The sequence below is a fragment of the Euleptes europaea genome, chromosome 7 (assembly GCF_029931775.1).
Source record: "Euleptes europaea isolate rEulEur1 chromosome 7, rEulEur1.hap1, whole genome shotgun sequence".
Taxonomy (NCBI): Eukaryota; Metazoa; Chordata; class Lepidosauria; order Squamata; family Sphaerodactylidae; genus Euleptes; species Euleptes europaea.
Window position 1 is genome coordinate 74,958,017 of NC_079318.1, and position 288,358 is coordinate 75,246,374.

The 288,358-nt window shown below is 44.2% G+C and overlaps 1 protein-coding gene across 4 annotated transcripts; it reads right to left on the reverse strand.

The window, feature by feature from the left end:
- Positions 1-367: 367 nt before the first annotated feature.
- On the reverse strand, positions 368-226,075 carry NCOA1 (nuclear receptor coactivator 1). 4 transcript variants are annotated; one of them, XM_056853624.1, is made up of 22 exons: positions 225,943-226,075; positions 112,781-112,886; positions 106,257-106,423; positions 71,747-71,841; positions 64,582-64,759; positions 59,688-59,867; positions 56,288-56,383; positions 55,548-55,688; positions 52,403-52,550; positions 49,203-50,523; positions 35,044-35,215; positions 28,691-28,876; positions 23,036-23,162; positions 17,273-17,441; positions 15,039-15,359; positions 13,906-14,007; positions 9,754-10,153; positions 7,689-7,863; positions 6,770-6,953; positions 4,599-4,688; positions 808-864; positions 576-714 (listed from the first exon to the last, which is right to left on the reverse strand). In XM_056853624.1, the coding sequence occupies exons 2-21, from the start codon at positions 112,867-112,869 to the stop codon at positions 820-822; spliced, it is 4,386 nt and encodes a 1,461-aa protein (XP_056709602.1). In that variant the 5' UTR covers positions 112,870-112,886; positions 225,943-226,075; the 3' UTR covers positions 576-714; positions 808-819. The 4 variants fall into 4 exon arrangements, with proteins under 4 accessions (XP_056709601.1, XP_056709600.1, XP_056709602.1 ...); XM_056853625.1 differs by having other exon boundaries at positions 597-711; XM_056853623.1 differs by lacking the exon at positions 808-864 and having other exon boundaries at positions 368-711.
- Positions 226,076-288,358: the final 62,283 nt, after the last annotated feature.

Here is a 288,358-nt window from a genome sequence, read left to right on the forward strand (position 1 = left end):
TAAAACCGACATACTCACAATTGCTAGAAAAAGCTGATTGCACAAACATATTTGGGGGGGTGCAGCGGGTGAGGGTGTACTTTTTTTTTAAGAACAGCTAAAAACATTCCTTCTCAGAGAAGAGACAAGTGCCATTATTCACCCAATTCCTGCTTCGTTGAAGACACTAATCAGTGACAGATCCAGCTGAAACTGAGAACTTGGATCCCCCCCAACACCTTCCCTCACTCCTGTAACCCCCTTTCACAAGTTACCGCCAACAGGGATAAGAAGCCAGCAACTGATTACAAAAATAAGGATCATCTATCATTTTGGCTCAACAGTTCCGTCTTGTCACTTTGCTGACATCCAACACTTACAAAAAAGAAAGAAAGAAAAGGGGGAGGGAGAGAAAATTTTTTTTTTTTGCTCCAAACACTACGAGAGCTGAAGAATGGCTGCAAGTTTGAGATATCAAAAATCTCAGAAAAATATATAATATATATATATATTTATATATCTCTGTATGTCTTATTTAAATTTCACATTCCTTTGAAAAGCGGGTTATTCAGTCAGTAGCTGCTGAAGGAGGCTTTTCTGCTGGGCTTGTGGGGTCTGGGGGCCCGCCGAGCTCTTCTGCGAGCCCACGGGGCCTGGCTGGTTCAGATAAGGGTCTCCCCCCACCAGGTTGACTGTACACTGCACGTCAGCAAACACCTGGACCTGCTGCACCTGCTGGGACATAAGAAAGGAGAGAGGCTTTTAGCCGGCAATGGGAAAGGGCCCCCTGGCTGGCTGAGCAGGAACTACGGTTAAGTGGAAACTCACTAGAGAATTCCTCTAGTCTGTAGTCACCACAGAGTAGAACTCTTCTGTCTTCTTGCCCTACAAAAAGAAAACCGCTGCACTCATTTGGATCGGAGCTCTGAAAAGGTCACATGTTTTGCATTAAGAAAAGCAGCAGCAATCCTGAGTCTCCAGAAACTGGTGTGGAAAGCAACCCAAATTGATAACGGGAGCCCCTCAACCCCTCTGGTTGCCCGACAGTGATACGTGTCAGGCAGACAAGATGGAGGCAAGAATGCAATCTCAGGGGATTCTGTGATATCAAGTTCAAGCAGCCCAACTCTTGGGTTCTCTCTCTTCCACTTTTTCTGCACCTCCCACCCCCTTATAAATGCTTGCCCTTTGGCCTCTTTGGGACCAGGAATGAGGAGGGTTTTTTTGCCTGACACTAAAGCCTATTTTTTAACCGGTAAAAATAGCAGACCAGGGATTTGTTTCCTCACATTTGGCAGGCAACAGGAAGGTCTCAGCGATACTGGAGAGGCTTAATGCTGGGGCCACAAAGTAACACCAAGCCTTCCTTTTCATTTTCTCAGTTCTTGCTTTCCCATGATCCCCAGCATCTTTCTTCAGCTCCAAATATGGCCAATATTCTATAATTTAAACGACTCTCTCATTTCAAAGCATTCCACATTGTCCTAGAATGTCACAGACTACAGACAGACACCTGAAATACTCGATGTTCTTTACCCGCCATTCAATATATTCCTCTGGTCTGCTTTCAGTTTTGTAACAGATTACTTAGAATTTCCCCTACTCCTTCTCATCTTGGAGATTTCCCAGCTCCCATAGCATCAAGTCCTTGCCTCTTCCGCACACAGCAACAAATGCTCAGTGTCCCCAGACTATTCTTTAGATGAGGGCTGTTAAACATATATACACTCCCTTCCCATACACGGCCCCCCTCAGTTCCAGATTCTGCGTGTTCCTCATTTGAGTGTCCAAGGAGTCAGGAACTCTGATCTCACTGCAAGGAAATGTTAAACACTAAGGCTGGAATCTTGGTTCAAAAGCCAAGAACGCACGTGCACCCGGTGTTAGCTGTTGGACTTCAATTCTGCTGAAAGAGTGCTGCAAAGTGAACCCAGTTTGGATGGCTATCCCATGGAGGAATCATTCTTCAGCTGAATGATGGGAGCTTGCAGAAGTCAGGTTGCTTAAAACTGCACAAAATAGTTATGAGGACTGCCTACATTACCCCCCCCCCCATTCCCCCAATATCTAGGAGCAGGGCTGGGATTACAATAAAATCTGGGAGTGAGTTCATGCAACCCTGTCATATTATTGGTTGAAATTTTGGAATACTGAAAATCTGAAACAAGCAAAGCTTTGGGAGACTCCATTTTCCAGGTCTGAAAAAGAGTGGAAGTCACATAAACTAATCTATGGGTTGGACTCAGTGCCCCAAAATGTGATGATGGCTGCCAACTTGGAAGGCTTTAAGAGGGGAGTGGACATGTTCATGGAGGAAAGAGGTATTCATGGCTACTAGTCAAAATGGATACTAGTCATGATGCATACCTATTCTCTCCAGGATCAGAGGAGCATGCCTATTATCTTAGGTGCTATGGAACACAGGCAGGACAATGCTGCTGCAGTTGTCTTATTTGTGGGCTTCCTAGAGGCACCTGGTTGGCCGCTGTGTGAACAGACTGCTGGACTTGATGGGCCTTGGTCTGATCCAGCAGTGCTTTTCTTATGTTCGTATGGACCCAGACTAAATTTTCCAACAGCAGAATGGAACTTCCCTGCCTCCCCCCTCCCACTGCAGCCCTCTGATCTCCACGCTGCTCCTGGGGGGATAGGGGACCCTGACACATTCCACAAGTGGGGTCTGTCACAATAAGGGAGAATCTGTAGAAATTGCCAATTTAGTTTGGATCCGACCGAATGATTGCAAGGATGTGGTCACATCACACAACATCGTGGCTTGCTGCCCTAGTTGCTGAAAGCTGTGGATTTAGTAATGGCAACTAAACTCAGACAGCGTAGTACATGCCAAGATATGGCAAAAGTTTCAAGCTTTGGCACCTTGTCCCAAGACCAGTATATAGAAGGGTTAGAAAGTTATCTTGGTAAATTCACTTTTCCAGGCTTCCTTGAGGCTATGTTTACCCTTCAATTTGAGACAATGCCCTCCCTTTATCTGGGAGAGTGCTGATTGTACATAGGTTGTGTGTCTGTGGACAGAAGGCAATGAGGATGTTTTCCATGGTTGTTTTGACTGTCCCATCTATGAATATGCAAGGAAATTTTATCTCTTCCTATTTATTCCTATTAACCCAAAGGGTTAATAAATGGGATCCAAATTTGGGTGTCACAAAACTGGTTCCTTTATACATGTTTCAAAGGACTCTGATTAAAAGCTCGACAGATGTTGCCATCTCCTATGGTAGTTAGGCTGTTTTCCTGATAAGACTCTTGCCATGAATTCATACTGTTTTTAAACCACAGGGCACTGAAAAATCTCCCCTGTGGCTATTTGTGTGTGTGTAAAGTGCCTTCAAATCACAGCCGGCTTATGGTGACCCCTTTTTGGGGTTTTCATGGCAAGAGACTAACAGAGGTGGTTTTTATGCAGGGTCAATTTTGATGCTTGCTCAAAGCTCTTTTTAAAAATGCGACCTTTAAAATGCCTATTCACGGTCCTCAATGCAAAAGGAGTAATTCCACCCCCACTCGCCTGCTCCTTTGTTCCTTCCATTAGTCAACCGCCATTTGCATTGCTAACCCGTGGCTGTCACTTTGAGGCGGGGGCAGAGCAAATACAAAAAGTCACGTTAAAAAGGCTCTTAAGAAATGCGAAGCAGGTATGCGCCGGCTTCGCAGCCACTTCCTAATAAAGATTCAGCGTGAAAAACTCAAAAAAATATGCAGGGCACTTCATCCTGGAACACGCTGCTAATTACCAAGCATAAATGACCTATGTGAAAACACAGCCTTCCTAACAAATTTTAATCGACCACCCCAAATAATCAAGACATAAGCATTGTTAGGATTTGGGGGTGGTTTGCCCTAGGTACACCTGCATCTGTAGGTCACCGGGGACCTCTTCCAAATGCATCACCAGACGGAGATGTGGCTGATCCTATCAACACATGAAGATGCCCAGCTCGACTCAAAGAAGAACTGGCAATGCTAGTTCTGTGCAGCATCTACTTTTCCAACCTCACTTCTTTTGCTGAGAATGATCCTAGTCGTCATGTTGGTTACATGGGTCAGATGTTCTACAAAGTTATACGCTGGTTGGCAGAGGGTCATTTCAGGTTGGAGGGGAGGGACATGTCCAGTTTTGAACTGCAGTATCCCAAATTTACTTGCCGTTATTTAAAAAAAAAAAAAAAAAAACACCCAGGTTTTTTACTAGCCTGCTCCTCCTCCCTAAATGTCTCAGGGCAGCCTGAGTTACTCTGAAACTAATCAGAAAGAATTCTACTCGCCATAGGGGAGGGGCAGAAGCAGTACTGCTGTTCTGGCAGCTGTCTTGCACCGTGAAGAACATTGGAATTGCTGCCAAAAAGAGTGCATTGACCATAAGGCCAGATAACATAGGAGATCTGGCCATCTCCGGTCACATTCAGTCCCAGCTAGGACAGCCCTTGGGATGGGCTTTCTGGACCCAGGCATCCCAAAGGGTCCCAACCTACAAAAGCCCTTATTACACACTCATCGTTTGCAGGGGAAATGCAGTGCAATGATTCCCAAAGCAACCGAGGCAGCCGTTCCAGCTTTCCCTGAATATCTTGTTCAGGGCTTAGGAGACTTTTACTGACCTGTGCGCCATCTGCTTCTGTTTTCAAAAGATCAGAAGAAGAAAGCTGGTTGCAGTAGAGGCCCGCAGGTCTGAGAGCTGGATCATTTACCTGGAAAGAGCCAACATGGAGAATTCAGAGATCATCTTGCAGCCTTTCATATCCTTCCTTGTTCATCACTGGTGCAAGCAGAGGAGTGAGAACGAAGAACTGTTAAGGAGTCTCAAGACTAGCTTTGCTACATGAGAGAAGTTTTCAGAGAGAAGCATTATAAGTCCTGCTGTTGACTGTGTGACCATCAGAATATACCCCTGTCACATTGAAGGGATTGTGATCATACACTGCTAAACAGCAGGCGCTGACATTTCTGAATGGCTCCAGAACTGTAATTCAGAAACATTTGATGTATTTCTAAACTGCGTACAAATAAACTGCAAGCTGCCCTGAGAACTATTGGTTGTGAGGGTGGGGGCAAGGATCCTAGGGACTGCTGAATGTTTCTTAACACCCTCACCAAACTATGATTTCAATTATCCTTTTGGGAAAGTCATGACAGCTCAATTGGCATAAAACCAGTGCATGTGTAGCATGGATACGCCCCGAACAATATTAGGGAAAGTAGTCCAGTTCCGCAGCCAGAGGCCCAGCACCTACAGATCAGTGGAAGCAAATCTTTCCCTATGGGCTTGCTTCCACCTACAACTATCCTATAATAAGCACCCTGAACGCCATTACTGGCTTTGTTAATGCTTCCAAGGATTGAATCAACAGGTGCAATTTACAGTTTCTCAGAAAGACTTCAAGCCATGTGACTTAATCAAGTCAGCTGGAGAGCCAGTGTGGTGTAGTGGTTAAGAGTGGTGGTTTGGAGCGGTGGACTCTGATCTGGAGAACCGGGTTTGATTCCCCACTCCTCCACAAGAGCAGCGGAGGCTAATCTGGTGAACTGGATTTGTTTCCCCACTCCTACACACAAAGCCAGCTGGGTGACCTTGGGCAAGTCACAGCTCTGTTAGAGCTCTCTCAGCCCCACCTACCTCACAGGGTGTCTGTTGTGGGGAGAGGAAGGGAAGGTGATTGAAAGCCGGTTTGATTCTTCTTTAAGTGGTAGAGAAAGTCGGCATATAAAAACCAACTCTTCTTCTTCTTCTTAACCGAAGCTGCCTTATACCAAAGTAAAACATTTCTCTATCAAATCCAGGACTGTCTGCCCTGGACTGGCAGCAGCTCTACCAAACTTCAGGCACAGAGGAAGGCCTTTCCAAACACCTGATTTATTTCACATTTTTACATCCAATGAAGTACACAAAAACGTAAAGAGCATCTTAAAACAGCAATTACTAAACCGGAGATCCTAACACAATATTTACATTTTTTTTTACATCCTGACACAGGAAATGGTAATATATTATGATTGGGAAGCTGAATTAAACTCATAAAAGCTTGGGTAAATAAAAATGTCTTATCCTGGAGCCTGATGGAAGTTAATTCCAAGGCACTTATGCCAGAACAGAAAACACCTCATCTCTGGTGTTCTTCCACCTGGCTACTGCTGCTGATAACCTGCAGGCAGATTTGCATGGGATGGGCTGATTCATCAGCCCTCCTTATCCCAGACCACATGGATATCTGGGATCCCTTAATGTGGAGATGTCAGGAATTGAACCTGGACCTTCAGTATGTCTACACATAGTTACGATTCTTCTCAACAACAGTTTGTAAAACAAGATGAGCAAAAAAGGACTGCACTGACTTAACGCATTTAAGGCCACTATGGCTGAGAGCCACGTGGTGTAGTGGTTAAGAGTGGCGGACTCTAACCTGGTGAACTGGGTTTGTTTCCTTGCTCCTCCACATGAAGCCTGCTGGGTGACCTTGGGCCAGTCAGTTTTCTCAGAACTCTCTCAGCCCCACCTACCTCAGAAGGTGCCTGTTGTGGGGAGGGGAAGGGAAGGCAATTGTAAGCTGCTTTGCGACTCCTTAAAGGTAGAGAAAAAGCGGGGTATAAAAACCAGCTCTTCTTCAGCAGCAGCATCTAGTTGAGTCTTTGGTGCCAACCAATTACCAGGGTGAGCACCATGGTACGACCATGAGAGTCATGCTCTTTGTGAGCGGGGAAAGCATCCACTTCTGCTGGAACTGTTGAGACGAGTCTGTGGGAGCACCAGGACGACATTGTTGGTTGCACTAACCTGCTCTGAACACAGCGGGTTCATGCCAGGCATCTGAAGTGAGCTTATAGGCATCTGTCCGGCCATTGGGTTCATATTTTGGACGTTGGCATTCCCTCCAGCCATGGAGACCGTGATGCTCATGTTGTTGTACATTCCCTGCTGGTTTGGTGGGGGCTGGGGTTGCCCAGCTTGGCCAAACACACTACATTTAAAAAAATTAGAAAGGGGAGTTACAGATAGGAAAGGAGTGAATGTCTACATGGTTTCAGTCTCAGAACTTCACTGTGTAGAATATACACATACAGACTCCTGTATGTCCCATGACTGATTGATTAGGCACTCCCAGTGAGACTGGTGGCAAGAGTGGCCACCCACATGTCCTAGCTAGAAGAAAGTGGGAAGGAAGCCCCTTGACAACCGTCTCGACAGCAGCCTTGATGAACAATGACTAAATAGTTTCTGCTTGAGTTAAGAAGAAAGAATGCTTGTGCAAATCACGATTCTACCTTGAGGTTTTTGAACAGCGGGGCTCTGGCAAACCCAGGAAAGAAAATCTTAAGAGGTGTGGAATAGGAATAGCTCAGTGTATGACATCTAAGGAGAAGCTGAACAAACTGGGTGTGTTGAACTTTGGACATTTCTATAAGATGGGTCCCAGGACTGGCAGCCTCAGGGCCATAACTAGACCTCCAAGGGGTGCCATTTGGGCTGCCAGTTGTCACCTGAAAGGTAAGAGGGCCTGGAGTGCCAGCTGCGGCCAAAGAACCTGCCAATGTGGGAGGGGGGAGAGACCCCAGCCCACCACCCTCCACTGCCTCTGGAAACTGACCCTCCTGTAAAACTACATTGTTGATCACTAAAACGGCATTGCTGAAAAACTTTGCTAAAGTCTGGATCTTGAAAAACTGGAGTGTCTATACCTTAGAATTGTGCTTACTTGTTATTCCCCATAGTTCCTTGCTGCCACGTCTTCATGTCTGGTGACTGGTATCCGGGCGTGGGTGGGGCTGGCTGGAGCATGGGGCTCTGAGAAGGAGGGAGCTGTGGCGACATCAGGGGGCTGCTGGGACTGAGAGATGGGGTGAAAGCAGCCTCACCTTGCTGACCCATTCCTGGGGGAGGAAAAAAGAGAACAAGCCTTAGTTTGGGCCTCTGGTACGGCAGTCTACCAGGCAATCGCTTATCTTCAGGGGACAATGGTCAAGCTGGAAATCCTGCCATGCCCTGGTGGGTTCAGTGACCCTGAACTTCTTGCTTGACTGGGGAAGATGGTTATGCAATAAGCTGTCTGGGAGCTGACTAGCGTCCGCTGAATTCTATAGCTGAATCTGTGCCATGGAGCTCATCAGGGCTTATCCTGGCGCTGCTTTTTAAGGCCAGAGTTCTAGCCTAGAACAGGACAACTTAATTCCTAAAAACTAACCAGAGAATAGAGTTGAAGGGGTTACAATAGAGGCTTCAAGATGGATCCTAAGGCAATTCCTGCCTCTCTGTCTGCTGTTGCTCCATAGCATTTGAAAATTGGCTTCTGGGGGCCAAACTAAATGTGAGGGCATCCACAGGTACTCAAAGAAGGCTGACAAACGCCTTAATAACAGTATGAATACCAATGGATGACATAAGATAAATAAGCAGAACTTTAGTACAATACAAATAGTTTTAAGAAGTTCAATAAATTTTGAAATAACATTGATATTTTTAAAAGCTATTTGTATTGTATTAAAGTTCTGCTAGTTTATCTTATGTAACCCATTGGTATTCGTACTTACTAGGGAGTTTGTCAACCTTCTTTGGGTACCTGGTTTTTTTGGGTTGAGGCCTTTCTTCCCCTTTCTGTTTTGGTTTTGCTGATGGCATTCACAGGTCCAACACTCGGGCATGGCAAGGGATGTTCACAAAAATCATGGACCTCCCCTTGAGTGAGTGGAACTGCTCTCTGTTTGCCGAAGGGCATCTCAGGATCTGAATGCATCCCAGTGGTGTATAAAGTCACACATGAAGCGGCCTTATACTGAATCAGATCACTGGTCCATCAAGGTCAGTACTGTCTACTCAGACTGGCAGCAGCTCTCCAGGGCCTCAGGTAGAGAGGTCTTTCACATCACTTACTTCCTGGTCCTTGTAACTGGACATGCTGGGGATTGAATCTGGCGACCTTCTGTATGCAAAGCAGAGAGGCTCTTCCTCTGAGCCACAGCCCCTTCCCAACCCTCACTTCTTTTCTTCCACTAATATATCTGGTTAAACAAAGTCTGTGGGTTTCTGAACTACTACAAAAAAAATCCCCACAAGCCCTTCTTGATCAGGGATGGAAGAGGGAATGAGTGTGCACACCGCAGGCAATGATGCCCCTGTTGAATGACTGGCAACCCCTGGACAAGCCCTTGTCCGCTTCCAGTCAGAGACTACCTTTGTATAGAGCGCTGGTGAAGCACAGGGGCTAAGAGACTAGAATGAGGAAGCCCTCGGTCCAAAGCTCCGCTCTGCCAAAAGCTCACTAGGCAGCCATAGAGAAGCTACTGCCTCTCAGCCTCGGCTCCTGGTGTCAGCAGTTTTGAGATCCGCTGATGTACAGTGGTCAGTATGCGGGACTACCGTTGGGGAGGCCTGAGTTCAAATCTGCCAACGTGTTCAAATGCCAGCCTTGTACCAGCCATTCTGTCTCAAATAAACCCACCTCGGAGGGTTATATGTGTGTGTGTGTGTGTGTTAAGTGCCGTCAAGTTGCTTCTGACTCATGGTGACCCTATGAATCAATGTCCTCCAAAATGTCAGAGGGTTATAGTGAGAATAAAATGTTTACGGTCTCAAGCTCCTTGGAGAAAGGGTGGGATAAAGTTGTGAGTAGTAAAACACACATATCTCCTAAGGAGAACTATGAGCCTTATTTTCTGTCCCAGAGTTGGGGGGGGGGGTCTTGAACAACCAAGCTGATAGACCACCATCCTTTCCTCCCAGCAAGATGTAAGAATACCCCTTACCAGGCCTGGCCCAAGACTCACCTGAGCCTGAGTACTGGAAGATGTTCTGCTGCATTTGAGGGTTCATCCCAGAGCCGAACTGTCCTCCAACGTTTCCCATCATCCCCCTGTTCACCATGTTGCGGCTGGTCAATGCCGCTTCAGGGTTCGACGCCAGCTGCGAGAACGGGCTGGTGGAGGTAGGGGGGTTTCCTGGATTCGTACCATAGCTGGGGGGGAAGGGGAACTGTTGTGGAGGAGCCTGCGGGAGGCGCCCGGCCCCCAGATGCACAGGGACCCCAGCTGATGGCTGGAGGTTGTTCCCGAAGCTCTGCTGTTGCCTCATTAGCATGGCTCGTTGCTGCATTAGCTGCCTCTGCCGGTGCTGCTGGCTGTAGAGTTCACGCTGGCGCTGGGCCAGCATCTGTGCATTTAGAGGGGGCTGAGGTGAAGGAGGAGGAAGACAACGACAGAGAAAACGGTGAGGCTCGGGTAAAAGAGGGGCTTGTGGCCGCTGCTAGAGAACAGAGGTACAACCATTTTGCTGGAAAACGTGCAAGAAGTCATCCGAAGAGTGACGGAGCGGAAGGGTCAACGAAGCTCATCTATAGCCAAGGTAGAGTCCTCTATACACATTTTCACCATCAATATTTATTTATTAAAGTCTCTATACCCTGACTTTTTCCTCTGAATAAAATGACTCTAGCTCAAACCCTATGAAAAAAGCCATAGCAGATAAAAGAGCCTTAGAGCACAGCCTAAACTTTTAAGGGTGGTGCCATCCTCCATTTATCAGGGAGCCCATTCCACAAGGGGGGAGCCACTACTGAAAAGGAACGGGCTCTGGTGGATGCCAGGTGGGATATTCCCCCCCCCTTTAAGCAGGGGGATACCCTAACTGGTGCCCAGGCCCATATGGGGAGAGGGGCTCCTTTGGCTGTGAAGGCCTTTAAAGGTCATAACCAGCACCTTGAGTTAAACTTGGAAAAAAACTGGCAGCCAAAGCAGGTGTTTTAAAATAGGCCAGGTGTGTTTCCATTAGCTGGAGGAGGAGGAAGAGGAGTTGGTTTTTATATGCCGATGTTCTCTACCACTTAAGGAAGAATCAAAACAGCTTACAATCACTTTCCCTTCCTCTCCCCACAACAGACACCCTGTGAGGTAGGTGGGGCTGAGAGAGCTCTAACAGAGCTGTGATTAGCCCAAGGTCACCCAGCAGGCTTCATATGGAGGAGTGGGGAAACCAACCCGGTTCACCAGATTAGCTTCCGCCGCTCATGTGGAGTGGGGAATCAAACCCAGTTCTCCAGATCAGAATCCACCGCTCCAAACCACCATTCTTACCCACTGAACCACACTGGCTGTTGCGCCATAAACCAGTTTCTGGGATGTCTTCAAGGGCAGTCCCACCCAGAATATGTTGCTGTACTCTAATCACAAGAGTACAAAAGCATGGATTACCCTAGGCGGATCAACTGAGCTGGAGAAAAGGGAGAGCTGGTAAGTCAGATACAGCTGGTCAGAAGCACTCATGGCCACCATCCTCAGCACAACCACATCAGGAATCTGCCTCAGTAATACTGAACTCTGTGCTTTTGGGTGTGCAGCTGAAGTCTGCACCTTTTCCCTATAATTATTTGGTCCATTCCCAAAACCTTAATCCGGTCTCCTGATTGAGAGATGGACCTTCAGCACCTTCCTGCACCTAGGAGCCTCTCAGCCCTGAATACTTTACTGGCCCGGTGACCCTGTTGTTCTGTCCCCAGCTGATCCACTGCATTCGGCTCACATGCTCTCTGGCTGACTCTCCGACACCAAGCTTGGGACGTGCAACCTCAAGAGTTCTCAGGGCCACGGCTGAGACTCTGGTCAGGACCAGCTGCAGACCGACTGCCTCCCACCCAGCTGCTGAGAGCGCCAAATAATCCTGCAGAATTCGCTCCTCCCCCTTCATCTAAAGTACAACGCACAGAGGTGCAAGTAAGTGGGCTCGATTAAGTGAGTGTTAACATTGCACATCACGTTGAGTATGAGAATACAATGGCAGCTGACACACATTAATATTTGTTTCAGTCGCACACCCTGGGAAATGATGCTTATAATAAAATAATCCATGCATTTCAAGCGGGTGAGCCATAATACTGATCTACAAGGGAACGCAGAGATATTCCTTCCTGGCCCGAACTACTGGGCCTCTTTGGTAGAGTGAATTTCTAGAAGGGAGGGGATGGTTGCTGTTGGAGAGACGGATCTTGGGTCTGATCCGGTAAAGCAGCAATTGCCATTTGTTTGGCCCAGAGAGTAATGAAAAGCCATCCCACCCCCACACTGCAAGAGCCCTAGAGTTTTTGGCAAAGTAGATTTATTGTAGGCTGATCTAGTGAGTCCAGCTAGTCAGCTGACGAGCTCACCCTCCTAAAAATATAAAGACCTTTTTTTGCCGTCATGCCACATCTGACTTATGGCCTACACACACACATGAAACAAAAACCTGGCCCTTTCAGAGCTACCTAAATGCAACCTGGAGGGGTCTCACTTGCCTAGCTCTGTGCTGGGGACAGCTACCAACAAACATTCCACCTTCCTGGCTTGAGTACAGCTGTTAACTGATAAAAAAACGTGTGGAGAAACGCCAGCTGCCTCCCCGCCTCCCCCAGCTCTTGTGCCGAAGAACAGCTGCTGTTGGACTACAGCACTATGAACACTCATTCCTTTATGCTCCGGTCCCTCATGCCCACAAACGTGTCCCTCCCCAAAACAACCTGTTTGGAAACTCTCCCAAAATCCGTTCCTTCTCCCTCTCGTCCAGCTTACAGGTTTCGTTAAACTTTGTGAACGTAAACATGTCACGCTTTGTCAGGCTGATGGCCCATCAAGTTCAAGCAATCTGCCATCCAGAAAGAGCCCGACAGATGCTTCAGTGACGTTTGAGCAACATGTAATGGTGGCATGCAACCATTAGTGTTAATCTTCACCATCTTGGTTGCCAGATGTACATTCTCACTGAATGTGGACGCTGTCCTGCTGGCTATCACATCCACATTTACCAACAGCCGCCACATCTTCATTTAAAACTTTTTTTAAAAAGCCATCGATGACATAGTTATCACCATCGCCGGTGTCATTTTTACATTCTGAAAGAGTCATTTTTCCTTCACTCTTCTCCTCCGCACTATTCACAAACCTCAGCCTTGTCCCTCTGTTGTCGTTTTGCTAAGCTATAGCACTGCAACTTTTGGAGGTAAGGCTGTCTTGTTTTGTGATCCCTTGCCTAGTAATGGATTTGCCTTTTCATTACTACTGCTACACTGTGTCGATACATTCAGTTGATCACGCTGAGCAGACTGGTAATCAAGGTGTTCCCTTGAGAAATGAAGGGAAGGCAGATCTCACGGAGCACGGGTCCCCAAACCTTTAAGCCTGTCAACCCTGGAATAACTTGTTCTCCAGGTCCCAATTCAGTCTTACAACAGGAAAAAATAACATACCACAGCATCTGTAGGCTTGGGGGCACCCTGAACGTGTGGCATGTTCACTTCAGCAGGCTGCTGAGCAAAGCATTTGCCTGACTGCTTCTCTGCATGGCAAGATTGATCTGAAAAGCACTCCCCACCAGCTTCATCTTCCTGTGCACTGGAAATCAATCCAACCCCTGAAGGCAGAGCATCCCAAGGACAGGTTTACATTCCCAGGCCCACTGCATTGAGTAGCACTACGTTCCTCAAGCATCCAGGATCAGTCCTGGGTTGGTGTGAATCAGCATTCAGTTTCCCCTTTCAGCCTGAGGTGTAACCTCCCCATCTCTCTTATCAAGCACCCCCCTTCCCCAATGTGTTGCAGCAGAGGGGAGACATCCTGACAAACAGCATCAATCCCAGGAATCATATAGTTTATGAACCGACCCCCTTTAGTCGCTTCGATCCCTTCTTCAGTCAAGCTCAAGCAAACAGCACTCACTGTTCTGTAAAAAGTAGCAAAACTGCAAAGGGGTTCACCATTCATAAAAGCCGTACCAGAAAAGCAAACCAAAGCACCAACTGGCTGCACAAAGAATGAGGTAGGCACCAAGGGTGAGAGAGGCCCAACCACATGAATAAAGCATTACAGACCAGAAGCGTTGGCTCTACTGACCGGGCATCCATTTCCCCTATAATGAGAAACTCAGGGACTCAAGGGTTTTTCTTTAACATTTACCTGCGGTGTGATCTGCTGCTGCATGCCTGCCCTCATGCCGACGGCACCTGGGGAATTTGCTGCAAACTGGTTCAGGATAGCCTGCCGATTCTGGTGTATCAACTAGAGAGGAGGCAATGAGGGAGACCTTACAGTTCGGAAGGTTGTATCATTCTGCGGCAGTTGCACATGGAAACCCTTTCCCACCATCTAACAGGGAGGGCTGGTTGTTTACATAAGTGCATAAAAGAGGGCCGCGCCAATAACCAGAACAAGAAAGAGCAAAAGAGCAGTTGGTGCAGTGGGAAAAATATTCAATTTGACAATCCCTGCATGTTTCACCTGTGCTTCGTCAGGGGGATCTAGTGTTGCCAGGAAGTTCACACTACAGTTGGGCTGGTTGTTTACAGAGCCCTAAAGAACATCTAGAGCAGGAGTTCCCAACCTGGGGGGTGCAGAGATATTGCAGGGGCTCCACGAATCCATATGTGCACTGACATTTTGATCTTTTTGTCATTACATATTTTTAAAATTAATGAATACTAATAGTACAACTACTATCATATGATGGGCGTGCAAATTTTTTGATGTTTTTAAACAATTATTTACATTATTTATAGTCCTCATACTTGAAAAATATGATATTGCAAGGGGTCCTCACACTTGAAAAGGTTGGGAAACTCTGATCTAGAGGATGGAGAGAAGGCAAGACTGGGGGAGAGAAGGACCGCCATCCTTTCCCCCATTCTTGGAACAGCAAAACAAATAAAAAGACAACCCCCAGCTCTTTTCCTTCATCTCCACGGCTCTGATATCAGAAGATACCTGGAACAGGAACAAGCATCAGTTCCACGTAGGAGAACATCTGGTAACAAAAGCAGGTTTGCATCTTACCTTACACACCTAATTCAAGGAGTGGGGGGGGGGGCTGGTGTGCACAGACTACACCTTATGGAGTTTGTCATCATCCAGGCAGAGCAGTTAAAATGGCCTTGGGAGCATTTTCTCCGGTGGCCCCCAGTTAATTAAAATGGGGGGGGGGCTGTCTTTCAACATACGAAAGTGAAATTGGAAGGCTGCCAGCACAGAAAGGGCAATGTGGCCCTAGAAGCAAAGCCTGGGCTATGGACCAGCCAACCAGTATATACGCTCACCTGCTGCTGTCCCTGGAGCCGCTGCTGCAGCTGCAACCGCAGGTTGGGTGCTGTTGGAGGTCTGTTGAGAGCTTGTCGGGGCTGCATCCCCATGTTGGTGGGGAAGGCCCCACGGGGTGGTGGGACCTGGACCGGCATGGGGCCGAAAGGCTGCTTCTGCCTGACCATACCCGGGAAAGGGCCAGGGAGGTTGGTGGTGGGAGAGGCCGAGGCATACGGTTGCGAATACATGCCAGGTTTCTGATCCATCAAGAGAGCTGATGGCGGTGGTGTTGCTTGCTGCGGCTGGAATCTCTCACTTAGTGTTTCCAGACCACCTCCCTGTTCAAAAAGGGAAAGAAGTGTGAGGTCCCCCGAGATTCACCACAGTAACTTTAATGAACCCAAAACCACGCACAATCACATTTTGGGCACTGCACTTGAAGGCTCCCAAACACAGCTGCAAATCTTCAGGATATATTTTTCAGGGCGTTTCACTGTTGATTAATGACAAAATCACGCATAGTACAATGTGGGCGCTGGAGAGAAAACCACAGCCAACCTTGGCTCCATGATGAATGCACCAGAAATGCATGTAACAATGTATTTTTCACATTCACACATTCATTTTAGATGTACGTCTCAGACATCTGCAATGAAGAGCCTGAGATTCTATGCTCTGCTAAGTTTAAATTTACTTTTGGGAAAATTAAAAATAAGAGATGCCGTGTATCCCTCTTGAAGTCTACTTTGAGCTGGAATATTTCAGCTGCCTTCAGTTCAAATCTTGCCTTGGCCATGGATTCACTAGGTGGCCTTAACCAACCCACTATTTCTTCTCAGCTCCTTCCCCCTTCAAACAATATGGGGGAGTAATAGTGTCCGCCCACCTTTACCATGCTGCTGTAGGAGATATTGACCTACGTAGAATGCTTCCAACCCTTAAATGTGCTATCTAACTGCAAAACATTATTACCATGAAAGCCCCTAAGAAAACGAGGATGAAAGATATCAATAAGTATCCACAGGCGTAATTTTTAACAAGCTTTTAAAGGTGAAGGCAGCAAGCACAAGCCAGCTGTTCAAGTACCACTGAAATTAGCAATTTTGCGTTAGCTCTTAAGTGCTCCGCTGAATGTGCTGGGAGGTGAACTGAAGCATCTTTCTCTGCATTGTGCCCTGTGTCTATAGAAACCTCTCAAACTGGGGTGGGGGTGGGGTCTGCTTCACCCCCTATTCCTTGGCATCCATTGAACCACTCCACACACCCTCCCCCCTTTGATCACTCAGTTGTCTATTAAGGTTAGAGTTGTTAACCCTAACCCTTTCCATTTGATGTAATGTTCAATATGTAATGAATCAATCCAAAGCTGATGTAGTAAATTAATTAATTAAAGAATATCTGCAGACTATCAGCTTTTTGGACTGCTGAAATTTCATTTTTTATTCGGCATAAATTGAAGAGTACAAGCTACAAGGAAGAGGGAACGAGAAACTGGAAGTGTAAACACTTAAGATATTTATGCATGGCTGTTTCCTTGTGGTCACCCTGCCAACTACTTTGGAGCTTTGTTTTGATTATGCATGCATTTTCTGACTGTCAGAGGTCACCTTGCTCTCCCTGTGTGCTTTCACTCATTTCCACTGCATTTTCTGGATGCTGGCTAAACACAAATCCAGAAAACAAGGTCAAAACGTGCAGAAACACGGGGGGTGGGGGGGAGAGAAAGAGGCGACCTCTGATGGTCGGAAAATGCAAGCATAACCAAAGCAAAGCTCTGAAGTAGTCGGTGGGGAGAACGCAAGGAAACACCCATGCATAAATGGCTTTACAGAAACTAATGGGTTCAATTCCAAGCACTGTGAGTGCAGCAGCACTTGAAGAGTGGGAATTTCCTCCCATGGAAGCTTATTGTGCTGCCCCAAATGCAGACCCCAAGGACTGAAGGATCCTGGGGACCGCACAGGATGCTGCACGGGAGGGGAAAATTCCCTAGCAAAAATGCTCCCTCCGTGAACAGAAGAGGAATTAGGATCCAGCCGAACGTTTCCAGGAGAAAAGTGTAGTCGTGTCCAGAGATCTTTCTCTCCAAGTTTCTGGGAGGACGTGACTCAAGGTCGCTGCTGTGTTTTGGGAAGTTTCCAGTGTGCTTTTAGTCCTCCTCACATTTGGCCAAGTCTTGTAGATACTGAAAAATGGTTCCCAAAGACCATCACCAGCAGGTCTCAGTGACATAGATGAGTCAGCTCCCTACCTGGACCAGTTTGTCAATGCCAAGAGCTCTGTCCAGTTCTGCCAGCTCATTTTCATCTTTGCCACTCAGGAAGGACACGAGCTGCTCGAGAAGGGCTTTCTCATCATTTCGTCCCTCTGGCGTGGTGGGCGGGCACAAGAGCTCATCCAGCTGAGAAGTAATACACTGGCTGTAGGGACAATAATGCACACAGGAAAGGCGACTCATTGGAATGCCTGTTTTCTGCCTTGAAATCATTGTGATACACAGTGCCTCTCTCTGAAGGAAAAGCCATCAGTGTTCTTGTATACAAATTGAGAGCAGGATTTCCCAAAGTGCAGGGCCAATGTTTGTTTCAGAGTGACCAAGGAGAATTATCAACTAACATCTGCACTACATACCATAAACAAACAACAAACGGATGTAGGTAGGGCTAGTGGATAACAGCGATGGGCCAGGGATATGGTTGGCAGGAATCACTGGCTCTCTCCAGCATCTGGTACCCGGAGGTAAACTGCCTCTGAACATGGAGGCTTTATGGCTAATAGTCATGAACATGTCCATTCTTTTTCAAAAGCCACCTAAGCTACTTACCACATCTTATGGTGGTGAATAAAATTAATGGTATAGTTTGTAAGGTAGTAATTCCTTTCGTCACTCCTAAATCTACCACCAATCTGATGTACTGGATCATCCTTTTTAGCGTTAATATGCGAGAGGGAGAAAACTTAAGTTTATAAAACTCTGTCTCCCTCCCCGCCCCCACTCCCAACCATTCCTTTTCTAAAATAAAAAGCCTCAAAAAAATGTAACGTCTTCTCAGAGAAGGTGCTTTCCAATCCTTTAAACATTTGGTGATGCCCTTTTTTTTGCATCTTTTCCAGCTCTTCAATATCCCTTTTTTACATTAGAGATTGTAATATTCACTCGGCAAAATGTTATATCGAATGTACAAAAATCCAAATTGAACACACACACACTCACACCATCTTTGATCACTTCTGGAGTGCAGGAAACACTCACCAGGGACGACATCAGTCCCAAGTTAAGTGTCTGCATGGTTTTTACAGCCATGTTAGATGACTCGTCGGCACAAATCCCAAATCTTTACTGCTGCTACTGCTGCTTGTTCTGCACTGATGGGTGTGCTAGATCCTGTGTGGAACACTCCATACCCAGAGAGTTTATATAAATTGAGAAAGTGGAAGAATTCAAGGTGAGACAACACTTCTTGACTAGAGGGCTATATAGGAAGAGAGCAGGGTGACCACTGCACAAGGTGTAGAACAGGTGAGGCTCAGGTGGTCGAGGGGAGGTCTTGTGGAAGGGCAGATTTGGTTTTAAGGAAGATCTCAAAGGAGGAACGAGAAGCGGTTTGCTGGAGAGGAAGAGAAAGACAGCCATCAAGCACAGGGAAGGCAAGATAGAAGCAGGATCAGGAGAAGGGAACAAAGAAAGCTAGTGGTGAAATGGTGAAATATGAAGGAAGGACACAAGAGAGATGGTGTGTATGTCTGCAGGGAAACTGGTCTCTTCCACTGTACTTTTCCTGGCTGATCACTAGGCAATAGCCCTGTGATATGAACACATTGTGCTTGCAGGATGTCCTAAATTCAGTTCCTGGCATCTCCAGTTAAAAATGGTCTCTGGAAATAGGACTAGGAAAGAAACCTCTCTTGGCCTGAGACCCTGGAGAATCATGGCCAGTCCACTGCAAACAATAGTGTGGCTCTGTACAAAGCATTTTCACATGTTCATATTACTCTTTCTCATCTCAAGATCCACTCAGCCAGCCCTAGAGGTTAACATGGCCAGGCAGTTCCTAGAGCCCGCTGAACGTGAGCCAGTGCCACCATTCTGCTGTGGATGATTTGTTTAGGCTCCATGCCAAGAGATGGCACACCCCTCATGTCCTCTGGCATGATGCTGTGAAGTCCTCAGCATTCTCTCAGTTGCAGCACCCTGTTCTCATCTTTCCTGCACTAGCCAAACATTGGCTGGTCCCTACCCTTCAAATTAAGGGGGCGTGGCCTCTCTTGCTTCTTTTATCTTTTGTAGTGGTATAGAGATTAAGAGTGGTGGACTCAAATCTGGAAAACTGGGTTCAAGTCCCCACTCCTCCACATGAAGCCTGCTGGGTGACCTTCGGCCAGTCACAGTTCCCTCAGGACTCACTCAGGCAATGGCAAATCACCTCTGAATTTCTCTTGCCTTGAAAACAATACAGGGTTGCCATAAGTTAGCTGTGACTTGACGGCGCACATATACTCACGTATACACACATAGCTTGTTACTGGGCATTATTATTATTGTTGTTGTTACTTGGATCAGTAGTTAGATTTTATACAATATGAAATCCCTGGAAGCTGAAACTGTAACTGGCTTGGGAAAAGTAAGAACAGCAGGCAGAAAACAAGAAAACTCCTGTCGTCCGCCTTCCCCTCCTTTCCTCTCTCCAATCTGAATAGCTGTTTCCAATCTCCTTTGCTTGAACGTGTAATGAGACACATCCTGATGACAAGTCTAATATAAGTCAATGGGATTTTGGGATCTGGCACTGCCATGGGCGGGCGCATCACACTCACTGGGAAGCACGAAGGAGCCAGAGGAGAGGGGCTCTCCAGCGCCAAAAATTCCCGAGGAGTCAGCAAGTCTACTCACTCGGTTCCAGATGAGCACCATATGTAAGTAACTGGAACTGATCTAGCTGTGCACAGTCTTGCCAGCGCACATGTCTTAATGGGGGTGGGGAGACAAGGTTCTCAAGGAGGCTGAAGAAGGGTGAACGAGAACGCAAGGAGGACTTAAAACTAGTCCCTAACGAGGCACAGCTTCCCAACAAACACACTGTTTGTGAGGCACAGCTAAGTCACAGGACAAGTTTTGTTGGCTTCTGCTCAAACTAACGGGTAGAAAAGACAAAAGCGTGCAGTAGTACAGCAGTCTCAAGTACAGATTCAGTAACTGCAAAATGGAAGGCACGCACACAGGAAGGAACCTGGTGGCCTCTTAAGGACTAATAGATCTATGGTTACACTGGAAGGAACAAAGCTCCCTCTGAGATTCAAGGGCTTTTCATGCATTACAACGCACCTGGGTTTGTCACTGAACATACACTCTGGCAGGAGCTGCAGCCAATTGTGGCTTCTTTCATGTTGGATACATGCATTTTCTTTCATTCAGATACATGCTTTTTTTCCACATTCACACACTACAGTTTCAGGTTTGCACTTAAAAAAAGTTAGGTGTAAAAAAAAAAAGTATTGTGTAAAGATGCCAAAAAAAGGGAACAAAGGCCGGGATTCTCTGTATCTTCACTGTCTCCAATATGTGCAAGTCAGGTTCTTTTTCATATGACCACAGGTTGGTGCAAGTTTTCCTATTTAAAACGATGGAGCCAGACGCTCCAGAGGGACTCCTGTCTAGCTACACAAGGAAATCTGTCACCACTCATACTCCTGAGACCCCAGTGCAGCTAGGCTATTCAAATCCACTGTTCACTGACATCGAGCCCCACTCCATCCCTGTGGGTTCAAACCCGAACACAGTGATTTTTAACCTCCCTCCCCTCCCTCCCAAAATATATTTTCCCACACATGCTCACAATCTAAATAATGAATGGAAAGAATTAAAAGATTTAATTAAAGGAAGCAGAAGAGGCTGAACAAAAGAGTAAGGAATTTTTTTTTTAAATGAACATTTTATAGAGAAAGGGAAATTAAATATGACCAAGAAGTTTCATTTTTCCTCACCTACTCCTGTTTCTTTCTCTGAGTTATATTATCCCGCCCTGCCCCTTCATGCAGAACAATCAGCTCCCCTTCCCCTCAAAAGCACACACACACACACACACACACAGAGACAAGCAGAGTGGAAAGAGAAATAAAAATGCCCCCTCCTGACTTCCAGAGGACGGTCATAAGAGCTGCAGCAGCTGGTCCCTGCAGTGGGCCCTCCTTGCATGAATTCTTCACAGAAGGAATGGAGCGGCTCCCTGCAACCCTGTTCAGCATAGATCCTGCACCAAAAAGCAGTCACAGTTCTCTCTAGGGAAAGCTCATGTAGTAACCAATGGAACCATAAGAAGCTTTACATATCGCTCTCCATTTTAGCGTTAAGGTGGCTGGCCAAATGGAAAATTGGGGCACGAGGCCAAGAACCTGTAACTGGATCCTCTCCCACTCAAAAGCTCACTAACTGGGGCTCCTTCTGCCTGTCCTGAGTTCCTCAACCATTCCAAAATAGCTGACATGGCTAGTATCTGGGTGAGCAGGAGGGGATGGGCGAGGGAGATTTCAGGCCATTAAGTCCTGCTAACTCAAGACGCTGCGCGTCCCTCCCTATGCCAGTGCCCTTAATTTCCCACTACAGTCACAAAAAGGGCTGGACGCTCGGGATTGTTTTTGCAGAATTTATATGAGGGAAGTAGCGAAAGTAACTGTGTAAAGAGAATCAGTGAAAAAGAGGCAGGGTGGATGGGAGAGCACAGGGAAGAACTGGGAGCTGAGGAGGTAACATTCTGTGCAGGGTCTAGTTTAATACAACAGTTCAGGGCAAAGTCAAATATCTACAACAAATTTTTTTGGTAACATCTTAGACCCTAGATGGCAGTACAGGTACACCTCGTTTTATTGCACTTCGCAGATATTGCATTTTTGAGCAATATTTTCAGCGCCATTTTCCCAACAGCATGTGCTCACTTCATGTCTCTGTGTCACATTTTGGTAATTCTTGCAATATTTCAAACTTTCCCGTTATTATTACAGTACATTTTTAGACATAATGCTATTGCAGTGTAATAGACTATAGCATAGCATAAGCATAACTTTTATATGCCCTGGGAAACACAAAAAAAGGTCACATGACTCGCTTTATTGCGGTGGCCTGGAACCGAACCCGCAATATCTCAGAGGTATGCTTGTATTCCAAATGGATAGCTATGTAGGCAAGGGTTCTTAGTGGCCCCCATTAAGTTCTATGGGGCAAAACGAACAGGCTTGCAATCTGGATCACAGCTGAGAGGGACAAAATCGGTCCACATCCTTGGCAACATCAGGTGGCCTGGTTTCTATTAACTGGGACCTCACAAGGAGGGAGGAAGGAGAGTTGCTCCATAACCCGCCTCCCTCAGGTACTTCCTCCAGAGATACCACCTACAATAATGGTTGACATTTCTCTCTATAAAGCCCCAAAGCGATATCCAGAATTTCTCATATCTTTTGAAAAACAATGATATTTTCCTTATAAATAAACATTGGATCATGTGTGGGAACCCTTCTACGATTCCCACCTATTACAAAACACATTTAAGTCAGACTGTTATGTTTTTGTTGCTGCTCCTTTCTTCTCTTAAAGATGGCTGCGCAAACCTGGCAGCTGCACACAGTGTACTTAAATGAGCACTACTTCCCCAAAGCTGCTCCCCCTTCAAGCTGCATATCACATTTGGTAAGTAGGTAAGAGTCACGCCACCCTGGCCCGGACACACCATGTGAGACAGATCTTGGAAGCCTAGCGGGGTCAGCTCCGATTCATACTTGGATGGGAGACCACCAAGGAAGTCCAGGGTTGCTATGCAGAGGCAGGCAATGGCAAACCACCTCTTAACGTCTCTTGCCTTGAAAGCTCAATGGGGTCGCCACAAGTCAGCTGCGACTTGATGACACTTTCCACCACTAAGAGTCACACCTTGCTCCCTTCCAGTGCTACTCTGTGCCCACAATCCTGCCCAGGAGCACTCACCAATGACAACAAAAACAACCCCACCCACAGCTCTGTACTTACTCATCTGGTTTGCTCATAGGTCCTCGGTTGATGGAGGTCATGGAGTTGTCTGGCCATGGGATCTGCTCCCCCATTTCTGGTGGCCGAAACTGGTGCCCTGTGACTCCCAGTTCCAGTTCAGATAATCCTGGTGAAAAGGGGGGGAATAATGTAACATGTCAAGTCTGTGAGCAAGCAGATCCAAGGAAGAGAAGCCTAGTCTGTCTTGGGGCAAAGTGGGAGAATACAAAAACACTAAAGGATGGCCGAGTCTGACTAGCAAAGCTGGCTCAAACATCAGGATAGCCTGCTAGTGAGAACCAGTTCCAAAGCCAAGCGGTCACCAGGCCATTAACCACCCTGGGCAACTTGCAGACGCATAAAAATAGCAGCACTTTGCTGAAAGTTCCTTTTAAACAAAGAAATAATTCATGGGAGGAGGTGGAACATTATCAACTGGCATGAGCAACCATCAAGGCCCCCCCTTACATCGGTGGATGTATTTCTGCTCCAAGAAATGTGCTCTGGGTGGGATTCTTTCCTTACAATGCTGCAGGTGGTACAACTCTCAGATCATGACAGGAAGAAAAAAGAGTGTGCCTGCTGCTCCACTAAAGATATTGGCCACCCCCTCCTGTGATGGCTTTTATTGTTTTACGGTTCAGGCTGATCTCGAGCTCCTGTCACCTCCAGGTAACCCTCAAAGCACAGCGTAATCATGCCCTCAAGGGCCTCCCCTGCAGCGCCACATTCACTCAGTTTGCTGAAGTGGAGCAGGAAAGGCAAATTAAGCTGGGAGCCTGAAGGCTTCTCTCTATATATTTCCAGCGATGGGTGGATCTGGGTCACAGGTCCAGCTTGTTGTTTTCACAAAGGAGTATTCTGACTAATGATATGCCTGCGTAGAGGATGCTGTGGGTCAGAGGCATGCTGCACTCATTTGTCGCACTGGATCCATGAAAGCCTCCCCCCATCGGAATGGCGAGGAGCACTCTCCTCTCACAAAATTGTAAGAGATCTATTCATAGACCCCCCCATCATCATACATTCAGTTTGGCTTTTTGATACCCATGAGGACTGGGTTACATAAGGAGTATTGGACAACAGTTACTTGTGAAGAACCCAAAAACTGTGCCCCACCCCGTGTGCCCCTTAGTAAGCAATTTTAAATTTACATGTCTAAAGGATGCATGGAGGGAAGGCAGTCTGGTATAGCCGATCTTGTCAGATCTCAGAAGCTAAGCAGGATCAGCCCTGGTTAGTATTTGAATGGGAGACCACCAAGGAATACCAGGGTTGCTATGCAGAGGAAGGCACTGGCAAACCACCTCTGTTAGTCTCTTGCCTTGAAAATCCCCTTATGGGATTTTCAAGGCAAGAGACTAACAGAGGTGGTTAAGCTGCCTGCGACTTGACGGCACTTTGCATACACACACACACACACACACACACACACACACACACACACACACAAAGGACTCATATTTCCAAGTTTATATAGGGTTAAACAAGGCAATTAACAAAGAAGTCTGATTCTTCTTGATGTTTTTCCTGGCATGTCCATCATAACCAGTTGAAAAGGCACAAGTAGAATCTATGGGATTCAAAAAGCTAATTTCCCTTCTCCCTGTTCTTAATCAATCAACATTCTGGGCTCCTGAAGCTTATTTAGTCCTGATCAGGCTGGGGGGAGGGAGCTCTCTTTCTTTTGCTTCATTTGAAAAGTCATTTTTTCCCAGTACAGCTAAAATCCCTGAGTAAGCAGAGACCCTAATCTTGGTTTATAGGTGGCCTGATTTCTCAGCTTCTGTGCATGGGACAGGGTGCACCCACTTCACTCTCAGATATAGTTAACAGTCCACTGGGAGGTTTTCCTGCTCAAGCCTGGCTGAAATGAAGAGGAGCTACGCAGGGCACTGTCTTTTTTTTTTTTTTGTGGCTCCTGCCATTCATTTTGATGGGGCTCGGCTCACAAGGGATGATTTCCTGGTGGGTTGTGCCCATAGTTGAGGCCTGTCCATCCCCGTCAATGGTATCTAACATGCACCGCCGCTGTTTGCTTCGGGGTTGGGCCACTGCTGGGTTTGGAAGTGGTACCAGAAGCCCTTTCTCGTCATTTTCGATGTGTGAGGAGTGGCAGTGGTTTCTTAGTGGTAAGGGAGTCTCAAAAAATTAACTGCCTGACAGGTTTGAGATCCACAGCCTAGCTTTGAGAATACTGGCCCTGAGGTGGGTCCTGGCCACAGACCATCTCCCCGTTGCCCCGTTTGCTAGATTTTAAAAAGCCTAAACGCAGATATAGACTGGAGGGCAAAGTCAACCGGCGACTCCTCGTTTTCTTCTTGGACTGTGCAACAGCAATGAAGTGTTCTTAAGGTTGCCTGGCAACAGGAAAATAAAGGAAGAGCAAGCAGCCACACTGTCGATTCCAGCTGAGCAAGGGAATGTGCCACATGGAAAAGACGAAATCACATCCCTCAGTGTCTGCTGAAGGTGGTTGTTCTTCCATGCTCCTGCTGACTTATGTGAAGTGGAACTGGTAACCACAACCACCCCAGATGCTGCGATCGCAGCTGTACATCCTGATATTTTTTCTATTTTAATGCGTGCTCCAAGATCTTCATTCTATCAAGCATCATCAAACAGTGCCCCCCTTGTGTTCCAAGGACAGTCCAATAATGAGACCATACCTATTTGTGGCAACAAGGCACACACCCGTGTGAACAAAGCCCCTACAAAGCAGGGCAGCTCGTTTCCTCACCGCAAGAGGCCAAAAACTGCTCGGGAGCATCCCTAGGGCATGTGGCTGACCACAGCCCGAGACAGAGGGCTGTGCTAGGGGGCCCTTTCATCCCAGTCTGCATAGATAGCGCTTGTGTCTTATGCTCTCTCTCCCAAGGAAAAGTGGAACTATAAAGCTTACAGGTTGCAAAAGTCGAGCAAAATCCTCAGAGAGGGAAATTAGCTTATTTCCACAAGCAATCATCTTGCGAGCTGCTAAGGACCTTATTAGGTCTAGCGGGAAAAGATTTTGCAGGCCAAAGCTCATTGGCTAATTTGGCCAACCAGCTCCCTAACGGCTGGCTCTATGTCCCAGAATACTTTCCTTCAAGGCCAGTTGCCAACCAGAGGTGAGAACAAGTCTCAATTTCTGTCAGCCTTCTGCAGACAATTCCATCTATCATTATGGACACGAGGTTTTGGCCCAGCATTGTGTGGCAGGGGGTGGGTGGGGGGAAGGGAGAGAAGAAGACTGATTCTTAAAACCCAATTCCTAATTCTCCACACCCAGATATAGATGTCCTGTGGAATTTATCAGAAGCGGAGTATATTGCTCACTATTATATAACACTTGCCCGTAGACCCAAGTGGTGATTAAAAAATGTGGCAAAACTGAATTGCGACTTGACATATGGTTCTGTTGCTTGTGCTACCACAGCATGGGATTTGTAGGGTTTCAATTGGTCAAACTGTGTGTTCAGACTGCACGCTGATATTTATGGATTTCAGTAGTGGTGCCGGAAGGGTGCAAAAGGGTCCTTCTGCTATATAATCTGAAAAACAGGAAGGTCGCTGTCTCAGACCTGGTGTCATTGGCAAAACCAGGGGTTTTAAAGGACTGCAGTTCCCCATGTGAGCCCAAGAGGAGCTTACATCTTCCCATCTGGGTCCACTTTCTGTTCTCTCTTTAAGAGAGGTTAGCCCAGCCTCAGCCAGGAAAGAAAGTTTCCTGCGGCAGCTCCATTCCGATGGACAAGGCTGACAAGTGAAGTGAGGGCTTTATCATCTCTTCTGCAATTCAGAAAGAAATGCAAGGCACAGAATTTTAGAAGGGCCTTTGGCTGAATGTGGGTTTTACATTGGCTCTTTTAATGGTGGTTAGAATGCTCGTTCTAATTATTTATTTACAGTACTTTTTATGTCTGCCCTGACCTATGTAGCCCAGGCTAGCCCGATCTCATTAGATCTCAGAAGCTAAACAGGGCTGGCCCTGGTCAGTACTTAAATAGGAGGCCACCAAGGAAGTCCAGGGTCACTACGCAGAGGCAGGCAATGAATAGCAAACCTTTGAACATCTCTTGCCTTGAAAACCCTACAGGGGCTGCCATACGTCAGCTGTGACTTGATGGCCAAAAAACCCCAAAAAACATCTTTAATATCTGGAAACTGCTATGAGCATACATTAGGAAAAGCAGTCTATAGGTATATTAAAATAAGCAAATAAACAAATATTCATTGATTTAATACACATATAAATTGTCAGCACTGAGATAAAGCTTCTAACTTTTAGCATATTCATGTGCAACACTGAAGAGAAAATCTCTTACTGTGCCACTGGAAAGTTAATAATGTTTTTAGTTTCTACACTGAAGATGCTTTCCTCGCTGCCTCTCAACACAGCTATCGTCTTCTCTCGTGTCTCTCATTAGGGTTAAAGGTTGAGCTGGCAGGCTTGGCTTGCATTTGCTTATATCCGGATTACTACTCCGGACTTTATGAATACTTTCTGACTATGAGATATTGTTAATTGTATTTATGGCTGCAATATTACATCCCCCTCATTTAAGAGGGATATATATACAAGAATTAGTTTTCCTTGGGATTGAAGTCAAACACAGAGGAAGAAGGATTGCAGTTTTATATTTTAAATGTTACTTTACAATAACAATGCACATGTAGTCATAATGATTTTTTAATATATTTTTAAATATCTTTGAGTCTGGAACGTTGATTGCTTAGACCACTGAAGAAGGCTGTATGGCCGAAATGCGTATGGTCAGAGTATAATTGTGTTATTTTATGTCTTGCTGTGTTATATGAGTATGTCAATTTGGTAGGTTATTGCAATGCCCTGTATGTGTTATATGTGGTATTAGGTTTTATCCTGAAATAAATGCATACATATTTGGTACTTACATAATTTTTGGAGTGTATAACCTTGGGCCTTGGATTTTTACTTTTATTTATATTTTCTTAAAATGCTTGCTCAGCCATGAAGCCTAAGTTACTTTCTCAGGCCAGCCTACCTCAATGGACTGATGAGTGAATAATAAATAATTTTGTATATTGACAGTGGGTAGCCGTGTTAGTCTGTCTGCAGTAGTAGAAAAGGGCAAGAGTCCAGTAGCACCTTAAAGACTAACAAAAGACTCACGAAAGCTCATACCGTACCAGAAAATATTTTTGTTAGTCTTTAAGGTGCTACTGGACTCATGCCCTTTTCTACTTTTGTATATTGAGATTACTATGGAAATTTTTTGGTATACTCTCACCATGCCAGTTACATTCCTCAGTCAGCTGTCTCCTTGTGGGGCCCGCTCTTAGGACTGACTGTACGGCAACAACTGGGTCACAGGTTTTCCTCCTGGTAGGTCCAGTCCTCTGGAATTGCCTACCACAGTGGATGCATAGGGCGCCTTCACTGGCTGCATTTTGGGAGGCGTGCAAGAGGGTTCTACTTCAGAGGGCATATTTGGTGGTGGGTAAACTGCTCTGGCAGATTTGGTTGTGTTTTTAATCTGTAAGATGTTCTTTGTTAATGGACTTTTATGTTTTCGTGTCCTTGCAGCTTGTCTTGCATTGTTAGTTCCAGAGTCTAAAGAAATAAGCGAGTTATATAAATATTTTAAATAAATAAGCATGCACCAGGAAGAGGTGTCTGTTGGCCCTACGTACCTGTCTCAGGCTGGAAAGGGTTTGGTCCAGGTACTGCCCCCCTGGTCTGTTCGGATGGTAACCCGGGATGGGGACTGCTGCCATTTGTTGCAGGGAAAGGCGCTGTCCTGAGCGGAACTGGCTCCATGGAGTCACAGAAGTCAAATGAGGACCGGACTGCTTGCATTCCCTGCCCACCGTTAACAGCTAGAAATATGGCGAATATAACAGAGGAGCACAGTTCAGAGATCAGCAAAAGGATCATAGTAACTTCCTTGACATTTGGCATGGCATTTAGCAATGATGTTGAGGAGGGTCAAAGAAGGATTTGGCTAAAATGCACAAGTTTACCATTAAAGTGTAAAACGTCCATGCAAGACAGCACAGTTTTTCTCCTGGTCCCCAGCCACCCCCCCAAACTTTCCTTCAAGAAAGGAGGGGAAAGGCAGGAACTGAATAGCCACAAATTGCCTCAAATTAACAATTGCACAATTTCAATGGGTCTAATCAAAATTTCAGGTTGTTTAGTAGATTCCTCCATGGCCTGAACTTCCCACAGAATCCACCAGAGGATGCTCCTCTCCAAAATCTGTCAGCAAAAATTAAATCAATGAAGCTTTCTTAACACAATGAAAGGCCTCTTGATCCACTGCCACTTTTGGTTACAGGAGAGATTGAGAGCCCAAAATACAGAAACTGATTTTACAGTGCAATCCGAAATCAATTTGAGATAGAAATGTTAACTCAATTTAACTTAATTTTGTGTATATTGCCGCTGATGGATGCTCTTTGTTTAAGGGTTTCAAGAAAAACTAGTACAGGCTGAGTATCCCTTATCCAGACATCCGATATCCGGACTGATCCAAAAACTGGACATTTTGAGATGGCATGCAGAGATTAATTACAGGTGATCAGCAGCGCCACTGCTGGTTCAATGTACACAAAATTATTAAAAATATTGTTTAAAATTACATTCAGGCTATGTGTATAAAGTATATACAGAACATATATGAAACATAAATGCATTTCTTGTTTAGACTTGGATCCCATCTCCAAGATTTCTCATTGGGCATATGTAAAAGTTCTAAAATATTCCAAAATACGGACAGATCCAAAATACGAATCACTTCAGGTCCCAAGCAGACCGGATAAGGGATAGTCAACCTGTATATAATATGCCTGTGGAACACAGGCAGGATGGTGCTGCTGCAGTTGTCTTGTTTATGGGCTTCCTAGAGGCACCTGGTTGGCCACTGTGTGAACAGACTGCTGGACTTGATGGGCCTTGGTCTGATCCGGCAGGGCCTTTCTTATGTTCTTTCTTATGTTCTTACCTAACCAAGCATGTTGCCCTGACCTGAATGGCCCAGGCAACTCCGACCTCAGAAGCTAAGCAGGGTTGGCCCTGGTTAGAACTTGGATGGGAGACCACCAGATAAGCCCAGGGTTGCTACACAGAGGCACGCAACGGAACCTCTGAATAGGGTCATGGTAAGTTGGCTGCGACTAGACAGCTCTTTCCATCAACAGCAACCGGTAACGTTAATGCTTGCCATTATTGCTTTAAAACTTATTATGACCCAAGATTTAGATTTTTTAAAAATTAACATCTCATAATTGAGAAACAATCTTGAAAAATGTCAGAAACTGGAATTTCAGATTTTCACCATGTTTGCGGGTGTAATAGCCTTAAGGTCTAGTGCTGTGTGAATTTAACTAACCATGCTGAGCTCCGACAAGAGTTCAGTTGTAGTCCAATGTGGTTAAGCGCCTATCTTTTTAATTAGACTATGTCTAAGGCAGGGGTCGCCAACCTTTTCTTTAATGAGAGCTACTTCTGAGTAATGAAGACATGCAGTTGCCCTTGGTCCACCAAGGTCAGTATTGTCTACACAGACTGGCAGCTGCTCTCCTGGTCTCAGGCTTTCATTTCACCTGCTGCCTGATCCTTTTTTCACTGGAGATGCCAGGGACTGAACCTGGGACCTCCTTCTGCATCGAAAACAGGTGTTCTCCTACTGAGCCACAACCCCTCATCCAAAAATATCCTGAGATACTACCCCACCGCATGTTACCAAGTTTTGTTCTGTCCTAGAAAAAGAACATGGACTAGGAAGACCACGAAAAATGAAGCTATCAGCTAAGCAGCACAGAAAAAATTCCTATGAAGCAAAAGCTTTTTAAAAAAATAAAAAGCCCAGAGCAAAAAAAGAAAAGAAAAAAAGAAGGCAATCTTTTCCTGAGTCTTTTAAGGAATGTATGAGCTACTCTGCAGTAGTCGGCAACCTGCTGACAGCTCACGAACTACTCAGTGAAGACCTCTGGTCTAAGGCATGTGTAAGCTTTTGTGTTCCACAGGGCGCTTTGCCAGGCAGAACATTTTCATGTTATTTAGCCTTATTAAATAGGAGACACTCCAATTGGAGGAAGGGGGAGAAAGTGATCACCTTACCCATCTTGTAATTCTTGTTTTCTGCAATCAATACAGCACTGACTGTCCATTGTTAGCAACTTTCTGTATTGTTATTAATGCACCCTTGTCTCCCCCAAGGCAATTAAGTCCTGTCATAACATGTCACTGACTCCTGAATGGCCTTAATGCCAGGTTCCCTGAAGGCAAGGGGATTTCTGACTTAGGAATAAAAGTCTTCACAACGCAAATAATAGGCTTGAGTGAAAAGCAGCTGTCTCATGTTTTCTCAGGGGAGTCGGTAGAGAGGTGATGGGACAAGTGGTCAATCGGTCCAATTAGGGATTTGACAGCTCCCTTTTCACACCATCTGATGGCTCCCGCTACTGTCAGAAGGCAGTCTGCCTCTTTAATGCTTCTCGTGTCTGTATAGCTGTCATTCACAAACCTCAACTGGGATTCAGAAATCTCCTCTCCTGACTTAAGGTCTGCTTTTCCTTTCCCGGATACCAGCGTGGATGTAAAAAAGCTCTCGATCTTCTGTCTTAGGTGCTTTCTAACAATTACAGAATCCAGCAAATACTTCCTCCCTGTTACTGAGTTCTTTTATTGGTCTACAGCTGCGGGGGGGGGGGGAGTCAAAAATAAGTTGATGGGAGAATGGGGGGAATAACTCTATACCAAACCCAATCCAAATAAAAAAACCCGTACTATGAACAAATCATACAAAGCCCATGCTTGGAAAGAGTCACTTGCCAGTCATCTATGGTAAGCAAGGATTGACTCCAGGTAACTAGGTAAGGAAATTGTGCAAAACATGGGTCTTCTTTCTTTTTCAAAGGCCACAATTAACTAACCCAGGGGTGGGGAACCTTTTTTCTGCTAAGGGTCATTTGGCTCTTTATACCATCATTCGCGGGCCATACAAAATTATCAACTTAAAAATTAGCCTGCTATATTTGGTCAAACATTTAGCCAAGAGGCATGACCAGAGACAGCTCTGAATGTCTGCCACGTAGTTTTTCCACGGCCCAGGTGGGAAAGGGTTAACACAGTTTCTTGGGAGGTCCTAGCAGCTCCACAGATAATGACTTTTCTGCAAGGGGGGGAAAAGGTCCCTTTTCTCGGCAAAACAAACTCACATCTACCTTGAATAGACGCTATTCCTGTCCGCAGGAGGGGGCGGATCGCCAGTCTTAGATCCTTCTGAGCTAGAGATCTGCCAGGACCCTCAAAGGGCCAGACCAAATGATTTCGCAGGCCTTATACGGCCCCTTGGCCTGACGTTCCCCACCCCTGAACTAACCGGACTAATAACTTCCTTGGACTTATTTACAGGGCTGATTTAATTTACTCAGTTTATACTTGGAATATGTCCCCGCCAAGTCCAGTGGTGCTTAGGCTTGTGGCCAGCCTGGAGCAGTGAGCAAGTGGGCTCAACATCTGGAGAAATGTTCACATAGCTGCTTCGCCATAAATCCAGCTTGTAGATCAGCTCCCAATTTCCTTGCCACACTTTAAGTCTTCAGGGGGAGTGTCTGTCTCTGGCAAACAAATAATAGGCTTGAGAGATTACAGGCTGGGAATTCAGCAGAGAGTCAAAGGGACATTGATCACGCAACTGCAAAAGTGTCCAGAAATGGGTCACACTGCAGAATATGCAACATGGGGGGCAGGGCACAAATCAGCTGCGCAGCAAAGGAATCTTTTAACTGCTTGTTGACATGCCAGACTCAGCCCAAATCCAACTGAGTAGGACAAACCACCATCCAAATTTGGTTGTTTGAACTGGCACTTGTCTGGAACACAAGACCTTCAGAGAAGTTTGCTTTTATGTCCTAAAGACAGCAGGGGGCAAGGAATTGGGGGCGGAAAGGGAGGTTGTCCCTTCCATCTCAGCGGTGCCCATAACAGAGCTGAAGGAGAAGAAAATGTGAACCTGCTTCTTTTTTTGCTGGGGGGGGGCCCTCCCACAAACCCCGTACATAAAATCCCCCACTCTAATCAAACTGCCCATTTCATGCATTTGATGAAGCAGGCAACCTCGTACCTCCTGCAGCAGTAAACTAGTTAACTTTTAAGATGCCATTATACTTTTTCAAAGTAAAAGTGGTGAGAATCAGACCCAGGACTCCAGACAAAACCTAAAATCTGCCACACAAACTGTGATCTGAATAATAAAAACCTTAATCTAGGAGGGCAGGGTATAAATCAAATCAAATCAAATTTTTAAAAAAATGTTGAGAAGGGGAGTGGGTGCCTTCACAAAATTGAGGGGCTAATCCTAACTCCCCCCCAATCAATGTTTGAAAACAATTTGGTTAAATGAAATGATGCGGGGGGGGGGGGGGTTCAGATTGCGTAAGGGCCCAAGAAAATGTTCAGATAATAGTTCGTACCTTGTGTTCTTATAATGTAGAAAGGTGGCTAATAAATATATAAAAACAGTGTAATTTCCCAAGCCTACTATTTTTCTAATTGAAATAACTTGAGCTGGATGGACTTAGGTACCACCTGGGGGACTTGTTAGAAGAATCCAGTTGAAGCCAATAATGGGGAGTCTCCAGGTGCAATTAATTTTACTTGGTGTGTGTGTGCGTGCACATGTAATGCATGCGGGTACTAAGGACCTGCATGCGGGTACTAAGGACATGGCAGATACTAGGAGAGTGGCCTAGGTTTTCTGGTTGAGGTTGGGGAAGCACAAATGCTCTTCTTCCTATTTCTCTTCTAACTTTTCTTGTACTGACTTTCACTTCTCATATTGCAGGGCCCTGGTGCCAGAACTGTCATTGGGGTAAAGTCCTATCAAGGCAAACACCTGCCTGTAAGGAAGACAAATGGGAGCCAAGCTGCAAGCTCAGGCACTTGTAAATCTTGAAGCTGTAGCTGGTGTCTGGACTTTGTGGAAAATGGCTGTAGATTGGTTCTCTTCCTCTCACCCCCACTAATACCCCTGTGACACTCCTTCTTGCCCTTAGACACGCAGTCCCATAGGGTTAATCAAAACAAGAAATTAACTTTTATTTATGGTATTGACATAACACTGAGGAAAGTAAGGTAGAAGTTACAACATTTCAAACTTTTGAACTGTGGTCCCGTTCCCACAACTGGGACCCTTTGGTTACAAATTGACTATTTTCAGACCACTATAAGCAGTACTTCTCCACAGTTTCACTCAGTCAGACAGCCTCCTTTTCCCTCTCCCCAGCTGCCAACTCCCAACTGCAAACTCAACTCCCTATCCCTAAAACTCCCACTGGTCGCTCTCAGGGAGAGGTGGAACCTAACCTGTCTGTCATACCCTCCATCCTCCCATCACCGTTTCATACACACCTCAAAGCTGGCTGGAGAAGTGGTCTGGGATAGGGTTAAAGACAGAGTGAGTCAAGAGACTGAAAGGGGCAGAGAAAGGTGAAGGAAGGAAGGAATGCAAAAGGTGGCAAAGGAACACCCCCCCCCCCCAAAGGAGCATGAACAAGGACAAAGAAAAGAAGGGATCCTGAAAAGGGCAATTCCAGATGGGTTGCCTGCATTAGCAGTAAAATACAAACAGGAGTCCAGTGCCACCAGATTATCCTGAAATAACTTTTGCTAGCCTTTAAGATGCCACTGGACTCCTGTTTTATTTTGAAAAGGACAGTGAAGCAGCGTAGAAAGGGTCAGGAAGCAGGGCGGCAAGTGAGCACCAGGAAACACATCAGTGGATGCCATGTTGGTGGCCTTAAACCCACAGGCTACAAAGCTGGCGTGTCCACCCCCCTCATTTTTGCCAAATCAAATTTTATGAAAGGAGGTGGATGTGAACGGGATTCAAAGGACAATTTCCACTGTCGTCTTATTCTCAACCAACCTCTAAGTAGGTTCTATCAGATACAGAACTGAAGCATTATGAGCAAATGCCCTGGCATCGTAGAAAGACAGGAAACAGCTCCCAGGAATAAAAATAGGTGTTGGTACATACTGCTCATTCCAGTGGGTGTTCTTGCTGCGGTACTGGGCTGGAGGGAGGAGGGCATGATCTCTGGCTTGCCAGCAAGGCCACCGGTTTCAGTTGTCTCCGAGCCACATAGACCTGGGGGCAGCTGGGCCGCTTTGTCCAATGTGGGCAGGATCTGGTCAAGGTCGGATGCAAACTGAAGGAAGAAAGCAAGGCCACAGGTCAGTCTTTGCGCCACAGCCAGAAGGAGGATAAGGGACTATTGCTAAACCCTTCATCCTGGTGCGGTGCTACAACCACCTCTGGATCATGCATGCAACATTGCTAATGACGAGCCGCAGAGGAACGCTCTCTAAAACATCCTTGTGAAATCTGGTGTAGCCACACATTCTGCAAAGTACTTACAGTGAGCAACAAATGTGCTGCCTCAAGGGGAAGACCCCAGTTCCCCCCAATAACAAACAACTTGCCATTTGAAAAGTGGGGAAACACAGCAAACCTGCCCCACAAGTGCTACTACCATGAAAGAAAACTGAACGTGGTGCCGTTCTTCAAATAAGTTTTTCAGGAGCGCTGAAAAAGCTGCAAAATCTCTTTACTAGAAGTGAAGGCAGGACTGCATGTTACATATAAAATTGGGGCCACTCCAGAAGACACTCCCCCCAAAAAACATGTAGCACTACTGACTCATGTCCCAGTCAACTGGTGCATTTTCCCACCCCCATGCCCCATCATTGGAGGAATGCTCAACGTACCAATAACATAACCTGAGGCAGATTAATTTGGCAAATAGGTTCACAAAAGTTAAATGGTCCACATTTATTCCCTAGACTATCTGCTCATGCATACTATACCTACGAGCCTAAGGCAAGCTGTATAACACTCTATCACGGAAAGAGAACATAAGAACATAAGAACATAAGAAAGGCCCTGCTGGATCAGACCAAGGCCCATCAAGTCCAGCAGTCTGTTCACATAGTGGCCAACCAGGTGCCTCTAGGAAGCCACTAACAAGACGAGTGCAGCAGCACCATCCTGCCTGTGTTCCACCGCACCCAAAATAATAGGCATGCTCCTCTGATACTAGAGAATAGGGATGCAGCATGACTAGTATCCATTCTAACTAACAGCCATGAATACCCCTCTCCTCCATGAATATGTCCACTCCCCTCTTAAAGCCCTCCAAGCTGGCATCACCACATCCTGGGGCAGGGAGTTCCACAATTTAACTATGCGTTGTGTGAAAAAATACTTCCTTTTATCTGTTTTGAATCTCTCACCCTCCAGCTTTAGCAGATGACCCAGTGTTCTAGTATTATGGGAGAGGGAGAAAAACTTCTCCCTGTCCACTCTCTCCAAACCATGCATAATTTTATAGACCTCTATCATGTCTCCCCTCAGCCGCCTTCTTTCCAAGCTAAACAGCCCTAAGTGTCTTAACCACTCCCCATAGGACAATTGCTCTAGTCCCCTAATCATTTTGGTTACTCTTTTCTGCACCTTCTCAAGCTCTGTAATATCCTTTTTTAGGTGTGGTGACCAGAACTGTACACAGTATTCCAAGTGTGGTCTCACCATAGATTTGTACAAGGGCAGTATGATATCAGCAGTTTTATTCTCTATTCCTCGTCTAATTATGGCCAGCATGGAATTTGCCTTTTTTACAGCAGCCGCTGTAAAGAGGAGGCCTTGATGTGAGGTTGCCATTTTTTTGTGTCTCACACTTATTTGTCATAGAGACAATTATGCCCGGACAGTGGGACCAAATGCACACATTGTAGACCATGACAGCTTTTTCATTTTTCTCCTCGATTCTCTTAGGGGCAAACAATCACTTGTCTCCAGCCTCAACATACTGGTGGGTTGTTCCTTCCAAACAGAGCTAGCCTTACACGCTACTGCTCCTCATTATGAACTAATCTAAGTCCCATTGCTTAGAAATAATAAATCGTGTAGAATGTTCAACTTCACTTTAACCTTTGTTCTCTTCCTACACAGGTAACTATTTATTGCAAGCAATGCTTAAATAGAAACAATCGTGGAAGTTTTGCACTGGAAGGGCAGAAGCTGCAAGGCACCTCCAATAGCCCAGGGGCCCGGCACAAATTGGTGTCTGCCTAACATGCACGGCTTCTCTAAAAGTGCTGATGTGTCAAACCTGGCATTAGAAGGGAGAAGGAGCTGCCAAGAAGGAACCAGAACCCACGATTACATTCACAACGGCCAGTGCTGCATCAGAGTACAGAATACTACGTTAGCAGTTGCAAAAGTCTGATGAAAGTACACCCAGTGCTTGGAAGAATCAGTGGGGGAGGGAGAGGAATCAGATAAACCCTTTATAATAATGCAACAGAAGAAAAGTACAGGAGAACTAACTCATTACAGTACGATCTTGAAAGCGATAGCACTTCAGGGACTCGAAAAAGTGAACATCCAGAAATGTCCTGAGAGTGAACACATTTGCTAGGGGAAATGAGCTTACTTTGAGCAGACACAGTCCCTGTTTGGAAACAAGAGACTTCAACTCTCACACCCACATAGCAAGATGTTTCAAAGGCTGACTCAGTCTTACGCTCACACAAGGGTAACAATTTCAGAATCAGACTCCCGAGGAGCTAGCATAGCCATGTCCACCAGCTGGAGTTTGGCATCCGCCGTGTTCGCGAAAACAAATGTGTGCATTCTGTCAATGATGGGCAACAAAAACAGGGAATTGGTTGCTCCTTCTGTGCCATGACATTTCCACTATGGCCTTCGGAGCCTAAAGGAAGAGTATGCGCAAATACACATAACCCCTGTGGCCTTTTTATTTATATAAAAAAGAGAGAACGAAAAGGTACATTTTTTACTCACTGAGAAGGTTCTTTCCGCTCTGAAGTAGAAGGGCATCTTGATCTTTGGGTGTTTCTCGCCCATTGCTAGGGGTAGGCAGGACTAAACTAACAACTTCCTGTCTCCTGGCGAGGAACACCTCCCCTTCCAGTTATTCTACAGCAAGCTCAAGAGACAGGGAAAGGCACTCACTAACAAGGAGTACAAACAACAATAAACTGAACGATAAACTTAGAACGATTCTATATGTATTGCTACAATATTATTAGGCCGATCGAATCTGTAGGCTAGTTTGGTGTGCTTCAGTCCACCCTTGTAAGATGATGTTGCCACCTCCAGGTGGGCAAGATGCCTTCTACTTCAAAGTGGAAAGGACCTTCTCGGTGAGTAAACAATGTACCTTTCCCGCTCTGAAGGAAGGGCATCTTGATCTTTGGGATCTCCAAGAGCAATGAAATAACGGATGGGAACTCAGTCCTCATCATCTTCCACCACGTGCTGTAAAATATGTCTGCTGAATGCCACTTCGGCAGATGCCATAGTATTGATTCGATAATGTCTAATGAAGGTAGTCACGTTGGACCAAGTAGCCGCTTTACAGATCTCTTCAGTCGAGGCTTGTTTGAAAAATGCTGCCGACATGGCTGTGCTTCGGAGTGAATGGTCTGTGATCCCATTCGGAACTTGGAGATCACTGACTAAGTAGGCTTTTCTGATGCATTGTCTAATGGATGTGCTGATAGACTGTCGGGACATGCGAAGTCCCTTGTTGGGTGCAGAAATGGAGATAAACATAAATTCCGTTCTCCTAATGGATTCAATTCTAGATATATAAATATGAACAGCTCTACACAGGTCCAAGGTGTGCCAACTCTGCTCTCTGGAAGTAGAAGGATTAGGACAAAAGGAAGGGAGGAGAAGTTCCTAAGACTGATGAAACCGGGAACCCACTTTGGGGGTGAACGAGGGATCAGTATGTAGCACGACTTTATCTTTGTGAAAGATGCATAAGTCTTTGCGAATAGAGAGAGCACCCAATTCTGAAACCCTCCTGGCAGAGGTTATGGCAACTAAAAATAAGGTCTTCATGCTTACTAATCGTAAGGGAACTTCTCTCATAGGTTCGAAGGGACTTTTGGTTAGAGCAGAAAGTACAGTGTTCAGTCTCCAGGTAGGGAAGCAGTGATTCACTGGAAGGGTAGATTGAGCTACTCCTTTAATAAAAGCCTTAACCTGAGGGTGCGATGACAGAGGAATACCATCAATATCCGGACAGACTGAGGCAATAAGCAGACACTTGCTTTCGTAAAGTTGCCTCTCTAAGGTCCTGCTGCGCACCGTTCTGTAAAAAGTCCAGTAACTGAGGTAGCTTAGGAGAGTTAGGGTTGATCGTCTTCCAATGACACCACCTGGAGAAGGCTTTCCAGGTGTATTGATATATCCTTGTAGTAGAAGGACGTCTGGCTTTAAGGATGGTCCCCACTACCTCCACGGAAAGACCAAGGGCTAATAGCCTTGCCCTTTCAACCTCCAAGCGGTCAATTGAAACCATCCAGGATCTGGATGAATCATTGGTCCCTGTTTAAGGAGATCCGAGGATGTCGGAATCTGCCAAGATGCCCTGGTGGAGAGCTCCATGAGTGCCAGAAACCACGGCCGGTGTGGCCAATTGGGAGCGATCAGGATGACTTCCACTCTCTCCGCCCTTATCTTCCTGATGACTTTCGGAAGGATAGGCAGTGGTGGAAAGGCGTATAGGAGACCCGGAGGCCACTGAGTCAGAAGAGCGTCCACTTGCTCTGCTTCTGGATGGTAGAACCAGGAGAAGAACCTTTCTACCTGACGATTCTGGACTGAGGCGAACAGATCCACCGTGGGCGTTCCAAACCAGCTGGTGATGGCTTGAAAGACTTGAGTATTCAGCATCCATTCCCCTTCCTGGAGGGTCTGACGGCTTAACCAATCTGCCTGAGTGTTGTGGATGCCTGGTACATGTTCTGCCCTCAGAGGCAAAAGGTGTTTTTCTGCCCAGATCATGATGGCTGATGCCTCCTGGTGCAGGTGAGAGGAGCGAGACCCACCCTGCTTGTTCATGTGGGCCTTGGTCGCCACATTGTCGGTCCTGATTAGCACATATCTGTTTCTGACAAGGTCATGGAATTTGATGAGGGCTAGGCGTACTACCCTGAGTTCGAGGAGATTGATGTGGAGAGATGTTTCTGACTGGCTCCATATGCCCTGAGCAAAGGAGTCTGCCACCGTGGCTCCCCATCCCTCGAGGCTGGTGTCTGTAAACACCTGGACTGGCTGTTCGTGTAGATATGGTTGTCCGACTGTTAGATTGTCGACTTTGGTCCACCATAAGAGGCTTGTCCTGGCCACCGGACTGAGGGACAGGGTCTTGTCTATCTTGTGTGTGATGAACAGCTGGAATGAACGCAGTGCTGCTTGAAGTGGTCGGGAGTGGAAGCGAGCCCAAGGAATCAGGCCTAGACATGATACCATGAGGCCTAGGAGCCTTGTTAGAGCCATCAGTCGATGTCGTGACGACTTTACCGTGGACTTGGCCACCGCCGCAATTTTGCGGGCCTTGTCTGTTGGGAGGAATACTGAATTAGTGGTGGAATCTATGACCACTCCCAGATGTAAGATCCTCTGCGACGGGCTTAGCAAGCTTTTGGCTTTGTTTATAAGAAAGCCGTGTGTTTCGAATGCCGTGATGACTCGAGTGGTGTGCTGAAGTGCCAGGTTGTATGAGGGGTCGCATATGAGTAGGTCGTTTAGGTAGGGATGTACTTGGATTCCTTCCTTCCTTAACATCGCCACAATAGCCACCATCACTTTGGAAAAAACTTGGCAGATGTCAACCCGAATGGTAGTGCCCTGAACTGAAAATGAAGGTTCATATAGTTGAATCTCAGAAAGCACCGGTGGGACTGATGGATGGAGATATGCATATAAGCCTCTGTGAGATCTATAGATGTCATGAAGGTGTTTGGACGCAGTGCCTCTATGATAGTTCGCAGTGTCTCCATGCAAAAATGTTTGGACTGGATGAATCGATTGAGAAATTTGAGATCCAGGATAGCCTTCCAGTCCCCATTCTTTTTGGGGACTGTGAAAAATATGGAGTAAACTCCCTGGAGATGTCCCTGAAAAGGTACTTCCTCTATGGCCCCGATCCGGATCAAGTGAGAAATGGCTTCCATCATTCCCTGATGTTTTACAGCACTGCGGTAGCATGGCGATGCGACAAAGCGATCTGGAGGCTTGTGATGAAATTCTATTAGACATCCCTGCTGAATTATTTGTAGTACCCAGGCATCTGTCCGGGAGTGGCGCCATTGTGGAAGGAAAAGTTGTAACCTTCCCCCCATCATTGGATCCCTGGCGTCACTGCTTATTTCCTTTGAAGAATTTGTCAGGTTTGTCCGCCCTAAAGGACTGTGGTTGTGAGGGGCGGTTGAATCTGTTGAAATGTCGAAAGGACCCTCTCTGAGGAGCCCAGTGTGGGCATCTCTGATCCTGTCTGAACCTGGATAAGGTATGGTAGGATCGAAAGGACTGAGAGTATTGCCAGGACGGGGTTCCTTTTTATGAGATTTAAGGGTAGCCTTATTTTTATCCTTAATTTCGGAGAGCATCTTATCTAGTCTCTCTCCAAATAACTTTCCACCCTTGTATGGGTGACCCATTAACATGGTCTTGGACCTGTACTCAGCCGACCATGGCCTTACCCATAGGGCCCTGCGAATGGCCGTATTGGAGGCAACTGTTCTAGCAGTGAAGATCACTGCGTCCAAGGAGGCATCTGCCATAAAGGAGGACGCCTTTAGCACTCGAGACAGGCCCTCGGCTATTTTTTTATCTGCGGTGGGCAGAAGCTGAGTGAGCTTCTTTGTCCAGGCATTTGAAGCCCTAGCCATCAGTGCTAGCCTCTGAAAATGTCTTTTCATGGAGCCCTCTATCATATCATGTACCTGTTCAAATGTGGGGTTCTTGGGGGTTCCCCCTTCCTCAGAAGGGTGGGTTACTTTACCCTCTGTCGGTATCCTGGGCTCCACATCCAAAAGCGCAGCAGAGGATCCGGCGGGGACCTTAGAGGTCAAAGCGGAACTCTGCTTAAGCTGGTGCTTGCAGCTGCCGCCTTCCCCCCCGCCATTAGACTTGTTTATCTTCAGCGACTTTCCAGCCGAAGTAGATGGTGGCGACAACTTTCTGGTCTCCCTCTCCAATAGTCCGCCAGGGCAGCTAAAGGCGGGAGCCGATTTTGAGGCCAATTCTTGATCTGCATCAGAAAGGAGCTCGATGTCCTCTGATGCAGCTTCTCCGGCAGCCATTTTGTTTGCCGCGTCTTTTCCGTGGCTTAGCTGTTTCTCCCGCGACTCAGCTGATGGTCGGCAGAGCTGGGAGCTTAAATGTAAAAAACAAACGTATCCAAACGAGAGGGAGGGTAGGGAGGGAAAACAATTGGATACGGCAAGGTAAGGAAAAGAATCTATTCTAACCTAATTTCACTAGACCTAGGCAGCAGCTATGGCTGCAACGCTCTCACCCCAGCGAAGGCAGGAGAAGAACTGGAAGGGGAGGTGTTCCTCGCCAGGAGACAGGAAGTTGTTAGTTTAGTCCTGCCTACCCCTAGCAATGGGCGAGAAACACCCAAAGATCAAGATGCCCTTCCTTCAGAGCGGGAAGATGCATCTAGAAGAGCAATTTAGAGCAGAGGAACTGCAGAGGAGCTGTGTGGAGGAGGTTCTTTTCTCTACTCGCTGCACTTCTGTTCCAAACAGTTTCCCACCTGTCCACTTTCCTCCCATGGTGATCCAAAGGCACGTTTTCAACAGTCTACACGTGTTAGGAACCCCCCACAGAGAGAAAAGCAAAGCAACTTGGAATGAAAAGGCAGTTTCTCTCATCAACTTCTGCTGTTTCTCTTACTCTAAACTGCCTTCACCTAAACTGGCTTCTCTCTCTCTCTGAAAGAGAATTGACTGGGTTTCGTTACACATTTGCACATAATTTTTAGTTAGGACTATGATATGCCATGAGTAACCCCACCTGTGGTCCAGTATAATAACTATGGGGCTATCAATGGTAGCTGAAGTAAGGGGAACGGAGAGTTGAGATAATAGGGGATGAATCTGTGGAAGCACAGCTACCAGTATTTTTGATTGGTTTCAGTTTGAAGTGACGATTAATTAATGCAACCTATTCTTTTTAAAAACATATCTCAATTTTAAGGGTCTCCCCCAACAATAAAATTTGTAGTCCATGAAAGCTTATCCTGGAATAAAATTGTTGCTAAGTCTTTGAAAGGCCACACAACTTCTCCTCCTTAAATATACATAGTGTATTAACTTCTGGAATACAGACTTGTTACTTGTGTGCTTTTCATCATGATCCCGGGAATTTGTGGCAGGAGGCTGCTACTCCTTCCAGCCAAGCCCTTCACAGCTACTCTCCTCTGGGCCTATTTTACGTGCTGCTCTGGGATTCTGGGGTGCACTTCTCGAATTGCATGATGCTTTATTGCTTACCCTCAACATTTTGCCACCCCAAGGGAACATTTGGATGGCTTGTGCACCTGGACTGGCCCCATCCCAATACTGCTGGGGATCAGAAGTCCACGGCCTGTTCCTTGCTTGCTTTCCAAGGAGGTCAAGCCCTCCCATTGGTCTTGAGCAAGAGGAGCGCTTGTGTCTTGATCTTGCTGGGAAAGGCAAATCCAGTAAATGCACCAGCCCTTTACTTGCCAGCAGAAGAAGTGCCCCTTAAGTTTTTTAAAATACTTTTATTTTATTTATACCCCTCCCTTTCCCAAGCAAGTCGGGCTCAGGGCGGCTTGCAACTGTTGGAATATGCAAGGCTGTCATATTAGCTGTGACAGGCAGACTTAGATGGAAGGGATCTAACTGTCAACCATAGGCTGATGCAATGGCCTGGAAAGCCCCTAGGAGGCCTGATTATACTGGCCAGATCCAGTTGAGGCCAGAGGCTGAGGTGTGGTGTTGCACCTGGAAAGTGACTAAGCATGTACTGCTAATTGATGCCTGGTGGTGGCATTGTATATAAGTGTAAGACTCTGTGAGTCTGTCTCAGGAGTTAAGGTGGAGAGAGTGTGTATATAGCACTGTAAATAAACAACTGCATTTCTATAAGCTCTAGTGGTTCTGGTGGTCATTCCTGGACGTTGGCACAATCCACCAGCTCTCGCGTCAGCAACAGAGAATAAATACAGATGCAATACAATATGGGTTAAAAACATAAACTTAAAATTGTAATCACTACTCAATTAAAAGATGGCGTTTCTAATTTGTACCTACTATATGATACTAGGAGCCCCGTGGCGCAGAGTGTTAAGCTGCAGTACTGCAGTCAAAAGCTCTGCTCACGACCTGAGTTCGATCCCAACGGAAGTTGATTTCAGGTAGCCGGCTCAAGGTTGACTCAGCCTTCCATCCTTCCGAGGTTGGTGAAATGAGTACCCAGCTTGCTGGGGGTAAAGGGAAGATGACTGGGGAAGGCACTGGCAAACCACCCCGCAAACAAAGTCTGCCTTGGAAACGTCGGGATGTGACGTCACCCCATGGGTCAGGAATGCCCCGGTGCTTGCACAGGGGACCTTTACCTTTACCTTTATATGATACTAATCTCTTCCTAATGGTGAGCTGGCTTATAAATGGTCGTAGGCAGACAACCAATAGTGCCCCAGAATTCAAAGTTCCTCCGAGGAGTTGAGACAGGCAGAAAACCAGAAAAAAGGAAAGGAACCAATGAAGGAGAAACAGGAAAAAGAAAAAGGTGGGAAGGGGAAAGGAAGAAAGGGAAGGGAGGAAAGGGGGGAAGGGAAGGGGGGGAGGCGAGCTGATCTACTGAAACTGTCGCTGCCTCAACTATATGCCTGGCTCCATCTTACAGGCCCCTGAGGAACCGAAATAAGCCCCACAGGACCCAGGTCCCACTGATGTAGGACTGCTACATCTCATTTGTTCACATTCAAGGTTATCTCTCCCCAAAGACTGCACTTTCATACTTCTCTCCATATTTATTCAAGTATGGCAGGGAAAACTGCAAAAGACAGCCCTGTCTACTTAGATTACTTCATCCCTTCTCTTTCTCTTCACTGACACAAGATACCTAATTTAGAAACTCTCCGAACAAAGGGAAAAGCCTGAGAAATGTACTTCAGATAGGAATGGGATATAATAATACAATTAGAGGGAAAGCAACACAGTAAGCAAACAGGGTCTTGTTGCATCATCCAGCTTTCATACACTGTTTATTGTATGTAATATAATATTTCACTGCACTGTTCTCCGATCTTGCAATCCTGTTTCATTGTCTGTATTCTATAGTATTCTTAGTGCAGTTCTCTCTGATTTTGTGACCCAGTTTTACTGTATTGTTGGTTATATCTACCACATTGTTCTTCTTACTGCATCATTTTCTATTGTGCAATTTGCCTTGAATCTCAGGCGATCTTCATATGGGTTATCTGCCCTAGATCAATGCTTTTTGGAAGTGGGGTTTTCCCCTGCTTCCCCAGAGCATCACAGTGCATTTGTGCACTTAAGAACATAAGAAAAGCCATGCTGGATCAGACCAAGGCCCATCAAGTCCGGGAGTCTGTTCACACAGTCGCCAACCAGGTGCCTCTAGGAAGCCCACAAACAAGACCACTGCAGCAGTATCCTCCCTGTATTCCACAGCACCTAATATAGTAGGCATGCTCCTCTGATACTGGAGAGAATAGGTATGCATCATGACTAGTATTCATTTTGACTAGTAGCCATCAGTAGCCTTATCCTCCATATTTCCACTCCCCTCTTAAAGCCTTCCAAGTTGGCAGCGATCACCACATCCAGGGAGTCCCACAATTTAACTATGCATTATGTGAAGAAATCCTTCTTTTTATCTGTTTTGAACCTCTCACCCTCCAGGTTCAGCAGATGACCCCCGTTCCAGTATTATAAAAGAGGGAGAAGAGCTTACCCCTGTCCACTCTCTCCATACCAGGCATAATTTTATAGGCCTCTATCATGTCTCCCCTTAACTGCCTTCTTTCTAAGCCCTAAGCATTTTAACTGCTCCTCATAGGGCAGTTGCTTTAGTCCCCTGATCATTTTGGTTGCTCTTTTCTGCACCTTCTCAAACTCTGCAATATCCTTTTTAAGGTGTGGTGATCAGAACTATACACTGTATTCCAAGTGTGGTCTCACCATAGATTTGTACAAGGGCAGTACGATAGCAGCAGTTTTAATCTCTATTCCTTGTCTAATTATGATCAGCATGGAATTTGCCTTTTTCATAGCAGCTGCACACTGGGTTGACATCTTCATCGAGCAATCCACTACCACCCCAAGATCCTTTTCTTGGTCTGTTGCTGCCAGCACAGATCCTATCAGTGTGTATGTGAAGTTGGAATTTTTTGCCCCAATATGCATCCCTTTACACTTGCTCACATTGAATCTCATTTGCCATTTTAATTCCCCTTCTTCCAGTTTGAAAAGATCCTTTTGGATACTGATTTTGTTTTAACCAGTTCCTGGGGTTTAGCCAGTTTTTTTCCCCTAATCTTTCTCAAACACGGTTTGTGACGATGAAATTTTGGGAAAGATCACGGTAAACTCTTGGATGGCTGCTGTCCAGGTAGGAAAATTTGGTTTTCCCACCTACATGGCAATTTCCCTAACCCTGTCCTTATGGCCCTATCTTCCCCCTTTCTTTACCAGTTAAAGGAGAAAAGGGGGGGTCATTTGATAATGTTCCCCTACGTTTATAAAAGCCTGAAGAGACTAGAGAGATTTTTAGGATGGGAACTCTAATGGTGCCCTAAGGTAGTGCAGCTGACTGTCTCTGGAGAAGGGCTGGGTTCGTTGGAATTTGTGTTATCACACACTAATTTCCCAAATTAAGTTGATGCAAGTAACGATAAGTTGTGCCGCAGTTGATCTTGAATGATCACTAAAAGGCCTCAGCCACTTTGTTAGTTCACAAAACCAGTTTTGTAAAACATGTGACCTGCTAAGTCCTTGCAAGCTCTTCCCTCCAAGCCAAGATAAAGTCAGGAGTTCAATGTGCTTTTCAAAAGCCACACTGAGAACTCCCAGCCCCTTCTGGTCCACATGGCTTGAAGTGGCCAGGAAGTCCAAGCTGGTATGCTTGGCTGACTTTCCTGCTGAATACCTGAGGGATGGGTAGTCCCCAGGGTCCTTTCCAAACACACTCCTTGCTTCCTGGTTTAGTGCTGCAACCCAACTTGAAGTATGAGAAATTGACTTTGTGCTTTGCCCCGGAAGCACAATTTACAAACTGCCCACCAAAGCAGTAGTTGGCTCAGCAGTTTTGTCTTCCAAGTAGGAATTTTTGCTTTGTGTCCTTTTGCAGCCTAAAGACAATGTGACCAGCAATGGGGTGGATTGGAAGAGGAAAATCACCAGAGCACCCAAGGAGGGAGCACAGCAGCTGATGGAAGCCATCAGAAGAAAACTATTTTCCAGTAGGATACAAAGAGAGTTGAAGTCCTAATGGTGATGTGATCACCAAGAGGGGATTGACAAATGCATGAACGAAATGGTGTGTGTTTGTTGAGGCTATTCACACACAGCATTCCCTGAATACAGCATCCCGTTTTGACACAAAGCAACAAGTGGGCTATCTGGCTTGTTCTTGAATGCCAAGTTTCTCTGGTCTATTTGAGAAAAAGGATTAACAGCCTTATCCATGTTGTCATCTTCCCTGACTTTTCTTTTAAAGGGGAGGCCCTCTTCTATTCACAGACAGTTGTAATGAATATTTATACACCAAAATCTCTCATGCAGGATTCTACTGCCATTTAACGACTCAATTACAAGAGATCAGGCTGCCTTGAAGTCCCCAGTCCCCAGCCACCAAACGGAAAGGAGACCGAAAGCGCCCTATGAGATGCTTAGACCACACGTCAGAATCGGCTACCAGGTTCAGGACTCGCTACATTCGAATATCCCATAGCTCCTTAAAATAACTTTATGTGGCTGAACACTTCATAAAACATTATCTCCCCCTGTCCTGCACCCCCATTTCAGGATTTACCATCCAGCTCACTACAGTCTACTTGTGTGTGTGTGTGTTAAGTGCCGTCAAGTCGCTTCCGACTCATGGCGACCCTATGAATGAAAGTCCTCCAAAATGTCCTATCTTTGATAGCCTTGCTCAGATCTTGCAAATTGAAGGCTGTGGCTTCCTTTATTGAGTCAACCCACCTCTTGTTGGGTCTTCCTCTTTTCCTGCTGCCCTCAACTTTTCCTAGCATGACTGTCTTTTCCAGTGACTCTTGTCGTCTCATGAGGTGACCAAAATACGATAGCCTCAGTTTAGTCATTTTAGCTTCTAGGGTCAGTTCAGGCTTGATTTGATCTATAACCCACTGATTTGTTTTTTTGGCAGTCCACGGAATCCGTAACACTCTCCTCCAACACCACATTTCAAAGGAATCTATTTTCTTCCTATCCGCTTTCTTCACTGTCCAGCTTTCACACCCATACATAGCAATAGGGAATACGATGGCATGAATTAAATCTAGTCTTGGTGGCCAGTGACACATCCTAAACCCACCAAAATGAATGTAACAAAGCCCTGCTGGATGAGGCTCAGATTGTTCCCAGGTATCTGACCAAAAACAAACGCTTTTGCAGGACAGTTACTGTCATTTTTTCAGCCTTTCTCCCCCACCCCATTAACTACCTCTGGACTAGAATAATTGAATCACAGAGTTGGCAGGGACCACCAGGGTCATCTAGTCCAACCCCCTGCACAATGCAGGAATATCACAACTACCCCCCCCCCTCACACACACAGTGACCTCTACTCCATGCCCAGAAGATGAGCAAAAAATCCTCCAGGATCCCTGGCCAATCTGGCCTGGAGGAAAACTGCTTCCTGACCCCAAAGTGGCGATCAGCATTACCCTGGGCATGTAAGAAAAGGCCACGAGAGCCAAACACTGAAGCAACCCTTCCTGTCCTCTCTCTCATGATCTGCCTGCGTTCACAGAATCAGCATTGTTGATTATGTAGGATAAAGGCAATAGAAATATAACTGTACTTTCTTTTCTCTTTCAGATATTGTTAAGAGCCCAGGACCCTCGGGCTAACAATACTTTTACTCACCTGAACAGAAATACTGGCTCTTGTGCATGCAAATGGTAATGTGTGAACAGGTCCTACATAGGCCCCCAGACCCAGGAGTGTACTTTGAGCTCACCTCTCAGAGTTAAGCCACGCTGCCCAACTATGGTCTAGGGGGGTATCGTGAGCCAACAATAATTCCAAAGTAACATTTCTGTGCTTTTCTTACAAGGAAGAGCCTCCTACCTGGCCTTGCTGCTGCAGCTTCACCTCCTCCTGAGCAGGGGGCTTAGTCAGCGGGGCCGGAGGTACGTTGCAGGGATCCATTTGGTCTGTTTGCTCTTTCACCTTCACATCATCCAGGCTCAGGGAGGGGTTGGCTGCCAGCTCTTTCTCATCCTTGTCAAGCAGGTAGCGAAGGAGCCGATGATCCTTCAAGTCCTTCTTCTTTGCAGCGTCTGACTCCAGTCTCATATCGGGGGTCTCTGGGGTCTGGGTCTGCGGCGTGACAGAGGTTCCACCGGGCACATTGTCCTTCTTGTCGTGCTCCATGGAGAGGGTGGAGATGTCAGAAGGGCTGCCCTCCTGGAGGAGTCGGTGCAAGATCTTGTGCCGCTCTGTGAGAGAGCTGTGAGACGAGGGGCACGAGCTGCCCGCAAGGTTCCCAGAGGCCCCCGTGCAAGACATGGGTTCTTTGCAGCTGGTGTCAGCATCCGTGTGCCGCAACTGCTCCTGCGCCGTGGTAGCCAGGAGCTGAACTAGCTTGTGGCTGGGGGCCTGGGAGCACTTGCCGTCTCCCTCCGAGTGTCTCTCGCTGCTGTGCAACAATCCCGATTCCAAGGGCTTGCTCTCATTCGGACCACTGTCGGAATGAATCATGTCGCACAGGATGGAGTTGATCTCCTTGCTGTCTTTCGGCTCAGTCTTTATGGGCTGCATTCCCATTCGGCTGGGCGAGTTCTGGTTGCTCAGCTGCCGCAGGACAGGAGGGGGTGTGGAGTATCCCATGGGGGGACTGGGCCCTTCGGCCATCCCCTGCATGGAGTTTAAAGGGGTCCCCGGGAAAGGCCTGTTGCTGACTGTTGTGCTGGCACTATAGTTGCCCACCATGCCCACCGGGGAGTGCGTGGTAGGCATACTGGGAGAGAAAGGGTTGCTTGGCACTCTGGGCCTATGGACCAGTCCGGGGCTTACCCGATGCCTGGGAGACATGAACTGTGTCGGGGTGACCCCCGGGCTGTTCATAGGGGAGCTGTTGAGGTTCAATGGATGGTTACTGTTCTGGGGGCCAGCCTGTCCCTGGCTTAAGGCAACATTAGCTCCCATCTGGTTCCCAGGCGAACATCCATAACTGGGCTGGCTGGTGGCAACGTTGCTGTTGCCGTGCAGGCCGGACCCGGGTGGGTGGTTAACGCTGGTTGTTAACATGCTACCATTGGCGGGAGGGAGAGTGGAGGGCAGCGCCATGCCTTGTCCTGGAGAGATGTTGGGGTTCAGTGAAGGACTGACGCGAGAAAGTGGCATTCCAGAGTTAGTGTTGTCTTGAGGTGACAGTGTGCTGTGTTCTCTGGTCAGGAAGAAAAAGGGGGGGTCAGTAGGGAAACAAAAGGAGTGGGTTAGATGTCTGCCTGCTCTAAGGGTTGGTTCCCTTATAACTAGCTCTTTCTTATTTGGGGGGGGGGCAGAGGCATGCATGTGAAAAACATTATGAAGGAACTGGTCATCTACATGGACTTCTGGGAAAGGTTAGGGAGCAGGACCCTAGATATCTGCTGGCTTCTGGCTTGTCCCAGGAAAATGTGCACTGATAGCCAATTCCCACATAATGCACAGGCCTCTGCAGAAATCATTCCAAAACCACTTCAGTGGAGGCAACGTTCTATACAAATGGAGTCTTAAATTCTGAACACAGAGAGGGTTTGAGGAGTCATGGTGATTACCTATAACTAGTCTGAACTTCTACATGAAGCTCAACATTTCTCCAAATGCAGGTGGGACTTGAATCTAGAACAGCTAAAACTTCTCTTTAAGGTGGTCATGCGACCAGACTCTCATTTCACATCTGCCCTTCTCTGTGACGTCACTTACCTTTGGTGCGCTCTTATCCAAACATGCTTCCTTCTCTCTTATGTTTCCAAAATAGTGACTAATTTGCACAGCTGCACGTGTCCGCTGCACAGCCCCTCCACCCACCCAGTAGATTAGACGCAGCAGGTCCAAAAGGGAGAAAGAAGACACCTTGAGATGGGAGCATGAAGCTGCTCAATTCCAAGACTGCAAAGAAGCTGGATTAAGATGATGGTCTAAAATACATTAGTAGGGGAACAATGAACACACTATCAAAGTTCCCAGAGTTTCAGGGTCCCGGTGGTCTTCTTTTCTTCACAAGCCTGGGAAAGGTGGGTTCAGAGAAGAACCTCAGTAGGGTATAATGCCATAGAGTACACCTTCCAAAGCAGCCATTCCAGGGAAGCTGATTTCTGTCATCTGGAGATGTAATTTTGGGAGATCTCCAGCCCCCACCTGGAAGTTGGCAGCCCTAGATGTAAAGCCTCCATCATAACCTACAATAGCCATTGTATTAAGATCCATTTGTCCCACTGTTGACTATCAGGTTCAGAAACAGTACCAAAAGTTTGCAAAACCTGGTTACCAAAAAGCAAAAGAGTGATGAGCATAGACACTATGAAAAATCGCTTTTTCAGACTGCCTCCAAATTTCCTTACCCCATCCAACAACCACTGACTGTCTCCCACTTGCACTCCACAATCCCCCATATTGGAGTGTGTACAATACTGGAGGAGGAAACAGCTGCCTCCACCAGGCTCTCTTGTGTCCTCTCCCGGGCCCATTGTGGGAAAATATTCCACAGTACAGTGGCTGGAGAAGTGGGTTGAGAAAGGGCTCTGTAAGGGGTGGGACGAGAGAGAGAAGATAATAAAAGGCCAATGTCATTAAAAAAAACAAAACAGCTCTCTCCACTACTCTTTGGAAATGTCCAAAATGTTTCATTCAGAATTAAGGTCTTGCAATGCTACTTGTGGGCCTATCTGCCCGTGGTCAGGTTGCCTGAAGAAGCTGGCTCAACACAACTAGACTCAGAGGGAGACGATTACCCAAGTTTTTCAGACGGAATACTTAAAAATCTCCCAACATGGAGCTAAACCATGAGCGTTAGGGGTCCGTATTTTGTGCTTTATTTGCTACAGGTGCCCTTATGGCATATGCAGGCAATGGCTCTGTCTGCACATTCATGATGTGTGAGCACCGACTGCCAGCCCTCCACCAGGACTTGCATCACATTTAATGCATGTTGGTGAACACATATTTTCCTACCAAGAGATGATCTCTGCAAAGGAAAACTGTCATGCTTGAAGCGGGTCCCCCTCCAAAGATGAAGAAGTAGCAATCAACAAAATTGGGGGGGGGGGCATCTGAAGACTCACCTCTCAATTATGTGAATGCCCATGATGAAAGGCTGCATCTCCGGACTTTGAGGGCAACAGAGTTTGCACTTGGTGTGGGCACTCAGCACGGTCCCATCACTTAGTGTGAACCGGTAGGATGGGCTGAAGGCTGTGCCCCGTGTCATCACTGGGGGGGGGAAGAGAGAGGGGGGAAATGAAAAGGTGCTTTCATATGCTGGGATGCTTTGCCCTCCATTACCATCACCACTAATCATTTCTATAGAGCTTCTAATATACAGCAGTTGGGGTTTTTTTCGGGAGGGCAGGGTCCTTCCATCATACCTGCAAGCTTACAAATGGAAAAACAGCCTGACACAGTGATTGTTCTCCCCCCTCAATCAAAATCAAACAAATAAATAAATCTATCCCAGACACTATCCAAGTTAATTTGTGGCTGAACAGGTGTTTGGATCCAGATTTCCCTGAAGAGCTGATTCTCCCTGTACAAACCTCTGTGTCAACTGTGCTCACTCCATATGCTTCTCCTCACAGTTGGTATGTACTGTTGCCACCTGCTCAAAAGCTTCCTTTATCATTACTCCCACGCCCTTCTGGAAAAGGCTTTAGAAAGTGTTCAAGAAAGCCCTGCCCCTTCCAGAAAGTTATTTGAAAGAGGGCTGGGATTTGATCTGTACGGATCTGATTTGTTTCACTGAGGGGTCTTGTATTGCATTTTTTTTGCATCTATTGCTGAACGGGAGTATATTGTTACCAACTGCCCAGAGCTTGGGAAGGGCTGGATAACCCCCCCCCCCATCAACCAATTAATGTTCTGGGGATTGCACTGGGCCACTTTTACAGGAGTTAAAGGGAAGGGGTGGAGAAGAAAGTAGACAAGGATCCAATTTTTTAAGACTTAAGTACTGAGTGGGAACATTGAAATCCTCCAAGAGTACAGAGGAACTCAAGGAGGACACACTCATGGGTAGGTTGGTTGCTGTTTTGATAGCCTCAGACAACCTCTTGTCTTATGGTAGTATTGGCCCACCTTGCAAAGTTCTTGCAGCTATTACTGATATAATATATGAGAACATCAAGCACTTAGGTAAAGCACTATACAAATGCAAAAAAGAGTCCACCCCCAAATTATTAGTCATTATACTTTTACCCCACTTTTTCTATATGGGCAGAATACATTTATACAACATTGTTATTTCCAACACATTTTATGTTAAAATAGATACAAGGCAGTTTACAATGTAATTTACAAAAAGAAATAAAATTTAAAAAACCCATAATTTCAAACCATAAAACATTTAAGCTCAAACTAACAGACTCGCAAAACAAGTCCACCTCAGCAGACATAGTAAAAACAATAATAAAACAGGCAGAAGAAACCATAAAAATCAAATTAAAATTAAACAGACCAGCAGTTAACAACATTCAGGAGACAGTGGATTTTCAAAGCTGGCAATCAATAAAACAAATAAAAGCTGCAGCAGACAGCAGCATTTCATAAAAGGAAAGGCAGGATACTCAATAAAATGAAGACCAGGGCAGATTTTAAGACGCATAAATTTACAGAAAGGCTGTGATAAATAAGAATGTCTTTAGATTGGTTGATGAGCCAAGGAAGTTCCATAAACTAGGCAATACCACAGAAGCCCCCCCCCCCCAGTTGTGTCCTAGGAGGAGCACAGGGTATGGTCTGTGATGAAGATCTCAACCAGAGCTACCCAAACCAGCCCATCCCTCTACTGCTGGCCCCGATATCAGGGTACAGGTTACAGTAACACCAGCAGACAAGGGAGAACATGGCTCTCTCTCCCTTCCCATTTTACCCGTACAACATTCCTGGGGGGTAGGTAAAGGCTGACAGTGACAGAGAGACTGGCTCAAGGTCACCCAGGGAACTTTCTGGTTGGTATGATTTGAACGTGAATCTCCTCAGACTAAGGCCTGGTCTACACATGAAGAACAATGAGGTGGCAGAGAAATGATGGAATTGCCTGCGCTATTTCAGATGGAGGATTATATTTTGGGATGGCTCCCCTAGGTTAGAAAATGTGCAAAGTGCAGAGAAAGAAGACAGAGGGGAATAGAGCTTATATTTCTAGTTGCAGGGAGTTTTGTATTTAAACAGAATATTTTAAGCAATGGAATATTCAGAGCTGGAGACCCTCACCTATGGTCTGAATTTTTTTTTTTTGCTGTCAAGTCAAAGTCCTCATAGAATTTTAATGGCAAGAGCCTTTCAGAGGTGGTTTGCCATTTCATGCCTTTGTGTCACGACCCTGGTATTACTTGGAGGTCTCTCTTCCAAATACTTTCCAGGGCCGAAGCTGAGAGTGTGTGACTGGCCCAAGGTCACCCAGCAAGTTTCCATGGCAGAATGGGGATTCGAACCTGGGTTTCCCAGATCCTAGTCTGACACTTTAACCACTACACCACGCTGGCTCTCATATGGTCAAGCAGCACCTTAAAGACTAACAAAATTTCTGGCAGGGTATGCGCTTTCATGAGTCACAGCTCACAAAAGCGCATACCCTGCCAGAAATTTTGTTAGTCTTCAAGGTGTACTGGACTCTTGCTCTTTTCCACTGCTACAGACAGACTAACATGGCTACCCATCGTGATCTATCTCATATGGTCTGAAACAGTGCAGTAAACTAACCCCCTACATGTTCTGCCACCACGTTACCACTCTGTTCTGAATGTCTGAACCAGGTGCTGGTACAATGATCTAATCACATTGTCACCACCTCTCTTAAGAAACTTTAAGACCTCTCTGCCTCCTCCTTGGGGAATAACAGTTGAATAACTTGGATCATGTACCTTAGTGTTTTCCCCCCCGCTTCCTGAAAGGCTAATAAGAAAGCTTACGGGTTGGCAGGCTACACCCAAGCTTGCGGCCAGCTGCCTCCAGGCCAGGTTGCCACAGCAGTGCAGAGAGATGATTGGCAGCCTGCTGGAATTCTATTGACTGCATAGGGCAAGCTCCCCTGGCCAGCTTGAAGAGGCCACGGGCATTAGTCAGCCATTTTAGCCACTTTCTTAGGACTTCTTTGTTAACGTTCTTTGTCTTCTTCATTGGTATTTTAAAATTTATTTTCAGTCCGGAAAGCACTTATCCTGGCAACAATCGCAGGGGCATGCAAAGAGAAGAGCCCCTCCTTTTTTTTACCTTCCTGAAATAGCTGCTTGGCATAAGATGGCTCTCTGCCCTGAGGCTGGAAGAAAGCGTAGATGCATTTCCTCACTAAATCTTCCCAGCCAGTCCGGCCTGCTGCTCTCAGGGAACTGGTGTCAATGGAGATGATTTTACCTGATCAACGGAAATGGAAAATAGCCATGTTAGCAATGCAAAACAAAACAAAACAAAAAAGTTTCAACTATATGTTCATTTTTATATTACTAAGCATCTATGGAGTAAATGTACAAAGATACCCAGTCTCTTTCTATAGCTAACCCAAACTCTTTGTTCTTACTTTTATGGCTTTTCAGTCTTCAACCCACATTGTTTTTTGTTCTTGTAACCCCATTCATTCCCACATGGGACCTTCCTTTGTCATCATCCCCCACCCTTGTGACCTGTCAGGCCTTTATTTTATTTTAATTTTATTTTTCTTGATTTATATCCAGCCTTTCTCTCCAATGGGAACCTAAAGCGGCTTACATTGTTCTCCTCTCTAGCTCTTAAACTAACTCCATCCCATCTCCTCTATACCTAGAACCTCTGTGCAAAACAATGCCATGGGGATGTCATTTTTTTTGTCAAACGTCAGCTGAAACCCCACCTTTCCTATGAAGTAACTCTTTAGTCCACACCTGTAACTGACAAACCTAATATTACTGTTTAAGAACGCATGAATCTCCATCCCGGCTCTCTGGGAGAAAGCATTCAGTTGTCCTTCTGAATAATACCTGTAGTATCTTGCTTGGTCATGAAAGATTCTGAAGTGGTGGAGGCCGTGGTTCGAGGTAATCTTCGTGCGATGCATATCAGACAGGACTGCAAATCTGCCATGATCAAATAAACAACAAAGTTGGAAGCGGGAAAGATAAGGAAGTGAGTTCCCCCTCCCCCACTGACCTGTGAAACTTGTGAAAAAGACTCCCACATTGTGCCTGCAACTTCTTTACCCCACTCCCCACCACCACACACACAATGTTGCCTGGCTCCTGGGTCACACCACCTTTCTCCTTTCTTGACTCTCACATGAACACATGAAGCTGCAATATACTGAATCAGACCCTTGGTCCATCTAAGTCAGTATTGTCTACTCAGACCGGCAGTGGCTCTCCAGGGTCTCAGATAGAGGTCTTTCACATCGCCCACTTGCCTAGTCCCTTTAACTGAAGATGCCGGGGATTGAATCTGGGACCTTTCCTGCACCACTGCTTTGCCATCCACACTGCAACCCCCTTCACCATGTCACACACCCATGACTTTCCATTACAGCTCTCCAAGAGTGAAGCAGACTCTCCAGACGAGATGCAGGAATTTGCCAAAGGGAGGACAGATTGTTTCTGGAGTCAACTGTAATATGAAATTCATCTTCTCGATAACCCGCCCTTAAAAAACTGAGCACTAAGCAGTGAACAATTTGGACCAAAATGCACCGTTAGAGGACTAGAGCCTGAGGAAGGAAGGAAACTGCTACACGAAGATGGGTCTTGCACAGGAGAACTTCCCAGCCAATTGGGCCACACTGACTTCATGTTTAGGGTGAAAGCAAGGCTGGCCAGCTGATCTACCCAATCTTTGTTAATTTGGAAGAAGCTCAAGCTTGTTTTTTCCCCCTCTGCTGAGCTTCAGGAGGAAAATTACAGCCAAATCTAAGCCTATGCCTTTCTACATTTTGCAATGAAAAGCAGCATTGTTAAGATGAATTAAACCCTTTGCACTAGTTTAGAGTGTATAGAACGTTTGCTTGGGGAAGGAGGACTGGGATTGGCATGGTGTGTGTGTGTGTGTGTGTGTGCATTCTACTGTTTGGGAGAATTAATTCTGAGGCTATTTGGATCTGGCAGCACTGTAAAATAAAGGCTGCAGTGAAAGCCAACAACCATCAGCTCCAGGCAAAGTATCTGCTCATAACCCTGATCCCCCCTTGATTTATTCCTTCCAGTCATGATCTCCTGTGTAAACTGCAATGGATTAATTCTGCTAATGCACTGGAACGAAATGGCTGCTATGGAGAAATAAGCCTAAAGTGTTCTGCTGGAAAAGTGTCTCTTGTATTATGGGGCTAAGCCAGAGTGCAGATATGCATGTCCTCAGTTCAAAATCCAGATCTGCTAGGCATGTGTGAACGGCATCCAGGCTGGTATGTACACCCTGTGGAGGTGCGAGATTCAAACTTGCAGCTGCTTGAGTGATCTACAGTATTTATCAAGTGCTCTTGGTTTCAAATGGGGATGTGAGAGACAGCGATAGAGATGCTGGAGGAAAATCAGGGGAGACAACCCTGGAGAGGGAAAGCAATTTAGAAAGCCCCAAATTTAGAACATGAGGCTTCCTACCTTGCAATACATTTTCATCCGTCAAAGCTCATAGCCGAGCCTTTGGAAGCAACTCTTTTTTTTACAATATAATTCAAAGGACTTCAGTACTTTTAGGTTACTGCTAGAAAAGCGAGCACAGAGAATCTTGCCACAGGAGTGTCCCAATTATCAGGAAACACAGAGGTGCGTCGTGAAAGGCAACATCTCCTTACCCTCACAACTAGCAAAAGGAAGGTGCATGTCTGCAACCGGCCTTCTGGCCCCCTGGATTCATTTCCATTTCAAGCACTGGAAGTGCTGCCTCTAAAGGAACACCAGATCGGCACAAAAACATCCCTGCTGCTCCTCCTCCCACGAGGGCTGTGTCTACCTCCTCACTCCTTCTCTTGAACAGATGGGCCTAGGCAAGCTGAGCACACGCAATCTCAGGGGCAGCAACTGAAGGACAGTTCATACCTCTGCAAGGGTGACGAGGTTCTCACGATTCACATAATGCTGGCTGTTTTCAGCGGGATGTCCCAGAACTTTTCACTTAGTGCCAAATCAAGAGAGAGGAACTTTTGTACGGAGGCCCAGTTGCTTTCCTCTCACTTTGCTGGCTTAGGGCCATACAATACAAAACCTTCATGGCCTCCATGAGGACATTGGAGAAGAAGAAGAGGAGGAAGAGTTGGTTTTTATATGCTGACTTTCTCTACCACTTAAGGAAGAATCAAGCCGGCTTACAATCACTTTCCCTTCCCCTCCCCAAAACAGATGCCCTGTGAGGTAGGTGGAGCTGAGAGCTCGAAGAGAGCTGTGACTAGCCCAAGGTCACCCAGCTGGCTTCATGTGGAGGAGTGGGGAAACCAACCCAATTCCTCAGATTAGAATCCACTGCTCATGTGAAGGAGTGAGGAATCAAACCCGGTTCTTCAAATTAGAGTTCACCATACACATGGAGCAAACGTGCACTGGGAGTTTTGTCCTTCCCGGATATGCAGGGGGCCTCAATTCTGGTCAGGACCACAGCCTGTGTGGAGGAGGGGCTTCAGCCTTCCCTGAGCCTTTTTCATGACGCAAAATGGCCCTGAGAAGCCACTGTTTCCTCTGCTGGGAAACTCAGATGTATATTACATGCAAGTTTCCTAGTTAAGCAAATAGCAGCTCCCCAAGGCTGCTTCAGGCATGGAAAATGGCATGAGAGGGAAGGATGAAACCCCTTCTCCATGCACACTGTGATCCCAATCAGAATTGGCTCCTGGAAGCCACAAGGTCTTTGTATTGGGTGAAACAGTCCTTACTTTGCTCCCCAGAACAAGCTGTTTATGAAAGAATCACCTCAACACAGAAGATACCCACTTTCTGAGGAGGAATGTGGCACACGAAACTGAATGCCTAAAGCTGCATGAGACCAGAGTGCAGGCCAGTTATCTACGGCGAAGACTGCAAAAATGGGTTGTCATTCCAAAGTACAAAAGGATGGTGGATTAATGTTATAACACATGTACAAGCAAGCAATAACAAAAAAAAAACCCTCCAATAGGGAACTGGGTGACTAAAGCCAACCCCAAAAACAATCCCCTCAGGACCATCATCAAAAGGTACCCCTCGGGAACCTAAAATGCAGCTTGCAGGCTGTATGGTGAGCTGTGAGTCCAGACAGCAGAAAATGCCGCAGTTGAGTCCTTACAGAGCTGCAATCCCCTTGCAAGAAATGTCCTGCAAGAGGACAATTGAGGACAGCCTGCAGATACTCCCACACACACACCAAGAAATGCAACGCAGCACAAGCAAGTACTATTTCCGTCTCCAAAGAAGTGATCCTCTATCTTACCTTCACCTTCCTCCTTGATCAGTTTCGGCTGAGACACCGTGAAGCACTGCATGACCTCATAACGCTGGCGGGCCTCCTGGTTCTCTGCACCTGGTTCGTCTGGAGGACGGATCAGCATTCTGCAGTTGAAGGTATGGCTGTTGCGTCTGGTGGATTCTTGGGGCCAAGGAACTCCATTTACTGCCGGAAGAGGGGGTTGGAGAAAGGCTATTGAAGAAGACTTTGAAGAAATGGATACGCAGAAGACCAGTGTTGGAGACTTATCCAAATTCTGCTAGTGGTACAGAATCATGATGAACCACCAAAAACCTCATATGGTTACATAAAAGTGCCTTGTAGCATGTCAGAGAAATGGCATACCTAACAGAGTCCTGTCTACTCTGACTGGTGGCTACTCTCCAAGATCTCAGGCAGAAGTCTTCCTCAGCGTTCCCACACGCAATCCTTTTAACTAGAAATGCCAGGGATTGCAATTGGGGACTTTCTACATGCAAACTACATGTTCTACAACCAAGCTATGAGATCTCCCTAGCATCTCTCATGTCTTGTTTGAGTTGTTATGACCTGTGGGCATATATGGCTATGTTGTTCAAGTCATGTATGAGGCAGCTTGCAATCACAACCTCAGCAGAAAGGAACCCATACATTTTGCAAAAAGAATGACAGATAGTACAGGCAACACTGGTACACATTAAGCAGTATCTTATCAAGAGATTAATTAACAACTAATTCCTTTCGTTTTCTCAATTGGCTTCTATGAGCCCATCCCTTTGAGAAAACGAATATAAGGACAGACCAGTCCTGAGCAAATCTTGCACGCTTTGGGGTACAGCAGGAGAGCTGTGCTGGCGGCATCACAACCCATTTGATTTTGGCCCTTGAGGGGGAAACTCTGGTCAAGCTGACCTGCTTGGAGAAACCTTTGGGACAACCTTTTGAAACTCTTGAATGCTGGAAGAATCTTTGGAACTTGGTAACTATAAAAATGATGCAAGAAACCTTTGCCAATCCCTTTGAACCAAAAAGGCTTTTGAATGTATTAGTTAGCTATGCTAAATAGTTTATTATTTTCTTGCTTAAAACTTCATGACTTTTTCTTTCCTGTAAACCAGCATAACTCTGATAAATAAACTGTTAGCCTTTAAATGGACTGTGTCTTTTGATTTTGGGATTCCAAGCCTAAATTCTAAGTGCCTTATTTGAGTGTAAAAACCACCTACCAAAAGAACCTAAGACATTTTGGGAGTGTTATCTTTCCCTGGCAGGCCTCTACCTTGCAGGGTAAGCGTTGCACTTAACTTTTGAAGCTTGGCAGGGGTTACTCTAGACCCCGTGCCTGGAGGCTTAACTTTTGGTCCAGAGTTGGTGGCAGCTACTGATTAGACTTGGGGTGAAAGCCTGGAGTTTAATGTTTTGTCCCTTTTGGGAAACTTTTGACTAAACCAAAGCAGCTCCAGCTAGTGGAGGCTGGTTGGAGCTCTTTGACAGGCAGGGCACTGAGACATACCCAATTAAATCTCCCTGGAGATTGCTTGGCAGTGTGTTTTGATCATATGAGCATGTGAAACTGCCTTATATGGCATTAAACTGCTACATGAGATTCCTTTAGCCAGAGGTGTTGAGGACTGAACTGGGAACATCTATGTGTAACACATGTGTTCTACCACTGAGTATCACCTCTCTCCTTAAAGCTCTACTACATGAAATCTTTTTCAGCACTGGCAATACAAGGAACTGAACCTGGACCATTGAACGCAAAGCATACGCTGTACTATTCAGTTATACCCCCCTCCCCAATTTCCCTCCATCCTTAGGGGTTGGCTGGTCATTCAAATGTGATTATTTCCCTTGGTAGCAAGAGTCTGAAAAAGCCACATAAAACAAGGTATTTTTCTGCCTCACTATTAAAAACGGCACAAAGAAAACCTTATCCAGATCTTACACATTAAGCCAAACATAGAAGTTAAGACCGTTCTATGGGAAACTGGTTTCTTTTAAAAGTACAACAACGAAGTATTAAGCCATGCCCACATACAAGCATGCATCGCAGCAAGCTAAAATCAGTTTAAGACCTTATTAAGTGAAATATTGATTTAAGCCTGCCTCATATTGAATTAGCTTAAGTCGATCTCATATTCAATAGAGCTAATCTGATGCATGCCATGCTCAAATCGATGTGAAGGTAGTGTATACTCAAGGGGATGGCACTGGCTAAACTGAACTGATTTTGAAACTGGCAGCATTCGCGATCATGTGCCAATCCTGTCCAGCTGAATGTTCATGCAAAGGAAGTGAGTTCACTCAGCTGACCACCAGATTCAAGGAGACCTCTGGACAATGACACAGCACACTCTAGGGACAGTATGTATGTGTACGTGGGCACACACACACCAGTAAGCTTTCAGGGTGTTGTCCTGCAAGTTCTCGGTGCTTTGCCTGCTGCTCCCAACCAGTTCCAACCATCACATCTGATTAATCATCCTTCCTGCATTCCGGTCCTGGGGGTGGGGGGCGGCGGCAACATGCTGACTCTCTCTTCATCCTTCTGTCCACCGGGCATAGCTCACAGCCCTGACGAAACTTGACCTCTGTACAGCTACTCTGTGTGCGCGTGCATGCAGGTATGACTGGCTGGGAGTTGTATGCAATGTATGTGCATGGTCCACGTACTAGTATACATGTATGTCTGTGGATAACCATGGGTCATGTGCACATGACAGATGGGTATGCCTTAGGACATGAGTACACAGTGATTGTGGAGGAGGGATTTGTGCAGCAAGAGGAAAGAAACTTCTCATCTCACCCTTTGCTCTCATCCGCCACTCACCCTGAAGGCATCCCTCTGGGACTCTGCATGGCAGATGAAAAGCGAGGAATGGAAACTTCCATCTGCCCGTACCCTCTATTCACTGCACATTATCTCTGGTCTCGACTTACTCTATATAAAATGCTTACTGTTCTTCCTTCTACATACAATTATACTGCCTGTCTTTCTAATCTTAAGCAGGCTGCTTGGACTTGGCCAAAGTGGCTGTTAACAGCTCGGAGGAGTTCACTGGATCTGCGGACTGCCAACGATAAAGGCTTTCGCTAATAGGCCATAACTTTGATAAGCAGAGATGTGTTAAGCAAGAAGAGCCTCATCACCGAGTCGATTAAACACCAGCAAGATTGACGGGGCTCGGAGCTGACCTACCTTGAACAAAGCATTGATCCAAGAGCAGCAAGAATCCCCTTGATTGAAACCAGCCATGTGCTTAGCACGCCACTACAGTAACTGTGGCCTCAGTTTTCAGCCTAGCCCTCAGAAAACAGTTCATGTTTTCAGCCTATTCTGCCTCCACAGTGGAGAATGCAAAGCTTTTACATCTGTTGGGGTTTTCTGGCTGAGTAGTCAACTGAGGTTCTTACTGGGAATTACATTATGATGCTCTTGAGTAAGCATATTATTCAAAAAATGAGCTTAAATGCAGATTAAATGACACGCATTTGGAACGGCAGCGAGCAAGTCGTCGACAGGATTAAATTGGATCTGCTTGCAAAATAGAGCCGCCTCCTAATCTCCTGAACCACCCGCTTGTGCTCTCAAGTGCAGCTTGCACCTACTAAACTCTGGCACCTTCCAAGTAGTGCTAAATCAACTAAGATAAAGCCCTAGCGAACCAGAGAGTGGGAAAGGATGAAACACTAACACACATTGTGTGCTGTGGACCCACAAGTGGGTGTTACAAGACGTACAACTTCCTTCTTTCCAGACAGTTCATAATTTTATACACATCTGGTTTGTCTTGCTCTCCCTAATGATACTTTTTCCTAAGCTACTCCCCCCCACCCAATTTCTGTAGCCTTTGGTCACAAATTAGATTACTTAATCCTCTTGAGCGTTCCTTTGGGGAATCTCACAGTTTGTTTTCATCCAGTGTGAAAAACGACCCCTTTATTTACACTTTTCAAGTTCCTTTTTGAAATTTCGTATTTTTGGAGATATTTTGCTTTTTTAAATTAAAGAGACGTATCAGAACAAGCTGCCACTATTGTATATGCTAAGTGCCTCACGCTCAGCATTTGCGGACAGTTGAACAACAATTGTGTCTAGTACCAGATCCTGACAGCCATTTAAGATATCAATGAGTCACCAGGCCTGCTCCAGGACAAACTATTCCAAGGCACTATTATTTACTGGCTGTGTTCAGGCACAATGACAAACCATGGTTTGTTAGGACAACAAGCCTTGGAGGTTTTCAGGTTTATGCATTTCCATCCCTTCCCCTCCCTCGCCATTGTGTTAATCTTGGATATTGGGAAGCTACTATTTGTGGTAATGGCTGAACCACTCACTATAGTTGGTTTCTTCCTACAATTTAGGATTCCAATCCATGGTTTAATCATAATTTGGAATCCTGATTTGTAAGCAAGAAATAAGCCATAGTTTCTGCTTCATACTTAACAACGAACTAGGGTTTGCTGCAATCCAGGAAGTCTTCCAATATCTGTGCCACATGTAACAGGAAAATAGGGGGAAAGAGAGAACATGCAGGTCTGAGGACTTCCAGTGCTCATTATGGCAAATTGTTAAACCACTGTGATGAGCCAAAGTTTTAAATGTAAAAAATTTCAACCCATTTTTAAAAAGCCAGCCATTAACAATGAAAACAAGCTAAAATTAGCAGCAGCAGCAAACCCACACATGCATGTAATCACAGACACATGAGCTTAACCACATGCATGTGACGGGAATAGCTTCTAACCCACGTTTAAGCACTGAACTTTATTGAACAGCAATTCTGTTAAAGTACAATGACAGCCTGGGTTGGATTTTACCTTTACCTGACAAGCTGCTTAATTGATTCTGCAGCATTTTTTGCAAGAGTGCAAGGAAAGTCAGGCTCCTTACCTAGGGACTTGGGCAATAGGTTCTTGACAAATTCTGCATGGTCTCCCACGTGCAAGATGCTGTAGACACTTGTGTTCATGAGCTCTTCTTGATTGTAGCCCAGGTAGCCTGTCACGTTCTCAGACACAAACACTATTCGTCCTTCGCGATTCACAACAAAGAAGAAACCATCCAGTGCCTGCAGGGCCCAGAACAACAAGAAAAGTCAAAACTAGCACTGTGTGGTGCAATGAAAATTTCCAGGACTTTTTAAATTGAAGGGCAGACTTGTGTTCTTCCCCACATGAAGTCAACAGAATCAGTAGAATTTTCTTCAGCCCAGACAAATGGATCAAAACCCCACAACGCAGTCATCATGCCAAAATTTCCTGGGCAGTACAACATGTTGTGACATCACCAAGAGAGCCCCACACAGGAAAAAGACATTGGACGACTTAACCTTAAACATGGCCATGATCCAGCAAAGAGATGTGTGTGTAATGACTTAGAATGGCTTCAACGTAACACTGTGTGTGGCTTTTTATGCAGGGATGTTTCCCAGCAGTCACACACACACCCCACCAATTGCTTTGGGGCTTCCTTTTGATTATGCATGCCTTTTCCCTCCTTCAGAGGTCGCCTCGCTCTCCCTGCATGTTTTGCCTGTATTTTCCAGAGTCTGACTAAAACAGCATCTGGAAAACACGGGCAAAATGCGCGGGGAGAGCGAGCCGACCTCTGACGGGCAGAAAAGGCATGCATAATCAAAAGGAAGCCCCAAAGCAGTCGGCGCAGTGCATGTGACCAAGAGGAAACGTCCCTGCATAAAAGGCCTATATGATCAGCAGGTACCTTCTTTCTAGGATAGTCTTATTCTCCCCAACATACACACAACGTAGAGATGGTGCTCTTGATCATTTTAACTTAAAAATATACAGCAGTGGCCTTCTTTTGAGGCCCCGAAGGCTTGCTGAGCTCACCCAACTTGCTTGCTGTGCCTCTGACTCTTCCTTCTGCCATTTCCTCTGCACCTCTGTCACCCCCTCCACAGCTCACAGTGGCTGTGCTGGCACCACTTTCCTACTTGCCACGCTTCCTTACAACACTGAGAAAATCCAGTATAAATGAAGGGAAATTATTGCTTAGATTGGGAGCCATGACCTAGGAAAAGGAGAGGAGAGCTGACCCATTCCAAAAGGATTGGCACTGAGGTCCTTTGGAACTATGTGCCTTGGTTTTTCAAACCCAGACTCTGATTCCTTTTCTAGCATCTCAACTTGCATTATGGGGGAAAAAAAGATGGCTCTATTCCTCAAAGATGTACCCGTGCGAGTTTAGGGGCCAAGCTCAAATGTTCTGCTTCATCCAAGCATTTACCAAATGGAAGGCTTTTACTGACATAGAGGATATAAATTGGTGTAATTTGGTTTTGAACAGAAAGGAAGACTGGGACAGAGACACCAAAAATATTTTGGTCTCTGAGAGGGGGGGAAGCCAAAATGCATCTTGTGTAAACATTAACATGAGACAACTCTGGATTTAGATGTAAGATCTTGAACGACTAGAAACAGAGGAAATTAGTATGGTAAACAAAATCCAGCCTGCAGACAAGTGGATACAGTTGATAGTAGGCTAGAGAGACCTCCCTCGGTTAAGGTCCAGGGACGCTTAAATCTTGCCTAAATGCAGAGGGACTGATGAAGCCCCATCCCTCTGGGCCTCATAATATGAGATTATATATTCACAGGCACAGCCCACCACATGTGCAGAACTGGCAATGCTCCCCACGCCGGCCTTAGTTCCCCTCTCTTGTGTAACTGATTGCCTTGCAAAGCAGGAAGACATGATTTACTTAGCTTCACACTCTTTATTTTCCATTGAGTAAGTTTTCTAAAAATTGTGTTTTCCCCATTCTGCATTAGCCGCTGGAAATGGGAAGTAGTTTCAAATTAAACCAAACCCCAACACTCCCCCCACACACACACCTCGCATCATGACCGCCACTGGCCCATGACCTGCCATTTCCCCTAGTCACAAGCTGCTATCTGTTACAAGCTGCTAAGCAACTGGAAGCTTCTGCACAACACACACACACACACACACACACGTGGAAAGATGGGGCTTGCAGAGAAGAGTCATGCAGGTTCCCGTGTGTGTGTGTGTGTGTGTATGAGAGAGAGAGAGAGAGAGAGAGAGAGAGAGAGAGAGAGAGAGAGAGAGAGAGAGAGAGAGAGAGAGGCAGAGAGAGAGGGAGAGAGAGAGAGAGAGAGAGAGAGAGAGAGAGAGAGAGAGAGAGAGAGAGAGAGAGAGAGAGAGAGAGAGAGATCTTTCTTCTTAACTTTCTGCCTGTTTCAGCACCTCTTTCAGCACTTCTTTCAGCCCTGCACTGAAAAGCCAACACCATGTGTTTTACAGTATTTGGAAAAGAAAACAGCAGCATGAATAAGTCAGGCAGGAAATGAAATGGGCAAAGGGAACACAGTGAATCAGCAGCTAACCAACAATATCGAGTGTAAATCAATCACAGTTCCATTTAACACAGCCAGCCTGATGCCTAACCAGCGTGCAACTGGTACTGAATAATCAATTTCTGAAAATTAGGAGCCCCTCCCTCCCTCCAGAGTATCCTAAATTTGAGAGTAATGAAAAAAGAAAACTGGTTTTGAGAGGCAGGCAAGCAGGGTTCATGGATCACAGAGACAACAAGATAAAGACCCCCATGGCTTTCCCAGAAGACAATGACGACATGACTCCCTGGGTGGGGGTAACACTGAGTTTTCTGGGAGTCTGCTATACCTACCAATATCCACAGCTCCTCAAAATGTAGGTCTTGTACTTGAATTCAGTACATAAATTACTACAATTTGGTGCCATTCTAACACTTAATGCAAGTTACTGTTCTTCCAGTCAGATTATTCCCAGGAAAAGATCTGCATTATGTCCAAAAATGAACAAAAGCCTCTTCAGAGGACAGGGTGAAGAAGAAATGGCCTTTCTTTTAGAAAAGACAACATGGAGCTGAAGGCTGCAGTCTTCTCAAAACCTGCCTCTAAAAACCTGTCAAGTTAATACCAGCCAGTAGTGTAGTTACTTTAGCTACCAAGCCCTTTTTTCATACATGAGTCCTGCAAGGGTTCCACTGGATGCCAACAAGTCTTATTTCTTTGAGTCTGTCATGTACTTCATGAACTCCTCCATGTTCTACCCCAACACCTTCCATTTTGCCCATGCTTCAGCCCAGAAATATCCTATGTACCATGCTCCAGTAGAAGAAACTGTAGTCCAATCGTATACCCCCATGGACGATTAATAAGTCTATCAGTATGTGATGGCATGTGATTTAAGGTTGCAGTAAAGATCACTTTGGACAGAAGAGACCACTTGCGGTTTTTTCTGCCTTCACCCTAGCCTCTTAATCTTTAGCCACCAAGCTGCAACTCAAGAGTTTCAAGAACACATTTTTATGACCTTTCAAGGCAAGCTTATGGGTGCAAAGTGGATTCCAGCCTACTTTGATGACTGATTATACAGAACCAGGGTGTTAGCCTAAACAACACTACAGAAAACAAGAGTCAATGCTGTGTTCTATTGCATTATCCTCTGCTATAAACATGTAGGAGTTGTACATGAATGTAAGAGCAGGAGGGAGGTTGGTGCATCAGGCCAAGGGGCTATCTTGTCCACCATCCTGCTTCCAACAGTGACCAGGCAAACACGTTTAGAACGTCCACAAGAAGGGCATGAAGGCAACAGCTCTCCTCCACTATTTATGCCCCTGCAACAAGTAATCCAGAATTCTCCTGCTTCTGATTCTGGAGGACCTATTTGACCATTATTACTAGCAGCTGATCACAGATTTATCTTCTATGGATTTGTCAAATCTCCTTCTAAATTCATCTACGCCAGTGGCCATCAACATGTCTTGTGGCAGCAAATCCCAAAAGTTAATTATTCATTGTATGGAAAAAGTACTTTCTTTTGTTTTTCTGGAATCAAACACCCCACCTATGTCACTGGGTGACCTTTGAATGAGAGTATTGTCAGAGGAAGGGAGAATAATTACTGCCCAATCTTTCCATACCATTCACCATTGCATTAATCTCTATTGTAGTCTGCCAGTAACCCATGACAGCACCATAGTCCTGGGACATATAATTAGGGCCCATGTGGGGGAGAGGACAAAGGAGATGAGAGATAAATCAGTTGATGATCACAGAAGGAGCAGCAACTTAGCTGCAGTGATCCAAAACATTCTTCCAGTTAGGAGTGGAGACTATGGCCTAATTGGGACCAATGAACAACTCTCAAGAATGAAAGTGGGATATGGAATAGGAAACAGATGTGGAAAGCTGCCTATAAGAGTCTGAAAGAGGCAAAGGCTAGGGAGGAAGGACTTTGTCTTCCATCTACTCCCAACCAATTTCAGTGGGTAGTCCAGTGTACTTCAGTGGTTAGTGTGTCACACTAAGACTGTGGAGTGGTGGTGGAAAGTGCCATCAAGGCACAGCTGATTTATGTCAACCTCGTAGGGTTTTCAAGGCAAGAGACATTTGGAGGTGGTTTGCCATTGCCTGCCTCCATGTGGACTGAGAAAGTCCCGAGATAACTGTGACTAGCTCAAGTCACCCATCAGGCTTCATGTGGAGGAGTGGGGAATTGAACCTGGTTCTCCAGATTAGAGTACGCCACTCTTAACCCTGCACCAACCTGGACTGTGGAGACCCCAAGGTCAAATTTCCACTCAGCCATGAAACTCACTGGGTGATCTTTGGCCAGTCCTTCTTTCTCAGCCTAACCTACCTCAACAGGGTTATTGTAAGTGTCATATGAAGGGAAGGCAAATCATGTGCATTGCCCAGAGCTCTTTGCAGGAAGGGCATGCAAAAAAAAGGGTGAAGATAGATCCAAATGCACTAGCAGCCACTAACAAGGCATAAAATAAATATCTATTTTCACTGTTCACGAAGTATTCATAATTTTAGAAATACTCTACCATTTCCCCCGTTTATTATCTTTTCCTGCACCAAAAAGCCACAAATGTATTAACCTTTTCTCATAAGGAAGATGCTCCAACCTCTCTGTCCATTTGGATGTCCTTTTCTGCACCTTTTCCCAACTTCATAATTTCCCTTTTGAGATAGGACAACCAGAACTGGAGACCATATTTCAGAAGTAGACACATCATCGATAAAGACAGGACTATAAGGAATGTTTTATTTTCAGTATCTGGCCTAATAATCCTTAACATAAAGTCTGCCTTTTTCACCACCTCCATAGTATGAGTGGATGTTTTCCATGAACTGTCAACAAAACTCCAAGTTTTCTTTCAATAGTAGTCTCAGCCAGTTTAGATCCCACCAGCATAAATGTGAAGTTGGCATTAATTTTTTTGCACCAGCGTGCATGACTTAAAACTCATTTACCATTCTGTTAGCTATTTACCCAGTTTTGAGACATCTTTTTGGAGATCTTTCCAGTTTATTTGAATTTGGTGCTATCCACAAACTTAGCTACTTCTCTCTTCACCTGTGACTCTACAACTTTTATTAATAGCAGCATGAGCTGTATAGACCCTTGGAAGAATTGCACTGCCTGCATACTGCCATTGTGAAATCTGTTTATTCCTATATGCTGTTTGCTGTTCTTTAACCAATTAGTGATTCTTAAGATGGCCTGATCTCTTACGCCATAACTCAATTTATTCAGGTAAATTCAGCGAAGGACTTCATTGAAAGCTTGTTTTTGTTATTTTTGTTATTTTTTAAATAATTACAAACCTCAAACAGAAAAGAAATAGAGAACATGACATCGTTGATGAATCTTACATACTTTTAAACTATTTGCCTGTCCCCTAGAGGCTCACTGATGGACCCTCCGGTACTTACAGTTGCTAAAAGACTTATATTACAACACTGGAGAGATAAATGCCCACCTTCCTTATTCCAATGGATTGATGACCTTACAGCCTTACACACATTTGACGTATGGCATATAGATGACGACTGTGCATGGACATATTTTTAGATATCTGGAAACCTTTCATAGATGCTTATGTGTAGACTTGTCAAAAGCCTGTTGACACTGTCAAAGAACTTCAAAAGATTGGAAGAGGGCCCCTTGCAGAAGCCATGCTAAATCTCCCATTTGGTCAATAATTCTAGTCTTATTAATGCCCTGTACGAGTTTACTTGGGACAGAAGCCAAGTTAATGGGGCTGTAGTTTCCTAGCTCCCTTTACAACAACAGCCATCTCTTATCAATATTGATTATACTGTTAAGTGATACAGAAATAAACTATTATGAATTGTTATAACAGGGATGGCTATAATAAGTAATTAATAATGGATCTTAACTTTATATTAAACATATGTAGCAATTATAACTACGTAAGATATTATCATAAGGATAAATTCATTCCCTTAAATTTTATGGTGTAACAGATTAAAAACTACTAGGCTTATTTATAGCATATATATAACTTGATTTTGTATATTCACTTTATTGTCTTAGAATAATAGATGCCAGATGGATGGCAGACCCACTTTACTTATTCAGAAATGTCTTGTCTAAGAAATGTAGTTTTAAATATTTAGGCAATGTTATGTGTTTTGTATTACTTTTTTGTTATGTGTTTTGTATTGGTTTTTTGTACAATTAATTAAAACAACAACAACAACAACAACAACAACCATCTCCTCCCTCCAGGTCAGCTGCTTTAAAAATCCTAAGAAGAGCCCTGCTGTGCTGGATCAGACCAGAAGTCCATCTTGGCCAGCATCCTGTTTCACAAACCAACCAACCACAGGACATGGAGGCAAAGGTCTTCCCTTGATGTTGCCTTCTGGCACTGGTATATAGAAGTTTAACTGCCTTTGAATGCTGGGGTTTACAAACAAGAACTACACAACAGCATTCAGAGGCAGTATTTTGTTATAGTTGTCTCCAGATTTAACACACAATTAGGCATACTGAATTCATTTGCCTAATAGATGTTTCCTAACCCACTTTCTCTATTTTCCAAAGACTGGGGGCTCCACGACGGCCTCTTTCACGAATCTTAATTTCTGCTCCCCAGCTAATGTTAAAAGGAAAAACACTTCTAGATATTTAAAAGGTCACAATGTTACAAATACAGAAAAGTGAAGCCTTCTGGATAACATGGAGCAACTGCCTCTTCTGCACGTACCTCCAGAAGGAGAGGCCCCAGGGATTCCTTTTCGATCACTCCTTGGCTGCTGGAAGAGATATCAGACTTCTGCACATCGTCATCAGCTGTTTTTTCTGCAACACACACACACAAAAAGAAAGATTTTTTCCCCAAGCCAAAGAGAGTTTGCTTCCAGTTTTGAGTCCATCTGAGCTGTTCCAAAGACTCTTTACAGAAAAGCAGAACAAATGTTTCAATCGCTTTTGCCAGTAAGGTCAGAGACTAGGTACATGGCAAGGAAAAGAGAAAACAAACCAAGAAGAACACCACAGGGCTGAAGGAAGAAAGACCAGCTATTTATTGTCAGAGGCAGTCCTGGTTTAGAAACAGATATGGAAAAGTCTCTAGGCCCTCGAAGAGGCATTTGCCAGGTGTAGCTCAGGTTACTTACATGATCGTTTCACCATAGAACCAATAGCAGCTCCATAGGGCAGTTTGTGAATATGAATACAGCGTGGTGGTCGGGAGGCTAAAGCTGCTCCCCCCCTACCGTGTGCTGTGGTCGCAAAGAAAAAAACAGCTGGGAGGCATCTGAGAGGCACAAACCTCCCATGGCATGTGTGACACAAAGTCCTCTAGCTGTTCACCAACAAACATGAGCACTTTGTAATGTGTACATGGAGACACAAGTAGGGAGAAAAACCAATGCACAATTAAGAACTGGAGGGGCTGGCTGAAATGTCAATCCAGGGGTGGGCCAGGCTGTGTGAGATGGGTTTCCCACTGCTTTGAATGCAAAAAAGGGGGTCTTGCACCAATGCAGAGTCAAAGCAGAGAAGAAAGGGGGTCAGGCCAGTGGTCATTTCTTCTACAGCTTACTATAGCTGGAACCTTCTGAAAGATGGTTGCCTTACAGATCCCCTGATGAACCAGTGGCCAAATAGGTATTTTTGAATGAAACATAATTTTTTTAAATCCCCATTGTATCCCCCCCACATTTTCTGCTCTGTTTTTACTGCTTGAGGCAATGGCTGGGTGGGTACAAACTGGGCACCAACAACTATGAGACCAAGTCCTATGAGGAAAGGTTGAAGGGGGTGGGTATGTTTAGCCTGAAGAGGAGAAGACTGAGAGGTGATATGATAACCATTTTCAAGTATTTGAAGGGCTGTCATATAGAGGATGGTGCCGAGTTGTTTTCTGTTGCCCCAGAAAGTTGGACCAGAACCAACGGGGTTGAAATTAAATCAAAGGAGTTTCTGTCTAGACATTAGGAAGAATTTTCTAACAGAGTGGTTCCTCGGTGGAACAGGCTTCCTTGGGAGGTGGTAAGCTCTCCTTCCCAGGAGGTTTTTAAACAAAGGCTAGATGGCCATCTGTCAGCAATGCTGAGTCTATTACCTTAGGCAGATCATGAGAGGGAGGGCATCTTGGACATCTTCTGGACATGAAGTATGCATCACTGGTTGTGTGTGTGTGGAAGGTAGTTGTGAATGTCCTGCATTGTGCAGTGGGTTGGACTACATGACCCTGGTGGTCTCTTCCAACTCTATGATTCTATGATTATGAAGGACAGGCAGAGCATGAAGATGAACCAATAAAACTGCAGTGGGTCAGAAGGACTTTGCTCATGCTTAGTTAAATTGTGGAACTCCCTGCCCCATGATGTTGTGATGGCTGCCAACTTGGAAAACTTCAAGAGGGAAGTGGACAAGTTCATGGAGGATAGCGCTTTCCATGGCTACTAGTCAAAATAAATACTAGTCATGATGCATACCTATTCTCTCCAGTATCAGAGGAGCATGCCCATCATATTAGGTGCTGTGGAACACAGAGAGGACAATGCTGCTGCAGTCTTGTTTGTGGGCTTCCTAGAGGCACCTGGTTGGCCACTGTGTGAACAGACTGCTGGACTTGATGGACCTTGGTTTGATCCAGCATGACTTTTCTTATGTTCTTATGACTGATCACTGTTTTGGGAATCTTCTCCAGTTTAGATGGCCAAACAACTTTTTGTTTGTTCGTTTAGCTTTTATCCTGCAATGTGTGGTTGGGCTTCAATGCCTGAGCTGACTTCAGGCAATCTCTGTGGCACTGCTGTTCTCTGCTTGTGACATACAGTGCCCAGATTCTCCTGTTGGGATCTGAAGGGAGCCTTGCCTGCATCCGAGGGGTGATGTAGACAGCCTTTTGGTACCTTTTGCCTTCTGAGTGCATGAAAACCGTAACTAGCTGTCTAAAATGGTTTACCTTCCAGCCGTAGAGCATGTTGCACATGCTGAGGGATGAAGCTGGAAAAACACACTTACGGAGCAGTCACAACGCACAATATGAAACAAAAGACTTCCTCCCCAAAAGCCAGCCCTTGGGCCAAGATAATGCTGGTATAATACAGCATTAGAATGAACACTGATTTCTCCCTCGGTCCCGCCCCAAATTCCTATATTCACATACTTAAGAGTAATGCAATGGCTTTCAATTCTAATCCTTTAATTGGGCTGTGGAATCCTCCTCCAACTTTAGCAAATAGTTTCATACAGCAGTTCCAAGCCTATTATTCAAGAGGATTAGCCGGCGGAACGAGGCGCCATGGCCCTCGCTATTGTGCTTGAGAGCAGTTTCCACTCCCTTTGCTTTGGGAACGTGGGGGCTTTCACAGGGGTTTTTCTTTGCTGAAGCAGAAATAAAAACAGGAGTAGCCAAACTGAAACCTCCCCCTCCCCAAGTAGGGCCTCTGCCTTAATTTAACATACTTCTTTAAAATCTTCTACATTGCAAGGGCTGAAGTGCCAGGCTTTAGAATTTCATTAAAAACTAAGAGCTTTAATACTATAGATTCCAAAACACAGAACACGTCTTGTTTGAGTTTCATTCAGGGCTGGAAACTGAGAACTAAAGGCCAACTATGTGTGATGCCAGAATTCCCCAAATGCAACTGCTAGTCCTAAAAGCAGCTACAGGAATCCAAAATCTGGAACAGCATGGTGGCTCTGAGGAAGGAGAAGCATTCCCCCCCTCATATTTTCCCCCAGACTGAAAATGCCTCTCCGCCAGCTGCTTTAAGGGTTTTTATTCCTATTCTGGGGTTTCAAGCCGCTTGGGATGGGGGGGGGGATTTCCGATTCAGGAAACAGTGCAGGGAGAACCTCCCTTTCCTTTATGATCCTGATCTGCCCCTTCCCCAGGTGACTAAGTACACATCTTGAGTTCCCGTTGCAAGAAGTTTTGATGCAAGGAAGGGGTGTTTGCCCCCTGAGATGACTTGCAGAGACGGGAAAGCAAATGGCTAAAGCTTCTGCCTTTCCCTACTTGTTCCAAAAGAAAAAGTCACAGTCTCATGCACTTCCTAAATCAAAAAGCTCTGAATACACACTAAGCTAAAATTGAAGGGGGCAGATTTGGTGTACCCAATTAGAAGACAGAGGTGACTCTGTCTCTCTCCCTCTCTTCCTTGACTGTCTGATTTTTCTACCTACCACTTTAATCAACTGTAAATGCTCTGGAGTGGTAGCCATATCGGCTGGAACATCGGAGGAGTCATGTAGTGCCTTGAAGATTATCAGATTTACTATGGTATTTGAAGATGCAAATTCTAGTTCCAAAAAGCTCATGCCACAATAAATTGGTCAGTTTTTGAAATGTGCTCCTTTTTGTAAGAGTGCTCCCCACCATGACACCTAAAGGCAGTCATTTCTTTTCAGGCTCCTGTTAGCTAGGTGAACAGCACCATAATCAGACTCCCCCCACTCCCCGGAAAGAGCAAAGTTTTTTTGCACAGTTGCCTTGAGGCTACCAAACAATCTCTTTGGCAAGATTTATCAAGAAATCTCTTTGCAGCAGGAGCTGAGGGGAGGAGGAGAGGGACAAACATTCCTAGCCAAACGCAACTGCTCTGGAGAAGATGAGAGGATGGAAATACAGGCTGTATCCCTTATCTGGACTGCCTGGGACCAGAAGTGGTCCGTATTTTGGATCTTTCCATATATTGGAATATTGTGCATATACATGAGATCTCTTGGGGATAGGACACAAATTCGTTAATTTTTATATACACTTTATACACATAGCCTGAATGCAATTTTAAACAATATTTTTAAAATAATTTGGGGTACATTGAACCATCAGAAAGCAAAGGGTAACTATCTCACCAGAATACCTGCATTAGCTGTAAAAGAAGAGCATCAAGAAACAACAAACTAACAACAGCAGACTTTCAGTCTCCACCTATGATGCAGTGTACACTGTATTTTATTTTTTTAGGTGATAGCAAACATTGAAAGCAGGCAGCACAGATCTGCCTGCATGCCGGTTCAAAGTGTCTGGTTTTCGGATCAGTCCGGATATGGGACGTCAGGATAAGGGATACTATACCTGTACTCAATCACTGAAATACCAGAGAGGATCGCAGAAACAGGCTAATGCTGGGAGCCTCTTTCTCTTGGGCTTTTTGAGACAAGGAAAAAATAAAAATATAAAAAGCACTGCAGTGGAGGGAAACCTCAGTTCCAAAGCAGCTTCAACTTGAAACGGCCAAAACCACAGCACGGTACTTTCACAGTCCTTTATGAAGAAACAATTTCAGATTATGACCAGAAAGTCAACAGGCTTGCCTGCCCATGACATTCAGTGTAAATGGAGCCTTGGATACCTACCGTGAAGGCTCCTTCTCTCCTGAGGCGAAGGGCGTCTTGAGCAATGGGTTATTTTCCTTGATCCATCCGGGGAAGGCAGGACAAAAAATCGAACTTCCTGTCTTCCTGGCGGGAAAATAGCCTGGAGCAGCCCAGTTCCCGACTAGCCTAGCTCATTGGAAAGTAATTATAACCGAAAACTGATAACATAAACAACCAGTACAGAAACATAACTAATTGGAACAGTATATACGAGATAGGAAAGGTAAGAAAAAAACCCACCATCCCTCAAAGAGAAAACCTAATCCAGTAACTAGAATCAGAACATTCTTTAATGTCAGTCTAGTGAAGCTTTATCCTATTTGACTGTGAGCTACCTTTAATGCCTGATACTTCTAATGCCCGATATATTTTTGGGTGGGCAAGACGCCCTTCGCCTCAGGAGAGAAGGAGCCTTCACGGTAGGTATCCAAGGCTCCGTTCTCCTCTGAGGCTCCAGGCGTCTTGAGCAATGGGACCTTCAAGAGCTCCCAAACGGGTGGGAAATAAACTGCTTAAACCACCTGCTGTAACACCCTTCGTCCGAAGGATGCTTGTGCAGAAGACCATGTATTGATCTTGTAGGGCTTAATAAAGGTGGAAACTGTGGACCAGGTTGCTGCTTTGCAAATTTCTTCTAGTGGGGCCTGTTTGTTAAATGCAGCCGTGGTTGCCGCACTACGCAGGGAGTGAGCGGTTATGCCCTCTGGGACTGGCGTGCCAGTGGCTTTATAGGCTTCGACGATACAGAGTCTGAGAGTATAACTGATTGCTGCTGCTGACATGCGCTTACCTTTATTTGGGTTGGAAATACCTATAAACAGGTAATCAGATTCCCTGAATTCTTGTGTTCTATGGATAAATATTTTAAGCGTTCTCCTAAGATCTAAGGAGTGCCAGGCGCGTTCTTTTGCGCAGGAGGGCTTTGGGCAAAAAGAAGGCAAATTAATTTCTTGCGAAGAGTGAAAGGGAGAATTTACTTTTGGGCGAAAAGTTGGATCCGGCCTTAAGACCACTTTGTCTCTGTGGAAAACACAAAGACCTTCCCTGATAGACAACGCCCTAATTTCCGAAATCCTTCTAGCGGAGGTGATGGCTACTAAAAACAGAACCTTCATGCGCAGGAACTTTAAGGGTACTGAATCTAAGGGTTCGAATGGGGCACAAGTCAGTGCGTTAAGAACCAGATTAAGGCTCCATGAGGGAAACCTGTGAGAGATCGGTGGTTGGATTTGTGACACTCCTTTTAGGAAGGCTACTATATGTTTGTGTCTGGATGTGGAACACCCCTCTAAGTTGGGGATTACCGTGGCAATTGCAGCTATTTGCCTCCTTAAGGTAGAAGCTGATAATTTAAGCCTTACTCCCTCCTGGAGGAACTCGAGGACCCCTTGCACGCCTGGGTTCAATGGGTCGATCTTTTTTCTCCATGCCCAGCGTACGTAAGCTTTCCAAGACGCATTGTATATGCGCTGGGTGCTTGGACGCCTCGCTTCCATAATGGTTTCTGTGACTTCTTGTGAGAAACCCTTATCTAAAAGCATTCCCCGCTCAATAGCCATGCGGTTAAGCAAAACCACTCGGGGTCTGGGTGAACTAGTGGCCCCTGTCGGAGAGTTCCCCATTGGGATGGAATTTTCCATGGTTCCTGTATTGACATTTGCAAGAGGGTTGCAAACCACGGTCTGCGTGGCCAAAAGGGGGCAATGAATATGACCTTGGCTCTTTCTTTTTGAATCTTTCTTAGCGTCTTTGGAATTATTGGTAGTGGGGGAAAGGCATACATCAGTCCCGTTGGCCATGGACTGGTGAGTGCATCCGTTCCTTCCGCCATCTGGTGGAAGTAACGGGAGAAAAATCTTGGTACTCTTTTGTTTTCGCCTGAAGCAAATAAGTCTACTAACGGTACGCCGAATTTGGAAGTAACGAGCTGAAAGGCATCTGCTTCTAGGGACCACTCTCCCTCGTCTACAGTCTGACGGCTGAGCCAGTCCGCTTGGACGTTGAGGGCTCCCTTTATGTGTTCCGCTCTGATCGAGTGTATGTGTGATTGTGCCCAGGTGAACAGTGCCACTGCTTCCTGGTGTAGGGAGGATGATCTTGTCCCTCCCTGCTTGTTGATGTGTGCCTTTGTAGTGGTGTTGTCGGTCCTCACGAGGACATGATGACCTCGGAGAGACTCGGAGAATTCTAGCAGGGCTAGTCTGACCGCCCTTAGTTCCAGAATGTTTATGTGCAGTTTTGACTCGTGTGATGACCAACGTCCCTGGGCTATGCGTCTGTTGAATGTGGCTCCCCATCCCTCTAGACTGGCATCCGTGAACACTTGTAATGGTTCGTCGTGAATGTAATGACTGGATCTCTGCAGGTTTGTCTTGCGTGTCCACCAAACCAGACCCTGTTTGGTTTTGTGGGTAAGGGGAATCAATTTGTCCCTTTTCCTGGCTATATCCTTCTGAAAGGGCCTTAACAACCATTGCAGAGGCCTTGAATGGAAACGTGCCCATGGTACCACTGCTATGCACGAGATCATCAGTCCCAGGAGTTTCGCCAGTCGCATTAGGCGAGCTGACTTTGATTTGATAAGAGCTGAGGTCAAGGTGGTAATCTTGGAAATTTGCTCTGATGGGAGAGATAAGGTGTTTGTCTGAGAGTCTATTCTGACCCCCAAGTGAATCAGAGATTGGGATGGTGTGATGGAACTCTTTCTTAAATTGATCAAGTACCCATGCTGTTGGAGAGATTGCATTACTATAGATGTATGTTGGAGAGACAGGGTTCTGGATTGGCAACAGATCAGGATGTCGTCCAGATACGGATGTATCTGGATTCCATCCTGCCTGATGGCCGCTACGATGGTGACGAGGATTTTCGTGAAGACCCTCGGGGCGGAAGCCAAACCGAAAGGCAGGGCTCTGAATTGAAAATGGGATTGTCCGATTGCAAATCTCAGAAAGCGTCTGTGGTGCGGATGGATAGGCACATGCAGATACGCTTCTGTTAAGTCTACCGCAGTCATAAATGTGTTTGGACGTAGGGATTCCACAATAGAACGGAGCGTTTCCATTCTGAAGTGTTTGCGAATGATCTTTTTGTTTACATATTTGAGGTCCAAAATAGCTCTCCAGTCCCCGTTTTTCTTCGGGACGGTGAAAAATATAGAGTAGACTCCCTGATGTCTCTCCTGCATGGGTACTTGTTCTATGGCCTTGATCTGTTGGAGATGGTGAATGGCCCTGAGTGTCCGGTCTCTTTTCTCCCTTTTGAGGGAGATCGGTGAATAAATGAATCGGTCCCGTGGTTTGCTTGAGAATTCCAGAAGATAACCATCGGTTATTATCCTGGAAACCCAGTTGTCGGGATTGGAGGCCAACCAGACCTGTCTGAAAAACTGAAGCCTCCCCCCTATGCCCATGGATTGGGCGTCACTGGGTGTTGGTTTTGGGAAACTTGTCCCCTTTGTCAGCTCTGTTAGATTGAGGTCTTTGGAACCGTCCGCCTCTGCGGAATGACCGGAAATTCGTGGTCCATGATCCTCTCTTATATTCTGCCCTGCCCCTATTGGAGGGGCGAAAGGAACGAAAGGGCTGGTAACTAGCAGGCCTCTGCTCTTTACGCAACTGTCTGGGCATGACATGTTTTTTATCTTTTGTCTCAATTAGGATTTTTTCTAATTTTTCTCCAAATAGCTTTTCCCCTTGAATAGGATAAGCCATAAGTGTGGTTTTAGCCCTAAAATCTGCTGGCCACGCTCTTAACCATAGGGCCCTTCTGACGGCGGTGATTGAGGCCATGGAGCGGGCAGAGAAGGAAATAGAGTCTAATGAGGCATCCGCCATTAGACTGACTGCGCTTAGGACCTTCTCTAGGCCGCCGATAACCCTGATGTTATCATCAGGAACCAGTTGGATCAATTTCTTGACCCAAAGAAAGGAGGCTCTCGCAAAAATAGACATGGTTGCGTTGGCCTGAATGGCCAAGGCAGCAGCCTCATGGGCTTTTCTGGTCAGGGAATCAGACTTTCTGTCAAGCTGATCCCTCAATGTACCCATACCATCTTCTGGCACCAGCCCCGGGTTCTGCAGATCGGCTACTGGTGCGTCTACAAGGGGTACTTTAAGTAAAGACATGGCATGTGGTGCCAAGGAATATAATTTCTTAATTGCCGGAGGCACCTGTTTTGTGGCTGAAGGATTATCCCATTCCTCCCTGACCGTTCTGGAGAATAGGTCAGGAAAGGGTACCAAATTGTGAGGGGCTTTCTTACGTGGAAAACATTCCTTAACCCCCTGTTTTAATTTAGGCCCCTTTTCCTCAGGAGAGGGGTCCTCTTCATTTAATTCTAAGGCTAAGATTGCCTTAGCCAGTAAGGATTGGTAGTCGTCCCCATTGAAAAGCCTATTAGTCTGTTCATCTGAGTGAGAGGACTCCTCATTGGAATCAAACTCGCCCTCTTCTAACTCTGGATCCGACTCAGTGGATAAGATAGAGTCCAATTGTGTAGATTGGGTTTCAGGGCCCCTAGATTTTAATGCAGCCTTGGTAGGCCACTGCTTTGGAGCAGGAGGTTGAGTCTGAGGCTGAACCTGGGTAAGGTTCATCTGACTAGGGCCTGGAAGTCCCCCTGGAAAGTCTCTGTAAGACTGAGCAGAGGGATTGGGAGGAGAGCCCATGGGGGGAGGGAGAGGGGGGGGGAACAGCCCATGGAAAGGGGGGGGGGAAATCCTGCATTGGTAAGCTTGGAAGGCTTGCCACTGTCTTTGTAATGCATAATTAATCATATCATCAGCTTCTTGCTGAGTAAAATGGCGAATTCCCGCCTCTTCAAGAGAGGGGGGGGTACGTTACCAACTCCAGCCCTGGAGGGATCATCCACTGGAACAGGGGAGACAGCCGCTGGAGGAGTCGCGGGTGCTCTCACAGGCACAGATACAGGGGAAGAATGAGGCTTCTTTCCCCCTTTCACCTTGTGGCTGGTAAGTTTTGAAGAACCGGCAGGCTTGGGGCCGCGTTTCTTCTTCCTGGGTCCGTATCTGGCTGGCGCGGACTTTCGCGCCTTTTTCGGCGCTGCTTGTAGCGGCTCGGACTCCGCGCTTCCCCGCGCGTCCTCCGCTTCAATCCCTAAGGGCTCGCTATTGCGGCCGTTGGGAGAATCGTGAGGAGCTTTGCCTGATTGTACCAGACCTAGCTGGTAATCCTCCACAGACAATAGGTCGTCTTCCCGGGGCTTAATGGCGTCGGCCATCTTGGATCGCTCCCCCGATCCCCTCAGCTTACAAAAAACCCCAGAGAGAGGTAGAAAACACACACAGGGAAGGTTGGGAGGGTAAAAGAGGAGGATTAGAAAGATAGAAATAAAGTTTTAGACAGGAAGGAAGCGAAGTAAATAGTAAACTACGCTGACTAAGCACAGAGCTAGGTCAGAGACCTACTTTCCCCATACGAAGGCAGGAGGAAACTGGGCTGCTCCAGGCTATTTTCCCGCCAGGAAGACAGGAAGTTCGATTTTTTGTCCTGCCTTCCCCGGATGGATCAAGGAAAATAACCCATTGCTCAAGACGCCTGGAGCCTCAGAGGAGAACCAAAAACGCACAGCCAGCAAGAGAATTCAGAGTACAGCCTTGGAAAATTCTCTCCTGAGAATGGCAAAACCTACAGACCCAGTGTAGCATCCCTTCTGTTAGACAAACACACCAGAGACAAACCGCCATTAGGCAGCTGGTATGCCGTACTTGCTGAAGCTCCAGCCTGCTCTTCTAGCAAACTCTGCCCCACCCTCATTTCACAACATGGGCAGTGGAAATCCAAATGAGAGTTCCATAAAAACGAATTTCCCCCCTGTAAACCATCACGTATTGAAAAGCAACGATGTACTACTGCATGATCAGGCTGCAGAGTGTCAAGACCTTTAGGGTTGCGTATACAAGAACGTGGCTCCATGTTTTCCTTTGTAATCAGGGAACGGCCACCTGAGATTCAGGGCAGAACTGTGTGTTATGAGAATACAACATCCCCATGTCAAGTTCTCCCTCTCCACAGCTTACTCTCCCGTCATGAAGCCTCGTATTCCTTTTGGCTGGCAGACGCAGGGAAATATAACCACAGGGATCATCTTACTACATATTATGAAGGGTAAGAATTAGGAGGACCCCTCTCTATTTCTCATAAATTTGTTTTGCCCTTAGGAAAATCAACAGGGACTGTGCTGATGGTTACCAATGTATACTTGCCCCATTCCCTGAGTCCTATTCATTGAGCATCTGCAAGGTGTGCAGCAGGAGTCCTTATTCCCTTTGAAACTTCAACTGAAACAAAGCAATAGTATGTAGAATGATATTTGCTCATGTTAATTCCCTGTTACTTCTGAATCTTCCTTCCCTCCTTGGGAAGGAATATGGGGGAGAAGGGCTGATGAATGTTCTATTTTCACCCAGTGACACCAGCACCCCAGGCCTGGCCAGTTTAGATTAATGTGTGTAAAAGAGGGTTGGTGGGTAGATAGGTAGGTAGTCACATGAACACATGCATCTGCCTTATACTGAATCAGACACCATTGGCCCATTGAGGTCAGTATTGTCTACTCTGACTGGCAGAGGCTCTCCAGGGTCTCAGGTAGAGGTCTTCCATATCACTTATACCTGATCCTTTTAACTGGAGATGCCGGGGATTGAACCTGGGACCTTCTGCGTGCAAAGCAGAGGACATTCCACTGAGCCATAGCCCCAGTCACACAGGCTAGCTCTCCTTTAAACACAGCAAACAGCAGGTGAGGCAGTACATCCATTACTGGGCTGCGCTGCCCTTAGACCGCTGTTGCAGGCTCACATGACTGACCATTTTTAAAAAGCTGCAGGGAGAAAGCTATGGTACTGACTACCTTATCTGTGATATGCCAGTTTGTTCAATGCAGAGGATATGTTTTTTGTAATGAGCATGCCATCACATCAAAGCCCACCTGAAGCCCAAAGTGTTTTGCAGTGTTTGTAAGAAGCAGGACACAGCACGAGAAAGGGAGACACAGAAAGGCCGAAAAGAGCCGATGGCTGTAAATCGACACACAGCAAAGAAAGCTGACAAACATGGATTGAACACTAGTGAAATAATTTTTTTTTTAAAAAGCGGAGGCGGGAGGAGAAGCTTAGAAAGAAACGAGGACAGCACAAGATTCTGCTGCAAGAAGTCTCTGGCCCTGCTGCCCGCCCCCTCCAAAACGCAGCAAGGCATCATCGCGGAGGCCCCAATCGGTGGCTGGTATTTTGTGTTTCACCAAGCAACCGGGGAGACAACAGAACACACAGGGCTGCGGCTTCCTTGATGTAGAGCTTTGATTTTAAGTTAATTAAAATCAGATGTAATACGCTCTGGTGTGACCATCAACCAAGAACTCAACACACAGTCATACCATTAATTAACACACAACACAGAATGTTCACCCAGCAGAAACAGCAGAAAAGACCAAGCAGTGTGTGTGTGTGGGGGGGGGGGGGAGATTACTCTCTCGTTGGAAGGCTTGGAAGATAGAAAACTTGCATGTTTAATATTTACATGGTTAGATAAGAGCAACAAGTTAAAAGGGTTGCAAAAATCAGCCTGGCGGTGTAATTGGGATGAGGGAAAGGTTAGGGCAGAAGCAGCATCAGCAGCCTCATGAGTCACAGGGAGAATCCACAGGGGCAACAGCAGTGCAAGAAGAGACTCAGAAGCCCCAATGTAGCCTATAGATTGCTCATTAAAGAACTGGTTGGCCTTGTGACACAATTTATGATTGGTTCTTAGCAACAGAGTACGTTGCCACTTCAGACTGCAGGTAGGGGAGTGAGGCTCCAAAGAAAAAGCCTCTGCATACAGAAAACTAACATGTCAGGGGAAAAACTAGTAACCTTTCCCTGACATGCTAGCTTTCTATGTGCAGGGAATACTAAAAATATGAAGCAGCAGTCTTGCAATCCCCTGTTTGCAGTCCCTCTCCATGTCTCTCACTATGTGGTTACACTCCCCCCCAACAAATCCCATTCTAGTGTTCTGTCCTTCTAACTCCGTGCCTGTTTAGTCAGCAATTTGGGTTTTTTTTGGGGGGGGGGAGCTGTGGTTCAATAGTAGAGTGCTAGTTTACATGCAAAATGTCCCAGGTTCAGTCAAGTTAATAGGTCCTCATCCTGGGAAGTTGGAGAGTCGCTGCTAGTCTGAGTAACCAATACCGAACTAGATGAGCCAATAATAGTCTGACCATGTGCAAAACAGCTTTACCTGTTCCACAGGGCAAAGGAGTTTGTATCTCTCTCTCTCTCTCTCTCTCTCTCTTTAGTGCTGGCAATTTTGCTGGCAAACATGCAGCCAATTATAATTTTAAATTTCATAAATGTGTTAAATAGTACAATTTTATATCCCAAGTTATAAATGATGCACCATGTTGTTAAAGCAGTAAGTTTAGCCTTGATGAAAATTACTGTATTTCAATTTTTTCCAAAATCTCCCAAAATGTTTCCCTATGGCTTCAATGTTTCCACATACTTTACATCTTCAGCTGGAAGGGCTGTATTTTGCCATTCCTGGCCTCTGATCTGTCAGTGCGGCTTGCATGCAAAGACCATGTTTCTTTGGATTGTTCTCTCTCTGCCTAGTTAATGCCTAGCGCTTAGGTATGTTGGCTACCTCACGAGAAAGTCTGCCTTGCCCTGTCGTCTCGGGGATTACATCTCCACCTGTGCATCTCCACCCACCCAGCTCTTTAAATGGTCCCTGGCCACTGACGTTCCACCGACCTTCCCAAGGGAAAGAGTGGCAGGACACTACTGAGGCCAGACATCTTTTGCCAGGTTGCCGAAGGAACTTGTGCTGTATTGCCTGGATGCTGCAGCCGTGGCTGGGACCAGATGCCAAATCCACCTAGCAGTGCCATAGACTGTGTCCTGCCACAGTTGCTCATTGATGTAATAGGAGGAAAAAAACAGTAAGAGAGCTTTGTAGCATTTTTTGTTGTTAATCGAACTTCTCTGGACCCCTCACAGAAATCAAACCAGTACAGCACTTTTTAAAAAACCCTTTTTAAAGGCTGTTTCCTGGAAACACCTACTTTCAATGTCCGATGTACTAAAGCCACAATAAATCAGCCTCCAAGCTGCAACATAGCTTTGGCCTTCCAAGACAAGTAGAAGAAGAAGAGTTGATTTTTATATGCTGACTTTCTCTACCACTCAAGGGGAACTCAAACCGGCTTACAATCACCTTCCCTTCCTCTCCCCACAACAGACACCCTGTGAGGTAGGTGGGGCTGACAGAGCTCTAAGAGAGCTGTAACTTGCCCAAGGTCACCCAGCTGGCTTCGTGTGTAGGAGTGGGAAAAGAAATCCAGTTCACCAGATTTGCTTCCACTGCTCATGTGGAAGAGTGGGGAATCAAACCCGGTTCTCCAGATCAGACTCCACAGCTCCAAGTGACTGAAATCTACATGTTTCTTTCACTTGATTAGTAGATAAAAACTCAGTTTTATGCTACTTGATTCTGTGGCAACTCCTCCTTCCCCTATCGGAAACTTCTGTAATTTTTTTTGATGAAAATTAATGTTCTTTTAAATCTTCTGAAGAAGGTTTCTATACAACTTCTAATAACAACCCGGTCTCTTTATCTTCCTGCCACACCACTTTCTAGGTCAGGAACAACCTCATGTTGCTAGCCGAGCCCTTTTCCTTAGCCTTCCCTCAAGTCCTGCTTAAAGCCAGAGTTGTGTGCATTTCAAAATTCCAAGTAATCCAAATTCTGCTGCCAGAAAAGCTGAATTCTGCAACCTGTAAACATAAGTGAATATACACATAATCTTACTTTGATGCATGAAGCTGCCTTATTTCAAATCTAACCACCTGGCCTGGTATGGCCCTGCTGGGCCTTGCAACAGATTTCCAAGGTCTCTGGCAGACATCTTTTCTCAAAGCTGCAACTCAAGACTCTGTTATCTGAATATGACGATGCCAGGGGCTTTATGCACTGAACTCCAGCCCCCCTCCCTATAGTCCACACATGAAGCCACCTTCTACTGACTCAGACCATTGGTCCATCAAGGTCACTCACACTGGCAGTGGCTCTTCCAGGGTCTCAGGTAGAGGTCTTTCACATCACCTACTACTTGACCCTTTTTAACTGCAGATGCCAGGGATTGAACCTGGGATGAAGGGGCTGTGGCTCAGTGGTAGAACATCTGCTTGGCATGCAGAAGGTCCCAGGTTCAATCCCCGGCATCTCCAGTTAAAGGGACTGGGCAAGTAGGTTATGTGAAAGACCTCTGCCTGAGACCCTGGAGAGCTGCTGCCAGTCTGAGTAGACAGTACTGACTTTGATGGACCTCTGATTCAGTATAAGGCAACTTCATTTGTTCATGTGTTCATATGACCTTCTGCATGCCAAGCAGAGGCTCTACCACTGAGCCATGGCCCCTCCACAATGATTTATTCTTCTGCCATTCATGGGAAGGGCAAGGCACTACACATGGCAAATGAAGGCCCTATCCCTGACACCTGAAAACCTTACTGAGCCCCATTTCTGGCTTTGAAATTTTCACAAGGCATCATCTGGCTTCACAGCCTGAAGGGATGGTGCGACATAGTGGTTAGAGCTTTGAACCAGGACCTGGGATGAGCAAATCTGAATCTCTTACTCAGCCATGGAAGCCTGCCAGGTGACCTTGGGCCTGTCACAATCTGTCAGCCTAACCTGCCCTCACAAGGTTGCTGTCGTGAGGATTAAATGGAGGAGGGTGAACGATGTGAAAAGCCACTCCAAGTCCCCAGTCGGGGGGGGGGATATAAAAAAACCCATAAATAAATGAATAAACTTGCTTTTGATTAAAAAAACAGTCAAGTGAGATTCTTGATTGGCTCTACTGACTGTACTTATTCAGTAAACCGTTTCCCAGGCCACCCTAGACTTTTTCTGGATGTCAGGATAGAAGTAAATAAGCAGACTGCCCTGGTCTTTCCATTAGGCAACAATGCCTCTTTCTCAGTATCCGCACAACAAGTATCCATACAACAAACCCACCCTCATCTAAAAATACTATCAGTGCAAACCAGATATTATTCAGCCTCTGCCCCCTAATTCAGCCCTTCTACAAAGCTATTACATACTTCACCACCAGGAATAATGTCCACTAATGGCAAGGGATGTTTCAGTCACAAATGGTTACCTTTCAATGAGACCCAGACTGGCCCCTGCCAGCCTTCTTCATTCAAACTGGCACCATGGCTATTAGTCAGTGGGCAGATTGGCTCATTTTATTTCACCTCCAGTGTTATCAGTTCTCTCATTATTGCTTCCAGCTCTGATAAGAAACCACTTGGGTAATGTAAACATGCAATTCAACATTTCAGGTTAGAAGCTCTACCCAGGAATGCAGACAGTTCCCGTAAGTCAACCAATGCTATTCCCAATAATTGTAATTTTTTTCCTGCTTGGCGACAGGTAAAAAGGTTGCAATGGCGGAGGGGGGGGCTGTGGTTTCCCCTCCAGTTATATCCTGCAAAACAGCAGCAGGACAATAAGGCAAAGGCTCCAGAAAAGAAAGAAAGCCACATCGCATTTCATTCAGTCACACTTAGGTTTGAGTGGGATCTGTTCAAGCTGTGCATACAAGACAAGTAGGGTTGCCAGGTCCCTCTTCGCCACTGGTGGGAGATTTTTGGTGCGGAGCCTGAGGAGGGTGGGGTTTGGGGAGGGAAGGGACTTCAATGCCATAGAGTCCAATTGCCAGAGCAGCCATTTTCTCCAGGTGAACTGATTTCTATCAGCGGGAGATCAGTTGTAATAGCAGATCTCCAGCTAGTACCTGGAGGTTGAGAGAAAAAAACACCTATGCTATAATGAATTAGTTAGTATGAACAAATAGCACTGAGCTCCATGTATATGCAAATTACAAATTTATATAAACACAATTACAACTAACTTAATACAACCGTGTTATCTACCACCTTTGTGACAACATAAAAGACATGACAATATTTACAAAAAATACTTTTCTATGTAAGCAAAAAAGCTTTGTTAAGTTCTTTCAAAGTGAATCAGCAAATAAGCAAAATATTTCTCTTTGCCTGCAAGGCTAAATTTGCAAGGAACTGTTCATTGCGCCTGTTGGGCGCAGAAATTTTACAAACATTATAAGAAATTCACTTCATTCTTGAGGCTGATGAAGCCCCTAGGGGCGAAAACGCGGATGTACAATCTGGAAGGTGTTCCTTTCAATCCTTTCTGGCGGAGAAGATTTTAATCTCAATGAGCCATACCTCTATCTGTCAACTAGACTGAATCTGTCAGCAGAGGAATTAGAACTTAATTGACTAGCTTCATAGGAGGTATGGCTCTATAAAATAAACACATGTAGAGCAAACTGCCCTGCGCTACTGCGCAGACAGATTTTTATAGCAGTGACCAGGGTCTGTATCCAGAATCAATTCCTGATAGAAACCAGATTCACAGGGAGGATACAGGGAGACCAGTTTTATAGATGAGGGCAGCAACTCAGTCCTACTGAAATAAAAGTTGTGGTGGAGGTTGTCTGCTTACTGGAATTCATGACCCAGGGAAATTTTTACAACTCATTTACAAGGGATGTGTATTACCGCAACCTGCTGTGTAAGTTGCTCACATAACACACCGCCAAAGATGGACGGGTGGGTGGCAAGTTTATAAACTACAGCAATCTCTGGCAAGCTTCAAGCGAGTTGGGGAGGGCTCATGTCTCCATATATTGGTGCTTCAGGTATGTGGAATGTGTCTGCATGAAGTTCGAGACTTAGGTGAACTAAAGGTCTCAAAAGTGTTTGCGTGAACATTTCATCTGGAGAGCCATTGAGGTTAGTGTTTAATTTTTGAAAACAAGAGCCCGTTTGGCTCAAACCTGCCTCTGACACGCTTTCCAGTAAATTTAAGATAAGTAGGGTTGGGTTGAGGATCCAATAATGACAAGGGAAAGGCACTCTGAATATGATCGAATTCCCCATCTTTCATCAGGGCCACAGTCAGAAGAGGATGGCAAGCACAGCTACTTGCGGAAAAGGATCCCCAGGATGGGCAGAGCTACACAATCATTTTTTACTCTTAAGCTGAAGGGTGGTGAGAGAGCACGTTTTAAAGCCTGGTCCAAGAACACTGAAGTCCAGTTACAAACATGCTTTTACTGCTATGAAGAGTCCAGAGTTAAGGCCTCAGTAAGCCCATTTTTACTTTTTCAATTTCTTCCACACTCTTTTAAAAACAGAGATAGGGGGAAGGAGATTTGTTCTTTTCTCTTCTTTTCTTTTTTACATGATGATCCATGCAAACAGAACTATTACTGTTGCAATTGCTTTTTTCACCTTCCCAGATTGAGTAGGTCCTTTACTGGTTTACCATGAGCGGAAGCTGCCAGTTTGACGATCAACTGGACACTACAATACCAGTATGATTTTGATCAAGTGGGCAGCTACTATGGGCTAAATAAAGCTACTGTAAGTCACATAAATCAGACACAAAGCAAAAGAGAGCATCCCTTCAAACATCCAGCATTGTTTTTGAGATGGAGACTGGACAGTAATGGGGGGGGGGGTTCCGTTTTGCAAAAGCAGCATTTGGCCAGCATGGTGTAGTGGCAATTTTTTTTTAATAGATTTATAGCCCGCCCTCATCTTTAGCAAGTCAGGCACAGGGAGGTTAAGAGCAGTGGACTCTAATCCGGAGAACCGGGTTTAATTCCCCACTCCTCCACATGAGCGGCGGATTCTAATCTGGAGAACCAGGTTGGTTTCCCCACTCCTCCACATGAAATTAGTTGGGAGACCTTGGGCTAGTCACAGTTCTCTCAGAACTCTCTCAGCCTCACCTACCTCACAAGGTGTCTGTTGTGGAGAGAGGAAGGGAAGGTAATTTTAAGCTGGTTTGAAACTCCTTCAAGGCAGAGAAAATCAGGGTATAAAAACCAACTCTTCCTCTTAGATATGGGATGGGGGGAGTGAAAGCTAACCTGAGTAAGATTGTAGTCTCACACTCTTAGTCTCAGTTTAATAGGGGGGGGGCTATTATTGAACACAGAGGCTGATGTTCAATCACTGTGTAATGCTGTGCCTTTTGGGCTTGGAACACAAGTTTCATGAGAGCAGAAGGAATTCATGAGAGAAGAAGCAGACTAGCAGGCCATCTAGCCTGGTGCCCTGTCTCCAAGACTTGCTGGCCCAATGTTTCTGGGTAGTTCTAAAACATGGAGTCTGAGGTAACCATCCCTTATTGTGTGTCTCCAGCATACAGTAACAACAGAAAGGTTTGCTGCTAAAATATGAAGCTAAAAACGTGGGTAAACTGTTGTACTTCCATCAAACATTTAGGGTGCTAATATGAAATTACCATTCATTCCAAAAAATCCTCAACGTGTTCCCAAGGATCAAACATTCCTATGATAACCACATTGTCCTATCTTAAATTCCTTTTCAACCAACCATGTTCACTCACTTTTTTTTTTAAAGTAAGAATGTAAATGGTGGTCAGGTATACTGCAAAGAACTGAGTTCCCAGGCCACAGAATGAATCCCTTTTGATGGGTTTTTTCTCTGGTGAGTCAGAGGATTCCTGGTTCTGAAGGTTCATTTAAATCAATCACAGCTAAAAGTCAGTGATAAGCCCACCTCGTTTATGTTACTGCCCGTCATAAACTGTGGCACTTAATCTCACAAATTAATGAAGGCTTGCATGATAAATTGTTTCTCTTTGTTTTGCCCATTAATTTGATTGAAGTACCCTGACTCCCAGGATTTTGAGAGAAGATATATATTTTCTCTCTCTAGATACTTCAAAATGTCATAAGCCTTAGTTGTGTCCCTTCAGCCCCCTCCTTCGCCCCCAAGATAAAAACCTTCCTAGGTCCTGACACGTTTAAGCAGAGACTAAAGATCCCTGAACAATTCAGCCTTCATTACTAGTAACATTCCCAACACCCAAGACTGCTGAATACCTTTTACAGAACACATTGATTGGCTCACAATTTTGCTCTCCTTTAAACCAATGGAGAAAGGGAGGAACTCTATTAAAATTCAACGTGGCTACATGGATGGGATCAGATTTAGTGCCAACAATCAAGGCATGATGAGCTAATGATCTAAGTTTAGATACAGCATCGCCTTTGCAGTGGCAGCCAAAAAATTATTTAAAATTCTCTGTGTTGTTTTAAACCACTTTAACTCATGACTCATGGGTCCATTAGAAGAACTGTTCTGATCTCACTTGCATGCAGTGCTCAGTATTTTCTCCTGCGAATCCCCTCTTCCCAGTCATTCCCCCTTAGCTGGGCTTGTGTCTAGTTTTGGAGCCCACCTGGTACAGAGGGATGGAGAATTATGAACCTGGGGACAGAAAGCTAGTGACAGAACACATGCTTAGTATGCAGAACGTCCCTGGTTAAATTCATGGCACCACCTGTTAAAAACAATCTTGGGCAGAGGTGCCTAACAGAGAGCCTGGAAAGATGCTGCCGATCAGAGTAGGCAATAAAAAACTAGGAAAAGTTGAAGGCGATATGAAACGAGGAAAGACCCAACATGAGACAAACAGACTCAATAAACGGAATCATTGCTTCCAGTTTACAAGATCTAAGCAAGACAGTTAATGATAGGACATTTTGGAGGTCATTAATCCACAGGGCTGCCATAACACACACATAACACACACAATAAGAAGCTAGGGGGGCCTTGGTATAAGGATGCATCATGTGATCAATTCTTAAGGAAAAAACTCCCTGCCCCAGGATGTGGTGATGGCTGCCAACTTGGAAGGCTTTAAGAGGGGAGTGGACATGTTCATGGAGGAGAGGGGTATTCATGGCTACTAGTAAAAATGGATACTAGTCATGATGCATACCTATTCTCTCCAGGATCAGAGGAGCATGCCGATTATATTACATGCTGTGGAACACAGGCAGGATAATGCTGCTGCAGTTGTCTTGTTTATGGGCTTCCTAGAGGCACCTGATTGGCCACTGTGTGAACAGACTGCTGGAGTGGATGGGCCTTGGTCTGATCCAGCATGGCTTTTCTTATGCTCTTATTAGAATGGTTAAGTACTACCTTCCACTTCTTGCCTCCCCCCCCTCCCCGATTTAAAAGGAAATGGCCACTGGGAGGGGTAATGGTTCAGTCATGGAACATATGACTTATATACACAAGGTCCTAGATTCAATCCCAGCATCCCCAATTAAAAGGATCAGTTAGTAGGTGATGTAAAAGACCTCTGCCTGAGATGCTGGAAAGTCACTGCCAGTCACTGTAGACACAGCTGGCCTTGAAATATCAAAGGTCTGACTCAGCATATAGCTGCTTCCTGTGTCCATGTGAAAGTACAGCATTCAGAACCCCACTACATCAAAGGTCTGACTCAGCATATAGCTGCTTCCTGTGTCCATGTGAAAGTACAGCATTCAGAACCCCACTACATCATGGCATGTAAGACCATGCCAAGTACCAGGGGAATTGGCACTGGGCAGAAATAAAGAGAAACCCAGATGGTAATCATCTGAAGCTACTAACCTCAGTCAATCCTGGACAAAGTCTTTCTACAAGAGTTCTTAGAAATTATCAGGTGTGAAATTCAGAATTTAGTTATGTTCCAGCAGACAATTTAAAAGGGATTAACACTGCTGAACAAATGTATGCAAATCCACAACTCCACAATAACTGTCAGATGTCATCTGGTTACCTAAATGTGATTCCTTTCAAATTTGATATATTCAAATCTCCTTAGTTCAGTGGTGTGAGTATGAAACCCTAAGTTACATTTATGTATACTTTGCTTGTTTAAAGGGATGCAAACTTGTATTACAAAAGACATTGCTATTGATTTCTGAAGGGGAAAGTATGAACAAGTGGATCTGTAACCAGACTAGAAAGCCACAGTTTTGACCACTATGATCCTTCTTTTGGACTTTGCAACAGAAATTGCCATGATTGCACATAAGAGAGGAGTCCTTTCTAGGTCTATTAAAAGGGGGGGGCAGGGTGCACAGGATTGCTGAGGGAAAATCTTCTCCTAGGCTGAACTGGATACCACCAACTGTTGGGGAGCATGTATGCCCCAACATAATGTGTTTCTTGAGAAATCTCAATTATTTCAGTAAAATTCCTTGAATGTGGCAGACATCTTATCAGGGTGCCTTTTTTGTTCCTGTTCTTTTCCTCATCTCTTGTTAGGAGCTGAGTTTGCTGGGCAGGGACACATTTGAGCATGTCAACACAATTAGTCTAATTACTTATATATATTGATTGTGCTGCAGGTTTTGACTCTTGAAGCCCTAAGTCACTACTTCTTCATTGCTTGGCTGTTCCACAAACAAGATTTAGAATGTTACATGGTCTGGTCTGGAATGTGAATACAAAACTTACACTGCCCAGAATACTCATCTGACTTATAAATGCTGCTCCTCTGCCTTCTCTTTTGCATTACCCACAACAACATAAAGAGGCTCAGAGGCAATTTAAGTACAAAGACACCCTTTAGAATTTGCCTGGCCCGTTCTGTCTTTCTGATTTCTCAAATCAGCTGAGAGCATCTTTCTGATTATTCCATCTCATGTGCCAAGTCCAATAAGGGCATACTCAAGGGCATTTCCAGCAGTAGCCCTACGGTTGCTACCATCCCCTTCTGCTTTCGGTTGTCAAACTGTGGGATGGGCACTTGGAAGGACAGGAATGGCACTTTTATTTAAAATATTTGTATCCTGCCTTATTTCCTCAGACTCAAGGTGCAACTAGTTGCAAGGACACAAAGCATTAACTGTCCATTAACAAATAACACCTTGCAGATTAAAAACACAGCCACACCTGCCAACACCAAATGTACTCTGAAATAGAACTGTCTTGCATGCCTTCCAAAATGCAGCCAGTGAACATTTGTGCTTTTAAAATTGTTGTTCTATTTACATTATTTTTAATGGTGTTTTTTTTAAAATAATCATTAAATAGTAAGTTACCTTGAGTTCTGCAAAGGGAGAAAGGCAGCTAATAAATTTTATAACAACAACAACAACAACAACACACCCTCTTCACCCACTGTGGTAGGCCATTCTGGAGGACTGGACTTACCAGAAAGAAAGCCTGTGACCCAGCTGTTGCCTTATGGACAATCCTAAGAGAGGGTACCGCAAGGTGAAGGGGCTGCTGGAAGAACCTAAGTGGCATGTGGGAGTCATACCAGGAGATGTGGGTCAGTAAGTATCAGTGTCCTAGGCCATGAAGGGCTTTAAAGGTATTAACCAGCACTTTGAATCGGGCCCAGAAACAAAAGGATAACCAGCACAGTTGACACAGTACTGGGGTGACACATTCCAAATAGTTGACTCAGACAGGAGTTTTGCCGCTATACTTAATACCAATTGAGGCTTAACAAGAGGTCTTTGAAAGCAAGCCCACGTAGAACATTTGACACTAGTCTAATCTGGAAGTTACAGTACTGTGGATCAGCATGGCTAAAGTCCACAGATGTGCATCCTCTTCCTGCCAGACACTCCAGATGAGTGGGCAACGTTAGCCTGCCATCAGGAGCAGCCTCAACCAGAAGAAGAGTTGGTTTTTATATACCGACTTTCTCTACCACTTAAGAGAGACTCAAACCGTCTTACAATCACCTTCCTTTCCCCTCACTACAACAGACACCCTGTGAGGTAGGTGGGGCTGAGAGAGCTCTAAGAAAGCTGTGACTAGCCCAAGGTCACCCAGCTGGCTTCATGTGGAGGAGTGGTGAAACCAACCCAGTTTTACCAACCAATTAGCCTCCGCCACTCATGTGGAGGAGTGGGGAATCAAACCCAGTTCTCCAGATTAGAGTCCACAACTCCAAACCACCGCTCTTAACCACTACACCATGCTGGTTCTCCAGATTAATTTCCTCCCAGTCTGGAAGTAGTGGTGTTGGTGAAATAAAAGAGTGGGAAGGGTGGGAGACAGGGAACATGTGCTTATATGCTCATGATCAGTAAAACATGTAATGCTCCTGTTCCAAACATAGATCCTCACACATAGCTATACCCAAGTGGCTGCATTTGAAAGTCTCCATGAGCTCACCCACCAGATTGACTGATTTTATTTAAAAGATATATACCACGTCTCAGCTATCAGGCTTCTCAGGTGAGGGGAGAGTATAAAAACACTAATAAAATAGCCAGTCAATAACGTTCACAAACCATAGCAGCTCATCATCAACAACAAAACCAGAAAAGTTAAAACTGTCACCGTTTACCCAGATGGTGCACACTCAGTGGCAGAAGCACTTGGAAGACAGAGTCAGTTTTTGGATGACGCCCTGCCCTGAGTTCAAGAAGCCTGAGAGTTCTCTGGAAGTATGTTCAGCAGAGGCAGGCTGTGGCCTTCAGAACCTGCTTTTGACCACCCGGAGGCTTCTGACTGACCACTCTTGGCAATGAAATGCAGGATCAGAGAGACCTTTGGTCTGATCCAGCAGGCTGCAATGTTGTTTTCTATCGGGCTGCCTTTTGGAGCAAAGCTTTTAAGGATGTGGGATTTTAGTGTGGATCGTTTTAGTCTGATTATGATTGATTGTACATATGTCAATAGTCCTAGAAATGTAATTAAATCAAGTTGCAGTCTATTTTAATTAGCAGGCTGTGGATTAATCCATAGGCAAGGTAACTGGTGCTGCTCTGGGAAGGTAGGGCAAAATCACCTTTGACTCTGTTCCACTTTCACAAACAGACAAGAGAAGTAGCAGCAAACACTGGATTGTGTGAAAGTTGCGTCTTGATCACACAAATGCTGGGATGGATCATGGCAGAAACTGGTTTCTCATCTTTTACATTTGGAACTCATGGCTGACCTAAACCGATTTCTGGTGCCGGGGGGGGGGATCTAAATGGTACCCCCTTTACACTTTCACTTACACATACACACAGATTTACTTGTACACGACACCAATTGGGACATTCTCCTGCACAGGCAACACTGGGGAGGAGCTATGGTTCTGCAATACCTCTGCACATTCCAACCATCAATGATGGGAACTCATTTGGTATGATGCATATAGAGAATAAAACAACCCTCTCACATAAAGCATAATAAATGCTTTAGTGGAATGACACTGCCTTTGAAGTGCAATTGCTTCAAGTCTCTTACACGCTACTTTTGTGAGGCCTGCAACTGCCAAAACCTGACATTCTGCCAAAGAGCAAATATCACACTGATTTGATCTCTGAATCAACAATGTGGCTTTTCCTCCCCAGCTACATACCGCAGCATGGAGAAGGGGAGGGGACACAGAGTGTGCCTGTTTTTTAAAAAGGAAGGAAGGAAGGAAGGAAGGAAGGAAAGAAGGAAAGAAGGAAAGAAGGAAAGAAGGAAGGAAAGAAGGAAGGAAAGAAGGAAAGAAAGAAGGAAAGAAAGAAGGAAAGAAAGAAGGAAGGAAGGAAGGAAGGAAGGAAGGAAGGAAGGAAAGAAAGAAAGAAAGAAAGAAAGAAAGAAAGAAAGAAAGAAAGAAAGAAAGAAAGAAAGAAAGAAAGAAAGAAAGAAAGAAAGAAAGAAAGAAAGAAAGAAAGAGGCCAGTTTGCTATCTCAGCCAACACTCCAAGCGCCACCATCTGGTACTCTTGGTTTAATTTACTGCTACCTGGCAGCCACCTGATCTGTCATCGCAAGACCTTGCTCTCTCCCACTCTTGAATAGTCTATTACATGGATAAGGCTGTAACTCTGAAAGGCCTGCAACTGTATTTATTTATTTACATAATTTATAGTCCGCCTTTCTCACTTGCACTCAGGGGGAATTACACAGAGTGAGTCAATACAATCAACAGGGTGGAGAATTCAATAAACAATACAATAGGATCCGGGTTGTAGAACCAATCAGGAAAAGGGGAAAAACCAGAACTGACGAAAAGCTTAAGTCTTACCGTGATACATCAAATGATGCAAAAATTCCATAACAGGGCCTTAAGTTCCAGCAAGCTAAATACAGTAGTATTGACCACAGTCCCTAATAATTTGTCTAAGTAACTTTGTGAATCATTTCTCTATTGTCTGTGTAGAAAAGCCCTCTTGAATAATTCAGTTTTGCATAGTTTGCAGAAAGCCAGGAGAGTTGGAGCTGTCCTGACCTCCTCAGGCAGGCCGTTCCATACGGTGGGGGCCACGACTGAGAAGGCCCATGTACGGGCAGTTGTTTAGTTTCCCCATTTGCAGGTTGGCACCTGCAGAAGACTGCTCAGATAAGCAATGCTCCCATGGCAGTGAATAGGTGAAGAGGCAGTCTCGCAGATACAAGGGTCCAAGGCCATGAAGGGCTTTGTATGTGACAGCCAGTACCTTAAATTGAGCCTGGTAACTGATGGGCAGCCAGTGGAGTGATTATAGAATGAGAGTAATATGTCTGCTCCATCTAGCTCCCAATATTAGTTGAGCCGTGGCACTGTGCACCAACTGGACTTTCCAAATTGTTTTTTTGGGAAGACCAATAAATAGTGCATTAAAAAAGGTAAAGGTCCCCTGTGCAAACACCGGGTCATTCCTGACCCATGGGGTGATGTCACATCCCGACGTTTACTAGGCAGACTTTGTTTATGGGGTGGTTTGCCAGTGCCTTCCCCAGTCATCTTCCATTTACCCCCAGCAAGATGGGTACTCATTTTACCGACCTCGGAAGGATGGAAGGCTGAGTCAACCTTGAGCCAGCTACCTGAAACCAACTTCTGTTGGTTACCACTCTGTGCTATGAGGCTCTTAGCAAATAGTGCATTACGGTAGTCTAATCTGGATGTCACCATGGCGTAGATCCAGGTGGACAGATCAGCCTTATCCAAGTAAGGGGCCATCTTACAGGTTAGGCTGAGTTGGAAGAAAGGCTTTTTCTTGCAGCTGTATTAAGTGTAGGGGGAAGGCAATGGCAAACCACCCTGTAAACACAGTCTGCCTAGTAAACTTTGAGATGTGACGTCACCCCATGGGTCAGTAATGACCTGGTGCTTGCACAGGGGACTACCGTTACCTATTAGGTGGCCACAACATTTTTCTGTAGGGATGGTTTTTTAAGTAGCGGATGGATAACTGCCTCTTTGAGTGGCCAAGGGAAGGTGCCCTGAGTTGGTGACAGATATATAATAGATACTAAGGATTTGCTGATGTTGTCCTTACATGATTTTAGTAGCCAGGATGGGCAAAGATCCAGAGTACAGGTAGTGGCCTTCATCAATCCCAGGATCTTGTCATCACAGAAAATGGGTCAAAATGATCCATAAATAGACCAGGCAGTGTCTTAAGCCTTTCTTCTGGCATGGATGTCATCCAGATCAAGGCACATTCTTGATATTTTGTCAGCCAAAAATTTGGCAAAAGTAACACAGCTAATTGTCTCTTCCTGAGACAACAAAGGCTCAGATTTTGGTGTCAGTAATTGCTGAGCTACCTTGAACAATTGGGATAGTTGTGAACTAGCGGATGATATATCTGCAGAATACTAACAGTTCTTTGCCACCATCCTCGCTGCTTCATAGGTCTTCCAAAGGACTCCATAGCATAATCTATCAGATTCAGTACAAGTTTGTTGCCAGCCTCGTCCTAGATGTCTCCTGGCCCTCTTCAGGTTAACCAGTTCCATGGTAAACCAGGGGGATGGTTTATACCCCAGGGGCAGGAGTGGTCATAGGGGGGCAACCTTGTAGACAGATTCAAGGAGGTTTGCATTTCAAACTCCCACTGCAGCCTCAGCTGAGCATGTGTTTGGGACCCTAAAATCCCCCAGAGCATTCTGGAATCCAGTAGGATTCAATGGATTCCATGGGCAAGCCATTTTAACCAGGCCCCCTCTCATGTTGGAGCCACGTTCACTTTGGCTTTAAGTAGGCAGTGATCAGAATAAGTTTCAGGTTGAATTTCTAACTCCGAAACCAGGCTTTCCCTCAGCTGCTCAGTGCAAAAATTTAAATCCAATGTGTGACCTCCTTCATGTGATGGGCCCATCACAATTTGATGGAGACCCAAGGGAGTCCAAGAGACTATAAAATCCATGGATTTTATTGTGAGTGAAGCTGACCACATTTTATAATGAGTAAAGCTGAGCACATGGGTCTTTTACAATACACTAGAACCCCACAGGGGGTGGAAGGATGCCAGCTTTGGGGGAAAGATCTATGAGATCACCCCCATAATGGCTGTGGCTTTAAAACACTAAAGTCACAACCATGAGATGAACCCCCAGAAAAGGAGCTCCCTCTGCAAAGCTGTAACCCAGAAAGGGTACTTATTCTTGTGTCTCTAAAGAGAAAATTACAGGAGGCTATAGATGCATAAAATGACCTTCCTCTTAAAGGAAGCCCCTTATCTTACGGAGACAATAGTTATTCTAGAATACAATGAATTTCCCATATTTCAGGACGCCAAAAATCCATAGCTCCACAAACAGATACTGTTGCTTTTAAAATTTTGACCTGATAAGCACGGTAATATCAATAGTTTTGTTATTCACACAGGGCCTATTAGCCATGGTAGCTAAATGAAGCCTCCGTGTACAGATGTACCATACCTCTCAATATCAGGTGCTGGGGACAAGGGACGACTGCTACCTTCATGCCTTCCTGGGAGTTTACCTGGGGCACCTGGTTGACCAACAGTGTGAACAGAAAGCTGGACTAAACAGACCTTGGTCTGAACCAGCAAGGCACTCCGGAAGTCCCATAAAAAGGGGGTCAACAGTAAGCCAACTTGGCTTTCACTGACATGCAAGGCTTGAATCCCTTTCACTCATTCACTTGCACCCCCCCCCAACAAAATATGACCTCATCCAAAGAGCTGCTCTGCTTCTCCCCAGCCTCCTTCCCGAGCACAACTGCTTGAAAAGCAGCATTTGCAGAGCTGCACTGGCTCAAAACCGTTGTACAACCTTTGTGGGATGGCAGAGTGCTGAAAAATTAACTGCATAGCCCCCTTCCTTTGCTGTGTTTATGGCTGTCTTGGCAGATGAACCTCAGACTGCTGCCACAGCCGCAAACTGCAAGTCCTGCCAACTGTACATTACTAGCCTTGGAAGGGTTCCAACTCCGGGAATCTGTTCTAAAAGCATTTGCTTGATACTTTAAACAACAGCAGCCCAGCATGCAAAGGGGACAGAGGAGAGGTCCTCAGCTATAGGTTGGGATTAGAATACGTCCTCTATTCTCTCAGGCTCCTCCTGCTATTCTGAGGGACAGAATTAAATCAGATGCTTTGAGGTGGGGAGGAAGAACTGATCTCTGAAACCTTCAGGAGAAGTAAACTTAGGCATCTGTCAACAGGAGGAACTGCCCCTACTGAACCTTTGGCAAGGGAAGGCTTAACTGTGGATTGTTTCCATTCCTCTTTCCACCTTCTGCTCCACAACTTTGCTGCTTGCAGAGAGCTCCAATCAACATGCTTCCTACCAGAGAAGCCTGCTAAGGGAAGGGGCTTCAGTCGACCTCCTTTTTGATTTAAAACCCTTCTCCCAGCCTACTGGAAGGTCCATAGCAACAAACAGACCCCCTTTTCCTATTTGCCTCATCTTGTTCATTCACACAGGGCCTATTGACAGCTATTAGCCATGGCAGCTAAATGAAGCCTCCATGTACAGAGTTAGTATACCTCTCAATAGCACCTGCTGGGGACAGGGGAGGACTGCTATCTAAATAATCCAAATCAGGGCTGAACCTTGGAATTTCTTCCAAACACAAAGGAAGAAGAAGAGCTCATTTTTATATGCCGACTTTCTCTACCACTTAAGGCAGAATCAAACCAGCTTACAATCGCCTTCCCTTCCCCTCCCCAGCTGGCTTCGTGTGTAGGAGTGGGGAAACAAATCCAGTTCACCAGATTAGCGTCCGCCGCTCATGTGGAGGAGTGGAGAATCAAACCGGTTCTCCAGCTCAAACTCCACCACTCCAAACCACCACTCTTAGCCACTACACCACGCTGGCTCTCAAGTATCAAATATGAAGAGTTCCCACATCAAGCAATTATAGCCCAGATATATCTAATCTGCTTTAACTTGCACCAACATTTTCACAGAATTGTGTTTAAAAATATTTTTGCACAGCCCTGGGCATGGCTGGGCACCACTGAGCCACCCACCATCTTGGCATAGCTGCATTTTTCTTCCAAAGAGACAACTGCAAAAGAACACATACACACAGAAGTCTCACTTTTGGACTCTGACCCAGCTCAGTTAACGTTTATTTTCAGGTGAGCACTTTTCTAGCCCCCCCCCCATTCAATCTGTCCATTGCAAACATGGTCACACTGTCAAGATGTACAGATGAGTGTGAATCAGATATCATGAGATGCTCTTGCTATGCTCAATTTCTCTTGCTACTCTTTATGATGAAGCCATTCAGGAAGGACAGAACACAGTAACAATTAATATATAATATAAACATAGTTAAAAGAATTTGCAAGTTCTAATGAATCCAGCATCATGATTTCCTATGTATGGAATCTCAAGTGCCATGTGTCAGCTATAACCATCACTCCTTGTGATTGGAAGCATCTGGACACTAAGCACTTGAGGAGTGAGAGGAAGAAAGCCATAAGCTTCAGTTGCAGGATGAACAATAACATTTTACTTTTCTACTGCTGAACAAATTATGTTACAGGTCACAAATCTGCATTTCATGGCAATAAATATTACCTTGAAATCTCAGCTTTAAAAAAATAAAAAACAATCGTTTGTTGGAAACCACCCCCCCTGCAAAATTCTAGCCCTCTGGGACTCAGATGTAAACTACTGCCAGACATGGAGCACAGCCCCTGACGCCAACTCCCATAGGTCAACTCTTCTTCAGTTAACATTCTACATCATTTGCCCTTTCCTGGTCTTAGAACTCTTGGGAAGGTCTCCAGTTGTTGAGACTTGCAAAAGAACACATTCATTTGAAAGGCATAAATGGGACCAAAAGTGGATTACTCACTTTTGGAAGTCTATTTAATATCAGCAGAACAGAAACATCTCCAGCGTGCCAGTCTGAAATACATTCACACATTTCTATGTATAGTCAAAGGTGAAGATCACTGACAACAGCCCGATTGAAAAATGTAATGTGCAATTGGCATTCACAAATTCGGTGCTGTGAGGAACAAAGATTGTTTGGGAACAGAAGGAAGCTAGAAAAAGTGACAAACACTCCAATGCTTGCACAAAGATGGGTGCGTAAACAGCAGCCCTTGACTCCAGCACAAAGGTATTTGTAATGGACAGTTTCTCTGCCATCTTTTCATGCTCAATGGTCCAGAGATAAACAGAATGAAAAAGAGTGATGTTTCCCTCCATCTACCCCAAACAACATGGTCAGCAGAAGCAGTTAAATTGGTAATGGAGAGCAAAGCTCAAAGAGAACTGCACAGTAAAGTAGCGCTTGTCCTAGTTAATGTTCAGCCTTGCTGTGCAGTGCCAAGAAAACTAATGAATGCTAGAGTGCCAATAAGCAGGAAACTCTCAAGTACTTACCTGCTAGAAAACCCTCTTCAGATTCCATCTCTATTGGGCATGAAATCTGATACATCACAGCTATTCAGCATGGATCTTGCTAAACTACCTTGCCGTCTTCCGCCCCCCACCCCATCCCGGACAATGCTGTATGGAATCTGTGTTCAGCAGCCGCATCCCTAGCTACAAAGATCCATGCCAATGACTCCCTCATATATAGCCTAAAATGGTATATTAATCCTATTCCAGAAACATCAAACACCCACACAGGAATAGGGGGGAAAGTTTCATTTGTAATTCTTTTAACATGTGCGGAAGCATTATTCTGTTTTCAAAGCTAGCACCAAGAGTTTGTGCAATTAACTGGGAGAACCTTGAACTAATCGGTACATCCTTAAAAAGTAAAAGCCTTGTCAACACTTAACAGTGCCCCAATACTGCGGGCTGGCCCAGTCTGAGTAGCTGTGGAAAAAAGAAGGAAACTATTACAGAGTATTTCAGTCATATTCTGAATGCTCCAAATCAAACATTAGTGCCCTGTGTAAGCATAGCTGGCAGCAACAGAGGCAAAGACAGAATTTACTGTGATCAACTTTTATACACTATGAGAAGACTTAATAGAAACATTTTTAAAGAACTGTAAAAACTAGCTCTTCAAGGGTATGAGATCCTTTTAACTAGAGATTAGTCCGGGGAGGGGAAACGGGGGAGCACCGGCAGTGACACGTCACTTCTGGGGAAAACCCAGAAGTGATGGCATGCCTCTCTAGGAATTACTGGAAACCCTACAGTAAAACCATAGATTTTCAGGTGATTCCTAGAGAAGACTGGGCATCCTTTCTAGTTTTTTTTCTGGAAGTGATGCCATGCTGTTGCCCAATCACAATTTTTAAAGATTCATTTTCTCCTGCTGGCTGCAGTGGCAGCAGTGGGAGCCAGGAGTGGGGGTTTGGTAACTCTACTGGAGATGCCAGAGACATACACCATGTGCCTCACTGACCTCCGACCTCCACCTGACTAATGAAATATGAAGTTGTCTCACAAGTGAGTTGGACCATTGGTCTGTCTAGGCTAGAGTTGACCAATGGTCTACTCTGAATGAATGACACCATCTCTCCAGGAGGTCTTTCCTAAGGACCCTCTGCTTTTGAAATATGTACGAATGTCAGCACCTTTCAAACCAGATTCAGAATGTTTTGTTTAAATATTGCTAGAAAATGTCTGTCCATCTCTCTAACACATAACATCATACCACTCAAACAGCTTACATCATAATTAAAATATTCAACTATAAAACACACGAAAGAACAAAATCAGCCCCTCCATAATATCATATAAATACAAAACACAACAATCACCCAGCTATCAACAAGAAGCAAGACAAAAAGGAGAATGGTAGCAAAAGCCCACAAGCAGAACCCATTAAAAACAGCCTCCTTATCACAACTTTCCCAGATTAAATCAGTCCATTAAACCAAAGGCTTGTAAAAAATATCCCCATTTTCACTTGCATCATAGGAAAAACAAATATATAATTAAGTTATAAATTATAATTCCTATTCTGCGAACAGTAAAGCAAGTTTAGGGTTGATAAAGAAGTATTGCATATATTATCAATTCCCCCAAAATTTCTACCCCACCCCCACAAAAACAAAACAAAAAAACCATCCCCCACCATGGGGAACAACAACATACATTTGCAATGTGGAATATAGCAATTTTGTTTTCAATAATCATCCCTAGGAAAATGAGGCTATTTAATTTTAATAATAAAGCAGACATGCCACCAACATTTGGTTCAAAAGGGTACCCACAGTTGTAAACAGCCCTTTTTTTGACCATAAGACGAGCACCGTAGATACTTCCAGGTGTCACTCATGACAGGGCACACCGAGAGCACGTTAACGTGTGAACACACATGTCACAGATCAAAGATGGAGGAACTACTGAGATATTTTTGGGCGACTCTTGGGAAAGGAGCCTTGGTGTCATGAACCTCTCCACTCCCTCATTCTTGATAAAAGGGCTGCCTCCACTCGCACAGAAAATTTTTTTGGGGGATGCTAAGCACAGCCTTCGTCTCCTGGCAAACTGACAAGTTACACGCCCCACATTTGGTCTTTTGAAAGAGCTGCTAATGCCACCAGGCAAGCATTCTATTCAGGGAGAAACGCAAGCACCCTCTCCTCTCTTCTAAGCACAGAGGGACTCCAGGGCAAGCCTTAAGCCACTGGCAAGCAACAATTTCTCATGCTCCCAACTGCTAGCGGTTTAGCCACAGGGTGGGGGAGAAACAAGAGGGGTAGAGCTCTCCCTGGAACAACTGGGAAAGCAAAGAAATGCAAGTGGTGAAGACAAAAGCTGGATAATTTATTGACAGAACCATTCTATTCAGATATCCCAGTTGTTCTCTCCCCGATGCCAATACTGGCCCTTTCTCCCCTCCATCCTCAAAAAGGATGCTGTGCAACATAAAGTTATGCCCAATAATTCTATTCTCGGAGGTAAGGTGGAAATGTAGTTTGCGTTAGGCAAGACGGGGGGGAAAGTTAGCTTCCTGCCAGAGGCCCTAAACCCCAACCTGAATCCTCCTTCCCACGGTTTTTTTGAATCTAGAAAAAGCCCATGGCAGATCTATTCGTGGATCTTCTGCCATCACCTCTAGTTTGGTCTTTAAATGGAAAGCAGAAACAATTTGGGGGATATAACTACTTCTGTTCTGTACAGATAGAGGGTCATTTTACACAGCACACAGAAACAAACCAAACAGGGGAGTGCAGAAAGGAGTGTACCACAATACCATACATTTCCCCAGACCCATCTTTATTACTTTCACACTTGTTAGATCTCTCTCTAAAGCTTCAAGTCTGCATCTCAGAACCGTGTATGACCCAGAGTTGGGCAGAATTTGCTTCTCAAACAGTTGTTCAGTTTACACAAATGGAATATCAGAAGGGCAATAATTCAGCACAACCAAGAAGGCAGCACGGTGCACAGATAAAATATAGTTAAGTGGTTACTGTGGGTGGATATCAGATGCAACCATGTAAGAAACTTATGCAATTCCAATATTCAAAATGCAAGTAATTGCAAGTAAAGTAAATGCAATTCCAATATTCAAAAGACAGGTCCTTGCCAGGTACAAAAATTTTTTAAAGCCCAAGTGCACTTCTACAAGAGCTATGCTGTTACAACATTCCTAAGATCCCCTCTTAAAACAGGATAAGATGATGGAGTAGTGTGTATTCACCCTCACAAATCCTTTGTGCATCAGCAAATGTCCTCTGCCAAGCAGCATTAACATCCATTCTGGCTGGTGCGTATGGGGGAGAGCGAAGGCTCACGTGCACACCTCACAACCCCACTCCTCTCTTGAATGTCATGCGGTTCCCCCCGCCCCCAATACAGCAGATACCAATGAAAAACCAAAGGATGCTGCTGACTTACCTTGCTCGAGTCTCTTCATCTGCTGAATCTGGTCGACGGTTTTTTTCAGAATCTTGCATTTGTCAGGTTTGACGCTTAGGCTGTCGATCTCTCCAATGTTGGCTGAAAGCAGCTCTGCCAGCTCTTCTAGGTACTTGTTTTCTTGCTCCCTGCGCCGTTTCTCATTGCTGTTATAGAAAACCAATTCCCAGTTACTGCCCTTCCATCACTAAAGCCTAAACTTGTTTACTCCAAGTCCTAACTTCACATCAAGTCTAACATACACGAATACCTGGATTATCTAGTATTTGCGGGTTCTTTGTAAAAGCTATCCAAAGCAACCATCTCCATTCTATTACCAACCTATACCTATTCGAACATTGACATGGCTAGATGTGGTGGTAGGTTTCAGTGAACTTCTGCAAAGTTATCTGAACCAACTCCATCCACATCACAGCCTTGCTCCATTATCGATGGAACAACAAAATCAACACAAATCAGCATCATTATTGGTTGCCATATTTTTTACTGGATGGATTTCATTGTTTGCTTCTTGTTCTCAGTATGCCATGGGTGCATCCTGATATCAGCCCCATCTTGTCCATACTGAAGTCAGCAAGGCATTCTGCACACAATGCTGATGAAGAGAGTTTAAGATTATGGTCTGAGAGACATTTCTTATATTCTTTAATATCCAGGCTGATGAAGGGCTCTAGAACACTTGTATAGTATTATCTTGGCTGACCTTAATAAAGGGGGCTACATAGCTTTTATGTTTATTTATTTATTTCAGCCTCTGTGAGAAAGGCAGACTATAAATGAACTAATTAAATAAATATATGTATACACATGTTTTACTGAGGACCAACATGACTACCTTCTTTTTCTTTTCTTTTCTTTTTGTCTACTTAAAAAGACCAGAATTTAGCTGATAACGGAAGGAACCTGGCAGAATAAGAACCTTGGTGGCTTCACTAGATAATAATACTGGATATTTTGATTGCACTGAGGGTACCAGCTAAAATTAATGCCCAGTATTGTTAATATAAGGACTGCCTCATTTGCCCTTCATCCTCAGCCTTCTAAGGGACCCGTCTGATCCATCTTGTGTGTCTGACCACTTTTGGATGTTATATTCAATGGAATGAATTCCAGGTTCTGCTTTTTTTCCTCAGCATGCCAATGGTGCAACCTGACACCTTGTGCCCACCAAAGTCAGAAAAGTATTCAGCTGACAAATATACCTTAAGATCATGCTCTGAGCAATTTTATTTTCTTCTCTATTCTCGTTAAAAAAATCAGCTAGATAAATAGTTCTGGAAAACTTGAAAGCTTACACACTTTTGTATTTATTGATTTATTTATGTAGGATATGTCTAAGCTTTGTTTGGTCTTAATAAAAGGTATTATATGACTTTTTTATCAGAGTTACCAGACTTTCAATGTTTTTATGGATTATGTGGCACAAATATACCATCTGTTGATACTAAAGCCTGAGAATATAAAGAGCACCTTGCAAACAATCCACATGTAACAGTTCAATTATCTAGGTGCTGCATAGGCCAACTGATCAATACTGGTCAGGAACTTGTTTTATATGGGCATGAGCATGAAGAACAACCTGTAGAAGAATTCTGTGTACATATATTCAATGTACTCTAAAAATAATGTTGGCATTTATGTAGGTATCACATCATAGTATATTTTATACTGTCATATTATTAGCAGTAAATAATATTTTTATACCAGAGATGATGTGCATTTCACATGTTATTGCTTAGATTATTTTTAAAGGTAAGTCCCCTGTGCAAGCACCGGGTCATTACTGACCCATGGGGTGATGCCATATCAAGACTTTACTAGGCAGACTATGTTTATGAGGTGGTTTGCCACTGCCTTCCCCAGTTGTCTGCACTTTACCCCCAGCAAGCTGGGTACTCATTTTACGGACCTCGGAAGGATGGACAGCTGAGTCAACCTTGAGCCAGCTACTTGAAACCGACTTCTGTCAGGATCGAGCTCAGGTTGAGAGCAGAGCTTTGACTGAAGTACTGCAGCTTACCACTCTGCTCCTTACGATTATTTTACCAAGTATTTATTAACACCTTCTGCTATTTTTGTGCAGGAGACTTCATTGGTAATTCTTATGCTGACTGAAATCCAGTACATTCTGGCTGCAGCACAGGAGCATTCAATCAAACCTCTTGCTCAACAGGCCCTTCTTTTTGCACCTCACCACACCACGGTCAACTCGACAACTATTAACACAAAGCAACCACATAGTCGATCAAGTTATAAAGTGGCCGGTAAAAGCAAAAAGAAATTGGCAAATCGCCGGTGGGAAGAAATTGCGACGGCAGCACGCCAAGAAACTGAGTTAATAAGCTAAAAGGCAGAAGTGAATTAAGAAAAGGGCAATCAATCTGTTTGCAAAAGCTGCTAAAGCAATCGCTTTATAAGCAAGTCCAAGAAACATCCGATATGCCACACAACTATGCAGATGAAGAGCGAGAAGCTTCCATTTTGCTTTCATTATTCATATCTTGCACTTTGCAGAATGTTCCTACAGCGCCTTTCCAGGCTGGTTTCCCCCCCTAGTGCAACAGTTGCAATGGTGAGTTGCTCAATGGGATCCAGAGGCCTTTCCTCAAGGCTGCATGGCGGGCTGGGGGAGAGAGAGCATCTATCTTGACATCTATAACAGTTTTGTTGCTGGGCAAACAGCAATACCCACCCTTGTCAGTTCATCAATAGCAAGCCTGATTTTCATGGCCATTATTGGATAGTGCTGATGGCATCACCAATGGATGAGTGACATGATTTTTCAGTAACATGAACACATGAAGCTGCCTTATACTGAATCAGACCCTAGTCCATCAAAGTCAGTATTGTCCGGCAGCAGCTCTCCAGGGTCTCAGGTGGAGGTCTTTCACATCACTTGCCTAGTCTCTTTAACTGGAGATGCCGGGGACTCAACCTGGGAACTTCTGCGTGCCAAGCAGATGCTCTACCACTGAGCCACAGCCCTGCCACAGTCCCCCTACCCCATCTGCTCACACCACTTCTACCCTGGTCAAGCAGATAAAGCTCTATTCCCATTACAAAAAAACAAAACAAAACACAGCCCCAAATAACAGCAAGCCTACCCTGTTCCCCCAAAGCAACCTCTGGTCATTGCTTGAAAACGTTTGCTTCTTTCTCCCCCCACCCCCAACATGTTTTTCTTGAAGGTGACAAAGTCAGCTTTGGTTCACAAAATTAATTTTGTCTTTAAAGTGCCACAAAATTCTGTTTTGGATGCAGCGAATTAACATGGACTTCCCTTAGATAATTCTTTTCAAATGTTGTCCTTTGAAGGTTGCACACAGCTCTGCACTCTAGCACTGTAGACCATATGTAGCCCAGTAATAATGAGGGCGGTGATTAAAAGCAGCAAACAGTAAGTGTAAGTATAATCTATAGCAAGCCCCCTCCCCAATCTCCTAGCACTTCCTGAAGGAGAAAGCCTAGTGCCAAAACAGTTTTGGGGGAGGGGGAATCTGCTCTTTTTAAAACTTGGGGGAAGCCCTGAGGTGGGTAGATTTTTCTATGATTATCAAAGGGCAGGTAAACACTTTTTACGAGAGTGGTGCAGTATTTTGATGGAAGCAAAATTAAAAGAACGCAGCAGATCAGTTTGTGCATGGAATTCATTTCAGGATTTAAAAAGCAAACATTCAAACTCCATGCCCCTGTTGCTACGGCAACCGTCAAACTGTAGGAGCGAGAAGGCCAATTTTCCTTACATAAAAGCATCATCGGGCATGACTTCAGTAGGTTAATCTTTCTGCTACACCAAATGCCATTATCAGCAATTCTTCAAACTTTCTAGACTTCAATGCAGGGGGGAAATGTATGAGAGTAGGCCGAAATATAAAACGACAGCTGATAACTGATTTAAACTGGCTAATTAATCACATGCATTTTAATTAATAGTTTAATTAAACAATTAAATTAATAAAACTATGCATAAAAATAGTTCTGAAGAACATACTGTTTTTAAAGATACACAGGCTTTCCCCCCACCCCCCCGTCAAGTCACAGCTGACTTCTGGCGACCCCGTAGGGTTAGATGTTCAGAGGTGGTTTGTCATTGCCTGCCTCGTGTCATGCTCCTGGTATTCCTTGGAGGTCTCCCATCCAAATACTAGCCAGGTGTGGGGATTCGAACCTGGGTGTCCCAGACCTTAACCCTACACCTTAACCACTACACCAGGCTGTCTCGCATTAAAAATACTATGGTGGTGGTGCCATCAAGTCACAGTTGAAACTCTGTAGGGTTTTCAAGGCAAGAGATGTTCAGAGGTGGTTTGCCATTGCCTGCCTCTATGCCACGACCCTGGTATTCCTTGAGAGGTCTCCCATCTAAATACTAGACAGGGTCAGGGCTGAGAGTGTGTGACTGGCCCAAGGTCGCCCAGCAAGTTTCCATGGCAGAGTGGGGATTTGAACCTGGGTTTCCCAGGTCCTAGTCTGGCACCTTAACCACTACACCACACTGGCTCTCACACAAACATCCTAGCCATCATAAAAGAGGCATTCCCCCTTTCAGAAGCACAATGCCTCTTCTAAGAAAGCGTATGTTTTCTCTTAATAAACCTTGGTGGGGTTTTTTTACCGCATATGTTAAATAGCCTTGAGGTTAAAAAGTACCCCATTGACGAAATGCAGATTTCTTGGGTTGTTTTGTACCCTAGAAGCTTTTTTGTTTATAAAAAGGAAACTGCAAGTGGTAACCAGCTATATTTTGGGGAAATCGTTTACTACTGTACAGGTGACAAGAGCCAAAGAGGACTAAGTTGTACAGCTACCTCTATATGCATTCTGACAAAAAAGCACAACTGGGGTAGCAAATTCACCCTGGGGGTATTTTAATGTCACCCGTTAGAAGTGTACTTCTCTGTGAGGTCATTTGGGGGCAAGAAAAACCTTACTTTTTCAAACCTGGTGATTCTCATGCACAGAGCTTCTTACTGTGAGATTTCAAAGGAGTTTATGAGAGTGCATACATGCAAAGAAACCAGATGGTGCTTTCTTTACAGGCAGAAGCCTGCCAGTGCAATCTTACCTATAGTTATGCCTTTCTAAATCAATAGGCTCAGACTGGAGTAACTCTGCAAAGGACTGCACAGTTGGTTGCATAGATAATTTTGTCATTAGCAATGCTGAGAAGCATGCCAATACGTACTTAGGTAGAAAAAATATAGCCAACAGAAAGTGCAGATACAAACTGTGTGTATTTCCTCTGTGCTATCAGCTATTATAAAAACAGGTCACATGCATACGAATGGTTTGTTAATTTACTTAATAAATACAGTCCGTGGGGTGGGGGAGCAGTAAATAACTGCACACATTTGCTTTGTGCATTCTGGTCAATCCCAAAGGAAAGTAGATTCTGAACTATCAGTACCAGCATGAAATGAAGACCAAATGAATTCAAACCCTAAGTTTTGGAGAAATTTGGGTAGGGAGAATTTCAAAAGCACCTCTACTTTCAAGATGATACAAGCTACCCAGAGTGTTTTGTGCTGATATTAAAAATAATAAACACTGAGCCTACTGCCAAGTTAATTTATTTTATTTATTTACTTCATATCTATCACAAGTTTTTCCCTAGTGGGGACTCAAAGCAGCTTACACTGTTCTCCTCCATTTTATCCTAACAACCACCCTGCAAGGCAAGCTAGGATGAGAGTGTGTGATTGCCCCAATGTCACCCAAGTTTCCATGGCAGAGTGGGGATTTGAACCCGGGTCTCCTAAATCCTAGTCTGACACTCTAACCACTACATAGTATTGGCTATATACCTTTTTAATGAGAGCCAGCATGGTGTAGTGGTAAAAAGAGTTGGACTAAGATCTAGGAAAACCGGGCTCAAATCCCCACTTTGTCATGGGAGCTTACTTCCTAAAAACACTTGGTGGGCAACGTGGTGCCCATGGGCACTATGTTGGAGATCCTGATCTAAACTATTAAATGACTAAACATCACAGCCATAGTTAAAATCTGGTCTTTGGGTAAAATGAACTTTCAGAGATTTCTACTACCCGTCTACGGTGGAAGCAAAATTATTACTGCTTAATGAAAAAAGAGAATGCTATAACCCTACGGAAACAGCCACCTCTAAGATTTAATTAGCACTGAGAGTTTAGGATGTGCTTTAAGCATTCTATTTAATTGGAGAGAGAGAGAGAGAGCGCGCACGTACGTGTTTTTGGCTTTGTAATCTGATCAGTCCTAGATAATGGGTTGAGCTAGAAGCCTGAATTGAACAAGCAACCACCAGTTGCTCCCCAAGAATCAGAGCAGCAGATTGGGAGTTATGTTCCATCTTCCACAGCAGCTACTCAAAACACACAGAGCCAAACCCTGGTGGGAAGTGTGAACTTATCTGAGTAGATAAAATCTGCTCCCATCTGCTCGTGCAGAATGAGAGCGTCAGAAGGACAAAACAACAACCCCTCCCCACACACCCGGAAGGAACAAAGCTGCAAAACCATACATACCTCTGGGCTAAACCTTCGCACGGGGATCCCTTCCTCTTCTGGGAATCCGGGTTAGCCGGGTCCGTCGGGTTGTTCCCAAGGCCACTCATGTTGAGTCACTTCACACCTGAGGAGGAGCAAGAAAAAAAGAGTAAGGAACGTAAAAGCACAAAGGGGGCAGGAACAAGGTAATAAGCAATTCGCCCCCAGAAGGTTCAGGAAGAGCGATTCAAGTCGTCCAGCGAAGGGGGAAGGAGGGGAGCCCACTGTCCAGCAGTGTCATTTCTCTTTCCACAGCAATTTTGTCTCAAAATGTTTGCCACTCACTATTTATTCATTCAGATTTGCAGAACCTCCTGGGGGCGGGGGGGGGGAGAGAAAGGCTGGCCAGGCCTGATCCCTACACATACAAGCAGTTGGCCTGGGGACAGTACTGTGGCTCCATCACCTAGTGCACACAACAGTGGGGCTTGCATCTCCCCAGGTGTTAAACACAGCAGCATGGCTTGGAACACTTTCTCCAACACTATGTAAAAATGGAAAAGGTTCATCGATGCCCCCGACCCCCAACCAGGTCATTAAATCCAAATTCCAATGCACCACTTTGCAAAAAACGGTAACAGAGATATATGTTGTCATAAAGTTCTTTTGGAGAAAATACTTCTAGATTGTGCAATCAATCCACCGGGGGGGGGGTGTCCTCCCAAATAATCAGTCCGATCCTAAGTGAAAACCATTCACTACATAACCCTAAAGGAACGTTTCGTCAGCCTGGATTTTGACGCTGGCTTTTGTCCTCTTGCCTCAAGTTACAACCATACCCAAATTCTCCGACTAACTTTTTAAAAGCTGGCACCTTCAACACACAACGCTGTTTTAAAATGAAAAATATGGGGCAAAAAGACTGGCTAAAAATACCACCTGTTCATTAAAACTCCTATCAGTTTTCACAGAGATCTCCTGCCAACACCTTACCAGCAGGACATTCATGTGGGTTGTGATTACATCCCTAGCAACTGACCCTACAGAGACTAAAACTTCAATCCTAAGTATGTTAAACTTGCAAGAAAATCCCAGTGCCTTCAATGGAAACCACTGCCTATTAAGTGAGGTCGGGATCACAGTCTGTGCTTGTTACTAGTGGCAGACAGAACCACCCCTTTAGCTTTTGCAATGTCCAAGGAAGTAGGCTCCAAGCTTGCAGCTTTGACACGTAACATTTCAAATCACCCAGTTATTCTGAAACGATTCCTTATGCAGCATCCCATCATATTTTTGCTAATGCTTGAGTCACTGTTGTCAAGATGAAAGCATTTGCTCAGAGCCAGAGATCTTCCTAGCAGTAGTACCACTGCAAATCGATACCCCCCCTTTTTGCGCCAGTGGCAGTGGAAACCACAGTCAGCTGTCCTAATTTACAAGGGACAATGTAATGAAGAACAAGAGAACCATTGGTCAGGAACCAGCAGCCTAGCAGGATGACTGCAAATCTAATTTTATTTTATTTGAAGTTGAAAGCGATGCCAAAACTAATGCAGTTAAGGGGGAAAATCCTGGCTCTTTAGAACTCTGAGAGACTGCGAAACTCATCTGCTCTGGGTACAAGAGCTGCACACTTATTTTAGACTCAACTTTCCCTTGCTGCTCACCCATTTCCTTCAAAACTTTCCACTGTGCTTAACCCAATGTTTGTTTATATCCTTGGCTCCTCTTCAAGAAAATTCAAATTCACACCAGAAAGTATTACACCAATATGAAAACTTTTGGCTGTGCTCATGGCAGGCTACAAAACCATCCAGACGAGCCTTGCAACATCATTAATGAATGCAAGGTCCGTTTGTTCAAAAGGAGTGGTTTTTCAGGATCGGGGCCACAAAATAAGTGCTCCCCCCAAATCTAATTTTGAGAGAAGACAAGAAGACTGACCTTGACACTACTGCCTGTAAGTACAATAAAATACAGGGAAGTTATGAACAGAACTGCAGGCTTAGCTGAAATCTTTGGCTCCATTCAGACCCTTGATGTAATACATTCAGGGCCGCTGCTTTTTTAAAAAAATTGTAAATCCAGCTTATTTTGCAACAGCCCTTGCCAACACCGTCAAGCCAAAAACAATTTAAACTATCCTAAAAATAACTCTGATGGTTCACTGGAAAATTGTTTGACCCCAAGAGCTCAAAAGGAGGCCTCTGAGCCTGAAGGTGGTGACTACTCAATCTGATGGTGTGGCATCAGGAGGGGAGGAATCAGTGGGGTGTTCACGGTTTTGCACACAAACGATCCGTGCGCTGCCCTTGCTCCATATGTCCTGCTCTTAGGATATGGGGTTGCAACTGACAAGACATCTAGTTCCTAAGAACAACAGCAGGGGTTTTTAAAAAGGGGGGGGAGAAGGAAGCTAAAATGGTTTATCATCCGATTCCTTGGAACAATATACCCAGGATGATGTAGCAGACACAGTGTTTATGGTAGAAGAAGAGTTGGTTTTTCTCTACCACTTAAAGAAGAATCAAACCGGCTTACAATCTCCTTCCCTTCCCCTCCCCACAACAGACACCCTGTGAAGTAGGTGAGGCTGAGAGAGCTCCAAGAGAGCTGTGACTAGGCCAAGGACACCCAGCTGGCTTCATGTGGAAGAGTGGGAAAACCAACCTGGTCCACCAGATTAGCGTCCGCCGCTCATGTGGAGGAGTGGGGAATCAAACCCGGTTCTCCAGATCAGAGTCCACCGCTCCAAACCACCGCTCCTAACCACTACACCACACTGGGTCTCATGTACATGTAGCTGGAAAGCCTGGGGTCAGCTATAGATTTATTGGTTGGCCTCAGGCAAGTCTTACTCTCTCTTCGCTCCTCAGGAGCAAAGGCGAAAGTGATCTAACTTTACAGGCATGTGCTTGGTCATGTTCTAGCCCAGCCAATGGGAAATCTATAGATATGGGCAAGGGATAGTCCAGGTGGGGTGAGGGATGGGGTCTTGTGCACCCCTCTGATTAGGAGTATATGGGGTTGTGAATAAAAAAGCCCTTTCCTCAGCAGATCTCTCCTTCCATGCAGGGCTCCCCAAACCTGCTTATGGGCTGAACACGGAGTACATGTCTAGGTTGCTCTAGTCTAAAAAAGCTCTCCTGTTGTCACTCAGGTGCTCTGAACTGCCTTACATTCAGAAACTCTTGGAAGTTGAGCAAGGAAGGAATGTCCTGGCTCCAGTTTGGTTTTTGTCCCTCTAACTTCCCTCCTTCGTCCTGGCCCAGAGTTGCCTCTATATGTTGAAGAATATTTGTTTTTGTAATGGACAAACAACCCAACTGTTTCTGCCACAAGGAGACAAAGGTGCTTTCACACATGTTCAATAATGCACGTTCAATACACTAATGACAGTTCGCAAGTGGATGTTGTTGTTTCACACAGTAAAATCTATAGATCATAGAATAATAGAATCATAGAGTTGGAAGGGGCCATACAGGCCATCTAGTCCAACCCCCTGCTTAATGCCTAGAGCATCCCTGACAAATGACCAGGTGCAAAGTGCATTAAAAGTGAATTGAAAGTGCATTATTTGGTATGTGTGAAAGCACCCAAAGAGTTACTAAGAATCCCAGAATTGTCAGCAGGGACTCTTTGGCACTGTTTCTCCTGGGATGCCTGAAACTACTGTTGAGGTCTGGCCAACCATTACTGGTAGTAAACTGGAAATTCTGCAGCCATAGGGTGGGCCATATCCCACATTAGTTCTAGCAGTGGATCGGGGGAAACAGAACCTTGGCTTACCTGTGAGGGTTCCTTCTACTCTGAGGAAAGGAGAACATCTTCAGCAGCAGGGCGTTCTCTTCCTATGCTCAGAGAGTCAGGATTCAATTTCCTCCTCCTGTCCCCTGAGCCGGGACCACCCCCAGTGCTTCAGTTTTTCCTCCTGCCTCAGCATACACTTTTTCCTCCTGCCTAAGCATAGAGCATTAGCTCTGCAGCTTTCAACAATTTTCAGAGAGAGATTCTTTATGCCACTTTCATAAGAAAGGTCATGCTGGATCAGACCAACGTCCATCAAGTCCAGCAGTCTGTTCACACAATGGCCAACTAGGTGCCCCAAGGAAGCCCACAAACAAGACAAGCCCACAAAACATTTCTACTCTATCCCTAATTTTCCTTAATTCTTATCTGACGTTCTAAACTATTGATATTCTTAGCCTGTCTCTATCCTCCATTTCTTTCCCTCCTGGAGAAAATGGCGGCTTGCAAGGAACGCGGCAGAGATGAGCTCCTGTCTGGAGATGAAGATCAAGTGACCGGGCTCCTCTCTCCATGGCGGTGGCAAAATTCACCCTCTGGCAGCTGCTGCCGTGGCCATACAGGAGAGCGAGCAGGAGACTGTCGTCTACAAACTGTTACCTCAAACAGTTATCTTTGCATCCATAGGCAGTGAAACGCCAAATTAGGGAGTTGCTCCCAAAATAATGTCAAAGGCTGGAAAAGTTCCTACTTGGGCAATTGTGATTTATTGTTCTGGTTGCCATCATCAAAATGGCTTCCATCTGTGCAAATGTAGGCAGAGTCTCAATTAAAAGTAATTAAAAGCACACTTAGCAAGCCAAGAGGACACATCTACACAGCTCCCCTCCCAGGCACTTCATTGTTCGCCAGCTCAAGCACTCAGGACTGAAATCTTGATTTCTCAATTTTTACCAAGAACTGAAACCACCTGTTGGTGCAGCAAGGCAGAAGGCAATATACAACGCATTAAGTAAACAGCTCCACTGAGCCAGAGAAGGCAGACCTCTGACTTGGGTTTGTAAGTGGAATATTCTGTTATTGACCTTCCATTAACTAGGAAGCATCAACAGTCTATGTGAAATGAGCCACGTCAGTTACCAGACAAAGAAAACAAGTTTAAAGCTGCCTGGGGGTGGAGTGGGGAAAGGACGAGAATCAGGACCCATCTGTCACTGGATGAGTAAAGGGCACCTGCTTCCAAGCCAAACTCCGCTCGGGTTTTCATCTCACCTGTTTCACGCAACCTATTCCAGCAACCAGCGAATGCAGGTTTCCCTCAGCATAACAGGACGCAGATCCTTGACTGGCAGTTCCCAAGCTGCTACCTTGTTATGGCAGCTTCCTGATTAGAATCAAAAGCAGGTTCCCATAATCCTCTAAACCAACGTTGCTGTTCTCTTCCCCCAGGCTGAGCATTACAGAGTTGCTGACAGATGGAGCTACTGGTACAGTTACACCGTACAACACTTAGGAAAAAATAATCTAGTCTATGTATACATTTGCATTGTCCAAAGGATCCTTTCTCAGGGTTCAGAAGCAGTACTAGTCAAGAACCGAAACATAAACCTACAGTTCTACTTTTAATGAGCACCTACACTGTGTATCTTCCCTCACTTCAGAACAGCAGTCCCCAACGTGCCACCCTAGGGCACCTGGTATTGTGTTTCCTGGTCCCTGCTTGCTGACTTATTTCCTGACCCCCTCCCACACTCTTTCCTTATCCCTTTTCTAGTTTCCTGCTGCTCTTTGCCCACCTTCACATTCTTTCTAGTCTTTATCATCACTTTTCACTCTCCTTCCCCTGGCTCCCCGCCTCCCCGCACCTTCCTAAAGCCTTTCTATCCTTGACCCTACTGGACTTCTCCAGCTGGCTTTGAGAGGTAATGTGGAAGATGGAGAGCTTACGGTGGAGGTGGCGATATTGGAGGAAGAGCCCAGTTCCATCTGCTGCCCACAAAAACTGGCCAGAAGCTACAGTATAAATGGTAACAGGTGCCTGAGCTCATGGTTTAACTCACTGTCTTTATGAGTGTGTGTATTTGACTGAAACTACTGTGTATCAACAGCTCTGCCACCAGCTGAAGGGGAAGAATGAGAGGGGCATTGACTACAATGCACAGGGAATGGAGTATTTATACTTCCTCGGTCTCAGCCAGGGAAACCCACCTCACCTTCCTAGCACCTGCCACCTACAGAATACCTTCTCACACATCCAAAACAAAATCTACCGTACAGGATATTGGCTTCAACTGATCTCTCTTATCAGGGTTCCAGATCCCACAAAGATATAAAAATGGTGACAGCCCACCATAATTTATTTCACTGGTGCACACATTAATAAGCTCAGGTAATTAAGCTATTACCTGATCATTTTCTTTACTCCCTTCAAAAACTGAAGCAGTTTCCACCACCTAAATATTTAATTACATTAATTTTAAAAGTCTGTATGGGGAAGGAAACTGGGAAATACCCTTCCAGTAAATATAAGCACAAATATATTTAAAATGGCACATTCTCCACACACCCCTGGATAAACAAAAACGTTGAAGTCCACCCCATGGAAGCTATTTTATGGTGGCATGTCTCCCCTCTTTCAAAACTCCAAACTACCCACAGGCTCAAAGTTGGTAGCACCTACTTTAAAAGAACCATGGAGGCGATTTTTTTTAACCCAACTGCCCCCCACTTGCGAGGAAATTAGTTTGTGCTATGGACCTGCACAAACCACCTGACCAGGCAGACTTGCTCAGGAATCTTGGAGTGAGTATGAAAAGTAGGCCACCGTAAAGCTCTGAAATAAATGTACAAAGAGAAACCCTCCAGAAAGGTAAAATCAAGGGTCATGACAACCCCCAACCCTAAATCTTCCCACATGCAAGCACTGGGATCTCTATGGCCAGGGAAGAGAGAAAAAAAGACCCGGTACCAATGGAGCATACCTTGCCTTGAAAGAGCATATCAGATCTAGGCAAAACAGCCCATGCAGGCATGCTCCAAAGGCCACTTCATGTTTATGGATACAATCAGAAGCAGATTATATGTCTCCATGTCACAGTACCAGCAAGCAAGGCAGCCATTTGAGGGAGAATATTTTAGGATAGAACTATTATTTTTTTTGCTGTCAAGTCAAAGCTGACTTATGGCGACCCTGTAGGGTTTTCAAGGTAAGAGACATTCAGAGGTGGTTTGCCATTGGCTGCTTCCATGTCAGGACTCTGGTCTCCCATATAAATATTAGCCAGGGTCAAGGCTGAGAATGTGTGACTGGCCCAAGGTCACCCAGCAAGCTTCCATGGTACAAGTGGGGATTTGAACCTGTGTTTTCCAGGTTCCCTAGTCCGACACCTTAATCACTACAACACACTGTCTCTCAGGATAAAATTAGATTACTATATATTTAACATGGAGGGGAGGAGTTCTTGCCTCGGGCACCAAAATCTCTTGAGCATAGGCTGTCTCCTCCCAAAAATGACCACCTGGAAGGACCTCCCTAGAAGCCATTCCTTTATTGTTTGCAATGCTGTTGATAGCAGACTAGGGCTCAGAGGAGATGAAAAGTGCAGTTGGGAACCAAGAAAATTAATAGTTGTTTTATTTCTGATTTCCACATTCTAAAATTGCTTGCCCATGGCCAGGATCTCCAAAGACTAGGCAATGCGTGTGCAATGACAGCCATCAATGCAAGATACATCAGTGTAAAAGACACTCCTGATAGGAACCTAATGTTTTCCTATCCCAAGAGCAAATCCTTTGCACAGACGCCTGCCTATCTGGCTTCAGCCCTGGAGGCTTAATTGACTGGTATTTACCAAGCACTTATGATCCACTTGGGGGAAGGTGCTACAGGAGTGAGAAGTATGAAAATTATTAGCTGCCAAGCTAGTGCTGAAAGACAAGGTCCTACTCAGCAACTGGCCAGGAAGGCGCTCAAATTTTACACATCAATAGTACCTATGAAACACCACCAGCAATCGCTCGTTCTATGTAGCAATTTGTTCTCTGGGAATTGCTATTCAACACCCCTTAACCTTCATGCCCAAATGGCAGAGTCTACAACGGCAGCCAGGCGTTGAAAACCACCATGACCTGTCCACTGCACAGCTCATCTGCTTCCGAAATTTGATCATAGTTCAAGTGGAGACCATAACATGCATCCAGTGACAACAGTGAAGTAGTGGAGTAGAAGAGCCTGCAGAGGAAGTCCAGTGAACAAAGGCCTCAATCAAACTGCTCCAAACTAAGCACTGAATCCACCCCAAGCAGGAACATCTCATCCCCGGAACACAAAATGACCAAGGCACACATACATGTTAAGGATGCAAAGCCACTACTGGTGCAGGACTCTGACCTATACCCAGACCAGTGAGCATTTGGTCCCAGCTATACCACACTTCAATCACTCAATGAACTTGAGCAAGCTGCAGCCCTTTCTCAATACAGGATAAAAGAGGTAAAGCATTTTGCACTCATAAAACAGAGGACCATGAAGTTATTACCGTTCTCCCCACCCCACTCAACTTTTGGTAACTAGGAAAAGCAGACAAGTAGCTACAAAATAGTTAATGCAAAGTCACTTCTTAAAAACATAGACCATCATTTGGAGGGACCACCTTCAATACAAATAAAAAGGTCCAGGAATTCTTTCCAGCAAGAAGCTGGCGGCTGTAAATGTAATGTGAGCAACAAGTCAAGCCAACAAGTACAATATAAGGAACAAAAAAGCATCTCAGAATGGTCACGACAGTGACAACGGACATAACCAGCTGTCAAGCCAGAATGATGAATATCCTGGGGTTTGTTTTTCTGGAAGGTGGGAAAGTAGAAATAAAACAGATTGGTGATAAATTGCTATGGATTGTTACAAGGAAACGAACATCCAGAATTTCCCCAGGGGTGGAAGATTCACTCTCATATTGGTACAAGAATACCTAGATGGGTGATGATTTACAGCAGAATCAAGTAGGAAAGTGTGTTTTTCCCCCTGGCCTGAACTACATTCAGACTGCAGGTGAGGGAACACATATTTGACTTCTCCCTCATCTATAAAACCCCCTGCACTAGAAAATTAGCATGTCATTGAAATGGGTTCATCCTACTAATCTCTTTAACATTTTATTTTCTGTGTGCAGAAGTTGTTTTGTTTTGTGATAAAGCCTTAAGATGTGCAACACACACATTAAGATGTGCACACACAAAAAACACCTGTACTGGTGCAGTCCGGGAACAGCCTCAGTTCCGCTGAACATAAACTCGTCCTTAGATTACATGGTTTATTGTTGCTTTTTTTCAAAGGCAAAAGCTTGTTCCACGTGGATGTTCAAATCTACTGCTATATTGAACAATTTCCCTACATTCCTTCACTGTAGACAAACCATATGTGTTTTGACAGATCGGGACAATAGGGAGGCAGCTTGCCACCCAACGGGAATAGGTTTGTTGAAGCATATAATGCCAGTACCCCAGCACCTGATGTTTTCAACCTGCAAAGCTTCTGGCCAAAAACACAGAAGAAGAAGAGTCGGTTTTATATCCTGCTTTTTCTCTACTGTAAGGAGTCTCAAAGCAGCTTACAATTGCCTTCCCTCAAAACAGGCACCGTGTGAGACAGGTGGGGCTGAGAGAGCTCTGAGAGAACCTTGACTGGCCCAAGGTCACCCAGCAGGATTCATGTGGAGGAGAGGGGAATCAAACCCAGTTCTCCAGATTAGAGTCCGCCGCTCTTAACCACAACACCATGCTGGTTCACAGCCATGACAGGATAGCTACACATAGGATAATATTTTTAGAGTTAAAAATTGTGTGGGGGGTTTTTGGGAAGGGGGAGTTAGGTGGAGATATAGCCAAGTATACATAGAACAGTCACAAGGACATTCTTCTCCCTCTCCTGTTCTAGTAGGGATCCCCCATGAAACTGATTGATGTCGGGCTCACAGTTTACCCCAAAAAAATACTTCTTCACACAGTGCATAATTTACTTACGGAGTTCACAACCACAAGATGTGGTGATGCCTCCAATCTCAGGGGAAAACAACAGGATACATTTTTTAACAAGTTGGGTCCAGCTTCTCCAGACCAGACTTGCTTTTCCTGCAGCCACACAACAACTGCAGGAAACTTTGTTTTACAAGTCTGTGGGAGCCCAATTTGGCTTGGGACCACGGCATTGGGTGGTGGTGGTGGGGAGAAGCAACCCCCGCTTTCCCTCCTGTGCTGTTTTTTCTGCACCAAAACAGCGCTGGGGGAAATCATCTGTCCCATTTTAGAGCTGCACGTGCAATCCCAGACCCGACTCGTTAAAAACGTATCAAGTAGTCTGGCCCTTAGACAGCTTTCTAAAAAGGGGCCATACACATTCATAGAGGAGGTCCATCGATGGCTATTAGCATGAACACTAAATGGAATCTCTGTGTTCTGAAGCAATATGCTAATAGAAGCCAGATATTGGGAGGGACAACCATAAAGAGATGACCATCCCTTTCATGTCCTACGTATGAGGAACCCGCTATCCACTGTAGATGACACAGATGGACCTTTGGTCAGAACCATCACAACAATTTTGGTGTTTTTAATTTACCGATTTACTGAAGCAGCACAGAATTTGGAGATTTGGCCAAGTTAACAAAAGACATTGTAGCTCTTTTACCTACCCACAAAGGTAATCATACTATAAAACCATGTCATTCCAAGTCAGGGGCCATCCAGCTAAACATTCCCAATTCTATACTGAAAGAGACCCCTTTGAACAATTAAAAAAAGAGAGAGTTTATGTGCCCCAACAAGCCTTTCAGAGAAACTCTCTTCCACCCGGATCTCTCCACATTAATTTCTGGAGCCCTGCAATACTCAGGGTTAATTATTAGCAACACAGTACGTCAACTGAAATGCTTCCTGCTAAAACACCCTGTCTTGTAGGATCTCCTATCATTTCCCCAGAAGGTAACTGTTCCAAAGATGATCCTCATATCTGTCTCAACGGATCAAAAATTGTCACCATCGTAAATGATGACATTAAATGTTCCTCCCTGGCTGGAAGAAAAAAAACGAGCAGAAGAGGCAACTAAAATAGTGTTACTGGAGATTATAGCAAAACAACAACAACTTTTTTTCCAGCAGCAATTTAAAACATCAGCATTAACAACTGTTCTGCTCACACATATTTGCTCTTCATATTGAGATCTTCGTTTTGGTGTCTAACACAAGTCTTGCAGTCAGAGAGAGGTTAATTCTTCAGCAGCATGACAAGGAATTTATCCTGATGGGCAAGGTTGTCAGAATGAAGTCAGCAGGCAGGGATGAACAAGTCTGCTGGTGTGACATCTTACATGCCTAGGGTAATGCTGGTCGCCGCTTTTGGGCTAGGAAGCAATTTTCCTCCAGGCCAGATTGGCTAGGGATCCTGGAGGGGTTTTGTTGCCATCTTCTGTGCATGGGGTAGGGGTCGCTGTGTGTGTGTGTGTGTGTGTGTGTGTGTGTGTGTGTGTGTGTGTCGGGGAGGTAGTTGTGAATTTCTTGCAAAGTGCGGGGGGTTGGACTAGATGACCCTGGTGGTCCCTTGCAACTCTATGATTCCATGCCAGTCTTCATCTCCATCTCTAAAACACAGCAAAACACTATTTAACTCATAGCACCAGCTTTAGGGTCTCCCCCCCAATACCCATTGTGGCTGATGGTGAAGTTGTAGTATTTATCCTATCATAGTATGTGGGGGCCCTGACCTGGATGGCCCAGGCTAGCCTGAGCTCGTCTGATCTCAGAAGCTAAGCAGGGCCAGCCCTGGTTAGTATTTGGATGGGAGAGCATCAAGGAATACCAGGGTTGCTGTGCAGAGGAAGGCACTGGCAAACCACCTCTGTTAGTCTCTTGCCATGAAAACCCCAAAAAGGGGTCGCCATAAGTCGGCTGCGACTTGACGGCACTTTACACACACACACACACACACACACACAGTATTTGGGGCTCTATAAAATAGTATAAACAAAAAGAGAGCAAGAGTGGTCCCTGCCCACAATGACTTTACAATCTGAACTGAATCTGCATTGCTGAGAATAAGAGGGGCAAGAGGCAGCAGTGTATGAGCTCCCAACTTTTTGCCTGTGTTTTGCCTAGTAGTTACTTATTAGCCATATTTTTGCACCCAGGACCTTTCTTGCTTCTGCTGCTTTACAGATCCCTCTATTATTAAGAGGCATTATTTAAGTCACAGCCCCAGCTACTGTGTTCTTTGTTTAAATTTCACTCATCCTGACTATAAACCCCACGCAGGGGTGGCATAAGCTTTTTGTCATTTCATCCCCCTCTCTCTTTGTAGCCTGCATTTGCTTCATTTTTCCATTGCTCAAACATGGAAAGGGATGAGAGAAAGGCAGGGCCGCAATTAACCCCTAATAGGTAAAAGATGTATTAGTAAAAATATTTAGCAAATAATTTCTTCTGAGGTTGCAAAGTTGCCTTAATGCAAAATCAGACTCATATTGGTCCATCTAGCCAAGTGTGATCCAATGTCAGCCATTCTTTGTGACCTTTGAACCAGAGGTCTTTCCCATAATTACTGCCTGAATCTAGGGACCTTCTGCATGCAAATCAGGTACTTTCATCATCAGCTCTGAACCACACCCTCATGAAGGAATATGCATGGAGAAGTCAGAGATACATTAACAATCTTACTTTCAGATCTTACAGTATGAGAAGAAACCATAATCCCCATTCAGGCCTTGATTGACAGTCAGGTTGCCAGAAAAAAAAATCCTGTTCTGTCGAGTTGAGGTCAACATTGTTTAAAGGTGGCTACTCTGAGGTCTCTGGTGGAATGACCAGAAAGGCAAGACATTCACATACAAGTTTTTAGAAGAGAGCCAGCATGGTGTAGTGGTTAAGAGCGGTGGTTTGGAGCGGTAGAGCCTGATATGGAGAACCGGGTTCGATTTCCCCACTCCTCCACATAAGCAGCGGAGGCTAATCTGGTGACCTGGATTTGTTTCCCCACTCCTATACATGAAACCAGCTGGGTGACCTTGGGCAAGTCATAGCTCTGTTAGAGCTCTCTCAGCCCCACCTACCTCACAGGATGTTGTGGGGAGGGGAAGGGAAGGTGATTGTAAACCGGTCTGAGTTTCCCTTAAGTGGTAGAGAAAGTCGGCATATAAAAATCAACTCTTCTTCTTCTAGAATTTTTGCTGTTTCTGTCTAATTTATGTCAATGTAATCTCCCCCTCCCCTGAAACACAGCCCTGTCTACTCAACATAGACTGCTGGGGAATATTTTCAGTAAGACACTGGTAGAATTGCATAGGTAAGGTGTAGTGAGCAGTGGCATTGACTATGGTGTTAAATGGATGCAAGTGGCACTTTGTTCCATTGTGTGGCCTCGTGGCCTCCATGAGATTTTTTTTTTTTTTTGCTCATGAACAGGATCTGGCCTGTGTGATCTGCCTAGGAACCAAAGACTGGAAATTACTTTGGGGTATAAAAACTAGAACCTGGCAATTTTCCTAGGAAAAGGAAGCTCTCAAATTTGGGTCAGCATTACCACATACAGACAATTGAGTATAATCAAACTTCACATTAACATTCTGGAATGCAAATGCAGGGCACGTCCAATAAGCCAAGCACAGACTGATCCAGCCATGGTGTCATTCACAGAGTAAAAAAAAAAGAACAGAACAAAAATTGTGTTTCGATGAGCTACCAACTTCTATAAATGAGCAAAGTAGCTGGACTGGCAACATCCCTTGCATACATCAGTGCACTAGAGAGAATTTTGACAAAACGCCATAAAGCAACTGACATATGATAAATGCCTGGATCTCCACTGAGGTATCAAATATTGGGTTTCTTTTGACTTAGAATTGCACACCTTGGTTGCAAATCTGGAGATTCTTTAAAAAAAGTATTCCATTTCCTGAAACATCTAATGTTGCAGAATCGAAGTGTTTGAAATAATTATAAACATATCCTCTCTGTGAAAGAAAAACACTTCTTTACTCATTAAGACATCATTGGGAATCCAAACCTTCTTCTTCTCAACATCTGTTTCCCTTCAGCATGCCACATGGTTTCATTATCATAAAGTTGTGCTAATGGAAATGACGCTAGATTTTTTTTATAAATTGGAAAGCAGCATTAAACACATGCGCCTGTTGTTTACAGAGAATGCTGCCCACCTGGTTGCTCTTCAAGTTGCAAATCCAATCTCTTTCGTGGCATTCTTTTCCCACCACAGACACTTTTTCACCAACGCAAGCTGGTTCTGCATGACGTCGTTTGTTATCTCATCTGTGGCTCTCAGATTAACACAGCAACACTCCTTCCTAATGTCAGGCATTAATTCTTTTCACTATGGCCCAGACAAGAATACCAACAGCTCATTAAAAAGTAACTGGTATACATGTGTGAAGGTATCTTGGCTGGACCACCCACCCAGAGACTACTGGCCAAGATGTTCTGTGGTGTTGCCAGAACTAGCTGAAGACATATCGGCGCTTGAGGCATAACATTCAGATTGCTCACACACGTCCCCCACTCACACGCTGACTGTATTCAAGCTTTGGTTTGTGACAAAAAAATGACCCAGGAAGTCCTTTGCTCCACCCTCCCTTACTCTCATGTGATGACAAGATTGAAAAATTTCTGCATCTGCTAAAATGTGCTTTGGACTGTTGCCTAAACACCTAAGATAGCTACTGAGCATTTTTAGTAGAAATAATCTGAAATGTAGAAAGGTTTACTTTTTAAGTAACAGTAAAGTGTGGTATAACAAGAGTCATCTATTCTACAGAACGTGGGCATCTAGAAACTTGTTCCATCCAAATAAATTAATGCAGTTGTATTTGTACCAGTATTTTTTCACATTTCATCTCATACCACTTTGGTCATCACTGTCCCAGAATAAATACCTGCCTGTTTCCAGAGAGAGGAGAGGGGCTCATATCTTGAAATATCTGTGCCAGAGACGTTTGCTCCTCTTCCACCACCCTAAGCTTTCCTAAAGTCTCCTGATCTCTTAAAAGACTCATCCTGAAACTGCCTCCCAGAACCCCTGCATGACACAACCTCCCTCTCGTCCTTCCAATTGCTCCTCAAAGTCTACGTCTTGCATGAAGTCTCTGAACTAGGCCCCTTCCTCTGAAAATAAAGCAGGGGTGTCGAACTCAGATATGACATAAATGTCACTTTGCCAGGCTGGGCCACGTGTACCATAAAATTTAATGACGGGTACCAGAGATGCACACTTTATAGAAGACACAGGCAAAGCCAATTAATTATATTTTTTACTTTACTGGGCTCACCAGCCCAGATTCGAAATGGGCAGGGTATGTGTGTGGCTGGCTTGGCTGGCAAGCCCACAGTGGGCTCTCCAGTCCAGATGGGGAGTGGGGGGTGGCTGCCTCGGCTGGATTGGGGGTCAGATAACAGCTCTCAATGGGCCAGATCTGGCCTTATGTTTGACACCCTGACCCAAAGTATATCTGATGCTTCCCCCACCTATCCCTACTCTCATTTCTCTTCCCTCCCCTTAGTTGTCCTCCTCAACTGAACTTTTAGATTGTAACCTCCTTGGGGTCAAGGACCTGTCTCCTTATACTTTGTACTGCACCATGCATCCTAATGGCAATATGTAAATAATAATAATTACAAGACAGTCTCTCAAAGCACAACTCAAGATCTATAGTATACAGGCATGTTGCTGGAGAGGGATTATCCCTTAGGAAGTAACCTTTTATTGTACTCTATAGCTGCCTTTCAGCTTGAATATTATGGACAAGTCAACTCACCGCTCTGCTCAGCATAGCTACAAGGCATGCCCATGCACAACAGCAATTCCGGTTTCACCGCGATAGGGGCCAGGCAGCCACAAAATATCCTTGCTAGGTGACTCATGTTAAATTACACACAGAGGTCTTTTAAACCTCCTGCATTCTCTCCGGGCTTGACCAACAAGAATAACCTTGTTGACCTATGCCAACAACACCTTGCAGATGTTTTCCCAGTACTGCCTTCATGTTTTCCAGGTGGAATATCGCATCACATTAAAGTGCTTTTCTACCAAATGAACTAGACCCCAAGGTGCTGCTCCAGTCTCTCTCTCTCTCAGTGCTAGCATCTGCTGCTATCTCTGAATTGCTCCACTTCCGCTTGCAACAACCAGGACCAAAAAAGCTGTCAGAGCTTCTTTACCTTTATGTTTCCCTGAAGGCTAGATCATGTGCCTTAAAAAAAATGCTAGGAAGACGATAAGCTGGTAGCAAGGTTACCAGAAATGAATATACTTTCTGAGAACCGAACAGCAGGTAAGGCAGATTCCCTTGCAAATAGGTGAGTCAAGGTTAGGCCTATATAATTTAAACAGTATATCACTCCACTAATTTTTAATCTTGTCCCCAGAGCCCCCAGCATGTGAAAGCAGCAGTGCCACTGAACTTCCGTTTTAAGGTCACTGAGCATACAATGGTCAGCACCATGAAGCCAAGTTTGTGAACTTACAAAAATCATTTTTGTGCTATTTTGGAAGCTCAAAGTGTGAGACATAATCTACTTCAGACCAAGGAGAAGCCTCTGTTCTATTTCCTTTCAAAGGAACAGAATTGTGAGAGTGACATTTTGACAATAAAATAAAGCACCTGAATGGCACGTCATGCTATTAAATCCCCTGGTGGTGCCTGTGAAATTAAGACATGGCTGTATCCATGGAGAAGCCGTCAGCTGCACCAATTTTTACATGGGGGGAAATATGTCAGTGTAGTTAGTCCTTCATAAACTCTGCCTAGATAGAATAAGGAAGGATTTGTTCATATATGTACAGCTTCATCATCTATTGTATGCTACTCTTTAAGCTTTAACAAAGACATATGTGCGTTAACATTGAACACTATAGGCAAGACTGATTTGTAGTATTAATGTTTCACTGAATTCCCCATTTGGTCTCTAAAATTCCAGCCAACCAACCCTATGCCCTTTTGGGCTTGCTTGCTCATTTTATTCCCACCAACAGTGCATAGCCCCTTTCTCTAGACTCAGTGTGCAGCTTTGGCTCAGCCCTTCTATATAAAATTGGAATTATTCCTGATTACCTCCAAGGCCAGTCTATCTGCTTAAGGCGCTGAAGGATTCCCATCTTAAAAATTCTGCTCTAGAAGAAGCACCCAAACCATGAATAATGGACTACAAATAAAGAAATAAATATTTGGTTTCATCTTTCTCACTAAGAACTCAAGAGCGGATTACAAACCTGATGTCCAGACCTAACCTGGCTTTCCCAGCATCTAAAGCTGCCATCCTGCCTCCCCTCAAGTTCCACCTGTTGCCAGTAATGCACCTGATATTCTATAACACACGATAGTCTCAACCATGAAAACATCTCCCCAATACTGGCTACAATTAGCGAACAACATTATTTATTTAAAATACTTACAACCTGTTTTTCTTTCAAAATAGGACCCAAAGTGGCTTTAAGGCAGAAGGCATATACGTTCCATGAATTCCGTTAAACAGGGACATCTGAATGCTTTATATTTCCCACTACTGGCAGATTCTTCCCATTTTTGCTCATCTGTGGGAATAAATTCCAGCTAAAATTGATCATAGAATCATAGAATCATAGAGTTGGAAGGGACCACCAGGGCCATCAAGTCCAACCCCCTGCACAATGCAGGAAAACACAATGCAGGAAAATCACAACACGGCAGTGATGCCATACAAAGAGCAAAGGTTCTACCATTTGCCAGTGTCTGGAAGACTAAGCCCAGGTTAATAACATGGTTTTGTGTATGTCCCTTTTCACACATTTCAGCATCTAGATGCAGAAAAGTCCAAGAGATAGTCCTCTGGATCTCAAGCACAGGCTGAACAACAGCATGGGTATTTATCAAGCATTAAGCACATACTAAGGGCTATTACTAAAGTTTGTTCTGGAACCTCAGATTGGATCACAGATTCCACAGCCACATCCCAAGAAGTCCAGAAAGAGAACCTGAAGGCTAGCCAATGGCTGAATCAGTTTCCTGCCCACTTGTGCCTCTCCCATCCATTCTTTTTTCACATTCAATTCTGGCCATATCATCAGGGCATCCTCTCATGCCCAGTAATTCTTCTTAAAAGCAGTTTTCCCATCAATAGCTGTGAAGAATGGGTGTAAGAAATTAAAGCAAAGAGGGCTGACACATCCATTGCCTTTCCTTGTTTTTCTTCTTAAGCACCTTGTTTTTCCTCTCAAGTACCTTCTTCTCAAAATTCTGCAAGGTCGTTCCTCTTTACCACCAGACTCCTAACTTCTGGATGATTCTTGAACTCTTTCCACAGTCCAGTATACATTTGGCTTGGTGGGTTTGTAACTTTTGAATTACAAAAAGGGAAAAATCGATGTTCTCAAAAAGGGGTACAAGTGATCCCATGACAACTCTTGACTGGTGCGCCTGTGTTCTGGCCACCTTCAAGATAGCAACCCTTGTAGAAACGCAGTATTAGCTACTTCATACAAAACTATTACTGCAGTTACCCCACTTACACTTGTAGGGGGGAAATTGGAAATTAATCCAGTCCCTTATGTGGGGCAATATCCCAGCACTCACTTGTTGCAGGATATACCACCTGTGTAAATCAGCAGAGTTAAAAACAGCCAAAAGCTATGCGGAGGAATATTAAAGCACGCGTATTTAAAAATAAAGAAAACTGTATTTAATAAAAGATTATAAAGTTCTGTAAATAAGCAACTTTCTCCTTAAGAGGTTTGTACTACTTTTGTCATATTAACTGAAACATTGCTACTTCTTCATTGAGTGTGTGGCAGAGAGCGAACACAGAGTTATACTTAGAGAGACTTCTGACTGAAACCTTCTGAGACTGAGTGCTGAGTGAAACTGAGTGAATGACAGTTGGCAGCGTCCATTAGAAGTAACTGCCACCTAAAGGGAGGGGCCGACTCCACAGGAGCACAGAGCACCCTGCCAATCAAACTAGGCCTCAGCGTTAAATCCAACAACACTCACCCTGGCAGTGTAGGTCAGAAGCAGTTTCACCTTTCAGCCCAAATAGAAAAAATATTAAGCTTGGAAATAAATCCAAGAAGGATGAATAATAATACAGCTTGGGAAACAACAGCCTACAGTCTAGCACACTACTTCTCCTTTAAGAGATTTTGGACCCTGCAGAGCTGGCCCAACTACTCAAACAATTCAAGTGGTTGCTTTGGGCAGTAACAATTTAGGTGAAATAGCGAAACTTGTAAGTGGTGGGCCACAGGGTATCTTGTGAGGCTCCAAAGGATCATTTGCAACCTTGTTAAGGGATTGAGAGGGGCACCATAGTGTACTTGCCTGGGACAGCAAAATATATCCAGCCCTAGGAATCAGGCCTTTGAGGATCACAAACAGAACTTCTGCTATTCAAAATCCCCCTGTGACTCCAGGCCACAGACTACTAGCACCATGTACCCCTATTCCATCCCTTGATTACCTGAACTCCTGATTATCCAACTGCCTTTTAATCCCTCCAGTCTATTTGAATAAGTGATACTGCACTATACTCCAAATAGGGATAAGTGAATTCCCACTTGTTCCTCCCTGGTTGAGAATCAGATGTAACCATGGCAACCACTGACAAATGCCAACATTTTCCCTTGGGATTATTTTACCGATCTAGTGTTGCATAATCACAGTACTTAAATTCTTATAGGAGTTTTTAGGGACTAGTGCTGGCTGCCCCCCCTCTTCCCCCTTACTCCACCTTCTAAAACATTTAGAAGGTAGAGTAAATGGCTATGTAAGTGTTGCCTTTTGCTTCCTTTTAGTCTGTCACCCTGAAAACGCCGTATCAATGCATCAGAAGTGAGATGTCAGCTCTGCAAAGGAAACAAGCAGGTGTGCAGAGCAAGGTAAACACAGAGCTGTTAGCTATGTTACCATGAAGGAAGGAGGAAAAATTCCACCAAGAGAAGCAGCAGCTGCATGGAAGTTGATATAGATATGGGGCAGATCAATTACAGAAACACACTATTCTGCCCCTTCTAAAAAAACAACAACACTTTTGTATGATTGAAGAGAAATTAATATGAAATAATACATGAGAAAAACAGATGCTTCTAAAATAGAGATATTTAAAGTTGCATAGGCCCCTTGCTTCATGCACATGGAAAAGGCAAGCCCGGGGGCTAACTCATTCAAATCATAACACAAGCTGCAAAGCTAGTTTTAACTAACATGGCATGTACAGTGAGGGGGAAAAAGTATTTGATCCCCTGCTGAATTTGCCCGTTTGCCCTCTGACGAAGAAATGACCAGTCCATAATTTTGATGGTAGGAGTATTGTAGCTGTGAGAGACAGAATAACAACAGGAAAACCCCCAGAAACCCAGAGGACAAAAGTCAGAGATTGATGTGCGTTATAATGAGTGAAATAAGTATTTGATCCCTTTGCAAAAGATTACTTAGTACTTGGTGGCAAAACCCTTGTTGGCAATTACAGAGGTCAGACGTTTCTTGTAGGTGGCCACCAGGTTTGCACACATCTCAGGAGGTATTTTGTCCCACTCCTCTTTGCAGATCCTCTCCAAGTCAGTAAGATTTCGAGGCTGATGTGTAGCTACTCGAACCTTCAGCTCCCTGAACAGATTTTCGATGGGATTAAGGTCTGGAGACTGGCTAGGCCACCCCAGGACCTTAATGTGCTTCTGCTTGAGCCACTCCTTTGTTGCCTTGGCCATGTGTTTTGGGTCATTGTCATGCTGGAATACCCATCCTCGACCCATTTTCAATGCCCTGGCTGAGAGAAGGAGGTGCTCACCCAAGATTTGACGATACATGGTCCTGTCCATCGTCCCTTCAATGCGGTGAAGGTGTCCTGTCCCCTTAGCAGAAAAACACCCCCAAAGCATAATATGTCCCCCTCCATGTTTGACGGTGGGGATGATGTTCTTGGGGTCGTAGGCAGCATTCCTCCTCCTCAAACACGGCGAGTTGAGTTGATGCCAAAGAGCTCAATTTTTGTCTCATCTGACCCACACTTTCACCCAGTTCTCCTCTGGGTCATTCAGATGTGCATTGGCAAACTGCAGACGCGCCTGTACATGTGCTGTCTTGAGCAAGGGGACCTTGCGGGCTCGGCAAGATCTCAGTCCTTCACGGTGTAGTGTGTTACTAACTGTTTTCATGGTGACTATGGTCCCAGCTGCCCTCAGATCATTGACAAGTTCCCCCCGTGTAGTTCTGGGCTGCTTCATCACCGTTCTCATGATCATTGCAACTCCACAAGATGAGATCTTGCTTGGAGCCCCAGACCGAGGGAGGTTGACAGTTAGAGTTAGGGTTGTCACCTTCTCACCAAGCTGCTTGGCAATAGTCTTGTAGCCCAGTCCAGCCTTGTGCAGGTCTACAATCTTGTCCCTGACATCCTTGGACAGCTCTTTGGTCTTGGTCATGGTGGCTAGTTTGGAATCTGATGGATTGATTGCTTCTGTCGACAGCAGAACCCTAACCCTAACCATAACCCTAACCCTAATCTGGCTGGTTGATAGGGGATCAAATACTTATTTCACTCATTATAATGCACATCAATCTCTGACTTTTGTCTTCTGGGTTTCTGGGGGTTTTCCTGTTGTTATTCTGTCTCTCACAGCTACAATAAACCTACCATTAAAATTATGGACTGGTCATTTCTTCGTCAGAAGGCAAACGGGCAAATTTAACAGGGGATCAAATACTTTTTCCCCTCACTGTATGTATGTACTACTATTTGTTGTATTACCATGTTTTAGTTATTTGTGGTGGCCAACGGCCATATACAATAAATTTTCTTGGTCTTGGTAAACTAACATGGCAGGTGAAGGGCAGGTGAAGGGCCTTGACCACTCAAAATGTGGTACACCTGTCTCCACTTCAACACTTTTAGCTAAAACCAAGATGCTAATGACCTGTATAGACCAGGCTAGCCTGATCTCATCAGTTCTCAGATGCTAAGCAGGGTTGCCCTTCGTTAGTACTTGGATGGGAGACCACCAAGGAATACCATGGTCTCTACACAGAGGCAGGCAATGGCAAACCACCTCTGAACATCTCTTGCCTTGAAAACCTTATGGGATTGCTGCAAGCCAGCTGCAACTTGATGGCAAAAAAAGAAAAAGAAATAAGAAGCTAATGTGCAAGGAGTTAAATGTAGTTTATACAGAAGCATTTGTTATAATTGTAACATTAATGCTAGTGTTGGTTCAACTTTGCTATTCCTTTAAAAAAAAACCTACTTTCTCTAGCAAATTTCAATAAAAGTGTCAAGACTGTTGGTCCAAGGAGGAATACGTTAGTCTTGGAACTCACGGCCTTGGGCAACTTCAGTACCTATGCCATTAGGAAGGATCTCAAAACAGTCCAAATGTAAACAGGAATATCACAAGAAGAGTTTCTGTGGCAGAAAGTTAAATGAAGACGTGGATGTGAGCTCTTCTATAACTGCTGCTTAACAACATTTTAATTTTTAAAATTGTAATATTTATACATATCTTTTTATCGGCACATTCTAAGTCAGGACCGAGACCAAATGAGTGCATCTTTTCCTGTCTGCCCTTTGGCTTGCTTAAAACTTTCTACAGCTACCAATTGGACAAACAAGCAAACAAAGAGGTGTTAGTTACCAGCATCCTCTGGTATGGCCAGACAACATGACTCAAGCGCTGGCTGTGAAGTTCTGTGCAAAGCCCATTTCAGGTGACTTGAATCCCATTATTTTAAATCTGAGCTATGTTGTGATAGGCCATCATTCAACCACCATGACAGCTTGGGTGGGTGGAAAAGAATTATCTGTACTCAACGGCTTCAAGAAAAAGCTTGCTTCAACTCTGCAGCTACACATCCTAAGAAAGTCTCAGGAGGTGGAACTGATGGTTCTTAACTTGCTGCTATTATTCTAATTTTTATATTGATACAGATATACTATTTTTAAAAGAGACTGGAAAAGAAAGAATGGTCTCATGGAAGCCTGCTGATCAGCAACGAAGGTAAGAATTCGGTAACGCAAGAGAGTGTGTAAATGGAGTCGGAATGAAGTTGAGCAGGTTTGTCTGCCATTTGCTCAGGTTCCTTAGTTACTGGTACGAAAGATTAAATCTGTCCCAAAGGCTGGAGCAGGGGGGGGGGGCATTTTTCTACAAATATTAGTTTCTAAAGACACAGACACTAAAGCCTGTCCTGGATGCCGCAGTTGCTTTGTACTCTCCTTCACAGAAGCAAGAAGAAGCTCTGCTTGATGGAACTGTAGATTACTTTTTTGAAGAGCTGTGTTTAATGTGTCCAAACAGCCAAACAGAAGCAACAGTAACTGTAGCATGAAATAAGTAGCAAATCTCAACAAGTGTTGTGTATATCCATCTGCTTTTGCCCCAGGATCTCCTCTCTCCTCTGAAGAGTCCATGCTGGCCATAATTAGAAATGGAATAGAGAATAAAACTGCTGCTATCATACTGCCCTTGTACAAATCTATGGTGAGACCACACCTAGAATACTGTGTACAGTTCTGGAAAAAAGGTGGTTAAGGGAAGACATGATAGAGGTATATAAAATTATGCATGGTACGGAGAAAGTAGAAAGGAAGAAGCTTTTCTTCCTGTCTCATAATACCAGAATGTGGGGTCATCTGTTGAAGCTGAAGGGTGAGAAATTCAAAACAGATAGGAAGTATTTATTCACACAACACATAGTTAAATTGGTTCTTTTCCAAGTATCTTGGTACTGTCGGCCTGGCTTTTGCTTCACATTAGAAGCTCTCTTCTCTGAAGAGGGAAGTGTCACAATCCAGCATTGGTTGTAGGTGGTTAATAATACACTGGACTGGTTTGAGTTGTGAGCTGTATGTGACCACCAGAGGTGTTCTATTGTCATTTTCTTTGGGTTTGTCTTGTAGCAAGCTGTGCCTGGCTATCATTCTGGCCTTTCCAATCATCTTTTTTACCACATCAGCAGGATATTGTAGTTGCAAAAACGCTCGCTGTAGCTCCTTCAAGTGAGTATCTCTGTCTGAGGGGTTGGAGCAGATGCGATTATAGTGTAGGCCTTGGCTATAGACAATGGACTGTTTGATATGGTCGGGGTGGTACCTGCAGCCATGTAAATATGTTTGCTGTATATGTTTGCTGTATGTTTTCAGTATAATGTGGTGCTTGTGGATCCCTTGTGTATCTGTACTGTGGTATCCAGGAAGTTTATTTCTTGTTCAGAGAAATTCATACTTAGATTGATGGTGGGGTGGAAGTTGATGAAAGCCTGGTGAAATCTTTTGAGGGCTTCTTTGCCATGAGTCCAGACAAAGAAAATGTCATCAATGAATCTCAAGAAGAGGTGCCAATGGGTAGGAGTTCAGAAACCGCTGTTCTAGATCCGTCATGAAAATGTTGGCATACTGTGGAGCCATGCAGGAACCCACGGCTGTGCCACTGATTTCATGGTATAATTCCTCACCAAACCTGAAATAGTTGTGGGTGAGAACACACCTGCAGAGTTCAGTGGCATGATCCTTTGTTTGGGCCATAGGAACAGGTATTTTAAAGGCAGTGTATAAATTCTTAATAAACACACAAATACATACTAGCAAACAGGAACACTGGCCACCAAGACTAGATTAATTCATGCCATCGTACTCCCTATTACTATGTATGGGTGTGAAAGCTGGACAGTGAAGAAAGCTGATAGGAAGAAAATAGATTCCTTTGAAATGTGGTGTTGGAGGAGAGCGTTACGGATTCCGTGGACTGCCAAAAAAACAAATCAGTGGGTTATAGATCAAGTCAAGCCTGAACTGACCCTAGAAGCTAAAATGACTAAACTGAGGCTATCGTATTTTGGTCACGTCATGAGACGACAAGAGTCACTGGAAAAGACAGTCATGCTAGGAAAAGTTGAGGGCAGCAGGAAAAGAGGAAGACCCAACAAGAGGTGGATTGACTCAATAAAGGAAGCCACAGCCTTCAATTTGCAAGATCTGAGCAAGGCTGTCAAAGATAGGACATTTTGGAGTACTTTCATTCATAGGGTCGCCATGAGTCGGAAGCGACTTGACAGCACTTAACACACACAAACAGGAACAAACCCCCAAAGAATCATGGAAATTGTAATATGATACAACAGGAAGGTAGGACAGCACTGTGCTTCAGCTGCCAGTGTAACTGAGCCCCTCATGTGGGCACTTGTTGCCCGGGGGGGGGGAGTTCAGCCCCCCCGGGCCAAGTTCAGGGGGGGCTTGAGCCCCTCAGCCCCCCCCATAGTTTATGCCTATGCCTAGTTCACATGTTACAGGCTAAAAGGTACATCAAATTAAACTGTATGCACCACACAGCACTTACACACCTGTGTTTCAATGCATATACTGGCGATGCAGTCGAGTGATGTGACTTCCAGTCATGTAAGCAGAAGTGACCAGATGCTCTAGTAATCCCCCCAAACTCTATAGTTTGGGGGGATTGCTAGAGCGTTTCAGCAACAGGAAGTGGCATCATGGTGTTGCCACAATGTCACTTCTTTGCCCAAATTTCTCACACTGCTGCACCAGGCAGCAGTAGGGGACCAGAGGCAGAACCAACTAGTAATTAGATCTGGTCGCCCTAGCTGAGCCATGGCCAGGTATGGTTCCCTAGGGCATGCAAATACAGTGAAATGTAGTTGTTTGAAATATGTGTAGATTAGGATACATTCAGCATTTCAGCAGTGGAATCAGCTGCCTAGGGAGGTGGTGAGCTCCCCCTCACAGGCAGTCTTCAAGCAGTGGCTGGATGAACACTTGCTAGGGATGCTTTAGGCTGATCCTGCATTGACAGGGGGCTCTACTAGATGGCCTATGTGTCCCTTCCAACTCTATGATTCTATAATTCTAAATTATGTATCCTCTTACAGTTCGTTATCAACCTGTAGCATGGGAAGGAGAAATTCCATACAACTCTAGTATTTTTATAGTTCAGACCACATCACAGTCTGCAGATGCTCATTTAATAGGGATTGAGTGTATGAAAAGTTATGTCACAACCAACCTTCTAATCAACCCAAGTAATGTTTCCTTATCTCATTCATCAACCATCCAGTTATTCTCTTGTGTGGGATGTTTTAAGACCTTGGAAGCTCAAGCCCATTGGCCTCTGCCGGCCTAGTATTGTTTTAACATCCATCTGCAGTAAAGTTGAAGAATTATAGTTAAGAGATACAATACATGCATTGCATGCAAGAAGTCCAAGGTTTAAACTTCAGTATCCTCAGTTTAAAAGGACCACCGGGCATATCTGTTTGCATAACTGCTTTTCGAGCAGCTGGAAGGGGAGGGGGCAAATGCACAGAATTGGTTCAGAAAAGCATTGCAGATTTTCCATGGATACTCAAGAAGGAAGGAGGGGGAAGCCGAAGTGCAACACTTAAAAATAATGGAACAGGTTTCACACAGCTCCAAAGAAGTGAGATCCAGTGGGACAGAGTGACGCCAAGCACCACCTGCTAATGAAACCCCTGGGTCACTGGAAGAGTGCTTATGGGAGATAGGAAGGCTACACCTAGTAAACAATGGTGGCTCATTACACACAAGTAGAACAGCTAGCAACCAGCTTTACCTTTCACAGCTCTGTAACAGACACATTAAGGCTACTATTGCACTTGTGGGAGCTAGTATACCAGGCAAACATTATTCCCCTGACAAGCCACAGGACATGCGAGCAACATACATACTAAAAGAAGCTGGGAAGCGCTTTGAATATCCTACTCCTGGGACCATGATCATGCTGGAAAGGGACTCCTGTTCAAAACAGTAGAAAGGAAACCCAGCATTGCATCACCTTGAGCCCTCAGGACAACCTCTAGGTTATAATGCTATTGCTAAAAGTATGAAGTTAAACAGATTAAATATAAAACACACTTGCAGTACAGTGTGTGAAGAAACATTCAAAAATACGAGAAACTGGGAGGCAACACAGTGACCCTGTTTAGGAAGCCATCTGAATAGTGGGGGGAAAGTGGTAAGTCAAGTCAAATAAGCATTAATTCAAGTTTCATTTCCAATAGAGAGTTCTTTGGCCTATCTGTTGACACTTAAAAAAAGTAATACAATAGGCACAGGAGGAACTGCAGGCAGCAGCCTCTGTGGATCACAGGCCAATAAGGGATGGATTAATTTTTGCCATAGGATAACTTGGGGGAAAAATGAGTGTTGAATTAAACTACACTTCATAAGAATATAAGAACATAAGAGAAGCCATGCTGGATCAGACCAAGGTCCATCATGTCCAGCAGTCTGTTCACACAATGGCCAATCAGGTGCCTCTAGGAAGCCCACAAACAAGACGACTGCAGCAGCTTTCTGCCTGTGTTCCAATGCACCTAATATAATAGGGTAAAAAATTAAAAAAAAAATTCTACCCTAGACTGACATGTGTCTGAAAGCAAAGAATCTCCCCTGCCTTCTGGGGAGGGGGCAAACTATTCCCCCCAAACAGTTCTAACAAAAATTAAGTATTTAGGCACTTGTCCAGATAGCTACAATTCTGAAGACTATCAGCACTGACTTGAGTGCCCCAACCCCTACAACCCAAAAAGTAGGGTTTTCATCCATCTACTTGATCCTCACATGCAATCTGAATACTTGGTTTGCCACATTTTCTGAGGGGATGTCTTGGCAGCAAAGTTATCTTCTCATGTTCTGGATGTTGAGCTGCAGTATCAAAATGTAGGAATTTGGGTAAATGAGGCCAACAATAGACCAAGGATGGAGCCATAAAACTGCACCTGCTGCCTCTCTGCCATTGTTAGCCCACCAGAGAAAAAGGTGGCTTCACTGTAGATTCCTAACTGAGCCATAAGCGGGGTTTACACTGCCCCAATGAGGCAATAACATTTTAATAATTCACTAAGTAACACCAGTTCATTCATTTATTACAATATGTTAAACAGATCACTCCCAAGAAACCAGAAGACAGCTGTGCTGTTAGTAATACACATTCTTTGTCTAGATGGTCCAAAGAAGTTGCCCTGAAGATCTTTGTGTGTCAGAGCTCTTCCTCTTCACCCTGTACAAGACATTGTTCTTCTCCAGAAAAGGATGCCACCACTCTCTCTCTCTCCCCTGTATACTTACACAGTGGCCAGAACATTTTACCAGACACCAATAATCAGCAAAGTGATCAAATTGCTGAGCAACTAATTCACAGTGGATAGCCGTGTTAGTCTGTCTGCAGTAGTAGAAAAGAGCAAGAGTCCAGTAGCACCTTAAAGACTAACAAAAATATTTTCTGGCAGGGTATGAGCTTTCGTGAGCCGCAGCTCACTTCTTCAGATACAGCTAGAATGTGAATCCATCTGTCTTTAAGTAGAGGAGAGTGAAATCTGTTGCAGATTTACGAGTAGCAGTTCTCTTACAAAGGAATTTCAAAGGGAGATTGGAAAGAGAAACTGCGGAATTACAGTTGATATTCAAACTACAGACAATGCATTTACCTGGGCTGAATAAAGACCTTGCATTCATGGCTCATTACCAATGCTGATTTCTCCACACCCATCTCTCCCCTGGACATCACAGACTCATCTGCATACCACACCTAATCCCATCACGCCTGCTATTCACATTTACATACTGTTAACATTTACATACTAATGCTTGTCTAAATTCACTCTCCTCTACTTAAAGACAGATGGATTCACATTCTAGCTGTATCTGAAGAAGTGAGCTGTGGCTCACGAAAGCTCATACCCTGCCAGAAAATATTTTTGTTAGTCTTTAAGGTGCTACTGGACTCTTGCTCTGAGCAACTAAGAGGATCAAACATAGCCACATGGCCCTTACCAAAGACAAGACAAATATAATTTTTCGTTAGTGGCCTGGATAACTCTATATCATGAGAGGTGCAAAGCAAGCCACAATGTCCCACATTATCCCCTCCCACAGCAGCATATTCAGAGTGCCCCAAAAAGTGGCACCAGGAATGCATTAATCTAACAGGGAACTAGAGCAAATACAGGCACTACACATTTGCTCCGCATTCACAAGAACTGAAGATCAAGGGCAAAATGATAATGCTATAGCTAAGACCTGTCCTGAAAACAGCTTCTTTTTTTGAGTCTCCTTCCTTGGGGACCCCCCACAGCCCCAATTCCACTCTTATTGCTTATTCGGTCATCCGCTAGCATGCAGCTGGCCTCTGAATCCTTCTGAGATTGTCCTTTCGGTGATGGTGGACAAAAGATAGATGGTTCCACATTTTAAAAACTAAAAAATAATAGCAACCTCTGTGGTCACTAACAATCAAAACATGAAATGAAGTGTTGGTAATTTCTTCTTTGGAGCACAGAGGCAATTAAATAAAGCAAAGGGGGGAAAACCGCATCCTTACCACCAGGCAGGTATAATAAAAAGGGAGTCTACGGCACTATGCTTTGTAAGGACCAAATATTAGTTGGGAATGTAAAGGACCTAGATGCAGTTATGGATTTTATATATACATATACACAAAGGCAGACTCCTTCTTAAGTAGCACTTCCATGCCACACGTTAGACACTGAGTTACTAACATGCTGGGTAGGATTGTCTATACTACACAATTTCAGTTGGTCAGAAACAGGTATGATATTTATGGTTTCCCTCAAAGCACCTTGACAACTGCAGCTCTGTGAGCTTAGAATTCCTTGAAAATTTTAGTATCTTTACTAAATGAGTTTCTAGGGCCTCCCTGACTAGGAGTCATGGTGGGCAAACAGAAATGCACTAGTATTTTAATACGACACCATAAATGTCCCCTTTTTTTCAGGGCAGTTAAAGCTAGAAATCAAGCTTGTTTTAAGATTTTAGAAATCTAAATATTGATGGACATTCGCAGACCACTCCACAGGTGCTGAAAAATATTTTGTCTGCCTTCCAATCTTGATTTTAGCATCTTGATTTTATTTATTTTTTGGTGAAATTTGCTCCTCTCTGTCAAACAGAGATACCAGAAACATAATCCATAAGCATACAAGACAAAATGACAATTCCTTTAAAACAAAGAACATTCAACGATACAGGAAAAACCTATACAAAATTAACAACTCCCCACCCATGACAGATTTTTAAATGCCTTCTTACACAAGAACATTATGTTTAGGCGGCGAAATGAAAGAAGTGGCAGGCGTATCTCCCCGGACAACAACAGTTTCCACAGCCAAGAAAGTTCTGTTCTAGATCTTTAAAATCTCCTCCTCTGTAAATAAGGGAACACAGAGCAGCACCTTGCAAACTAATCTGAGGAAAAGCAGAGACAGACTATGAAATGCAGTATGTAGCAACTTCATGCATTCAGTATTCTGATAGAAGATATACTTCAATGGTAGAATTTGATCAGGTTCAGTCATCAGTATCTCCAGTTTAAAACAGACATTGCTGCCAGTCAGAATAAATCATGTGGGCTAGACTGATCAACACATGAACACAGAAGCTGCCTTATACTGGATCAGACCCTTGGTCCATCAAAGTCAGTATTTGTCTACTCAGACCGGCAGCAGCTCTCTAGGGTCTCAGGTTGAGGTCTTTCATATCACCTACTTGCCTAGTCCCTTTAACTGGAGATGCCGGGGATTGAGCCTGGGACCTTCTGCATGCCAAGCAGATGCTCTACCACTGAGCCACGGCCCCTCCTCTCTGTCAAACAGAGATACCAGATATCATAAAGGGCAGCTCCAAGGTCATTTCAAATTTGCCCCTCAGATTCCTATTACTAACCTGTGTGTGTTTCCCATACCTCCATACTTTGTCATATCAGAATCACAGGCTTTTTGGACCCGCCCCCCTCCAAATAAGACTGAAATACTAAAACCCATGAACACATAAGCTCACAATAAACATGACACTGTGTGCACTTAGGAGGGGGAAAACCTTGAGTGCACAATGATAGAAATTCACTACTTTAAAACAACAACACAAAGATCTCCAGCAGCAAGAAGACAACGGCCAGGGAGAGGGGCTCTGTGTTATTTATGCTGAGTTCAATTACAGGAAGGTCTGTACCTCTTTAGCATAATTCAGGTTTTTAAGCCAAAAATAAATGGGAGTATACACCTGCACAGGAACAAAAGGTTACGCTGGAGACTGCGCCACCTCCCTGAACATTTATCAGCCGCAAACTGATCCTGACACTCTAGAAACGAGTGATCCCTGAAGGTATGCATTGTGTATCATCACAAGGCAAGCCTAAGAAGGAACCATATTGTCACTCTTCCCTGCACCCAGGTTTAAACCATTACACAATATGACATGCACTCAGTAATGCATCGTAACAGACTGCGGATACCCAGAGTTCCAAGTTGGAAATGAGTCACTGCCACAGTGCAGCTTTGTCCAGTCCAGTCCTCCCCTGCATGCTGCGTAGCACCTGTTGAACGCAGCTAGTTGTGCCAATTCTGTTTGCCCGGCACGTGGAAACTCTGTCAGGGACACGTTAGCATAATCCAAGTGGCATGCATTGGTCGTTAAGGAGAGAGATGCCCCAGCGCTTCTAAGCCATGCCATGCCATTTTGAGGCACAAGACAACTGTATCGCTAACACACTCAGTTTGCTACTCAAGTCCACTGAGGTAGCCGTAAATAATAGGCCCTCAGGTTTTGTCTGCTGTGCTTTCAAAATGTGCCTGTTAAAAAATTCTGGAGCCTCATGCCAGACTAACAAGTCCGCCATTCCCACTCAACAACATTCAGAACTTGCTGAAACAAGAACAGCAAATCAATTTCCACCAGAAGAAAGATTTCCTTTGCAAGAGCGATGGCTTGTTAGGTGAAAGCAATCTGAAATAATTAACTTTTTCTGCGGCTTTTACGACTTGTCAATGATTACCAACTGTTAAGCAATCGGCATCTTGTTTATACTAAGCAAGAGCTCTTTTCTTTCTTACTTTCTGTTCCTTTAAGAAGCTTCCCTGCTCTACCAAAAAAAGGGGGGCTTTATGTCTATTTCTATGAGCCGCTGAGAGGATCCTTGCCAAATATGACCAACTTAAACACTTGCATGCTGGTTTTCAAGGTCACTGCTAGAACATATAATTTTTCACTTACTGCATTATCCAAAAGCTACCCTGAGCTGCTGAATGCAAAGGGGAAGGAAGGGCAGGGAAGGAGGCGGAGGGAAGACGGGAACAAGCTATCAAAAAAGTTCAATCTACCAGAGCTCAAACAGTGAAGCTGAGCCAGCCAGCCTCTTGGCTTGAAAAAAATCTAGAAGTACTCATGCAGCTGGACACTGGCTTTTCTTTGAACTGTTACATAAACAGAGATAACAGGCACCAAAGGGTCCTCTCCTCCGTCTCCATTCTTCAGCAGATGTGGAGTGCATAGAAACAGCAGAGGTCTCTGGTGAAGGACACCAGCACATGAAGCCGCAACACACAGAGGGAAAAAAAGCATTTTCTAAAAGGTTCAATGCCGCACTGACTCGAAAAACGGCACTCACAGCTAAAAGCAGCGCAAAATAATGGGGCACACTCTCCTTACCTACGTAGTTTCCAGCTAAACAAGCAGGCTCCTGGCGTGTGCAGCGGCAACCTGATGCCTAACATTCTGCCACTGCAAGGCTCTGTCGCCCACTCTCAGCTCCATGTGCTCTGGGTTGTTTGCAATCCATTTGGCGTGTCTACTCTTTACTGCACGCTGCCGCTGCTGTGACAGGCGAAGGATTCAGCGCCAGCACTGAGTCCTGCTTGATTCCCACACCAGCTGACTGGATAATTAAACTAAACACATGCCGCCAGAGCCACTCAAATACAGCGCCGCTCCTGGGATCCCTGGTGCCACCTGGCAGACTCTGGCCAAGCACAGGGGAACTGGGCAAACACAGCTCTCTGAAAACAACGCTCGGAAGCACGGTGCCATAAGAGAGCATCTGATCGATGCACTCCATGCCCCCACAGAACAGGAAACTCACAACCATTTAATGCTTACCAAGGGTTTTAGACTTCCCAAAGGGAGATGCAAGGTACAAGGTTCAGATTATGTTATATATGTGCCACAAATACTGTTTATTAATTTGGAGAATGCCCATGTGGCAACTTCCATGCTGCTGCAGTGCATGGGACTTGTATGCAGCCCATACAAGCTCCCTGAGAACTGAGGGCGCTTGGGTCAGCATAACTAAAACAGTAGCAACAGAAAATGTCTCACGATACTACAGATAACGGCTTGGTTTAAGTGCTTTAGTGAAATTTATTTTGTTTTTAATGTAATGTTTTTTGTTTTTGTAATGTTTAACTACTTTGAGAGTCCTGTTTGGAACTCATGAGCAACAAAGAGATGAAATACATCACATAAAGACTTGCAGAGAACATCTCATTTTACCGGTGTACCCCCTCTCCATACTATTTCCTCTTTCCTTCCCACTAGCTGCTCCCACAACTCTCCCCGTCCCAGCTTCCTTCCCTCCTTGCCAGCTACCTTCCTCTGTACCCGCAATCTTCAGCTTTCCCTTCTTCTTTTCCCCTGGCAGCCTCTCCTCTCTTCTTCTCTCCCACCCAGCTACCTTCTTCTGTTCTCCTCTTCACTTCTACTTCTTCTCATCTTTTCTCCTGCTTCCTTCTCTCCTCCCTAACTTTTAGCTTTTTTCGTCTCCCTCCCCTTCCTTTGTCTGACAGAAAGCAAGGGTTGGCAATATTATTGTGGTTGCCTAGCAACCCCCAAAATGGCCACTGAGATCTCAGAAGGAAGTCTCAAGATCCCAGTGGTCATTTGCCTCTTAAAGCTACAGATATTGCTTCTATATATTAGTCTCCTCTATTTTTAATTTTTAAAAAAATTCTATAAACCTTGGGTTTCCCTCAGGTTTCTAGACAAAATCCCTCCCAACATGCACACACAATGCACATTCCTTGCCTGTCCACATGACAAATTAGAGGATTATCAGGATGACACTGGTGTAATGTCATCATGCAACTCCTGCAGGCACTCATGCAGGCAAAGTGGCATTGCTGTCCTCCCCACCTCCCATGTACAGAATGTGCTGCCTCAATATGTGGGGAGGGTCCCTGATTTATCTGGCTTTAAAAGGGGGATAAGCACAGAGCATGGGTTTATCAATGGCTATTAGTCGTGATGGCTGAAGGAAACCTTCATATTCTTAAATAGCACGCCAATAAATATCAGTTGCTCGGGAACAAACAGCAGGATAGGGCTACTGTCACTTAGACATAAGATGATAGTTTAGATGGATCATGAGACCACCAGCACTGGATCAGACCAAGAGCTTATCAAGTCCAATACTGTCTTTCCAATAATGGCCAGCCAGATGTCTAGAGGACTACATCCATCTCGGTTAGGAGGAGCAAAACACAGAGCGAAGTACTTTCTATCACCCTGCCTGGCTCACTCTCACCCGGCTACTTCCCTCTGAAATACACCTACACCCAGCTACTCTGAAGTAAAGGGAAGGCAAGGTAGGAAGACCTCTTGTGGCCCCACGGGCAAAAGGCTCCCTGGAGAAAAAGGGGAAAAAACAATGCAGAGGGGGAGGGGAGTGAGAAACAGCAAAAACCAGCAAAAAAAAATCTCACAGCAAAAAAACCCAGCAAAAAAACCCCCATCAAAACAATCTCTGGGTCGAAAGGCTCCCCAGAGAAAAAGGGGGAAAAACAATGCAGAGGGAGAGGGGAGTGAGAAATAGCAAAATAAACACACACAGAGAGTACTTTTTTGGGTAATAAAATGGCCACAGATTTATTGATCACAACAGAATGGAGCATTGGCGGAAAACCATGGTGGGAGGATCCAAGTATCGGATCACCACACTGTCATCTGATGTATCGATGTACCGAACACAAGCCCCGGTGTTGTACTCCATCCCAAGACCCCTTATGGGGGTCCCCACAAATGGAAAGGAAAAGCACCTCTTCCCATCTTGGATCAGACCCCATGCAAAAACTGCCCAAAAACTGTGACGGAAAAGAAATACATCATAAAATAGGAAGGATGGGCAGGAATCGCTGCCGTCCCACATGCAAAGAGGACGGCGGCCAGCTGTGCGCCACTTTTTAAAGGCGCGGGGAGACGCGCGGGGGCCAGGTGGCCGGCCTGATGTCAGTCCCCCATGCCGCCCCCGATTGCCAGGAAGACCGCAGGGCTGGAGGGGCCTCGGGGGACGAGCGGTGAGGGCAGCCCGCCCCCGCCTCGAGGGCACCCCTTCTTCTCCCCGGAGCCGCCCGGGTAAGTCCACAATGCGTGACCTGTTCAATCAGGTCACGTTTCTTCCATTGGCCTAGGTTTCTAATGTGTATTTGTTAGCCGCTTTGAATTTTTCTTTTGAAAAGGAAAGGCAGGATCTTGAATATTAAAAGACTTCAGCATATCAAGTGCTGAGGGCTATTTATTATAAGTCTATCATAGCAAGTAGCTACCAACAGACCGGCAGATCCATCCAATCACCTTTTATAGCCATTTATAGTAGTTGCCATCACAACAGCTCATGGTAACAGACTTTCCACAGGTTAATTATTTATTGCAGCAAGAAGTACTTCCTTTGGCCTCTAGATTACTGCCTATCAATTTCAGCTAACTTTTTGAATTTAGCGATAAAGAGTGAGAAATAATCTTTTCCCGCTGACTCTCACCCCCACCACTTTATGATTTTTTAAAAATAAATCTCCACCATGTTTTCCTGCCTCACCTTTAATGGGTGGGCAATGAAGAATATTTGTACCTGATTTACCAATGTGAACCTTGAGAACCTTAACCAGTTGCCATGTAGTGGTTTGACCCAGATGTGGGTTGCTTGCTTTGGAAAAACAATGCAGATGGGGAGGAGGTTTAGAAAGTTCGATACTGACCACTGCCTACTCCTGCTCTAAATAAAAAATCCCAGCAGTTTAAGCTTTTCTTCATAAGACATATGTTCTATCCTATGGACCCTTTTAGCTGGCCCTTATGTCATGAAACATTTTCCAAAACACAACAGCCACATTACTCAACCAGAAAGTTCACAGGGCTAAGGAAACGACCCAGCGATGAAGGAAAGAGGGTGTGGTTCAGTGGGACAGCCTCTGCTTTGCAGACGAAGAGCAAGTTTCTAAAAACTTGTACTGCTTAAAGAAATTCAACAGCTGCATGTCCCATTATTAGATGGGGCAGGGAGGAGAAAATAAGTATCTTGTTTAGGGTTGCCAACTCGAGACTGGGAAACTCCTGGAGATTTGACGGCATAGCCTGGGAAACGTGGAGTTTGGGGAGGGAGCTCAGCAAGAATGTGATGCCATACAGGCCACCCTCTGAAGCAGCCATTTTCTCTAGGAGAACTCATCTTTGTAGCCTGGAGATCAGTTGTAATTCTGGGAGAACTCCAGGCTCCATCTGGAAGTTGGTAGCCCTGATTCTTGTTTCTAGAAGTCTCCAGTTATGCAGTTAACCGAACAGGACAAAATAAAGAAAAGATGGGAACGATACACTGAAGAACTATACAAAAGAGATGAAAGGATGACAGATTCCTTCCAAGAAGAAACTTTTGAAGGAGAACCTACAGTTTTAGAAAGTGAAGTGAAAGCGGCACTGAGAGCAATCTTATGTAAATTTGATATTTGAATAAATTAACTAAATTTGCATCACTGGTCTCTAAGACCTGAGGCAGCTTCCAACAATAATCAAAACCACAAATATACAACCCTTCCTTACTATATCAAGAGATACCCCCCACTCCAAATACTAAACAGAGAGTTAATTATTGCAGGCTCTAGAGGCAAAGCTAGCAAGGAACAGGGATAAAGGAGAGATTAAACTGAAACAAGCTTGAGGAGCGGTAGGAAGACTGCTCCAAAGGAAGTAAAAAAAAATGTGCGAGCTTTTACTTCAAGTAATGGCTGTAAAAGGTGTGTTTGAAAAAACTGGGAGAGGCGCTTATTGCTGAAGGTGGACCTTATTGTGTATGGATAGCATTGCCAGGTGCTCCCTCGCCACCGGTGGGAGTTTTGTTATGGTGGGGAGGGTGACCTGTGCGTGCCACGATGGGGACGCTCTAGCACGTTTCACAAAAAAATCTATGGAAACCATAGTTGTGTTTTTTTTTAAATAACAAATGTGCTAGAGCATCCCTGTTGCTTCTGGGGTAAACCTAGCAGCTGAGGGGCGGAGGGAAGGCCAGTTAAATGGTGGGCAATTGCCCGCCATTACTAGGCATCTGGGAACCCTATATATGGCTAAGGAACAGACAGGGAGCAGAAAGAAAAAGTACTGGGCTTGCCGATGCAGTCAGAAGTCAAGTTGTGAAGGATCTTCTCAAACACTCTCCAAACTACATATGACATGACTTCTCTGCAACTTCCCCCAATTATTTTTTCCCCCCAAAAAACCCAAAACAAAATAAATCAGACATGGCAGGATGAAATCTTCAATAAGGTTAGTTGGATGGATAAATGCACTTAATAATTTCCCAGCCAGCTAGCTGTCCTTCATCTCAAAACTACTCATTCAAGGCGGGTTTTTACCCCAACCTTCGAAAACTTACAGCGCAACCCTGTGCAGAGTTACTCCAGTCTAAGCCCATTAAAATGAATGGTCTTAGACTGAAATAACTCTCCTTAGGATTGCACTGTTGGAGCAGTTTACACAGCACAATAAATATATTCAAAATTGAACACCAAAACAATATTACAAGACCAAATATATTATCCTACAATACAGAAAATACAATACAGCAGCTTGTTCCCCCACAGTGGCCAATCAGATATCATATAAGTGGGACATCAAGGATTCATTTAGCCACCATGACTGGTAGCCATTGACACACTACCAACGTATATTACAGTGTTTACTATGATCAAAAGATCAGTCAACATCAGTTTAACAACACAATTTACATATAAATATAAAATTTATATACGGAGATAAAATTAATAACCTTTAGTTAATTATACAAAAAATTATTAAAATGTCTGGAATATCTGCTCTCTTATGCACAAAGCCTCAGCAAAGAATTTGGCCACTTTAGAGATGGTCTCATTGGAGAGGTCTGCTAGGAGGAGACATGTGTAGAATTTTCCAGATCGTCTGGGAACTTAGATAGAGTAGGGGTGAGATATGCGGAATGGATGTCCTTATAAAATAGACAGTTCCACACATGTTCCACTTGTTTGACTGTGTTCAGTTGGCAAGAACACAGACGTTGAGAATAGGGGATACACATGTGACTCTCTGACATGCCACTTGTGGCTCTTTTGAGCACTGTTCCCAAACGTGACAAGTGCCCCATATTTCAGAAAAGAGGGCAAGGTCCATGCCTGCTGGGGCTTAAGGTTGACAGGCAGTTCCCACCTTGAAAAAGCCACCACTAGGAGAACAGGTTAGTTGTGAGCCTCTCTGACCAGCCTCATGCAAAAGATGAAAGTAAATGTGGCTCTTTTGGTTGACAACAATTGCAAACATGGCTCTCCACAAGCCACAAAGTGAACACCACTGCAGTACATGATACAAACAGCAAGTGTGAAGGACAGCACCTGGGTACTTGCTTAGTGGAACTTATATCAGCAAGGAAGCCAAGACCTCTTTACTTGCCTGGTCTCCCTATCTTCTCCGATGCAGAACTTCCTCAAATGTGATCAACCCTGCCCCCACCCCCTTCATATGTCTACAGAAACTAATGCTTCTAACATGATTCACACTGGAGTGATTCAAAAGAGGTGGGGATTGATGGAGAAAATTCTAGTTTGCTGTATAAAAGGTAAAGGTAAAGGTCCCCTGTGCAAGCACCGGGTCATTCCTGACCCATGGGGTGATGTCACATCCCGACATTTCCAAGGCAGAAACTTTGTTTGCGGGGTGGTTTGCCAGTGCCTTCCCCAGTCGTCTTCCCTTTACCCCCAGCAAGCTGGGTCCTCATTTTACCGACCTCGGAACGATGGAAGGCTGAGTCAACCTTGAGCCGGCTACCTGAAACCAACTTCCGTCGGGATCAAACTCAGGTCATGAGCAGAGCTTTTGACTGCAGTACTGCAGCTTAACACTCTGCGCCACGGGGCTCCTAGTTTGCTGTATGATCCCCCACAAATGGAAAGAGCCAATCTGCTATCAGCATACCGCTGGTTGCCTGTTTTTTTTTTTTTTTAAACTAAACTAGAACTCCCTTGCTCCAGACCCAAATACAAGTGCCTCTTTGATAAAGATAAAGATATTGCCTCTGTGATAAAGATAAGCAGATGCCAAACAGATCATAGCTATCTCTTTAGACACAGAATTTCACAACAGGAGCAGCAACAGCCTGGTTTTATATGCTGAATTCCATTGGTGGGACACAGTAAAATCTTGCTTATCTTGCTTTATTCTATGCAATCTTTATTCCCTCTCCTTTGCCCCAATATACGTACTTCTACACAGGACCCTGCATCATGAATAGGCTGAACGTCTAGACCTACCATAATATTTGTATAATCAGCATTGACTTATTGAATTTTAGATGAGACAGGATTTGAGACAAACAAGAGAAAGAGTGCCCCTTCCCTTCCATTTCACTACTAAAACCTACCAATTATTCACACATAATTAATGACAATACTTAGCAACTGCAAAGCATTTTGAGTGTTCAAAGCACTTTACTGATTGAGTGTGCAATTACTAAGCTAGCTCTGTAAGGACAGTATTATCCCTGTCTTGCAGATGTTGAGGGGGGGGGGAATCTTTGTTTCATAATTCATATCCTTTGCCACTATTTTTACTTACATGTTTACTTCATTTATACCCCCACCTTCCTTCCCAATGAGGATTCAAAGTGGCCTACACAATTCTCCATTTTACCCTCACAATAACCCTGTGTGGTAGGTTAGACTGAGAGTGAGTGAATGGCCTGAACACCATGGCACATCAGACGGGGATAAAGCAACCTCTCCCCCACTCACCCCATATTAATATTTCCAGGCAACAAGGAAGGCCACTCTCTTCTACAAACACAAGCTTTCTTTAGATACTAGAGCAGAAGCTTCATACATCAAGATCCTGAAAAGAACATCATTAAATGTGCAATAAAAGTGGTTCAAGTTGGCAGTGCTGCTTAAAAGAAATTAAAAACCTGAGCTTGCAACACAAGACCTCTTCTGTGACTGAGCAAGACCTCTGGATTGGTACGGAAGAAGGTACCCTCTCTGAATTGTCACAGAGAGCTCAAAGTTTCATTCTCTCTCTTGTTCTTCTGGGCATCATGATTAATTGCCAGGAGAACAAAAACCAAAGAAACAGAAGAGACAAAAGTCCCCCCCTCCCCAAACTGGCTTACTGTTCATCAATCACTCACACGGCTGATAATGGTGAGCTGAAGAGGGACAAAGAGGAGGAAAAGATTTTTAAGAGGAGGAAAAGTTTTTTAAGAATAACTGCTTGTGAAATGACCACAAAGCTGCTGAAATGGCTTCTTGCCTAGATAGGCTAGTTTTTGTCACAATAAGCAAAGGTGGGAATGCGCACAACATCTCCATGTACAAAGCCCTGGCTCTCTGATTCAGCTTGTTGCCTTCTTTATTAAGTCTTATTAACCCAGTGAAGTTGTCCTTTCTGGCCTTGACCTACCTATAGCTTACATCTCCCGGGATTTTATCTCACTCACAGAGTTACCTCCTGCTACACCTTCTTGTAACAGTTCTGTGACCTCCCAAACAGAGGCTGTTTTCGAAAATCAGAAACTGGAAGGGGGGGGGGATGCTTGTTTGAAAGTCCTCTTAAGAAATACTTTGGTTGTGATCCCCTTAGTTATGCAGCTCAGACACTTATTTCCCATTTCAAATTGTTTAAGGGATGACCCATGGCGTTCAAAAGATTCCGAGACAGAGCCAAGCCCAGGTTGGAACTTGAGCTGAATGGGAAGAGTGACTTTAAAAGTTTGTGCATTCTAATAATACAATGCTTAAATTGGAGTAACTCTACAGAGCATCGCTCTGCTAGAAACCTAAAGAATCGACTCAGAGGAGCCTCAGTCCCTGTTCAGCCACTTTCTCCATTTTAGAGGATGGAAGGCTGAATCCACAAAAGCAACCGAATGAGATGGCATTGGTGTGGTCAAATGCACTCCAGATTATATATTTTTAAATATTCCCCTCAATTTATTAGCACTTCAGGGAAACAGGTAGGCCAGAACAGTTCCATGTTGACCTTATTCTCTACTTTCAGCGAGCTTTTCTAATTATTATTCTTTTAAATAGAAGAGCACTAAAACATATTCTCCTCCTGTACTCTGAAGTGATACTATCCACTCCACTTCCTCAATCTGCTATAAATACACACATCTACCTTCAGACAAGAATCACCCTTAGCTTCCATTTCCTCATACATAAAATGGGAATTATAATGCTTGTTAAAACAAAAGGCAAGATTTAATGATTTGCAACAGAGCCAGTATTGTGTATTGGTTCAAACCCCCTCCCCACTTTACCATGAAGCTAAGGATGCCAGCCTCCAGGGCGGACCTGGGGATCCCACAGAATTTCAGCTCATCTCCAGACTACAGAGATCAGTTCCCCTGGAGAAAATGGATGCGTTGGAAGTTGGACTTTATGGCATTGTACCCCAGTGAGGTCCCTGTCCTCCTTAGGCTCCATCCCAAATTACCCAGGACTTTCCCAACCTGGATCTGGCAATGCTACCCCCCCATCCCCTGCCCATTTCCATGTAATATAGTTGCATATGTCCATATGTGGAAAAAAAAACATTTGAGTTACAGACATGGGGGACTAAAGTGTCATTTGTGGAAGCAATCTGGAAACAGCTGCCCAGAGAAGCCCTTTCTATATCATTACACCATTTTGTAACAAAAAATGAAGAAGAATCCTGGACGAAATCTACCCTTGACTTGAAGAATTCAAAAGGGATAGCTGTGCTAGTCTGTTGCAGTAAAATAAATGAATAAAGAAATAAAAAATAAACAAAAATAAAGAAATAAACAACATAAACAAACAAGTGTCTTCAGGCACTTTAAAGACCAACAACATTTTATTTCAGCATAAACTTTCACAAGTTGGATCTCATTTCAAGAGATGCATGGAGTATAAGTTTTAGATGAACACTACCTACCTGAGAGAAGCTGTTTCCTTTGCAGAGATGAGGAAGCCTCCCTTTCATGCATGAATACATGCTCAAGCCAGCCAGAGGCAGTTCAGTTGTATCCCTTAGGACTCATTAAGGTACATCATGTGGTGGCAGTAACTACTGGGCTGGATCCCAGGACTGCTAGCCTGTGAGCTTAAAGCCCCTTAAAGGAGCTCTTCCATGTGATGGAAGCGGGAAAGTCTGGTTCAACTATGCCTGCATATGTTAAATGGGCCTAAGACACAATCCAGCAAACATTAGGTCCAGCCCCTCTTCAGTAGCTACTGCCACCACCTGGAATACCTTAGTGAGTAACAGAGGAGACACAGCGGAGCGGCCCCTGGATGGATAGAGCATTTATGCTTACACAACAGGGAGCCTTCCTTGTCCATCCCTCTGATGAAGCAAGATCAAACACACAAAAAGGTTATGCTGAAATAAAATGTTGTTAGTCTTTAAAGCGCCCTAAGACTGTTGTTTGTTTTGGCCCGAAGAATCCCACTATGGAGATCAAAAGGTCACGCACATTAATCAGCAGTGATTAACTAAATAAAGAGGCATTCACTACCTCTCTCAGTAAAATCTTACACAGATCCTTGTATGAGCTAGCACCTTTGCATTTGCTATCAGGAAGATAGCCCTGTTTCATTGATACACTCATTGTAAGGATCCAGCCTACTCCTAGATTTCTCCCTATCCTGATCATTGGCATTTTGGGTGAAAATCTCAAAAAAGGAAGCACTAGAAAAGAAAATGACTGATATTTTTTAATCTCAGTTTTTAAAAATCTAACCACTAATTTAGGGACTTCACTTGTACAAGATGCAGCAACGGTTAGTATCTATGATGGCAGCAATGGTTAGTATCTATGATGGTATTTAAAATGGATTAGACAAATTAATGGAAGATATATCTACCAATTACAATGAGCCAAAATAACTATGGAACCTCTATGTACAGAGGTAGCATACCACTGACTACCTGCGTCTGCACAGCAGTAGGAGCAGGTTCTAAGAATTCACGCCAGAGAGGTCACCTCTGTTTTGAAGGCACCATCTGAAGTGTTCCCTCAGCACTGACAGCAGCAGAACCTCATACTCCAAGAGAGTACAAATTCTGATGCCGCCACAATCAACCAGCTCACTAGAAACAGCTTCCTCATCCCATCAAAATGTGCAAGGAGAGACCACCCATACGTCACATATGTCACTGAGCTTCCTACATACTATTTGCGTGCATATTTTTGTGTGGTACAGAAAGTGGGGGAGAAAAACCTTTTTTTAGATCAAGTACACAATCAAGCCTGTATAGATGTTACCTATGAATTGCATGTCTGGAAAGTGCAAATACCAATTTAGCAACATGTGACAAAACACCCAGAGACCTGAAGGTGTAAGTCAACAAGGTCTTCCCAGATGCAATAGTAAGGCTGAGCTTTATTGCATCATTGCACTTTCAGTAATTATTGTCACGTCGACTAATAAGGCTTCTTAATTGGAAAGAAACAGTTTCTGGAGCCCATAGATTATGTGGAAGGCATTAATGATGGTGCATCAAAATGTCAGTTTCCCCTCTGTGATGCCTTTTTTTTTTTTTTTAATGCACCTGGAAGCTTTCTATGTCCCTGTCAGGAGACCACACCTTGGAAAGTCACATAGGCTTTGTAGCCCAGATGGCAGAATCAGCATTTTCAGAATCCCCAGACTTCAGCCCTAGAACATTCAAACAAGGTAAAGAGTAATGAATAGCTAACATCTTTTCCTTTTTATACTGGGTACTGAGCCAATGATTCCTTGAATGCCATGTGTGGGAGCTCTTTTTACACCTTCCCAGCAAGGGCTTCCTGACTGACTTCAAAGGAGGCGGCAACAATATGTAGACTGGGGCTTTGGACCTCAGCTCCCAGACCAGAAGAAATAAAGGCCTACAAGTGGAGGGCATAAGTATGGGGGAACAAATGATGTGGAGGAAAACCCCATCCAAACCAAATCTCCTATAACTGTGTTGGCGAACCTATGGCACGCGTGCCGGACTTGGCACGCCGAGCCCTCTCTGTGGGCACGATCGGGTAAGTTGAGCAGCCGTCGCGTGTGCCGTCCCCGGACTCCCCGCCACCCAGCTTAGGGGCTTTGAACAAACATTAATTGTTCAAAAGCATGCCAAATGCAAACTTTTACCTTTCAATAAAAAGTTGTTTGTATCATTGAAAGCTCTGTTATTGTGTTTTTCTTTTAAGGCAAAAGATGTTAATGTATGTGTTGTTTTTTCTAAACTAAAACCTCAGTTTTCAGGTTAAATTGCCATGTTGGCACTTTGCGATAAATAAGTGGGTTTTGGGTTACAGTTTGGGCACTCGGTCTCTAAAAGGTTCGCCATCACTGTCCTATAAGATATTCTAGGGGACTGAATAGGCCATTCTCCCCATCCCTCCATTTCCCCCCTCATCTTCATAGGCTCAACTGCCCTCAGCATTCTATACCTTGAAGAGGGCAATGAACATCCTCAGTCTTCTTTAGGCCTTTTGGAGGAGCACGTGCCTTTTTAAAATTTACAAAACAATATTTTTCTGCAAGCTTAAAAATCCACTAAGAAAAAAAACCCTAAAATTGTCTATGGGCAGACTGAACTCTGAAGTATTCTACTAGAAGGAACAAGCAAAAGGCCCATGAGGAACAAGGAGGAGAGGTTTAAATCTCCCCCATCATGTTTCTATAAACTTCTCAAAAGCCTGAACAGGCTAATTTCCCCCTCATAATCTTGTTTTCCCCTTCTTGTCTACTATTCTCAAGGTTCTGTGTCCAATTGATCACGCTCGGTTCTCATCAGAACGTTCTGAGGGGGTTTCTTCTTTTCATTTTGGTTACTTTGGGAGTTCCAAGTGTGTAAAAACTCCCCTTTGTTGTGTGTGATGACCTTGGACTGCTGTGTTTGTGATCGCATGAGCCACCCACCTTACCATCAGATAAAACAAGAGGGGAACATGTGATGGGAAGGGAAATCTCCTCTCTTCTCCTCTTTCCAGTGTTTCCCATATTACCCCCTCTTGTTCGAGTTCTGCTTGCCCCCTACCTGCTTGTTTTTTCTCTCCCCCTCCTGCCCACCAGATCTTTCTTCCTGTCCAGTCACTCGACCACACAGTTTTTCCTCCTCCTTCCTGTCTGTCCTATCCCTGTGCTGGGCCCAGTGACACCTTTCTGATTCCCATTTTACCCCAGCCCTGTCATTGCCTGCATTCCTCTCTGTTGGTTTTATTGTTCCCCCACCTCCTCGTTTCTTATTTACAGGGGGTCCTTGGCAATCTTTTAGGTTGCCTAAGCAACCTGATATGGCAATCAAGATCTTGCAATGTAGTCTCCTAAGATAACCATATTCTTAGCCTTTTTCTTTAATCCTCTCTTCCTTTTTTTTTAACTTTTAGGATTTTTCTGCAAATCCAGGGGTTCTCCCCATGTTCTCAGAAGCATTTACTATAGCTCTGGATTTTCTGATCCAACAGAGGTGGTCATCCATGGATATCAGATACATGATAATAAGTATGATGATTAGTTCTTTCTCTGCCTCACTAGAATGTTTAGTCATGTGCTTCGACACTAAGTAAAGCTATGTCAAAATGGAAGGTATAAAAATGAGGATGGTTCTGTACAGTGGGCTGAAAGCTATGGGATTCCATGTCCAATGCATATCCCTCCAGCAGCTCCAAATTTCTGCATATCAATGAGGATTTCAACTCTGTGAAGACAGGTCTGGCAGAGAGGAAAAATAACTCAGTTTCACAAGTGAGATTGGTCAACTCTGAGTTAACAAAGACCACCAAGTGAAAAGATTACCTAATTTGCTTATGTTGCAACGTAATTTTCCATTCATTGAGCAGAAGCTGGAGGTTAAAATGCACTTTCCTGAGAATCGGAAACTTAGCTAGAGGTTGAGAGGAGAGAGGTCTACTGGCTACCCTGAAGTGTGTCTTCTAAACACCCACCATGTCCTGCTGAAAGCTGCCACAGAAAGAGGAAAACCAGCACTCATGCAAAGCCTCACTCACATTTCCAGCACAACACACACTTATAAGAAATACAATGCAGATAAACAGGGAAAGGGAAGGCTTCTGAGTGCCAACTCAGCCTGCTTCCTGATCCTCTGCTCAGCTTGCAACCCTCCGGCTAAGCGGGCTTCGCATGCAGGTGCAACAGTACTTGTGCTGGCTGATCTCCAGGACAGGTATGATTGCAGGTAAAGGCAATGCACCACTACACTGCAGCCAAATTTGTGACATAAATGCCTATCTTGCAGTTTGGCACCTTGAAAAAGGAGATGTGGGTTCAAACCTCATGCCACACAGCTCACTGTGTGGCCTTGGGCCACTCACTCTCTTTCAGTATGACGGAGAGGAAGTATTTCTTCACATAATGCATAGACACTGTGAAACTCCCTGCCCCAGGATGTGGTAATGGCTTCCAACTTGGAAGGCTTTAAGAGGGGAGTGGACATGTTCATGGAGGATAGGGTTATCCATGGCTACTGGTCAAAATGAATACTTAGTCATGATGCATACCTATTCTTTCCAGGATCAGAGGAGATTGCCCATTATTTTAGGTGCTGTGAAACACAGGCAGGATAATGCTGCTGCAGTTGTCTTGTTTGTGGGCTTCCTAAAGGCACCTGATTGGCCACAGTGTGAACAGTCTGCTGGACTTGATGGGCCTTGGTCTGATCCAGCATGGCTTTTCTTAGGTTCTTATGAAGAGGTCAGAGTAGGATCTCAGGTTTAAATCGTACTGTGCCATGGAAGCTTGCTGGGTGACCCTGGGCCAGCCTTAGCCTAACCAACCTCACAGGGTTGTTGTGAGGGTCAAACAGAGGAGAAAATAACAGTGTAAGCTGCTCTGGGTTTCTACTGGGGAGAAACGTGAGGTATACAAGGTGTAAATAAAAATAAAATAACCCAACCAGACAGGAGTGTTGTGAGGACAAAATGGCAGAGTGGAGAATCTTGTACACTGCTCTGAGCTCCTTGGAGGAAAGGCAGGATAAAAATATAATCCAGAAAGAAATGTATACAGCCATGTTGGAAGTTAGGCGTCTTTAGCATCTGCCCACATAAGGAGAAATTTAGCATTCAGCTGCTTTTCTGGATTTTCTGATCAGGATGCAGATGCAGGGTAAACAGTCCGCACCACACAAGCATATGCTACATAAGCTGATTGGCTCCCAATATGGCTGCATTCCTCCCTACCATAGTGAGTTACCACCTGGTTAACAGTCGCTGGTATTCAGAATCCAGAGAGCGGTCCAACACAGTTGCTGGGTCAAGTGCTTGAAGCTTATTGTGGCTTCAGGAGCTGCATCAGCACTGTGATTTGCCAAACCACACTGCCCATTATTTGAAAATTAAAGTACCAGGCAAATCTTTCTTTCTGCATCCTGCTGTGCATAAGTAGCTACTATCACTGATAATTTTTTTGCAAGGAGATGGGTGAGGCTCTTACAGGAGCTGCTTGAGCTTTGTGGATCTGCTTTCCTTTTGCCTTTCAAGCACCACATTTGCGTTTCAGCCTATTAGGCTTTCTTTTAACCTTTGCTCAGCATAATCCTACAGCCACACAGTGATGATGATTGTTATTATTCTCATTAGCACGGGAGAGTCCTCCGTGTCTCTACAGCACTTCACAAACAAAACTAGCTAAGCAGCAGCAGTCCGCCTTACGCCAGCCTCCCTCCCTGCCAAGGGATCAATATCTCACTGCCCTTATTATTTTAATTTTAATGCCTCTTTGTAAGGTTTCAAAACAGAAATAATTATAAGCTAGTGATGAAAGTTTCTTACTTCCCGCAGAGCGCAGGAGACCTCGGGGTTCAATTAAGCGACAAGAGAAAACAATGAAGATAGTACCCTGGGTTTGCGCTCCCTCTCCACAACACGCTTGGCTTGTTATTTTTATCTGTGCCACAGCTTAGGTAACCAGACTTAATTGTCACCCAGATGGGGCCCAAGACTTTCACTCAGGTGGAAATGTGCTTCATAGCAAAAGTCCCCAACAGCATCGCCAAGGGATGTGGGACCAACCATTAAGCACCTTCCTTAATACTCCAACTTTTGTTTTGACAACCAAAGAGGCACAATGCTCTCTTTGGAGTGGGAGGAGGGAAAACTGTCAGAACAGGCTTCTTTCAATCTTGGGGGAAAGGCAAGGCAAGACTGAAGAATAGGTGAAATGAGCAGGAACCCACCAGCAGAATCCAAGTGAACAAGCCTGAACCAAAAGCACTACAGGGATTCACCGAGAATCACATGACCTGCTCAGACCACTGGTTGTGAAGAAGCTTCTTCGCTAGTCTGGCTGTAATTTCCTCCTTTGGCCATAGCTTGGTGTGTCAAGTTTCTACCAGGTGTCCCACAAGTCTCAACTTCAGGATTTGCTAAGGGCTCACTGCCCCAGCAGGAATTGTACTCCCAAATTCAAAAGGAGTAACTCATGCCACTAAAGCAGACTACTGTAGTTTGAAAGATGTGGGGATAATCTGACAGCCCCCTCCTGCCAAAAGAGGGAGGCAGCTAAACTGGGAAATCAACTAGCAAAAGCACCTTCATACGCCATGTTCACCCAGCCTTGTTTCCCTAGTACCCACTTTGGCCTCAAGTGCTGGCGTTTTATTACCGAGATACATATGCATACTGATGTCCTCTGTTTGCACTGCTGCCAACAACAGTTAAATCAAGTAAGAGCCAAAAAGCAACACAGTTTTGATAAAGAGTTGGATTAGAGAAGAAGAGTGAACTTTTGTCAGCAGGAGGCAGCGAGCAGAGGCATGTTTTGAAGAGGTGAACACACAGGCAGCCTCTGGGGTTTAGAAAAGAATGTAGTTAATTTATGCTTATAAAGACATACATACATACATACATTCATACATACATACATACATACATACATGATCACCTCCTGAACTCTACTACGGAAGGCTGGCTTTTGCTTTTAAAAAAAAATGCAATTATTTTCCAACTACAAGATGCCTAATGAAATCCAGATTTCATCCTTAAATGCAAGAACACAGACAAATTAAAGGCTGCATTCTGCAATCAAGACACTTATTTTCATTTAGATTATTTTATTCTGACTTTATACTATTTTCAAGTACATAAGGTGCTCATTGTATTAGAAAGTTACAACATAATACCAGGAACATAATAAAATGCTACAGCAATAAAAACTCTGTCATCAGCATTAAAATCAGAAATATAAATAAAAATATTCCAAAGGTCCCTCTAAAAAAAACAACACACTGAAAAAGGCATCATTTATGAACTCCTAATGTAAAGACAACTGCCAAAAAGACCCTGTCATGAGTGACCCCTAAACTTACTTCTAGGAACAAATCCTGAAGAATGCTACCACCTGACAATCCCAAATCTCAAGCAAATGTTTATGGATTGAGGATGTCTTTTCGGTCTTGATCCCAACCATTTAGGTCATTAAAGATTGAAGTCAGCACTCTGAAATGGGCCCAAAAATAAATAGTACAACTAATGCAGTGTAATTAAATCTGGTTTTATACAATCATCATGACATATCTAGTTTTTGGATAAACAGAAGTTTCCATATATTCTGCAAAGGTATCCCCACTTAGAATATATCACAGTAGTTTAATCTAGATGCAATTCAGGCAGGTTTAACTATGGTCAGGTCTGTTCTCTACTGGAATGGCCACAGTTGACAAACCTGTTTAAACTGGTTAAATATACTCCAGGGTCACCTCTGCAATCTACTTAACAAGCAGCTGTGATGGAGCACCCCCAAGCTAAAAATCTGACCCTTCAGGGGAAAAGCAACTCACCCAGAATAAACTGTACACTTATTCCAAAATCAGCTTTATTCTAAAACACAGCACTTCAGTTTGTCCACTCATGTTACAAACCAGGAATGCTCCAGCTTAGATTTCTCTGCCTATAAGGGTCCTTCCAAAATTTAGGATTCTGTGCAAGTACAAAGACAATATTGTGGGTTGGGTTGCTAAGCACAGCCTGGCAACCAGAGGGAGACTGGGGCAAGGAACATGAGGGAGCTGTCAGTGACAGCACTTCCAGGGAAACCCAGAAGTGATGGCACGCTTCTCTAGGAATCACCAGAAACTACAGAGTTGATGGTGATTCCTAGACTGATATCACTTCCAGTTTCCCCCTGGAAGTGACACCATGTTATCTGCCTGAGGGCTTTTAAAAAAATTCCCAGCTCTGCTTCAAGCAGCAGCAGGAACAGGAGCTGGGAGTGGGGGATCTACCAACCCTGGCATGGGGTTGCGGGGGCAATCATTGATATGGAGTCCATCCTGCAAAAAGGTCACTCTAAAGTGAAATACTGAGATAATTCCTTGTTGAACTATGTCCAAAGTGACAATACAAGGAATATGGCCATTAGTTAAGGAGCTGGATGCACTGCAAAAATCCATGTTGGTTTTCTAGGCTGTAAGATCAAACCTATCCACCCATAAACCTTTGTTGCAAGTTTAGAGACTGTTCTGAGTTCTCACATATTTGTCAAAGCTCTAGGATTTTTTTTTTTTTTTTTACATACAACCACAGTAATTCACATGGTTTTCCAACCTACCATCTCCATATCAAGATAACATGATTCAGGTCACTTTTGAGGATTTGTGGTCAGCAAGCATACTGAACACTTGGGGGGAAATAAAGAACTATTTAATAGTATGAAATCTTCAGTCAGGAAACCATGAAACACTTCAGCAAACAAAAAAGTAGTAAAATAGAATTTTATATTTATAAAATGTATAAAGTACATTTAAAGTTATACTTATAAAATATAAAATAGAATTTTATTCTGACAACAGATCTTAAAGAGAAAAGCTACAGATTTACTTCTATTAAGAGTACACAATTCAAACTTCTCCGAAAAAATAATAAAAATATGAAGAAGGCTACATTGTTAGCGTAACTACAAGAAACTTTTCATTGCAATTAACTTTTACTTTTAACAGATTATCTCATCTAAAAAATCCTCTCTGTGTCGACAGTGTCTGGAGCACCACAGGTACCAGAACCCCCTCCATTCCTTTGCTTTCTTTATAACGCCATCAATTCTCCCCAAGCTTTCTGCCGTACGAGGAACTTTCCACTCTCTGCACCAGTACCTGTTCCCCTCTATTTATCTCTCCCAAGATTTTCTCCTGCCACGTTCCCCTACAGCCTTTCAGGTTTCTTCTTCTTCTTCTCCATACCAGTACTTCTTATTTTAACCTCTACATTTTGCTACTCCCCCACAGCCCAATTTCCACTCCTTGCTCTACAGCAGTGTGACCCAACCTGTTGGTTGGGACCCAAAAGTGGGTCACGAAGCCTCTGAAAGTTGGTCACAGGGCAGCCCTCCATAATGGTGGCTCCCACATCCTTCTCTTTCTTTCCTCCTTGCCAGCTTCTCATATTCTCAATCCCCCCCTTTGTTACAAGAATGCGGCGAGAAAAGCTGTTAGTCAACTAGTAACTTCACAGCAGTAGCTAAAAGAAAGGGGGGGTCAGCAGGCCATGGAAAAACCACAGGCGGACAGAAAGAAGCATGGGCATGTGTTGCCTTTGTCTTGGTGCTGCTCCTTCAGCAGCCCAGCCTTCTTGCCCAGCCCCATGCAGTGCCTCACTGCCCTCGACGTGCTGTGGGAGAAGTACTGCACTGAGCCCCTTGCCGTCACCCTCTTCACTGCCATCCACCATCTTTGCGTATCTCCCAAACCCAGCGCCCCCTAAGCGCTCCTCCTCAAACTCCAGCTCTGGACCAACTGGCAAAGGAGGAGGAGATTAACTTGGGGCTCACAGTGGAGACAGCTGCACCCTTTGTGTGATGTTTGTAGGTTTCTCAAAAAAATCTGGTTGGGTACTACAGAAAATGGAATGCTGGAATAGATGGGTGCCAGTGTCATACTTTGCCTAGGGCACCAAAAAACATTGGGCCAGCCCTGGACGGGTCAGCGTACAAAATAAATTTGGACTTGCGGGTCACCGTATCAAAAAGGAACCATTGCTCTACAGCATACAAGGCATTAGCTGGCTCATAAGTTCTTTGACACAGCTCTAGGCCAGAGAAAGAACAATGCAGCAGACATCCCACCCTCATCTTTGAAGGGTTTGGGTGGCCTTGGATGCTCCCTTAAAGATCTGGAAAAGGCAGCAAGCTGGCAGTGTTCACAGTTCCCCTGGGAGGCTGCAAATACACAGGGTGGGGGACTGCAACTGGCCCAAGCGGCCTTACGTTATGCAGACCTGACAGATCTTTCTTAGAAAGCAAAGTTCAGGCTGTCTTAAACTGGATGAAACCGTCAGCAGCATTACTATGGAAACTTGGGCCATTAGACCCAGTAACACTGAGTCATACAGAACTCCTCCCTCTTCGAGGAAAAATACCTTTGAAGTATGGCGATTATCATAACCTCTTTTGGGCCAGGGAATATCTTCAGAATCTTTTGAAGTGGCTATCAAACAACTGAAGGTTTCAAAAAAGATTAAATCACTTTAAAAAAATGACTTAAGGAAAGGAGACAGCATTTTCACAATCTCACCAGTGCAGCCTAGTCTAATTCTAAAAGTAAAACTCAGGTTCAGCTGAATAGCAAGGAAGAGAATCAGTCAGAATTGTTTATATATGCTTTCACAGCCAGGGAAGAACAGGCCAAACACAACCTATGCAGAATTAAAAACAAAAAACAAAAACATGCTGGTTAAACACAAGGAAGAATATTCACACTTCTGTCTGAAAGCTGCTGCCTAATTTAACTCCATAACAACTATGACTGCCTTGTCTTCTACACCTGAAAGCAGAAACAGCACTATTTTAACCATACGCTGTATTATTAGCCAATGGAACTCACAGCTATGGAACATAAAGAGAAGCCCAAATCCATATAAGGGTTATTTTCTGCTCTTGTGATAGTCAGCTATTACTCATCATAGTCCAGATGACACTCATCCCAACCCACCGTATTCCTTGTTCTGACCTCCCCCATCCCCCGAGTGAATTTGTGGTGATTTATTTAATAACAAGTGCTATGGCCCTGATCTGGACGGCCCAGGCTGGCCTGATCTTGTCAGATCTCAGAAGCTAAGAAGGGTCAGTCCTGGTTAGTCTTTGGATGGGAGACCACCAAGGAAGACCAGGGTCGCTACGCAAAGGCAGGCAATGGCAAACCACCTCTGAACTTGCACTGAAAACCCTATGGGGTCGCCATAAGTCGGCTGTGACTTGATGGCGCTTTACGCACTGATGTGGGCTACTGCAGCACTTTGTCCTCCAGCCTTAAGGAAGGATTTTGTTGAGGTCATTTAATGACCTCAGCCAACTCTTCCTCCTCCCCAGCTTCTGTCCCCGCAGTACCTAAGCAAAATATATGCAACATCCTATTCTTGCCATTCAAAAGCAGGCAGCCTTTTTTTAATTGAACACAGTTGTTGTGACTGTTTGCTTAAGTGCTCCTACCTCCCCAAGGAAAAGGAACAAGCTGTGATCCTAACCCTACTCACCCACTCACCCCTGCTGATATTGATTTAAAATAAAGAGACAGGAGATCTGATCACATCTCAGTCTGGTCTACCTGGATTTAACATCAGGAATGGCAGATTAGCTTAGAAACATGCTCACCCCCTCCTCCAATCTGATGAGAAATGAGAAGTCAGTGGCCGGCAGTAGCGGCACAGGGATTATAGGAATATAACCAAAAGGAGGTCAGAGAAATCTACTGTCAAGGTTCCAAAAGGGAAGAAGGCAGGGCAGAAAAGTCATATTCATCAGACAAAGATCAAGATGAGAATGGGAGTCTTTGGACCTGGTGTGTAAAATGTGAAGGTGAAGAAGTACAAATATTTGTAGATTTACCAGTGCACGTGCGCTTACTGGCTTCAAATAAACAAAAAATAGAGAAGGGTAATCACAGGCAACCGATACTGCCTTTTACAAAAGGCACTGCTGCATTTCTGTGGACAGGACTTGCGGGATATCAACAGGTCACATAACACAGTATCATTCTGGGGGAAGACAGTGCCAGAGATTACAGAAAAATCTTCCCAAGGAGGGAATTCTACGGTTTTGATGACACAACCAAGAAGGTCCTTTCCTGCACTGTACCCATGTAGCCTCAGATGAGGAAGGCACCCAAAGCAGGGCCCTAAAGATGACCATAATGGTTGGGTAGATTCATATTGGAGTAGACAGTCCAAACCAGTACCATCTGACGCACTAACAGTGAGGTGGCCTCAGTTCTCCCATTGCCGCCATGGAGCAGCCCAGGAAGACTGCAGCAGTCCACAGAGGGATTAGAAGGGAGGAATGTGTGCCTGCAGGAAGAGCCGCTGGCTGAGGCGGGAAACGGACCGGGGGGGGGGTTGTTTCTTCGAGAAGCTTTCCATGCTAAAAGTTCTCCACGGCTGGCCTGCACATGCGCACATCCCATGTGGGACTGCACAGAGGCCACGAAGATGTCCAGTACCCTTCCACCTGTCCTTTACCTGCAGGACCACCACCTCCACCTGCCTGGCTTACATGGCGACAGCTCCTACTCCACTTCTCCCCCACCCCACCTGCAGCAATGCCCCTTCCACCTGAGCAGCTCTTGCAGCAGGATGGAGAGTGGGTGGCTCCTGCTCTTACCTCTCCGCGCAGTGCTGGTGCCACCTACCCCGCTCAAGCGGTGGTAGCTCTCCCCCCCACTTTTGTTCTCTCAAAATGGTGGCTGAAGAAAGTGCTTCTTACATTAGAAAGTGGAATAGGGAATTGCAGGCCAATCCTGATTTAGACAATTTGAAGTGTGAATACTAAAACTTATTTCTACGAGTTTCAATGGGGAAAAATATTTGTTTCAATGGCATCTCATGCCACATAGGTGAGGCTCATCTATGGTAGATTACAAAAAACATATATTTGTGTCATGTTCAAAAATTTAACCTTTTCTGGAAATTAGTAATTCACTTTCTTAATGAAATGTTGAGTTGCAAAATACCTCTTCAGCCAAAAGTTATTCTGTTGGGTTATTTAAAATGGCACATTGCCCTTTCAGATGTAGATCTAAGTCTTGGGCTTACTTACAGCTGCTAAATTGGCAAATGCAGCAAAATGGAAAAATTGACAACTTACTTTGGAGGGTGAATGGTTCCACCGTATGTGGAATACTGCATTATTAACTAAATTAATGTACTATCAAAGGGCCCAGAAAAAATAATTTTAAAAGTTCAGATTGAGCACTGGGTATTGTTTATATTTTGGAATAATAAGACCAAAGAAAAAGTGTTTCCTTATGTGTTTTATGAGTTATTATAATGCCTCTTGGTTTCTTTCCGTAATTGGGAGTATGACATGCGTTATTTCTGTTATATTTTGAAAAGTCTAATTTTAGGGGGGGAAAGATTGATTACTACAAAGCACTCTGTAGACCTTCCCTTGAAGAGTGGTCCAAAAATACAGCCAGTGCAGAATGCAATCACCTATCTGCTTATGAGAATAGGAGGATAGAAGCATATCTAACATTTATATACCCTGCACTGTTTGCTTCTTAGCTTTCAAGCCCAATGCAATATGCACATTAGGATCTATAAAGTCCTGAATTCTACTCAGAATACATCAGGCCTAAGTTGCCTCCTTCACCATGTACCTTTCCATCCTTTATATTCTCAAAGCAAGGTTCTGCTCCAATTTCCACTGCTCAGATTTATATGATCACTTTACAGAATAGAGATGGTACCCCAGAGGGGCCGTGGCTCAGTGGTAGAGCATCTGCTTGGCATGCAGAAGGTCCCATGTTCAATCCCCGGCATCTCCAGTTACAGGGACTAGGCAAGAAGGTGATCTGCCTGAGACCCTGGAGAGCCACTGCTGGTCTGAGTAGACAATACTGACTTTGATGGAACAACGGTCTGATTCAGTATATGGCAGCTGCATGTGTTCATGTGTTCTCAGATATCCTATGGCTCCCTCCTATAGCTATGCACCACAGTCCCTTATTATGTACAGGTGGGGTTGTGGTTCAGCGGTAGAGCATCTACTTTGCATGCAGAAGGTCCCAGGATCAATCCCAAGCATCTCCATTTAGAAGGATCAGGTAACAGGTGATGTGAAAGACCTCTGACACTCTGAAGAACTGCTGCCAGTCAGAGTAGACAATACTTACCTTGATAGACCAGGGACCTGATTCAGTATATGTCAGCTTCATGAACTCTTGGATTTTTAAAAAATGATGCAAGGCTTCCAAAAAGCCTTTAATCATTTGTCAAAGGTGTGTGCATGTATTTCTAGTGAATCCAATTTTACTAACAGTTCTCTATGGTTTCAGCATGTTTATGATGCAAGTTGCTTTGATGCTTTCAGGATGGAAGCTGGGAAGACATTTTTTTCAATATATAAGAGGACTGATCATAGATTGACTCACCTTTTCCAACCTATTTCCCTCCAGGGAAAGAGTTTGCATAACTACATACTTTGAACAACAGAATTTGGAATATGTTTTATAAGGAAAGGTTGAAAGAACTGGGCTGATTGTATATTAGGAGTTAAAAAAAACATGTAGCTGTTACAAGAAAAAGGGAATTCACAGTGGGTAGCGGTGTTAGTCTGTCTGCAGTAGTAGAAAAGAGCAAGAGTCCAGTAGCACCTTAAAGACTAACAAAAATATTTTCTGGCAGGGTATGAGCTTTCGTGAGCCACAGCTCACTTCTTCAGATGAACTGAAGATGATCTGAAGAAGTGAGCTGTGGCTCACGAAAGCTCATACCCTGCCAGAAAATATTTTTGTTAGTCTTTAAGGTGCTACTGGACTCTTGTTCTTTTCTATTAAGAAAAAGGGAGTGCAACAATTTACAGTCACCCCAAGAATGGCCATGAAACAATGCACATAAGTAGCAACAAAGCTAGTTTGGGCTGGGTATCAATAATAATACTGTTTAAATACGTGCCCACATTCACACCCTACTTAAATGGACTGTTTCACTTATCTAAGTTAGGACTCAAGCTGTACTTCACTTTTATAGCTGATTAAAGCATTGGTGCAATTAATATGTGCACTCAAATTTGTCCCATAATTAACTAGAAGGCCTAAGAACATGCAAAGACTCTGACTCAGGATGCTCAAGGGATCTACGTCTCCTCCGGCTCAAGGCTCTTTGTGCCACCTGCAGAGAATTTATGAAATAGGAACATGGCTTTTCTTTGATGTTGTTAGTTTTGGTATAGTATCTGATATTGTAAATTATATCTTGTTTACTATCCCTTTCCTGTCAATTTTTTTTTTAAAAAACTTGAATCTTTAAGGCAGTAAACGTGCTTAAATACAATGACTATACAGTTGGTCACTCAAAAGTCTACCTGAGTAAAATAATTCTGAATGAAAGACAGCTATGAAGTGTAACATCTTGACTGACATAAGAAGAGTCGAAGGGGAGAGAGTGTGGCTCAGTGATAGAGCATCTGCTTGGCATGCAGAAGGTCCCCGGTTCAATCCCTGGCATCTCCAGTTAAAAGGACCAGACACTAGGTGATATGAAGGAACTCAGCTTGAGACTCTGGAGAGCTGCTGGCAGTCTGAGTAGACAATGCTAACTTCAATGGACCCACGGTCTGATTCAGTATAAGGCAGCTCTATGTCTTTATGTGTGAGGGTTTTTAGAATAGAATGTCAAATATAGTCATGATTGTGTGTCTACAAGATAGTAGAAAGAACAGGGAACGTGGTGTTAGATACAGCATTCAGCTTCCCAAGAATCACAGTATGCATTTTATTTCAAAGCAAGCTTTTAGTTTTTACAAATGCAAATACTTGCTGAAATCTCAGAAATCAGAGAGGTGGCTGAACAATATCTCCAGTGTTTGCCTCTATGTCCTGCAGAACTCACTGATTCTCCTCATGATAGCAGAAAGAGAACAGTGAAATCCTATGCAGAGTTACTCCATCATAAGCTCAATAAAACCCTGCAAGCCACACACAAGGCAGACCTTTGTTAGCAGCTAACAGGCCTAAGAACTTGGACAAGAATAAAACAGGAATAAACCACAGGCCTCCTGGTGTTCGTGCACATGCCAAGGTTTGTAGTGATCAGAGCTCTCAACTGGATATGAGGAGTCTCGGATTCAAGACTTTTGCTCAGCCGCAAAGCTGACCTTGTCCGCTCACTCTTTCCCAGCCTAACAGGTTTTATTGTGAGGACAAAAGGGGAACGGAAAGAAAGGGTAGGAGACCAGTTATTAAAATATATAATACCCATGCAAGGTGCCAGAATGGGCTCTCTAAGAGGTAGCAGCTGTTTGGAAATCATCTCCTGCCATCTTTTCGGCTGTACCTCTCAACCATGGGGAGGCATGCTTCCACATTATACATGTCTCATCAGGTTTATGATGTCTCTCTCTTGCTGCAGTTTCAAATATTTATTTTGCACAAAAAAAGACTGGCAATTCTGCAGCCAAGAGTTCAGTTCCAAGGATACCTATCCCTGTCCCACTCTGCCATATCGATACCCAACTCTATAAATCCCCAAGAGTTAAAAACAGATGAGAAAACTGCTTGCTTCAAGTTGCTGCTTTTTTATTGAGGAAGACTTACAAAGTACAGAAACTTTAAACAGATGAAAGGTATGTTGTTGTAGCTGGAAGCTGAGACTAGAATAAGCAGTTATATCAACTTTAACATATCATTGAGAGTGTTGGCTCAGGTGTTATGATCCTAGTGATGATAATCTTATGTATTTATGTACCATCAAGTCGCAACCAATTTATGGCAACCCCAGCAAGGAGCTCAAGGCAAGGGAGAAGTAGAGTTGGCTTGTCATTGCCTTCCTCTGCAGTGTCTTCCTTGATGGTCTCCCATCCAAGTACCAACCCTGCTTAGTTTCCAAGATCAGATGAGATCGGCTGTAACATACCATTCCACATCCCAATGATAATCTTACAGTTCCAGAAAGCAAAGGAACATAGTAGTTCTTTTTCCAGAGCAAGGGTTGGGAGCAGGAATCCAGTAGAGACAAAGCCGCAAACATTGAAAGTAATTTGTGATCGTTAATAGCTGAATCTTAGCATTCACAATGAGAGTGGGGAGATAAGATTCCATATGCACTTAGCTTTGATGTACTTAAAAGTTCAGCTTTCTGCGTCCAAAGGAAACTCACACAAAGCACAGAGCCAATAATGTTCCCGTCTTGTTTTACCTATGTCTGAAAACTTCATTCTAGTGTCCAGTTGTTCAAGAAGGGCTCCCATGCTTATTAACAAGCTATCCTTGTCTCAATTCCTATGCTCACCTTTCTCTGCTGCTTGCAATGGTAGCCAGCAACCTGCTCCCAGCTGCCATGTTTTTGAAGATACACACCACTTGCATAAAGTTTTACAGACACTATACATACTGCAGGGGGAAGCCAGAAATATCTCTCACTACTGAGAGGATTCACTAGATTGGTGTTCCATTTTGGAGGATGGAAGAGACAGTTTTCGCTCAAAATTCAACACCTGATTGTCAGTTTTTTTAATGCTGCCAAGATGCTGATGCACTCACAACACGCCATGGTTAGACTCCAAAACTCCAAAAACTCAGGTGGAATAGCAACCTTGATTTGATAAGTTCACTTATACCAATCAGTCAACCTGTGATTAAATTCTTAGATTTGGTCACTGTTTCTGGCACAGAAGGCAAACCTGATAGAAGCACCCCTACCCTTTCAGCCATGTGACAGAAAGGAGGTTACTGACTTTCTGTAATATTTACAATTAGAATTCATCAGTGCAGCATCCACAAGCCCACCGGTCATGAGGACAGGTGAAAATATTTCAGCAGAAATGTGGTTCTATTCCATAGCAGCCTATGGGAACAGGGAATCGTTTGGTGGTGGAAGGATACATCAGGATCAGACAAAAAGGAAAAAGGAATGGACTTCCTATAGACCAGTGATGGCGAACCTTTTAGAGACCGAGTGCCCAAACTGCAACCCAAAACCCACTTATTTATCACAAAGTGCCAACATGGCAATTTAACCTGAATACTGAGGTTTCCTCCCAGCTCGACAAGGGGGGGGGCACGGGGAGTCCAGAGAAGGGGGGGCCACGGGGAGTCCAGGGAAGGGGGGGCGGCTTCAAAGCCAGACGGCGGGGAGTCCAGGGAAGGCTCCGCGCTCCCTTCAAAGCCCCCACTGCCCCCGCGCGTGCCCACAGAGAGGGCTCGGTGTGCCGTACTTGGCACATGTGCCATAGGTTCGCCAACGCGGCTATAGGCAGTCACACTTCCACCTGCCCCAACAGCTCTAGAATCCACCCACCCATCCAAGACAGGACAGAGGTTGGATTACTACAATAGAATATGCTAAAGGGTAAACTCCAATTTCAAGAGTAAAAGGCATCAAAGCACACAAGCATTACCTATCAAAAGGCCCCTCATAGAACTGTAATGTCTTAGAAAAGCAAGGTTCTTTCTAAAAAAAGAAATGTCTGGATGCTTACCTGCGTCCCATCCCTAGCCAGGAAATTGACTATTTTTCTAAATCTGCAATGCAGTCCCTTGACATAATTGCTTCTAACTTTCCATCAGGACTACATGAACAGTCTCTCTGCCATTTCTTTTAAGAGCCGTCTTCTAAAATTATTTGAAGTCTGCTATCATGTCCTCAGTTATCTTCTTCTCCCCCCTCCCCATCTGCAGGATTATTTTAGATGCCATTGAAATTCACAGCAGACAACCTGGCCCGGTGCTAAACTATGTTCAGCAACATCCAGTAACTGTTAAATTGTTTCTTGCTTTGTGCCAAAACGGCAGGCTAAACAGCTGGCTTTGGCCAAACTAACATTTGATTGAATGTAGTTATGTATCCTTACATAACAACTTGGGGACGGCTACTCTGGAGCAAACACACATAATCAATTACATGTTGGTATGATACATCCTGAAATGTCGAGAGTCTGTGCTGTAATTAAATATTTTATTCACACACACAACACCCTTAAGTCTGAATGTACCAAAATACAGATTTCACATCGTAATCAATAATCCCTAAATACAGGATTGTTCTCATAACACATGCAGGTTACACATATTTACCAACCAAACAAGGCAGCATGTGATATGGAAAGTGCAGAGAAGCCAAAGGATTTTCTCAATTACATGAAAAGGTTGTAGTATGAAAGATGCCCCATGGTGAGGACTTTGGGGGAGGCTCTTACCATAAACTCTTGATCTTTACATCCTCCATCTATAATTGTCCACATAATGGTGTTGGGTAGTAGATAATTCTTATTCTTTCACAGTGGGAAGCAGAGGCCATAAGCGGTTCAACCAAAACCATCCCTGCAAGTTGTGGGACTTCAGTCCTGGTCATCTGAGGTCCAGCACTCTCCAAGGAATGTATCAGAATTAAGAAGTCTCTAATTCATTTGGTGGCACTGTATTTACTCAAAAGGAAGATGAGGTTTCTTTTCCAAGCATGCTATCAAGTCTAAGAGCAGGCTGTGTCTTATATTTGCATACTACAGGTTGAGTATCCCTTACCCAGAAATCCGATATCCAAAATACTCCAAAATCCAAAACTGTTTGAGCACCCACAAAAGGTAATATAATGGCACATGTGCAGGCTGGTCGCGCCAACAGCAGGTTCCCCATGATGCCCCACATGCACAACATTATTAAAAATATTGTATACAATTACCTTCAGGCCATGTGTATAAGTAGAAAAGAGCAAGAGTCCAGTAGCACCTTAGAGCACTCACAAAAGCTCATACCCTGCCAGAAATTTTGCTAATCTTTAAGGTGCTACTGGACTCTTGCTCTATTCTACAGCTAAAGACAAACACAGCTACCTATTGTGAGCTATGTGTATAAGGTGTATAATAAACGAGTTCTCCTTACGTATATGCAAATATTCCAAAATACGGAAAGATCCAAAATACGGAACACTTCTGGTCCCATGCCTTTCGGATAAGTTACAAGTACGTACAGGCAAGTACCCTCAATGCAAAACCCAGAATGAAATGAGGATTACTTTATCAAGATATTAAGCAAATTGCCAGGCCAGCCAACTCAGCCATGGACTGCCACTCAGGAGTACAGGGCTTTGTGTATACACAAAGTGTCCTACTGCACACAAGTATCCCACTGCCACATCAGGCGAAAGGCCTGATGTGGCCAACACACAGCCCTAATGAGAAGCAAAGCCTTATGAATAATCACATTATAAGGATTAATGGTGTCAGAAGAGTGGCAAGTGGTTAGGTTCCATGGCAACAGGGCCGCTCAAGCAAACAGATACCTGAGAAACAGCAGCAGTGCTAGACCCACTCTGCTACTCCCCTGAAAAATCTATCAACGGATATTAACTGAGGGAGCTCTTAAATCCTTTATTTATCTTAACAGGCATAGTGTTGCCTAGTTTACTAAAATACAGTAAGGTCAGCCACAGGAAAAATATTTTGCACCCCCAAGGATTCAAGAACTAAATAGCATATTGAAGGTACAAGTCTGCCAAGACTAGGAAATTGGCACATTAGGGACGCAAAAGGGAAAGCCAGCCGCACAGCTCATTGAACAAGTATCATTAGTCACACGCGTTAACTTTATTTCATTAAATCTAGAGGTGATGGAGACTACCAGTCCCAGCATGCAGTGTTTGCTTCAGCGCTGCAACTGTGCGCCAAGACTCTTCGGAGACACTGCAAAGCTCTCCAAGCTAGTTACCCAGAAGTTTCTGGGTTGATTTTAGGCAGTTTCAAAACCAGAGTCAATTCTGTGGTCAACCCCAGTTAGTTCCTTTTTTTCAGGTTAGCCCACAGCCAGTCATATAACTGTTTCTCTAGACACTTTCAGATGCAGCAAGCACAGAACAAAACAGCAATGTGTAAAATGAAAAGGTGGCTTATGTTCTAAAAGCCAGACATGCGCTCATGTATTTTAGGACTGCACTATAAGAGAGCTGAAGTGTTATTCTATTCTTTGTAGCAATGTCAAGGTGATGCCGCCAAAAGCCGCCACTGAAAATCCGGGATGAACATCGCCTTGTGTTTGACCCATGCTTAACTCACCCACTTGGCATAAATTTACACAGGGACCAGCAACTCAATTTCAATTTCTGATTCAGTGTTCTTGACTCTGCCGCCCACGTCTGCCATGACCCTTTAACTGAGACTGGCATAGCGAGCACTTTCAACTTTCAGTCTCCTACCTGCAGTACACTGTGAGCCGTTACTCACCAGCCCCCAGTGAGGTCTGTTCCGTTACCAAGAGTTCCTTGCTGGACTCGCACAACAGTCCAGCCTCCTCCTCCTCATTCACCTGCTAGGAGTAAAGCATTTGTTCCTTTTGCTTTCCATTTCATGACCCTCTAACTGTGATTTGTTTTCTTTCATGCTTTCGGTTTCAGTACACTTGGGTGACAGCTAACAGTCTTTTCAGATAGCTGGAAGCTAGTTTGAAAGTGGGATCACTACAAGTAGTGCACATACTCAACCTACATTTGTCTCTGGTAATCAGATGCTGCACTTAAAAAAAATACTGCCCCAAACTGCTTGGTCAGAGATGACCGTGTGCTGAAACAGAGGAGTGTACACACACCATGGGAAGACAAGCAATGCCTCTTTCAACCCACTTTCAACTCTCGTTAAAACCACTGTCTCCAGATTTTTTCTCTCCTTTACATAAAACCTTGTGCAGTACAACCTAAAGCACATATGCTGAGAAAGAAGCCTCGCTTAGGGTCGCCTTTAGGACTGCTGTTTAGCGGGGTGGGGAAAATGGGCAGTAAAATCCATCGCAAGGTCACTTCCGGCAAACAATGTCATGTTGATTTCACTTCCGGTCATTTGCCAACAGCGATGTCTGCTGGATGTCATTCCTTCCCTCCCCCTCACACTGGTTTTTAGCTCCTAATCAATTTGCATGTTACAAAGTCCTCATGCCCAAGTTTTGATCAGACATGCACTGGGAGCTCCCCATCAGAAACTTAATTTCCAGGCATGAGCAGACCCAATTTGGATCAGGACCCGAGAGGAGAGAGGTCTTAAGCCCCCCCCCCCCACTGTTTTCCTGACATGAAATTGGCCCAGGAGAGCTGCTATTGGCACTGCTGTGCAAATGTACATGTAGTCATCAATATATCTAAGATTTCCCCAAAGGGAAATACCAGCTCCACAGGCCATTTCAGGTCAGGGCAACGGTGCAGTGGGCAAGGCTTAAGCCTCAAGACATGAGAAAAAGTGGGGTACAAATAATTAAAGAAATAAAGCCCTCCTTTTCCTGCATGACATGGCCCCAAACTGAATTGGCTTGCATGCACTTGGGAACTAAATTCCCTGCATGGAACTCCATCAACACATCTGTCAAAAGTGGAGGACAAACGGACTTTGTAATGTGTGAATCAACCCTAGTTTAATGGGCTTAGTTTATAGTAAGTGTGCTTTGGACTGAAGCCCCAATCTTATTTATTGGTGGAGAATGAAAGAAAAAGCTAGTTATCCTTCACTGTAGCCTACCCCAACAGTGTCAAAGTATTTAGGCTGCCACAGAGATTGTTCAGACCTCCAATCCACCTGCAAAGAAATGTGGATTAATGTCACCCCTTCCTGACCTGTTTGTGAATAACTCAGCAGAGGTATATGTCTGACCACTGCTAGCAAAAGAATGCTGGTTACACAGACCTTTAGTCTGATCCAGGAAGGCCATTTTTATATTATTAAGCCAGCAACTTATTTTGCCCTTCTGTTATATATCCATACCATAAAATAATTGGGTCTCAATTAAAAATGCAAATCGAATAAATACACTGATTGGCATTACCTGAATAGTTAATCTGAATATTCAGCACACACCTGATTGATTGAGCTCACTGGACAAGGTGTGTGTGTGTGTGTGTGTGTGTGTGTGTGTGTGTGTGTGTGTGTGTGGCAAAAGAAAACACTGGCTTGTGAAAGTTCCTGCATCTGTGAATCCAGTGGCACATGAATTATTTGCCAGTTTATAACTGAGAAGACAGAATCATAAAATGAAGCAGCATAAACGGTGACCCACAGACAAGCAGAGTTCTTGTACGACAGCTCCCATTCATTGCAATAAGGCCTGCATTAGAGAGTGTGCCTTATGTTAGTTAGTGCATGCTAGGGAGCCGTTTGGATTATTAGGCACAAAACCAGTCTCAGTTCACGGAGGAAATCAGAAAGCAGTCTTTCACTCTTGTGGAAGATGTGCATACGAATTTATGTAAACATCCCCTAACTCACACTGCGGGGTGGGGGGTGCTATTTTTAGCTGCAAAAGGTATTATTTTAAATTTGCATTAAATTATACAGATTAGCATGTTCTAAATTACATGAATTACCACGTCCTGTCTTCCAACCTGGGACTGCTGGCAAGCTCAGAGGAACATGTTGCTGCACAACTGTATTTTTGGCTTTCCCAACCACCTGCAATCTTGAGCTATTTTTCTATCACAGCTCATGCATTTTAATCCTCTGCCTTCTAGGTGGCTTTTTACACTGGGGGCAACGGAGAATACTCATATCCCTCTTCTGCACTAATTAGCCATTTACAGACTACAGCCTAGGCAAATGGTGCAACGATTGTACCATCTGATCCCTGAAGGATTTCACCAGATTGATACTCTTTCTACAACCACCTGCGCTTCCCCCACCATTATTCTACTCCATAGACTGAAGCATATCAAGATTATGATACCACATCTAGTTTAACAAAAAATGCTGCCAAATGTGCCCAACTGTACACATGATTTGCTCTCTGAAAGCTACGTAGAGTTGCCCATTCCAGTTTGGGAAATAGCTGGAGATTTTGAGAAGGGCGGGGTTTGGGGAGGGGTGGGACTTCAATGGGGTATAATGCCATAGAGTTCACTTTCCAAACTGGCCATTTTCTCCAGGGGAATTGATCTCTGTCACCTGGAGATCAGTTGTAATAGCAGGAGATCATCAGCCACCACCTGGAGTTGGCAACCCTAAAGCTCTGATATGTATAGTACACTCAATGCATTGAGACAATCTCACGCAGGAAGTTTTTTCCTGCCAAGACTTTCAATCTTTGCCCAGCCGTCTAAAAACTTCCTCAACACAATCTCAAGTGCTCTCTCAGCTGGGACAGCAGAAGACATAGCTGGTTCCAAAGGCCCACAATGGGAGGCAATGGGGGGGGGGAGACTAGGGTTGTCAGGTACCTTACCTCCTCTGGCAGGAGGCTCTTCTTGTTAAGTACATGCACACACGCGCATCACTTCCGGTTTAGAACCGGAAGTTCCGCATCACAAAGGGCCTTTACCTCTTCGTTTGAGTGGTAAAGCGGCCCTTTACCACTCAAACTAAGAGGTAAAAGGCCCCTCGCGAGGCGGAACTTCCGGTTCTAAACCGGAAGTGATGTGCATGGTATGCACATGCGTGTGCACATCTGCCCGCCGACCTTTAGGTGGTCGGTGGGCAGAAGGGGAAATTGCCGGGGGTTTGCCCGCCACCAGCGGGCACCTGGCAACCCTAGGGGAGACAGACCTAGTATCCTTCCACAACTGCAAATTATTATGAGTCTTTTGCATACAATTTGGTGTGCAACATGAACTCAAGTCTCTGTCTCTCCCCTCCCTCCCCATTTTCAATCATGCAACCATGGTAACTGTCATTTATTGTTTTCAAAGAAAAATCAGAATATTCAGAGAAAAGCTGAAGTTAGCCAGTTTTGCTATTGAGTTCAAAGGGCTAAAGAATGTGGGAAAATTAGTGACTGGAGATGGCTGTATATTCAAGATAAATATGCAAAGTATGTTGGCATGGAGTCAGTTTGGACATATGACCTCTCCCTAGACATAAAGTACAGCGATACAATTTTGTATACTCATGGATGGGATTGTTAGGTGATAAAATTAACAAGCAGTCTTTAAAAAGAGGGTGGGGCAATACTTACACTCCCTCACAATACACATATAACACACTTAATTTCTTTGGTAGCTAGCAGGGCAAATGAGATCAAAACATTATGAGGACATATTAAGAGAGCGGAAGCCTATTAATGGTGGTTAACCAACATACTCACAGGGATGAAACTATGTGCTTGGACCAAAATGATGCATCTAAAGGTTTGTGCTGATAAAAAGCAACATGGGTATTAGTAGAAGTCGAAAGAGAAAAAGTGTGTGCGTGAACACAAGTGAAGCACAGCAGACAGAACACTGGCTTTGGACCCAGTATCCTTAGATTAAAATCTAAAACTCACTAGGTGGCCTAAAGCAAGTCGTTATCACTTAACCTCAGTTCTCCATCTGTAAAGTGTGCATTGCACAGTCAATTTCACAAGGTGGATACAGAAATTAATGATTTTTTTTTAAAAAAAACTGTGAAATGCTTATACATTAAATGTTCCTTACAAATGGTTAGCAGCAGCAATTTCGGAATCTGCCAAAAAGGGATTTAAACATATACTTTAGAAGTATGCTATTTCAGCTGTTAATTAGCAATCATCTTGTCTGATAATTAGAGGTATAACACGCTGCATATGGTGCCTTTTCTCCTTTTAGAGAAAACACAGGAGCTTCAATATGTTGGCTTGTCAAGGTTCCCACTCTTTAATGAGATCACATTCTCACAAGCAGGCAGACCAAACCTTTAATTCTTCTCATTTCTCAAACCAACACTAACACCACTGCTCTTAGCAACAGCTACTCAGCTAGTATTATTAATGCTTGGGTTCCATGCCAATGCACTTGACCTTTAAAAAGATCAACTGGTTTGAAACAACAGTCCTAACTGGTTGTAAAGATTATCTGATAGGTTTGCTCACTCAAGGCCCTTATATAACATATGCATTAGAATTAGCAATGATTGTGTTTAACATCTACCAACCTAATCATAAACACTTGCGTTGGCACCATACCATGTGTCACAATACTACAGTGATGATGGTGTCCACACACACCCTCCTGAGTCAGATGAACAAGAAGAGCTGGTTTTTATACACCAATTTTCTCTACCTTTAAGGAGTCTCAAACCAGCTTACAACTGCCTTCCCTTCCTCTCCCCACAGCAGGCACCTTGTGAAGTAGGTGGGGCTGAAAGAAGTCTGAGAAAACTGTGATTGGCCCAAGGTCACCTAGCAGGCTTCATGTGTAGGAGTGGGGAAACAAACCTGGTTCACCAGGTTAGAGTCCGCTGCTCTTAACCACCATTAACAAGAGAGGGAGGGAGAGGCAGAGAGAGAGAGAGAGAGAGAGTTTGCTTTTTGCCAAGAGCTTTTTTTTTCTTTCTTTTTTCAATCGAAAAATTGGAAAATTTGGGAAACCATTGAGGGGGAAAACTCATACGAACTGTTTTCTCTTTTAAAATGAAATGCTTCTTAAAACAAGTCTGAGGCCTTTCCAGGGGAAAAATTGGGAAACACTGAAAATTCCTATTTTTTTCAATTTGGACTAAATGAAATAAAAGGCAAGGTTTTACTCATAATGTGTAGTTTGATTTTTGTTTACTTTAAAATAATCTACAGCATTAGATAATAATTCCTAGGTACATTGTAGATGTACATTTTTAAGGATTTCTTTTAAGCATAAATAATGTTGATCACAATTATGCTATCTTTAATTATAATACATTCTTATGAGTTCAGTGATTTCAACATTAAAAAGTTTAACAATAGCCAAATAAGCTGATAGTCCTACTTATTATGACCATACGAGTGTTTTTGTGCAAATACACTTTTCTTTGGTTTACTATAGAACGGATCCTTGTTTACTTACGTGAGGGCTCCTTCTGTTCTGGGATCAAAGGCATCTTGCAACTGTGGGTTTTACCATCACGTGCCCAGGGAGGCAGGACTAAAAGCTTCACTTCCTGTCTTCCTGGGCGGGATCTCCACCCATATCCAGTTTTCGGACTCGCCGAGCTAAAGGAGACAGGTAAGTGCAAAAAACAGAAACAACGCTACCCGGGATTATTAGAGTGTGAGAAGGAAATAAGAGGAAACATATTCACATGAGCACTTGGGGATACACCCGCTCGTATTGAGAGCAAGTTGATGGACGGAGGAGACGGTATAATCCCCTACAGTGTGCCCCCTGAAAACTTGAAACTGGTTTCGTTAAATTACTACTATGTCTTGGAAGTGAGCTCTGGGCGGGCAAGATGCCTTCGATCCCAGAACAGAAGGAGTCCTCACGTAAGTAAACAAGGCTCCGTTCTCGTTCTGGGCTCTCCAGGCATCTTGCAACTGTGGGATCTCCAAGAGCTACCCTGTTTGGGCGGGCTGAGGAGCTTCCAAGACGTGTTGCAGAACTCTTCTGCCGAAGGCTGCATCGGCAGAAGCCATGGTGTTAATCTTATAGTGCCTGGTGAAGGTGGACACTGATGTCCAGGGGGCTGCCTTACAAATCTCCTCCACCGAGGCTTGTCTGTCGAAGGCTGCCGAGGCGGCAGAGCTCCGCACTGAATGAGCCGTGATCCCTTCTGGGACCGGGACCTTATTGGCTTGGTACGCCGTAGCGATGCATTGTCTTATGGCGTAGCCAATAGCCGCCCTAGACATCTTAAGACCCTTGCTGGGGTTGGTTAAAGAGATGAACAGAGAGTCTGACCTTCTCAGGTGAGACGTACGCTTAATGTATACCCTGAGGGTTCTCCGTAGATCCAAGTTGTGCCACTCCTTTTCCTTTGGATGGCTAGGGTTGGGGCAGAAAGACGGCAGGTGGATTTCTTGCTCCCAGTGAAACATCGAATTAACTTTTGGAACAAATGTCGGGTCCGGTCGCAGGACAACCTTGTCCCTATGAAAGACACACAAGCCCTTCCTAACTGACAATGCTCCTAATTCCGAGACCCTCCTGGCCGAGGTAACTGCCGTTAAGAAAATTGCTTTCATTCTTAGTATCTTTAGCGGGATCTCCCTGATGGGTTCAAAGGGAGACCTAGTGAGTGCAGCCAGCACCACGTTGAGACGCCACGTAGGAAAGCGGTGTATGGTTGGAGGGCTAGTCTGGATCACTCCTTTCAGGAAGGTCTGAATGTGTGGGTGCCTGGAGAGTGCAATGCCGTTAATGGAAGGAATGACCGACGATAGAGCTGCTACCTGTCTGCGTAGTGTAGCTGCTTTCAGTCCCTGTTCCACTCCGTCTTGCAAGAATTCCAGGACCTCGGGAACTCTAGGAAATAGAGGATCGACATCTTTTCTTCTGCACCAGAGAACGAAGGCCTTCCATGACAGGCCGTATATTCTTCTAGTGGATGGCTTTCTAGCCTCGATCATGGTATTGACAATCGCTGTGCTGTATCCCTGTCCTAGGAGCCGGTTCCGCTCAACTTCCAGGCGGTCAAGCGCAGCCATTGAGGGTCTGGATGGCGCAGTGGCCCCTGAAGTAGCAGGTCTGGTATCGGGGGCAGCTCCCAAGGCTGCTGCATCGCCAGCTCCTTGAGACTGGGAAACCATGGCCTTCTTGTCCAGAATGGGGCGACCAGAATGACTGTTGCCTCCTCCTTCCGGATCTTTCTGAGTACCTTCGGGAGGATGGGAAGAGGTGGGAAGGCGAAGAGTAGTTCCGAGGGCCATGGAGACACCAGGGCATCCATCCTTTCCGCTTGTGGATGGAAGTACCTCGTGAAGAAGTGTGGGAGGAGATGATTCTCGCCCGAAGCAAACAGGTCCACTGTTGGCTGTCCGAATCTCTCCGAAATTTGGAGAAAGATGATCTGTTGAGGGTCCATTCCCCTTCGTCGAATGTCTGGCGACTCAGCCAGTCGGCTTGGAGATTTAGGACCCCTCTGACATGTTCCGCCGAGATGGACCGGAAGTTCTTTTCTGCCCAGGTGAATATGAGGACTGCTTCCTTGTGAAGCCTTGACGACCTGGAGCCCCCTTGCTTGTTTATGTGTGCCTTGGCTGACACATTGTCCGTTCTCACAAGACGTGACGATGGCGAAGCGTGTCTTGAAACTGGATCAGGGCTAGGCGGCTGGCTCTGAGCTCGAGGACGTTTATGTGAAGACCTTTTTCTGACCTTGACCACGTTCCTTGGGATATGTGAGACAGGCATGTCGCTCCCCATCCTTCCATGCTGGCGTCCGTGTGAATCTGGATCTGATCCTCCATCAGGAAGGCCAGCCCCTTGCTGAGGTTCCTTGAGTTGTGCCACCACAGTAGGCTGGACCGGAAGCTCTGGTCCAGTAGTAGGCTCTTGTTTAACTTCTTGGCGATCAGCTGCTGGTGAGGCTGCAGAAGACTCTGCAGCGATCTCGAGTGGAACCTGGCCCAGGGAACACAACTCAGGCAAGAAACCATTAAACCCATCAACTTGGTTAGAAACATTACTTTCCCCGATTTTGCCCTTAGCAGTGTTAGGACGACGGATCTGATTTTTTGTATCTTGTCTGGAGGCAGGGAGACTAAATTCCTGCTGGTGTCCAGAATGACCCCTAGATGGCGTAGGCGCTGAGTGGGTGTCAACTGGCCTTTCTCCAAATTTATCAGGAAGCCATGCTCTGATAGAGTCTGTACTACCTTGTGTGTGTGGGCCTCTGCTTCCGTTACCGAACTGGAACAGATCAGCAAATCGTCCAAGTAGGGAAAAACTCTTATTCCCTCCAGTCTGAGGGTGGCCACCAAGGTTATAAGTACCTTGGTGAACACTTGAGGGGCGGAGCCCAATCCGAAGGGGAGGGCCCTGAATTGGTAATGTTTCCCTGAGTAGTAAAAGCTGAGAAACCTCCTGTGCATTGGATGAATGAGGATGTGCAGGTAGGCTTCTTTCAGATCCAAGGATCTCATGAAGTCCCCTGGCTGCAGGGTCTCTATGATGGATTTCAACGTCTCCATCCTGAACCTTCTGTACCTTACAGCCCTGTTCAGGGGCTTCAGGTTCAGGATAGCCCTCCAGTCCCCATTGCGTTTTGGGACTGTAAAGAAGACTGAATAAGTCCCGCTGCCAATCTCCGTGGAGGGAACTGCCTCTATAGCCTGCATGGAAATGAGATGGTTTATGGCTGCCAGGGTTCTCTGGTGCTTTTCTTTCTTTTGTGATGTGGGGGACCTCAGGTGTGTTTTTGGTGTGTTCACAAACACTATTCGATATCCCTCGGACACCACCCGGGATACCCAAACGTCTGTGTGGGGGGGGACCCACTTGTGGCTGAAGTGCTGCAGTCTCCCCCCCACTGCCAGTTGTTCAGCGTCATGGCTTATTGCCCTTGGAGAACTTATCTCCCTTGGGGTGGAAATGCTGTTGGCCCTGTTGGGGACGAAAAAACTTTCCACCCCCCCTGCGAAAGGAGCCCCTGGAGCTGTTCCAGCCATCTCTGCGTTGGTCTGGTCTGGAACGTGGTAGTGTGTGGAAGGACCTGAAGGCAGGGTAGGAAGTGGTGAATTTCCTATCCTTTCTAGCTGACCTTGGTAGAATCTTCCTCTTATCCTTGTCCTCGACCAGGATCTTTTCAAGCCTCTCCCCAAACAGCTTCTCTCCTTTGAAGGGGTAGGAGAGGGTGAGTGACTTGGTTTTGAACTCATTCTGCCAAGGCCTCAACCACAGGGACCTCCTCACTGCTATGGTGGAGGATAGGCTGCGGGCTGCGAAGGTCATTGAGTCAAAGGACGCATCTGCCATGAAAGCAGCCGCTTTGGAGAGGCGATTAAGGCCCTCTAAAACCCTGCGGTTCTCGCCTGAATACAGCTGAGCTATCTTTCTAATCCAAACTATGGATGCTCTGGCCATGATTGAAGTGGCTGCTGAGGCTTGAATGGCTAGTGCCGAGGAGTCATGAATTTTCTTGGTCAGATTCTCGGCCTTTCTGTCCATGGGGTCCCTTATGTTGCCCATGCCGTCCTCAGTGGGTAGGTCCGGGGAGTGGACTGCGGCGACTGGGGCATCAATGAGAGGTACCCGTAAAAGTTCCATTGCCTGAAGTGTCATGGCGTAGAGCCTCTTGACGATGGCTGGGAACTGTCTGTTGGCCAGGGGTTTGTCTAATTCTGCTTTGACCTGGTTTTCCAAATATTCCGGGAAAGGAAAGGCATATTGCCGGGGCTGGGACCTGGGGAAAAATTCCTGACCCTTTTTTCTTAGTGCTGGTAGTCACTGGAGCCGGGTCTGGCTCTTCATTCAGGTCTAGGGCAACTAGAGCCTTTGTTAGTAGGCTCTGAAAATCCTCTGCCCCAAAGAGGCGAGGCTGCTGTTCCTCCCAAACCAGAGGGTTGTCTTCGTCAGAGTCAAATTCGCCCTCCTCTCTGCTCTCCCCCCCTTCCGAATCACCCAAAATGGATGAGTCATCCTCCAGGGGGGCCCTGGTCTGAAGAGCGCGGGAGGATTTCCTTGCCGCCTTTGTGTTCCATCCCGGCCCTTTTGTCTCTAGGGGGCCCTCACCAGTTGTGCCCTGAGGGTCTCCAGAGTCTGAACTCGTAGCACTATCCTGGGAAAATTTCCCCAAGGACCTGAACAGAGGGGAGAGAGACTCGCTAAAAGCCTGCAGCATCTGTGCCTGCTTTTCCATAACCCCCGTAAACAAATTAAAGGCTTCCCTGTGGGAAAGTGGAGAATCTAGGGCAAACGTGCATGCGCCCCCCCCGCTTTTAAAAGGCGCGCCTTCCCCTGGAGGAGTACTCACGACCGGCATGCCGCTGCTCGACTCGCCGCTGCGCGGGAACCCGTGGGCGCCATTTTCGAGCGGCTCGGCAGAGCGTGCTCTCTTTGTGGCGCCCGAAACCTCCGCGCCCGGGTTTGCGCCGCGCGCCGCTTTTGAGGCACCTGGGCTCTACGTGCCCGATTCCGCGGAACCACAAAGGCGGCCGTTGGAATTTCTCTTGCGACTCCGCCCTGTCGAGGCGACAAGGGCTCGGTCGTTCTCCCCCTCGGAGAGGAGCTCCTCGTCCGAGTTGCCCGGTTCGCCCATCATCTTGCTCTCCGGAGCGAAGAGGGGGAAGTGGGAGGAGGGGGGGAAGGTAAAAGAAGCCGGAGGGAGGCTAGGTCTCTCTCCTTTTTTGGGGGGGGGGGAGGAGGAATTAGGAAGTGAAGAGCCAAGGAAACAGAGGGTAAAGAATCAGAAGACAGAGGAAAATCCCGGGTGAAAGGGTACTCCTATGGCGGAGCCTATCGGCGAAGCTGCTTCCCTATACAAGGCAGGACGAAAAACTGGATAAGGGTGGAGATCCCGCCCAGGAAGACAGGAAGTGAAGCTTTTAGTCCTGCCTCCCTGGGCACGTGATGGTAAAACCCACAGTTGCAAGATGCCTGGAGAGCCCAGAACGAGAATGTTTTTACACCTTTTAATTTTTTCTTACCTCTCAAAAGGCATAGTAGCATAGGGTGCAGCAGGTTGCAACTCTTTATTAAGTATTGAATATTCTTGCATGGTTTTTTGATAGAAAATGAAAACATTCGTAAATTTCATAAATATGCCAAATTGTACAATTTTATAGGCTAAATTATAAATGATACATTTTATGTTGTTAACTCAGTTAAGTAAGAATTGATAGGAAAGTAACTATTGGCACATGTTTCAATTGTCCCAAAATCTCTTTCCCCCCATGTTTTCAAAGTTTCCAGAAATTTTTAATCTCTAAGCATAATTATCCCAATGCGGGGACCATACATGATTTCCCTGGTACCCATTTCCAGAGAGGAGAGCAGAGGCATGTTCTAGTAACACTGCTGAATGCTAAGGGAAGTCTAATGCTGTAAGTTGTCTAGATGAAAAACCCCTTAGGGACCCTGTGTAATCCCTACTGACCTCCCAATGAGGTTTACGCTTGGCACATAAATAAATAAAAGCATTATGTAGTCAGAAATATACTAGAGAAATGATTTAATAATCACAATCTTTCCAACAGAAAAAAATAATTAGGGTTATAGCCTCTAATGCAAACACTCGAAATTCAATAGGGGATTCAGGATAATGTTTCCTAACATTTTAATGATATTTGAGCAGAGAGCAATTAGAACAGTACTTTACAGAGAAAACACTACAGGGGATGAAAGGTCAGTGCCAACTGATTATAACAACAAAGGCTGAGGAGAGCATTAGTATACTCATTTAGACAGAGACAGATTTATCCCCGTGCAAATACCATAAAGTCCAATCCCAAAGCCTTAGTTGCCTAACAGCATCTTAAATACCACTGATAAGACTTGATTATACAAAATATCTACAATGTCGACCACCGTGAACACACACTCCCATCTAAAGCAAGGGTGTCTAACTCAACTGTTACAAGGGCCAGATATGACATAAATGTCACTTGGTCGGGCCAGGCCATGCCTCGCCAGCCCAGACTTGGGGTGTGTGTGTGTGACTGCCTCGGCTGGCTCTCAGGCCAGATAAGAGTTCTCAAGCGGCTGGATCCGGCCTTCAAGCCTTATGTTTGACATCCCTGATCTAAAGCATCTGTGCCATGTTATCAGCACTATGGAAGCAGGAGAAATCTGCAAGTCTAATTACACCTTGGGATTACTAACATGGCATGCTCTAATAAATACTCCCCACAGCATCTGCTGATCTAATAAACTGGCACTAGAAAATAGTGAATGCTTATCTATGTGGTTATTAGCTCTCGCCGATTAAAAACCTGGCAAGGCAACGGGCTGTGTCAGGAACAGTGGGTAGAAAAGGGATGAAGAAAGATTTTTAAAAGGAAATGGAGAATAAACCAGTCCTGCTGGCAAACCTCTATAAAGGCACCAATCCACCTCCCCCTATTCATTGCTATGGAGACTGGAGGCCATGTTTGCACAGCGGCATAACTTGCTTCCCTTTGGTTTGCATCCTTTGTGGCACTGGACTGTTGTCTGTTCCTTATCTTCCCTCCATATTAGAAAAGAATCCAAAGACCAAAAGTTTGGAGTTAAGGGGAGGGGCATAATTTAACAAGGCTATCTTTACATATATAAAGGGATGAAATCATAAACTGCTCATGCCTGCTTACTTTTTAAACCTTTTGTAAGAGCACACTTCAACAGGCAACGTAATAGGCAGGAGTTCCTTAATCTAGACCTCAGGACTGCCCTATGCCATGCTTCCTGCATCCAGCTTTCTCTATGCCTGAGCAGCTCCCTCTGAACTGCCTGTACTGAAACCCCAAAAAGCCTGTAAGAAACAGCATTTGAGAATTTGCAAGAGCTGCAAAGCAAAGAAAGCTGCTGCCACTTCACACATACTTGTTTTTCCAGTGTTTCCCGTCAGCAGCTCTTGCACCAGCCCTCCCCGCCCTCCCCAAGTTGCGTTTAAGATTTCAGGGAGTTTAATTTACAATTCGCTGGTCCTCTGGAACAACTGTAAAGACAGAAAACTCTCGAAAAGATTGGGGAGAGGGGGCAAAAAAGGATGCACATGCAACACAGACCTGCAATCGTTTCTCTGTAGCCACTGCAGCTGGAATCCTGCTTTTAAAAATGGAAAGCTTGACATCCTCAGGGTTCTACTCTAGAATAAACTCTCCCATCCTCTATCACAGACATGCAATGGGAAAAGATCACAAGAGAAAAACCACTGGGGGTCTCAAAAGGTCAACCTAAATCTCATTCTAGAGATGCCATTTTTAAAAACTTGATCTGCTCTCTGGTGAGCCTGACACGTGGGCTTTCTAAGATGACTGCCAATAGCCAGGATCTGCCTATGTGGAAATAGGTAGGTTAGGTGGCTGTTAAAACATAAAAGGAAATGATATTCATTTCATTTCATTAACCTTTATTGGCATACCAAAAGACAGAGATAAAAAACAACAACAATATACCTCCAAAGGGCAATACATATAAGTTACAAGTCGAGTTAATAAAACTTTTCTTGTTCTTTAAGAACTCCTGTAAGAAATTCAGCCACGGTAGCCATAATTTTAGGACCATGATCACTCAAAAGAAATTTGCATTTCACTTCATTACTCCTGTATCTCTTGTACTGGAGCAAAGTAAATAGCAGTTTATCCCGCAGAGTCACATAGAAGGGGCAATCTAAAAGGATGTGGTCAATTGTATCCAACAAATTTAAACCGCATGTGCATAGGTGTTGATGTCTAGGGATCTGAAGGTATCGGCCTAAGAGCATTCTAGATGGGAATGCGTTAACCCTAGCTAATAGAAAAGTGTGGCGTTGAGAAGGTATCTCGAGGTTATCTAGATACCTAGCCATTTTACCTGATCCATTATTAAGGCCTAGGGCCGCCGGAGAACAGATGGGGGGAAGAGCTGGGTTAAAATTCTGCAATTCTACATCAAGGAGACGTTGCTTGATTCTTTTAAAGATGTAAGATTCATTGGCTAGAGCAAGATTATCTAAATCAATAAGGAAATGATATATAGTAGAGCAAAAACCCTTTTTGGCATTTTCAGCTTAAATAAATGTATTTACCAACACTGACAGTCCCTGGGAACACTTTTCAGTGAGTAGGATCTTGAGAAAGCTCACAGTAGTGGTTGTGCTACTGCTGCTTCCACCTCAATGGCAAAATGAAAGGGAGACAGTTAAGTAGATACAATTCTAAAAGATTCAGAAAGCGGAGTCCAAAATCACTGTCATTCAGGTTGGGGGAAAGGAAGTAAACATTCATTAATAAAACAGACCTAGGAATGGATCCCCGCTGATTTCCATTTCTTCCTGCAAAGAAAATCTTTTAACAGCAATACTTGTCTCACTATTGAAGCTGTAGTTAGTTAGGTCAGCATTTCCAAAAACATTTTAAAAAACACACATTAAAACTGCCACCCTAAAAATCTATTCCCAACCCATACAGCCTGCAATGAAAACAACTCAGCGGCCACATACCGCATCATGACAGCTGTTTGACAGCCCCATCCCACCCAGTTTCTGCAGTCTCAGGTGGCAAAAGCCAGTGGTTAGCAAGAACTCTCCTGAGCACGGCAGACTGCATTCAGCCTGGTGGGTGACCAGTTCCAAAAGACTGATCTACATGGAGATATGGAAGTGGACAAGAATGACAAGCCAGAAGGGAAAAGAGTAAAGGAAGATGATGATGGACCACATCCATAAACACAGCCGCTTAACTACAAGCAAGCTTTTAATGTGCTTCCTTGCCTGTTCCTGGAGACAGACACAGACAGAGGTTAGAAGGGGTGGTGAGACTGCAAACCCCTAATCCCAAAGTGTTTTGCAAGGCTTGCTCTGTCATGCTTCAGCCTAACTTAGCAACAGCTCCCTATACAGAAAGCATAACAACAGAAAATTCTGGGAAATCTTCACATGGTTTCAGCAAACACCATTCCACCTTGGGTGGAAAATGTCAGGAGCTTATTTGTTCATCGAAAATGTGTGATTAGGCACAAGCTTAGACACACATTGTTCCCCAGCCTAACAATCAGTGGTGGAAAGTGCCATCCAGTCACAGCCAACTCATGATGACCCACCATAGAGTTTTCAAGGCAAGTGATGTTCAGAAGTGGTTTGCCGTTGCTACCTCTGCGTAGCAACCCTGCAACTTCCTTGGTGGTCTCCCATCCAAGTACTAACCAGGGCTGAGCCTGCTTAGGTCTATGTGTACATTTGCCCCAATTTCCTCTCTAGAGATGGGGATCAGACATGTAAATTTCCTGAGAAAACTGCATAGCCAAGAGATGTGCCCAGGTATTTGCTTGCTCTTATTTGTGAATGAAATCACAGCAAGGTATTTTACTTGATGCACAAGCTCAACTCACAGAGAACTCTTTCAATATGCTGCCAGAATCTTATATGCAACTTACCACTCCAGACATGACTGAATGGATTAACAAACTATTTGACTATTAACACTTTGATGAAAATGAATTCAATAGAAGATTTCAAATTAAAATGGCAGCCACTATATGACAAATATTCATGTGCCTCAAGTTTTTTTGTTTTTTAGTATGTAAAGTAGAATGCCGAACAAATATTTAGCATCAGAAGCTTGTAGTTTTAGCCCAATTGATATAGAAATGTGTGTGTACTTATTGTATGGTAATAGTTATTTTCTGATTATTAATTATTAATCAAGAAGCTTACAACTTTTTTGTTCTTCAGTGTGCAACTTAGAAGAATGATAAATCAATAATTAATATTTGAAACTAATAATTTAAGTTTAAAGTTGATGATGGGTGTATGTATGCGTAATTACACTGAAGCTTGGACACACACTTTCCCCTTTCTTTTTCCCTTGTCTTCTTTTTTCTGTACCCTAATATATAAAAATAAAATTGTTTTTTTAAAAAAAGAAGAAGCCATGTTTGGAAATAGCAAGCCTAAATGGTACCCAGAAGTAGAAGATGTCTGCTCAAAGTAGTCACAGCACTGGTAACTTTCAGAATCAGGAAGACACCCAAGTCAGATGATTCTTGCTCCAGCTGGCCTGTTAAGTCACATTACACTGCACAGAAAATAGCAAACTGGAAAAACAACAGACTTGGGGGGGTCCTTAATATAAAGTAAGGGCAGGATCCACAAGGTTGTGTAAAACACTTTAGTGGTTAATGCAGTGGAAAGAGGATAGCAAGATTCTGCCGTGGTTTGATGCTCTAAACTGAAAGCGAAGAATTGTGAAAACTGCAGCAGTTACTCCAGCTATATCAGAATTATCATGATACGAAGTCAGACCCAGGAACGCCTCGGGGTTTACTCAACACCACAAATAGGAAGTTCACATGTGCCACTTGCTCCACAAAAAGAAAGCACATCTGATCTAACCAGAGAAACAGCTCAAGACGCCTGAGCCTCAGTGGAGAAAGAAAACAGAAAGAAAGGAAGAAATCCAACCACAAGCAGTAGAAACAAAATGTGTAACTTTTACAATGAGCTTTCGGTTAAGAAAAAAAGTAACTCACTGCTCATGCTCCTCATTTCGCCACCATCCCTTGGAGGACAAAAGACTAGCTTCACGTACATTCGAAAAAGACAAACAGGAGCCCAGAGTCTGCACCAAGCTATGCAAATTCAGCAAAAGCACAGGATAGCATCATTCCTGGGCTGCACCATTTCGGACACTACCAAATGGACCTGGAAAACCAACAAATCGGGAAGAAAGGGTGCAACTATGTCTGGAAACTATGCGAATGGGAGCAATACTCCTTCAGCTATACCCAAATGCATCCAATTCTCGTGTTTCAGAGCTGAAACCCCACTATGGGAACCACTCACCAAAGTAATTAATGTTGGACGTGAGTTCAAGCTTTACTGCCTACATTTGAAACTGAGAAGCAGGAGGTCGGCCAGCAGAGCAAGGCTCGAGATGTGAAATGGTGAGCCAGGGTAACAGGAAGATAATATATTTTACTTTCCCCTTAACTGCAGGTGATGTCGAATCCATATTGTACTTGGAAGGAGAAGGAAATATCCAGCCTACTGTACTTTGGCAAACCCATGTCTGCGCACACAAAGCAAGGCAGTTGGCCCAAGAGACTTACTATATCAGCCTGGGGGCGGTGTTCTGGGTAAGAAATAAAATGTGACAGCACTGGTGAAATATGGAGGGGAAAGGGCCACTGCTATTATGAAAGCATTCTACTTTATGGATAGTTTCTGTTGATTTATACAGCTGTTTTCTCTTTAGGAGTGAGCACGTATGGAGAAGAGACAGAACTTTTTTTTAATGGAATTGTACAATTTTCTGCTGATATATCTATGCAGCCTCCAATCCTGGAAAAGTCAGCCAGTGAAAATACTTTTTGCCTGTAGTGACACCCATCTGACCAACTCAGCCTGTGGTTCTCGAATCAGCAGGAAGTGGTTTCCATAAATGTGTAGAAACAAGACCCTGAAGTCCGTCAGGAGTAACACAGATCAGCCAGGCAGCCTGCAGTGTTCTCTTTGTCCAGGGGGAGAGGGGTGACCAGCCAAATGGGAGGGGAGGGGGAGGAGAAAAGGGCAACTGAGAAAAAGGAACAAGGTAATTAGACAGAGCAAGAGGAGAAAAATCAGGGTGGGGTAGGATTTCCCCCTCCCCCACAAGTCTTTATGGGACCCATCTTATTGATTTACATGTTTGCAAATTAAGCCAGACTACTAGGCTAGATGCAATAAATGCTTTTTCTCCCTGGAGCTGAATTCTGGCCTACAAGTAATGTGCAGCACCACAAGGATACTTTAAGGCATCCTTTAAAAAATATCAATGGGGGATAGGTTGCACCCCCTCCACCCACTTGGGATGGCTTCCTCTTCCTGCTTGCCAGTGCTGCCTAGAAAGAAGCTGAACACAGCAACACACCATGCACTGCCCCTCTTTTTTGGTAGACTGGGAATTGGACGTCACCATGTTACTGTAATATCAGGCTTAATTTGTGGCTTCCTCTCTGAAAGAACATGAACACCCACGAAGCAGCCTTATACTGAATCAGACCATCAAGGACAGTATTGTTTCCTCAGACTGGCAGCAGCTCTCCAAGGTCCCAGGCAGAGGAAGGTCTTTCACATCACCTACTTCCTGGTCCTTTTAACTGGAGATGCCAGGGATTGAACCTGGGACCTTCTGCATGCCAAGCAGAGGCTCTTCCACTGAGCCACAGTCCCTCCCCCTTCAAGGCAAAATGAAGAGTAAAACAGAGTTGCACTTACCTGTAACTGCTGTTCATTGATGTCTTCGGTGCAGACACACATGTGGGACTGCGCCTGCGCGCAGGCCTACCGCCGGAAACTTTATTAGCCTTAAGCCTCAAACTGGGGATGCCCCTCCCACCGCAGGCGGGGTCGGCCTTCGCGCCAAAATGTTTGCATGCTCCTGGGCGGGGCATCCCCCTCCCTCCTCAGTTCCTTGTCCGCCGCCGACCAAGACCAATGGCAGGTAAGTAATAGGTTAACATACACTAATCATTCTTCTCTTCTTCTTTTTTCTTCTTTTTTAGGTCGACAGCGGGATCGGAAGGGAGGGATGTGAGTCTGCACCGAAGACATCAATGAACAGCAGTTACAGGTAAGTGCAACTCTGTTTTCATCTTCTGTCTTCGGTGCAGCCCCACATGTGGGATTTTAGCAAGCTTACCCATCAGGAGGTGGGCTCGACTAGGAGAAAAGTGTCTGGAGGACTGATCTGCCAACTGCTGAATCCTTTCCGGCCTGCAGGTCCAGCGCATAGTGTCTCACGAACATGTCCTCCGAAGACCACGTCGCCACTCTACAGATGTCGCTGATCGGGATCCTCCTGTGGAGAGCAGCGGAAGAGCCCTGTGCCCTAGTGGAGTGAGCCCTAATCCCTAGGGGACATGGTACCTTTGCCTGCTTGTAAGCGATCCTAATCGCTGAGACCACCCATCTCGCTATGGACTGAGTGGATGCTGGTCTTCCCTTCTTGGGTCCCTGATAACAAACAAAAAGTGAACTAGACTTTCTAAAGTGCTTAGTTCATTCAATGTAATAAAGAATGGCACGTTTCAAATCAAGAGTGTGGAGTGTCTTTTCTGCCTGGGAGGAAGGATTAGGAAAGAATACTGGCAACACTAAGTCCTGTGCTAGGTGAAAGGTGGAGATAACCTTGGGTTTAAACCTAATACTGGGATGGAGAACTACCTTCTCATTATAGATCTTGAGAAAAGGGCTGTCAATACGTAGAGCTGCTAGCTCTCCCACTCTTCTAGTTGACGTAACTGCCACCAAAAAGGCCACCTTTGCTGACAATGCTGAAAGATGGGCATGGACCAAGGGCTCAAAAGGGTCCAGCATGAGCTTTGCAAGGACCAAAGATAGCGACCACTGGGGGGCTAACCTGGGGTTTGGTGGAAACAGATTGTTAAGGCCCCTCAGAAAACGTTTGGATAGAGGGTGGGAAAAGGCTGTATACCCTCTATCGTGTCATGAAAAGCTGAAATCGCTGCAACGTGTATGCGCACCAACAAGACTGACAAGCCTCTCTTGGTTAACTCTAAAAGGTAGTCTAAAACCTTGGGAAGAGGGCAGACAAAGGGGGAATGACCCTCATGGTTAGCCCAGTCAAGTAATCTGTCCCATTTCCTATCATAGGAGTAATGAGTTGAAGGCCGCCTTGCTTGCAGAAGGACCTCCTGTACTGACGGCAAACAACCCACTAACGACTGGGTAGAATTCTCCACACTGTGAGGTGTAGCCTCTGCACATCGTGGTGTGCCAGCCCGCCCCAACGAAGTAAATTTGGGTGACAGGGAAGAGCCCTGCAGTTCTCTCCTGCCAGCTGCATCAGTAGGGTGAACCAAATTTGTCTCGGCTACCAAGGTGCTATCAGGATGCAGTAGGTATTGTCTGCAATTATCTTTCCCAAGACCCTTGCTAGTAGTGGGAACGGGGGAAATGCATAGAACAGGTGGTTGGACCAAGTGATTTGGAACGCATCCCCCAGCGAAACTGGGTCGTTCCCTGTTAGAGAGAAAAAATCTACTGCTTTCTTGTTGCACCTGGTCACAAACAGGTCGATCTGGGGGGTGCCCCATTCCTGGAATATGGGTAAGAGGAAAGGATCCTGCAGTTCCCATTCGTGATTGGTGGTAAAGTCCCTGCTCAGGGAGTCTGCCCAAGTGTTGCGTATTCCCGCTATGTGTATAGCCCTTAGCTTTATGTTGTTTGTGAGAACTATCCTCCAAACTCTCTGTGCCTCCCTGCAAAGAGGGATGGAGCCCGTGCCCCCCCGTTTGTTGACATAGAATACGGTGCAGGAATTGTCTGACTGCAGTAGTGTTCTTGAGTTCTGGAGGATATCTGTGAAAGAGGTAAGTACGTAACGTACAGCTCGTAATTCCAGAAAATTGATGTGTAGGGATGCCTCTCTAGAGGTCCACCTGCCTTGAATGGAATTAACTCCACAGTGACCTCCCCAACCCTCCATGGAGGTGTCTGTAGTGAGAGTAAAGTCTGGACTCCAGTAACCAAGGGGAATACCTTTCAGGAGGTTGGGCTCCGAGAGCCACCACCGTAGAGATCTCAGGATGGCCCTGGGGACAGATAGTCTATGCCACTTGGAATGGCGGGAAAAGTCATAAGCCCTAATAAACCAATTCTGCAATTCTCTCATTTGTAGTCTAGCAAACGGAGTGACTGCAGTGGTTGAGGCCATGAGCCCTAGCAACCTTTGTATAGAGACCACTGGTTGGTGTCTACACTTCAAAAAATGGTGGATAAGACTCTTGATAGAGGCCACCCTTTCGTTAGGGAGGAACGCCCATCCGGCATTGGAGTCTAACACCGCACCAATAAATGGCGCTCTGGGGGAAGGGTTCAGCTTTGATTTCTTCAAATTGACCCTCAGGCCAAGCTTGTCACAGGTGGATAGGACAAGCTGCAAATTGGCGGACAGTGTGTCTGGGTTAGTGGCTGTGAGCAGCCAGTCATCGAGATAGGGGTAGACGCTACAACCCTGGTCTCTGAAGATGACATCACAACTGCCATGCACTTCGTGAAAACTCTGGGAGCTGTGGCAAGGCCGAATGGGAGGACTGAGTACTGGAAGAATTCAGACCCATAACGGAACATAAGAAAACGTCGATGGTCTGGGTGGATGGACACATGAAAGTATGCATCTTTAAGGTCCAAGACTGCAAACCAAGTGTTGGGTGTGATGAGTTCCATAACAGAGGGTAGGGAGACCATCCTGAACTTTGAAACTCTCAAACATTTATTTAAGAACCTGAGGTCAATGATGGGTCTGGAACCCCCATCCTTTTTATCAACCATGAAAATCCTAGAAAAGAAACCAGAACAAGGGGGATTAACTTTTTGAACAGCACCCTTTAGGAGGAGTTCTTCTAGTTGGGGTGCAAAATCCAGGAAGGGGTTATCTCCCGCTGAACTGGCGGGGGAACAAACAGGGATGAGCTTGAATTCCAAGCGGTAACCCTCGGAAATAACCTTGAGGACCCAGGCGTCTGAACAGATAGTCCGCCAGCCTCGTAAAACTTAGCCAACCTATTTAGGAACAGTAATTCTAGGTTGGACTGTGGAGCTAGTCAGAACTTTTGGGAGGACTGTCTTTGGTCCTTGTGTTGAACGTTGGGAGCTGAACGTTGCTTAAAACTATGCTTTGGTGGGGCCTGTTGGCTGTGGTGCTGAAATTTCCCTTGTTGAGGATACGATTGAAACCTCTGGTATCTTTGATATCTGTTGAACGAAGGGCCGAAGGTCTGCTGACGGTATTGCGGCTTGTCTCTTTGTTGCTGTTGGAACGGGTGAGCCACTCCGAGGGATCTTGCTGTTTGGCGATCCTTCTTTAAATTTGTGAGGAACTCAGTGGTAGTGGAGGCGAAGAGAGTGTCCCCTTCGAAGGGGAGATCTTTGATGTGTGACTTTGTATCCAAAGGGAGGGCCGTAGTACGAAGCCACGAATGACGTCTAAGGGTGACTGCCGAGGCCATTGTTCTAGCTGCGATGTCGGCAGCGTGCTTGCCAGCGTTAATTTGTTGCCTTGACAGGCGGGTGGCTTCCACTTGAATTAAATGCAAAGAGTTTCTAGATTCTTCGGGAAGTAGATCAATGTGGGGGGCTGCTTTTTTCCACAGGAAGAGTTGGTACCCCCCCCCATAATTGTTTGATAGTTAGATATGCGGAAGCTTAGGGCTGAAGAGGTGAAGGTTCTTCTGCCCAACTGCGGGCGTTGAGTGTGGGCCCTGTCTCTGCCTGGATTGCATCTCAGTAGTCACTATAGAGGAAGGAGGAGGATGGACCGTGAGGAATTCTGCCGACTCAGGCTTTGTTCTATATAGATTCTCGATCTTCTTAGATGATGCATGGATGGATGCAGGTTTTTCCAGATCGATTTGGCAACTTCGGAGAGACCTTCTAAGATAGGAAAGGCAGCAATACCTGGGGTGTCAGGGTATAGGCGACTGAGAATCTTGTCTTTAGGCCTGTTGTCAGCTGTAGAAATGTTGATATCAAGGGCTTCAGCCATCCTTATCATTTGTTCTATCCTCAGTTTCAAGTCCTCGGACGGGGATATAGCATCTGTGTCTCCTACCAGTTCATCTGGTGAGGGTTCCGAGACTCCTTCAGAGCTCTCATCTCTGGTTTCAGAGTCATCTGGTTCTGAATCCCCTCTGGGAGTTCGCTGGGTCAGCGGGGTGAAGGGGGAAGGGAGTTGAGGTGTCTTCAGGACCACTGGCTCTCCCTGAAAGGAGAGTTGTCTGAACCTGCAGAACTCGATCCAGTCCTTAACGAGTTCTGGAGATATGGTGGGTGTAGACGTGGAAGGAGCAGGTTGGAGAATCTGCTGCGGTACCGAGGGGGTCGGTACCAGGGATGCTGGATCCAACGGGTCCGGATCCAAGATGAGCAAAGGGTCCTCTAGTGGTTCTAGTTCAATGTCGGAAAAGGATTGGAGCAGTGAGCCCAGGTGTGGAGAAGGTGTTCTTGGTACCAGGGTCGGTACCGGCTGAGAGGGGTTCGGATCCGAAGTCTTAGGTGTCGACGCGGACTTCCTGCGTACCGAGTGACCGGATCCGGAATGCTTCTCTTGGTGTTTGGACTTATGTTTATGCTTTTTTGCCACATAGGTCAGATCCGAGAGTGTCGGATCCGAAGGCCTTGGAGTTGAGCTGGTACTGGGGGTCGGTACTGAACGTGTCGACTGCGCGTCTCCCGGAGTTCTGGAACCCGTTGAAGGGGAGGGCGCTGAAAGGGCTTTTTTCCAAAGTTTGGAGCTCAGCCGGTGCGTGCGAGCATTGCGAGACCGGGTAGAGAAGCCTTGGCATATCGAGCATTTCGAGACGTTGTGCCCCTCGCCCAAGCAGCTTAGGCAAAGATCATGCTGATCTGAGTGCGGTATCTTAGCCGGGCACTTCTTGCAGAGCTTGAAAGGGGTTTGGGGGGCCATCGCGGTCCTCAGCGCTGGGTTGAGGGGACAGTGAATAAGCGGAGATTTATTATTTTTATTTTTATTTATTTTTTTAGGATCCTCTTTAGACTGGTGGAAAAGAAGAAGGGAGCCGGGTAGTCGCGGCTCTAAACGACTTACAGAAGCAAGACGAGTCTGAGGTAAGGCAAAAGCTCCGATCTAAGCGGCGGCAAGAAAGGAACTGAGGAGGGAGGGGGATGCCCCGCCCAGGAGCATGCGGACGTTTCGGCGTGAAGGCCGACCCTGCCTGCGGTGGGAGGGGCATCCCCAGTTTGAGGCTTAAGGCTAATAAAGTTTCCGGCGGTAGGCCTGCGCGCAGGCACAGTCCCACATGTGGGGCTGCACCGAAGACAAAAGATGAACTAACAGTTGTGAGTACAGCCTGATATATTAATACTACCCCCTTTTTCTAACATCTTTATAAAACTAGATGGTATTTAAATGCAGGAAAGAGAACAAATGCCATAGGTGAATTGGCCACAGTGCTACACAACTGGTCATTTGAGTGTTGGCCGGTAGGCAACTGCTGGTCACGCCAAGTGAGCAGCAAATTACAGCACTGCGTCAAGGCACTAACGGAACAAAACCCATAGTCTAAGTAAATGGGACTATCACAGAACTCTCCTACTAAATCTCCCACAAGCATTTGATCTATTAGCCTGTTTACATTACCCTGAATGACGTGGATTCTGTTTTGCTCACATGGAATTAACGAAAGGGAACTGGCCAAGAGTATCAACTGTGAGGCTGAAACCCCTTAGCCATTAATTTATCCGGTAGTCTTAGGCCAGCCAGCATTCTTTTAGCCTCAAACCATCTACAACACTATAACCGTTGGCCCACCTTACATGAATGAATATGTAAATAAAGGAGTGCTTGAATGTGATCACACGTACATGTACAGTCTCTTCAAACACATCTCTGTGAATTGGTGCCAGTGACCTCCATGACACTGATTTGGGCTGTTTACACATGCAGATGGACGAGGCGGCACAGAATAAGCAGATATCAGAGGTGAAAGAATGGACTGTTCCACTTCAGACAGCACTGAATTTTTAATTCTCTTCTGCATTAAAGAAAATCACATCTCATTTCAATTGGAAAATAAGCACAGAAGCGAACAGACTGGATTTGAACTTTTTGCCAAACTGTGCTAGGTTTTGCTTACATTAAGGTGTTAATTTTTTATTTTATTTTTAACTTGAGTAGCACTGAAAAACGGACTTCATTCAAATCTGGATTATACCGCCTCATTCTGCTGCATGGCCAGGCCAGCTCTTATCAAAGGGTGAAGTTCTACAGAATAGAGCTCCCGCCTGTCATTGCTCTCAACATTACTGATATTAGTAAATTCTGCCACTTATAAAAGCACACTGCTTATTTAAAGTAATGACAATATCTAACTAGTCAAGTGTCTGGCATCCTAACTCTGCCATGGCAGAAGGAAAACTTGAAGTTCAACCTCACAGGTCAAAGTTCAGCTTTCTATATGATGGACTGGAGTTGGTTTATGCAGTTGTTGCACCATCAGCAATGAACAGTCAACCATCCCTGGCCTGGTTAGAAAGCAAATCAGGCTCAACTAGCTCAGCTCCTCTTGGCACAATTTTGTGCAGAAAATAAAGAACTAACGTGGGGGGAAGGTATATCCTATTGGTTATATTTTACTATGTCATAACAGAACATCCTATGACAACAGATGCATTGGATGTATTGCTACAGTTCAGCTTTGGAATAGGAGAAACTATAAGGACACAGACAGTAGTGGAAAGACAAGGTAAGACAGTGGATACAATCACAAAGAGGAAACAAGACTGCACGGAAGGAGCATCACTGCATCTTAAGTTTCTCACAGAGAACAACTTTGAGGGGCCGCATTTCCCACCCATCAGCATTCTTTTCTGCAAGGGCCTACCTTCTCTCCTCTCTTTTGCAACTTGTCTCTCTGAACTTTCCGAAATAAAGATAAGAAATGCGCAGGGATTTCTGAAGCACGAAAATCTCTAGTATCGGTCTTTCGCTAAGCAACATTGTTCTGCGGTGCCCAGAGAAGAGGAGATACTATATGACACGAGTGCACTGAATCCCAGAGCGGATGTGTTTTGTGGCACTTCCTCTGCCCAGATGTCTCGGGAGGAGACAGAGAAAAGAGAACTGAAAGCTACCTCCTCAAAGAAACCTCCTCTTTCATAATACACAGGACACGCTGCCCAGCATTCCCCTCTCTGATTTTTATTTTTTACTTCATGTTCGGGTAAACACCCAGCTGTGGAAAGGCACAAATACTTGTTACCATCACCTAAAAACTCACCGAGTCCTGATCCTAAGCAAAAGGAAATTGTTTAGCCAAGTAATTACTTTACAGATCTGGCTTTGCTCCTGAAATGTATCTGCAATTTTACCGCCACGTTTGACTACGTGTTTCAAGGCAAGATTAGACACATTATAGATGAAGAAGGGAAAAAAACAACACGGGGCATCATGCCAGATGATGATCCAAAGTTATGGCAGGTACTATGTCACAGGAAATATCCTTCTAAAAAGCGGTAAAAGTAACTGTATTGCTTTTGATATGATGACCTTCCCATATGGTTAGCATTGCAGCTTTAAAAGTAACCAACTCAAAGTGTCCATGGATTTCCTGAGAAGCAAAGGTGTTTGTTTTTATTCACACAATAAAATAAAGATTTTATCTATTAACTTTTCTCTTCTGCTGGCAACAATACAGTGCTGTGCATTCATAAGAAGTTTTATTTATTTTATTTAGAACATTTTTATGCTGCCTTTCCCCCCCGATCAGGGTTCCCAAGGCAGCAAACATGAAAACATTTGAACAACTGAAAGCAGCATTTAAAAATATAAAAATAATCCAATAAAAGCACATAAACATACAACACCAGAACCAAGGAGAACCAATAAAAGCACATAAACATACAACACCAGAACCAAGGAGGCAAATAACGATTATTGAGGGTATGCCAAACAAATAAAAAAAAGTCTTCAACCACTGGTGGAAGACACTGATACAAGAGAGAGAGAAGAATCTCCCTAAGCAGGGAATTCTAAAGTTTTGGTGCCACAACCAAGAAAGCCTTTCAGAATGTGTGGCTGGACACAGAACAACGACTAAAGGACACAGTGTAAGCTGAACTAGACATTATAGAGTGGGAGGGGAACTCAACGGAGCAACCCCATGTTCTTTGGAATGCCTAGTTCGATACTAATCAAATGTGGATTGAAATATACATATATTCATCCAGTCTATGATATCATATCAATCCCAACCAGTCCCTGCTTTCATACCATACATTCCTGTAGTAATTGCTAGCAAAAAGCAGGTTTGGCTCAATACTCAGTGGACTAGCCAACTTTTCACTTCATGCAAGGTTTGTGGAATGCAACTTCTATTTCAAAACCTAATTATGGAAGAGTACACAAGGACAACCCAGAGCCAAGAGCCAAGGCTTTAGAACAACTTCCTAACTAAGATACATCTTCAGATATACTCTTCACAAAAAAGAAGATTATGCAATATTACATCCATTTAGCTTTCCAGGCATGCTCAAGCACATTCAGTTACTTAACACAGCATTTCATTCACAGATATAGGCAGTGTATTTTTCCAAGGCTATATGAAAACATCCTGGTGATACTTGAAGCTGTATCGGGTTGTACTGAGGATGCTTGGGAAAGGGCTTTTGCTAATCCTAATGTCTCAAAGGAGAGGAGTGAAAAGAACAAGTAAATAAAATTACAGATACTTCATAACACACCTATCCCAGCCAAAAATGAAGGGCCCAAGTGACTAGCTGAAGGCTTGTCCATGCAATAAAGAGATTGTTATTCAATGACTCTTCCAGCTCCCATTTATACAAAAAAAGGCTATTTTGATGAAACCTAAATGGTCAGCCTTTCCACAGATGTTATGTTAAGCCACTTGTTAGAAATTAATGCATGCGTCTTCAAGATCAGGACATACAGTAAAGGAGAAAAATACAGGGTGCTTTGGAGTGAAGTCATTAAGGCCTGTTTAGTCTACACTCAGGATAAAGTCCTTGGTCAGACTCTCCAGAGAATAAATAAATTTTTCAAAGCTATTTTGTCATCAATCCTGTTTTTTGGGCCTAGAATTCTCTCACATTTTTGGGAACTCTTTGGCTTAAACCCTCACTTGCAATTACAATGACACTTACGAGCATACATTCAAAGTCACCATCAGTTTAAGAGCGCACACAAGAATCAGTGTGCTGTAGCAGTTAAGAGTGCGAAGCCAAAACAGTGGAGACTAAAGTTCAAGTCCTTATTAAGCCATGAAGCTCACTGGGAACACCTTGAGCCAGCATGGTGTAGTGGTTAAGAGAGGTGGTTTGGAGCAGTGGACTCCGATCTGAAGAACCGGGTTTGATTCCCCACTCCTCCACATAAGCGGCGGACGCTAATCTGGTGAACCGGGTTGGTTTTCCCTCTCCTTCACATGAAGCCAGCTGGGTGACCTTGGGCAAGTCACAGTTCTATTAAGAGCTCTCTCAGCCCCACCTACCTCACAGGGTGTCTACTGTGGGGAGTAGAAGGGAAGGTGATTGTAAGCTGGTTTGAGGCTACCTTAAGTCGTAGACACAATCGGCATATGAAAACCAACTGTTCTCCATCACACACAATCTCTGGACTTACCCTACATCAAAGGGATGTTGCAAGTATTCACTGAAGGATGGGGGGGGGGGACAACGTACACTCCCCCTCAACTCCTTGGAGGAAGAGACGGACCTAACTGTGACAGATAGATCCCTTGGTACCCTAGCCTTCCCCTTTGCCTCCCTTGACTCTGCAGTTACCAAAATTAATGTGGAAAGCTCCAGGCACAGACCAATGGCTGCCGGTGATGTAATTCTGCAAAGGACTATGTATAGGGTGACACTATTTTAATACATAATAATAATTGATGCTCAAAACCAACAACTGGATTCCTCGCAGCATAGGAATGGGTAGTAGTCATCTTGACACCGAGCCAGCTGTGAACCTGATGATCAGGCATTTGCTCTTTGTAGCCTAGCACATTCCTTAGATCCTATCAGCTATAAGCTATTGTTTAGTCCAACAACCTTTTAATCATAGGATAAGAATCGTAACATTAACAAAGCACAGAAATTCCATTTTTTAACCAATAAAAAGCTCACAAAATATTTTGCTGGAGAAAAGACATTTATCAACTGTACACGTAGGAAATTAATTACCATATATACTCGGGTATAAGCCGACCCGAGTATAAGCCGACCCCCCAAATTTGAGGCCAGAAAAGGGAATTTCTTATTGACTCGTGTATAAGCCAAGGGTCAATAAGAAATTCCCTTTACCGGTAATGCTGCGCTCTAAAATGTCGGCCACCATTTTAGAGCGCAGGGATGGTCTCGCCCCTGCCCCAGGTCGCCCTCCCGCCGGCCTCCCGGGCCATCCCAACCCACCCCGACCCCAGTGCCATCCAAGGGGGGGAGGGGGAAGAGCCCCTAAACCCCCTACTCACCGGGAGAGGCGCTCTAAAATGGTGGCCGCCATTTTAGAGCGGGAGGAAGAGGCCCAGAGAAGGCCCGCTGGAGGCCCGCGGATCAGCTGTAGAGCGGGAGGACCAGCCCTGGTGAGGTGGGCGAGGTGGGGGGGAAGAAACTGCCGCTGCCGCCACACAGCAGAAGGCGCGGTGCGGTGGGGGTGGGCTGGGGGGAATCAGCTGGCCGGGGGGAGCGCTCTGGGGGTGTAGGGGGGAGCGCGCTTTACCAGCTGGTCGGCTGGAGCGCCCTGGAGTGTGCTGGGGGGGGAGCGCGCTGGGGGGGGAGCGCGCTGGTCGGCTGGAGCGCCCTGGAGCGCTCTGGGGGTGGGGTGGGGAATCAGCTGGAGCGCGCTGGGGGGGGAATCAGCTGGCGCACTGGGGGGGGAATCAGCTGGAGCGCGCTGGGGGGGTGGGGGGAGCGCGCTGGGGGGGTGGGGAATCAGCTGGAGCGCGCTGGGGGGTGGGTGGGGAATCAGCTGGAGCGTGCTGGGGGGGTGGGGGGGAGCGCGCTGGGGGGGGGAATCAGCTGGCCGGCGGGAGTGCGATTCAGGCGGCTTCGAAGGAGAAACCGCCCAATTACTGTATTGACCTGTGTATAAGCCGAGTTGGGATTTTTCAGCCTTTTTGGGGGGCTGAAAAACTCGGCTTATACACGAGTATATACGGTAGTTTGGGAAAAATCAAACAGTCTTGCTTGCGCTACAAAGACAGGGCCTGTTCCTAAATGGCCTGTGAGCATCATTAAGAAATTTTCTTTATACTCACGTGACTGTCAATTGTAGGAATATATAAATGCTGCCTCAGATGCTCAGTGGTCTTATCCTATTATTCAACAGCGGACTCTCTGTGCACCAGAAAATACATGGTTTTCATTAGAACTAGTAACTGGAAACCCAGAAATAATAATTGAGAAAGGATATTAACTTTTTATCAGGATCAACAAACGTGACAACAATTACCGAACAAACTTACTGGTATAATTGCCCAGAACTCTTCATCAGGCTTTAAAACGGTGCAAAACAAAACACAAGTGGGGAGTAGGAGAACAAAAGGGTGACGTTGAGGATAACATTGTCATCCAGTTGCATTTATTTATTTACTTACTTCATTTACACTCTGTCTTTCTCCCCAATGCAGACTTGAAGCAACTTACATTGGTCTCCTCTCTTCCATTACTCTCCTTTCTTCCAACCTATCTTCACAACAACCGGTGAGGTCAGTTAGGCAGAGAGTGTGAGACTGACCCAAGGTCATCCAACAAGCTTCTATGGGCAAGTGAGGATTCGAACCTGATTTCCAAGATCCTAGTCACCTTGACCTGGATGGTCCAGACTAACATGATCTCATCAGACCTCAGAAGCTAAGTAGGGTTAGCCCTGGTTAGCACTTGGATGGGAGACCCCCAAGGAATACCAGGGTCGCTCTGCAGAGGAAGGCCTTGGCAAACCCCCTCTGTTAGTATCTTGCCCGAAAAACCCTATGGGGTTGCCATAAGTTGGCTGTGACCTGATGGCACTTTACACACACAAACACACTACACTGGCTCCCAATTGTCTTCAGATGGAACACAGGAAGTGTCAGGTAGGCCTAGGTGAGATACTCAAGGGAAAGATGGGCATATAAACATTTTAAATAAAGTTAAGCTGTGCAAGGTACAGACAAAATCTCAGGGCACACCAAAGATTACGAGGACAATGCAGCATTGGCAGTTTTCCTTTGAAAACACAGAAGTGTGAATTTGGCGGCCTATATATGTTTTGCGAAAATAGCAAGTTGAGCCATCCTAGAGAGAAATCCTACAACTTAAGGAAGATTATTCAGAATCTAAAAATGGAACTTTCCTTCTGGAAGTTACATGCACTACCAATTTTACTTCTGTTGACTGTGTACTACCAAAAATTAACCTCCACCTTTGCCCATAAAGACTACTACATTTTTCTTGGCATCCCTGTTTTACAAGGGAACTGTGTGTGATCTTAGTGCCTGAGACACCCCAACTATGGCTAACTTTTTATATCTTCAGATGGAGTGAAAGCATGGCTTCATTGTCCCTGTGCTGATGCAAGCCTCAGTCCTTTTCTGCATGTAGTATGGCTCAGTTTAAGAATGATGTACACCTGTGAGCTATCTGAAAAGTGTTGCAGTCAACAGCCACAGGGGGCTTTTTTTTACCATAACCATCATAATCTCCCCTGTGTAAAAATATTCAAGTGCTAATATGAACCCAAAATGGCTCGCCTAGAATTAAAAGGGAAAACATAATGTCTCCATGGGGGGAATTTAATGACCACTTAGGTGCAGGCCCACTGACTTCACCTAATAGCTGGGATCTCATCTTTTAACAAAAACCCCAAGAAAGGTCCATCTATGCCTGTTAGCCATGATGACTAAATGGAACCTCCATGTTCAGTGATGCCTTGGATACCAGTGCTGGGGGAGGGGCAACAGGAAGAAACTTTGGCTTCTGTGCCTTGTTTGTTGGTCTTCCGGGGGTATCTGACTGGACCCCATGGTGGGAAGCAGCATTCTAGACAAGACAGGCCATTAGACGAGACAGACCACTGGTTTAACCCAGCACAGCGGCTCTTACATTCGGAATCACAGAAATTAAAAATGTTGCATCCTAAACTAACTCTATGAAATAAATACTATTCCTGCATTTTCCATTCCCTTCAAACACACATGCACCCATGGATCAGCATGCTTTATTTTGAAATCATATTGGATCTTTTTTAAAAATCAGTGGGTTTGTATCCCTCCCCCAAAGGATGTGCAATGTACCAGAAAGAGATGAATGGTTACCCGAGAGAGACAAGAGGTATACCAGAGAGCAAAGGTATGCAGTAAAATTAAAGGCATTGCTTCACCTGGAGTTAAAAAGGAAGGTCCCAAGTATGAAAAGGCTGAAGATCACTGGCCCATCACACCCATAGTTAGCCATCCCTAAATCTGCACCAGAAGTATGCATTTTTCAACCTGGACTTCCCAGTCAGTTGCTGGACTAAAGCTTGAGCTGCTCATGGAGCCAAAGCAAAGGGCCTGGTACAGCAGGCAGGAAATACTGCGCTGTGAACCAGACAAGGCCAGGAGGACTGGTATCTAATATTTATACCAGGCCCAGTCCAACTAGAAGCATCACACTATCTGCCAGCTGGGCAGACCAATGGGGCACACTCCAATTCCTTTAGGAACTTTTACTGAAAGAGTGCTCGGAGATACGAGAATGTGCAGTCCCAGGCAGCTAGCATATCCAGGTCCGGAGGCTAAGGCCCTCAGCTATCTGATCATTCCTCCCTCTGAAGCCACCCCTCAGCACTCTCCAGGTGTCACTTGAGACTTTAAAGCCTTTGCAGCGCCTGGCCCTTCAGCCAAATGTGCCAATAACCATGGGGTAAAATGTTGTCTGTGACTCAGAGCCTGGCTTTCTGCCATTCAGACCAAGTTCTACAGCCAAATCTTAACAGACTTTATTCTATAATGAAATTGTTGTTTATTCTGTTAGTTAGGAAATAAATCAGAAGGGGTAAATTAACACCACATTTGTTGAGCAAGCAGGCACTGGAGGCTGCAGCCTCAGAGCAAACCATGCAAGCCAAGTCCCGCTTATTATTGCATTTTGCTTTACAGTATTGAGTCTTATCTGCCTCAACATTATATAATAATGTCTACATTTTCCTGCAGGCTCCCTGCTTGAATCAGGTTTCAAAGCCTTGTGCAGTTAAAGCAACTGAAAGCCCCTGCAATGGGCAGTTTTCCGTTCTGGTAGCAGAAGACTCCCCCTGGGATGAAGATGGAAAGAAGTGAAATGATCCGTGCCTAGTATGAAGGTATAATGCATCTTTGTTTTATGTCCTCTTGCTGTCTCCTCTCCACTAACCCACACTTAAGCAGAAGTAATAATGGGAAGAGAATGCAAACTCCAGGAACATGCCATTCAACACCAAAGAATTTAACATGGCTACCCCACTGGAACCATCAGGCTTGCTCCTGCAGCAACCATACACAAGATTCTTTGTTGTTTAAGTCCAAAGGTGAAATACAACACAACAGACAACACAACCTGGGGCTGTCCTGAACTTCATACAGATTGCAAAACTGGCCAAGAGAACACAAAGGCTGCCAGAATCTGAATGACCAAGAAAATAAAACACCTAGCGCTGAATCAGTACTATGGAGGAAAAAGGCAGCACATGGGCTCATAAAAAATAAATCAATGACAATAAAGTTTCAAGTCTTTTCTTATTCTATTCAAGTGAGGACTACTTGCGCCCAGCCCACGGCTTTACATTCTTCACCCATATGGGGTTTTGCCAGTCTTATGGTCTCTTTCGCTTTGTCCTTCCAATATGTTGGTTTATATATATAATTTGAAACATTTGTAAGTGTATTGAATATTGTAACATTGTATATATTAGTAACATTATAGTGATAGAACAGAATAAGAAAAGACTTGAAACTTTATTGTCATTGATTTATTTGTTATGAGCCCATGGGCTGCCTTTTTCCTCCACAGAATCTGAATGACAGCATAGTGTAGTGGTTAAGAGAGGTGGACTCTAATCTGGAGAACTGGGTTTGATTCCCCACTCCTACATATGAAGCCGGCTGGGTGACCTTGGGCAAGTCACAGTTCTCTCAGAACTCTCTCAGCCCCACCTACCTCACAAGGTGCCTGCTGTGGGGAGACGAAGGAAAGGAGATTGCAAGCCAGTTGATTCTCCTTAAAAAGGTAGAGAAAATCTATTAGGAAAGCTAGCTCCCTTCAGGTGGCTAGCTAGCAGCTAAGCACCACAAGGCACTCCTAGGCTCTCAAAATCTACAAACCCTTTGTTGGAAGGAGGACGAAAATACGCATCAGCTCCTCTTCAGACAGACTTTGCTGCACTCAGTTCTCAATTAGCACAAATATTAATAACTAAGCTCAAAGCACAGCAGAAGAATCATAAACCAACAGAAAACCATGAAGCCTAATAGAGGCAGAGTTCCAATTTCAAATCAGCTCTTCCTATGATTTCAGTTAAACCTAGAATAACAGTTAACATAAGAAACACACCTTGAAACAGAGCAATGCCCATCCAAACACCTTCTTTGTGCTATGTTGGGTCTCAGCCTAATTAGGCCTCCCCAAAATGGGTGAACAGGATCACTGATGAATTAAACATACCTGGCACCCATCCTAAAAATGAAGGCGCAGTTCGAAAGCTTTTTAAGCTTCCTGCCATGATGAAGCAGCTGCCCTACACTTGCTCTCATACAAACTTACAGAGGTCCTTCCAGAAAACATTACTACAGCTAACATGGCAACAGACACCAACACTAGCTTCTTCACAATTTAATATTAGGAAGGGTGGAAGATATGTAGAAAATTCAATAACTGCTAAATAAAGGAAACACACACACATATGCTCAGGCTCTTTTTAAGTCATAGGATAATAACCAAAGAGTACAAAGCAATAAGCTGTCTGCTACAAACTGAAGAAGTGGCGGCTCTGAAGGTAGAGTCCTCAGCTCTGTAATGGCGCACATGCTTGGATTGCAAAAGATCAGTGGTTCAGTTCCTGGAAGCACCAGTTTAAAAGATCTCCAGTAAGCAGAATGGCACCGAAGGTTCGTATGACTAATACAAATTCCTATAAGGGGCTCCCATCAAGACCACAAACTACCACCACACTGTGCTCAAGCTTTCAGGGAGACAATGTATTATTTGGGCCATGTTTGGCTATTTCTCTGAGCCCAACGATCAGATCCTACATTAAAAAAAAATGCTTCAATAAATACGTTTAAAAGGTTTGGTAGATGATTATGGGCAGCATTTCATGGAAGTCTAAATGTAGCTGCCAATAAATATTTGTTAATTGGTTGATGAGGTAGTTGAACTGTATAAATACAAAGTCTTTAAATTATTGACTTTTCAGTGACTGGAACTGATAATAGAAAGGCAAGAACAGAACCGAGTTAATTTTTCTTTTTTAAGTGCCTATTTGACTCATCAGCCAATATTGGCTAGTGTATGGAGGAGTCATTCTGGAGATTTAAATATGAATAATAACCTCTATTGACAGGGTAAACAGAGATATATATGAAACACTGCACATTAATAACAGATGTCTGTCAAGTAGGGCAATTTCGAATGCAGCATTAATATTACTTGGTCAATAAAGGATTAAAATAAAGTGTCCGTAATTTATAGCAAATACAATCTGGCATAATCGTTTATGGCTGTGGCTTTCTCCTGACACTTGAGAGAGAATGTGAAGGAATGCAACAGCTTAAAGCTTTCAAGGATGTCTTCAGGATAAAAACTGAGTGCTGAAACCAGGAGTAATGCTTTGGCAAAATCTGTAAAGAACCATATCAAACCCAAACCCTCTTATGACCAACCTAAACCTTTATGACGTTTAACATTTTAGACCTTGGGTCCTCACTTAAACCTTAGCCTGCAACACAGCCCAGGTGAGTGTGTATTTGACTGGAAGTAAATCTCACTGCGGTTAACAGGGTTTACTTATAGATGTCTACTCCTGCACACAAGACTGCAGCCTGAATTTTGTACCTTATAAGTATTTACTCTCTTCCTACTCCTTCTCACCTTTAAAAAAGACCTTTATATTTAAAAAATGGTTGCAGTTCCACTTAGGTGACCCACCTCAGGCCAGGTCCCTGTCTACAAGTTTAAATTATAGATGTGCTTTGGTAAGTTCGTAACAGATCTTACATTGCCATGCTGAATGTGGGTAGAGCAAAAAGAGATAGCAAACAGAAGTTTATTTTGTATGTTATACTTAGCTTCCAGAAAAGTCTGGTTCCAGAAAAATCTCCTAATGCCGTTGATGGGTTTTTCCCCCCTGAACCTATTTAAACGAGATCCAGCCAAAACAAAAAAGAAAATAGTTTAAAAGATTAGATAAAATAATGCAGTAATATGCGGCAGCATTATACATGTAAAAATTAGACAAGGTTCTCAGATTCAAGTAATGCTAGAACCAGCGATTACATCATGTTGTTTCCCACCCTTTAATTAAATGAACAAATGGGGAGGAAAAGAAATCCAGTAAAGCTGTGTAGAAAATATGGCAGAGGCCAGGCTGTTAAAGCTCCTTCCTTCAAAATACATCGATCTTGCTTTTGGGGTATGGCTCTTCTGGAGCATGTTACACATCTAGAGGCTACACTGAGAGACCTCACATCTCTCTTAACACCGACCTGTGGCCAGTTGTAACACTCCAAAATGAGATTAGGACCATTAGCTTTTATTCTGGAGCATAAATAAGAATCGCTGTCACATACTGTCCAGGCTGTTATTGATGTTCACCGTAATTCAGATCATGTTCAAATGTTTAAAACCCAGTGACTGACAGATGAAATGCCAGTGCAGCGCATCAGTAACCAAGATCACTAAATAACCTGGCGACACACTGACAGTTATCTGTACAGATAACTTTGAATGTGTCCCTAGTAAGTTAGAAATATTTGCCTACTGAATTAACCAATCAACAAACTCCTATAGCTTCAAAATGCCACCCATGAGACTATGAGAGGAAGAGCAGGCAGAAGTCAGGCTGTCCATTACATCTGGATCCAACTTCAGCTTTACATTATCCTCAGTTCAGCTTCTGATTGCCATCAACAGGGCTATCCAAAGGAGATCATGAAGCAGCCAATGTACCTGGGTCAACATGCCTGGGTCCTGTTCTCCTACGAATTCCCTTCAAAAAAGAACATTTGCACTGAACTTTTAAATTTTCTTGGTATTAAAATTTTGATTACTGTGAGCCATGGAAGCCCCTTTAAGCTGAAAAGATAAAGAATAATAAATTCCAAAAACTTAACTAGGTCTCCAATTGTCAAAACTATGGCATCACTAGGAAGCAGACACCTCCACCTAATCTGTATGCACATATTGTGGTTCAGAAAAACAGTTTTGCCCGTCATATGGAGTCAGCAACATGACTCTGCTTTCTGGGAAGGATTCAAGACCTGAACTTGGTTTTGAAGCACCCTAATGAAAAAATAAATTGGATTCTACAAAATTGCCATAGATGTAATTCAAGATACCCTACAGCTGTCAAGACTCAACTGGGATAATAATAAACCAGTTAACATGAACTACAGGTCAGCTAGGCACAGCCAGTCCTAAATTGTACATAGCTACCAAAGACTTTTTAAAAAAATCACAAATCTAACAGTTTTAATAGACACACTATACAGCCCGCATTGTATAGCCACTAAATATATAGTGATGTAAGCACTTCTTGGAAAGGCCTTTTTTACTATAAGCAATGCTGGAAGCCAAGGCAGTTATCATGTCCCTACCCCATCATGGAGCTTGAGACAATACAGATGGGGTTCCCAGGTAGTGCAAACAAGCTCAATAAATCTGCTTGCTTTAAGCAATGTTGCTGCATCAGGAGCCTTCCTATCATGCTGAGAGCTGCTGAGATTGTGTGTTTGGGTGTGTGTCAAGTGTCGTCAAGTCACTTCTGACTCATGGCGACCCTATGAATCAATGTCCCTATTGTTAACAGCCTTGCTCAGGACTTGCAAACTGAGGGCCATGGCTTATTGAGTCAATCCATCTCATGTTGGGTCTTCCTCTTTTCCCGCTGCCTTCAACTTTTCCTAGCATTATTGTCTTTTTCAGTGATCCTTGTCTTCTCATAATGTGACCAAAGTATGATAGCCTCAGTTTAGTCATTTTAGCTTCACGATGGGATTAGAGGGGTTGCAAAGAAAAGCACTGGAGCAGCAAGCACACACATGGTGCTGTACTTTTACAAAAGACAACTTCTCACATGACTACCCTGGCACAGTCACCAAATCAAGGCTACCACTCAGGCTTCGCTCTAAGGCTCAGTCTTCTTCCAAAAACTTTGAATAACCCATAATTGGCTATGAAAGTTACATGATCACTTTATGATGTAATGAAGCAAGAGGCTGTTTCCGGTAGGAATTCTTTTAATTAAACTAGGCTGCAGTCCACTTACAGTACATGATTACTAACATAATATTTTATCCTGCTACAAAAGAGACATTTGCTTGCAGGGCTGGTAATGATTTATGGAGCTCATTTGCAATGCAGTTCTGCAACAAAACATTTTTATTGCACTCCTGTGATGGCAGGTCCAGCATCCTGAACCTCTCCCTTCACCCTCCCATTTCTCAAACCCTTGACAAAGCAGTACTGGAGAAGAGATGCAGAGACGCCTTTCCCGACAGCTTCATGAAAACTGGCACACGTTATCAGCTGCTCTTCCCAGTTTACAGTCGATGCTGCAGCCTTGACATATTTATACATTCCTGAACATTTTCTGGCCAAAGGACTGTTCACCCTGCTAATTTTGTTTTGCTGCTCTCTGCAGCTGTGAACCAATGTTTCATTAGAAAAAAAGTTGGCTTCCCACTTGCCATTTTCACAATAAGCGTGCTATTTCTCTGTTCTTTGAAAAGAAAGTATTTTAAAATATATTCCTGCCTTATCCAAAGAAAGTGGGGGAAAACCATTTTACCTTGAGTTGCTATATTCAAGATATGGAAATTGTTCCAGAATGCATAAAACCTGTAGCTAAATTTGTACAGTTAACAGTGTTACCTGTTTGGTACACTGTGACATAGTCTGCTCTTAACTCAGTCCAGTTTGTGGTGAAGTTGGTAGGGTGCTTGAAGTTTCCCCAGAAGTAGAACCAACTCTTTTTAACAAGCTTTCTCTTCTAATAAAGAATGTCTCTCACTCTGAGGAGACATTTTGATGTGAATTACAGAAAGCAAGAAGTTCTCCTTGATATTAAAATTCATTTATGAGTCCTTCAAATACACTTTAATTGGCATTAGCATGCAACTTAACCAAAGCAGGCTCTATCATATAAATGCATTTTCCATTCAAAAGTAACCATGAGTGCAATCCTAAGGGAGGGGGCCGAACGGGCTTAGGAGGCAATATGACCCTGGCACTGGCGTAAATGCCACTAGCGCTGTCGAAATGGGCACTTATGCTGGCATCAGGGAGTGTTGCGGCAGCATCATACATGGGAGCCAGCACAACTCACGCCAGTGCCAAAGGGAGCATCCCCGGGGCAGTGCTGAGATTAGTCAGCTCCAGGGACGGCTGCTGGGCTGCGCTGGTTTTAAATAGGCACGGGGAGGGGTGACATCAGGCGCCCCGCCCGACCACTGGGAAGGTCGGGGGAGAAACCGTGAGGTAAGCGTGGCCTCGCGAGATGGCGACAGGCAGCAGCCCAGCCCGGCGGAGACCTCTCCCCCTTTCCTGCATCCTGCCCTGGTACGTCCACAATGGGGGGACCTGTTTAGTCAAGTCCCCCCTTTTTTGGTGGTGACAAGTTACGCAGGCAAAAATGATGGTGCAGCCCATGGAACTGCATATAGCTGCTCCACGGTGGTTGGGGGAGTGTTTCTTTTTGACTTCCTGGCTGCAGCACAGCAAGCCACTCAGGAGGTGGGTTGGCTGCACTGTGACTGTTGGCTGCACAATTACCCCACCCCAAGGATTGTGCTGAACCTTAATACGTTACAGTGGACAGGAAAAATAAAACCACTAAAAAAGTGCTTTCAGTCATCTACCAAGGATTCAGAGGGAATTTAAAGTTCTTTGTTTCAAGCTATTAAGACTCCATCACAAAAGTATGAAGAGCACAAATTCTGGGAACAGACACTCCTTTCTCAACTCACCCTCAAAGCTCCTTCATAATTTCTTTTACCAGGTAAGCAATGCCCGCCTCTTAACTTTTTAGATGTGGTGTTCACATACTACTGCCATCATCATCATCATTATTATTGGATCTCAGAAGCTAGACAGAGGCATGTATACATTTAAGCGGCATATAAATAGTTTAAACATTGAAACCTGGGAAGCCAGTTATTAATGTAGCTTCTTAAATCTGCTTTCTAAACGTTGTTAGTCTGGATTCTTCTCAGTCTGAGTAGATTCTACTCTCTTATCTACTTTGAGATTCCATTCTAAATATGGAACCATAAAAGGGAGACACCAAAAAAGAATTCTCTAAAACTGTGCCTATTAAATTAGATAAATAAAACTGAACATATGCCCAGAAAGAACTGGCCTTATAGCAAGTTGGTCCACCAGGCTCCTTTTGAATCAAAACTGGATATACTTTTGCCTTTTGAACTACAAAGTTCTACAAGATCTAATTTCATCTGAAAAGTAACAGATCTCCACTTGCTTTTCTCTATGTGCAAGGAGGCTAAAGATCACTTACTTCTTGACAGAGTGAGATGTACTAATAAATACTGAAACCAATAACTACAGAGAAGAACAATTGCCTGCCTCTGCATAGCAACCCCGGACTTCCTTGGCAGTCTCCCATCCAAGTACTAACCTGGGCCAACCCTTCTTCGCAGCCAAGATGCGCCGAGATCTGGCCAGCCTGGGCCATACAGGTCAGGGCAAAGAAAAATACTAGGCTTGGAATCAGCATGTTGGCTTGGGAGGCATATGTTTGTAACACAGGTTACAAACATTACATTCAAATTTCATTTTACGCAAGGGTTTTTAAAAAAACTTGATTAAAATTTTTATTCTATTTTTTAATGTTTTTTCTGCATCCTGTGTAACACTTTATTGATATGTCTGAAAAGTTATGGAACCTCTGCTACTGGCTTTGATCTCAAAGGCAGAGTTCTACCTTCTAAGGCTGCTGGTGCCAGGTGGGCGTGGTGGGGGAAGCAAGCACCATAATGCTCAGTGAACACTGCATGCGCTAAAGCCTTGATGTTTCTCTATGCTAAGAAAAAAGTTAGCATCTATCTGTCATGCTCATTGATTTTTTTGTACCATCTGGAACAGAATGACTCCCGCTTAACTGCATCCCCAAAAGTGAAGCAGGTGCAAAGCATGCATTTGGGTTACAACTTTTACCGCAACTCTAGAAAACAAAGAGGCACACAGCTAAACACCAGGGCTTTTTATGCATGGCAATTTGCTGCGCGGTCCATGCTGAAGTACCCCGCAGTTTTGTTTTTAGTTTTGCATGGGAAATCGATGAATCAGACCCCACTGCGCAGCCAGAGCTCACAAACCTCGCATTTTGGAAAAACACTTCAAACGCAACTTTTTGGGACCGCCCCGCTGTGGCTGCGAAGAATCCGTGCTGGGTTACATGAATAATTAAAGCCGTGAATGATCTTGTCCCCGCCTCTTCTCCGCCCTCCCAGGTCTTCCCCCGCCTTTGTACTGCCTACCTGCTCTTCCCAACCCCATCCCCTTTCCGAACCTGCCGTCGAGGGAGGAAGCCATTTCCCTGTTCATTTTTCGCACGTAGAGTGTGGCGTAAATGCAAACAACTCGCCATTATTTTTTTAAAAATTATTTCATTTCCTTTATCGATATATTGCTATTTTGCTATCTCACCACTGCCCTGCAGCATATTCTTCTCCTGCTTCACTCTTTCTCACATCCCGGCAACTTTTTTCCGCAGTCTCATAACCCCCCCCCCCTTCTACCTGTAGATGCATCTTCCCCCGTGAGTTCTCAAAGCAAGTAGGGGTGCTTGTTTTTTACTTCTGAACATTCTTTGGGTAAAATGTGCATCTAGTGAGCGGCAAATCGACGGCAAGACCTCCCATGTTCCTCTTCATGACATTTGAGGTTTGATTCAAATTAACCAATTTATAAATGCATATTTTCTCATGTATTTTCTAAGCAGGCAGGGGTGCTTGTTTTTGAGTGTTCAACATTCCGTTGGGAAAAATGTGCATCTAGAGAGCGGCAAATCCAAGGCATGCCCTCCCATACGGGAAAATGTTTTGCCGACTCTTGCGATAAAGTGCTAGACTTCTCTATCAATAGTTTTTGTTTCTTTTCTCTAGAGGTTGGGATACTGGGACCACATTTTGCCTGTTTTTTTTTGGGGGGGGGCTTGCAGGAGAAAAGCTCTGGAATTCTCTGCATGCTCTGGGAAAGGCTTCTGGAATTCTGCTCCCTGAAGGAAAAACTCTCTCTTTGGGGGAGCAGGGCCAGGGGGGGGGGGATCTGCGAGGATTCAGGAGGTTCCAGTGAACGGTCTGCGGCTCTGAGGTGAAGGCGGTGGGGTGATCTTCCCAATCCTTTTACCCTGTGCAGAAGGCACACAACGCACACCCTGCTTCTCTTTGTGCAGCTAGGATTCTTGCAGCCTCTGCGTTGGGCTGCCTAGAAAACTTTGCTCTGGGAATCAAGATACTTCTGCATGGGAGGTTTTGACTTGAATTTGCCGCTCTGTAGATGCAAATTTTTCCATTGCCGTGAATGCTGAGACCTCTTGTTTTCCCATTTTGAGAATTTGGGTGGGGAAGATGTGCATGAAGAGAGCGGCAAATCCTAGGCAACACCTCCCATGAGGGAGGTACCAATTTATCGGTATATCGCTATTTTATCAGGGAGAAATTTAAAAAAAAAAAGGAAGACATAGTCCTTAGTGAGATCTCCACCAACGGAAAACAGGCTTTTTCGAGAGTGGCCGCCACGCCCCGCGCATGTGTGGGACCTCAGAGGGCGGGGAAAGAGGTGTGTTAATGGCTGTGGGAGGAACACCATTGAGATAACCCATCCCTGGAGCAAAGTTCTGCGTATTGGGATACCACTGCATAATTTGAGGTTCCAATCAACATCGGACTTTCTCATTTGATTCGGTGCCGTTAATAAGCGTTTTAAAAGGCGGATTTAAAAAAAGAGCTTTGAAGGAGCAGCAAATTCATCCGTGCATAAATGGCGAAACAGGACTGGACTCCAGAGGCCACAAAGACCCAAAGACAACTGAAACAAGCAACTCCTCCACTCAGAGAGAAATTTCCCATGCTTGTTTTCAAACCAGAGAAAACAACCCTTGGGAAAATCTGCATAAAAGCCCCTCCAGCCACTCAGAGAATTAAAACCATGACCTGTATATTACTGCTACTGAGAAACAGCTGGACCACAACTTCTCTAAAACCGTGTGTTATAAACAGTCTGTTGGCAGTCAGCATTTCCCAGGTTTCAAGGGAAGGGAAAGACAAACCATTGAAGATTTTTATGAGCAAAGCAACACACACTGATGACACCTATTCGTCATACACCTATCTTTTTCAAAAGAAGTAGCAAAACAAGCTAAGCCAGTTTTCAATCATAGTATAAGAAGGGTAAGCTATGAGAAACACCACACCTCAGTTTTCACGGATTTTCAGCACCATCCCATACTCCTTTGAACACTATGCAAAGTTAAGACTTAATTCTTAATTAGGTTAGGCCCAACACAAAGGATATTGCTGTCAGCCACATATATTCTTTTTTAAAGCATGCAGTTACTCAGCCTTGAACCTTGTGGATAGGATGCTATACAAAAACAGCTAGATTAGAGTCCAGTAGCACCTTAGGGACCAACAAGATTGTGGGGTATTAGCTTTCAAGAGTCAAAGCTCTTGAAAGCTTATACCCCAAAAATCCTGTTGGTCTCTAAGGTGCTACTGGACTCGAATCTAGCTGTTCTACTGAAGACCAACACGGCTACCCTCTAGAACTGTACAAAAACAGAAAGCCCTTAGGAGAAAACATAACATTCTAAAGTTCTTTGGAACCATGTTCTCTACACCTGCAAAAGTGTCCATTTTTTTCTTCCATCTGACTTCCTTGCGAGACCACAACCAACAGCACCTGATGCATTTACTCTGCCCAGACTTCAACTAAAAACATGTACCTGGGTACAAGTTCCACTGATTTTCATCCAAATTAAGAGCTGTTGTACACGAAAGGGATACCACATAAAGCTCACATCAAAACATCACCACTCACATGCAACGCACACTACTGTGAAACATTTTCCATGAGAGCATTTGCACTGAGAGGCAGGTATAACCTCTGTGGTTCAGGCCCAATTTAAGTCTATAGTGTTTGGAACGCTCTCACTGGTTTTCCGTTTATTATTAAGCTCTCATGACCAAAGGTCTTGAGCATAAAACCAAAACATCACAGATCAGACAAATGCGCTCACTGGCTGCATTCAGACATCATGGCAAGTCTACAATGGGCATAAGCACACTTTGTTCTTGCACTCACTCATTTCCTCAAGTATGGAGTATGGCAGAAGGCTTCTGGGTTTAGGAAGTCTTGAATCCAACTCAAAGTTAGCAAGACACCTGAACAAAGGCACCTTGTTTCCTCCCCAATAAACTGGGCTTCTAAACAGGGAATGAAGAGATTTTTACAACCCCAGTTTGTGAATAGGGAATAGGGATCCCAGTTTGTCCAGGCACCTGCATTTGGATGTCACAGCAGACTTTCAAAACCAGGAAAAACTCACTCCATGTGCGAGGGGAGGCAAGGGGGAGAATGCAGTCGTTAAACAAGCTCCGTTCACACACTTCACATGCAATGATTTCTTATGACAACTGAACAAGGCCAGACCTTTTCTCCATTTCCTACAGAATAAGTAACATACCAGACATTCTTGTTCCATTTATTTCTCTATATAAGAAACTAATTCCACTGTAATCCTACCGAAGTAATAGAAGTTTTCCCAAATATTAACCTGTTCCAACTTGACTGTATCTCAAAAACAGCTAGATATCTAAACTGAAAGTATCAATAAAAGCTACGTTACTTTCCCCTTGCCCCAAGGCCAATATTTCTGTCTTGTGTATTTCTTAATACGATGCACATTGCCTATACGTTTGGAGGAAAAGCCCCACGATGGTACCTTAAATGACAACTGGTTTACTGAAACTTGAGTTTAAACAGACCAACATCCTACTTTATCAGGTGCATTCTAATTTCTCATATACCTGATGAAACAGGAAACTCCCCTTCAGTTAATTAGTTCTTAGATCCACAATGCTTTACACATCAGCTTGCTGCTGTAGTCTGAAGGCACAGCTAGAAAGAACAGTACAATTCAATGCAGAGTTACTCTAGTCTAAGCCCATTCATTTCAATGGGCTTACACTGGAGTAACTCTGCCTAGGATTGCACTACAAGTCATTCATATGAGAAAGTTAACAAGTTGTCAGATAAACTAGAATAGTCAGACAAACTAGAATAGTAACACTTTGCTATGGTCTGTTCAAATTTGGACTTGAAAGATAAGATACCTATAAGCAAATATTTTAAATATTATTACTCATTGTCATCATCTTGTAAATGTAAAGTTTTAAAAGAAACTCATCTCTTGACACTTTGGATAATGGAATTTGAAAGTGTATCTCATGGAAATACACAAGAGAACCTTTATTATAGTCACAGGCCTGCAAACTCATTAGCAACAGAAACTCTCACACTGCACATTAAAACAGAAAGTACTTGAAGAACTCAGAACACACCACCCAACTGAAATCTAATTTCTTCTCATTCTTTGGAGAGTGAAGGGTTTATTAATGTCCTGGGTTTCTCTGTCAGATTATTTAAACCCCTAGGAGTTGTTTCTCCACCCAACCTTAAAGCTCTCACAGTATTTACTGTGATCCAAGCTGAGCAGTCACCTTTGGTTCTTGTAAATGTGACAAGAACGTTCAAAGGAAAGAGGAGGCTATTCTCAATGCTAAACAAATTATTCTCACCACTGAGCTATGGACTGTTCCGAGAAGCAAGTGTCTTGTTAGCTACCGTACAACACAACTTAATGTTGTCTAAACAAACCTCTGAGCAATTTATTCTGTTCTCATATCATAGGTAACAATGTGACAAGCCTTTTACTTACATGCTCACTCCAATCTGTGACATCCAACATACGACTAACTGGCAGTGTGCTATAGCACCAGTATCACCATACACAAGACACTCAGAAGAGGAGGGACAGTGGAAGGAAATCGGTGTTTTGTTTGGGTGGTCCACTTTAGCTCTTCTCTCAAATTCTGCCCCCTCCTCTGGCGGCCTTTGCACACAGACTCTGGGGCAGGACAGTTACATACGCAAAGCCATGGTCAGTACCACAGAAGTAACCCTGACTGAGTTTATACAGGATTACATATTATGGCATGCTGCTATTTCTCGCTTGAGTCAGTGGAACAAGTCAAGGCCCAAATTTGGCTTTAATTCTAGTTGTTTTTAAATGTACAGGCAGCATTGTTCCTAAATCATGCAGTTTCACAATTTATTAAAAAGTAGACCAAGGGAACACTCTTTGGCTCTTGCCTGTGAAGAGACCTGCTCCTAAGACAGACGCAATTTAACACGAGTTAACTCAGATCCAAACTGAACCCATAATCTTCCCCACATTTCCCTGACAGCAGCGATGATACCGAACTTAAGAAGAGAACTTAGAATCACAGAGTTGGAGGGGACCACCAGGATAATCTAGTCCAACCCCCTGCACAATGCAGGAAATTAACAACTACCTCCCCACCCCCACATCTCCAGTGACCCCAACCCTCCCCCCGCCATGCAGGATCCCACAATCAAAGCACTCCCGACAGACATTCTGGTCGCCCTCCTTACTCTGCAAATTTGATTAGCATGCTCTCTATCCCATCATCCAAGTCATTTATAAAAATATTAAATAGTACCGGTCCCAGGACAGACCCCTGTGGCACCCCACTGGTCACTCCTCTCCAGGATGTTATGCCATTAATGAGCACCCTTCGGGTTCGGTTGGTCAACCAATTACCAACCCACCTAACAGTAGCATGTCCAGCCCACATTTTACTAGCTTAACTTATTCACAGGGCTGGCTATGTTCCAGTATAATCTGACTTGTTGCAAACTCAGAGGAGAGCAAACTGTGTGAACCACAGCACCTCTACTCCCAGATCTGGTTTCAGTACTCCGCCTGCACCCACAGAAAGCCTCTTTTCAGCAGCTGCTCTCTGGCTTCTACAAAATGGATTCCCAAAACTGCTTATCTTGAAACTGTTCCCTGAATTCCCACAGAGCCGCTCGCCTTGGACTAATCTTGGTAAGCTTCTTGCTCTTGACCCAGATACGATCCTGCCGAGCCCCCTGCCTCATATCTGATCTTTCCTTTTGTCTGTTTCCCAACCTACTACTGACGAATCTACAAAACAGCTTGTGTTAGTCAGCTGTTTAAGTAATGCTAATATATGACAGCTTGAAGCAATCTTTTTTATATTGTGTGGCATCTGACTAACTGCTCTGGTAGGTTATCGATTTTGTTTCATTTCTGCATTTGGCAGCCTTTTCCAATAAAGCTACTATTAGGCACTCGCCTTATTGAAGGTGAAATAACAGAATCTTCCTCTGTTCCACTGCAACTATGTGTGTGTGAGAGAGAAAGAAAGAGAGAGCAAACAAACACAGAAAGAAATGTTGTAGCAAACCAAGAAAAAAATAACCTAAGCAAAAAACTATCCATTTATAAAATTAAAAAGAAAAGGAGAGTGACCAGTCTCTTACCAGTGAAAAAGAAGAAGCGTTGGTTTTTATATGCTGATTTTCTCTACCTTTTAAGGAGAATCAAACCGGCTTACAATCTCCTTCCCTTCCTCTCCCCACAACAGACACCTTGTGAGGTAGGTGAGGCTGAGAGAGCTTGAAGAGAACTGTGACAAGCCCAAGGTCACCCAGCAGACTTCATGTGTAGGAGCGGGGAAACCAGCCTGGTTCACCAGATTAGAGTCTGCCACTCATGTGGAGGAGTGGGGGATCAAACCCGGTTCTCCAGATTTGAGTCCACTGCTCTTAACCATTACATCACACTGGCTCTGAAGAAGTATGCTTGTGCATGATATATTTCTAAGCTACTCTATCTCTTGCCCTGCCCACTGTAACATTCTGTGCCCCACAAAACTGTACATTCGTAGATCAGTGGACCCTCAGGAATATCATGGGGGGGGGTCTGGAGTGGGATGCTGGGGAAAAATCACTTCCCACTTCTTCTGGAGAGTGGAACAGGAGCGTAGGACCCAAGCCTATGTGTTTTGCCACTCCACATTTACTGGCTGCCATAAGGCTGGTAATGCACAACATAGTGATGGCATTTTTGATGGCAGCCTCACACTGGTCAAAGTTCTGCCCACAGACACATTCACTATCTGTAGGCCTACCCTAGGCACTGCAAAATGACAGGAATTAAATTTTTAAAGTATCTAGAGCTAACGCATTCCAGAACTTGGGAACTGGGGTAAGCATGGAGGACCCCAATCAAAGGGCAAATCAGTACAATCATGGTGAGATGAGACAGGGCAGAAAGCCAAGTCAGACTATAAAATAGCAACTAGTACTGCTGGAATTTCTTCAGAGCTAAACAACATAATATACAAATGATGTGAACAAAGCTACGTCTGGCGGATATGTGGTACTTATTAGTGACACAAACAGACCACACTTTTTAAAAAGTCTTTATTGTCTAAAATGGTTTGTTTCAAATGCTTTTATCCTACAGAATAATAAACAGAAAGACAGTTTAGCAGTTAAATAGTACAAAGTCATTAACCATAGCAGCAAACAACAAAAATATGAATAAAACCAAGGAAGCCCAATATGTTTCAAACTCAGGAGTGTAACCTGATGTATTTATTAATGCCAATGTAATTCCTTAAGTATTAAGTTACTGCCTGGAAAAAAAAAACATGAACATACACTTTGACCGTGTCAAATTACTTCCTTTCCATCTTTCTTAGTGCCACTGCAAAGGTAAGCTGCCACATGGTTTTCACTGCCCTGGAGCAGAGGTATCAAACCTATGACCTGGGGAAGGGATTATTTTGAGGTTGGCTGATATAGCCCATTGAATTCCACCACTCTTTATACAAGATATAGAACCATCTTCAAGCCCAGGGAAAAGATGACCTTAATAGTCAAAGGTATTCACTCATGTCTGCCATTTGTGCCGTAACAACATACTAGGAACTATTTTTGTTATTCCATTTATTCTATAAATGCTTACAAGGAGATAGCTTGGGACCAATTCCAATCCCACCCCCAATTTAGTAATTAACTGATGTGGACAGTTTGTGTGCTCTCAGTGCATCTGCTAGAGAGGAAATACAGCCACCTGTCCCATTTGAGCTTGACACCACCTAGACACATTACAAAATTAAACCATGTAACAGTAATAGGTCTCCAGCTTAAAGAAAAAGCTGTGGTTCTGGAAGTAAGGATATCTAACAAATGTCAGAAAATACCACCTGCTGAGAGTCTTCTTTGCGAGGGAGGGTTCTCAATGACAGTAAAACAAGTTCGCCCCATAATGCAGGTCTTTCATTAGCAACATACAGATTCTGCAATTGATAATCCTAATCTCAGCCTTTCCAAAACTCAGCTAATGAAGGAAGGCATTAGAAAGGAGCTTCACCCAAGTCGTCCAGTAATCCGTCAGCCTTTACTGACATCGCCAGTTCTCCAAAAAATATCTCTAGCAATTTACATGTAGTACTTTTGGTGAGGAGAATGTGTGGAGACTGTGACTTGTAAGAAATATACATCATAACCACATGCAGTCTAAAACACCTAGAGATGGCAGCCTCCAGGTGCAACCTGGGAATCCCCCAGAATTACAGCTCATCTCCAGACTACAGAGATCAGTTCCCCTGGAGAACATAGCTGGTTTGGAGAATGAATTATATGACATTGTACTCCACTGAGGACCCAGTCCTCCTCAGGATCCACCCACAAATATCCAGGAGTTTCCCAACTTGAAGCTGGCAACGCTCCCCCACCCCAATCCCTCGCCAGTGAACAGGATAGACCTGGCAACCCTAAAAACACCGGAGCAGGGAGGTAGTGCCCCTATACTATCATTCCCTGGTAAAAATGGACAATGATTAATGGGCTTGCAGCATTTTATGTGACATATGTCAGTATGGAAAGGGTAGCTTGTCAAAGCCCCTGCTGTGAAATGCTCAATTTCTACCAGCGTTATTCTCTGGCTGCTCTTAACAAAAGCTTTACCTGCTGGGATCAAGTAAGTCACCTCAGTCTGCCCAAGCCCAACTCCAGGCTGCCATTTGCACTGGTGCTGTAGCAAGGAACCCACACTGCTCTTTCAGCACCCAAATAGAGCCATGCTTTTCGAAGACAGGTTTTGTAACAGCAAAATGCAGCATAGCCTGCTTCTAAGATTAACACACAGGAAAAACAAACCCGTCAAATGCAGAACAGAGAAGAAAGAGTTTTCCTGCTTAGGGCAGTTCCAGCTATTAGTTCCACATGAAGAGATGCACAAGGCATCTCTGACAGGTTGAAGCAATTCTTACAGTCAAAGAGGTGGAGAGAGGAGAAGGACAGGAGGTATAACCTGGGGAAAAAAGAACTCACCTCTACCTTTCCAGAGGTGAAAGATAATTCATGAGGAAACAAAAATAATCTTCAGACTCTTCAGCAAATCAATTAAGAGGAGCAGAGGAATCCTAGAAATTCAGCAAGCATGCACGTCAATCTTCAGTGGGCACCCGTCGAGATTAATTTCCCTGGCGGGGGTGGGAAGCCAGCATCAGTTGTTGAGTCCTGGAAAGGAAAAAAGGCAAATCTCCCAATTAGCTCAGTGACCTAGGATTCAAATTCCAATTTAAGCATTACTTCCGTTAGCCAGATGATAGACAAAACTGTGATGCTGCTTGTGCATCAAAAGTGCAGCTTCAGTGCTTCCAATTCCTGTAGTGCATTCTAGACTAGCCCTGCCTTAGAGACCAACACAGCACGCGGATCTCTTCTGATGATGCCAGAGAGGTCTCTTGTGCCAGAGGGAGACTCCAGCATTACAGGAAGAAATTTAGGATCCAACCCTGTGTGTTCTACACAATCAGCAATTCAGGTTACACAGAAGACTGCCTGATTGGGGGGGGGGAGATGTCACAAGCACCTGCCTTGCCTCTAATTTCTCCTGCACCTCTCTGTGCCTTCAACCCTGACCGCAACTAAAGCTGCATTTAGACAGGTTCACGTTTAGAGAAATTCTTGGGAAATAAATGGATGTGCTACACAGATAACAATTACTTGTAATGTGATTATAACGTTATTCCAGGTGCAGAACGTAGTACTGCACATTGAATTAAACTTCCTGAGAATCTAAATCTCCATTTATACAAATAAGAAAGTTTCTAGTCCTTTGGGCAACTAAGATAAGCTTAGTTCGTGAGCAATGCCTACAGAAATCTTAGAAGCCAGAAGGATGGCTGAATGGAATTTTCAGTGAGATTCCAGTGGCCTTTTTAAGATTCTGTGACTGTGAGGATCAGCATGAACAGGGCAAGACAGTTTAAAAATGCAACATTATTACTTAACTTGCATTTGTAAAGACAGAATCATGAACAGTATGCATTTTGTGCTTCACCCATCAATAGTTTGTTCGGGCCCGATACATTAATAGGAAACCAACTTGCTATACTATTAGAAATACTCTGAAGGAGAGAATCCTTAACCCTTAGTGGTAAAAACTAGAGATTCACTGGTACCAGACAACATATTGCTGTCTGCCACATGCTTTGACAACTCACAAACAAACCTGAAGTTTGCCACCTTAAATCTTTTGTGTATTTTTGCTGAACAGAAGTCTGTGGCTGAGCGAAAACTCTACCTATGGAATCAAAAGTCTAAATAGCTGGATACATTCACCTTGGAGCAAGTACTTGAATTACGATGAAGAAAGTCTATTATAAAAATCAACATCAGTCCATCACCACCAATAACCACGGTTTATTAAGAGCATTTGAGGTTCCCTCTCTAGATTCCTTGAAACTGAATGGTTGCTAACTACATGTGGTTACAGAAAGGAATTGCTATACCCAAGACAACATTCAAAACAGCCTTAACAATATTGGTTCTCAAATATCTGCTTTTTTCCAACTCCCCTTATACAAATTTGTATATATACTTGACTGTGTTTCATAAGTGGTCAAGAAACTTTCCCACAAATGACTGAGAGGGACACAAATCTTGATTCAATTATTTATTATTCAGAAAATTTCTATTCCATCAAAATGATTTACAGCAAAAAATTAAGTATAAAAGTTATTCAGAATAAAAAAATTAAGAGCAAAGTCCATCAAAAGCAGCAGCCCACTAATAAACGCAATACAAACAATCAGCAACATAGAAGAAGCTGTGCAAATAATATGTCAGATAACCAAATACCCTACAAAATAAAATGGTTTTTACAGATCTCTGAAAGGCCAAAACCAATGAGACCAGACAGGATACCTAGGGCAGAGAGTTCTGAAATCTGAGGTCCACAGCCAAGTGTCTTGGCTCACACGTCCAGTCTCACACACATACCACCAAACGTTAGATGGGAATACAAATAAATAATCAAGGGTTGGATACTTCAGTCCATGGATACAAGGACTGTGGATCTTTACCATACTCCCCTTCTGCCGGGAATCCTTTCTGACCCCAGGAAAGATTTTTCTCAAGGCTATAGGCCCCGTGTGGACTAATAGCCATGTGGGTTTTTTTTTTAATAATTTTTTAAATTATTTTACTATGCTGATTATACAAAGTATTCAACAATCAATATAAGTAAACATCAAAGTATAAATTCTAATTAATAATTGTTGAAAATACATCCATATATAGATAGAAAATAAAATATAGAGACTTCCCCTACACCTCCCTCAATCTTAACATTTAATTGTAATCTCCTTTGTTTAAGTTTCTAATCCTAATATTGTTACAGACATTTATAACGTTTGTTATTTATTTACTTATATTGAAATAAAGAAAAAGAAAGAAAAAATAAAAAGAAAGAACAGATATAAAAAAATTTTTAAAAAATGGATTAGGTGATAAGTCTCATTTTTAACTTCCTTTAGGAATGAATATTCTAATTCCTCCAATTCTCCCACCTATCTAATAGGTATCAATTATGTTATTGCCATTAATAATTCTATTTTTGTCAAAACCAAGCCATTTAATCAGTCCTTTTTAGTTGAATCCGGAAAAAAAACTAAACCCTTTGACCCAGTCTCTTTATCTTGAATTTCCAACATTTTCCTCTTTTTCCCAGTAACTTTAGGCAACGAAGGGCATCCATGGAAGTTGTTAGTGCAATTCCCTCTGTGAAAATTGATGGGAAATAGTGAATCTGCAATGTGTTTTCTTCCATCCCTAAGGCAAGAAGAAAAATCCCGGTACTTCCAGCTTTTTGCCCTTTTGAATTCTCCCAGTTGACATCGAAAAGTTCATCAGGTAAATCATACAGCCAAAAATCAAAGTCCCTTACATTCATATCCATAGTTGTCAATTGGGTCAGTTCGGTTTCTTCTTGCAGATATATATCCTTCGGTAGTCCTTCATAGCTCTAAATCTCCTTTGCAGAATTTAATTCTTCTTTTGATGGTTTGTAATTTGGGGAGCTTCCTTCTCTCATCTCAGATCTCATTGTCGTAATTCGGTCTTTTATGTCCTTAAGATCTCCCAAAATTGCATCCAGTTTCCGATTAACAAGTTCGTATATATTGTTTTCAGAGAAGCTAGTCGATCCTTGAGTTTAATCTCACTTTCCATGGTTGCTGCTTCTGGTAGTTTGTTGTAGTTTAATTTGTAAAATCCGGACAGGTATACTTTGTGAGTTGTAGAGTGATATTACAGGGGCCGGATAAGAGGTGGCACGTCTGCCGTTCCTGCCGTTCCTTCCTTTTGCCTAGGAACTTGGGAAGTATTTGCCAGTTACACAGTGGTGCCACACATCCAGTCTCAAATCCCGTAATGTTCTTGCGATGGCAGACGATAGCTGATAATTCCGGATGAGACGTGGCTTGAGAATTTGTTTACTCAAAAAAGCCTCCTCCCGGAAGTGGAAGGGGATCTGCTCGTCCCTCCCCTTTACACTTCTAGATTTCTGATTGGTGGCTATACCGTCATTCAAATAGTCCCAATTGTTATGTCTATCCACCGATCAATTTGATTAAGATCCTGCCGGCTTATCCAATGTTTTTAAATGTCAAAGAGTCATCCAAACCTCAGATGGGAGGATACGGATTCTATAGATATTTTTCCACTCCTTTGGAACTTCCAATTCCAGGTAAAACGAAAGAGTTCTTGTTACTTACTCAGATTTTAAAAGAGTAGGTATTCTTGCTTATGTATCGTTGTTTAGATGGTAATAGGTAGGGGAGAGCTGAGCCTACTTCCAAAGAGACGTTCACGGCAATGGTTTCCCCTCAAGCCAGACGGGACCTCATCCAGGATTCCAAGAGTCGCACGATGGCTCTCTCGGCAAAACTGGGGGTCAAACCGTACTTCGTTGGCAGCAGGAGAGATCCTGTTTCCCAAGTCACTATTTAGAATCGGGCAGGGGTGCAGGATTACACCCCAGATTTGAACAAATCTTGGTTCCCTTGGGAGCCCCCAAGACATGTGGCGCTCAGTTCAGCACCCCTAGTGGAGGTCCACCAATAGCCACGTGGGTTGGGAGGCTATAGTGCAGGGGTGTCAAGCATAAGGCCCATGGGCCGGAACCAGCCCCTTGAGAGCTCTTATCTGGTCCACAAGACAGCTGAAGCAGCCACCCCTTCCAGTCCCGATCTGGGCTGGTGAGGCATAGCCAGGCCCAACGATGTGACATTTATATAAATCATATCAGGCCCTTGTAACAAACCCTTGCTATAGAGGAAAGGGGGCAAATCACCCCTCTCCTTCTGTCAGAAGAGGTGTACCAATGAAGAGGCAGATAGGGCAATTTCATGACCCTTCCCCTTCTCCAGACCCAAGGATCCAACTTTTCCAGGATTAGGAAAGGAATGCAGGAACAATCTGTAACCATAACAGCAATCCACGGACATCCAAGTTCAACTGATACTGAAGTCACCATTCTTCTACAAGAGAGAAGACAAAGAAGGTCGCCAGCTACAAAGGGAGAATCCAGTGTAAAACGACTGAATTAGAGTGCATCAAGAGGTCTGACAATCTCTCCCACCCACCCCCCGCACTCCCCACTTAACAAGGATTTGGGATTTCTTAGTCATTAGTCAGTTGTTAACTTGCTTAGCAAAACTAAAGAAATGGTCAATTGCTGTTATTGTGAATAGCCTCTGAACGTTTTTTTTTATGAGACCTGAATTTTACTGAATTACATTTCACCCCTTACTTCCTGCATTTCGTGGCCTCTTGACCATGTTGTGTACCACTTGTTTCATACATTTTACTCATCTTTAGGCGTTACCCCAAAAATGTAGGAATTAGACTTATTTTTCATCCTTCAGGGTTTTAAATTTTCATGACCATACTTTTGTCATTATTGCTACCACAAAACCTAATCCTAAACTCTTCACAGTTTGGCTTTTTTTAAAAAATGTAGTAGTATATAAACATGGAGTAATCCTAATTATCATCACAACAAAAAGCTAACCTCTGTGCCTCATGTAAATAAGCTTTGTACTTCTACTGAGAATCACCAAGAGGCACTCAAAATAAATGACTAATGAAAATCCTAGGTCCGGAACAATGGAAATTTCTAGATACCATGGTACCCTGGAGCCTGGGACCCTTTTTTTAAGCTCTGGCCTATAGAAAAGGTTTGCCTAGTGAGGCAAGATGGTCTAGCCTGCAGAAACTTATGCTGAAATAAAACTGTTCATCGTTAAATTGCAACTGGCCTTCTGTTTGTTAATTAAAGATGACAGCACTTCTTGCTTTACTCAGCACAGGTACAGACAAATTACTAAGCAACTGCCTAGATACAGATGGGCCTGCTTGAATGAGTTCTCTGCTACTGGCAACACAGTTTTCTGAGCTCCAGAATAGCTTTCCAGTTACAAATATTGGGTTAGATACAATCAGTTTTTCTGGTGGTAAAAAAAAGAGGAAGGAATTCAACTTTCGATCATCAAAAAAGCTACCCTGGCGATCATGGGACATGCATGGCCAAAAGTCATGTGAGACAAAGACTGACTGAGTGAAAAAGCTGGCAGTATCCAACCCAACGCACCTGACGGTACAGCAGTAAAATAAGTTTAGGTTTTCAGAAAGCATTACATATGTTTCGATTCCCCCACCCCCAATTTCTGTATCTGCATAAAACAGAAAATGTCTTCCCCCACATCTTCAAAAGAAAAACCCAGAAATTTTACATCTCTACAGGAGAAATGAATTACATAATCGTAAAAGCATCCTACCTAGAAAAACAAGCCCCTGCAAAGCAATTTTGCTTTCCACAGCTAGCAAACTCCTCCTCTCTCCTGCTTGATGAAAAGTTTTGCATTAAGTCAAAAACTTGCTCTCGTGCACCAAATTGGTTAGGATGTCATTATTCCTGCTGGTGTGCATCATCAGCTCGCAGCTTTATAGAACAGGGAGGAACACAACAGCGGCGCAGCGAACAGCCCTACTCATCCAACCTGTTTTGAAGGCTCCTTTCTTGTTTCACTTCTCAGCTAACCCATTTGAAGGTGGCGATTATATCCTGCTGGAGTTTCCTTTCTGACACAGCAACAGCTGAAGAATGAGGCACCCAAGGGGGACTGTGGGAGCTACACCATCCAAAGTCAGTCTAATCCCCTCCTTTTTTGAGAAATTCTCATTTTTAAAATGAGATATAACTGTGCTGAATTTCCAGAAATATTTTCACTCTAGAATTTTAAAAAACTGAAACCCCCGTGATCAGTGTTTCTAAGCAGTTATTGTTTCAGATCCTGAGCATTCAGGTTTATCTCAAGAACCACCTTGTATCATCTCCATTCCTTAACTGTTTGAAGGCACAATAATTTGTTGTACCCAGAAAACCTGTCTCTTAGCCTGGGTAAATGTCAGGACAAGCTTGGGGGTAATTGCATTCACCTGTTATTTCTATTTTCCCCTCCCCCACCCTATGTTGGCTGCTTACTCGATTTCACTAGCAGAATTTTGGATCAAGTGGGACAAATGTATATGTTCTTATATATTGCCTTTTTGAAAAACTGGAATTTCTATCCACCATGATTCTATGGACGATCTCTAATTAGCAAGTCTAATTTGCTGGACTCTCTAGAAGGTGAAATTGAACCTGAGAGCAAAACCTTGCTAAAACTGAACTGTGATAACTGCTTGTCAGTTAACAAGCCTTTTACAAGTGCACACCATACAGCTTATTTCTGCCAGAACACATGTCTGTAGAACATGAAATGGTTCAAACACAACTGAAGATTAGGAAAACAATCACTATAATGCACCACAGAGAACCTGATTCAGGTTAGAAAACCCAGAGGCACAGAAAGCAAAATCTGAGTTTTGGACAAGCCTTCACAGTGCAGCAAGAGGCAATTCTGATGCAAATGTGCAATTCAGCAATCACTATGAAGCATGTGGTGCCTGATGGGTAGCCTCAGCTCTCTCTTCCTCTTCCATCTCTGCAACTCCAGCTCTTGTTCCACCAGCTGGAGAGCCAGCATGATGTAGTGGTTAAGAGCGGTGGTTTGGAGCGGTGGACTCTGATCTGGAGAGCAGGGTTCGATTCCCCACTCCTCACATGAGCAGCGGAGGCTAATCTGGTGAACTGGATTTGTTTCCCCACTCCTACACACAAAGCCAGCTGGGTGATCTTGGGCCAGCCACAGTTCTATTAAGAGATCTCTCTGCCTCACCTTACTCACAGAGTGTCTGTTGTGAGGAGGGGAAGGGAGGGTGATTGTAAGCCGGTTTGATTCTCCCTTAAGTGGTAGAGAAAGTCAGCACATAAAAACCCACTCTTCTTCTTCTTCGGTCCCAACAAGCAGTCCTCCTCCTGAATATTATGCTGACCACTCTCCTGACCCCCACAGAGGGCAACTTCCTGTACGCTAGGTAAATTAGCTTCTATTGCTTTCTTATACTATAACTACTAGCATAACATCACACTGATATAACAAACAGCATTAATGCACCAGTTGGAGTAAAAATATCTCAACCAGTTTGGGGTCTGGAACTTTTCCCTGCTCCTATTCCATTCTATTTTACGGGACAATCCCATTGCCACATTGTAGAAAATCATGCTATAGCAAATCTTAAGGAATGCAACTACCGTGTTATGGCAGAACTGATTGTATAAGATCTCACTATTAAGCAAACAGCTAACAGGCTTTCAAGGTATCACTTGACCAGGAATAGCAGTCAATCCCATGATTACCTTGCCACATATAGCAAAGAATCACTACCTGAAAAAGCATGAGGGTGGGAGGAAAGTTTCCTGCAGGGAACTTGGAAGCCTCCCCCAAACTAGTTGCAGAGATACTGCATTTTCCCTGCACTGATTCCATTATTTACTGATAAGAGAAATACATTTTTTGTGGCCACTTAGCACCTCAGCTGTGACCATCACTGCTGTGCAAAACAGGTGTACAGGAACACCCCAGCAAGGAAGCCCCATCCTCCAGCAATCCCCAACATTTGGTGAGCCTTTTCAATATTCCCAAATGGCTTTTGAAGGACACACACTGCCTCTCTGTGGCACTGCAGAGCCCATTCTTTCATTCTCAACCTTCAACAAAAAAATTAAGTCCGGGTAACTGAATTACCTGCTTATTTTCTTCCCCAATCATCATTCTCCCCTCTTCCACTTTATCCTAACAACAACCCTGTGAGGTAGGTTGAGAGAGAGAGTGACTGGCCCAAGGTCATCCAGCAAAGTTCCACAGCAGAGTGGGGATTTGAACCTGCACCTCCCAAATCCTAGCCCAATGTTCTAATCGCTACACCACCCCAGCCTCGCAGCACTGATGCGGAGCAAAACATTTCCAGAAAATTTTCCAGTGCTATATTTCTCCATGGAAAATTTTCCACCCCACATATGTAAATATAGTCTGTTTTTCTATAGTTGTTGGAGCTGTTGTGCTGCAAAGCAATTATGTTTGATGGGCTAGATGTGGGATATGAAGCATGGACCCCCAGTGCTTGTCCATGGTGCATTTGCCTTCTTTTGCTAATATTATTTAAGTATTTAAATTTATTTATTTGTGAATCAGAATTTTTTTTTATTCAGGTTTTCCCAGAAAACCCACAGTACTGGTTCTCAGCTTACTAACACCGCACAAAACTTTATTTTTTCCATGGAAATATATTTTCAATAAAAATGACCTGTATGCATTAATAGCAATATTATAATACAAGTCCATGAAGACCATAAACGGTTTGTTCTTTCAAACATATCTTGCATAATACTGTCGAAGGCTTTCACGGTCAGAGTTCATTGGTTCTTGTAGGTTATCCTGGCTGTGTAACCGTGGTCTTGGTATTTTCTTTCCTGACGTTTCGCCAGCAGCTGTGGCAGGCATCTTCAGAGGAGTAACACTGAAGGACAGTGAGACACTGTCCTTCAGTGTTAACTCCTCTGAAGATGCCTGCCACAGCTGCTGGCGAAACGTCAGGAAAGAAAATACCAAGACCACGGTTACACAGCCCGGATAACCTACAAGAACCAATATCTTGCATAACTTTCTTGTCTACATAAGTAATAGCGTAGAACATTCTACATCTTATACTACAATCCTAAACAGAGTTACTCCAGTATAAACCCACTGAAATCAATCGGCTTAGACAGGAGTAACTCTGTTTAGGATTGTGTCATTTTTCTCCACTACCAACATTATAGCCGCATTTAGTAAATTCCAAAAGATTATCATCTTTATTCAATTCCATCTAAATATCTGACTACAACAGTCAACTGATTAGTTGGGGGTAATATTTTCATCAGACGAATTATTTATGAGACTTTCTTCCAGTACATGTGTATCTAAAGAACTCCCAACAAGTATGTAGGAGGTCAGCCACTAGATGAGAAGTATACAAAATGCAACCTGGGACTCTGCTGAAAAGCAGAGCGGGAAAAACTTCCCATTGGTTCTAACACTGGAAGTAGGTCTGAGGAAGCAGGTGTGAGGAAGCACAGAAATTATGTTCACAAAAGAAGTGGCATCTCGCTTCCACCAAAAGTCTGGTCTTCAGCTAAGGAACAGTACAGGACACCATTTTTCAGCTTACAGAAAAAACACTGCCAGGGACAGTATCATTTACTATATAGAGGCAAGGTTGTACACTGTTGTATTGGATCAGGACTTGCATGGATGCAGCAGTAACGGGGGGAAATGATCAATCGACTATAAAGGAGCCTGTAAAGGAGCCTCAGCAAATGATCACGTTAGTAACAAGACAGTTCCTTCAGGCAGCCCATCTTAAGCATTGCTTTTAGTAAATTATTTGGATTTACTTGCCACTCACATTATGCCAAAGGCTCAAAGACTAAAACTGAAGTTAAAAGCACAGTTGAATTGAACAAGGTTCACTGAACAATTCTGCATCTTGCTTTTGTTTGCTGGGGCACAATGGACTTCACCCAGTTTTCTTACTATTTTGAAATGTTGCCTTTTTAGTTTTATCTTCCATGATCTTAGGCAATGGTAAGCAATTCAAGCTGAAAACCAGAAGTGCCCTTTGATCAAGCTGGGCTCCAGCTTCGCTCTCTGAAATCGTTCAAAATCCAAGCACAACACACCCAAGGCTTAACATAAGCCGGAGGACCAAAACTCTTCTTCGAATACCAGGGGCTCAGCCCTGGATCATGCATAAGAATGTATTCATGCACATCCATTACTTCCTTCAGCCAGAAAATGATAGTCTCCAATACCACTCTCACTGCTTCCAGTTCATTTGCAAGTCAGGCCATATTCTGCAACGATGCACCAAAAATATACTTTATTCTACAGTTTGATTCAAGGAAACATGCCTCCTCTAGCTTGGATATTTCACTGAACAGTCTTCAGGATCCAGAAGGCAAGTATGCATCATTTTAACAGCCAGCAAATAGCAAGTGCTTTTCTACAGGTAGTAGAGTGATCAAAGAATTGTAAATTGAGAATAAGGGCTATTCTAAACACACCCAGCTTCCAAAGTATAATTCCCTGTAATCAACCGTTTGGATTTCTATGCTTTGTTCATTATAGGCTCTTTTCCCCGAGCTATAAACAATGTGAAAATATTGGCTTTTCTGCCACAGAGCCTCCAAGCAATAAATAAAGGCTATTTTTTAGTGGTTCCTCTAAGCTAACATCACTATTCTGAATACACTTTGAGCTTGAGATAAAAGGGTGTTTTGGAGGACAGAGAGCAAACAGAGGTGTCAACCAGACTCAAGGTGTTTTTTTGAAATTTCTCCACAAGAACATCCTTTAATTGATTCTTGGCACTAAAAGCAGGATTGCATATTTTAAGCTTTTCTAAAGTAAAAGTCTCTGCCTTTCAGCATATATATCCAACACATCTGCTATCTATTTCATGCATCAGATGGAGACTCTTGTTTACAAAGTATAAACTGCAATACTCTGATGTTTATGATGCCACATGACTTTGGACATATTTCACTTGCACCTATAATAGTTTGCTCAGAATTTCATAAGCGAGGCTTTGTACCGTATATACTCGCGTATAAGCCGAGTTTTTCAGCCCCAAAAAAGGGCTGAAAAAGCCGAACTCGGCTTATACGCGGGTCAATACGGTAGGGTGGGGGAGGGGGGAGGGGGGAGGAGGGAGGGGGAGGGGGGAGGAGGGAACTTACTGCCGCCGCCGGGCCCACGCCGCTTCCTTCTGCCAAGAGCGGCCTGGGGCGGCCTCCTGCAGCTGCAGGGAGGCTGCCCCGGCCCTCGCCCGGCCGCGCCGCCGCTTCTCGCGGCCGAGAGCGGCCTGGGGAGACTGCCCCGGCCCTCGCCCGGCCGCCCCAGCCCTCGCCCGGCCAAGGGCGGCCTGGGGCGGCCTTCTGCAGCTGCAGGGAAGCTGCCCCGGCCCTCGCCCGGTCGCGCCGCCGCCAGGCCCACGCCGCTTGCTGCCGGGAGCCTAGGTAAGCCTGTGGGGGGGAGGGGTTATAAGCCGACCCTCGGCTTATACGCGGGTGCCTAATTTTTCCCCATTTTTGGGGAGAAATTAGGCACCTCGGCTTATACACGGGTATATACGGTATGTGCATACTACTGCTAATACCCAAACCAACCATCTAGAGAACAGAGCAGAAAGCACAACTCAACTTTATTATAGAATCGCTTCAAATTAGGTAAATACATATCCCTCTACAAACACCACCATCTAATGAGATTATCCCTAGCCATCAAAAGCTGCCCGTGTGCACAAAAAAGTCTTAAAGCTTTACGAAAGATAGTTTTGAAAAGTAACCCAGTATAACAGTTGTGAAGCGACATTTCCCTGTACAACTTATGCAATTAAACTTTACACAAAAATAGTGCACTCAAAAAGGATTTTTAAAAAAATCATCTCCACTTTTTCCAAGGTGGAACACAGATTAAAAACAGGAAGCTTCCTCCTTTTAAAGCCAGAGGCTTGCGGGGTCCTTGACTTCAACATGGGTGGCAATCACAGTGCCTGTCATGGAGCCAGAGGAGGGGGCATGGTTCAGTGGCAGAGAATCTGCTTTTCGTTCACTAGGACCCAGGCGCTAGCCCCAGCCACTCAAGTTAAAAAGGACCAGGTGACGCGGAAGAACTGAGACCCCACAGAGATGCTGCCGGTCGCAGCAGAAAACGCTGACATTGAAAGACCAATGGTCCAACTCAGCTTAAGGCCGCTTCATGTCTTCACAGCCTACCCATACTCATTCCTCCCTGGCAAATTCTGCGATAACAGCTTAATGAAGAGGCTGTAGCATGAGAACACAACTAGGGAGCATGGAAGAGTGAATGAGTTGGAGCTTCCATGAGAAGACTAATACTACCCGCCTTTTTGTTCTTTTTTCTTCTTTTTTTTTTTACAGACCAAGGCTAATAGTTTAGGCATCCTGAAGTCTCAGAGAGGTGAAGACAAGATGCAAGTCATCCAAGGTCTCTCCTTTGAAGTGAAGCTCTATACCTCATTATAAAGAGGCTCATCCATTTAGCAGCTTATTACTGAATATGGCAATCTTAAGGAGTTTGCGTAATCCTCTGAAAATGTACTCCCTGCGTACACTAAACTGCCAGCCGCACAGATGTGTCTATTAATCTTTCCATTACATATTCCTGCTTTAAACATTTTTTTTAAAAAATAAAAAGTCAGTTATAAGAATTGTTCAGGAGCTAAAAGTTGGCAAGCTACTGAGCACAACCACTAATTTATCATCAAGGAAAACGAACACACGCTCACACGTGTTAGATGGCCTATTCCACAGAGGCAAAACCAGAAAATTCCACCTTTCACTTGGTTTAATGCCATTCCCTGCAACTCTGTTCTTCTGGACAGGTCACAGCAAGGGCTAACTTTGGTTTCTGCAAAAAAAAAAAAAATGGGGACAGCCTGATGGGCAAAAGTCTTAGCAACAGCTGTCTCAGGCAAAAAAGTCTCTCGCTTGGGCCAAAGGGAAATTTCCATTTCTGAAAACTAAGAAAAATCACACCACATGTTTTCACCTCTCCCAAGTTATTCACCTCTGCATTCAGGGAGCTGTACTCACTCCAGACTGTGGAGAGCCATCGCAATTCCCATCTATCAAAAGAGTCACATTCCTGAGTACTGCACCCCACCCCATACAAACACAACTAATAATATATGACTGTAACACGTTAACCTTTACCTAGCGTACCTCTGAATATGTAGGATTGTCTCTCTCCTCACTACTGCTGAACCTTAGCCAGCCCTTGTGTATCTGGAGTGAAGGAGAAGGGCCTGCAAGTCAGTTACCGCACTTGTATTCCCAGCAATGTATTAAGAGTTTGAAAACATTATAAAAAATACTGTTCGCACTTTGTTTGGCCCCTTTAGCTGTGAAGATGTTTTCCAACCATTTATAAGCCATGGTATCCAAAAACCCTTTTAAAGCGATGTTTTTAATAACATTTTCAAACTCTTAAATCATCGCTGGGAATACAAAGTGCGGTAACCCCTATTATGTAAGCGTTTGAATACTCCACAACTCTAAGGGTGGATGCTAAAAAATAAATGCTTCTCTATGTTAAAAGTTGCTTCAAGTTTTAATCTAGTGCTGCAGGAAAAGGAGCGATAAGACTCCATCTCCATGCTAGGTTTTCTACTAGCAGGGCGTTTTGTTTTATAGGCTAGCGTTCGATAGTGATATGTCCCATTCTACCACCTCAAATACAGTAAGTAATAATAGTACATATTAACACAGAGACTAATGATGCCTAGTGATAGTTTCTTGTTTACCAACACCTAAATATCCAGTTGCACTGGAATGCAATTCTTCTAGATCAACTCCAAGATTTTAACCACTAGAAAATACGGTTCTTGTAGGTTATCTGGGCTGTGTAACCATGGTCTTGGTATTTTCTTTCCTGACATTTCTCCAGCAGCTGTGGCAGGCATCTTCAGAGGAGTAACACTGAAGGACAGTGTCTCTCAGTGTCAAAGTGTGTTGGAAGAGTAATATATATAGTCAGAAGGGAGATGGGTTTGAGCTGAGTCATTGTCCTGCAAAACTATCAAAGGTAATTTGCTGATCATTGTCCTGTAAGTATCAAGGTAATGTGTTAATTAGGGTGTGGTGTGCTAATTACGGTGTGGTATGTTAATGTGGAACCATTGTATCCTGAAGTGATCTGTTAACATGTGGAATCCAAAGCTAATCTGCATGGCTATTGTGGACTGTAGTCTTTGGATTAGCTTTGGATTCCACATGTTAACAGATCACTTCAGGATACAATGATTCCACATTAACATATCCCACCCTAATTAGCACATTACCTTGATACTTACAGGACAATGATTAGCACATTACCTTTGATACTTTTGCAGGACAATGACTCAGCTCAAACCCAACCCCCTTCTGACTATACATATTACTCTTCCAACACACTTTGACACTGAGAGCACTGTCCTTCAGTGTTACTCCTCTGAAGATGCCTGCCACAGCTGCTGGAGAAACATCAGGAAAGAAAATACCAAGACCACGGTCACACAGCCCGGATAACCTACAAGAACCGATGAACTCTGACCGTGAAAGCCTTCGACAATAACTAGAAAATACCTTCATACAGAGATTTCACTATTTTTTTGAGAGGGATGGATTAATAATTTTCTCTCCCTTAAGGGAAAAAAAATCTGGAACCCAAACAGAAAATCAGCAACAGGCTGATGCAATAGCTTTTATATGATCCATTTCCCATACACTTCACCTCAAACACAATTCAAGACGACCCACGATTTCCCCTAAGCAATTTTGCCATAGTCCTATAAAGGGCACCTGACACACAAATGGGAAAGCTACTCTCTGATCAGGAAGCCAGTGTCCCTTTCCTGTGCTTCACAGGTTTTAGGCAATCCACGTGATATTGGTTACTTGTGAAACCTCTTAAAGCAATTATGTATTAAGACTAGTGGTTTGCAAATGCTGACGTAGTTGGTAAAGCTATGAAAGACTTGCGACAATTGTGCTACACTCAGCTCTTTTTTGTTGTTCTTCTTTTAAGTTGCCCTTCATGGGCACAAGCATGGTACAACTAAAAAAAGAAGAAGAAGAAGAAGTAAAAAAAATAATCCCCAGTTCATACTACTTGCACTCCATACTGTTCATCAAGATTTATTAAGGATTGACTCAAAATACATGGGTATTAACTTCAAAATAGAAGTTCTGTACAATAAATGAAATGTCCAACTATTGTTCAGCCGTCTGCCTCTTACGAAATTTGATACAGTTAGCTGTATCAGATCCCTCCCTGCCGATCAAACTATCAGCCCTTGTTTCAGTTCAGCATCTGTTCAAACATGACATTAGTGATGCAGTAGCCAGGAAATTACACTTTTACATGGTTTGGGGGTCAGCTTCACACAGTTAGCACAGTGCCCATAAACAGTGAACTATGTGGTTTGTGTCCAGTAGAACCTTAGAGACCAACAAGATTTTCATGTTATAAGGTTTCGAGAGTCAAAGATCCCACCCCTAAAATTCTTGTTGGTCTCTAAGATCCTACTGGACTCGAATCTAGCTCTTCTATTGCAGACTAATACGGCTACCCTCTGAAACTATGTGGTTGGTGCTATCCCTTGGAACATCCTGACACCTGTGGCACCAGCCCCTGGAAGGGAGGAAGTCATTCTGGTGTGAGGGCATTCCATGCAAAACAGCTGTAGTGCACAGCTTATAAAAGTGACCCCAGCCATATGGATACCCACTCGTGCGGAACCACTGTTCAGCTACCACCACATCTTGAACCGGGCCTTTGACTATTCTAGATTCATAACTAAAAGGCTTCTCTCAAATATTTCATTTTTAAACGCATTTTTTTCCCTCTCCCCTACTCCAAGTGCACTGCCAAAGGCTATCTGGTTCTTTCACACAAATCTCTATCAGAAAGCACCTGAAGAACCAGTTAAGAAAAACTGATGGCTGACCATTGAGAATAGATGTGTTGCAGAGGTAAGGAGCAACCTTGGACTGGGACTACTTACATGCTTCTCTTCTTCTACTCCTCCTCCAGAAAAGGATCGTCTCTCTTTTCTGCCATTGTTAGAGCAGTTAGCAAAGCTTAAAACCAGTAAACAACACATCAGACTGAAGAATACTTCACCCAAGGCCCAGAAACACCTTTGCATAAGAGCAACTGTGCTTCAAAGCTAATTAACACCCACCAATGATTCTCACAGGCAATCCACCTATTGTACTAGGATTTCTCTTCCCTTCTCAAGGCCTCCACATTTGCCATAAGTTGTTTTTGTCATCTGCAGGTTTTTCTTTATACTGCTGCTAGATCACATGAAGGGATGCCAAGGTCTTTGCTTATTTCATGTTGCTGCCGCTTCCAGAATCATCTGCCTTTAAGCAGTTCAGCAGAGATGAACAAGCATGGAAGGATGTGAGTGGTTTTAAGAGGCACCTTAATGCTGTTTCCATGTGCTTAAAAATGAAAAATTCCAGTAGAAACTGAACTTTAGCCTGCTACAACTTAGTAACACAGAATTTGTGCAGTATTTTGCAGGTACCGCACAATCTTCTTTATTATGTTTGCACTCACGACCGTATTATTCAGCTAACTCAAAACCAGTGACATAGACCAGGGTTACACAATCTAATGCAGACATGGGATCAGAACGCAGTTCTCTCCAAATGAATTTGTTATCCAGCGCACCACAATGACCTTTGTATATTTTAGCAATTTATTAAAATTAATTAGTTTGACACCTGCACAAAATACCCCAATGAACTATTAAAGCAACATTTCGAGATCTACAGGCTGCAAAAACTACTGAATTAAAATATTAAATTCTGATTTTGTGGACTGTACAGAAAGAGACGATACCCCACCCCCCCAATAGGTATGTGGAAGATGCAATAGAAGCCCTAGTGTCTGCATATGGCATGCTGAAATTCAACCAACTAAGAATCTGAACAGCTGCATTTTGTATTACAAATATGGCAGCACAGAACTCCAAAGAGGAATTTTCCCCTCTCCCTCCACAATTAAGAACTGACATTTTCTAACAGGAATCCCAACAGCCTGGAGCAGATGTCGCTGTCATTCTCTTTGCCAAAACTCATAAGTTTAGATGGGAAGTACTACCTATTTTTTTAATACAGCCCACAAAAGAATGAAAGCATTATTATTGTACGTTGCTAAGACTCTGAAGAATTATGCATATGATACATTACTGATGTTAACTCACTCATGCACCACACTTCTAGTCATCAGCTACATTTGAAACATTTTTTTTTAATTAAAAGGGCCTGAAATACAAGTTGAGAATCGCTCCGCTAAAAAGAGGGATGCTACCGCTGGAGGAAGCTGAGTTTCTACAATCTATGGATGCAACTTTACTTACGAGGATTTCACATCCTCTAGCAACTAAGTAATGCTATCCCAATGTGGTTTCTACTGACTATTTACTTAATGTCCAATTTGTTAATATAAGGATTTCCCTGGTCTTCCAATTGCTACTGTTTTTATATCCAAAGGAAAAATGCCACTTTTTGCTGCTCTGGCCTAGAGTCCTTGGAGCAACTTAACATCTATTTAGCACCATCTAATCTAACTAAGTCTGCAACCCCTCCTGTCCCCTCCTGTACCAGGCCAGGACACTCCTGTACTAGGACACTCATACCTTACTTGATAGGACACACAGCCCTGGGTTGCATCTCTAAGACACCGTGGCATAAATACTTAGAGCACACGAGGAAGGATGGTATATGTTTGCATTTGAAGCCTTATCTGCAGAGATCCCAAGAGTATGGCATGCACATGGCCCCACTCTAGGCATGCCACATTCCTCTATACAGTATAGATCACCATGTTACCTTATTCCTTCTCGTTGTTCTGTGGGTGAGTGGAGGCAAGGTGACATCACCATATTGTTGGCTGGCTGCTTTTATATATGGAGGACATAAGAGCATTATGGGAATGTTGCACCATGATTGATGCTTGTCAGCTGTGTTGTTATGAACTCCAGTGCAGTTGTTATGCACTCAGTTCCTTGGGTTAGGTATTTTTTTGTTTTGTTTTTTGTTTTTGCATTTCTTCTCTGCCGAGAATGCACAGAATATAGACTAACTAGGCCAGCATTGCATCAGCATTGTGGGATTCAGGAATGGGCTGCCCATCTCAAAGAAAAGCTTTTCAATCTTTATGTAAAGCCCTTAGGGCAAATCACTCGTAGCTTTGGTTGTCATCAATATACTGATGATGCTCAGCTATACATATCCTGATACAAAGCTTCTGGTGATGCGGAAGAGGTCCTGAATTGCTGCCTGGCCGTGGTGGTTAACTGATTGAAACTAAACCCTGAAAAGACAGAGACAATGCTGTTTGAGAAGGAGGAGGTCCTAAAGAAACTGTTCTCCCCACTTTTGATCTTCAACTGACCCTTGCTGACTCAGTTAGAAGCCTTGGGGTCATACTGGATCCAGCTTTATTACTGGAGAAGCTAGTCAATGCAGCTGCAAAAAAGGCTTTCTACCAACTCAGCCTAGCTCGTAAGATGGCCCCTTACCTGACCCACACCACAGTAACATTGAGACTAGACTACTATAATGTATTCTACACTGGTCTCCCCTCAAAATCAACTCAGAAACTCCAACTGGTCCAGAATGCTCAGCAATTAACCAGAGCTAGACAGGACATGCATATTACTCCCATTCTGCAGATGCTCCACTGGCTGCCCATCTGTTACCAAGCTCAGCTTAAGGTACTGGCTATCATATACAAAGCCCTTCATGGCCTTAGCCCCTCTTATTTGTGGGACCACCTCTCTCTCTATGCTCCGCCACAACAATTTCGCTCAAGTCAGCAGGGGCTTCTGCAGGTGCCAACCTGCAAATGGGCAAAATCAACAACTGCCCATACATGTGCTTTCTCTATTGTGGCTACCACCTTGCAGAATGGCCTGCCCGAGGAGGTCAGGAAAGCTCCCACTTTCCTGGTTTTCTGCAAACTATGCAAAACTGAACTATTCAAGAGGGCTCTTCTGTGCAGGTAATAGGGTTGCACTGCACAAAATGGTTTTACAAACTTGCTTGGATAAATGATTAAGGACTGAGGTCTATTCTGCTGTGTTTACCTTATTTGTAAGTAGGATCCTATTTATGTAATTTGTGTACTACTTAATGTGTCATGTGAAAACTTATGCTATGCTTCAATTCATTCTGGGGATTCCAGACTTCTAAAATCTAATGCATTGGTTATCGAATGTCCCATTTTTGTGATTGTACTGGCTCACAGTGTGTAGTCCGCTTGTAAGAAAGGTGGACTATAAAAAACGTAAACAAAATACAAAGAAAGAGGAAAGAGAAAAGAAAACCTTGGAAGACAAGTTTTATGATAAACCACAAAATAGGGCATGTTACTCAAAGACAGAAAGAGGAAACTTTTCAACCAGGATGGTACTTAGCTAAACATCACAATGTAATTACCTTATTACATCAAGCAATACAAGTGGGCTTGCTACCAAGCAACTGACAAGCTACATTGTCAACTGACATGCTACATGAAAAGGGCTCCCTTGCATTGCAAGGGTGTGAGACTAACACCATAGTAAATGTAAGCAGTGCAACCCATGCCACGTTAATGTAGCACTATCCGGTTATGGCAACAATCCACCGCACTAAGTGATGACACATAGTATGGCTACAGCTGGACCAGAAGGCCGTAGCATTGGACAGGCTACTTCCTGGTCACTTTTTTGGCCTGAGAAGTGAAGAGGAGGACAACAGACATACACCCCCATTTCTGTGAAGAGTTTGTAGCACTTGCAAACAAAGACAAATAATCAGGGGTTGTCTTGTGACTTTATCTTCTAAGGAAAAGGATGAAAATTAAGATTAAGCAAGCACCTTGCATGTTCATGTCTTTAATTCACGCCTACGTATTTCAAGTACAGCCATGGGTAAAAGAATATGACTTTCCATCTTCTTGCAGAATTTAGAGATACAAGTGCCAGCAATACACCAAGTTAATCTCCTATATATGTAGGACGTCATGTGGGTCTTTTGGAGATCGGAGCAGCAAAAGACAAGAAAAACAAACAGGATTTTAAAAAACAAACACTCTGTATACCAAACATTATGGGGGAACGTTTCCCTCTCTCCCTTCTCCAAAACAATACTTTTGATCTACAAACCAAACACAGAAGTAGATTTGGTACAGTCCTCTGATTTAAGAATAAAGAGTGGTAAAACATTTTGCTCCAAGTTATTGTGTTAAGCCACCTGCCCCTGCCTAGCAATTTAATTACATTTTAAATATGTTGATAATGCAGTTATGTGGATCAAAGATACAAACAGAAAGGATATGAATACAAACCAGACTTGTTTACTATAAGCCTAGGTTGATCATTAAGCAGACCAAAGCAAACAACAATATTGCACAATTGCATGAAGACAGTTAGCCAAGACATGAGCACAGCAACACTGAAAGGCTTTAGTGTATAATTAAAAGTGTAGGTGAGTAGAAAACATAATTACACCCAACTGCTCAAAAGGGAAATGAAAAAGAGACAAAGTATCCCGTAAGTTGCTTGCAATACAAGTGGGATTTCTGCCAATATCTGCAAACTGTACACTAAATCATTTTTCTCTTTTAAGTTTAAAAGTTAAACGAGTACTCCAAAGGCAGCCAAGAAAGGCACATGGGCTTGAGCAGAACCAAACAGAATTTAAAACACATGCCTGAAATGAAGAGGGAGAAAAAGGGACTGGGGGTCCCAGAAGAACTGTGCTCACTAGGCAGTCATTTCACAAACTGCCAAGTCTGTATTTATTAGGTTAAATTCATAGTTGCTTAGTTCTTATGCAAAATTAGCTAGATGGAACTTTACATGGTTGATATGATGTGTTAGAATGCTCTGAGCAATTTACTGGTACAGCAGGATTTTTTTTAAAAAATCCAATAAAATAAGATCAGCAGATGCTACTGGCAGGAGCTGAACCTACCATTCACCATACAATGGCTATGGTTTACCGGTAACTACTTCCATGGGAGACAGGGATCCAATGGTCTCATGGGCAGACATACTTGTCTTGCCCTATGGGTAGCTCTGTGTATGACTTCATCTTTCTTCAAGATGCACCCCCCCCCCCAACAAAAAGAGTTTGGTGCTGAAGTCTCCTGAGTGGCTGTTAGGGATGACACCTATTTGGCTTCTGGAATTGCATTCAGTTATTAAAATAGTTAAAATAGCCCTGACCTGGATAGCCCCAGGCTAGCCTGATCTTGTCAGATCTCAGCAGCTAAGAAGGGTCAACCCTGGTTAGCATTTGGATGGGCAACCTCCAAGGAATATCAGGGGTGTGATATGGAGGCAGGCAATGGCAAACCACCTCTGAATGTCTCTTGCCTTGACAACGCTATGGGGTTGCCAAAAGTTAGCTGTGACTTGACAGCACACACACACACATACATATATATAATTACAAAAATACAATAAAACCACACATAATCATCCTCCTGATCCCCAGCACTTAAAAAAAAACAAACCTGTGGACTATACAGGGAATTTTGAGCCAGGGAGGGTTAATGTGTTTTGGCAACGTTCATTCATCCCAGCTCCATTCCTGCTATGTAAATATCTGCAGCCATGACTGATTAATCAAAATCCCACCAGACTCCTCCTTTGAAAAGTCAAAAGCCATCCCTGGCTCTAACTACTGATCAAAAAGTTTTAAAATCATAACCTGGCAACTTTAGTGACTAGTTGTTCCAAAGGGAGCACAAAGCTCAGTGGACCCAGGTTCAATCCCAAGTACTTCTGATTAAAAGATCTGTGATAAAAAGATGAAGGATCTATATATAAGTTCCTGGACAGCCAACAACAGTAAGGACAGATAAGCTAGATGGACAAAGAGGCTAAACTCCTACCAGAGTCACTCAAGGCAGAATGGTCACAGCTGAGACAGCAGACTAAGATACATCCATCCCTTTCAGGAATCAAAGGACACATAGAAGAGAACAGACAGTTCCAGTGGTGATGGGGCAGAGGAGTCCTTGAAGAACAGCTATTGTGTTATGGCGTAACAATTGGACAGCAGCAGTTATGGAAGGTGACATTGGCAGAGGGTCTATCGTAGACAACATCATTGACGGTTCAGCTAACACTGGTTGCTACTGCACAGAAGAAGGCAACGGTAAACCACTTCTGATCATATTGAAAACCGTATGCTGAAAACCCTATGATGAAACAATCCACACAAAAAAAGACATAGTGCTGGAAGACAGGACCCTCAGGTCACATAGCACTCAATCAGCTACTGGGGAAGAGCAGAGGACAAGGACAAGTAGTGCTATGTTTAATGATGCAACTGGATTAAAGCTGAAAGAATGTTCAGTTGTTGATGTGAATGGATGCAAAAGGGAAGTCCAAACCTGTTTGACACATATAACAGGAATATGGAACATATCAATCAAGGTAAACTTTAAATCGGAAAACAAGAAATGGAATATTTAAACATTGCAATCCTGGGAGAGAGTGAACTAAAGTGGACTAGATTAGGACATTTTCAGTTAGAAAATTCCAGACTGTTTTACTCAGGAAAATAACAAATTTAGAATAAACAGGAGTTGCTATAATAGTGTGGCGAGATGTAGCACAAGTAATAAGGGGCTATAATGATAACCATCAGACTTCATGGAAAGCCTATCAATATAACTATCATTCAAGTTTACGCCCCAACTACAAATACTGAAGAGGGGAGGGGCCATGGCTCAGTGGAAGAGCATCTGCTTGGCATGCAGAAAGTTCCAGGTTCAATCCCTGGCATCTCCAGTTAAAGAGACTAGGCAAGTAGGTGATGTGAAAGACCTCACCCTGAGACCCTGGAGAGCCGCTGCCGGTCTGAGTAGACAATGCTGACTTTGATGGACCAAGGGTCTGATTCAGTATAAGGCAGCTTCATGTGTTCATGTGATGTGTTTAGCAATATATCCTTCATGTGTTCAGGAATAAACTGAAAACTTTTATGCAAGTTCCTAGGAAGAAATTGATCACATATCTAAACAAAATGTGCTGATAATCACAGGTGACTGGAACACAAAAGTAGGAAACAAAGTAGAATCAAATAACGTCAGAAAATTTGTGCTAGAAGCACAAAATGAACTAGGAGAGTGACAACAAATTGTTCACATTTAAGCCAATCAAACAGATAATTGTATACATGGATGGCCAATTCAGAAATCAAATAGATTACATAATCAGAAGCAGAATATGGAAGAGCTCTATTCCAGGGGCTGACTGTAGTACAGACCACAAATTGTTAATACTGAAAATCAGAATAAAGCTGGAGAAACACCAAAACACGAATAGTTCCAAAAAAAAAGGTTCCTGAAGAGTTTATTAAAGACCATGTAAAGAACAGATTTGTATTATTAAGTTCAAGTGAATATGGGTTGAAACCAGAGGGCAATATCATTTAAAAGCCGTTCCACATCATATTGGCAACAATAAAAATCAACAATAAAACTACAGCTTAAAATCAAACACCCAAAGATGGCACACAATTCCCATTATGGTGACAGAAATAGAATCAGAAGTCTAAATGCAGCGTTCCAGTGACTTGCACCTAGAGACAAAGAGAACTATTATAATAACCAGTGTAAAGAAATAGAGTACAACAAAAAAGGAAGAACAAGATATCTGTTTCACAAGAGACAAGAAATCAAAATAAAATTTAAAGTATGGATACTCATGCTTAAAGATCAACACAGAAATACATTAACTAGACAAAATAAAGAAAATATGGGATCAACACTGAAGAACTATACAGAACAAATGAAAGGACGACAAATTCCTTCCAAGAATAATCTTTTGAAGAAGAACCTACAGGTTTAGAAAATGAAATGAAAGCTGCACTGAGAGCAATTGGGAGAAACAAATCAGCAGAAGTAGATGGGATTTTGACAGAGTTATTCCAAGCCACAGAAATGAAATCCAGCAAAGTCTTAACAAGAATATGCCAACAAATATGGATAACAAAACAATGGCCCACAGAATGGAAACCTCAATTTATATTTTCATTCCAAAACAAGGAGACATCAAAGACTGCAGCAACTATCGGACCATCCCATTAATTTCTGATGGAAGTAAAGTGATGCTCAAAATCGTAGGACAAAAACCGTTACCATGTAAGGAACAAGAAATTCCAGGTATTCAAGCTGGATTCAGAAAAGGAAGAGGAACTAGAGATCATATTGCAAATTTACGCTGGTTATTGGAACATATGAGAGAATTTCAGAAGAAAATCAGATTGTGTTTCATAGATCACAGCAAAGCTTTTAACTGTGTGGATCATAAAAAGATACCGTTGGTTTTAAAAAAAATGGGTGTGCCACAGTATCCAATTGTTTTGATGCACAACCTGTACTCTGGACAAGAGGTTACTATTAGGACAAAATATGGCGAAACAGACTGGTTTCCAATTGGCAAAGGTGTCAGACAAAGATATATTTTATGTTCCTATCACTCTGAGGCAAGGAAAAGGACTTGCAGTGACGGGAGAAGGGGAGGGGAGGATGGCAGCCCAGAATCACAGTAGAACAATCAACTCAGCACTAGGAGCAGCACAGCATGCAGGGGTGAAATTTGCTCCTTACAGGAACTTGCAACGTTGGGGTCAAGGAAAAATAAATCAGTATGGAAAACTTCCATTTCTCCATTTTCTAACCTGGATCTTCCTACAGAATGTGTAACTGTGGCCAGATCAGCTTTATCTAAGAATGGTCACAGAGGTAAACTTATGCAAGCTGGTAAAACACTCCCCAAGTTATTTATCTAAGGATGAAAAGGAACCCCCCACCATTGCAAACCTTTTTGAACTACAACCTTGCCCAGTACATGCTGAACACCTATTCCCACATCAGCCTTAACGCAACCCCTCTCGGTACTTCTGCCTTGTCTGAATAATGTTTACCCTTATCCAGCCTTTTACAGACTCCAAACACAAGTTCAGTGCTGCCATTTGCTTTCAGTATTTAAACAAAAAGGAAAGATCAACATAGGAAGGAGAGGGTTTTATGCAATGAAACAGAATCAGCTTGGGGGATGGTGACTTTCAGTGGGGAAAGGGCACATTTGCAAAGAGTTATATAGCTCCTTTCCACCCACCAGTTTGCCCCTTTATATCAGAGCCCCAGCAATTCCATTCTGCATTAATGTGTGCCGTTACCACTGCATAAGTAGTTTACCTGTGTGTGCTTTTGCTAACAGTATTTTTTACTATTGGTTTTAATTTGTCTTGTGATGTTTCTGTACCTGTATAAGTTGCTTTATGCTTCTGCAGGAAGGCAAATATACTGCAGTCACATAACCAGATGTGCCTCTATTTTCACCTATCTGCACCCTCTACAAAGTGACTCTCCTTTCCTTGCAGAGCAAAAGAAATGTAGTGTCAGCCATTAGATAAGAGGGAATTTCCCAATGCAGATTCTCCCATTTCACAATGCCATCATCATCTTCCCTGACAGCTAGCTGCAGCTCTTCAAGAACAAGAAACACCATGTTCTCTCAAACATGGGGCTCAACAGTAATGGAAACCAACTTCCATGAAGTTAAAGAAAATTCAGCAAAAAATTAACAAGAAATATTAGTCATTGTCACCACACCACATTCCTCAACTCACACGCAATCAAGCCAGAGATGTACAAATACTTATCTGGGCCATCTCCTCCTAGAATCATTAATTCTAACTGCAGTAGTCTCAATTAACATTGCAATAATGGCAACAGCCATGTACTAATCTCTTAACTGAGCTGACAGCACAATGTGGTGAAGGCACTTAGCACCAAAGAGGAAGGAGCAAGGTAGACACAGGAGAGAGAAGCAATGGCAGGACGGGTGTGTGTGTAGAGTTTACAACATTTAACATGTCTCTACAACTAGTTTGGTTTCGTGCTTCCCAGGGAAAAGGTACAGGGGGAGAAGAACAGAACACAAATTCAGTTGAAGAAACAGCACAGCCCAGGTCCCTGTTTCAATGACCAAATTTCAGCATTTATGTAAGTTTGCAGCCCTTTACCAGTGGCAATCTTCAGCATGATAAATAGAGACAGTTCAAAATGGCATTGGGATTCAAAGATAAGACCTCCTTGTATACCATCTTCAAATCCACCTCTACTTCTTAAAGGGCTGCAAATCTGAAGGCCACAGTCCAAGGACTATCAAGTCTCCCAGTTGCAATTCTTGTATGGCAAATTACTGTAACACATAATTAATGTGCATAGTCCTTTTCGAAGCAAAGGTCATAGTCACGTTTGTACTGGGACAGGAGGATGAAGAAACAAAGTGAGGCAAGCCAATGGAAGGATCTTCTGCCCCACTACCCCTCAATCACTCCCAAATGAAGGATCTGATGACCGCCACATTGGTGCAATTAGATGTCACTCATCAAGCTGAGCATGAGAGATGCTGAATACAATGGCCAAACTGGCAATTGATACTCAACATAATAAGCACACGATTTTAAAGTTTTTTTTAATTATTTTTTTATTATTTTCTACAATTCAACAAAAATAAACATATCTCAACAATATATTCAGTTGTAACTACTTGTAACAAAAAAAGCTCATTGCTATTACTGAGAATATGTTATCTATAGTATTCAATGCTATCTGCTATATATGACTTCCCCGCATCTTCTTCAGTCACTAATTCTACTGGTTAACACTTTTGCATTTCAAATTAATTTCTAATCCTTATTTTCTCTCATAAAGACTTGCTTTAAGCTATCTATACTACTATAAGCAATTTAAAGTCCTACCTAGTTATAATATTATCATCATTGTCTCTATATAACATTCTATTATTCTATAATAAAGGGATTAGATCAATACATAAACAAATTTTCCCATTAGAAATTCATCAAAGTAAATCCACCATGCCTCCCTTACACCCCAAAAATAAGCATCATCTTAGCCATTATCTTGTTTTGGGAGGGGATCTGCCAGTCCTTCTTTATTTCCCAATCCCCACCCCCCATTTTTCAGTATAGTAGCTGCAATTCTGGCCTCTGAAAATGTAAAAGAAGATCCCAGTGATTGTATTCATTGGCTTCTTGTTGAAATTTCCAGCAGCTTCTTGGTAAAATCCTTCGTCATGTCTCCCTCCATCGCTGGCTGCCAGGAAGTGTTTTCTTGGGATAATAATGTTCCTCCTGTCAGCAGTAACTCAGACAAGTAGATTGTAGAGGTATTGAATTCTCTCATGTTGCTCTCTCTCATTGCCAGCTGGTCGCTTGCAGCTACCTCTTTAAAAATAAATTGTTCTAATTCATTGTCATTTTTTCCAGATTTTATCACTATTTCCACATAGCATTCAATTGTCATCTCCTTAGTAGAATCTTTTTTTTCCATTGACATAATTGTTGTTGTATCTTGGGTCTTCATATCGTGAATTTCCTCAATAATTGTGTCCAGTTTTCCATTAATTGATTTAAATAGGATGTTCATCACCTCAGCTAGTTGAAATACTTGATGTGAGAGCGCTTGTTGTTTTTCAAAGACTAAATCTTGTTGCACTGCAAACATGTTCATTTGTTTGAGTAACATCTCTTCCATCCTCTTGTTTAACATATCTGCTTGTATTCTTATATAGAAGCAGGCTTTGTAATTTTCAAGATATCCTCAATTACGCTTCAAAGCGGCACAGATAAAGAAAAGAAAGTAGACAGGAAACTGCAGTATCATAGACCCTGTGTCGTCTCCTCTCGGTGGTTAAGTGGTAGGAACGATTTGATGGTTACACCGGGGAGATTCACTTCAAGTCTTCCAATCTGCCCTGTCTTTTCGATGGTAACAAAGCCCTTCTTATTATCTTCCGGCTTTAAGAGGCGACGTGGCTGGACATTGAATCAAAGAGAGCCGGAAGTGGGGGGGAGAAGGTTTTCGTCTCCCTCCCTCCCCTCAAAGCATTTAATTGGTAGTTGTAAAGTCATTCAAAAGTCCCTTTTATTGCGTCTACTCACTGATCAAGTTGATAAGGTCTTAGTCAGTTCATTTAATGGCATTTGTTTATTTAAAAAGTCTCGTTACGCTGGGCAGGGAATCGCCGGTTTTCGTAGGTGTTTTTATTGTCATTCAGGTCTTCTCAATCAAGATAAAGGCAAAAAGTGTCATTTTACTCACTCTGACTTCCAAAGGTGAGGCTTCTTGTTCTTTTCATAGATTCTTTGATGTTAATGTATAGAGGAGGTCAAAGCCTAAATCCAAAGAGTCGTCCGTGGCAATGGTAGCCCCTATGTGCCGGCGGGGACAGCTTCCAAATCTACGAGAGGCTTAATAAAAGCTCTCTCAGAGAATATGGGAGTCCAAACCGCTCTTGAAGGCTGCAGGGGAATTTCCTGCTTCCCGATCCACTATTTAGGACCGAGTTGGGGTGCTTTTTGCACTCCAAATCTAAATGACTCTTGGTGTCTCCTGGGAGTCCCCAGGAAACAATGGCGCTCGGACCAAACGCTCTACAGGAAGTCCACGATTTTAAAGATCTTCACTGGCTTCCAGTTTGTTTCCAGACACAATTCAAAGTGGTGGCTTTGATCAAGGCCTCTCAAGGACTATGAACTTGCAAACCCACTGAGACAATCACCAGAGGCCTTTTTTGGGACACCCCCTACCTTCCGAAGTTAAGCTATGAGAGATGTGGCCTTTTCCATACTTCAGTTTCTTGATTGGCTTATCCTCTTGTCTGGCTACTCCCCACCCTGCAAATCTGGTTCTTCAAGTTAGCGGCTCTGAGCCTGGAAGTTTTAATTTGGGGGTTTTCCTTCTTCTTTTTTAAGTATTGCTGCTCACACTGCTCTTACTTGTTAATCCTTTCGCCTCAGCATGGTTTTATGGTTTGTTTGTTTAATTGGTATAAGCCACCTTGAATGCAACTTTTAGGTAGAAATGTGAGATATAATTTTGAAAAAGCAGTGGAGAGTAACCAAGACATCCAGGCTTGAAAATCTTTGGTAGTGGCACATGAAAAAAAAGGAAAATAACCACATACATAAAAAGCCACACCAAGAAATGCTACACAAATACTCTTTGGGATAAACAACATAATAAGGAACAACCCAGAGGGAATTTCAAAAATGACTAAAGTCTCCTGAACTCAAAGAGCATGTTTTTCAATGCACAAGCACTATTTAAATGGATATAATATGTCAGGATAATTGTAAATACCAGCATATGCTGGAAGGTAACAATGACAATTCTAGTTGCAGTTCATCCCACGCCTGGGGACATTCTCTCCCTAGCCAAGTATCTTTGTGGGATTTTCCCCATACTAGTCCCATCTTGAAATGCCTGTTCAGGTTTGGTTCTTAGACAAAAGATGTACTTTAGCAACTTTAGCTGCTGACATCTAGACCATGTCAACAAGACAACATAGAATTTTCATCCTCAGAGTACTTGTAGGCAGAGGCCTGGAGCCATTAGATACTGCTTGGGATGGTGGACTGAAGTCAGTCTATAAGCAACTCAGACTGTACTAAGTCAGACTAGAGTCCCCGGCTTTATAATGCAAAATGGCTCAGTATACCACCTGATATTTGCTGGCCTGGAAACACCCCCACACACACACACACACACCACCTATAATGGAGGAGCCAGATTGCAGCAGCAATCAGACAACCACAGGTAGTAAGGCCCTAAAATGGGTGCTCTGGATCCACTGAGGCACATACAGTTAGAGCCCACTTAGATCTAGCTGATCTTCAGTAGTTTGTCACCACCTGGAGGACATTGATGGACTACTTTAGGAGAGTCTGGAGCTTCCATTTGTGAAGTGTGGATATGTTAGAGAGAACACACTTTTGGCTTGAGAAGGGAGCCTGAGGTGTACTTCTCCCCAACACAATATTCATGGTGGCCAAATAAAACCACAAGGACAGCTAAAAAATAAACTTTCCCAGAATTCAATCTACAAACACAGTGATAAGCAAATGGAGGGGGAAAGAAATGTAGAACATAGAAACAAAAGAAAATACAGTTGCTGGCTAATTCAGAAGTTACAAGAGTTTCCTCTACATCATCCCTGCAAAGTAAGCCGGACATTCCAAGCTGAAAGCCAATAAAACCGACAAAGGCAGCCAGATGCTGACCAAGGGCCCCTTTCTTGCTAGCCCTTATTTCAGACGTTCCATAGGAAAGAGGAGGTTCACCTGTGATCAGATGTGTGGGGATTATGCAAAATGGCCTCCAAAAAGGTCCAGGTCAATGAGCATTTTTCCATCCAACATTGCCAAGGTTATATGCAAAAGCTAAGTGTGGGGTGCAGAAATCCTGGAACTGAGACATCAGAAGGCATGCCGATTCAGCAGAATTCTGCACACCCAGTAACAGCAGCCCCCAGAGGGATAAAGCCAATTCCCACGCTGGTTAATATTCATAGGAATAGCTCTAGGTTCATAGCAGTGCCAAACCAGCGTGGAAGGTGGCTCCTCTCCTATGAGGTACTTCCTTTGCTGGCAGTCAGCTGGAAGAACCACTGAATTAAACTTTGGTAAAAGTAAGAGACCCAAATCCTTAGAATTGGTTCCTCCAACGGAAATGTGAATCAGCACAAACATCTGTTTGCATTCCCAAAATGCAAATGGAAAAAGATAAGGTCATCTGCATCCTATTTAAGAAGAAAATTACTTCTATTTAAATAAATATAAATACATACATAAAGCCATTAAGAAAATAGGGAGAATGGGCTTTAGAGCTGGCTGGCCAGCCTCTCGTATCATGATACGACTACTATTACACGTTTCATCACTTTACAAGTGCCAAAACCTTTTAGGAATATCCAACAACAAACTTGGATATCATTTCCAGACTCTCTCGACATGACAGGACAGCAGGGGTTCCTTTCGTGATATACCTTGTAAGACACTAATAAAGCTTTCTGCTTCCATCTCAAAGCATTTTATACCATTAAGCTACAAAGCTGCTCCGACCAAGCATCCAATCAAAGCAAACACACTAACAACATCCAGACTTTCTGGCATCCCACCAACTACATTAGAAATAGCCTGCTTATCATATTTTTCGCTCCATAAGATGCACCTGACCATAAGACGCACCTAGTTTTTAGAGGAGGAAAACAAGTTTTTAGAGGAGGCTTTAAAGCAGAGTCCCTGGAAGCCGGGCGGGGGGTCTTGAAAGTTCTCCACGCTGCCATCCCAGGCAGCGCAGAGAACTTTCAAGACCCCCCCCTCCCCCGGCTTCTAGGGACTACCTGGAAGGCCAGGGGGGGGGGTCTTTAAACTCCTCCGCGCTGCCATCCCAGGCAGCGCAGAGCACTTTCAAGACACCCCCCCCCCCCGGCCCAGCTTCTAGGGACTCCCTGGAAGCGCGGCGGGGGTCTTTAAACTCCTCCGCGCTGCCATCCCAGGCAGCACAGAGCACTTTCAAGACCCCCCCCCCCGCCCGGCTTCCCGGGAGTCCGGCTTCCAGGGAGTCCTCCGCGCTGCCTGGAATGGCAGCTTGGAGAACTTTCAAGACCCCCCCGCCCGGCTTCCAGGGACTTCCCGGGAGTCCCAGGAAGGGGGGCAGTGGGGGTTTAAACTGCTCTGCGCTGCCTGCCCAGGCAGCGCAGAGCAGTTTAACCTCCGCACACACACCCACGCTTCCCGGTCCCAAAGCCCGGGGGGAGGTTAAACTGCTCTGCGCTGCCTAGGCAGCTTTGCCCTTCTCCCCGGGGCCGGATTCACACACATTCGCTCCATAAAACGCACAGACATTTCCCCTCACTTTTGAGGAGGAAAAAAGTGCGTCTTATGGATCGAAAAATACGGTAATTGCAAAGTTTCAATATCTGCGACAAAGCCAGCTTCAGTTTGCAAAGCAGTAAACCTTACAAGGAGGAAATACCTAACATGGCCTGTTCTGCCTTGAAAAGGCATTGGACTGAACAGGTTGCTCCAAAACTGAAGGGGAGATGCCAACGGCTCCCTCTGTCCTGGGATGAGGCCTTTGCAAATGAGAGGGGTTTCCCAGCAGGCTGCCAGATCCCTGCTTGTTGCATTAATCTCCCCTTCACACCGGTTCTAGGAATGAAAAATGTAGACACTATTTACCTGTTTAGTCAAGCTCACACAACACCTTTTGCATGAGTTGCATAGACAACCCACAGGGACTCCCCCCCCCCCACAAAAAAAATACATGCATCCACAGGACTCATTGAAACATCACAACAGCAGGGACAAGAGGACTACAAGTCCCAACCAAGCAGAGGGTCAAGCACTGGAGATTCCTGACCCCCTTCCCCCCACCCTCTGTTTTCACATACTAAAGTCCTTTACAAGGGCGTGTGTGAAAGGGAGCTTCTGAAGACACCTTCCGTGAATCCTCAAGGGTGGACGAGCAAGACCAGGATTGGTCTTTAGCATGGATGCCACTAAAGGCAGCATACTATAGTTGGCAGAGTGATTAGGATTACTTCATGAGGCCTCCGGATACATAGCATACATACTAAATAAATAAATGGTATACTAGCAGCCAGTATAATCTACTTTGGAAGACTGTGAAGACAAAATGGGGGGGGGGACCATATGCTACTCTGAAATCCTTTCAAGGAAGGGTAGGATAAAATTCTAACCATAATCCTGCAAGATTCAACTTGGAAGAGAGCCCAGCCTTCCTGAGCCTAGCTAGCAGCCTTCCCTGGAATGCTTTGGAATTCCCTTCCTACTTGGCTACAAGCCTCTTCCTGGGCTTCTGCAAATCACTTGGGGGTTGCACAGTTTAACAACCAGCTAAGCCTCTGAGGTGGCTGCTGTATGTGGATGTGCAACTCTGGCTCCTCCCCTTACAGGTGGCATCTCTGCCCAGGTGAGAGTATATCTACCATTGATGACTAATGGATGAATGTGCAGCCAGCCAGCGAACAGCTACTTCTAAACAGTCTAAAGGTATTAATTTTACCCAGTCAAATAACTGAAACTGAAAAAAACCCTCTCTGTCTGATCATTTGCAAATTTTTAAAAAATGACCCTACACACAGGCTGGATTTTCTCTATCCCAGGGCAAGCCACTTACAAATGGTTTATTTGTGTTTTCAGTCAGGCTACAGAAAATTAACTCCCTGGTGTTTGAAGTCTGAAGCAAACTGGCTTTGTCATAATTGCCTTTTATTCACACGCAAGCCAAAGCTTGTGCCAACTGAGCTCACTCTTGTCCTGTGAGGAGGAATGTAATAAAGTGTACAGCACGGCACATTACCAAAATGCACCTAAGAGCTGTGTCTCTCTTATCTTCTTTCGAACACTCCCTTCACCCAGAGGAGATTGCTTTTCAGCAGTGTAACACTGAGGAAGCTTTTCAAGGCTGATGATCCTAAAGGAGAATGCAGCACACAGACACACACAGCCCAAGCTCAGCTACACAAACTCCAGGGCATCCAAAGTACTTGCTTGTGCTCCCACAATGTACAGTTCTAAAGCAGAATTAGACTAAATTATGGGGGCGGAGGGAACTAAGCCTATCAGAGATGACCAACTAAAATAAAGCCTCCAGGTTCAACATATCTCGTACTACACGATTGGAACAAAGAAGTTGCTATCCCCCATCATGCCATGCTCTAGAACTTCTCAGAACTTATTCTTGCAGGCTGCTGCTGAGACAGGATGCTGAGCTAGATGGGCCATATGTAATCCATAAGGACACACCAACAGCCCTGCTGCATCAGACGAGTGGTCCATCTAGTCCTGCATCCTGTCTCACACAATGGCTAACCAGTTACTCCGGAAGGCCAACAACAGCATATAGAGGCTGAGGCCTTCTCCAGTGTTGCCTCCTGGCACTGGTATTCAGAGGAATTTACTGGCATAAGAATATAATCCAGCAACTGTGTTCTCATGTGCTTGACATAGCCTTCAATTAGTCCACACTTACGTAACCAACACAAAGCTTGCACCAGCAGCATGGTTTGAGGATTAAGCCACAGCCAAAAAAGTGAATGCTCATCACCACTCCTACCATGGAATAATACTCACTTGCTGCACAGGTGCAGCTCTGATTCCGGCTTATGAAGTCACATGGTCACATGAAGCTGCTTGTACCGAATCAGACCCTTGGGTCCATCAAAGTCAGTATTGTCTACTATGACTGGCAGCGGCTCTCCAGGGTCTCAGGCAGAGGTCTTTCACATCACCTACTTGCCTAGTCCTTTTACCTGGAGATGCTGGGGACTGAACCTGGGACCTTCTGCATGCCAAGCAGATGCTCTACCACTGAGCCATGTGACTCAACAGATAAAGAACTTACCTGAACACAGGCTTCACTCCTATCTCAGTCATGCTCTCGGTACAGAGATTAGGCAGTTCATTCCTTCTGAACCTCAGAGATCCATGTATAAAATGACAGGGAAGAAGATTCAAAGAGCTTCACATTATTTCAGCAATTATTACAAAATACCTGTAAGGCAAATCAGCAGTGTTTTCCCCATTGATAGTTGGTATGGTAGAGTTGAATGTCGAACTAGGATCTGGGAAGCCCAGGTTCAAAAACCCACTACAGGTTGAGTATCCCTTACCCAAAATGCTTGGGGGACCAGAAGTGTTCCATATTTCAGACCTTTCCGTATTTTGGAATATTTGCATATACAGAATGAGACATCCTGAGGATGGGACCCACGTCTAAACAAAATTCATGTATGTTTTATACAGACTTTATACACATAGCATGAATGCAATTTTAAACAATATTTTTTAATAATTTTGTGTACATTGAACCATCAGAAAGCAAAGGTGAGAGAGGCTTGGCACACTGCTGAGGACCTGTGAGTAATGCCTGCATGTTGGCTCAAAACCAGTTTTCAGATTATTCTGGCTTTTGTATGTCCAGTTAAGGGATACTCAACCTGTATGTTATGAGGCTCGCCTGGTGACCTTGGAGTCTCTCTCAGCCTAACCTATCACACAGAACTGCTGAGGATAAAACTGGGGGGAGGGGAATCACACATGCATCTCTGAGCCCCTTGAAGGAAGGGTGGCATAAAAATGTATGAAATTAATAACATATCCCAGATGGGAGGTCAGGTTCAGAGACATGCTAACCTAATAAGTTAATGGTAGATGCAGGATCTGCTTCATGCTTCAATCTCTTAGTCCCTATGCTAAACCATCCCTAGCCATTATTCTTTCCAAACAGATTTCCTTACTGAGACCTTGACTACAATCCTAGAATTATCCTTGGATCACACAACTTAATCTGAGGCTGGAATTATAACTTTTATATTAAAATAGGATCTTGGGTAAGCATCCTTGAAAACTAAAAAAAAAAAAAAAAAAAAGACAACTGTGACCCAAAGTCCTAATTCAGGTTTGTCTATCACGTCCCTCTCCCCATCTCCTTTTTTGGGTTGCTTTACAAAGGCGCCACACTGAACTGAGGGGTTCTAAGGACACAGATCAGCAGCAACGTAAGAAAAATAAAAACTAACTTTAAAGGTCTGGAAGTCATTCCCCCTGCATCCTCCTTCCTCAGTTCTGTTACTCCATTTGCATGCATTCAGTGTCTTCCTCTCTGAAGAAAGGAATTTCTCTTGCGGTAATAAGAACAGGCTGCTGCAGCATCCTAATTCTGTGCTCCTGCCTTTCCGTGCAGATGTGGCATCCCAACAGCTACGCCGCCGTGTCCCATTTCCAGCCTCAGCTGAGAGAGAGGTCGATGCTTAATACACTGCAAAAGCAGCACAAACGGATGGGTTGGCTCCCCTTTACGAATATGAGCCAAAACACACAGTTTTTACATGAACCTAACAACATTTTGAAAAATGTAACCTGTGTTGATTGCAAGCCCACGTTATGAAACAAGCTTAACACCTTGCTTAAAACAGCTAAAAGAATAAAACTCTCATGTGGTCATTGTACAGAGGGGGGACTGTAAATTAAGGGGAAACAAATAAGTCTTGAGAAAGCTTGAGCACATGTGTCCCTCTATCTAAATTTCCTTTGAAGCCCCCCCTTACTCTGAGAAACACACAACTGGAGAAGGAGCAGCCAGTTTTTTAGGACAGAAATTATGGGGCTGAAGCATGTCTGAAAGATATCTTCTATACCCCCGAAGTGCTCTGCTGCCCCTCAAAAAAGTTCCAGATGTGCAAGGATTTGATGTGGTTACTCTATGGTGAAGGAAAGGAAATACTCACACGCTCACAGTTGCTCACAACATGTAAAGAACTGAAGCAGAATCTTGCTGGATTCCATCCAGCCTCCCATTTCCATCAAGTTGCCATCCAGAACCCCCCAATCAGGACATGATGGCAATAAAAGCCTTGTATTTTTTCATCCACACACAACAAACAATTGTCTGGTACTCAGAGGTGCACTGCCACTGAAAAATGAGGTTACATTTAACTACCATGCTTATAGACCTAACTTTCAGGAATTTATCTAACCCTGTTATAAAGCTGTCTATGCCAGTGGCATCCTATCACATCTCATTGTAAGTTAATTACATGTTGTGTAAAGCATCATCTTTGGCCTCTCAGCTACAGTTAAATTTCAATATGACCCCAAATTCTAGTACAGAAAGTAAAACACTTCTACATTCATCGATTCTTGTAGGTTATCCCGGTTGTGTGACCGTGGTCTTGGTATTTTCTTTCCTGATGTTTCGCCCACAGCTGTGGCAGGAATCTTCAGAGGAGTAACACTGAAGGACAGTGTCTCTCAGTGTCAAGTGTGTAGGAAGAGCAATATATAGTAAGAAGGGGGTTGGGTTTGAACTGAGTCATTGTCCTGTAAGTATCAAGGTAATGTGCTAATGAGGGTGTGGTATGTTAATGTGGAACCATTGTATCCTGAAGTGATCTGTTAACATGTGGAATCCAAAGCTAATCCGCATGGCTATTGTGGACTGTAGTCTTTGTTAGTCTGGAGGTTTTCAGGACAGGAAGCCAAGCCTTATTCATTCTTAAACTCTCTTCTTTTCTGTTAAAGTTGTGCTGATGTTTATGAATTTCAATGGCTTCTCTGTGCAATCTGACAAAATAGTTGGTAGAATTGTCCAGTCTTTCAGTGTCTTGGAATAAGACCCTGTGTCCTGTTTGGGTCAGTCCATGTTCAGCCACTGCTGATTTCTCAGGCTGGCCAAGTCTGCAGTATCTTTCATGTTCTTTTATCCTTGTTTGTATGCTGCGTTTTGTGGTCCCAAAGCCTTCGACAATACTTCTACATTCACTTTCACTACACTATTTATAATTTTTATAAGCCTCTGATATGTCTTCCCCTACCTCTTCCATCACCATTTTTCTAAACTCCAAATGTGTCCTCATAGGGAAAGCAATTCAACTCCTTAATCATTTTGGTTGTCCTTTTCTGCACATCTTCCCGCTCTACAAAATCCTTTCAAATGGGGTGATCAGAACAGTGCACGCTAGTCCTAATGCACCATGGATTTATATTAAGGCATTACAAAATTGTCATTATTTTCAATCCTTTTATGAACAAGAATGCGCCTCTCTTACCACTATGTTACTGAGCAGATGCTTTCATTGAGATATCACCACAACTCTAAGATCTCCTTCCTGGAGAATCACAGCCAAAGCTTGGGTTCCATCTGGATCTGTGTGCTCCACATCTCAGCCACAACACTGCAAACAAGTTTCAGGGCTGAACCACAGTCACGTTTGGCATAAAATTAAACCCGTAGGAGATGCCAAAACATTGCTTTGGAAGACATTTCTCTACACTGACAATTAGCTAGTGCCCATTTAACAGAGAAGAGCAGAGGCAACTTCTATCTCAGGGCATGTCTTTAACGCAGCTTCCCATACCAAAAACCAGTACTGCATTGTATTGAAATGCTGAGAACATTTTTTTCACCTGACCAACTACTGTTTCCATTTCTAACGTTTTTTTTTCTTTTTCTTGCATCCTAATGTATTGAATTTTGTGGCTAAGGAGTTCCTTGAAACAGAATGGGCAGGGCTTTCCTGCAATTTAAGGGAACATAGGGGAATAGGTATAGATAATCCAGCATCATAATGCCGTAAATTGCACCATGTTGAATAGGAAGGGTGGAAATTGCCCAACCTTCTACTTCCTCCAACTGAAAATAGTGCTTGGAGAGAAATTCTGGAAACCCCACATCAAGACTATTAGCGTTGTCCTTCCTCTTAGCACAAAAAAAGAGGCTGATGTTGTTTCCTCAATTTAGAATCTGCACACTTGCCCCTAATTCTGCATCAGTTATTAAAGTGTCATTTCAGAATCCATAAACAAAGCCTTTAAAGGGGGGGGAGGAGACAGAGGAAGGAGAGAATCCTGAGGAAGAGCAGCAAAGAGGCATCCCTAACACTGTACAGTGGCCCAGGATGCGATCCCACGAACAAAAAAGGTCAGAAGCCTGTTAAGTCTCAGATCTACTCTTTTTTTTTAATATTTGCCATCAAGTCACAGCTGACTTACGGCGACCCCATAGGATTTTCAAGGCAAGAGACATTCAGAGGTAGTTTTTGCCACTGCCTGCCTCCGTGTCACGACCCTGGTATTCCTTGGAGGTCTCCCATCCAAAAATTAGCCGGGGCTGAGTGTGTGTGACTGGCTCAAGGTCACTCAGCAAGCGTCCATGGCGCAAGTAGGGATTTGAACCTGGGTTTCCCAAGTCTTAGTCAGATTTACTAGTCACTCTCAATTAACAGCTACTATAGGAGCAACTGCGAATACAAAACTAGCCATATAATAATTGGTCAAAATACCTGTTGCCATGTCCTACATCCCTCAGTGGAATTTTGCCAGTTCAGACTGGCCCATACAGACCAATCCCCAAAGATACAGTGAAGAGGAACAATACTGAAAGTTCAAAAGTTCTGCCAAAATTGCACCAAAGCAACATCTCTTTCAAAAGATGCATTATTGGTGGGAAACAGATTATTAATCAAAGACAACATATTCGTGCACCATCTTTTTAAAATGTGGAGTTACTTCTTTTCAAGGGGGAAGGAAAGAACATGTTTTTATCACCTTATGAAACAATTTATCCTAAACAGAAAAAAGGGGAACCATAAACGTTTTGTGCTGAATGAACAAAGTCAGCTACTTAAAATAAAATTGTTTAACTTGAGTCTTTCAACTTTCCAATCTCAGATCTACTGAACACGCAGAGCACCTGTTGTTTCTTGTAGTCACTCACCTTCCAGGTACTTTCCAAAAGTAAGCCTAAGAAAATAGAGCCAATGCTGAGAAATCTCAACTGCACAGTTCCCATATTACTACCTTTCAAGGTGGCCCCATGGAAAAAAGATGTGAAATTGCTAAGGCCATAAATGTTTAACATACACGACCTAAACTCTAAACCTCAGGTCCCTTTAAACAAATAGCCAGTTTATAATTTTGTTTGATTCATTAGAGATGTAGTGGGATTCTCTTTTTCCCAAAGATATTAGTTTCTTATGTGTGCTGATGAAGGCGGAAGTGGGGAAGAGTTCTGAGGTTTAATTCTTGTGCCAATATTCTTCTGACATGCATTCATTTTATGATGTTCTTTGGTGTGCTTAATCTAATAAAAAGTTTATTGAAAAAATAAACCAGAACATGTGTTTTACAGTTCTCCACTATGGGGGAAACTCACTTCTACATGATCCTTTTCAGACAACAGGAGCTTTCCCCCTTCCTTTAAAAGCTACAGAAACTTTTTTAAAGATTTGGTGCAGCAGAATTAAATTAATATTTTACATTTTGGAGCTTGTGTACATCCTGAACATTTAAATGACTTCCAGACTGCTCACTTTTAATAAGGAAAACAGAGTTCTTTGTGACCGGACAACATATGTGATGAAAAGAGATTAAGTGGCCCTTACAAAAAAAAATGTGGATTCTGTTCCAAAATGAAAGGATGAAATTCGATCATGAGGAGAAGAACCAAAGTAACGCTCTGTTGTGAGGATGAAACAACACTTCTGCGAGTTAAGGTTGTTTCTTGTGCAATTTCTTTGTTTAAATCCACTCGCCAAGGCTTCTTCCTCCCTCTGGTGAGCATCTCTGCCCACATGTCCATCATAAAGAGCTCCTCTTCACACTGGGCTTTTGTAGCAGGAGGTAAGAAGGCCAAGAGCACAAAAACATTCCTTCTTCCCTCCGCACCAAAGCCTCACTTTGCTTTAACAGATATCAAGAGAAAAATCTGTCCCAAAGGATAGCGCTAGTGGTGAGAGCCAGTGTGGTGTCGTGGTTAAGGACAGTGGAGTCTGATCTGGACAACCGGGTTTGATTCCCCACTCCTCCACATGAGCAGTGGAGGCTAATCTGGTGAACCGGGATGGTTTCCCCACTCCTCTACATTAAGCCAGCTGGGTGACCTTGGGCTAGTTACGCTCTCAGCCCCACCTACCTCACAGGGTGTCTGTTGTGGGGAGAAGGGAAGGTGATGGTAAGCCGGTTTGATTCTTCCTTAAGTGGTAAAGAAATTTGGCATATAAAAATCAACTATTCTTCTTCTACTTCTAGTGGCAACAACCACTAATTTTGGGTGGCTAGTTCAATTTGTTGTCCCATGCTGAAAAGCCACAAGCAAACACTTAGAAAATACATTTTTATTATTCTTTTTTTTTTAATTGTACTATCGTGGGACTGAAGTACAATGCGCACATCAGGACCAAGCAACTTCCTTTTCCATTCTCTGATATCCAAACATCCTTCTTCAGGATATTATCAGCTCTTTGAGAACTTGAGCACACCAATTTCCCCATCTCCCCCAGTTATGTTTTTTTCCTTTAGCTGACTCATATCTACTCCCAACATTCCAAGAGCAAGGAGCATGCTCAGTCCTCATTTGGCTGTTGCAGGGAAGGGTGGTCAATTTACAAATTATGGTTTGTCTAGGGAGCCTCCCAAGTGTCAAACACCAAACTTGTCTGCACACTGGGCCCTTTTGACTGCCTCTATAACAGACTTGCCACCATTAGTGTCATATTTTCGATTTCTTTTCTGTTTGAGGTTTGTAATTATTTAACATTTTTAAAGAAGGCATCTAACCATATACTTTTCATTTTAACTTAATGCATTTAACATATTTGTATCCAAACTTTCCACCCAATTAGGGCTCTCAAGGTACCAAATGGTTAAAAAACCATTAAATATCAATACATATGATACCTATACACGGTACATATAAAAACAGAAGTTAAGGTATAGATGACGGAAAATAAAGAAGTCTTCACCCACTGGTGTAAGACAATGACAGAGGGGGACAGACAAATCTCCTTGGGAAGGGAATTCCATAGTTTTGGGACCTTTCTCTAGTAGGCTAATAGAGAAGTAGGTGATCCTTAAGGTCAAATTAAAGGCAAAGCTGGGAGCTTGCGGAGTCCTTGTATGAGAAACCGCTACCTTGACTATATATGGCTTACAGTGCAATCCTAAACAGAGATACACACTGCTAAATCCATTGAAATCAACAGGCTTAGAAGAGCATATATCTGCTTAAGACTGTGCTGTTTTGAAGCTTTTGTGATTGGCGTAGCCCACCCATTTTACTGTTTTATGTATATGCTGCTATGTGTTCAATATTTTATGTACTTGTCTGCAGAACCAGTGCCAATGTGTCAATTTATCCCTACTTAAAATAAGACTCAAACAGTTATGACCTGTCCCACCTGTCTCTCTCTCTCTCCCCCCCCCCACACACAAACAAACACACACACTTCTGTACATAAATGGACAAGCATTTGTAAAAAGTCTGTTACATGTTGCTCTGACTTCTGAAAGGATCTCCTGTTTTTCAAAGGACTGTTACTAGACCACCTGTCCCAGATCCACCAGTTCGCCGGGGGGGGGGGGGACGGGGCAGGAGACTTTCAACATGATCAAATCACCAACTTTCAGTTCAAAAAAATAACAACATCCCAAAGGGATGTTGCCAGAATTAGTGAGGCAAAAATTTTAATGCATTTTCCATACAAATAGTATATCAAACAAGGAAACCATACAAGGGAAAATGAAAGTAGTCATCACTGGAGGCAACTGATAAAACAGCTCAACATATAGTGTTAATTTCACACTAAATGATAAGCTGGGGACCTTGAAGAATCACAGGGGGAACACAACTTGGAAATCACATCCTATACCCTCCCCCCCAAAAAAAACCCCTCCCTCTCCAGGATTCTTTAAACTCCCAGGAACTTAACTGGGTTTATTTCTGCTTCCCTTCTCCATCCCTTCCCTTTAACTGATGTTTAGCTGTTCTCAATATTCTGCCCATTCTGAAGCATTTCTAGGTATCATTAGGCTGTTTGTTTCTTGAAGATATGGGATTTTTACAGTTTAATTTTCTGCACACCTACAGCCACATATTTTCTGCATACCTAGGGAGTCCCACATAGAAACTGCTGCTTTGTCTGAGGTTGGCCTCATTGCGCTTGTGTCACTGACACTGGGGACCACCCTTGTTTACTGCTGGAGAGATACAAACCATCACTGCGGTTTCAGCATCTATTCCTTCCCCCAGAAGTAATATTACTTGTAAGTAGGAAAAATACAGCTGTCGCCTTTCATCTGCCTACCTACAAGAGCCAACCCCTACCCCAGATATTGGCAGACCTGCTTTATCTCACGGAATCTTCATTCTGACTGTTCAGGGTAAATGCATCACTCAAATTTTACAAACAGGGCAGCTTCTGTGAGAGAAACGAAAGTGTGTGCTACGTGGAGAAAGCCTCACACCTACAAGAAGGAAAAGCGGTGCAAGTGAGAACGGAGACAAGTACTAGAAGCAAAGCGAGAAGATTTATGCATGGTATGGAGAGAGTGGACTGGGAAAAGCTTTTCTCCCTCTCTCATAATACCAGAACGTGGGGTCATCTGCTGCAGGGTGACAGATAAAAGGAAGTAGTTCTTCACACAACACATTGTTAAATTGCGGAACTCCATGCCCCAGGATGTGGTGACGGCTGCCAACTTGGAAGGCTTGAAGAGTGGAGTTCATGGAGGAGAGGACTACTAGTCATGATGCATACTTATTCTCTCTAGTATCAGAGGAGCATGCCTATTATAGTAGGTGTCGTGGAACACAGGCAGGATAATGCTGCTGCAGTCATCCTGTTTGTGGGCTTCCTAGAGGCACCTGGTTGGCCACTGTGTGAACAGACTGCTGGACGTGATGGGCTTTGGTCTGATCCAGCATGGCTTTTCTTATGTTCTTAAGATGGCCAGGAGTCAAAAGGAACTTAGAGGCAGGGCAGTAACCAAGGAGAAAGGACTAATAAGTAGAACTACAAAACATGTGGTTCTGTGATTATTGTTTTTTTAAGCAGAGTGGAACCACTGGAGCTGTGGCTTAGGAGGGATCAACAGAGGTGGAAAAGGTTTGATGCAATGGGAGAAAAGCAGCTTGGAAGGCAGTGACATTCAGTATGAAAACAGCCCATATGTAAAGCATAACATAGTCCCTCTCCTCTTGCCCATCTTTCTCTGTACATTGCAGCAGTCCCAGTCATTGCATTTTTGCTATTTTTTAAAAGTCACTAAGAACTACAGAGCTACAAACAATGTGTAGTTCTACCCTCAGAAGCTGAAAGAGGATCTTCACTGTGGGAGGCAAGGGGAAAGGACAACGAGAAAGAGCAGGCTGAGAAATCTCAGATTGAGAAATCTCACAAGGGGAGGTGTGTGTTGTTCACTGGAGGGAGTAGGAAGGAATGGGCTGGTTTGAAGCTAGAAGATTGTGGACCAGTAACCAGGGAAAGGCCCTAGGAGGAGGGTTCATATTTTTATGTGACCTGAACTGCCCTATGTTTGGTTTATGCCTTACTTGTGCTAATGGCAAGCACATTTGAACTACAGGCAAAGAGTTGCTGAAAGGTGGGGCAATAAAAATTGAGTTGCAAAGTAGCTCTTTACAAAAAAAAATGAACCCAAATATGCAAAAATGTACTGTGGTGTAGCGGATAGTATGTTTGGAGCTAAGAAACCCAGGTACCAACCCGTATTTACTAATCCCTAGCATCTTAAAAGACTTTTCTCTGCTTGATACCTTGGGAAAGCTGGTCCTAGTCAGAGCAAACCAGATGTAGCAAAAGCCTCAATGTTGTTTTTGTTTGGAACATTTACATACCATTTTTCTATTTCAAGGTCTTCAAGGCAACTCTGTATGTTTACATGAGTCCACAGCCTCAAGAGAGGCATTACTTCTACCTCCATTTCATCCTCCCTAACTCCCTTGGTCTCACAGCATCTGGTTGTGAGGTGTTTCCAGATGCTGGCCTTTTCTTGTGATCATACTGCTTTTGCAGATTACCAGTACGACTTAAGTGTGGTAGATACCTACAATCCAAGAGTCCATTGTGTTGTGATAGCACAAAATGTACAAAAGCTGATGAGGGGAGTGGAGAGAAGAGCTAAAACAACATTTACTAGTTCTTTTATCCCACCTTTTATCCATGGAGCTCAAGGCAGCAAACATGGTTCTCCTTTATTTTATTCTAGCAACCCTGTGAGGTTGGTTAGTACAAGAGAGAGTGACTATAACAAAGCCCAGTGGGTGACCTTGGGCCAGAGTGTTGAGATGGCAAAGCTACCATCACAAACACAAACCAGTGATGGTGGCCCCAGCATAGAACATATACTTTTATAAGGTACTTCCCATTCACCTTCCTCATTGGCATCACCACTACCAGGGAAGCTGATGTCTTAAAAAGAAAGGGGCCATCAGCACAGAGCACTAGAGGCGTCTTTACACTTTCCTAGGCTGCAAGTCCTCCATGATGAAGCCTCGTTGCTTCAGTATGCCTACTACTAACAGGTCAACTATTGGGCATTTAGGAAAAACAAGGTACAAAGCAGACTTGCCCTAAACATTCTTACAGAGAGGGTACCTGCCCCCCAAACAACCAAACTTACAAGAATTACAGCTTGTAATGCAAAAGCACTAAAAAAGGACAGCTAGACAAATGCAAACTCTTTGAACCCAAGAGGAAACAGAGCAGGAGAAGCAAAGTAGCCCATTAGTGAAGACAGCCATTAACACAGTGGGTTGGTGTATATGCCAAGATTTCTGTACTGGATTAAGGAAAAAAGCCCTGAATGAGTTATCAATCACTGTCGAGAAGCTGCAGTGCTTCTCTAGTATAGTAATTTAAAGATGTTGGCTCCAAGAAGTGATACAAGGCAATACATGGGTAGGTCAGTCCCTGAAACAGGCTTAACTTTAAATGGATTTAAACCAGTAAGAGCTTATGCTGTTAATAGAGAATGCACTACTAATCACAACAGACGCAGAGAAAAAAAGCTATGCAGATGTGGTGAATGCCAGAGTAGGTAAACTCTTAGTAAACAGACAACTACGAATAGCAATTTATGTACATGGTCATGAAACAAATGTGTTTTCAATTTCTTTCATTAGAATTAAAGAAAATGCTTTAGCTAAGAACATTGCATGCAAAGCTGGTTCTCTTCCTGACAGCTGTACTGTTTTACTAAAAGACTCCCCATCTCAGAACATACACAACCTCACTTTCCAGTGTCACTTGTTTTTAAGTTATGTTCATTTAATAAGAGTTAATCTAAAATAGGTTTAATTGAGTAAGAACTGAACAGTCTATCATTATGGTAAAACATTTTAATATGCAAAGTCCACAAATCAGATCCTTGGTTACCACTCACAACCACTCTTGGCCAGGATGACCAGCATAAAGTTCCCCTCCATCACACTGTCCACAAACTGCAGCCAGCAATGGCCTTTACACAGTGCCGGGCAGGATAAACTACCCTACCGCCCTTCAAACCCTCTGGCATGCTCAGAACATTCAGACAACTGAAGATCTTGTCTCACTTGCAGCAAAAGCTCTATTTCCAGAACATCTCATACAGCCAGAAGCCAGAGAACTCAAAGGTGGAGAGGTGGTCATAGCAACTACTAGCCATGGTCAGATATTAAGCCAAGCCAAAAATTTGTGGATACCTGTTTAATATAAGTGAATAAGAGATCGCTGAACCCTGTTTCAAGTCCTTTAAACTCAATAACAACTGCAAGTTGATTCTTCTTAAAATGTGCATGCTAAAGAAAAAAAAATTACACAGCATTGAATGACCACCTCTCTCTCCACCCTACAGTATACAATAAGCTGCCAAAAAACAGACTGCCTTGGTCCATATTTAGCTTACAATGGAACTTAGCATAAGCTGATCAGTACACTGAAATGAAGAAGAGTTGATTTTTATATGCCAACTTTCTCTACTTTTAAGGAGAATCAAACCAGCTTACGATCTTCTTCCCTTCATCTCCCCACAATAGACACCTTGTGAGGTAGGTGAGGCTGAGAGAGCAGAGAGAACTGTGACTGGCCCAAGGTCACCCAGCTGGCGTGGGGAAACCAACCTGGTGCAAGAGTCCGCCACTCTTAACCACGACACCACACAACTACAAAGTCTGCATGATCCTGTGAATCCCAGGCTCCATCAGCAATGCCATTTTTGCCACTCCTAATGAGATCTCAGGCCCAATGAGGAGTTTGCTGAAGTTTCACTCTATAGCTTTTGTTAAAAGAACTGGAAATGAAAGTGTGCTCTTACAAACACACACATACCATTCTAAAACAGAAAGTTCTCCAGCAGGTATCAATGCTTTGCATGCTGAGAAACACAGCCACAGGGCCTGCTGAGACAGCCAACAGCTAAATGACCAATGTATGCAATACGGCTTACTCAAGAAATGCATATTAACTCAACCCCTCCAGAAGAAGAGTGCATTTCAAAGATTTCCCATACAAGCTTTTACTGTGCAGCAAACATACAGTTGTTAGTGTGTGGGATCCAGATGTCTTCCCTCAGGGTAACACTTCTTTTGTAAAGATATCATATCTTCCATGCATGCAAAGCATAGTGTTTTATACCTAGGAAAGCATGGTTCTTTCCCCAGATAGTGCATTTGTCACTGTGTGAAACAGAATGGTATTAGCATAATGTCAACCACAGAATGCTACCAGATAATGCAAACGGCACTGAGTGAATACAAGTCACATTCACCCAAAGCCTGTGCTGTTTTTGGATGACATACGAAGAGTCAGACTACTGGTTCTCCTAGCTCACCACCAAATGGAAGCAACCCAAAAAAACATGAGGCAGAGACATCTTTCCCAGCCCTGCTACCCACAAGCCTTTTAACTGGAGAGCCTACAGACTGAACTCAAGATATTGTGCCTGTATAATTCAAGTGCTTTATACCATTGGGTGATGGCCCCTTTTCAGCTCTTTTAACCAACAAGCTATACTCATGGGACTAGAACTAGGCATTGCTACTGGGTTCGCCCAAGACTTTCTGCTGACCCTCCCTTACTTACCTTCTCCTCCCGCCCCTGGGTTCTGCTAAGGCTTCGAGTCACAGTGGGGGATCCAAGCATAAGAGCCAGAGACTTTTAGCAGATGGTCCACCTCAAGAATTGGAGAAATATATACAGGGTGCAAGAGAGAGGTATTGAAAGGTGTGAGCAGCCTATTTGACAATCCACCACTGCCCTGAAAGAGGCAGATTTGTTAACAGGTTTCTTTAAAACAAAACAAAAATGCATTTGATCAGCACAGAAGACTTCCATCTACGGCCATAATCCTGTTACAGTGTGTGCATAGCACGATATCCTTCCCACTGCATGTCAGCAAGGTTTCTACATGGAAAAGGTTAGTGTCTATTGCTGCTAACGGGAGCTAAATCCCCCATGCAGCTATTGGAGCAAAGAGACCTTATAATTTACTTGACAGGAATCCATAAAAAACTATCCACCAGTATATAAGGAAAATTGATCCAAAGCCTCAAAATGCACTAAAAAGTTAGTTCATTGCCATGCTATTTGCTCTCAGTCTGCCAATTTAAAAATGTGCATATATTTTTCTAAGTGCCTGGACAAGAACAACCTTATTAAGTACATTATCACCAATAATAAAGATTACATCCTCATGAAGAAGATACTTGCATAGTCTCAACTAATACGGTTTTGAAATTTAAGAGAATGGCTTATATTTTAAACATCTGCATAATGCTCTCTTCAACAGGAACACAATTCTGTCCCTACACACAAAATACATCTCATCTTTTAAGGTAGAATTATACCTTATACCAGTATTTTCCACAGGAAACACAAAGTGTGGAAGCAAAACAAAAAACCTGCGGCAATGCAGAAATTTAGGGGCGGTTCTCTTCTTTAAAAAAAGGCCTTCATTAACAGAAATGTTACTTTCTAGTTCTTGTGGCTTACCATGACAAACATTTTTACCAATTTTTATATCTGAGTTCTAAAGGAACCAGCCACCTGGAATCTTGCTGGTCTGTAGATCCAACTCTTGAAAGGGATTAGGTACACAGCAATAGCACTACCAAGCTAACCACAAAGCAAAGAGCACCAAAACATGCCATTTTAGCAGAAAAGCACCAAGCTTTTAAATTAAAATTAATATATACACACATACAGAAACCTGCACACATGCACAAACACTAAATACAGTCTTAAGGCCACTGGCAAAGTGAAGTGATTCAGCAGGTAATACAAGACCACAGGCACCTGGTATTTTCAAAAGCACACCACATATAAGACATTGGCTGTTACATAAATACGATAATGCACAGCAGAAAGAAAAAAAAGTCCTGTATTTGGCCAATATGTGCTTTCAAGCTCAAAAGTACACAACAAAAGAGCGACAATTCTTTTTCCTGTAAATGCCAGAGGCTTGGAAGTACTTACCCACTGGCATTCTAATTGAGTCAGCAATCAGGGATTTTAATTTCTGAAGACTGATCACTGCAGTTAGCCTTGCTTTAATTTCCAGCAATAAATTACTTTTATGCAGGCTTCGGCTCTGGATTTTTTTTTAATTACTCACAGAGGCCAAACATTAGGAACATTTGAAAAATAACTTTTATGGGAGAGCTAGAATCCATATTTGAAAGGCTGTCATCCTACAGCAACAAATTGTAATGAAGGAAGGGCCTGGCATGAGTCAGCAGAAGTAGGCAGCATTGCCAGGAGAGTTAAAAGCAACAGTAAGGAGAGACAGAAAGAACAAAAACAAAAAGGAAAGAACCGAGGAGCTAATCATTTCTGGCTCTCAGAACCTGCTTAAAAACCAGTTGTTATCAGTTGCTGTGACAAGAATACACTGGAAAGTCTAGATTTGTACAGCATTCTAAGTTTCCCTCTTTGGTGCCCCTTGAGCAAAGCAAAGTTAAGAAAGCTCACTATAAAAATCAGTACAATGCAGTTATCCACAGACCCTTGCAGCTAACAGAGCATGGATATGGAACAAGGCTAAAGAAATGAATTAAATCTTGAAACTGGAACACACACCCCCGCCACCCACACCAACACCCACACCCACACACACACACACAAACAAGTCAGCTGACTGGAGGTGTCCAAGGGGAAACTCTTTCCTACATTTCTAGACTATTACCACTCCACTGTTGCTTGCACATTCAGCCAAAATAGTTCTGCAAAGGGCATTTCGCTTGACAGATGAGTGTAATGGAAGTGAAGAATCTGCAGGAGCAAGAAGTATGGTACAAACAAGTCAGAAGCTATCTTAGGTTTGAAATGTGCAAATTGTTACGGCCCATTACAAAACAGCCTCGACTGAGAACACACCCAGAGCTAAAGCCACCCTCCAACTGGGAGCTCGCAACTTAAAAGGCATCTCACAAGCCTTCCCTACACCCACACTTCTTCCTGCTCTTGCATGCACAGCAAACCATTTCAAGCCCATCTGCGTTCACAGCAGAGGCAAGCTGTTTAGTAACCATCTTATCATATTTACAAAAGTCCCCCAACATCTCTGATCAGATATTATGTAAAACTAACCATCAGAGACAGATCCATTTCATAACAGAAAAGATGGATATTCCCTTAAGAAGCCCATTTTTTTCATCCAGGCTTATTAGGGTAGCAGAATCAGGCACACAGACAAGGTCTAAAACCTTTACTCCAAGCCTTCAAATCCTCTCCCATGCCATGAGTTAGCCAAATATAAATAACCCTAATTTAAATTGTTACAGCAGTTCTCATCCTTCATGGACAAAAACTGGCTAGGCTGTATGTGTGAAGGTCCGAACAATGTAGGCCCCTAATGTAGGCTCACAAGAACTATTGCACATGGAGTTAAAATGATTACCAGAGAAACCACCCAACCCATCTTCCCCCACATTATTTATTTTCATACACGCCCTCTGGCAATCTGGTATTCAGCACCAGTGCTCTACACACTGGCAAACATAGGCCTCCTACGAGCACTTCCATTTCTACTTTGTTTACTTCAGTTTGGTCAGGTTGACTCTCAAACTCCAAATACTCCTTGCCAGACATTATGAGCAGCAGCGCAACAGCATATAATACCATGTCCAGCACCCCAGATAGCATCCTCCTGTGTTAGCAGGCAGATTCACCCTACAACCATTAAGAAATCACTTGACAACTAATCTTCTCTTGACTCATTATAATAATGATCTCTCATTACTCGAAGAAACAATCCACAGAAGTATTTGTTTAAAGAACTTATAAATCCTTACGTAACAGCTGCAATTAAAAATGATACTGTCATCCTGTGTAACAATTTTCCTTTGACGGCCCTCATGTGTCTGAGATTTCCTTCACATTGCTACAGGTGAAGTCACAGTATCAGCAGGGCAGTCGGTGCCACAGAACTCCTATTCCTGAAGCAGGAACTAAAAAAATACATCAAACTGAATCTGCTCCATTATTAGATACCAAGGTAAACGGTTTTTTTTTTTTTAATGGATTGACTATATGAGGTGAAGAGGTGAAGACAAATGCAGGAGAGTCATTCATATAACAATACTAGCACTAGAACTGGAGTTTTTGTTTCCCCAAACAAGTGTTTTCAGCATTATGTTCGATACCTGATTATTTTAACACTCCCAAATGATGTTGCAAACAATTGTTGGTATGCCAATAAAGGTATTGAAATTTGAAAGCAATTGTCATTTTATAGCATGGTCAGGCTGTAAGACTTCGTCATCATTTTTTTTTTTTTGCAGCAACTTGTTAGGCAATAAAACGGCATTGTCACCAAGTAGACACAGAATTACAGATATGTGGGGCTGCAACAGAGCTAAAGACCAGCAAGATTACAAGTGGCCAATTCCTTTTGCGCTTAAACACAAGAAATGCTAAAAATGTTTATCACAGTAAGCCACAAGAGCTAGTACGTGACAATTCTGTGAGCCTAGTCCTATTAGATTGCTTACTGGACATCTCATTCTATTGACTGCATCTATTTTTTTCAGTTTATTCAGTCTGAGGATAAGGACAGGATCCATGGATGTGTGAGGCCTACCACCTGCTTGTAGGACCCTTGCCCTTCCTGACTACTTAAATCTGCCAGGAGGGAGGCTGGCTGACTGGTCTGAGAGGTGGTTAACGCCACCTTGAGAGAGGGGGTGGTAGCCCCAGCGTTGAAACAGACTGTGGTGCCTCCACTACTAAAGAAGCCTACCCTGGACCCAAAAGATCACAATAACCATCAACCAGTCTCAAATGTTCCATTTTTTTTAGCAAGGTGATTGAACCAGCAGGACACCTTCAAGCTTTCCTGGATGAAGCAAATTGTTTAGAATCATAGAGTTGGAAGGGACCACCAGGGTCATCTAGTCCAACCCCCTGCCCAATGCAGGAAATTCACAACTACCTCCCCCCCACAACAACCCCAGTGACACCTACTCCATGCCCAGAAGATGGCAAAGATGCCCTCCCTCTCAAGAACTGCCTAAGGTCATAGAAGCAGCATTGCTGACCGATGGCCATCTAGCCTCAGCTTAAAAACCTCCAGGGAAGGAGCATTTACCACCTCCCGAGGAAGCCTGTTCTACTGAGGAACCGCTCTAACTGTTAGAAAATTCTTCCTAATGTCTAGATGGAGATCCTTTACAATCTGGTTTTAGGCCTGGTTATGGGACTGAAGCAGCCTCCATTGTCCTGATGGATGATCTGTGCCAGGAGTTGGACAGAGGAAACAAGACGCTGTTGATTCTCCTGGATCTCTCTGTGGCTTCTAATACCATAGTTCAAAGGATCCTCCTGGACTGCCTTTCCAGGCTGGGACTGGGAGGCAGAATTTTGCGGTGGTGCCAGTCCTACCTATAGTGCAGGTATGAGGAGACTACTGCTCAGGCCCTTGACCTTTGGTCTGTGGGGGGTCCCACAAGGCTCCATCATCCTTTATGTTCTTCAACATGAAACTGCTGGGTGAGGTCATCCAGAGATTTGGGCTGGCTTGTCCCCAATATGCAGATGCTTTCAGCGGATCCCAAGGAAGCTGTAGAAACCATGAGGTGAGGAAGGCACTCACTCTCTTCAAAGTTTCCATAAACTATATAAAACTATATAATGGTTGTTAAGCCATGTTGACTCTTGTGGTGTGGGAGAAAATTATTTTCAAGTAAATAGATTAAAATGAAAGAAGCCTTGGTTACTCACCGTGAAGGCTCTTTCTCTCCCAAGGCGAAGGGCATCTTCAATAGTGTTTTCCCGCTCTTTCCAGGAGGCAGGACCAAATCAAAGTTCCTGTCTCCTTGGCGGGAAGACCGCCCAGAAGGTCCTAGTGACAGCCTTGCCTAGCTGCTCAGAGAAGTGCAAAAAACATCAACTGGGAACAACACAATAAGGTAAGGTTAGGAAACAGGAACATTAAACGGTTATGCGTTGAACCTAACTGACCCTGATGGGTGAGGAGGTAACTTAGAACTAACAGAGTACTAACGGATAACATTAATCGTGCTGACCCCAGAGGGGTAGCGTATACGCTGATAAACATATCTTGGTCCTCCTGAATCTATGCATTTAGCCCGGGTGGGCCAGATGCCCTTCGCCTCGGGAGAGAAAAAGCCTTCACGGTGAGTAACCAAGGCTTCTTCTCCTCCAAGACAAGGGCATCTTCAATAGTGGGACCTCCAAGAGCTCCCCATCTGGGTGGGTTAATCTTTTTCGTGCTGAAGGACTCTACGCCCAAAAGCCACCTGTGCTGAAGACCAGGTATCGATCTTGTAGTGTTTGACGAAGGTACTGACCGAGGACCAGGTGGCTGCCCGACAAATCTCATCAACCGGGGCTTGTCTATTGAATGCTGCCGAGGTGGCCACGCTGCGCAGTGAGTGGGCTATGATACCCTCTGGGGCCGGAACCTTAGAAGCCTTATAAGCTTCCACTATACATCTGCGTAAGGTGTAACTAATGGCGGCTGCAGACATATGAAGGCATTAGGTTTAGAAATGTTAATGAACATAGAGTCCGTCTTTCTAAACTCAGCTGTTCTGGCAATAAAGTTTTTTATAGCTCGGCGAAGGTCTAAGGAGTGCCAATTCTTTTCTGTTTGGCAAGCTGGCTTCAGGCAGAAAGAGGGCAAGGATATCTCTTGGGATCAATGGAAGGTGGTGTTGACCTTTGGTAAGAAGGTGGGGTCCAAACGTAGAACCAGTTTTTCTTTGTGAAATACACACAATCCTTTGTTGATTGAAAGAGCTCGGAGCTCCGAGACGCGGTGGGCTGAGGTGATGGCGGTCAAGAATAGAACTTCATACGAAGGAGCCTTAGGGATGTTGTTTTTAGTGGTTCAAAGGGCTCCGAGTGTAAGGCTTTTAATACTACATTAAGCTTTCAAGTTGGGAAGCGATTAATTGTAGGTGGCCTAATTTGAGAAACCCCTTTTAGAAATGCTGTGATGTCTCTGTGTTGAGAAGTAGGGACACCTTGTGAGAAAGGGATTACTGTGGAAATCGCTGCGACTTGACGTCTGAGGGTGGAAGCAGACAGCTGTAACCGCACTCCCTCTTGTAGGAATTCTAAGATCTTGTCGATTCCTGGAATAAGAGGGTCGACCTTTTTTCTTCTGGCCCATCTGACGAATGCCTTCCAAGATGCTGTATAGATGCGTCTGGTGGAAGGCTTCCGAGCCTCCAAGATGGTATTGACGTTCTCTGAATAGCCGTAGTCTAAAAGTCTCCTCCGTTCAAGACCCAAGCGGTCAAACAATACCACTGGGGCTCTGGGTGCACCAGGGGACCTTGTTGGAGCGTGTCCCGAGTTGTTGGGATTCTCCATGGTTCTTGAGTTGACAGTCTGTGCAGTGTTGTGAACCATGGTCTGCGTGGCCAGTATGGGGCTATGACCAGGACCTTGGCCTTCTCCTGCTGGATCTTGCGCAGCACTCTGGGGAGAATGGGGAGCGGTGGGAAGGCATGGAGGAATTCTTGAGGCCAAGGGTGAAGGAGAGCGTCCATTCCCACTGCTCGCAGATGGAAGTATCTGCTGAAGAAGCGCGGGATCTTGTGATTGGTGGCTGACGCAAATAGGTCGATCGTTGGGAGGCCGAATTTGTGTGTGATGGACTGGAAGGTCTGGTGACTTAATGACCATTCACCCTCCTCTACGGATTGGCGGCTTATCCAGTCGGATTGGGTGTTTAGGATTACCCTGATGTGTTCCGCCTTTAGAGATTTTATGTTGACCTGGGCCCATCGGAATATCCGGGATGCCTTTTGATGAAGGGCTGATGACCTGGTTCCTCCCTGCTTGTTGAGATATGCCTTGGTCATCATACTGTCCGATCGTATTAACACGTGTTGTTGTTGGATGTCTTCTGCAAAGGTCAGTAGAGCTAATCTTACTGCTCGTAACTCCAGGAGGTTGATGTGAAACTCCTTCTCTTTAACTGACCAGCGGCCTTGGGCTACTTTTGCGTTGAGCGTGCCACCCCAACCTTCGAGGCTTGCGTCCGTGAATATTTGAAGAGGGTCGCTGTGGATGTACTGTTGGCTCTTTCCCAGGTTGCGAGGTCTGGTCCACCAGCGGAGGCTGTGCTTCACCTTGGGTGTCACTAGAAGAAGTCTGTCCCTTTAGCGAGTTATGCCCTTCTGGAAGGGGCGGATGAGCCACCATAGTGGTCTTGAGTGGAACCTTGACCATGGAACTATCGTCATGCAGGAGACCATGTGACCCATTAGCTTGGCCAGAGACATCAATCTGGATTTCTTGTTCCGAATTATGGCGGATGTTAGGTAGACTATCTTGGTCACTCTTTCCCGGGGCAATGACAGGGAGTTCTCTAATGAGTTGATACAGACCCCCAGGTGGGTTACGATCTGGGATGGTTCCAGAGAGCTCTTTTGAAAGTTCAACAGGTAACCATGTTCCTGAAGTGACTGAACGACCCTTGTGGTGTGAGAAAGTGATTGCTCCCATGATGTTGCACAGATCAGGATATCGTCCAGGTACGGGTGTACCTGGATAGATTCCTGTCTGAGGGCCGCTAAGATGGTGACCAGCACCTTCGAGAAGACCCTGGGAGCTGAAGATAGTCCAAACAGAAGGGCTCTGAATTGGAAATGTGCCTGAGCGTAAGCAAAGCGGAGGAATCACCTGTGAATGTGGTGAATGGGAATGTGTAGGTAGGCCTCTTTCAGGTCCACCGCCGTCATGAAGGTTCCAGGGAGGAGGGACTCTACAATGGACCGAAGGGTTTCCATACGGAAGTGTTTTTTCTGCATCCTTCGGTTTACATATTTCAAATCCAATATTGCCCTCCAGTCCCCATTTCTTTTGGGGACCGTGAAAAATATTGAATACACTCCCTGGAATCTTTCGTGTGGTGGAACGGGTTCTATGGCAGCCATCTGCTGTAGATGTGATATGGCCTGAATGGTTCGTGTGTGTTTCAGTCTCTTGGCTGGTAGGGGGGAGGGTCGAAATCTGTCTGATGGCGGAGAAGTAAACTCCAGGAGGTAACCCCTTGGATATTATTTGAAATACCCAGTTGTCTGGGTTGGACTGCTGCCAGATGTTTGCAAAAGCCTGCAGTCTCCCCCACAGTTGTAGTGACTTGAAGTCACTGGGCGTTTGGCTTGGAGAATTTGTCTGGTTTATCCGACCTGGGCTGCTGCCCCTGTCGGTTGAACCTTCCGCCCTTACGAAAGGGTCTCTGGCTGTTGTTATTGTTCCAGGTTCCCTTCCTGGATTCAGATCTGTACCTAAAGGGAGCTCTGGAGAAACGAAAGGACTGGTATCCGGTGGTATAACCAGTGGAACGACTATCTTTCCTGAGCTGCCTGGGCATGACATGCTTCTTGTCCTTGGTTTCAATCAGTATTTTATCTAGTTTGTTCCCAAACAGGCGTCCTTCCTGAATGGGGTAGGCCATCAGGGTTGTTTTGGCTTTGAAGTCTGCTGGCCAGGCTCTTAGCCACAGGGCTCTTCTGACGGAAGTGACCAAAGCCATGGATTTAGCAGTAAATGAGATGGAATCCAGAGAGGCGTCTGCCATTAGCATGTTGGCTTTAAGTACCCTGTCCAGGTCAGTGGAGATGCGGCGATTCTCCTCTGGCATGAGCTGGATAAGCTTCTTAAGCCAAAGGTACGATGCTCTAGCGAAAATGGATATGGTGGCGCTAGCCTGTATTGCCATAGTGGCCGCCTCGTAAGCTTTCCTGGTTAGGGACTCGGTCTTCCTATCCAGCTGGTCCCTTATGGACCCTACTCCGTCCTCTGGGACCAGGCCTGGATTTTGGAGGTCGATTATAGGTGCCTCCGCCACTGGAACTTTAAGGAGATTCATGGCGTGTGGTGCTAGTGAGTATAGCTTCTTAATGCTTCTGGGAAGCTGTTTGCCTGCAGCAGGGTTATCCCACTCATCTTTGACTGCCCTCAGGAAAAACTCAGGGAAAGCCACGCAATTGGTTTGGGTTTGCTTTCTAGGAAAGCATTCTCTAACCCCTTGTTTACGCTTTGGGGTTGTTTCCTCAGGGGTTTCCTGTTCTTCATTAAGGTCTAATGCCAGCAGGGCTTTAGCTAAGAGACCTTGGAAGTCATCCCCTGAGAAGAGTCTAGGTTGTTGTTCCTCTGATGGGAATATCTCCTCGTCAGAGTCAAATTCGCCTTCCTCGCGTTCCTCTGACTCAGACTCCTGGTCAGAGGAAAGTGGATCTGCCTGTACCACTATGACCTAAGGGGTGGCCTTTTTTGCTGCCTTAGTTGGCCATTTGCTGGTGGAGGGTTGGGGTATGGGTTCCTCTTGGCCCGTGCTATAGGAGCGAGCCGAGGATGAATTAGGTGAAGACTCAGTTCCCATCCATGGAAAGGGGGGGAAGCCTCATTTGGAAAGCCTGGGAGGCTTGCCTCCATCTCTGCAGAGCCAAGTTATCCATATCGTTGGCCTCCACAGAAGTATAGACCCGCCCTCCAAGCATATCACCCAAGGGGGGGGTTGCCACCTCCCGCGGGGAACGTCCCTACCAGGTTCGATGCGTTCAAAGGCTGCGTGTTGTTAGCAGGCTGAAGCGAAGCTGGCCTCTCAGTAGGCGCCGAGTAGACGGATCGGAGGGACCCGGCTCTCGGGAAGTGGGCGAATTTAGACCGCCTCCTTTGCTTGTGCAGCAGCAGCGGCAGTGCAGGTTTCAGCGCGGTCTTTCACGCATTTTTCTTCATGACTGCGGGGGTGGTTTCCTCCTCCCCAGCGCCTTGCGTTGTCTCGCCCCGTCCTTCCCCGATGTCCCGCCGGTGCGGTCATCGGGTGGACTATTTGGGCGGATTGGACCAGCCCGCCCGACTGATAGTCCTCCAGTTATAGGAGGTTGTCCTCTCTCCCTACAACTGCGTCGGCCATCTTGGCTGCTGCAGCCGGTGCCGACTGAGGAGGGGTGGGAAGGGAACGACAGGCGAGGAAGGAATCAATAGACAAAGACAAGGACTCACTAATGGTACACGACAAACAACGAAATCCAGACGAGGGTAAGGTAACGATAAGGCAATCTAGCTAGAACACGTCAGAGCTATGCAAAGTCGCTGCTCTCCAGTCAAAGGCAGGACGGAAACTGGGACTTTCTGGGCCGTCTTCCCGCCAAGGAGATAGGAACTTTAATTTGGTCCTGCCTCCTGGAAAGAGCGAGAAAACACTATTGAAGATGCCCTTGCCTCGGAGGAGAAGCTAGTATTCTCTGGGGTTCCATCGATAGTTCTCTGGCTACCATCAACAGCTTTGGTTCTTGGATGCAAAACAGCCAACACTATGACCTAGATTCTCGGTACCCGAATACACAGAAACACAATATTGTCACTCAACTATCATATTAGGGTACCTATTTCCAAACGGTACATTCAGACACGTTATCAAAAAGAGAACCTACAGACAACTGCTGATAACCAACACGTAAGCAGGGAGTTCAAAGACTTAGCTTTTCCTCTCCATGGGTAAATACCTGCCTTCAGCTTCCCAAAGGCAGCATTTGGAGGTTTATCAGAAAACATGGTACACTGCTGCCTTTTGAGGAGATAACCAAAACAAAGCACAGAATTCAAAACACGAATTCCAGCCCAATCATAATATGCTACACCGGGCCTTGACAAACTTTCTTCAGCTTTATGAGCCACCCTAAAAATTTAGGAACCAAACTTATTTTTCAGCTTTCATGGTTTTATATTTTTATGGCCATACTGTCTTAATTATTGCAATCCCAAAACCTAATCCTAAACTCCTCACAATTTCTTGGCATTTTAAAACTATTTAGGAAAGTGTTGTAGTGTATAAATAAATATGGGGTAACCCTGATTGTCATCACAACAAAAAAACTAACCTCTGTCCCTTAGCGAAATAATCTTTCTACTTCTACTGAGAATCACCAAGAGGCACTTATAATAAATGACTGCTGAAAATACTAGGCACCACGATGAAATTTCTAGGCACCAGGGTACCTGAGATTTGTCAAGCCCTGCACTATACGTTCACACACAGTCTAGGTTATTTCTGGCAGCAACTGCAGACAAGTCTATGGACAGGACATGACAAAGGTCCCCTGATTTTGATCAGATAGTTTATATCTCAGCCAAATGGCCTTTGAGGCAACTTACATTTTAAAAAAATGCACGCGCACACACACATAAATAGCCAGCAATATTTAAACAGCTAAACATAGAAATCAACTTACAGAACTGAAAGGGGGGGAACCAAAACGCATTGAAGTGCATCCTGAAGAGAGAGAGCTTACTTCTTCCATGTTCTACCACAACTGCTCAGTGTTCAGTTTAGTGAACCCTGCCCCAGGATGGCTGCCAACTTGGAAGACTTTAAGAGGGGAGTGGACATGTTCATGGAAGAGAGGGGTATTCATGGCTACTAGTCAAAATGGATAATAGGCATGATGCATACCTATTCTCTCCAGGATCAGAGGAACACGCCTATTATATCAGGTGCTGTGGAGCACAGGCAGTGGAGCAATACCACTCACACAGCTAAGAAGCTTGAGCCTTGAGCCTATCCACTGCACTGACCTCCCCCTCTCCCCACCTCAAGGTAGAAGTCACTGTTCGCTATATAAACACACTATATACATTCCCCATGTCAGTGTCCCCCAACATGGTCCCCATGGGTGCCATGGCATCTGCCAGTTCCTCTCCTGGTGCCTGCCAAGTTTTTTGGGAAAGTGGGTGGGGCCAGATGGGACTTTTGTCCATCAAGGCTTCCGATGGGCTGTGCAGGTTGAAATAACATTGCTTTGGTGGCAGCTTCCGCCAAAGTGTTGGTTTTATTCTCTCTCTGTCTTTCCCAGTTTTTTTTGGGGGGGGGAATTACTCCTCTTCGCTTCCAGGATTCCATGTGGTACCTTAACCCGTAATCTACAAACCCATTAAGCTGCCTTAGTACTTTACTTTATATTTGCTTTGACTGAGATCAGGCTAGGAAGGCAAAAAGCTACAGGCAGTAAAATGGCCAATGAATTTGCCAGATTTGCAAGTTGAAATAAAATAAGCTTTACATCCCTGGAAGAAAGTGAGCAAAGAAACCTCTTCACCTCAGCAGAGGACTCCAGTGCTGAAAGGCCTACAGTGGGGAAGGCTCTAATCTAGTGTAGGGAAGACAAACAGTGCCGGGCCTCCTGCTTCTTTTTTCTTCTTCTTTTTTTACCTCATTGCCAATGCATAATGTGTGAGAGAGGGGAAAAACACCTTCGGGGGTTATTTTTGATTGAACAAACCTGAGTTTGAGTTTTTAGTTTGAAGACTGATACTTAAACCCAAAAAATATCCCTAATGCCTCAACTTTTAAAACCTTTTACATACATAACAATGTCAGGCTACCGCTTGTCCTATCCTTCATCAGAAAGGGAGGTTGTATTAATTAAAATTTCCAAATTTATTGGAGATTTCGGCAGATTTCCATTGTGACTTACTGGAAACAGGAAACTTTAGAAATGCCAGAGAGAGGGAGACACTAAAAGTTCTGCCCTGTAGGAAACTTAATTTAAAATATTTTATTATGGTAAGATCTTTTTTCTTGTTTGCTGGGCTTCTAGAGCATGTCCCACACAATTTACAGCAACCTTCGGAGTCCTGTTAATATGGAATGAATTAAACCAATCCAGAGCATATCCCTTAATCCCTGCTTCGGTCTCCAAACATCTCAATAGGATGGTACAGTCCACTGTGTCAAAGGCTGCTGATAAGTCTAGTAATAGCAGCAGGAAGGCCTAGCCTTTGTTTACATTTGGATGGAGGTTATCTGCTATGGCCACCGGTCAGTCTCCATTCCATAGCCCACCCTGTAGTTAGATTGAAAAGGGGTCTAAGGTAGATGGTTTATCCAGGAAGGTCTGGAGTTGCTTTGCAACTGTTTCTTTCCCTCCTGTCATTTTGCCAAGGAAGAAAAATAAGTTTACATCCCTCCTCCATACATACACACACAGTTGAATCACCTTGTCTTACATCACAAATAAGTCATATAGTTACTGCTTTAATATTTATCATACTCTGTGTGGAGAGCCCAACAGGGAAAAAATAATTGTGAACACTGAGCACATCAAGGAGGAGACTGACAATCCAGCAAACATCCTTCCAGCGTGGTGTAGTGGTTAAGAGTGGTGGTTTGGAGCGGTGGACACTAATCTGGAGAACCGGGATTGATTCCCCACTCCTCCATGAGTGGCGGAGGCTAATCTAATGAACTGGATTTGTTTCCCCACTCCTACACACGAAGCCAGCTGGGTGACCTTGGGAAAGTCACAGCTCTGTTAGAGCTCTCTCAGCCCCACCTATCTCACACGGTGTCTGTTGTGGGGAGGGGAAGGGAAGGTGATTGTAAGCCGGTTTGAATCTCCCTTAAGTGGTAGAGAAAGTCGGCATTTAAAAACCAACTCTTCTTCCTCACTGTAAAGCCGGACGTTATCCTGTAGTGCTTTCAGAAGAAGCTTGGGTTTGGCAGATCTCCAAAATAGCATCCATGGAATGGACCTGACCCATCAGGACTTATACTGTGGCACTCGCAGGTCCAATGCTGGTTTTGGAGGTGTAAAAATTGAAAAAGAATTAATACAGCTTCCAGGCTTTAAAGGACCCTACATATGACACAGTACAGTTTCAGCTTTGGGGCTAGGAGTGCATCAAAGCATCTGCTGTTAGTTCTCGTCAGAAGAAAGGCAGGATCACTGTCTCCTGTAACTGAGGGCGGGCAGCCTCTTTAATGCCACCAAGGAACGGAAAGTAATTCTTAAGCATCAAAGCCCCTTTTATCTTATGGTTGCTGGCCTCAGATGAACACTGGAGAACTTTTTGGAGCATTGCCCCCATTTTTGTTAGCATGTAGGAGAGATCACGCCTCTGCGCTAGAATGTGTCTGGAGATAGGAGAGTGTAGTATTACTTATGGTACTGCAAGGCTGAGATGTGGGCTATCTTTAACACCAAATTTATCCAGGCTCATTGGATGTTTGTGGATTAGACCCAGATGTTTCTGTGCTACACACTATTTATGAGATAGTTACATGTATATGGAGCTAGAAAGTTGGAGCCAGGTGGCTTTTGACCCAGTGGCAGATGTTTGCAGGCAATGTCCCTCTTTTTGGAAAAACCAGATGTATATCTTGGAATACAGGCACAGGATGGAGATAAGCATTTCCTCTAAAAAGGGGAAGAAGGGAGCAAGCACGTTGGAGGGTCAGTGCAACTGATAGGCTCAAGCCTTAGAGTTTTCTAGCAGTGTGAGTGGCATTGGGTAATGTTTAACCTTCACTAAACTGAACACTGAGCAGTTGTGGTAAAACATGGAGGAAGTAAGCTCTCTCTCTCCAGGATGCACTTTAATCTGTTTGGGTTTCCCCCCTTTCAGTTCTGTATTATTTTACTGAATAAACAGTAGTTGGTTTCTATGTTTAGCTGTTTAAATGTTGCTGGCTATTTATGTTTTGTGTTGTTGTTTTTTAATGTATGTTGCCTCAAAAGCCACTTGTCTGAAATAAGTTAACTGATCAAAATCAGGAGACTGTGTTGTGTCCAGTTCATAGACTTGTCTCTACATTTATCCAGCAACCACATTTTAATTGCACTTACCACATTTCAATTGCATTTCAAACGGTCATCCGCATGGGAAGACTGTATGTGAGATATGACCCCAATCACACGAAGACCAGGACAACTACTAAAATCCATTTGAAACAATGGCTAGC

Coding starts and splice junctions, on each gene's coding strand:
- NCOA1 (XM_056853622.1), bottom strand. CDS start 112,869: ATGAGTGGCCTTGGGAACAACCCGACGGACCCGGCTAACCCGGATTCC. Junction 106,424..112,780: donor TGCGAAGGTTTAGCCCAGAG/GTATGTATGGTT, acceptor TTTCTATAACAG/CAATGAGAAACGGCGCAGGG. Junction 55,689..56,287: donor GACCAAGCAAGATACTACAG/GTATTATTCAGA, acceptor TCCGTTGATCAG/GTAAAATCATCTCCATTGAC.